The 288,358-nt window shown below is 38.9% G+C and overlaps 1 protein-coding gene, 1 long non-coding RNA gene and 1 pseudogene across 4 annotated transcripts; 2 read left to right on the forward strand and 1 right to left on the reverse strand.

The window, feature by feature from the left end:
- Positions 1 to 15,207: 15,207 nt before the first annotated feature.
- Positions 15,208 to 193,516, reverse strand: PEX5L (peroxisomal biogenesis factor 5 like). 3 transcript variants are annotated; one of them, XM_077161140.1, is made up of 16 exons: positions 192,378 to 193,516; positions 190,789 to 190,857; positions 119,203 to 119,268; positions 116,827 to 116,931; positions 105,975 to 106,086; positions 97,751 to 97,945; positions 93,155 to 93,278; positions 91,657 to 91,753; positions 83,417 to 83,512; positions 37,642 to 37,758; positions 35,572 to 35,715; positions 32,435 to 32,505; positions 30,430 to 30,627; positions 29,601 to 29,766; positions 29,121 to 29,278; positions 15,208 to 18,385 (listed from the first exon to the last, which is right to left on the reverse strand). In XM_077161140.1, exons 1-16 carry the CDS (start codon positions 192,468 to 192,470, stop codon positions 18,181 to 18,183), a joined length of 2,016 nt encoding a protein of 671 aa, XP_077017255.1. In that variant the 5' UTR covers positions 192,471 to 193,516; the 3' UTR covers positions 15,208 to 18,180. The 3 variants fall into 3 exon arrangements, with proteins under 3 accessions (XP_077017255.1, XP_077017253.1, XP_077017254.1); XM_077161138.1 differs by lacking the exon at positions 119,203 to 119,268; XM_077161139.1 differs by lacking the exons at positions 116,827 to 116,931; positions 119,203 to 119,268.
- LOC143682540 (uncharacterized) lies at positions 134,447 to 149,659 on the forward strand. The gene is made up of 3 exons (XR_013175178.1): positions 134,447 to 134,538; positions 135,407 to 135,898; positions 149,326 to 149,659. It is a non-coding gene; the product is annotated as an uncharacterized LOC143682540 (long non-coding RNA).
- Positions 142,573 to 143,305, forward strand: LOC143682539 (ferritin light chain pseudogene; annotated as a pseudogene).
- Positions 193,517 to 288,358: the final 94,842 nt, after the last annotated feature.

The raw sequence follows: 288,358 nt of genomic DNA on the forward strand, positions 1-288,358 counted from the left end.
GATGTCTTCTTACCAAAGCACATGAAAACTCCCTGGAATCCTGTTTAAGTGTCTGGAATCTTCCGTCGCTGAACTCTTTGCCTGCCTCCATTTCCAAGTTTTTGGGGTCCGTGTCTCATCTCTGCCCTTCCCTGTTCCATCACGTCCTGACTCACCTCCCCTGCTCACCTGCTGCAACCAGCAGGGGCATCTTGGGTACCTTCAGGATTTCAGTCACTTGGAAACTTTATATGGTGTGAAAGACTGTCCATTCGTTCTGGTATTTCAGTATTTGAGCTATAAACTGGGATCAGATCAGAATCTCAAATGCAGTTTTAAAAAAGTGGAACCACAGCATTCTGTAATTTTCCTGCTGCTCTGCATCAAATGCCAGGGTGTCTAGAGTCTCTATTTCAGATTGTTCCGTCAAATGAGGAAGGGTGGATGCTGCCTGTGTAACACACACTTGTTTGGTTGGAAGAATCTTTCTAGAAGCTGTAGGAAAATCAGGTGGAACCAGCTGTGCGATGGGGCACAGATGGCGGGTTACGACGTGCTGAATCGCGAGCCGGCAGGAGTCTGGCTGTGACTGGGAGGTGGGCTGTGCCGTGTGGACCGGGGGCGGAGCTGAGGCCAGTGGCCTGTGGCCCTGGGGGCCACCACACCTGGCTGTGGCCCTCGGACACGTCCCTCCCCTCTGTGCCTCAGTTTCTTTACTTGCACGACAGCGTGATGGTGCCCACTCTCCTTCCAAGCGTGCTTCGAGGACAAAGGGAGATATTTGATATGATGAAACTTCAGCGAGCAGAAGGTGATGTGCCTAAGTGAGTCTGAAGAGGGCAGCTCTTTCCCTCCTCACATACAGTGTTTTCTTCCCTCTGGGGACAAATGAGACTTGGCAGAAGGAGGGAGCTCCTGGTGCATTAATTCCCTATTGAACTGCGCCCACTGGTGTCACCTTGACCTGGCGCTCTGAGGAATCCCAGTCCGTTACAGAGGTCCCCACTTGCTGTGAAGTCCCTGTGCGAAGCAGTCTTAAAGAAACCAGTCCCCTTAGGGCCAAGCCTTGGAATAGGGATTCCAAACACGCATCAAAAGTGACTTCTCTTCAATGATGTTACAAAGCGGAGGCCTTTTATTTTGGGGGGTTTGGGTGGGTGGGTGGGGATTTGGAATGAAATGTGGACAAAGATAGCATGTGTATTTTGAACAAAATAAATTTTATAATAAAATTTTGCAAAACGAACGGTGTAAAATCAGTATTTAAAATTTTAGGCGATACACTATTTAATGTCAAGTTTGAAAAAAGAATTTAGCCCTTTGGATGCCTAAACATATTGTAAGAAAGTGTAACGTGGATGCCTTTTCTTTTGCCTCACAAAACAAAGGGCTATTTCTACAAGGCAAAGTTTTGTATATATGCTATTCTTTATTTCAGATTGAGAGTTGGGAAAACCGGGGCAAATAATGAGTTTCTTTCTTGCTTAAAAATGTATTTATGTGTATATCTTAATATGTCTGAGGCAGGTTTCCTGGGAATGAGAATATGGAACATTATTGCTCAATTTTACACATACTTGTGGATGAGATAATTTGCATCTGGAAACCGGAGCAGCGTGTGCATCGTGTCACCTGATTACCAGCCTTTTGGGGTCCTCTGTGTTAGGCATGCGGTGTAATTGTGAAATCCTCACTGAGTGTGGGTGTATGTGTGAAAGTGGCTCTCCTCTGTAAATATCTTGTGACGTCCATGTGTGTAGAATCTCAGTGAATGTGTCTGGAAAATTGTAATGTATCAATGTTTTTATTTTGTTAATTGCTAAATGCTCACATAACTGATTGGAAATCCAGTTTGGTTCATATCAGAATTTTCTTTTAAAGGGAAAAAAAAGTACATGGATATTGGAAGAATGGCGTTTTAGTGGCATTTTATGGATCATCAACATTGCTTCAAAATTTTGGAATCCGTTGGGCTTTTTCCCACCTGCAGGAGAATGTGCCTGCCGTTAGCCCCCTGCCCACTTTGGGCTGCAGGATGCCCAGGGGCATCCAGCTTGAGCCTGTCACCTGGTGTCACTTGTTCCCTTTTCTGAATGGAGTCTCTCCTGCAGTTCCTAGTGAGAGCACCTGTGAGTCCCGACTCTGCCTCCAAGTGCAATGAGGCTGAGTCACTTTACCTCTTGGACCTTTTCCTTTAAAACTAGCAGTTTGGACTAAACAAGCTCTGAAGTCCCTTCCTGCCCTAACACTCTATTCCATTTCTGTTTTCCTACTGTTATTACTGAGGTTGGAGATGCGAGATCACTTAGAGGTTTAACTGTTATGTTTTTGGTTTGTTGCAGCTTATATACCCCAGTTTAAGACATGTCATTTTTAGTGCCGCCAGCGGCAGCTCTCTGTTTCCGTTCCACTTACCTTTACTTTCTTTGGTTATCATCCCATTTTTCCACTCTTAAGAAACTCTCAACTTTCCAGTCCATGAAATACATTAGTACCATCCCCCTAAAGCCAACAAAAGAAAACAGTTCAAAATAACTCCTTTAGAAAAAACATTGGAATTACCTTCAGCTAAATATGCAATAGTTAAAGGATATTTTGTACCCCCTGTAATAGCTGTGAAAAGTTGCCATCTCAGAAAGGATGTCATTTTTTATCTCAAAGGCATCACTGCTGCTAAATCACATTATCAGCACAGGCCGTCTTGGGGAGACAGAAGGTTTTGGGGGTAGGAGCAGGGAGATTGGATTAGGTGAAACGTAGTTCAGCCCTTCACTTTTAGGTCAGAAATCCTAGGCTACAGAACAAGGTTCTGAACTCTTAATTTGGTGCATACCACCCTCCTGACTTCCCATTAGTGACTTGGGAAGCCATCTCTGGGAGTTTGTGTTAAAACTCTGTAGACCTGGGCTGTCCAGTATAGCAGTCAGTAGCTGTATGTGGCTAACGAGCCCTTGAAATTTGGCTTGTCCAATCAAGATGTGTTGTATGCGTGAAACACATGATCGAATTTCCTGATTTGGTACCCAAAAATGAATATAAAATAGTTCAGCAGTATTTTATACTAATTACATGCTGAATTGATAATATTTTGGATATGTTAAATGAAGTCTATCACTAAAAATAATTTTTCTGCTTCCTTTTTACCTTCGTTTTAGGTAGCTACTAATTTTTAAATTAGATGTGGTGCACAGTGAACTGCTTTTGGACAGGGCTGCTCTAGACTCTGATGGTTTGGGGTATGATGCAGGCAGTGAAATACCTTAAGTGTGAGAGACACAGCGACACACATAGTTTTGCTGGAGTCAGAAACCTCTGAGGCACAGAACACCTTCCAGAAGGCAGATTTTTCAGCTGGAGTCAACATGTATTAAGATCCCAATAAGAATCCAAATCAGATGAGCCTCAAATTCCCTTCCTTCACTTTTGCTTGTTCCTGCTCCCTTTTCACTTTCTTCCCTGGGCATCTCCCAGGTGCCATGTGACAGCGTTGAACCCAATTTGCATCACTTGAGGCAACATTTTCTTATGGGTTCACTGCCAGGGTCTTGCTTGGCCTGTTTAGAACTGAGGGTGTTGAGATACTGTGCACATCTTGCCATTCTCCTTGGGCCGGTTTTCTCAGCCTCACAGTAGAGGCTGAGCCTGTAGCCTGTGCCCACCCTGCTAACAGGTTTTGATGTTGGTTCCTAAAAAAGTTTTTATTTATTTTATTTTGCACTAGTCACAGTTGTTTAAAATGTTGCAGATCATTTGGGAGAGTATTTGCCTGTGATGGAAAGAGAAATGGATGATTTACTGCTTCAGTTGTTTTAAAATTAAAAGCTATTCTCACAACCTGCCGTCTCTTCATGGCTCTTTTTTAAAAATTTCTTTTGAAAAAAAAAAAAAACCAAGTAATTTCATACCCTGTGCAGGTTCTCATTCATTAGTAGAACAGTTGACTTGAGACCGTGGCCAGTTATATTTCTTTTTAGGATTTCTTCGTGTTTCCAGACAGCCGTGGTGGCTGCTGGGTGTCCATCCATAGCTGACGTCAGAAAAGACAAATTGTCACTAATGAGAAGGCCGTGGGGTCCAGCAGGGAGGGGTGTGGTACCTTCTGGACTTTCTCCACTGGACGTCAGGTCGCACACTGGAGTCCGTTGAGCCTCTCTGGAGTTCCTGGCCCCCAGTTTGAGGTGGCTTCCTCAATGCAAGTAAAAGAATTGACCCTTGTTGCACCAAATAGCAATGGTCCCCCAAAGCCTCTCGTTTCTGAAAATGGTGCCCACATTAGGAATTGTTCAGCATTTCATTGACACCACATTTCTGAGTTGTGTTAATTCTACATTGCTTCTGTAAGAAAATCACCCCAGACTTTGCAGCTTAAAACAGCATGTGTTTTAGGGTAGAAAAAGGGTCTTTGGGGCAAGATGTTGGCAGGGCTGCCTTGCTGCTCTAGGCTCCAGAGGAGAACCTGTTGCTTTTTCCCTGCTCCTAGAGGCTATTTGTAGCCTGTGTTAGTGATGGCTTTGCTGTGACCTCTGTCTCCACCCTCGTATGCCTTTGGCTCTGACACACCTGCCCTTCTCTTACAGTCCCAGATAGAGAGATGAAAAGAGTCTTCCCACCTCAGTATCCTTCACTCATTCACGTATTCAAAGTGCCCTTCGCCATTTGAGGGAATCTGTTCACAGGTTCCAGGGATCAGGATTGAACATTAGTTTGTTTACTTTATAGGGCGTTTTAGTCTACCAAAGCTGCCAGAATGCAATACACCAGAGATGGGTTGGCGTTTAATAAAAGGGGATTTATTTAGTTAAAAATGTATAGTTCTTCAGAACAAAGGCAGCTAACTTTCAACCGAGGTTCTTTCTTACATGGAGGGCACAGGGCGATCTCTGCTGGCCTCCTTTCTAGGCCTTTGGGATTCAACAACTTTCCCTGGGGTGATTCTTTTCTGCATCTCCAAAGGCCTAGGCTGAGCTGCAAGTGCTGAGATGAGGTATGCTGAGCTGCTTGGGCTGTGCTACATTGAGCTCTCTCATTTAAGCACCAGCCAATTAAATCAAACGTCATTCATTGCAGCAGGCACGCCTCCTAGCCAACTGCAGGTGTAGTCAGCAACAGATGAGGCTCACATGCCATTGGCTCATGTCTACAGCAATAGAACTAGGCACTTCACCTGGGCAAGTTGACACCTGAATCTAACTACCACATAGGGCATGCTAATTTTTGCTTAAAAGTATGCCCATTCAATGCCTGTTTTTTTCAGTACATATTTTTAAAAATAAAGAATGAACCTAGATGTTTTTAAATACCCAAACAAACTATCCCACTTCTTTTAGGAAAATATTTACAAGGCAGATGTTACTAATACTCAATTGCTATCCTGCCTAATTTTTTTTTTAACCAGTATGTGTTTATGCTGTTGGAATTTGTAATCCTGCTTTTCAGATGTAGTCAGTGACAAACATTTGCTGTCGTGGGGAACTTTAATTGATAAGACAGCGAGCTCTTCTCCTTCCTCATGCAGCTAAACGTCTAAAAATTTAGGAAATGTCTTTCAGTGATGTAGGGAGTCAGGGTGGTGTAATAACAATATTGGAGGCATATGGGCTTGAACCTGTTAACCAACTCACTGTGTGACTTTGGCAAACATTTAATGTCCTGAGACTCAGTCTTCTCATCTTTACAGCAGGCATAACAATATCTAAGATGAGTTATGTGAAACATCTGGTAGAGTCAGGTAGACACAGGGCATTTTTACTGGGCTATTTTACACCACCATTTTAATCCATATAGCATTTTGACACTAAGTGGGTTTTGCCCTTTGTTTCAGTTGAAACAATAATAAAATTGGAATCCTACCAACATTGATGATTTTTTTTTTCTCAAAAGTATTTCTCTTGAGGAAATTCCATCAAGCCAATTTATTTTGTTAATCTGTATAGCATGATGTGGTCGGTAATTTCTGAGCATCTACTATTTGTGAAGCATTGTTTTTGTTGGAATTTATGAGCAAACAAAATAGATAAGGATCCCTGCCCTTGTTGAGTTTATTTTATAGCAGACCAAGACAGACACTAAGCATAAAAGACAAGTACCTTATATAATAGGCTAAAAGATACTAAGAAAAAGAGCAGGGGTTGGGGGCAGGTTGAAGTACTAAATAGAGTACTCAGGAAAGGCAGTGTTTGGAGGTGAGATTTGAACCAAATCTTGAAGGAGGCAAAGTCACGAGTGGACATTAGAGGTGACATAGAGACTAGTTGGAGCAGAGGCCCTCGGGTGGGAGGACAGCTGGTGTTTGGGTATCAGCAAGGGGACTGTCGTAACTTGAGGGGAAGCAGAAATGGAGAGATGAGTGACAGCGGGGGTTGGTGATGGGCCAGACTGCATGGGTCAGGAAGTCATCTTGACTCTAGATGCATGGGGAAGCCGAGGAGTGAGAAGAGCTGAGCAGAGCTTCAGAAGAATAGCTCTTTGTTTAGACTAGATGGTTGGAGGGCAAGGACACAAGTAGGCAACCCTGGGAAAAACTACTGTGGTAGGCAGGGTGAGAGATGATGACAGCTAAGGTAGGAAGATAAAATAGGAGGTGGCAAGAGCGGTCAGATTCTGGAAACATTTGTGTGCAATCACCAAGGGAATGAAAATAGGAAACAGAAGAGGTCCAGGCACTGAGCCTCTCAGGCATTTCAACAAAAAAAGTCAAGGGGAAGAGGGGCCAGCAGAGTGGCCTGAGAAGAAGTGACTGTGAAGGGGGAGGAAACCCAAGAAGGTGGTGCCTGGAAGCCGTGTGAAGAAAGTGTTTAGAGGAAGCAGGAGTGACCACCTGTCATGTAATGGATGATAGGTCAAGCAAGGTGAGATTCAGAGTTGAGCATTGAATTGATCCATCTGGAGGTCCTGGTGGTTTCTATGACAGTTTTGGAGGCGTGATGGAAGGAGTGAGTTTAAGAGAGAAAGGAAGGAGGGGAGTTGCAGGTGATTAATGCAAACAACTATTTTGAGGAGGTTTACTACAAAGGGAAGCAAGGAAGTGTATGGTGGCTAGCTAGAGTAGGGTGGGATCAAGAGTTTTTCTACTGGTTTGCTTAACTTTTTATTTTAAAGTATTTTCAAATGTGTAGAATGATTATGAAAATCATACAAAGCCCACACAAAAAGTTTCAACATACCCTACCCACCCAGATACCCAGATCCATCAAGTTTTACATTTTGTCACATTTTCTGTATCATTCTATCTGTCCCTCTATCCATCCCTCCACTCACCCATCCACCCGTCTGTCTGTATATGTTTCTTTCCATTTTCTGAACATTTAAGTAAAGGTTGTACACAACATGCACCTGAACACCTAATACTGCCATATATATTGTCTATGAACAAGGATATTCATTTATCTTACCACCTTAAGTGCAGTTAACAAGTTCAAGAAATTTAACATTACTATAAAGTTTACAATCTATATTCCATTTTTTTCATGTCCCAATAATGTCCTTTAGAGCCTATTCTCCTCCTTTGCTAGATCCCATCCAGGATCAGGTGCTACATTTAATTGTCATCATCTCTTTAGTTGCTCATTCTTTTCCTTCCATTTTTGGAACATCTGTACACATAAACCTTCCCATCCCAACCACTCTTTAGCATATAACATTCAGTGGGCTCAATCACATTCACACTGTTGCAGTATCCTCACCACCTTCCGTAACTAAAATTTCTCATCTCCCCAAACAGAAACCCTTTACCTGTTAGGAATTACCTTCCTGTCCCCTCTGTCCCCCTCCTGGCAACCTGTGCTCTAATTTCTGTCTCTGTAAGCCCGTGTATTCTCTGCTTTTTTTTTTTATAGTTACTGTGGGGCTTAAATTTAATTTTATAGTTACTGTGGGGCTTAAATTTAACATCCTCTATCTATAGCAATCTCATTTGCTTTGATACCAACTTAAGTTCAATAGATTGCACAAACTATATTCCTAGGTCCCTCTGTCCCCACACCTTTATGTAGTTCTTATCACAGATTGCATTATGAGTCCCCATTACGAGTCCAAAACAGTGATTTTTCATTACATTTTATGCATTTGCCCCGTAGATCCTGTGGGAAGTAGAAAGTGAATTTACAAACCCAAAATACAACAGTATTGGCATTTATATTTACCCATGGCATTTCTCTTACTGGAGGTCTTTGTTCCTGTGGCTTCTATTATCTATTGTCTTTTCTTTTCAATCTGCAGAACTCCCTTCAGCATCTTTTGTAGGGCAATCTAATAGTGATGAGCTCCCTCACCTTTTGTTTATCTTGGAATTTCTTAATCTCTCCTTCATTTTTGAAAGAGAGTTTAACTGGATATAGCATTCTTGCTTGGCAATTTTTTTGCTGTCAGCACTTTTAAACATGTCTTCCCACTGCCTTCTTTCCTCCCTGGATTCTGATGAGAAATCGACACTTAATCTTATTGAGGTCCCTTGTACATAACACATTGCTTCATTCTATCCTTGAAATTCAACAGTTTGATTGCAGTATGCCACAGTGTGGGTCTATTTGGGTTTATTCTGTTTGGAGTTCATTGAACTTGCATGTGTATATTCATGTGTTTCATCATATTTGGAGGTTTTCAGCCATTATATCCTCAAATATTCTCTCTGACCTGTCTTCTCCTTGGAGTCCCACAATGCATATATTGATATACTTAATGGTGTCCCACAGGTTCTTTTTTTTTTGATTGACAAATCTTCACACACAAACATTCCATACATGGTGTACAATCAGGGCTCACAGTATCATCACATAGTTGTGTATTCATCACCATGATCATTTTTAGGACATTTGTATCACTCCAGAAAAAGAAATAAAAAGAAAAAAGAAAAACTCATACATCCCATATCACTTACCCCTTCTTCTCATTGATCACTAGTATTTCCATCCACCCAATTTATTTTACCCCTTATACCATATTATTTATTTATTTTTATCCATATTTTTTACTCATCTGTCCATACCCTGGATAAAAAAATCATCAAACACAAGGTTTTCACAATCACACAGTCATTGTAAAAGTTATGTCATTATACAGTCATCTCCAAGAATCTAAGCTCCTGAAACGCAGCTCAACAGTTTCAGTCACACAGGTTGTTAAGGCTCTGTTCAATTCCCTTCCTTCTGTTCCACAGACTGATTTCATTTATCTTATCTTCAAGTTCACTGGGATATTTTCTTCTGACTGCTTCAATCTCTTGTTGAACCCCTCTAGGAATTTTTAATTTCTGTTTTGGGCTTCAGCTCTGTTTGGTTCCTTTTCATAATTTCCACTTTTCTATTGATATTCTTTTTGTGTTCATCTGTTATTTTCCTGATTTCCTTGAGTTCTTTTCTGTGTTTTCTTTTAGCCTTTTGAGCAAATTTAGATCCATTTTTTAAAAGTCTGTGTCTGGTATGCCCCAGGTCTGATCCTCTTTATTGATGGTTTCTAATGTTTTAATCTTCTCCTTTGCTTTAACAATTGCTTCCTGCCTCTCTGTATGTTTGTAATAATTTGTTAAAACTTGGATATTTTGATATTTTAATGTGTTGTTGCTGGAGTTCAGACTCTGAGGTGACTGTTCCTTAAGCTTGTATCCAGCTAATGTTTTGACAGAGCTTTCCTTGATGTCGGGAGCTAACAGCAACAACAACAAACTAGAAGGAATTGCAAAGAGCACCTTTTCCATTTTTGCATATTGGTATGTGCTCTCCTTCAAGGCTTACCCATACAATGAGTTTAGAGACTAGCTCCAGGCCAAAGTATAGAGGCCTCTCTGATCCTTTCTGGGCATGTGTCTTGTCTTGTGCGTGCACGGATGTTCCTAGAAATTCCCACTTTTACATGGCTCTGAATGTCCCATCCTAGGAAGTCATTTCCTTCTGGTCTTGCACACTGAACTGTATTCTTACAGCCAGCAATCCCTTGCCCCACACAACATGACTTGACAGCTCACTCAGCAGCTCTCTGAGCTGCCTTGTACATGCATGGCACGTTCTGAGGCATGAGTCCCTCAGGCCACTCCCAGGAAAATTAGACCACACATACATGCTCCCAGTGTGTGCATGAAGTTTCTTCTGCCCTGCTCAGAGCAGGAGCAGGGATCCACAGTGGGAGCTTGGGCCAACTCTGTGTGTGACGAGCTGGTAGGTGGTGGAAGAGAGAGGCAGTCTTATTAAACTATTTTCTGGCGCTTTGGGGAATATGGTTTGGCCAGTTCTTGCTGGTTGTTCAAAGCTTCTGTGGGGGAACAGAGACTGTTTGTTTCTAAGATGTGAGAAGTCAGGTGCGGATAGGAATGGTCAAATAGAAAATGAAATACTGAGGATATAGAGAGAAAAGAGGGAGTTGCTGGTTTGATATCCTTAAGTAGATAAGAGGTGATGGCTTATGGTGTCGAAGCGAGGAACTGACATTAGGTAGGGGCATGGAAAGAGAGACTATGGCAATAAGCAAAAAGAGAGCAGAAGGGCAGATGCTGGGGTTAGGAGATAAAGTGCCAAGAGTCTGGGTGTTCTCTCCTGCCTGCTTTACTTTTCTCAGTGATGTAGAGAGCAGCTTCATTGCCTGAGAGCAAGGATGGGAGAAGTCGGGGTTTCAGGACAAGAGGAGAAGGTGTGAAATAGTTATCCAATTGGACTACTTCAAAGGCTTTACATTTTCCTTTCTATTTTAAATGAAATTAATTGAATTGGTATCAATTCTGGGAATTCTATGGGCACAATCTGAGTCATCAGTTTGTTTTCAGTCCTTATAAATTTTAGTGATTATAAGTTGTGGTATTGCGAGTTCCCGTTTGCAGCCGTTACTCCCACTGGGTCCAGGAGTATCAGGTCTAATTTAGCAAATCTAAATTTTGTTAAGACTTTATTCTTTTGTCGATTTCTAATCAATAGCAAATTTTACCATGAGCAATAATAGTCAACATCTTGATTATTTCTATCAAGCCTAATTTTCCTGAGTCAGTTCTGCAGTTTTTAGTATTAGATGTCATTTCACTGATTTTAATATATGAGATTTTTTTTTTACCTTGCACAAAAGAAAGAACAATAGATTTTTCCTATTATTTATGTTCATTACTTTCAGTAATATTAATTGTGGACTGGATAACATTGTAAGTATGGCAAAGGCATAGGACCTGGGTGTCCACGGGCGAAAATGGTAGGATGGAAACATCCAGTCTGGGCATCTGGCACAGGGCAGGTTTCAGCAAATGTCAGTCTCCTTTCCGTCTCCTTCTCAGAGAACTAGGGCTAAATACAGGAGCATGTCAGCGGCACTGCCTGTGTCCAGCCTTCCAAACCTAGGTGAGCAAATTGAGGCATGAGCTAGTGAAAACCGGTAGTTAGGCAGGGCCTAATACTAAAAATGACCTTCATTTCCCAACATTCTGATGCAACATTATTTATTATGGGTGTAAGTGAGAAAAATGGGAGAGAAAAGTCCTTTGTCAGCCCAAACGTGCTTTGCAATTAGGAGTATTGTGAAAAAAATGAAAAGAACTCTTCAAACATTGGGCTGCTTTTAAATACACATGGAATGAAGCAGCTGTTTGAGAAAATTAACATAGTCACATGTGAAAACCACCAAAGAGGCTTGTATTCTCCGAGGGGAGGGGAAGGACTCAATCGCCACAGGGTAGATGGAGTTTAGCTTATATAGCCGAACAGTGAAGGGGGTGGTCTGTACAGCTTAATTTTACAGAGGAAAAAATGTAACTCCATCAAGGCAAAGAGCAGCCTCTGACGGAAAGAGGGGTTTCTCCAGAGGGAGGAGGGGTGCTCCGGTCTCCACTTGGGAACTTGGTCAAAACCTGCTCCCTCTGTCACCACCTACTGCTCCCGGATGTGGGTGGACATTTCGGAAACCCAGAGACTTCAGTGAACGGCATCCCTTCCGTGCCCAGGGTAAAGCCCCCGAAGGCGGCCCATACTGCACCTCTGGTGGCCAGGCTGGCCTCCTGCTCCCTGCGCGCTCCAGGCTTGCCCTGCTGGGCATCCCGTGCTGGCCCTCCACTCTGCAGGGACGCTGCACCCCATCTCCACCTGCTGTGCCATCCCCAGCTTGCACGCCGCTACTGTCACGGTCCTTTGTTTTGTCCGGTCCTTCTAGCACTGGTTGGTGCACGGCATTCAGTACTCGTCCGTCTCTGCTCATAAAATCTAAATTCCTCAAGGGCACATTTTCTTTGATTTACTCTCTGCTGGGTCCCACCTCTAGACCCTGCCTGCACAGTGCAGGTGCTCAAATAGCTACTGACTAACTGACCCCCCCAGCCCTCCAAAAAAGAAGAACCTAAAACTGAAACATATTTTAATATCTTTATTCTAAAAATCACAAAATTCAATATCAGGTTAAATAATATTTTAGTATTAAAAAATTAACAAAGGAGGAAGATTTTAAAGTTTTGTTTTATATCTAAAAATGCATTCCTTGTTTCCAGATAACTTGTGCACAATCTCTCATTACCTATGCAAAGATACTCAATAAAAGGACCTTTCAACCAGTAGTAGTACAAATTGGATTCTGTTTGCTTTGAAGCAATTCTGATCCCCAAATCCCATTCTGAAAGATTCCTGAAAAGACCTTGAAGCCACACACAAAGTTTATTTGAAAACATAGTTTAAAATTGCACAAATATAAATACAGTTTAATAATGTGAAAAAGGGAAGGCATGCTTCCAATAATAGTACAAAAATACTACCTATTCTTGGTACTTTGCAAATTATAAGCCAACTCAGTAAATTAAGCACATCTATATGATCGGTTATTTTATGGTAGCAATTTTATTTCAAAGAGCAATGCAGGGAAATGTGAAGATGATGCCTTAATACCCGACAGAGTTGTTACGGTACATAATATTTCATTAAGTACAGATAAAATGTGTTACTTTGTATGCTGATAACCTTTACCCCCCAATTAGCATTTATATACCATAGGTCACTTAATTTGTGTTGGTATCAGTTTAGAAACCCAATGTAAACAATTATTTTTTCTTTGTTATCTATTTCAGCTTAAAAATTAAATAACTATTTTCTACACTACTGGATATGATGAGGAAGCATCACAGAATGTTTCAAAGCAGTATTTTTAGATTAGACTAGGTATGCAATATTCATAGATATACAAAATACATAGAAATGTCTTTTCTAAATTGTAAATGCTTGTTATATTTGTAAAAAATTTACTAAATTAATCAGATTTTTTCAACCAATGTAAACAAATTTAGGCGATGAAAATTGAAGGGGGTTTGGGTTAGATGATACAGGGGAAAAATGAAAGTTGGTAAATATTTAGGCTTTAACTACAGATAAGATATTCAATCATGAACACATTTCTCATGTAGGACAAACCTTTCATGGTATCCATGCAAAAATTTATGTATTTCAGTGAAATAATCAAGTACCCAAATCAGCTAGTTAAGCATGTATATCCCTCAGTCCTTTTGTGTCATACCTTTTTCCTCACCAAGAAATTTAAAGAAGAAAAGACCACCCACATTTTATTGTAGAGCAAAGAATTGCCTCATTGTCTTTATTTTGTTTTTCTCTTTTTTCATCTGAATATTTAGAATGCAGATTTCAAAAAATGTCCCACTGAGCTTGTCAAGATTTTGCTGAGACACTCTACAAAATTGCAAATTAGCTTTCTTTTGCAGAGAAGGTCCTGATAAAACAGTTGTGAGATTGGGGCACTTGCTTCTAGAGTGTGTTCTGTGGTATTTCTGCCTAGGTTGCAATAGGGGGAATTTATTCAAAGCAAAATACCACATGAGAATTTGTTAAGCCTCACTTTAATTTCCTAGTTTTCTTCTCACAAGTGCTTAATTTGACCTCCCCTGTCCCCGCCTCGGTGTACTCGGTGCCTGTTGCTGTGTGCTTGGGGAATTCTGTCGTTGAGGCAACATGGATGCAAATATGGGTGTTGTCTGTGTGTGTCTTAGTAACAAAAACCCTACCATCTCACTGAGCTTTGCTCTCTCCATTTTCTCCTGGCCTGTGTTTTCTCATGAAGCCAGGATTACTGAAAAAGGCAATGAGAGGGCTTCCAGATTGTTTTTGGGTGGCTGTGAAATCACTCCAACGCCCCCAAATTTCACTGTTTTTATACGTATCGACAAGTCTAGTTTCTCATGGGACACAGACCTAAGCAGCCCATCCACCTACACCCACCCCACAGAAACCCCACTTCAGGAGGGGCCATTTACGGCTATTGGGGCCCCTTGTCCACTTTGCCTCATGCTGATTTTCCTGGGCTTGAAAGCCTGATTTAAAATATCAATATTTCTAATTTATGCCCAAACTTTTAGAAATTTTTCAGAATGCACTACTGAGACTTTAGAACCTGAAACTCTATGTGCTAAGGATTTAAACTGGATTTTAGCTTAGTAGCATTCGGACATATGGATTTTGTTTCAATTTTGGATCTGTTTTACCTCAGTGGCCTGTTTTTAAAAAGTACCTGGTTCTTCCAAGGATTCATTTGGCACTGGCTGAAACACTGCATAAAACAGATGTTTGAATATCTGTAAAGTTCAGTGTGATAATGTGAACACAATCTCAAGGAAAGGATATTAAAAACAAATATAAAAACAGTAACACAAAGTTCACATAAATGCTTCCTTGTTCCGAAGCAAGGAAAAATAAGCTAACCTATGAGACTTAGTCATGCACTTGGTAAATTTACATTCAGTAGAGTTATCTTGCATGCTTTGGTTAATATTTGATTAGGCAAATTTGTAAGTACTAATGCATGCGATATTTTTGTACCTGAGGTTATATGTTTTACTTTTTAAAAATTGCTTTTTACACACCTTATGTCAGAGTTCATCTGTGAACATTCTTTAAAAATATATACGTATCTATGTCTTAGTTCAAAACAGTTTAATTTCAACCACTTTTATAAATACTGAGATGATAGGGAAGTTATGCAGTAAAATTAGGAGAGGGAATGAATTTGAAATTTTTTTAGCAAGTGGAAATCAGGCATGTGCATGTGTAATAATTTTTAATATAGGAGGCCTCAAAATGCTGGCACATAAATCAGGATACCCTGTTTCTAAAATGCTACTTAGAAGCATTTTAAGGTATAAAACAATAACAAAGACTAGCTTAAGGTACAGTTTCATCTTGTGGAAATGAATCACAGGCAAGTGAGGGAAGAACACAAAATGGCCTTCTTCCTTCCTTTCTGTTCTTGAAGAGCTCACAGATAACGTTTGCAGCAAAGAATTGGGGCGGGGTGGGCGGGGGGTGGGGGTTCTAAGTGGGTCTAGCTCCGACTGGGTTCAAGTCTTGCTTTGGATACAAAGAATATACCAGACAGATTTTTCTATTGCCAGTACCTAGACTTGGGCCCAAGATTCAAAATAATAGTTCTTTATGGAAAAGAACAAGGAGAGGGGCATGAAGCTCAGAAAGCAAATGTGTCCTGGGCATTCCTCTCCAGGCACTGGGTGCCAGTGTGCCATGCTAGTGGAAATGCAGAAAGGCTGAGTGAGCACAGCTCCTTGGTTTCTGCTCAAGTTGCCTGGTGGACCAGATCCGCCTTTCTTTCAGGGGCCATAGGTATGATCTTGGGAGGAAGCAGAGGGAATGAGGAGTCAGTATGATTGGCCCAGTAAATGGCCCTTGCTACTGCTTCTCCTCTTCCCCTGCCCTTCTCCTCTCCTCTGCAGCACTACGGTACAGCAGCACAGAGCCTACTGGAAACAATAATGCCATATTTTAAACTCAGTAATGATAAGTGTGTTTGTTCTCTGCATTTTCATCCAATCTATTGGTTAAGGCAGCCCCTGAAAGTCACATCTATGCCATTCTAGTAAGAGTAATATCATCAAAGAGCTCTTGGGCAGTTACTCAAAAATGCAAGAGAAAAAGAGACGCAAAGCCTTCCCAGAGGTGCAGGGGCTTCTGATGAGGACGGAGAATGCCTCATCCTTTCAAGTGCAAGGAGCAATTTAACTGATAATTTCACACATGAGGATGAGATGCCAAAAACAGTTCTGCTGGAAATGTTATATGTATACATTAAAAAGTAATGTACGCAATAAAGTCTGTTCTAAGAGTCTTATTACTTGATTTCTGGTGGTGCTCTGATTTCTGCAAACTTTTGCTTACTTTTTGGTAACTGTTTTTACTTAATTAAAAAAATACAATTGAAAGTGCAACTCTTCTCTTCTTGGGTGATAATTCTAGACTTCCTGACAGACAATAGTCTTTGAAAATCTTGGTTCTGATGGACATCAGATATATTAGAGAAAGTCCTCTTGAGTGGTCTGAAAATCACCAAATAATGGTGGGATTGGAAAATTGTCTACTCTCCCCTAAGATGGCTCCTTGGGCGTTTAAAGTTACTTCACTGTTAGGCTGCCCAAGGGAGTTTTGTACAATGAATGTCAAAACTTGGCACCTGCCACAGTGCCCACAACTCTGTGTCTTAATAAAATAGAATAGGTGTTTTCTCATATAAGCCTCAAGGACTTCTGGTGTCATGTTAACTTGAGGCCCCTCTCCCAACCCACTCCTTAGTCACAAGGACTTCAAAGGTAACAGAAGAGAGGATTTCTTCCTGCATCTAAAGTTCAATTTCTCAGCACGTGTTCCCCTCCCCCAGGAGAAGCCACTTCCCTGGTCAATTAAACTGTCTTGACCCGATGCTTGTTTTATTTCTAAAATTAAAAAATCATGAGTTTAACCAGCTATTACTAACCAAAGAACATGAAAGAAAGTTGAGCTCAGACTGGTTTGGAGAAATTTCTGGAGGAAAGAAGAAGACACGTGAGGAAGTATGGGGTGACTTACTACAACTGGCTATTGGTAAAATTATATTTTGATTAGCATTTTGCAAACAGTTCTCTTTCTTCTTTAAAAAGCAGTATTCCCCAAAATAATTGCCATGCCCCAAACATACACAAAACACTCTGAAGAGCTAAGTGGAATATAACCAATTAAATAAAACCCCACTGCTAACAGAAAATTCTTGATACTTGATAAATGTTCAACATAAGAACCAAAGGGAATTGTATCTTTCATATTAAACATTTAGTGACATTCAGTTAGAAAATATTGATTTTCTATCACTTAGAATGCAAAGGGGGTGTGTAGTGCAGATTATTATGGAACAAAGAAAACATAATTTTTAGGAAAATGTATTTATCACTCTTAAGAAATACCATTTAAAATATTAACAGTGTAAAAGGAACATTAGAATGCAGGGAAGTTGGAAAGCTAGTACAATCTGACACTTAGGCAAGTTAATGTGAACTCAATAGAAATCAAGTTATCATCAAAATTTCTTCCTGCAGAGAATGCATGAAGAGACAGTACCTTATCTCCTTACTTAAGTTCATACGGTTCCAAAAAGCATGTAAGAAGATTTGTTTGACATATTTATACCTTATGCCATATCTGCTTTTATAAAAACCTCCTGCAAGCCCTACACTATGAAAAACTATTTTCAGGAATTTTTATTTGGTCTGCTGATCTAACGAGACTGAGTTCTCAAATCTTTCACCCCCAAGTTAAAAATCGGAGCAACAAAACAAAACTCCAGCAAGGCATAAATCAGATATTAAAGTGCGTATATATACACAGTCCCAGAAAAGTTTTGATTGGGGAACAGCAAAAACTTCTAGTGCAAAAATGCTTTTGCCAGCAAAGCTCCCTCTCTGGAATCAAAGGGCTACAATAAAAGTTAAAATTGGAACAGGTTTAAGCAATGCCTCTCTTTAGTCAAGAGCTCATATATGTGCATGCACCAATGGCCCATATACTATGTGCAATTTTGTAAAAGGGGGTATTTCAGGGGACAGTTCAGAAACAATCAGAATTCCCTGATCTGAGGCAGTGCTTTCTCCAAGTGTTCCAGGAACAAGTTCCTTATGCAACCAGGGACACAAATCTCAAAGAACCTGTTTTGCGATAAGCTTGCAACTTGTGAAGAGTTTTCTCACACAGTTACTTTATCTTGTTTGTCTTGAGTCTCTCATTTTTCTTTCGAGCCTGACCTTGACTTATATACAACGTTTTGTGCTTTTGGCTGTGAACAGAAACTGGGCATTGTCGGTAGGAATTCCCTTGAGTTATATCACCATGGCCTTTTGAACATCGGATTTATCCTTTCTGAAATTCATAATAACATAGTTCTGCTTTTCTCGGTTATAATTACACATATGGCGGCTTATTCTTTTCTCTTCTTTCAAGCATCCAAGTTAAAAGCTCTTAGAAGGACATCAAGGTCGCCGAGATTAGCAGCCTGAAAGAGTTCTGGTTGGTCCATCAGTGAGAGAGCAATTCTCAGGGCAGCCCAGATATTCCCAGAGATGGCAGGGTGAGGAACTTGCTGTTGGTTTCTGCTCTTTCTTTGCAGACTGAGGGCAGTGAGAAAATTGCTGACTGCTTCTCTAAAGGGGTAGAAAAACATATTTTAAAATGTAACACATTTCAGACTTGGTAACTTAGAAAGAAAAAAGAAAGGATTGTTATCTTAACAGTCTAAAATCCTAAAGCATCTCTCTGGTTCTTTGGACGATCAGATGAACAGTTATCTGGATGTATCATTATTCTTTTGTGAAGAATTATTGTTAAATATTGTGAAATCAGAAAGGATCAAAGCAAATTTCTATTTCAGTAATGCTGTGAGGGACAGGACGAGTATCAAAACCACTGCTACCTCAATGCATTCAGTTTTCCTGTGCTCTAGAAATGATTTGAAGATTTCATCCATTTGCAGATATGCTTCCTATAACTAGGGTTTAAAAGGAAGAATATGGCTCTATTCAGTAAGAAAGCGATCTAAGTTGAGACAGAAATACAGAAAGCAGCTAGGGTGGAGTTGAGTTTCTTATCAAAACACCTGGACCTGAATCCCACTTATTCAGAGAGGCAAACCGCTCCACTTCTCCAAGCTTCAGTGTCACTTTCAAACCATGGACAAAAATCTCAAAGAACCTGTTTTGCAATAAACTTGCAACTTGAGGAGAGTCTTCTCACACAGTTATTTTATCTTGGTTTGCCTTTAATCTCTTGGTTCTTTTGACCTCGACCTTGACTTACATACAACATTTTGTGCTTGTTGTAAGGTGCAGCTGAGTCAATTATTGTGAAAATTCTTACATTAAGTTAGATCAGCAGTTCTCAAAAGTACGGTCTGGGGATGACTTGGTATCCATGAGGTCAAAATTTTTAATACTGAGATGTTATTTGACCTTTTCATTCTCATTCACTCATGAGTGTTCAGTGAGTTTTCCAGAGGCTACATAAATGTGTGAGATCCCAACAGACTGGAAGCAGAAGCTGAGATGAGAATGCCTTTTGTTAAGCAAGATATTAAGGAGATTTCTGAAAATGTTAAACAATGCCATGCTTCTCACTACCCTTTTTCTTTTTCATAATATCTTATTTATGTTAACATGTAATAAGCCTATTATTATTTTAAAAATGAATATTTTAAAATTGTATCAGTTTAATTTCAATTTCTAATATGGTATATATTAGTAGATATAACCTGCATAAGCGAAAGCCCTTTGGGGTTCTCAATAATTGTTAAAATTGTGAAAAGTGTTCACAGGCATTACAAGTGTAAAGGGCACTGAGAACGCACATCTTGAGCGGCTGAGTTAGGTGGCGTGCAGAGGCTTGCAGCGCTTCCATTCCACTGTGCCTCCTCCATTCCTGGCCCTGCTGGGCCGGCCCTCTTCAGCGCCCCGTGCACCCCAAACTTGTGTTACAGGCCATCCTTGCTAAGAATAATCATGCCACTTTCACTGGCATCATTTTTCTCAAAAACTCTTCACACACACAATCTTAAATCTGAAAAATAGTTATTAAACATCTGGTTAAAAAAAAAAGCCTTTTCAAAAGTGAGGCTGGATTTCTGACTCGAAGATTCTAGGCATTTACTCATCTGCATCGTTAGCTCTGACTGGGGCACGGCTGTGCTCGCTACAGCGGCCAGGGGAAAGGAATGGAATGGCCGTGCTTCGCCTCCTCACCTGTGCTTCTGCAATCTAGTAGGAGAGGAGGGCGGCTCACTCACAGGCTCTTCTGGCTCCCTTTTTATATTAACAACTCCAGACACCTCTCATCATCCTGGTGACTCAAGAGTCTGTGTAGACTCAGAAGATTGTATACACATATGCGTAAATAGTTTACAAATGTTTTGCACATATATATAAGAATAGTTTTAAATTGTGTATATTGTCATGTATAATAAAAAATGCGTGCATTTAAAAGCATTACTCACTTTAAGGCATCTTTCCCTCCTTATGCTAATAGTAAACATATTACTAGCAAAGGGGATAAAAAATTTCTATTTTCATTAGAAAGGGGTCTACATTTTGGAAGAAGTTAAGATCCATTGGTCTCAGTTCTACTCTGGAGCTCCTACTGACCAAGGCATAACATTTTAAGCTACTCCCACATTTCACCCCAAAATGTTCTCGCCTTTCAACTGTACGCAGTAGGAAGATAGGGGTTGCTTTAGATTCTTTAAAGAAAATGTAAGCTGACTAACAGCAAGTGTTATAGTTACACACACGGGCACCTGCAGTTCTTGAAGGAAAGGTTCCAAGACTCCCGAGCTATGGAAGCATTTATACTAGTTCCTGGTTCTCTTCTGACTCACATCTCTACTAAGCATTGTTAGTTTCTAGACACACACCTCAAATTAAACTCCTTTTCAGAATTAACTTAAGGCTTATGTCTCACTTGGTGTTCTTTTTTTCTCAGGAAAAAATCCCACAATGTTTATCCCTTCACAAGATTTCCCACATGTACGTGGTAATAAAAGACCCACAAAATTGAGTGGAAATGTGGACAGTAGTCAATTAATCAAGGTTACAGAACTTAGCAAATAAAAATGCAATTTGCCGACTTCCGGAAAAGATGGCGGCTTAGTGAGACGCGCGGGTCTTAGTTCCTCCTCCAGAACAGCTACTAGGGAAGTAGAAACGGTACAGAACAGCTCCCGGAGCCACGACAGAGACCAAGAAGACAGCGTACCCCATTTTGGAATGGCTGACTGGCTGGGAGAATTCGCTGCGGTGAGATCACCGAGGGGCCCGTGCTTCCCCGGGCCGGGGTGGCAGGTGGCCAGAGTCCCTTCCTCCCTCCTTCCTGGGCCAGCTGGGAGAATTGGACAGGTGATCCCCTCAAGCCACGGTGGCTGGCGCCCCCCCCCACGCGTGGCCCCCTGGACCAGCTGGGAGAATTGGATCAGAGATGCCCCAAGCCGCAGAGACCGGTGATCGGGGTCCTTTCCAAACATGTGGCTTCCCGGTCCGGCTGGGAATGGTGGATAGGCACTCCCCCAAGCCGCGGCAGCCGGCGACCCCCCGCCACGCTTGGCGCCCCAGGCGGGCTGGGTAATTTGGACGGGCGCTCCCCCAAGCTGCGGAGGCCGGTGACCCTCACCATGCGTGGATTCCCGGGCAGGCTGGGAGATTCGGACTGGCACTCCCCCAAGCCACTTCGGCTGGAGACCCTCCCCCACAGCGAGAGTTTTCCAAAGTTAAAGGAGCCACAACATCTTTTACTAGTGGGACCTGCAGACAGACGAGCGCCACGAGCGCCACCTACTGGGCAGGATAAGAAAAACAGAGCCCAGAGATTTCATAGAAAAATCTTTCAACCTGCTGGGTCCCACACCCAGGGAAATCTGATTAAATGCCCAGATGCCAGCAGAAGATAATGGATCATGCTCGGAAAATTGAAGATATGGCCCAGTCAAAGGAACAAACCAATAGTTCAAATGAGATACAGGAGCTGAGACAACTAATGCTGAATATACGAACAGAAATGGAAAACCTCTTCAAAAACCAAATCAATACATTGAGGGAGGACATGAAGAAGACATGGGCTGAACAAAAAGAAGAAATAGAAAAACTGAAAAAACAAATCACAGAACTTATGGGAGTGAAGGACAAAGTAGAAAAGATGGAAAAAACAACGGATACCTACAATGGTAGATTTAAAGAGACAGAAGCTAGAATTAGTGAATTGGAGGATGGAACATCTGAATTCCAAAAAGAAACAGAAACTATAGGGAAAAGAATGGAAAAATTTGAACCGGAGATCAGGGAAACGAATGACAATATGAAGCACACAAATATACATGTTGTGGGTGTCCCAGAAGGAGAAGAAAAGGGAAAAGGAGGAGAAAAACTAATGGAAGAAATTATCACTGAAAATTTCCCAACTCTTATGAAAGACCTAAAATTACAGATCCAAGAAGTGCAGCGTACCCCAAAGAGAATAGACCCAAATAGGCGTTCTCCAAGACACTTACTAGTTAGAATGTCAGAGGTCAAAGAGAAAGAGAGGATCTTGAAAGCAGCAAGAGAAAAACCATCCATCACATACAAGGGAAACCCAATAAGACTATGTGTAGATTTCTCAGCAGAAACCATGGAAGCTAGAAGACATCAGATGATATATTTAAATTACTAAAAGAGAAAAACTGCCAACCAAGACTTCTATATCCAGCAAAATTGTCCTTCAAAAATGAGGGAGAAATTAAAACATTCTCAGACAAAAAGTCACTGAGAGAATTTGTGACCAAGAGACCAGCTCTGCAAGAAATACTAAACGGAGCACTAGAGTCAGATACGAAAAGACAGAAGAGAGAGGTATGGAGAAGAGTGTAGAAAGAAGGAAAATCAGATATGATATATATAATACAAAAGGCAAAATGGTAGAGGAAAATATTATCCAAACAGTAATAACACTAAATGTTAATGGACTGAATTCCCCAATCAAAAGGCATAGACTGGCAGAATGGATTAAAAAACAGGATCCTTCTATATGCTGTCTACAGGAAACACATCTTAGACCCAAAAATAAACATAGGTTGAAAGTGAAAGGTTGGGAAAAGATATTTCATGCAAATAACAACCAGAAAAGAGCAGGAGTGGCTATACTAATATCCAACAAATTAGACTTCAAATGTAAAAGAGTTAAAAGAGACAAAGAAGGACACTATTTACTAATAAAAGGAACAATTAAACAAGAAGACATAACAATCATAAATATTTATGCACCGAACCAGAATGCCCCAAAATACATGAGGAATACACTGCAAACACTGAAAAGGGAAATAGACACATATACCATAATAGTTGGAGACTTCAATTCACCACTCTCATCAATGGACAGAACATCTAGACAGAGGATCAATAAAGAAATAGAGAATTTGAATATTACTATAAATGAGCTAGACTTAACAGACATTTATAGGGCATTACATCCCACAACAGCAGGATACACCTTTTTCTCAAGTGCTCACGGATCATTCTCAAAGACAGACCATATGCTGGGTCACAAAGCAAGTCTTAACAAATTTAAAAAGATTGAAATCATACACAACACTTTCTCGGATCATAAAGGAATGAAGTTGGAAATCAATAATAGGCGGAGTGCCAGAAAATTCACAAATATGTGGAGGCTCAACAACACACTCTTAAACAACGAGTGGGTCAAGGAAGAAATTGCAAGAGAAATTAGTAAATATCTCGAGGTGAATGAAAATGAAAACACAACATATCAAAACCTATGGGACGTAGCAAAGGCAGTGCTAAGAGGGAAATTTATTGCCCTAAATGCCTATATCAGAAAAGAAGAAAAGGCAAAAATTCAGGAATTAACTCTCCACTTGGAAGAACTGGAGAAAGAACAGCAAATTAATCCCAAAGCAAGCAAAAGGAAAGAAATAACAAAGATTAGAGCAGAAATAAATGAAATAGAGAACATGAAAACAATAGAGAAAATCAATAAGACCAGAAGTTGGTTCTATGAGAAAATCAATAAGATTGATGGGCCCTTAGCAAGATTGACAAAAAGAAGAAGAGAGAGGATGCAAATAAATAAGATCAGAAATGGAAGAGGAGACATAACCACTGACCTCACAGAAATAAAGGAGATAATAACAGGATACTATGAACAACTTTACACTAATAAATACAACAATGTAGATGAAATGGACGGGTTCCTGGAAAGACATGAACAACTAACTTTGACTCAAGAAGAAATAGATGACCTCAACAAACCAATCACAAGAAAAGAAATTGAATCAGTCATTCAAAAGCTTCCTAAAAAGAAAAGTCCAGGACCAGACAGCTTCACATGTGAATTCTATCAAACATTCCAGAAAGAATTAGTACCAACTCTCCTCAAGCTCTTCAAAAAAATCGAAGTGGAGGGAAAGCTACCTAATTCATTCTATGAAGCCAACATCACCCTCATACCAAAACCAGGCAAAGATATTACAAAAAAGAAAACTACAGACCAATCTCTCTAATGAATATAGATGCAAAAATCCTCAACAAAATTCTAGCAAATCGAATCCAGCAACACATTAAAAGAATTATACATCATGACCAAGTAGGATTCATCCCAGGTATGCAAGGATGGTTCAACATAAGAAAATTAATTAATGTAATACGCCATATCAACAAATAAAAGCAGAAAAATCACATGATCATCTCAATTGATGCAGAGAAGGCATTTGACAAGATTCAACATCCTTTCCTATTGAAAATACTTCAAAAGATAGGAATACAAGGGAACTTCCTTAAAATGATAGAGGGAATATATGAAAAACCCACAGCTAATATCATCCTCAATGGGGAAAAATTGAAAACTTTCCCCCTAAGATCAGGATCAAGACAAGGATGTCCATTATCACCACTGTTATTCAACATCATCTTGGATGTTCTAGCCAGAGCAATTAGATAAGAAAAAGAAATACAAGGCATCAAAATTGGAAAGGAAGAAGTCAAACTATCACTGTTTGCAGATGATATGATATTATACGTCGAAAACCAGGAAAATCCACAACAAAACTACTAGAGCTAATAAATGAGTACAGCAAAGTAGCAGGTTACAAGATCAACATTCAAAAATCTGTAGCAATTCTATACACTAGCAATGAAGAAGCTGAGGGGGAAATCAAGAAACGAATCCCATTTACAATTGCAACTAAAAGAATAAAATACCTAGGAATAAATTTAACTAAAGAGACAAAAAAACTATATAAAGAAAACTACAAAAAACTGTTAAAAGAAATCACAGAAGACCTAAATAGATGGAAGGGCATACCGTGTTCATGGATTGGAAGACTAAATATAGTTAAGATGTCAATTCTACCTAAATTGATTTACAGATTCAATGCAATACCAATCAAAATCCCAACAACTTATTTTTCAGAAATAGAAAAACCAATAAGCAAATTTATCTGGAAGGGCAGGGTGCCCCGAATTGCTAAAAGTATCTTGAGGAAAAAAAACGAAGCTGTAGATCTCACGCTGCCAGACTTTAAGGCATATTATGAAGCCACAGTGGTCAAAACAGCATGGTATTGGCATAAAGATAGATATATCGACCAATGGAATCGAATAGAGTGCTCAGATATAGACCCTCTCCTCTGTGGACATTTGATCTTTGATAAGGCAATCAAGCCAACTCACCTGGGACAGAACAGTCTCTTCAATAAATGGTGCCTAGAGAACTGGATATCCATATGCAAAAGAATGAAAGAGGACCCGTATCTCACACCCTATACAAAAGTTAACTCAAAATGGATCAAAGATCTAAACATTAGGTCTAAGACCATAAAACAGTTGGAGGAAAATGTTGGGAGATATCTTATGGATCTTACAACTGGAAGTGGTTTTATGGACCTTAAACCTAAAGCAAGAACACTGAAGAAGGAAATAAATAAATGGGAGCTCCTCAAAATTAAACACTTTTGTGCATCAGAGAACTTCATCAAGAAAGTAGAAAGACAGCCTACACAATGGGAGACAATATTTGGAAACGACATATCAGATAAAGGTCTAGTATCCAGAATTTATAAAGAGATTGTTCAACTCAACAACAAAAAGATAGCCAACCCAATTACAAAATGGGAAAAAGACTTGAACAGACACCTCTCAGAAGAGGAAATACAAATGGCCAAAAGACACATGAAGAGATGCTCAATGTCCTTGGCCATTAGAGAAATGCAAATCAAAACCACAATGAGATATCATCTCACACCCACCAGAATGGCCATTATCAACAAAACAGAAAATGACAAGTGCTGGAGAGGATGCGGAGAAAGAGGCATACTTATCCACTGTTGGTGGGAATGTCAAATGGTGCAACCACTGTGGAAGGCAGTTTGGCGGTTCCTCAAAAAACTGAATATAGAATTGCCATACGACCCAGCAATACCATTGCTAGGTATCTACTCAAAGGACTTAAGGGCAAAGACACAAATGGACATTTGCACACCAATGTTTATAGCAGCATTATTTACAATTGCAAAGAGATGGAAACAGCCAAAATGTCCATCAACAGACAAGTGGCTAAACACACTGTGGTATATACATACGATGGAATATTATGCAGCTTTAAGACAGAGTAAACTTATGAAGCATGTAATAACATGGATGGACCTAGAGAACATTATGCTGAGTGAGTCTAGCCAAAAACTAAAGGACAAATACTGTATGGTCCCACTGATGTGAACCGACATTCGAGAATAAACTTGGAATATGTCATTGGTAACAGAGACCAGCAGGAGTTAGAAACAGGGTAAGATAATGGGTAATTGGAGCTGAAGGGATACAGACTGTGCAACAGGACTAGATACAAAAACTCAAAAATGGACAGCACAATAATACCTAACTGTAATGTAATTATGTTAAAACACTGAATGAAGTGGCATCAGCTATAAAAAAAAATGCAATTTGCCCAGTTAAATTTGAATTTCAGATAAACAGTTACTAGCTTTTAGTATAAGTATGTGCCACGTGGTATTTGGGATATACTTAAAACTCATTTGTTATCTGCAATTCAAATTTAACTGGACATCCTGTATTTCACATGACAGCCCTACAAATGACTTGCTCTTCTACAGTGTACTTTCTGTTTGAGGACTTTTAATTCACGCCTCACCAGAGACACCCATTTGTACATGGCATGAATCTTCATGGCCTCCTGCACGTAGTGGTCCTGTCATGCCTTCTATCTGTGAATGTCAAGGAAGTGGTATACTCTCCCTCAAGCACTTTTTTCTACATTAACAAATTACAATTAAGAAAAAGCCATCCAGGGGTGCAAGGGTAGCTCAGTGGTAGAATTCTTGGCCACCAAGCGGGAGACCTGGGTTCGATTCCTGGTCCGTGCACTTCCCCAAAAACAAACAAAAATTCAACAAATGGTGCTGTCATAATGGGATACTCACATGGAAAAATAATGAAATATGACCCCACCATACAGCATACGAAAAAGAAAAGCCATCCAGAAGCTTTATAAAGGCCTCTTTTGATAGAATTCACTATCTCTACATGTGTTTATTTACACCTTCCCTTCTTCCAAAAAGGACTTATGGTGTCTTTTACAATATACATAGACAAATCCTAGAAAACAAGTGAATAAAAGGGAAAACCAGGTCAGGAAAATCAGGTGAAGTTAGGAATGAAGTCAGTGGACAGAATGGACATAGTAGGGCTGGTGCAGTGACGTGTGGGGAGACGGCAAGCATTTGACCCTGAACTTCTGCACAGCTGATGTGAAGAGGGCCTCTTCAGGGGCACATAAATTAAAAACAAAAAACAGTTCTCAGGAGTCACTCAGCTATTCCTGGTTCTGACCTGAGAAAGATCCTCTTAATGAGGATACAATGCAAACCAGTGATTAATATTCTTTATAAAATCCTTTTAGTAAAAATGTAGCAACTAGTTTCTAAGTTGTCAATATGTGCCAACGGCACAATGCTCAAATGCAGTTCAGAAACAGCAATTTTCTGGATATCAAAACAACGTGATTTAGCTCTCTGATGATTTATCTAAATAAGTAATAATAATGATATTGATGCTTAGGAAAATAATAATAATAATAATAATAATAATAATTGACTACTAGCTATTGAGCATCTGCTCCATACTAGGCAATTACAAAACACTGTCAACCCTGTCTCATTCTCAGAAAGGGCCAGGCTTTCAGGCAAGATTGAGTTCAAATAACAGCTCTGCCATTTATTACTTTTGTGAGTCTAAGCGCATAAGTCTGAGCTTGTTTCTTCACCTATTTACCACACACAAAAAAGTAATAATATCGACCTTGCAGGATTTTTGTGTAGATGCTCAATGGCTAGTGTTTCGTAAGGGGTTAAATTTTTAGGTCTCTTTTTCCCAATTATGAAAGCAGTACTCATTTATTTAGAAGACAGAAAAGTAAAAAAGAAAAGAGAAAGAATCACTCGTACTCTCATTATCCAAAAGGTCATGCACGGTCCCAGGTAATGAGGGGGAGATGGAAAGATAGAGATCTGAACGGAAAAATGATGAGATATTTAAAATATACAACCACCATTTTTTCTTTTCTTTTGTTTTGGCTAACTTTATTGGTGAACGAGTTTTAGAAAACCTGGATTCCTGGTTGTGTTTTGCCAAAAACTGGCCCTGGGCTTTGTGAATTTGCTTTGCCAGCCCTTCCCCCGGCCTCTTACCACACCTCCCCCGCCCGCACCTGGGAAATGACAAATAGAGCTGTAATTTTCCTTAAATTAATATTCTTGAGGGTTAAAAGTCCAGGTAAGTCCCTCATTCAAGCGGGAATGGAAGCTGCACTTTAACAAGACCCCCCCCCCCCCCGCGAGTCCTGCTCTAGAGCCTGGGGTCCCCATAACCTGGGTCCCCATAACCTGGGTCCCCACAGCCTGAGGTCCCTGTAGCCTGGGGTCCCTGCAGCCTGAGTATCCACAGCCTGGGGTCTCTGTAGCCAGGCGTCCCCGTAGCCCAGGGTCCCTGCAGCCTGGAGTCCCCACAGCCTAGAGTCCCTGTAGCCTGGGGTCCCTGTAGCCTAGGGTCTCTGCAGCCCATGGGCCCCATGGCCCGGGGTCCCGGCAGCCTGGGGTCCATGAAGCCTGGTGTCTCTGCAGCCCACGGTCCCCACAGCCCGGGGTCCCCACAGCCTGGGGTCCATGCAGCCTGGGGTCTCTGTAGCCCGGAGTCCCCATAGCTTCGGGCTCCTGCTCAGGTCTTACAGGCCGTAGGGGCTGCCCCGCCTCCCAGGAGGAGGACAAGGACTGCTGCAAAGGAGGTGTTTTCCTGGAAACCACCTCTCAGGTTGTCAGCCCCAGCCCCGAGCCCTCACCTGTAGGCGCCCAGGTTGATGCAGCTGATTCCCAGGTTGTATCTGGAGCGGATGAAGCCAGGCTGGATCTCCAGTGCCCTGGTGTAGGCCTCCACGGCTTCCTCGCTGCGGTCCCCATTGGCCAAGGTGGCCCCGAGGCGGTTCCACAGAGAGTAGTCCTGAGGGCAGAGGGAGACTCAGCACCAGCCTGGGCAGGGCCCCCCACACCGCTCGCAGGAGACCGAAGGTCAAATGTGCGGTGCTCAGCTCATGATCTCTTTCTGGACACCCTCGGGAGACAACTGAGCCTTCAAAAAGCAGCCACCATTGGATGCCACCATGCAATTTGTGTTTCTAATTTAGGTATTTCAACAGTAGCAGCCAAAGTAGCCCATCATCAACAGTGGTCATTTTAAACTATTGTGGCATTGAAATAACTGTAGCTTTAAAGACAACTTATTTTAACAGTGGGCTTTACAGTCTTTTTGTGGGTGCACTCACCTCTGGCCGAACAGTTAAGGCAGCATTAAATGCATCTATGGCTCTGTTGAATTCTCCGCTCAGGTGGAACAGCACCCCCAAGCCTGTCTGCAGGTCCGGGTCGATCATGTCTCCGTTTTGGTGGGCAGCTTCCAGATATAACTCCTTCACCCCTTCCAGGACAGAGCTGCAATGGAAGATTAGGTGTGAAAGACAAATAGTCTGAAAAGAAATGATTCATTATGACGTTCCCTATTCCAAGAAGTCAGTCTGTCTTCATTACAGATGGGAAAAATTTCTGGCTAAAAGTAACTGAGCATTTTGTTAATACAGAATGTGAAGAGATACCTAGTGGTTTTCATGAACATTTTGTTATACACAGGTGCAGGCTGTGCTACGTCTTCACAGGAGGACTTTCTCTGACCCAATGAACGCTGATGCAAAACTCCCCACAGCTGGCTTTCCCAAGGCCTCCCTGGGAAACCATTTAACATTGGGATTTATTACTGATGGAAATGAAGCGTCTAGGACGTCCATTTTGCCTCATACCTAATGTTCAGGCTTGAGAAAGAGCATTGCTGCTCGCTATGGTTCACTTTAGGTGAATTAATTTAGAGCGGTTGGCTCTAAATTGTGGTTCTCAGATAGATGTCAGTGAGTGCCCATCGTGAAGATCATGCATCAGAAGGCTGACTGTGACATCCAGTGGTCACTCTCTGAATTGGAGCTGCCTGTGCAGCAGAATGTTGACCTGCAAATCATTCTTGAGTGGACGGGTTTGGGAGGGTGCTCATTAGTGACCCTTAAGGTAGTGACCAGAAGCAGGGATGGACTGTTATGAGAAGGCTACCTGTCCACGGGGGCCTTGGACATGCGCCGGGTGAGCCCTGGAGAGCCCTTCTTGCTCTTCACGAGATATTTGTACTTTGGATTTTGCTTAATCCAGTTTTTCAGCGCTTCACAGGCATCCTGCTGGTGGCCGGTGTTGGTGTAACTCACAGCCAAAGCCATCAAGGCTTTCAGGTTGTTGGGTTGTAATTCTAAGCACCTGGAAAAAGGTAGGGAAAAAAGCCAATTTCAGACATTTTTGGAACTGGAACCCAACAGTTTTTCTTTTTTTTTAAAAGAAAATTGGAGGTCTTTGTTAATTAAACAGTACTGAAGTACTGCTAAGTTTTGTCTATGTCAAATCACTAGAAAATTAGGTCCCCAGCATATTTTTAAGATAGTTAAAACTCATCCTGATGACTGCTGGTTAGGTCGTTTTAATTAATGGTTTTAAAACTGAGCAAGTGTAGCTAATCTCTGAATATAAATTATTAGTGGTTAGTTTATCTAATGAGAAATAGGGGATATTATTTTAATTCTGCTCTATTAGCAATATATTAAATGTTCCTTATACCCAAAGCAAACTGATTTGAACTAAATTTGGCCATCCAGAGATGAAAGATTATACAGTGAACTGTTTTGCAAAGGAGAGGGAAATTCCCAGGTCTCCAGGCTGGCTGATGCGGGCTTGCAGAAGGCACAGGCCACTGCCTGTTTCTCAAACGTGCCTGTTATGGACACATCTGAAGATCTTGTGCTTCCGATATAGCAGGCCTGGAGGGAGGCTGAGGTTGTACAGGTCTGACAAGCTCCCGGGTGATGATGGTGATGCTGGTCCATGGATGCCGATTTGAGGAGTAAGCAGTAGACAGTGCCTGAAATTTTTCTATGTGGTCCTCATCTCCCAGAGACTTATCAGCATCCGACAGAGAAAGTTTCCACTCTGGATGCACATGTAAAATTCATGGGGGGGTGGGGGTGTTGGCAAAAAATATTGATGCTTGGTCCCCATCCCTGGCCAATAAAGTCAGAATCCTTGAGAGTGTGCCTGGGCATTTTAAAAAAAGATTCTTCTGTGCACAAGTAGGCGGGATGAAGAACAGCAGATCCAGAGAGTTCCACATTTGGAGTCAGGAGAGGGGGCTGATGGCCGGTCTGTTACGTGCTAGCCGTGTGATCTTGACTTTCCCTGATCCCCAAGTAGGAAATGGCACTCAAAACAGGACAGCCCTGCAGACACCATTACATCATCAGACATTAACAGAATCCTGAGGGCTAGGATTCTAGGACTGCAAAGGCTTAGAGCTCCAAGGGTCTAGAATTCTTAGATTCGAAGTCCCAAGACCCTGGGTCATGCACACACACACATACACACGCATGTGTACACACACAGTATACAACTTGATATAATCCCCTCCTGAAGCACCATATTAAAAGTAGTTGCAAGAAAGGGCAGGGAAAGTGGACATTTGTTTGGTGGGGGTATTTTTCTCAGAGTTTGAATAGGAGCTCTCATCAAATAAGGTACGATGGTACGTCCTCCACCATTTCCCGCAAAATTAGTCTAGACCCTCTGTCAGGGGTGGGAATTGTACTTTTGGGTTGCTGGAACCGCCTCAGGAAATTCTCTACGGACACAAGGAACTCAAATGGCATTGAGATGATTTTGAATACTTTTTTTTTTCTGAAGATAACCTTCAGCTGCTGCAAAAGTCTAGAAAGTCAAAAGGAACTATTTATTCAGTAAAGTCTATTTTATGACTATTTTTGACATAGATTCTATTAGGTGCCAGTGAATGTCAATTGACTGGTAGATGGCATAAAACTGCAATTTAGGACAATGATTTTTTCATATAAATATTATTTTCCCCAGAGTTAAGTATAAGTGACGTGTGGCATCTCAGGACTTTTCCTAGCCCAGTTCTTGGCAATATACATAGATAAAGGTCAAAAGGCAAGTCTGAAACACAAGACCTCCATTAACAAGTGTTCACCAGCCCCAGGCTTTTGCACTTAGCTTCAGCTACCTCTGGAGGGCGACAATAGCTGCTTGTTCATTTTCATTCTCTGCCTGGGTTATCCCGAGGAACTGCCATGCCTGCAAAAAACAACTGATATCAGTAACGGTAGATGAGGCAGAATCACTCCTGTGCATTTTCTGGCTTGTTTACTTTCATGCACAGCGAACCACTCAAATGTGAATCATGGAAAAGAGAAAAAGAATCACATAGATTTCTTCATTTGAATGTCCTTGAAACCTTTGGGTCAAAATTTCCTCTGCCACTATTCCCATATTCTTTCAGTGTTAATTTTCTTTTGTGATCCAGTGCTATGTAAACATTTGACTTTCTGTGATTTTTGTGATATTAGATATCTTCAACCCAAAAGACAAGTATGTCAAATTATATGTTTGAGGGGGAAAGGGAAAGAAAAATAACCCAGAAAAGTAGCTAAGTAGTCTAAAGTTTATAATAAGGGCTCTCAAGATGCACAAAATGGAAAGAAGTTGTATAAATGAAGGTTAAGCAGTTATTAGAAAAGTTATAGGAAATTTACGAGCTAGGGAAGAGACCAAAACAAAGACCCCACAATGTGTCCATTATTCTGAAATAATCACTGTTAAAATATGTAAGATATATAAAATGCAATCACAGTGGATATAGGATTTTATAGCCTGCACTTATACTTTATTACACTTATATTCTACCATAAGTACTTTTCCACATTTTTAATAAAACCCTTCTATTTAAAATTTAAAATTTTTATTTTGTTGAATGGATATCACATTATTTACCTAACCAGTTCCTTTATTGCCCTAAGGATGTTTTTTAATCCTTTGCTATTATAAATAATGGGATGGACATCTTCATGCAGATTACTTTTTTCATATCTAGAATGAAAGCAGATTCTTGTTAAATACAGCGAATTTCTCCCTGTATGAGACAGCGATTCTCACACCTTTATAAGACAGTACACATGGGCAAAACCTCTCATTACACACAGCAGTCCTCAAATTTGTAGGGAGGATGGATGTATCGGGGTCTCAGGGATTTAAAATGTTTGAAAAGATTTGGTATGTGTATAACTCTCACACCTTTGAGAATCAATGCTGTAGGCATTTTAAAACAAAACTATAGGAAACATGTGGAGGCATTTCCAAGAGGTATTAAAATTGAATTGGCTTTTCCCCTTAAGGGTTATTATTATATAGGCCACATAAACTTATAAAACATATGGATTATTTTCTCCTCTAGAATATTGGTGATTCTTTTTAATCTTTCAAATGTACATAGGGCAGCCTTTATTTTGATTCAACCTTCATATATTTTAGCATGTTTATTAAGAAAAGATTGACGAGACAGCTTTTCTCTAGGGACTTAGCCTTTGGCATGGCGTCACTTTTCGCTGTCCACAGGGAATCCTTTATCTTAGCTTCAGATTTTCCATGGATTCACAAGCCCTGGGGCCGCTAATTACCAAGTGCCTTAATTATCTCCTTTATGAATCTGGGATAATAACTTCTTTTGCCTCCCAGGGTTGTTGCGTCAATGATGTCCATGAAAACATCTTGTAAAGATATAATAGCTACAAACATAAGGTGACATTATTATTTTCTTTGGGGGGGCTGGCCTGTCATGTTTAAATTAATGTGTTGATTTTTCTTCTACAGTGATTCCCATACCTTTTTAAAAATTCCAAAGTTTTTTTTTCAGAATTTCAGATCTCAGTTCAATCCCTTTTCACTGTAAGCCATTTGACTCACAAGAGGTGAAGGGCTTTGTAGTGGTCAGATCACTCACCCTCTCTAGACAAACTCAATACAACCAATGGTAATCATAAAGGTTCAGTGTTGATGTGCCAGGTACTGAGTCGAGCACTTTGTTTTCATGAATTAATTTAATTCTCACAATATTCAGTGAGATAGTTATCATTATCATGATCCCCATCTTACAGATGAGGATTTCATCAACTTGCCCTGTGGTCACACGGTCGATGTGTGGTACAGCAGGGATCTGAACCCACGGTTAGGGGAGAGGCTTAATCATTACCCCCGCTGCCTGCCCAGCATTATATACACCCAACTTTAAGTTTTCTTCAAATTCCTCTGGGAGTATCTCATAAAAGATAATACCTGAAACTAAAACAGAAGCTTTATACAACCACTATCTATCTTACTGTCTTCCTAGATGTCCACTGAGGACTGCAGAAGCCTCTCCAGTGGTCTTCTAGCCTCAGGGCTGGCTGCCTCCAATGATTTACCGTTTCATATGGAAAAGCTTTTTTTAAAACATGCAAATCTGACCATGTGCCTCTCCTGAGTTGAGTCTTCTAATGGGTTCCTATAACTTTCAGCATAAGTTCAAACTCTTGCCACCTCTCTTGTTTCATGCTGTCTATCCACATAGCCGTCTCTCTTAACAGCCACATGACTCACCTGACCTTCACCCCCAAACAAAAGCAAGAAAAACAAAAAGCTCTTTTTCTATTGTCTTTAATCCTCCCTAATTCTGCAAAACTCAGCCTTGGATTGGCTTCCACAGAAATGCTGGATTAGGAGCTAACCCTCTCAGCATCCTGTGCATACACTGACATTGCACTTTTATACCTCATTGCCTCATTTACCTGTCTTCCCAGACTGACTGAAAATATGACTTTTCAATTATTTCATTTTCTCAGCTCTTCACAATTCTTTTTTTTTTTCATGGGCAGACACCGGGAGTTGAACCAGGGTTTCCGGCATGGCAGGCGAGAACTCTGCCACTGAGCCACCGTGGCCTGCCCCTTGGCACAATTCTTGAGATGTACTATGTGCTCAATAAATGTTGAATGACTAGATCAAGGGTGATAAATGGTGTGGATCCAGACTAGACAAATTTATACACGCCCCCTGAAAACCACCTGGTTGGCAATTTCAGTTTTCCATGTTCTGTCCCTATTCTCTCTGTTTGGACTCTGTATACACTGAAGATTTGGTCAGAAAATAAGTAACTATTAGTAACTTTCAAACAACCATCATCTTAAGCCAGATTAATTCCTCTGAGAACCTTTACTTGATTAAAATGCTTGTTTTTGCTGCCACCCAGCAGAGCTTTATCATCCCCTGGCCCTCATTAGCACTTGGCAGCTACTTTCTGAGCTTGGCAGAATGAATGAGGAGTGACACCTCTGCATCTCCAGGGTCCTGAAGAATCGCTGCCTCCATGAACAGGATGGTAACCGGCAGGTCCCCCTCCTTCAGCCTTTTTAAGCCTTCTTCAAATGCTCCCGGCCAGTCCTTGAATGGGTTTTCAGTGTGAAAGTAATATCCCTGCAGCACAGAATGGCCAAGACAAGATCCATCTAATTACCTTTCCATTCTTGCATTCATTTTTTCCTTATTATGGATGTGACGCATTCTTAATGTGAAAGTTTAGATAACGCAGAATAATATAAAAAGAAGCCTAAGGTTACCCATCATGCTACAACCTACATATGATCACTGTTAATGGTTTGAAGTTGTTTTCTTTCGGACAGTTCTTTCTTTGTTTTTGCTTTAACCATTGCTCCCAAAGCCTTTAAATATATGGACTTGTTAGGTATGTTTTTCATAAGTGGCCACCCCCTCCTCCAATATTACTGCCACATACTGTACATCTGCTTATGAACTGTGCCCTTTGGAGGGCTACAAGCCACTGTAATATCTAAGTCATTTTCATCCTCTTCCCCAAGAACACAGTTTTGCTTCGTTGGAAGGGAATATTGCTCCCATTGAAAATGCATGTTTTAAAGTTATACATTTTTTATTGAAAAGCTTACATAGTGCAGAATGTATAACTAAACTTCTATAATTTTCTAATAGTAGTTAAATTAAATGATTAGGCTCATACTCGATACGCAGTTTCACAGCTGTAGTTGAACTGATTTTGAGCAAGTTTGTCCCAACTTACACTCTTATCAGAAGTAGATGAGAGATATTACTCATTATGACTTTACCTGCATTTTGCTCATCACAAAATCCTTCCAATTTGATAGGTACAAATGAACTAGTCCATTTATGATGGTACAAAGGTTTTAAAGTAGATAGGAATGGAGACATTCCTTCTCCATGGTTGCTTAGAAAAGCAAGATCACTTATCAAAGGACACAGGGTATGACTGGTTTCTGTGGTGGTGCCTAATAGGGGACTGGGAAGTGAGATGAATTACAGCTCACAGCTCAACAATCCTCATCGATGTTTTTCCTTCTTACTTAGCTTTGATTTCTTTGAGGAAAAGGCAATTATTTTAATGTGATCATTGTTCTGATTTATGAGATTTCCTAGCTTAGGAAATAGAAAATGGTGGGGGGAACAGAGACATTTCAATGACTATGAAGATTGCAAATCCCCTAAAACCAGATACTATTTAAAATCATATCCACAGTACCTAGTGTAGAGAACATACTCAATAAATATTAGTTGATTGAAGCAAAAATCTGGAAGTTATCCAGAATTGAATGTTATGGAGGGCCCCTCTAACACATACAAAACAATAATATAAAGCTTAGGTATGCATTTAAAAATTTTTTTCTGTGTAAGAAAATTCTACATCTCCTTCTGCCTAGTTATCTATGTTATTCCTCAACTAATATCAGTTAGAAATATGGACCTCAACTGTTTTTGTAAGCTTAAATCCTAGAGCAACTGAGACTTTATGGACACTTTGGCTAGTTGTTCCCTGCACTCATATATTTGCTAAAGCTTCTATGGGCAATATCTCTGTGAAATCATCTCAGAACTTGACCTGGGTGTGTGGAGGGTATCTTTCCCACTGCATCTCTCTGTCACCCATGTAATGACCACCTGAGAAATGTAACCCTACGTTTCCACTTCACTCCCCTGCCTATTGATACCACTCTGCTGTTAGCACATTGCACAATGTGTGCTGAATGACAAGGGGGTATGGGATTAGCCTAGTTCTTGTGATAGCCCAACCCCAATGTCAGTTCAGTAACTGGTCAGCACTCAGAATGCAAGTATTGGTTGGCTGACCAAGCTGTTCAATCTGATAAAAATAGGAGCATTTCATTCCAGTTGGCTGTTTTCATACATCAGATGACTATACCGTTTGTATCTATCAGAATTTCTTCTAGGTCAGACTGACATTAAACTGTCTTTTTAATTCCTGAATTTTTGACTGTTAGTGACTCAGCCATAAAATATGATCTAAAAGGGCTGAGAAAACTGGTCAGCAGTTCTAAGAACAGAATTGGTTACCTTCTCACTAGCTGAAACCGTGACTTGCGTCTGAGCTTCTTGGTTCTCAGATATCCAGTTTCTTCGAGCCATTTCTTCCCATTCTGCTTGCATCTTATCCCAAAACTCTGTATCTGACTAGGAGACAGCAAAAGATGAAGAAAGATAGATTTAATAATATGCTGTTTCACCTTCGGTATTCCCAGAGAGACTGTAGACCAAAATGATTCTGAGGAGGAGGAAAATGTTCACACTGACCACAGGCAGAGGTTCTCATGGTTGAAGAACTTCTGTAAGGTACTCAGTGGCCAAAGTGTTAAATTGGGTTAGTTGTGACTTTCTCCAGCATGAAAATAGTTACAGTTTGGAGGTCCAGGATTATATAGATCAAATTCAGCTGAAAGTCTACTACTTAGATTCAGTGTGGGCACTAAGGTAGACATTTTAGGAAGGGAAGCCTCTTCCAGAGTTGCTCCTAGGATACAGAGATTAGGACAACTGCTTTGGTGCAAAGTGCAGAGACTTGGAGGGGTGGGCAGTGGCTGTGGGCAAGGGAGGGTGGCATTAACTGATCCCACTCTGTGTCTAGCACTGTGTTAGGAGAAAACTGAGGCTAGAGGGTTAGGGACACAGGTCTAGGATTGCACAGGATCTGAACCCCAGTCTGACTTTAAAGCCCTTCCCTGTCAACTTGAGGCAAACTTGGCTTCCTGATGCTAAAGAAGAATGAAGGGATGTTAACTTTAGGTGGGAACTTGACTGAATCCTTTTCAAGGTCTTTTCTATGGCAGGATGACGTTTTGAAAATATTAATATTTTCTCTTTATAATTTCCCTTCCCTCTTTCAAAATGGAAACTATATCATTTGCCCTTGACTTCAGGGTAGGTTCTTGTATTGAAGCAGAATTTTTCTGCAAGATATGTCACTGGTTGGATTTTATTTTATTAAGCCTGAAGAGAGAGGCTTAATAAGAGAGAGGCTCCCAAGGCGGGGAGAGAATACAAGTATCTTAAAGAACTTAAGAGAGAGAGGGAGACATTTCAGGGGCAGGGAGAGAGATGGAGTTTGGCAGGTTTTAAGATTAGCAGGAGGTTAGTGCTCAGCTTTATTGGTATTTCCCTGAGAAATTTCCTTGTCAAATCCTTAGGGACGATCGCGGAACATATGATGAGGATAGGCTGGCTTGAACTCTGCTCTCTGTGTGGAAGGAAATTGGGTGAAACGAGATTGTAAGGAACCACTATGGGCTTGGATGGCTGTTAGCAGTCACCACGACAGACAAAAGGATAGAGACTTCTCTATGTCTGCCAAATCTGTGGTGACAATGCTAGGGGTGGGGGCCCAACATGGCCCAAGGTTAAGTTACTTGGTAACAGAGATGCTTTGCTAAGAGAGATGGACATTTCTTGGACTCCTGGGTATGGGGCTGAGACTCATATTCTTCACCTGCAAATCTCAATTTCTATGACTCTAAGTCTTGTGACTTGTCAACATACTGTCAACTTGATTCGAGGGTACCCATCACCTTATTTATTAAAAAGCTTTATTTTGAAGTAATTTCAAACTCACAGAACAATTGCAAAAAATGATGTAAAACCAATAGAGAAAACTCCAACATATCCATATTTTAGTTTTCCTTGGCTTTTCAAGCAACTACTAGGCAATGGGTTTGTTTAAACAATGGGAATTTATTAGCTCATGGTTTTGAGGCTAGAAAAAGTCCAAATCAAGGCATCATCAAGGTGATGCTTTCCCCCCTAAGAATGTGGCAGTCTGGGGCTGGCTGCTGCTGATCGTGGTGTCCTCACTTTTTCTGCCACATGGCAATGCAAATGGCAGCCTCTTCTGGCCTCTCCCTTCTCTTCTGGGTTCCAGTGATTTCAGCTTCTGGCTATTCTTTCTGTGACTTTTTCTCTGTCTGAATTTCATTCTACTTATAAAGGGCTCCAGTAATTGGATTGAGACTCATCCTGATTAAGCTGGAATGCATCTTAATTGAAGTAACCTCATCAAAAGGTCCTACTTACAATGGGTTCACACTCAAAGGAATGTGAAAGGAAAGGAAAGTTTAAGAACCTACTTTTCTGGGGTACATAGCTCCTAAGCACCAAAAACTTGCTCCAAGATACCCAGATTTACTGAGTTTTAATATTTTGCCACATTTGTTATAGCATTCTCTCTATTTTCTAAACATTTGAGAGTATGTTGCATACATCATGTTCCTTGAACACTGAATACTTCTACATATATTTCCTAGGAACAAGAACATTGCACTTATATAATGTCATTAAGTACAGATATCAAATTCAAGAAATTTAATACTGATATTAAGTATTCAGTCTATATGTCATTTTTCTCAGTTATCTCAGTAATATCCTTTTGGGCATTTTCTCCTCCATTGTTAGATCCAGTCCAGCAACATGTGTTGCATTTAATTGTCATTGATTCTTTAGTCTTTCTCTTCCTTTCATTGTAGAAACATATAAAAAATGTAAAATTTCCCATCCCAGCCAGTCCCAAGTTCAACAAAATTAATCACAATCACATTTTTTTGCTACCCTCACCACCATCTATTCATAAAACTTTTCCATCATCCCAAACAGAAAGCCTGTACCCGTTATGCATTAGCTCCCCATTCTCTCTCCCTGCCACCCCTGGTAAAACCTGCATTCTACTTTCTCTCTCTATTAATTTGCATATTCTAATTACTTCATGTAAGTGGAATCATACAATATCTTTCCTTCTGTGTCTGAATTATTTCACACAATACAATGTCTTCAAAGTTCATTCATGTTGTAGCATATATAGGAACTTCATTCCTTTTTAGGGATGAATAATAATCCAGTGTGTGTGTGTGTATGTGTGTGTGTGTGTGTGTGTAGATATGTGTATGTGTGTATGTGTTTACACACATTTGGTTTTTACCTTTGGCTATGGTGAATATGCTGCTATGTACATTGGTGTTCAAATATCTGTTTGAGTCCTGGATTTTAATTCTTTGGGGTCTATACCTAGAAGTGGGATTGTTGGGACACATGGTAGTTCTACGTTTAATTTTTTGAAGAGACACCAAACTGTTTTCCACAGAGACTGTACAATTTTACATTCTCATTAACAATGCACTAGGGTTTCTATTTCTCTCCATCCTTGCCAGCACTTGTTATTTTCTTTTGCTCTTTCTTTTTCTAATATCCATTCTAGAGGGTATGAGATGGTATATGTTTCTTTTAAAATTTTTTTATTGTTTTTACTTTATATATATATAAAATTAAAAAATAATAATAAAGGCAGCAATGATTTGCAGAGTACATTTTAACAAGTAGTTACAGAACATATTTCAAAGCTTGGTATGGGTTACCATTCCAAAACTTCAGGTTTTACCTTCTAGCTGTTTCAAAACACTGGAGGCCAAAAAAATCAGTAAAGTGATTCAGCAGCTATATTCATCTGTTAAATCCCATCTTTTCTATTACAACTCTTCCTTTTCTTTTGACCTTACTTCCAATCCTCAGGTGTCTTTGGGGTATGCTCATTCTAACTTTTTCATGCTGAAAAGAGTATTCACAATATAGGATAGGGAGATGGGATTAGTTGATGTTCTTGGAGAGGATGGCCCCTCTGGATTTCAGAACTTATCGGTCCAAGGAACCATCTGGAGGTTGTAGGTTTCAGAAAACCCAGAGTAGAGTTTCAGTTAGAGACCTAGGTGCTCTTTAGGGTTAACAGAAATGATATTGATTGTGGTTTGGCAAACCATGGTAATTAGCAACATTTAGCTAAAGCTTATATAAGAATAGCTTCCAGAATAGCCTCTTAGCTTCATTTGAATTCTCTTAGACACTGGTACCTTATTTCTTTTCCTCTATTACTCTGGAAGGTATTGTTGATCCCATGGTAGCAGAATCAGATGCATCCCTCAGAATTATGTCCCACATTTTCAGGGAGACTTTCATCCCTGGATGTGCTGTCCCTTATAGGGGGAAGGGAATAATTTTCCTTGCAGAGTTGGGCTTAGGGAGAGAGAGACCACAGCTGAGCAACAAAAGAGATTTCCTGAAAGCAACTTTTAGACATAATTATAAGTAGTCTGCTACAGAAATAAGTTTTGTATAGGCAATCATCAAAATCAAGGGCTTGGTCTATTTTCTTGTAAGTCCCTAATGTTTGAGAGAGTACCAGTCATTTTTCAGATGGGGAAATTGAATAGTTCCATACTTTTTTCTCCAGTCCCATAAGGAACTCTATCGATACTTTTTAATTATCAGGCCACCATAGTCTGGGATGTATCTGGGTATTGCATTAAACCATACAGAATTACAAGGCCTCGTTCCTATTCTGGGTTCCATGTGTTCATGTTGTTTAAATGAGGTTGATTTAGACTGCGTATTATTTTAAATTATGTTTGAGACACAATAAACCTCTCTGCCTTTGGTCTTGTACAATAAGTGAAGCTCTAGAACATATGCACTATATTCTGATTTATCTTTTGCCCTGTATTCTGATTTACCTTAGTCCATACCACATTGGTTTTATTTCTATCTCGAATTGAAGGCTGATCTCTTTTTTAGGTAACTTTAACTGTATGTATGTAGTGATGCTGCATGTAGCAATGCTGACTTCCAGAGCTGCAGAATTCCAGCTCTGAGTATTAGATGTCACAGAGGTATCCAACATTCCAAGGAAATACCAGCTTGTACACATATTCCCACAGCACCTCAGAATCTAGAAATACCCTCACCACTCTGGACTAAGCATGACTGCTATAAGAGCTTACAATCTAGGCTCCAGTTTTCTTATAAGTATTTTCTAAAAGAGACCATACTATATTTGCTTTTTTGTCTCTGGCTTATTTTGCACAACATAATGTCCCCAAGGTTCATTCACCTCATTGCGTAGCTCATGACTTCATTCCTTCCTGCATTCACACCATGTTCCATCATATGTATATATCATAGTCGCCTTTCTGCTTCTCAGTCATTATGTCCTTTAGTCCCCTCCATCTGTTGGGCATCATGTCCAAAATAAACAATCCATGTCTCACTGTGTCCTCAATCAGTTGTACAATTATCAGCACTCTCAATTCTAGACAGTTTTCATTTGTCCAAAGAGACATAGAACTGATAAACACGGCCTCACTAAATATCTAATCTAAACCTCCTCCTATGCTTGTCTCCTCCCCCTACCCCCAATTATTAACCCCTGATATTGCTGTGATATTGTTGATGTCTGAGGTATTAGAATCAGGTGTCAACTTGGCCAGGTGATGGTATCCCATTGTTCTGTGGCTGGGGACTTAAATATCAGCATGTGAAATGCATTTGCAGCTGACTGCATCTGCAGTCAGCTAAGGGGAATACGCTTCACAATGAAAGACACTTAATTTAATTAGCTGGAGGCTCATCTACGAGAGGTCAGAAGAGAACTCAGCAACTCCGTCCCAGACATTTGGAAATGCAAAAAGGAACTGCCTTGGGGAAAGTCATTTGAAGGCAGAAGCTCGGAGGGAAGCTCAGCAGACAATGCTGTGTGCCTTCCTATGTGACAGGGGAACTCAGAAGAAAGCTACCTGTTTTTCTTCTGAAGAACTGTGAATTTGTAACTAAATAAATTCTGTTTATAAAAGCTAGTTCACTTCTGGTGTTTTGCATTCCAGCAGCATTAGCAAACTAAAACAGATTTTGGTACCAGAGGAGTGGGGTGCTGCTGCATCTGCAAATACCAAACATGTTGGAGCAGCTTTTTAAATTGATAAGGGGAGGATTCTGGAAGAATTGGGAGGAGCTTAACAGAGAAGGACTAGAATGCTTTGAAGAGACTGTTAGTAGAAATGTGGACTATAAAGATACTTCCATTGCAGACTGGAAGGGAGGTGATCCTTGTTTTGAAGTGGAAGAAAGTTTGGAAAAGCTGAATCCTGGTATTGAATGTAAGGGAGAATTTGTATGAAACAATCTGGGATACTTGGTGGGGGAAATTTCCAAGTTAAATCTGGGGGATGCAGCCTGGTTTCTTCTTGCAGCTTATAAGAATAGGCGACAAGAAAGGGGTAGGCTGAGGACTGAATTTTTTTTTTGGCTGGGCAGGCACTGGGAATTGAACCCAGGTCTCCGGCATGGCAAGCACGAATTCTGCCACTGAGCCACTGTCGCACCACCCTAACGACTAAACTTTTGGATGCAAAGAAACCAGAAATTGATTGTCTGGAAAATTCTGGGCTTCCAGAAAGTGAGATCACAGAGAATAGTACCCCATGTGAAGATTTAACCAGACATGGAACCAGTCAGTCATTCAGGGCAAGTGAGAAATGGTGATAAAGTTATCCAGAAAGGATTTGCGGAAGGCCCTACTGTCTGATGGCTTCCATCCCTGTTTGTGCATGCAAGTCAACATGTTTCTTGTGTGACCTTTATATATGGAACCACTGCCAGTCTGGACTAAAAGGGACAGATTGAAGGAAGAATGGTCTCAGAGGCAGAACCATGGAAGCTAAAGCCTGACACCCAGAAACTCTGAGCCAGGAGAGTGGATCCACCTGTGTATGTGGAAGGGGTCAGTTAGCTCTGCAGCCAAAGGGCAGTCCTCCTGCCTTGATGTTCAGGATGGGTTCTGGCGCCTCAGGCCTTGGAGAGGGTGGAGAATATTCCCCAGGGATTGGGGGGAGTCTGGCTGCCCTCCTATTGTTCTAAGGGGGTTGAGCATGTGCCCCAGAGATGGCAGAGAATCTAGGTGCCACCCAGATGCTTGAGGAGAGCAAGACTGAGAAAAAGGTGGTCTCCTCAATGTTCCCCAATGTTGCAACCCTCATCTCAGTGTTTGGAGAGAACAGGATGGCTCCATAGGCCCTTGGAAAGGGTGTGACTGCTACTATCTAAAGCCCTGAGGATGAGTGACTCTCAGACTTTGAAATTTAATGGAGCTTGCCTTGCAGGTTTTTGGAATTGTTTAGGTCCAGTGACCCCTGTTCGCCTTCGAATTGCTCCCTATGGCAATGGGATTATTTATCCTATGACTATTTTTCTTCTTTGTATACTGGAAGCAGATAACTTGCTCCAAGTTCACAGGTCCACAGCAGGGAAACATTTTACTTTAAGACACACCATGTCTGTAACTGACTTTGATGAGATTGTGTATTATTTTTGAGTTGGTAGTGTATTTGCATTGTTACTGACATGGTTTAAGACTTTTGTGATATTGTGATGAAATGAATATGTTTTGTATATGGATAGATATAGTGCATTTTATGCAGGACAGATGAGCATTGTTAGGCAAAAATATGTCTGTTACTGTTTTCTATTTAGAGATTAAGTATGATTTAAGATGATGTGTATAGTTGCCAAGTTGACAAGCAGACAGCTTTGTAGTAGTTCGGTTCAGGTGTCAACTTGGCCAGGTGATGGTGCCCTGTTGTTCTGCTGATGTGGACTTAAATCATCAGCATGTGAAATCCATCTATGGCTGATTACATCCATAGTCAGCTAAGAGATGTGACTTCCACAATGAATGATGTTTAATTTAATTGGCTGGAGGCTCAACAAAGAGAGGTCAGAAGAGAGCTCAGCAGGTCAGATCCAGATGTTTGAAGATGCAGAAAGGAATTGCCCTGGGGAAAGTCAATTGAATCCAGAAGCTAGGAGAGAAGGCCAGCAGATGTGACTATGTGCCTTCCCATGTGACAGAGGAACTCAGATGAAAGTTATCTGCCTTTCCTCTGAAGAACTGTAAATTTGTAACTAAATAAATCCTCTTTGTAAAAGCCAGTCCAGGGTGGGCCACAATAGCTCAGCAGGCAGAGTTCTCGCCTGCCATGCCAGAGACCCAGGTTTGATACCCAGTGCCTGTCTATGCAAAAAAAAAAAAAAAAAAAAAAAAAGCCAGTCCATTGCTGATGTGTTACATTCTGGTAGCATCAGCAAATTAAAACAATGTCTTCCTGTTAACTATAGGTGATAGTATGCAATACTGATTTCCCTTTAAACACCTCTTTATTGACTCTTTGTATGAGATCAAACCTTTGAAGTAGTTTGTGCAAGAACTTATTTATAATTGTAGAGTTAATTGGTGGGATACATGACTCTATATAATCCCTTTTATTATAGTCACCTTCAATATGGCAATGTTGTTTATTACCCTGCTAACAAACTACTGTCACTTCTATCAGTTTCCTTACATTTAAGTTTAACCCATTGGGTAACCATTCACCCATCTCTAGCTTCTGTGTATCTCTATAAATCCCCTATAATCAACATTGTAAGCCTCTGAGTTTACCTTTCCCAGAGTCATAACACCGAGATCGAACAATGGCTATCCTTCTGTGTGTCTGGTTTATTTCACTCAGAATTATGTCTTCAAGGCTTATCCATCTTGTCATGTGCTTTGGGACCTCACTTCATCTTATTGTTGCATAATGTAGCATCATATGTACATACCACATTTTGTTAATCCAGTGGTCTGTTAATGGGCACTTGGATTATTTCCATCTTTTGGCTACTGTGAATAATGCTGCTATGAACATCGGTGTGCAAATGTCTGTTTGTGTCACTGCTTTCAGCTCTTCCGAAAGAGAGGTATATACTGGGTATATACTGAGTATTGGAATTGCTGGATCTTAGGGCAACTCAATATTTTAGTTTTCTGAGGAACTGCCAAATTATTTTCCTTAGTGGATGCACCATTGTACATTCCTACCAGTAGTGAATGAATGTTCCAATTTCTCCACATCCTTCCCAACATTTGTAGTTTTCTGTTTGTTTAATAGCAGCAAATCTTATAGGTGTGAGATGAAATCTCATTGTAGTCTTGATCTGCATTTTCTGTATAGCTGATGAAGATGAGCATCTCTTGTGCTTTTTAGCCATCTGTATTTGCTCTTTGGAGAAATGTCTATTGATATCCTTTTCCCATTTTATAATTGGGTTGCTTGTTCTTTTGTTGTTGAATTATATACTTAATTTATGTACAATGGATATCAGCTTTTATCCAATAGGTGGTTTCCAAATATTTTCTCCCATTGAGTTGGCTGTCTTTTCACCTTTTTGAAAAAGTCCTTTAAGGCACAGAAGCTTTTGAGTTTGAGGAGTTCCTTTTATCTATTTTTTCTTATGTTGCTTGTGCTTTGGGTATAAAGTTTAAGAAACTACTTCCTATTACTAGATCTTAAAGATGTTCCCCTATATTTTCTTCTAGCAGTTTTATGGTGCTGGCTCTTATGTTTAGATCTTTGATCCATTTTGAATTAACTTTTGTATAGGTTATAAGGTAGGAGTCCTCTTTCACTCTTTTGGCTATAGATATCCAGTTATCCTATACCCAATTATTGAAAAGATTATTCTGTTTGGTCAGTGGATTTGGGGGCCTTGTCAAAGATCAATTAACCATAGATTTGGTGGTCTACCTCTGCACTCCAGATTCCATTGATCAGTGCTTCTGTCTTTGTGCCAATACCATGCTGTTTTGACCACTGTGGCTTTTTTGTTTTTTTTTTTAAACATGGGCAGGCACTGGAATTAGAACCAGAGGAATCTCTGGCATGGCAGGTGAGAATTCTGCCACTGAGCCGCGATCACATCACCCTGACCACTGTGGCTTTATGATAAGTTTTAAAGTCAGCAAGTGTACGTCCTCTCAATTCGTTATTCTTTTTAAGGATGTCTTTAGGTTTCTGAGTTGTCTTTCCCCTTCAAATACATTTTATAACACACTTTTCCAAGTCTTCTAAAGTGGGTTGTCAGAATTTTGACTGGTATTGCATTGAGTGTGCAGATGAATTTGGGTAGAATTGACATCTTGACTTCCTATTCATGAACACAGAATGTTTTACCATCTATTTAGATCTTCTTTGATTTATTTTAGCAATATCTTGTAGTTTTCTGTGTACGAGTCTTTAACATCTCTGGTTAAGCTTATCCCTAGACATTTGATTCTTTTAGTTGCTGTTTTGAATGGAATTCTTTCCTTAATTGTCTCCTCAGGTCATTACTTGTGTATAGAAACATTACTGAATTTTGTACATTAATCTGTATTCTGCCACTTTGCTGAATTTGTTTATTAGCTCAAGTAGGTTTGTCATAGATATTTCAGGATTTTCCAACTATAGGATCATGTCATTTGCAAATAATGGCTGTAGTTTTCTTTTCTTATAGCATTTTTTTTTACCCTGTTTTGTATTTGAGTGATGTTAGCTTCAAAAAATGGATTATGTTGTATTCCTCTTTCCTCATTTTTTTTGGAAGAGTTTGAGCAGGATTGGTGTTATTTCTTTTTCAAATGTTTGATAAAATTCTCCTGTGAAACCATCTGGCCCTGGGGTTTTCTTTGTAGGAAGATTTTTAATGACTGAATGGATCTCCCTACTTGTAGCTGGTTTGTTGAAATATTCTATTTCCTCTCAAGTCAGTTTAGGTAGTTCGTGTATTTCTTGGAATTTGTCCATTTCATCTAAGTTGTCTAATTTGCTAGCATATAGTTGTTTATAATGTCTTTTTATGAGTTTTTAAATTTCTTTAGGATTCATGGTTAACAACCTTGTCTCATTTCTTATTTTGCTTATTTACATCCTCTCTCTTTTTTCTTTGTCAGTCTAGCTAGGGATCCATCGATTTTATTAATTTTTCTCAAAAAAAGAAAAAAACCCTTTTGGTTTTGTTGCTTCTTTCTATTGGTTTCCTTTGTTGTTGTTGTTGTTGTTCTCTAGTTCATTTATCTCTGCTTTACTCTTTGTTATTTCTCTTCTTCTATTTGCTTTCTCTAGTTCCCCTAGGTGAGGAGCTAAGTCCTCTATTTTTGCTCTTTCTTTTTTTTTTTTTTAAATATAGACATTTGGGGCAATAAATTTCCCTCTCAGCACTGCCTTTGCCACATCCCATAAATTCTGACATATTGTATTCTCATTTTCATTCCTCTTTAGATATTTACCTATTTCTCTAGCAATTTCTTCTTTGGCCCACTAATTGTTTAAGAGTGTGTTGTTTAATCTCCATGTATTTGTGAAAGTTCTGGTTCTTTGGTGGTTATTAATTTCCAGCTTAATTCTGTTGTGGTCAGAGAAAGTGCTTTGAATAATTTCAATCTTAATAAAATTTATAAAGACCTGGTTTGTGCCCCAGCATATGATCCATCCTGGAAAACATTCTATGAGCACAAGAGAAGAATGTATATCCTAGCGTTTTGGATATAGCAATCTTTGTATGCCTATCAGGTCCAATTCATTTATTAAATTATTTAAGTTCTCTATTTCCCTGTTGATCCTCTCTGTCTGATTGTTCTATCTGTACAGGAGAATGCTGTATTGAAGTCTATCACTATTAATATTGAAATGTCTACTGTTCACTTCAGTTCTGCTAATGTTTGCCTCAAGTATTTTGGAGCTCCTTGATTGGGACCATAAGCATTTATGCTTGTTATTTCTTCTTGGTGAGGTGTCTCTTTTATTAATATGGACTGTCCTTCCTTGTCTCTTCTGACATCTTTACATTTAAAGGCTCTTTTATCTGATATTAGCATAGCTATTCTTGCTTTCTTTTGGTTACAGCTTGCATAGAAGATCTTTTTCCATCCTTTCACTTTCAATCTATTTATATCCTAGGGTCTAAGATGAGTTTCTTGCAAGCAGCATATAGATGGATCATATTTTTTAATCTGTTCTGCCAATTGATATCTTTTAATTGGTGAGTTTAGTCTGTTAACATTCCAAGTTATTACTGTAAAAGCAGGTCTTGAATCTACAATCTTATCCGTTTAGTTTTTAAGATCTGTATATTCTTTTCCCTCTCTTTCTTTTTATCCTTTAAGCTATCCTTACTGATACTCTTCAATTCTGTGTTGTCCTCTAGACTCCTTCTCCTGTTTTTTCATTTCTTAGCCAGCAGAAATCCCTCTAGAATTTCTTATAGTGCAGGACTCTTGTTGACAAATTCTCTCAACCTTTGTTTGTCTGAGAAGATTTTAATCTTTCCCTCAGTTTTGAAGGACAACTTGGTTGGATAAAGAATTCTTAGCTGACAGCCTTTTTGTTAAGAATCTTAAATATATCATACCACTGCCTTCTCACTTCCATGGTGGCTGCTGAGTAGTCTGAATTCACTCGTATGTGGTTTCCCTTCTATGTACTGGTTCACTTTTCTCTTGCTGTTTTCAGGGCTTTCTGCTTCTCTTCAACATCTGGTAATCTGATTAGTATGTGTCTTAGAGGAGAACTATTTGGATTTACTCTATTTGGGGTTCACTGGGAATTTTTATTTGCATATTTATGTCTTTTATAAGATTTGGGAAGTTTTCCCCCATTATCTCTTCAACTAACCTTCCTAGTCCTTTACTCTTCTCTTTTCCTCCTGGAACAATGATTATATTTGTTGCCTTTGTGTTGTCCATCATTTCCTTGAAATCCTACTCCATTTTTAAAATCTTTCTTGCCATTTATTCTTTTATGTGTTCAAGGTCAATCGTCCTATCTTCTAGCTCACCTATTTTTTCTTCTGCCTCTTGAAATATGTTGTTGTGTGTCTCTAATATATTTTTAATTTGGCCTACATTATCTTTCATCCCTATGAGAGCTGCTATTTTTCTGTTTATTCTTTCAAATTCTTCTTTATGTTCCTCGGTGTCTTCTTGATATCCTTTGTGGCATTATGAATGTATTTGATTAGTTGTTCCAAATTCTGTGTCCCCTCTGGTGTTTCAGTTTGGCTATTTGTCTGGGTTATATCTGCCTGAATTTTTACATGCTTTGTGATTGTCTGTTGCATTTGCGGCATTTGTTTATCTTGATGAGGTTATTTTGAAAGTTGATTTCCTTGACTCATCTAAGCTTGTATTTTCGCTTGGGTTTGCCTTGAAGGTCCCCTTTTGCACTTGATTTGACAGAAATTACTTGCCACACCAAGGCCAGATCTCATGGAGGGGCTGCAGTTCTACTTGAAGCTCGCCAGAGGGTGGTGCTCCTGAGCCAGCTCTCCCCTCAGCCCTGCCTCACCCCAGTTGTGGCAGCCAGCTGGGCAAGATGATGGGGGTGGGGGTGGGGTGACTATTCTTGGTGCCTAGTGGGGCAGCTGTTAATTCATGGTGCCCAATAGGGCAGCTATTCACAGTGCCCACTGGGGTGGCTATTCACAACACCAGGAAGGGGGGCAGCTAGTCTTAGTGTCTGGTGGCGCTGCTATTCTCTGCTCAGTGGGGTGGCTATTCGCATGCCTAGTGGAGGGGCTGGTCCTGGCAGGGTTTCTATTCTCAGTCCTGGCAGATGGAGCGGGGCATCTCCTTCCCTGAGAGAACCAGCCTGCTGTGCCAATGGGGTGGTGGTGGTGGGGGGGTGGCTTGGAAAACTTACATTTCTATGTGGGATCTTGGCTGTTCCACATTCCAGAGAAGTATAGGATGTGTGTCTAGTCACTGAGGTCCCCCAACAGTTGCTCTATTAAGTTCCTAGCTATTTACTGGCTGTTCTAGAAGACGAACTAAATTCTGCTCCTCACTATACTGCCCTCTTGCCCTGCCTCTCTCATGTAGTTTTTATTTGCATTTCCCTATTGGCTAATGGGGTTGAGCATCTTCCCATGTACTTATTGGTAACTTGTATATCTTTTCTGGAGAAATGACTACTTAACTTCTTTGGTCATTTTTAAATTGGATTGTTTGTATTTGTTGTTGCATTGAAGATGCTTTTTATATCTTCTGGAAATTAAACCAGAACACATTTATGATACCATATTATATATGGTTTCCAATTTTTTCCTCCCATTCTGTTGGTTGTTACTTCATGTTCTTGATAATGTCTTTTGATGCACAAAAGCTTTTAATTTTGATAAAGCCCAACTTATCTAATTTTCTTTTGTTGCTCATGCTTTTGGTGCAAAGTCTGAGTCCACTGCCTAATACAAAGGCTTAACGATATTTCCCTATGTTGTTTTCTAAAAGTTTTATGGGTTTAGCCCTCATATTTAGGTTGTTGATCCATTTTGAATTGACTTTTGAATAAGATGTAGTGAGGGTCCACTTTCATTCCTTTGTATGTGGGTTTCCAGGTGTTCCAGGATCATTTGTTGAAGAGACTATTATTTCTCCATTGAGTGGAGTTGGCACCTTTATAAAAATCAGTTGGCTACAGATGTGTGGATTTATTTTTGAGCCCTCAATTATATTACATTGGTCTATGTGTCTGTGTCTTTGTACTGTTTTGATTACTGTAGCTTTCTAATAAGTTTTGATATTGGGAAGTGTGATTCTCCTTTTCTTCTTTTTCAAGGTGGTTTTCTATATTTGGGGTCCACATGAATTCAATGATTAGCTTTTCCATTTCTGCAAAGAAGGCTGTTGTAATTTTGATTGGGATTGTGTTGAATTTGTAAATTGTTTTGGGTAGTATTGACATCTTAATGCTATTGTCTTCCAATTCATGAGCACAGGATATCTTTCCATTTATTTAGGTCTTCTTTAATTTCTTTCAGTAATGATTTATAGTTTTCTGGGTACAAGCCTTTTATATCCTTGGTTTAATTTACTCCTGGATATTTTAGTCTTTTAGTTGCTACTTAAATGGAATTGTTTTGATTTTTTTTTTTGATTGTTCATTGCTAGAGCTATAGACATTGATCTTCGTGTGTTGATCTTGTTACCCTGCCACTTAGCTCTAGTAGCTTTTTGTGGTAGATTCTTCAGGATTTTCTATATATATAGATCATGCTATGAGTGAATACAAATAGTTTTACTTCTTCCTATATCATTTTGGATGCCTTTTATTTCTTCTATATGCCTAATTGCTCAGGCTGAATTTCCAATACAATGTTGAATAGGCATCATGAAAGTGGGAATTCTTGTCTTTTGCCCTCACCTTTTAATTCTCTGAGTTTCACCCACCACTCCACCTGTTACCCTGGGTGGTGATTGTCCTGTGGCAAGAACACTTCTTCAAAGTTGATCTTAGTGCTAATGAAAACCTCATTTTTTCTGGATACAAATGTTAGGGAGGAGGCTGGCCCAATGTGATTAACCCCACTTACTGAATAAACCTTAGGTTTTAAGCTCCTCCTTTACTGTGCTCTGTATAACCATCCCTACCACATGAACGGGCCCTTCCCTTCTGGCTGAAGCTTCTCTCCAAGAAGGCTCAGGGAAGCAGCATCAAGACAATCTTTGGATACTTGAGGTATGTGGAGTTGTCAGCAGTTTTCAGGGTAAGGTTAGGAATAAAATCTAAAATTTCTTTTTTAGTAGAATACCAAATTGTGCAAACAGAATGATGGCAGATATATAAAAGCAAGGGCTAGATAAAAAGACTGAAAGGAAATGTTCTTCCATGTTAATAGTCACTGTCTTTGAATAAAGGGATGATGGCTGATTTTTCTGATTCTTTAACTTTTCCTATACTTTTTTTTTTTGGGTGCATGGTCTGGGAATCAAACCCAGGTCTCCCACATGGAAGGCAAACATTCTACCACTGAACAACCTGCGCACCCTATCTTTTCCTATACTTTATAAATGTTCTTTAATTGCTTTTTAAAAGCTGAAAACCTGTACAAAAAAGAAAAATAAAGTTACTTTTCTTTTTCTAATAGCATGAAACCAGGATATTGTTATAGACTGAGGAATTTGGAGAAAATTATTGGGGACTCCTTTTCTTTAATAGCTCATCAAGGACACAGATTTAACTTATTTGTACTGGAAACTAAGAAAAATCTGTTAAAAGAATTTTACAATGTTTACTGACTTTCGAGAGCCTCCTGCTGGGTGATGTGAAATGCCAATGACTGCACATCTTTTCTGAGGCAGCTACACACCCCTGGTGAGATTCCTTGTTCCTTAAAGCATATTACAAGTCCTCTGAATGAAAGAATGAGGGGGATTTTATAATGTGTACCTTTGCATCACCTTTCCTGCAGCTTCAAATTAGAGCAGTAGACACATAAATAAGACTGCTGTGGAAAACAGACAGACCTCGGCTGAAGTGGGAATGCCAGTGGGACTGCCAGACTCTCACTTAATGAGATAAACCAGGATTTACTGTTTTTACTTAAAATAAATTACTGCTGACTAATTAAAGTACACAATACAGTTTTCATTTAATTTCAGAAGATTAGTTTTAGCACAATTTTCATCCAGTCTTGGAACCCAGACTTTACTCATATAACTGCAATTAAAACCGCCTTTAAAAAATCAATTTCTGAGAAACCAGAAACATTTGAATTTTAAACATTTTAAACATGACTGAAGAGATTTTATTTATTGATTATTTTCCTAACTTTTCTGGGATTTTAGTAGATTGTATTTCTGTACCTGTACAGGTAACAAATCATCTGCTGACACTGGAAATGAGTTGACTATTGTTTGTAATCCATTTTAATTTTTAAAGAGAACTTTCTGATTATAATCATAGTACATAATCATGAAAAACTTGGGATATACAGTATGGTGATTAAGAATGGCAGCTTTCTTTTCAGATGGGGATGGACACAATTTCTAGCTCCATAACTGATCTTCTGCAAGTTCTCTGGGTTATCATTTTCCTTATCTTTAAAACAAAAATATAATAGTGATCTTGGCTAGTCATTATAGGGGTTAAATGGGAAAATGTACATGTAGCATCTAGCATATAGTAATAGAAGTAGATGTTCTCATCAATGTTTTTGTGCCATTGAGAAAAATATAAAGAAAGAAACAAAACTCACTCACAACCTCAAAGTTCAAATACAAGTGCTGTATTTTGGCATTTTAATATGCCTTAAATAAATATTCTTTTTATAGATACTGTCCCTCTCTTCATGTAAATCTTTCCCTGTCATCTACCTCTTCAAAATAGCAAGCTTAAGCAAATTATGGCAAATCCCCTTTAATGGACTATTATGTAGCAATTAAAATGATGTTTGGAGGAAGAGATTATAATATGGAACATTCTTTAAGTTATAATATTCATTTATAACTGGTATGATCACAATCACAGATAAACAACAATAAATAATGGGCCTGAATAAAAGACTGTAGAGAGATGCACCAACAGTACTGTTTTCATGAGATGGGTATATGAGTAAATTATCTCATCACCTTTCCCTGTACTTTTCAGAATTTCCTAAATTTTTCTCTTGCTAGCATGTGTTATTTTGGTGGAAGAGTAAGCTTTGGTAAACAACAATAAAAAAATTATTTCTTTTCAATTTCAATTCCTCCATGATTTTTTCTCCAATGATTTCCTTCAACATGTTATTGTGTATCAGTTGTTCAGAAGAGAGGTATGTGCTAGAAGTTGCTGCTAGCTCTGTGAACTGGAACAAGTAATTTAAACCCATCTGTACATTATTTTCCTTGTGTGTAAAGTGAGGAGACTGAATTCATTAGATGGTAGCTTGGACTCCTGGTAGGCTGACTCATAAATTGGAGGCTGTTTTAGTTTCCTAGGCTGCTCAAGCACCATGAAATGGGTTGGCTTAAACAATGGGAATTTGTTAGCTTTTGTTTTTGAGGCTAAAAGAAAGTCCAGATCAAGGCATCATCAAGGCAATGCTTTCTTCCCAAAGATGGTGGAATTCTGGGGCTGGCTGCTGGTGATCTTTGGTCCTTATCTTGTCACATGGCAAAGCACATGGTGGCATCTCTAGGTCTGTCCTTTTCTTCAGGATTCCATTGATGTCCAGCTTCTAGCTACTTCCTCTGTGGATTTCTCTCTCCCTGTCTGAAGTTCATTCTGCTTATATTTTATTACACAGCCCTAGAGACTGGAACATTTATTACTACTTTGGGTGAAGGGAATGGGGTAGGGAAAGAAGACTAGGCTTAGGAAGGTGTCATAGGAGCTGGGTTTGCCTTGGAAGTGTGGCAAGTGTGCAGGTTTGAAAGCATCATATACCCCAGAAAAGCCATGGCCTTTAATCCTGATTCCATATTGTAGGGCAGAAACTCTTTTAGTTAGATTAGATTATCTCCAGGAAGACATGGCACTCCCAGTTTTGGGTGTGGCCTTTTGGTTAGATGGAGATGTGCATCTGTCCATTCAAGATGGGTCTTTATTAGTTTACTGGAGTCCTTTCTAAAAGGGGAAACAGTTTGGAGAAGTCTCAGATGCAGACACTTGGAGAATAGTTGCTTCAGAGTTGACAGAGCCAATATGAGAGTCGCCATGTGCCTTCCCAGAGCTGTGTCTAGTGGAGCTAAGTTAAGGCCCACAGACACCAAGTGAGGAACCTCCATAGGAAACAGGTTGAAAGCACTGGAGCCCGGGAGCAAGGGACCAGCAGACACCAACCATGTGTCTTCCCAGATGACAGAAGGGTTCCAGATGGCATCAGCCTTTCTTGAGTGAAGGTAACCTCTTGCGGTGCCTTAGTTTGGACATTTTCTCAGCAGTAGAACTGTAAACTTGTAAGTTACTAAGTTCCCTTTTAAAAAGTCATTCCATTTCTGGTATATTGCTTTCTAGCAGCATTAATAAACTAATATAGCAAGTTAATGAAATGTGGCAGCATTTCCCAAATAAAGTATTCTAGGTATATAGAGTTTTGTGCTGAAATGAATTTGAGATCCTTTAGGTTAAACCGGAGAGAAGTTGCCAATTGCTGGCTGGTCTATAGTCCAGATCTAGTCAAGAGACATGTTAAATTTCCTCCTCATCCTGACTGTGAAATTTCACACAAAAACTCAGATTTGAGGCCATTCATGATGATCTGTGAATTCCTCAGCCCAGATGCTGAGACACAGCGACCTTGAGGTGGAACATGACGTCTCCAGTTCATCTCAGTCCCTACCAGGCCTTTACCTTTGCTTACCTGAGGCATTGGGGTCAGTGAGTTCCTACCGTGTTACTTCCCAATATCTTAATACGCTAATGAGCATTTTTAACCTCTAAGGGGTGGGGGTTGTAGGCAGTAGTCCCTAAACTTACTTCAATTTATCTTGAAACTCCGTGTGTAGGGGGTGGGGAGAGAAGGGGAGAAAGAGATCTTTTGTGGGATAATTTTGGTATATTTTGACAGCAACTATCAGGGATAGGAATTTACCATGCATAGTTTGTTTTTATGTGATTGTTTCCAGTGAAACTCATCTCTAATTAGCCAGCAGGTTCTCTTATTCTCACATCTGCTGTGTGAATCAGAATTCTTCAAGATTTTGTTGTTGTTGTTCCAGAAAGGGAAATGAAACCCAGAATGTGGAGGGAAGTTTTTTTTTTTTAAATTGCATGTTTTGGGCAAGATAACTCATTTAATGTATTTCTCTTTTCAATACCAACTAGTCATTTAAAATGGCCTTTGGAACTATATACAATTATGTATAGGGAGTAGACAAAGACTGGAAGAAATATGAAAAAATGAAAACATAATTCATTAATGTAGTGGGATTTCTGGGTATGAAAACATAATTCACTAATGTAGTGGGATTTCTGGGTATCTCCTGACCCCCCTCCTTTTCTTTTGATTATGTTACTATCCTTGCTTTTAAAATAACCTAAATAAGAGAAAATCATTGATAAATGAATTATTTACTGGTGACTTACAAATTTTAAGTTCTATGGTTGGCTTAGGAACTGCAAGACTAACAGTATCCAGAGATTGCTTTACACTGGGATTAGCAGGAATTTGAGAGCTAGAGTGGTTTGGAATCCCAGATACACACCCGAAGAGTGGTGTGACCTTGAACAAGTTCCTGAGTCTCTATTTCCCTGTTTTCCCACCTAAAATGGGTTAACATTCACCTGATGGGGTTTTGTGAGCACTGAGTAAAGTGATGAGTGTAAAGCGCTGGGCTTGGAGAACACAGAGTGCCCACTCAGTGGTGGCACTTACAGCCACCACTAAAGCAACCTTAGGATGCCTGGGCATTAAACAGCTTCTTCCCCTCTTCCCCTTTCCTTCAATGTAGGGAAAACCCACCAGAGAGCTCGGTTTAGAAGGAGTTTCCTTTGTAACATTTTGTGTGGTGATGAATTTAAACTTGCTATTTCTAATACTCAGGGAGACTCCCTTCCACTTTGTGGAAATGGCTTTTTTTTTTTCTCCTCACCCTTTCAGGATATTTAAAGGAAAAAAAAATACTGGTTCAGTCATTAGGCAGAAAAATTTAGATTAAAAAAATCACTCATTATTAGTTTTAAAAATGGGTGATGTGATATGCTTTGTTCTTTTTTCTGTATGACTCTTGATCAGATGTGAAGATTGATTTGAAATCCAATTTATCTTACAAGGGTCTTGGGAAGGAAAAATGGTTGAAGCTGCTTGCTCTGACACTGAAAGCATGCTGGCTGACTCTGCAGCAAGGCGAGATCTCTGAAAAGCTGCCAGGAACTTCCCAGCCATGGGCCGGTGGTGTCACACAGGAAGGTGAGTGTGCGCGTGCCATGGTGAGCAAAGATCCAGCTGTGCATGGCTGCTGGGGAACTAGATGGCTTGTTAAACCCACAGATGAATTTTAAAAATTCCAGATGGCCAATAATCGTCACATATTCTCCTTGTATATTGATTTATTAGCCTTTGAGAATTAATTTGGACAGAAGTGGAGAAATATTTTCCCTGCCAAGGATACTAGGCATTGGATCTGGTTTCTTGGCAGCAACCTCTTTCCCAGTATCAAAACACAGAAGAAGACAGGCCCAATAAAATGTGAGGGCACAGCTGGGAGAAAAGGCACAGGCTCAGCACTCCTCTCCACAGAACCCGACACACTGTGGAGGGAACCTATGGATGGCTTGGCATCCCTTGATTTTCAGTTATTTGGCTATACTGGCAAGATTTGCTGGACTTTAACAAATGATGCAGTCCTACAAGTCATCTCAGAAGCTATTTTGCAATTGGGAACTCATTTTGAAAAGCCAGGCACAACATCTTAAAAAAAGAATACTCAGATGTACAAGATATTAGTACTTTTGAAATATTTTTAGGAATTTTTTTGTCATATAGAACATTTTTTATTAGAGTAATTCATCAAATTTGACAGGTAGCATTGTCTCAAAGTAATTTGCTATATATACGTATACATTTAATCTAGTCACTCAGCAAACATCAGCAAGTCCACTACGTGGCAGGCAGTGTTCTTGTTACTGGGGCACAGCTGTGAACATGACAGGTGTTTTCCTGCCTTTTAGAGTATACGGTCTGGTGAGGGCATGACAGATGCAACAGAGTACTAGGTGCTAGGGTAGGGGAGGAAACATGCTGTGTGAGCAAAGAAGAGGGGAACCCTACCTAGACTTGGGAGTTTGGTCTTTCTTGAAGTAGAGATGGCCAACTGAGACTCTGTGGATAAAGAGAAGTTATCCTCAAGTGTGGGGGAAGAACCTTTCTGGCAGGAGGAACAGCATGTGCAAAATCTAGCAGGCTAGATTACATGGACTGTTCCAGGAACTGATGGTAGGATGACAGTGTAGACATCAAGGGGGAGGGAGTCAGAGCAGAGGGTATAGAGGCAAGACAGTCAAGACCATGAGGGTCCTTATGAAGCTAGGTTAATGAGTTTAGACTTCACACTAAAGACAAGTGGGAACTCATTATTGAGATCTCTGTGATAGAGAAATGACTCTGGTTGAACTGAGGAGAAGGGTCAGGGAGACCAGCTAAGAGGCTGTTACGGTCATCTGTATAAGAGATGACGAAGCCAGACACTGCCACAGGTGTTGGCAGTGGAGATGTAGAGATGTGGATGGATTTGAGAGGTTCAGGCAGTAGAATCAACGAGACTTGGTGTTCGATTAGATGTTGGGGGAGATAGAGCCAGAGAGAAAGAGGTGGGGGAGGGGATGGTGGAAGATTAGGCTCCTGGCTTGGTTATACTATGCCAGGATGTGGAGAATAGACAAGGTGAGCAGGGCTACGATGCTGAGCAGGGCTTTCTGCGGACATGTTCGGTTTGAGGTACCTTTGATATATTCAAGCATGGAGGTTGAGTAGGTTGTGGGCTACGTAGGTGTGGTCTCAGGAGGGAAATTAGGACCAGAGATGTGGACTTTGGAGCCCTCACATGAGGGTGGTGGCTGGACTTACGGAGGGGATATGTTCCACCAGAAGAGTGCATCAGGAGAGCAGAGTAGGCGGCCCACGATGATGTGGGGAGCACCAGCCACAAAGGAATAGGCAGGCGGAAAGAAAGGGCTGAGGGTTGGAAAGTCCAATGAAAGAGAACCATTAAGTGTGGGCATGTTGACTGTTGCTGAGGGGCTAATGCCCATGAGAGCCAGCAGTAATGGAGAAGTGGTGATCTTGGCTAGAGTAACTTCAGTAGAACAGGGTGGAAGCTCAGTTGCCACAGACAAAGTAAGTGGAAATAGAAAGATACACACCCCTATCACACATCGTAACAACAAATATACACCCATTTTTAGAATGTTTATGGAGTCACTGAAGCTATAAAAAATTACCATCTTCACTTTTTTTCTCATCAATTTATATGTATCTGTCTATCTACTTATCTTCTCTATCTAATATTTAACTTTTCAACCAAATTCCTTATTTGAATCTTACCAAGGCTAAGGGTGGGAATTGGGTGGGGAAAGAAACAGTTATGTTTTCTTTTCTGTTTATTTCCTCATAGAATCCAAGCATCACAAAAGGAAGGAGGCCTTGGAATCTAGTCCAATCCCTTCCTGTTGGGATAAATTGTGGGAATGGGACAGAAGAGAGAGAAATTAGGAGGCCATTGCTGTGGTCTGAGTTTAGACCAGGGTGATTGCAGTGGGAATGGAGAGGAAACAGTGAATCTGAGAGACTATCTAAATGACGAAATAAGAGGATTTAGTGGCAGAACTGCATTGCTTTTTAAAAGGAACAATATTGCCACTTTGAATATGTATAGTTTTTAAAGACCTTTGGGGTGTATTAATATTTGACCTTCACAACACCTCAGTATTTTAAGATACTGAAACTCAGAGATTAGGTTCCTTGTTGAAGGTTACTAGTTAGTTAATGACAGAATCAGGGCCAAAAAACCTGCATCTTTTAATTTCTATTCTTGAATTCCTATTCTTGTTTTTTCTACCTCCCTTTCTGCATCACTAACCTGTCCTCAGCTATAAGAATCAATCAATGTTGGCTGCTTGGCAAATATTATCTTGGTTGAAGAAAGGAGCAGAACAGAACCCTTATTCTTGTCTCTTGTCACTTAATTTTCTGAGACAAACCAAGGTTCATTCTGTTTAGAAATACAAGGTCACTGATACTGCTTTCAATCTTCTTTTCTTTCAAGAATGAAAGAAACTACAATGGAATGTTAAGTGGAACTCTTTCAGTGTAAACTTTGACTGTGGTTCCAAAAGAATGAAAGAAAAAAGAATGAAACAATAGGTATCTGACTACCTATACAGAACTTGAAAAAGGACTGATAAAAATTATATATACATATATATAGTTTTCAATTTTCAAACCTATAACTCTTACAAAAGGGCTGAAGTTGAAGGGGTCAGGGAAGAACATTTCTATGAAGAGAGTGGTCAAACATGTCTTCTCTAGGACCAGATTTGGGGTACCAGCAAATGAGTTAACGTGGAGTTATCTTTAATTCCACCCAAGAAGATTTCCTGCAAGGTGAGGATTAAAGGCATTTTCACTGGAGCTGCAGCTCTATATTCCCAGTAGAAATCTCTGAGAGACCCAAAAAAGCAGGACACGAGAGAATGTACTTGTGTTAAGCATCCACCAAGCCCAGGAAGCACCTATGTAAGGTCATAACTGTACCGGCCATGCAAGACTGGACTCCTTGCCAATATGCTCTGCTCCTGGGTCTCACCAGGACTGGTGAACAGAGGTGGAGGAAGGAAGCTAGGAGAGAGAAGGTCAATGCAGAAGCTACTCCACCACAGAGGAACTGGCCTAAAGGTGTTTGGAGCTTAAGGAACCCATAAGCTCTAAATTAACCATGGATATGGAAGGAGTCATATAATTACAGAGGGCCAGATATATTAGCTATTGAAATGACACTGTTCTTGAGGCTGGAAGTGTCTGGAGAACTTTCTATTGTCATAGAGTGACTAGAAAAGCTGTGGGACTAACTTGCAATTCTAGTCTGAGGCTGGGATAAGACTACCCCACAAACTGGGCAGGAGAAGGTGTAAAGAATGAAGTTTCCTTTGGCTCACACTCAAGTTCTGCCCATCAAATGAAATGATAGCCAAACGAACATTTTAATCTCTGAGGGCAGAATCCTGGCTAGGGCCTGTGTGGGGTCTCAATAAAATACTTATTGAATGGATGGTTTCCTGATCTTTCTGGCATCTTAATTCCTCATATGGGTTTATATGCATAGGGGCTATGTGAATTATTTCCATTTTTATAAAAGAGGAAACTGATGTAACAAAGATTAAAAAACTGGCCCAAGGAAACAGTGCTCATCAGTACAGAACTGAGATTTGAGCATGAGGTCTGCTGGACTCCAGCTTGTGCTTTTCCACTCCATCAGCATCAGTCCAGAAAGAATTGAGGAGATACTCATTGGCCTATGGCCTCGCTTTCAATCCACGCTCAGAGAACTATGTCTCATTTGAAATGATTGCTTAGACCTGCCAGTAAGAATGTATTTTCTTGGCACTGTGATACTTAAAAAAAAAAAAACTGATGAAAAGTTTATTAGGAAAAGAGGTAGAGAAGAAACTGTGTAGCTCAAATAAATTCAGTGTGTAGTATACCCCGGGCTCTAGGTCTGTGCAGTTCTCAGCTTTGGGGCCAAGAACACTCACAGGAGTACAGTCTCATGAAAGGAATTGCGTGGGGTGTTGGGAAGGGTTCTGGACCAGAAGCGAGAAGACATGAACTTTTGTCCTGGGCTGTCACTCCCTAGGGTATGATCACAGAGCATCTATTTCCAAATGTTTGGGACGTTTTTTGATGAAGAGTAACACCAGAGTCAGGTGGCACAGCTCTTCATAAAGCACTTTTCTGGTGTGATTTGTGTGTCCGCAGAGATCTGAGACAATATATTAGTCAATAATACATGTACTACTAATTACGATCCAATAACGGGTGCTGCAGAGAGAAAAACAACCCCGTTTTAGTTCTGTTCACTGAAGTCACGACAGCATTGGGACTTTTTTTTCCCCTTGGAGACGAGCTTATTTCTTAAAAGGATTTTGAGAATCTGAAGAACATTGCTGACTCAAGAGAAATGTAAAGGTCAATTGTTGCATCTCAGCTACACTGTCATGACATTTGTATAATTAAAAGTTGTTTTCAAGGATAATTGTAGTCCCACATTTTAAATAAGCATTTACTGATAATAAGCTATAAACATGCTCTGTTTTCACATGGGGAACTCCCTAGAGCCTTTCAAGTGTTTAGATGCAGGAAATAGAAGGATTAACACAGATTTAAAAGTGGGTATTAAAAGTGTATAAAGAGTGCGGGTCACGGTGGCTCAGCAGGCACAATTCTCGCCTGCCATGCTGGAGACCTGGGTTTGGTTCCTGGTGCCTGCCCATGCAAAAAAAGGTGTACAAAGAGAGATTTTCTAAAGCCTATTCAATATTAGAGGAAAAGGGAACTTTATTTCAATTAGGCATTTGTATTTGGGTTGACATTTTTTAAAAAATTAAAAATTGTGCAGTACTCTTCCTTGTAGACAAATTAGAAAATAAAGCCAAATAAAAAGAAAAAAATAACCTTACTAATTTTACTACCTAGATAAAATCACTGGGAGCACTTTATTATATCATATTTCAGGCTGTCTCCCTATGTTTGCATACACAAACCGTTGTTCATTAACTCCGAGTTCTAAGGCCATTTACTTCTTTAAGCCCCAGTATTCTCATCTATAAAAAGGAGGTAAAATACTGACCTCATTGGGTAGTTGTAATATTTCATAATATTTTAGAAATATTTACCAAGGTAACTGGAATAAATGTTAATTATTATTGTTTTATTATTTTATTTTGTAAAGATGGAACCTTATTGTATATGTGGTTGTGAAACATTTATCATGGTCATTTTTACATGTCCATAAATATACAACTCATATCATTTTAGTGGATCCATAATATCCCATCATTTAGATTTATTTTAATACATTATACCTTCTCCTATTATTGTTTTTTATGAAAATCTGAATCAAATATCTTTAGACATGTGTCATTATACACACGGGGTGATTATTTCTCTAGGATTATTAAGGAATGGCTTGGTCAAAAGATAAGAATATTTTGAAGCTTTTGATATGTATTGTAAAAATTGTCTTTCAGAAATGTTAAGTCCATTTTTCCAGCAGCACTGAACATTATCATTTAAAAAAATTATTTGCCAAAGTGGCCACTAATGATTCTGAAAAATTTTTTCACATGCACTGTACCGGTTTGATAGGATTATGTATCCTAGAAAAGCCATATTTTAATCCTGATCCATCTCATGGAGGCAGCTGCTTCTTTTAATCCCTGCTCAGTACTATGGATTGGAAACTTAATTAGGCTATCTCCACGGAGATGTGACAAACCTAATTGTGGGTATTAACCTTTGATTAGAGGGAGATGTGACTCCACCCATTCCACGTGGGTCTTGATTAGTTTACTGGACTCCTGTAAAAGAGGAAACATTTTGGAAAAAGCTTCAGAGCCACAAGAACCACGACAGCCTATGCAGCTAGAGACCTTTGGAGATGAAGAAGGAAAATGCCCCCCGGGAAGCTTCATGAAACAGGAAGCCTGGAGAGAAAGCTAGCAGACGTCGCCATGTTCACCATGTGCCTTTCCATTTGACAGAGAAACCCTGAACTTCGTCGGCCTACTTGTACCAAGGTATCATTCTCTGGATACCTTAGATTGGGCATTTCTGTAGCCTTGCTTTAATTTGGACATTATCATGGGCTTAGAACTGTAAACTAGCAACTTAATAAATCCCCCCTTTTAAAAGCTGTTCTGTTTCTGGTATATCGCATTCTGTCAGCTAGCAAATTGGAACATTGACTTTGCTGGTTGTTAAAAAATTTATAAAACTGAGCCTGGTGGGAAGACTTTTAAGGAATTCAATTTATTTGATGGTTATAGGACCATTCAGGCTGTGTATTTCTTCTTGAGTCACAACTGGAAAATTATATTCTACTAAGAATTATTTCATTTCTCAAACATTTTCAGCTTTTGAAATTTTATTATCTTTTAATCACTCTTGTATCTTTAGATATGCCTCCTTTTTTCACTTCTAATAGTGCTTATTTGTGCCTTTTCTGTTTTTTCTTAATTAACATTATCAAATTTTGCCAATTTTATGTCTTAAGAAAAATTTTTAGCATTTCTGTTCCTCTTTATTATATCTTTATTTCCTAGTTCAGTTCTGCTCTTCTCCTTATAGTCTTATTTCTATTTCCTTCAGATTAACTGTTCTTTCTCTAATTATATAGATATCTTAAGTTGATGCTTAATATACCAATGTGCAGTCTGGTTCTCTAATAAGAAATAAGGACATCTTGAAGTACTTGAAGTACTACTTTATCTACATTTTACAAGGTTTGTTTTGTAGCATTTTGGCATTATTCAGTTGTAAGAATTTATTAATTTCTATTTTGATATATCTTTTTTGACCATGAGATTTTCTGAAGAGTGGTTTTAAGTTACCAAACCTATGAGTTTTGCATTGAGGTCAGAGAACATGATTTATATGAAGCAAATCTTTTGAAATGTGTTAGGACTTGCCGGCTATGTGGTAAGATCAATTTTGGTAACTATCCATGGGCGCTTGGGAAGAACGTACATGCTCCGATTTCTGTGGGCAGCATTTTATAGATGTGCACTAGATCAAACCTTCCGTGTCCTTGCTCATTTCTTTCTGTTCAAGAACAATTTCTTGGCAAGATATATTAAAATATCCATTATGGCAGTAGGTCTGTTCATGTCTCCTTATAGTTTTGCCTATTTTTGCTTTATAAATTTTGAATATATGTTTTAGATTGGAATGGTTTTATCTTCCTGGCGAATTGGGCTGGTATATATTTTTCATTTTTTTTCTTTCAGCTTTTTTGTGTCCTATTTTAGGCAAGTTTATGTTTTAGGTGTGTCTTTTATAAAAACTCTCTCTATATTTTTTAAATCCAGTCAACTAATCTTTGTCATTTAATTGGTGAGATAAGTTAATTTACACAATAACTGATATATCTGGATGTATCTGGATGTATTTCTCAAAGTTATTTTGTGCTTTCTATTTGTCCTACTTTTTTAAAAGTGAATTTTTTCCTTTTCTGCCTTCTTTTTAAATGACTGAGGTTTTTTTTATTTTCTTAATTCCATTTTTTCTCCTTTAATACATCAGAAGTCATATACTCTATTGCTCTTGTGGTTACCCTTAAAAATGTAGTAGGCGGATTGAAAAAAATCTAAAGTAAATAAATATATTTATTCTCCTCCTCCTGAATGACATAAAATTTTAGACTTTAACTGCAATTGTTATTATATTTTTTAATTTTAAAGTTCTATTTTTTCCAAATTTGCCCCGTTATTTTTGATAGTGATTTGTTTTTTTACTCATTTCATTCTCATTTATTTATTTAAATACATTAAATATACTAAACATTCTTCTTTTATATTCTACATATGGTAATTCTCAAGTTTTTAAAGTTTTTTCTTTTGCTTGCAGTTTCCACTGACACTCAGGGTTCTCCTTCTTATGTGTTTGGTGTGGTATATCTGATTTGAGCTTAAATATTTTAGAAATTTATCTGTGAGAACTTTTTAAGGCCTGGCTTGGGGAGTGTTTCTTTAGAGAGAATGGGTGTGTTTATAACTCTGTGTGTGTGTATGTGTGTATTTAGCAGGCATCTGGAGGCACTATCATCAGGGATCATTTTAAATTGAATTCTTGATTTGATAGTTTGATATTTTTAAAACCACCTAGGTTGTGTGAATTGAAGCCTAACTTGCATGAAGATTACTCATTTTTCCATACACTCTCAAGGGATTCCCCCTACCCTTTTCCACGTTTATATATTTTTTAGAATTTTTCCAAGTTTCTGGTCCATTAATGCACCTTATCTGTTATCCACAACTGATACATTTTCCCTTCTGATGTATCCTTTCATTGAATTGTAGTCATTTGAGGCTCCCCCACTTCCTTTTTTTTTTTGAAAATGTAACTCTCCACTTTGTCTGGGGCCAGAACTTTGTCTACTCTTTTCACTGCAGGTTAATATGATTAGTGGATAATTTAAGATAGTTTACAGCTTTAGTGCTTGCTTCACTCTAGATTTATGTTCATAATTAATATTTGTTTTTAAGACTCATCTTATTTTCTTTGGAGCTCATGCACATATTTTAAAAGACAGTTTATTATTTAGATTTAAATATTAGTAGATGTTTTCCATAGGTGGAACAATTTAAGGGTTTCTAGTCTACCTCATTGCTGAATTTTCATTGTATTTCTGTTTTCATTTTCTATGTTTATGATATATTCAATGCATAAAAATTCACAATTATTTCTTCAATGTAAATTTTACCTTGTATTAATATGAACTGTACTTTGTTTCATTTAATCCTTTTTGTATTGAATTCTAATTTATCTGGCAAGGTGTCTAGTATAGCTTTGCCTATTTCATTATTATTAAATTTTCTTTATAATTTTGTTTAATTTGTGTCTCTTTTAAAGCCACTTAGTTGCATTCTATTTTTGAAATTTTGGGGATCTTTGAGATTTAAAAATAAAATTTAACTTATTTATATTTATTGTGAAAATTAAGATAAGAGGAATTGCTTTTGTCCTGTCTCCTTTATCATTTGCCATACTGATCAAGTGTTTTTCTTCTATATTTTCCCCTCTGTTAATTTGAAGGTTTCCATTAATTTCATTGCATTAGTAGTTACCATTCAATTAAAAACAATTTTGATTTTTTATTTCTACTACTGATGCAATAACAACAAATCATATTGAATTCCCTCATTTAAGATGAAAGATTTGTTATCTTTTTCCTCCTTCCCACTTCTACCTTCAGTAGTCAGTGTTTGCTCAAAAATCTAGATTTTAGATACTAATTGTATAATATATAAAGATTTGTATATTCTCATCCAGGAATAATTTTAGAATATTTTTAGAAATTCTTCAAAGAATCTGGCCTTTCAGTGATATTCATTCTTCTTATACATTACTAATGGAGGTTTTTTCCCCAACAGTGTTTGTGTTTTTGGTTATAGTTCAATAACAATTTGAAAGAGGGAATTTAAGAGCAAGTTAAAGAAGTTGTAAAATTCATAATCCAGAACAATAAATTTCCCCCAAATTGCATTCAACCCAGATGTACTGGGACTGTCTCAACATATTAATACACCCTCAAAACAAACTATACAGAGTTTCTATGTGTTGGAATAGTTTTGGTAATGGATGATGGTGATGGTAGTACAACAGTGTGAACATAATAAATAGAACTAAAGTATATATTTGAATGTGGTTAAAAGGGGGAAATTTCAGGTTGTATATATGTTACTAGAATAAAAACTAAAAAAAAAAAAAAATCTGTGGAATAGTACAACTCAAACAGTGAACCCTAAGGTAAATCATGGACTACAGCTATGGTACAATTATAAAAATTTGCTAAAAGCAATTGTAACAAATGTACCACACTAATGCAAGGTGTTAATAATAGGGAGATATATGGTGTCATGGTCAGGTTCATGTGTCAGCTTGGTCAGGTGGTGGTACCTGTTTGTCTGGTTGGGCAAGTGCTGGCCTGTCTGTTGCAATGAAGACATTTCATAGAATTAGATCATGATCATATCAGCTGCATCCACAGCTGATTCCATTTGTAATCAGCCAAAGGGGAGTGTCTTCTGCAAAGAGTGATGCTCAATCTAATCACTGGAAGCCTTTTAAGGACGATTCAGAAGAGATAGGCTCTCTTTCTTCTTCGGCTGGTGAGCCTCTCCTGTGGAGTTTATCCAGACCTTCCATCAGAATCGTCGGCCTCACCGCCTGCCCTGTAGATTTTGGACTCTGGGTTCCCATGGTCACGTGAGACACTTTTATAAATTTTATATTTGCAAGTGCTCCCTGTTGATTCTGTTTCTCTAGAGAACCCTAACTAATATATATGGGAACCATGCATTTTACGCCTGATTTTTCTCTAAACCCACAACTTCTCTAACAAAAAATGCAATTAAACAAATACTAAAAAACAAAGCAAAACAAACAAACAAACAAAAAACGTGAATTTAACTTCAAGAAATAATGGAGAGGGTGGGCCATGGTGGCTCAGCAGGTAAGAATGCTTGCCTGCCATGCCAGAGGACCTGGGTTCGATTCCCCGTGCCTGCCCATGTATTAAAAAAAAAGAAATAATGGAGAGCTTTAGAATAGCTCTTCTTAAAAGAGTACGAAAAACAGTCCCTTTTCTTGAAGAAGAAAATTCATTTGCTTCTGATAACTTGTGCAAGAGTCACTGTGAATTAAGAGATTTAGATACTAGCTTCACTTTTGCTGTTAGACTTGGGGAGATGAACTAATCTCTCTGGAGAAGGCAACCTTAGGTACAGAAAATCACTGTCTTTGGAGGGGCAAATGTTGGATTTGAAAACAGGCAGTTGCTGCTAGCTAATGTATTACTGCGTATCTTTTGGGCAATTTCTTCATCTGCAAGAAGGTTATGACTAACTCTTAGGGTTATTTTGAAGAGTAAATGAGATAGCCTATGTTAAAAACTTAGTGGGGACTTGACCAATAATACATACTTAGTACTGTTATAGCACAGTAGGTTGATAACAAAGTTGTCTCAAAATGAGGGAATAGAAAAATAAAACATTTAAAAAATCTATTGATTCCTTCACCTAAGAAGACATTTTATATATTTTTAAGTATTTTTCTTCCCCCTTTAATGTTCTGATGGAATTTCTGTGTGAATGACGGGCTTTTAAGGAGAAAAAGTTCCCAGTGCAGGCAGTGAAACATATTGGCTGTATGGAGACACAGTCTCTGAACTAATCAGCAAACACCTAAAATCTGATAATCTTATAGAAGGAAGAGGCTTTTTCCTTTGAGAAGGGAAAATCTCTTTCTGGGAGGAACGGGTGTGAGTCATTCTGGCAAGTGATATATTATGATTGAATATTTTGAATTCAAATTTGAATACTGATTTTCCTTTTCCTTGGTCTTGAGAGAAGGAAATAAGGATTTGACTCTAAATAAAGAGATTCAGGAAAATTTCAAGAAGGATTATTCAAATTTGTTGACAAAATCAAGTACAGATTAAAAAGCACTTGATATAAGAGTTAAGCATAACTTCAGGGAGGTTCTGGACTCCAATATTTAAACTGACTTCTGATCCTAAAGATATGAGAAATCTCTTGATAATATGTATGCAATGGATTGTCCCTACTTAGCTACATAGAAAGGATGAACTTTCTTTCTACCTTTGCAATCTCTTTAGTGGACTGCCTGTGATGCATCACAATCTGTTTTGATGCTTAGTCAATACTAAAATTGTTTCTCTTGCTCGGCTTAAAAAAAAGCAATTGGCATAAATTAAAGGTTTTTGAGTAAAGGCTTAGTTGTTCCTAGATCTTTGTGTTTTTTCTTGGAATACACTCTAATTCAGGACCTTATTTTTCAAATGGTGTCTAACTATTCTGTCAGTATTCTTCAGCTAAAAATGACATTATATAATTGGGAAAATACTCCTCAGTCAAGCTTTTTCAGACTCAACTGTTCAGAATGTCATAAAAACTGCCACTTGATTGAATTTCCCAGAGGAAATAGGTCAGAAATGTCAGATGAGTGCTAGATTATCAAGTCTTCATGCTAATGTCTTGTACTAAAGAGGAGAAATAATGCAATCGTTTGAGTACATTCACAGAAGGTGGAACTCTACTTTTCAATGCCATGTAAACTCACCTAACTTCTGTACTTGTCCTTCATTTGCACCAAGTATAGTTTGAGATTATATATCTCTGTGGCAATTCGATTAATGTAGGCTTCTCTGCTGGGTGCTATTCCAGGGAACTTGATGTTTACTTTGGTATCTCTGGGGAATGGACAAGTGGTGTTTAAACCCCTGGAATGGAGAGAGCTGGGTAGGATGACAGTGTCGGTGGAAGGAAGAGCAGAGAGGCCAGGCTGTGTATGGGGCCCTACAGTAGCTAGTTAGCAGAAGTGAAGGAGCCAGCAAAGGGGACAGGGAAGGAGTGACCTGCGGGGCAGGAGAAGACCAGGATCTAATACAACCCATTTCTGGCACACAGTGCATGGTGCACATAAATCTGCTGGAGGGAGCCTGAATGCCTTGACTCCCCTGCCCCCCCTGCATCTCCTTCCCCCCAATCCTCCTACCCTGTATTCAACCCATTCTAGGGGCACCCAGTGACACCTGCAGATGCTTAAATAATCACCACTCCTCTACACCTCTGTGAGCTCACACAGAGTCTCCCCTCTGCTTCGCTTGCATCTCCCTTCTGCTCCCATCCCAGTTTCTGCTCTTCAATCATGTTGGCTTCTTCAGGAAGCCTCCTCTGCCCCTGCCAGGTATGAAAAGTCCTGCTCCTGCATGCACCACAGAACAAGGGCTCACTCAGCTAACAGTGCTCATTCCATTTCATGAAGATGCTTAGATGTTTTTATATGCCACCAGGTTCTCTGTAAGTTGATGGCAGGTCATGGTCAGGTTTATGTGTCAACTTGGCCAAGTTGGTACCTGTTTGTCTGGTAGGCAAGCGCTGGCCTGTCTGTTGTGATGAGGACATTTCATAGAATTAAATCATGATCACGTCGGCTGCATCCACAGCTGATTCCATTTGTAATCAGCCAAGGGGAGTGTCTTCTGCAATGAGTGATGTTTAATCTAATCACTGGAAGCCTATTAAGGAAGATTCAGAAAAGACAGTCTTCCTTCCTGCTTCAGCTGGTGAGCCTCTCCTGTGGAGTTCGTCCAGACCCTCCATTGGAATCATCAACTTCACAGCCTGCCCTGCGGATTTTGGACCCTGCATTCCTGCGGTCCTGTGAGACACTTTTATAAATTTTATATTTGCAAGTGTTCCCTGTTGATTCTGTTTCTCTAGAGAACCCTAACTAATACAGATGGGGTCTCTGATCTTGATAATGCTAGAAACTAACCTAGGAGCTGGCAGATAATAGTCACTTAACAATTTAATATTTTAAATGAATAGATAAATGCACAAGTAAATTCTTGAGGATCACTTTAACTTCCTAAATTGCTTTATGTTGTTACTCCTCACGTATTACCTCCAAATTCTATGAGCAGGTTTCTGTTTACTTCACCAGACCCACAGAACAAGGTGGCAACAATGCGCTCAGAGTGCTCCACTTCGTGCTTATTCCACTGAAACAAAAGGTATGTGTTCTGCACATATCAAATATATATTTTAAGCAAAGAGAAACTTCTTTTGACAGGGCTCTAGAAATGTGATCATTTCACCACAGAAACAGTTTGTTTGTCACTCATGCATATGAAATAAAAAGCATACAACATGTTTCTTCAAGGTATGTCATAAAGATTCCTTGGAAATCAGTATAATTCAGTGGCTTTGTACAAAATGCTCCTTCTCTTTTCAAAATACACATAAATTTCCATGAAAGTTGTGAAGACATGATATGAACTGGAACAATTTTACTGGATCACAGTGCTGGTCAATTTATCTCAATTTTAAATGGGGCTGTATTACTCATGCACCACTGATTTTTCAAAGCCACTGCACTCTTGCCTGCAACTGCTAAAACATGGGTGTGACACAGCAGTGATGTGGAACCAAACCCTTCCTTACAGCTCAGATTTAGTCAGGGCTGTATTGGAATTCTGTAACCAGGAAAGTAACCATCTTTATTTTCATTTGCAAAACACAGGGCATAGCAAGATGTCAAAGTTCACATTAAATGGATACTAGTATACAAAGAACAAATTTAGCTCTGGAGGTGTGTTAAGAGCTGAAATAACAGCCTATTTAAGAAAAGTTAAAAAAAAAATATCTGTGAAGACAGAGCTCACATTCATGCCATTCATTCTTCCTGAATCTTGGTTTAATTTTAAAGAGCATCAAACCATATTTTCATCATGGAAAGGAATTATTTTATAAATGGCACATTATTTTGAAGTGGTTGTAGCTTGAATGTATCATCCCAGAACATGTTCTCATGATTAAAATCTGTTAACTTCAATAAATATACTAAATAAGGAGAGTAAAATACTGAAGAGTGTTAGAGATAATCTGGGAAAAAGATTAAGAAAAGCAATAAAAAAATTAAAAGATTGAAAAAATATACTGTCCTTAAAAAATTCACAGGAACAGAGATCTAGGAATGATTGTGGCAGAAGAGACTGGAAAATGTACTTAAGGAATCTTGTATTTTCCCTCTCACTATTAGAGTCTGGAAAGAGGACGTTTTAGGTAAAGATTTGGAAAGGAAAGAGTTCAGTTAGGAGTGAAAATAGGCTGAAGCTGATGATGCAAGTTCATGTACGAATTCAACAACAAATCCAATTATAACAGATATTTCTTTACCTAGACATAAGGAAATATATGTTCTGATTGAAACAATTGCAGTACACTGAAATGGGTCACCTAGGAAAGTTTTGGAATATTCTTTCTTTGTAACTGCTAAAAATAGGATCCATATTCAGGGTTAGCCCTGGGCAAAAGTGAAGAATAAGAGACTCACAGACCACGATGGCAGAAACAGCCTTAGAATCATCAACTCCAGAGGCACTCAATCTTGGCACCCAATTGTGGGGGGATCTTTTAAAAATTCCAAAGACCAGGCTGCGGCTCACAACAATTAAATTTCACTCCTTGGGGGTGGGACACTGGCTCCAGTATTTGTAGATGCTCCCCACAATGGGCAGCCGAGTTGAGGAATCATCTAATCTAATGTTCTCATGCTACAGATGAAGAAATTGAGGTCCAGAGAAGGAAAGGAACTTTTCCAAGACTGTCCAGGCAGTGAGTGGCAGGACTAGAACCCAAAGTTCCCTGACCTTCGACCTAAGACACATTTTAAGAAAACAAAAACAAAAATGTGCTTGCTGTTATGAAATGAATGCGTTATCATTACAGACAACTTCAAAAGCCATTGCTATCACCAACTAAAAACAATAATCACTTAATCTTACTATCCAGACATAATCACTGTTGATATATTTGTATTTCCTTCTACTGGTGTTTCAAAGTCCATATGTAAATTTTCATTTTTGTGAAAGTTAGGCTCATCTTTTATGAGAATGGGAGTGTGTAGGCTTTTTGGAAAGTCAGGGAGCTGGAGGTACAGATGGTGTCAGGATACTGAGCTACCAGTCTGCCTCTACCCGCTTTATGGTGGGCAGTGCTGAGGCTCTGCCCTCCAGACAGCTGAGTTTGGCCTGAGAACCACATGGGTTCAGGATACTCTGTGTACATTCTTACTGAGCGAGGGTGTAAGGCCCGCCCTGTGCAGTTGGTGTCACCAGCAGCTGTACATCCTTGTTAGGGCTTCTGGGGCTAAAGGAGACCAGATTGAGTAGCTGCTGCTTCTGCCCACATGGCAACCATCCTTCTGGGCGCTTGGGGAATAAATCAAGAGCTCCATCTAACTTCACAGTGGTCTGTGTGTATTTGTGAGGGTGTGTATTTGTACCTGTATGTGTGTTCCCACCCACCCTAAGACATCCTGAAAAGATATAAAAATATTACTTTGAAGAGGATATGTCTTCATTATTGATCCAAATAATCACTGTGGTTTTGGGACCCATAATATGTAACTTCATTATTGTAAGGAATAATTCCAATGTGGAAGACCCTATATCATTGGAACCAGGCTAGTCAAAACTAAAATCTAATTAATGAGGTGACTCAGAACTGATTCTCACAATTCAGTGTCTGTTAATCATAAGTGGAGGACGAATGCTTTAGCATAAAAAAGAAGTTCATTTTGAAAAGAAAGACAGCCTTTAGAAGGTCAAAATGAAGTCATAAGAAATGGTTTAGGTTAACTTTGAAAGTAGCTTTCTCAAGTTTGGGGGCTACATAAATAGCATTAATAAACAACCTGCTACCATCCCAGAAACACACCTGAATTTAACTGGGGGAAAGCATTCAGACTGCTCTTTTGTGAAAATGAAATCCTTTTCTCAAGGTTAGATGTAAGGATCATGTGACACACTTCCCTTCTGTAGCCACATCAGTAACTAAGCTTGCATATGCTTCATTTTCACTCCAGAAATACGAAAGACATGGAAACAGGTTATTTGGCCATTCATTCCTTTTCTGTGACTACCCAATCTCTACAACATAGGACACAATTGGTCTCAAAAAACCATAATATTCTTATTTTCTATCTTGACTCAAGGCTATTTATTTTATTTATTTAGTTTTACTCTTTGGTTACAGGGTAATTAAGACTGGGCATCCTTGAAACCTTTTCCTCTCAGATTTGGCCAATTTGGCTACTTCTTAATACATAGGAAATAAAATTCATTCTCAATTATTTATATGTGGCTCATTTATGGTATCAATAATTTCTAGCTAAGTTTTAGTATCTCTCTGCTTTCAACTTAAAATGTCTTATAAAAAGTTTTTCAAACCAGGATGGGCAGATAGATTATCGACTTGAATATAGAACTAAAGACTAGAATTATTTTTACCTCTACCTACACTCAATGGCAAAAATAAGGTATTTAACCTGTAGATCTCTGTTTTTTTTCCTTATCTGCCAACTGGGAATAAAAATATCCAACAATACAGGAAGTTTTATAGAACATTGATGATTGGTTTATGAACCAGCATCATTGCTAATCAAGAGATGGGACTTTGGATGTTCTAGAGAAATGGAATGACATTATTCTTCTTACAGAAACAAAATTATTGAAAAAAAATTTAATAATAACTTCTTCTAAAAGTTAAAAAAAATCAGAGAAGGAGAGAAATGTGCTAACATTCTTATAACTCAGATTTGACTTAGACTCTCGGAGCTGGAAGGGCCTGTTGCAGAGCTGCTATGTGCCAATCAAAGCACACTCTCCTGCTTCTCCTGGGGTGAAACAGCTGTGGCCATTTTCCAGCCTCCCTTGCAGCTAGGGGAGGGAGTGAGGTTTGAAAAAGCTCCTGCCAATGGGAGAGTGAGCAGATGAGACCCGGGCCTGGGCTTTTAGGGTGGAGGACCTTCCTCCACAAGCCTTTCCCATGCCTGGGGCTGAAGCATGGACATCCTGCAATCTGATGTTAGCCATTCAGATGAGGACAACACCGTAGGAGATGGAGAAGAAACAAGGTGGAAGGAACCTGGAACCCTGAATGATGGCATGGAACAGATTTGCCCACCAGCCTGGGACGTGTATTGTTATAAGAAGAGAGATGAACTATTTTGCTTGAGTGACTACCTTCTAGGAACTCTCTTACAGCTGCTACTCAAGCCAATAATGGGTCTCAAAAATCACTGATCTCAGTGTTCCTAAACTTGAATCATTTAATCCTAACTTTACAACTGTTGCCATTTCTGTACTTCTGTTATTATTTACTTAATATATCTTGTAATTGATATAGTTCTTTTACCTAAATAGGCACAGCCTTGTCTAAACAACATCTGTGAAACCTCCAGTTTGAAATCCTAGTTACATATTTTTCTAATATACATTAAAATGTTCATCCATGTTATGCCTAATCTTATAGACCAAGTACACGATGCCCAGTCAAATTCACCCCCCTCATTTTGCCCATGAGAAAGCTGAGGCCCAAGTGTTCAGCTAATGGAAAAGTTAGAATCGGCACCCACGTCAGTCTGAAACTCCATTCACATGCGTTATCATGCTACTGCTCTTCTTCACGTAAATTTATTATGTGATTCCTGGGGACAAAGCTTCCAATGAGTGGTTTAAACTACTTTAAACCCACCATCTTACTGGTCTTCAGAGCATCACTTCGAAGAGGAGGTCATAAAAATTGTTATCCTGGTCCTGCCAATAGACAGACAGATGCACACAGCAGTCTGTAATTGCTCTACTTCAGCTCAGAGTTCATATTATTATGCTCACTTTCTTTTCCAGCTACGTGCTCAATCAAGTGTTGATGAAATAATTGTTCAGTATCAGATCTTGAATTTCTTAGCTTTGGAGTTAAGGAATTTATCTGTTTTCTGTCTGAAGCTAGTCTACAAAAATGATGGTTTTAGAAGACCAATCTGTGGATAACTAAGATTTTGTTATAATGAGTTAAACCAAAGATTTAACTACCTTAATATTTATTCAGTTGCCATCAACTATCAAGGGACAATGAAAGAATAGGATAACTATCCACAATTCTAACCTTAGAAAATTAGAGGGGGACTCTAAAACCTCTCTTTTTAAAAGCCACTTATCTATAAATTTGTCGGAAACCATCTTATACCTCTTTATGCTTTCATCCATATCACCTTGGATGGTTCATTGCAGGTCACTCTGCAATAATTTTTATCTGGGCTTCATACTGTTTTTGGAAATCAGATTTTGTTTTAAGTGGAAGGAAATCAAATCAGTGTAAGAACAAAGAAACTTTTGCCAGTTTTCCAGTGACCTCAAGACATTTAATTTTTAGATGCTCTATCTAGAAGTTGATGTGGGACGTAAGTTGGCTAATGTGATGTGCTAAGCTTTAGGAAATCTGTATCCTAAGCAATTCAAGTCAAAATTACTTCAATATTGCCCAAAGAATGTTTTTGTATATTTTCAGAAAACTTTCTCTTTTTTGGACAGTGTACCTAAGTCAGAATGTTTTAAGTAGTGTTTAATCCATTAATCCCTTCCACCTGTTTCAAAGAGGTGACACTGTCACAGAAAGCCAAAAGGAAATGTGAGGGGAGGGTGGAAACAGATAATCTCCTTGGGAGGAGGGCACTTAAATCAGCAGTTTCTTACATAATCCTGCATTAATAAAGGCAGTTCAGGAACAGGCTATAGTTTCCTTCAATCATTTAAAATTTCTGGGGTGTCTATCAGATCTAAGATATGTATATATACACAAGGAATAACTTCAGGTGAAAGAATTTCACTAAGGAAAAAATGTTTATGCTTATGTCACTAGAATATAGTATATCTTTAGGTAAATTTAACAAAGAGACATGAAGAAGGTCACCCATATTTGTAGAATGAGGAATTACTAATTAGCACGAAATCCTTTCACTGTCTAAATTCTCATAACAGTAATGATCATTTTCCTGTGATTTTTCACAAAGGGCAGCTGAAAGGAAGCTTAGCCTGAAGCTTGGAGGGGAAGAAACAATGTTACCCGGAGGAGTATGTGATTTGAAACAAGACATGGAAATGGGAAGTCAGAAATCTACTCATTGGGAAGAAGAAAAGGCAGGTGCCCCCCCAGACCCTTGGTGGAGGAGGAAATGTCCCCAAGGAGCAAGGATGGTTGGTCCCCAAAAGGTCTCTGTTCATGCCCTTTGGGGGTCAAAGAGGACAAGCTAATGACCAGTCAGAAGTGGGTCACTGTGTGAACAATTTCATTGTGCTGGTACCTTAATGCAGACTTTCCATTTTGCACAATGAAAGGTGCTGAGGATAGAGATTCGGTGTGCAGTAGGCGGAGGCTGGGGCTTGGAGGAGGGTGCTGCAGTAGTCGTCTAGTGCTGCTAACAAAGCAACTTAAAACAACAACAGAGAGTGAGAGAGCCAGCAGGGAGGAGGTCTGGTGCCTTTTAGGGCCTTGTAGTCAAAACCACGCTCTGTCACTGCCATTTTGTTTAATTAGTTATAAGAATGCCGCTGAGTCCAGCCCACACTCAAGGAGAGGGAGGTTAAGCTCCATGTTTTGAAAAGAGTATCAAAGAATTTGTGGAATTTTATGCTGCCGCGAGCAACATCCCAAGTGAAATTCAAAGGGGAGAGAACAGGGGGGAAGAGAAGAGCTCTGGGCATAAAGACTTTAGTAGAATTTACTAGGCTTAATTAATTTCCCCAAAGGATGTAAAGTTATGCTTCTCATTCTTTTTCTTGCCTCTGATCACTATACTTTCCTTTGTCTATGCATCCTCCTTTTTCCTCATTCATGTAATTAATCATTCCTTTAAAAGGTTTAAAACCACGAATATCTCCTTCAGGGTAAAAGTAGAGCTGTTAAGATATTGATTAAACCACATAAAACAAACATTATAATAGTCTGGGAGCTCATTAGAATGGGACTTTGATTCCAGGGGCAGAAATTTTATCTTCAGTCGGTCAGTCTATGGACAAGAGATGCTTAGATAGAACAGGTGATTTAGGGGAGTAAGTTGTTCGCTTGTTCATGTATTTACCCTGCAAACCTTTATATGGCCCTTGTCTGTACCAGTCTCTCTGACAGGTGCTAGGGACATAAAGAAGGATGAGATGCAGTCTTCCCTGTCTTAGAAAATGGTGAGGACCTAAATTATTCAGATCTGGCTCATGGAGACAAGGAGAGGAGAGGCTGTGAAGCAAGCCTGGAGAAGTACAGTCCTAGAGAAGTACATAGCACAGCAGGCAGGGCCACAGGGCCCTGCTAGTGCAGGGTGGGGAGAAAAATGACCAAGAGAGAGTGGGCTGCAGTCTTGTTTGGAGACTAGGGGTGGGGCATTAGCAGCGTGGTCAGACCTGCGATTGGTGGGTGTCTGCTTGAATCTGATACCCCATGATGCCAGGGTGGGTAAGGGGCCTGATCTCCCGGGAGCAGCTAGAGGGTGAGCGGGGAAGGCTGGGCTGATGTGATGGAAGAATATCCAAATGATGTTCTGAACTTGAGAAAAGTAAATTCATCATAACTATCCCATGGGATAAGTGATCCTCGGGTGAAGTCCTGTGCTGCATATATCTGGGATTATTCAAGCTCTTAAGGTCAGAAACCGTGCCATACTCACTTTTCTATCATTAGAGCAATGCTTGACCCATGGGAAGAGCTAGCACTTGTCTGATAAGTTCGTTGCTGAGTTCAATTTATTCTGCAGGCTTAGCACTGACTAAATACCATTCTGGATACTGGCTGGCTCTCTTTTCTCCTGGCTGCAGGTGATGAGAGGTAGTTTTGGGTTGTGGTTGCAGGTGTGCGGACTTCCCCTGTGACCCTCTCCTCTGCGGCCACAACCTGTTCTCTCTAGAGGGCTCCTGGGAGGGGCTTTGGGCCTGACTGAGCTCCCGGCTCCTTCCCTGCTGTCCTATGACCATGTTGTGATGCAAGTGCATTTAGGCTGCTGACTAGGAAGAACATCCAGGAGGACGTGCCTTTCACCCTCTGCGTAGGGAAAATGAGGGGTTTTTTTTTTTTAAAGCCCAGAATAGGAATATCTGGCTCTTTGCCTTGAAACTTCAATATTTTGGGCAGAGATGACTATGCAGTTATTTTTCAATAAAATGTAAGGTATGGAGGCAAAGGCTTTACCCACTTAAGCCCTCAGTAGACCTAATTATTCAACTTGAGCTTGAGCAATGTCAGCCTTTGCACATAAACAGGTTCCTGGGTCATTTACTATACATGATAAATGGGTATGTGTTTTTAGTTGTCTTTCTTTCTAGTAAAAAGATATTGCATTTTGGAACATTTCAACTAAAAAAATAGATAAATTGTCTGTTATTGAGTATTACTTAGTATAAATAAAAACTTCTTTGTATCATTTAAATACAAAAGATACCCAATGTTACTTCGTGGCAAGGTTAGTTGGTGTCTCACTGATCGACCAAGATCAAGGCCAAGGCAACTACGAGGACACTTTGGCACAGTCCTAACCAGAAATCTGGATGCCATGGGCAGAACTGTTTGCTTACCTCAGCTACACAAATGAAGATATCAAATTACAATACGAGGTGATGTGGCACTTCATATGCAACAATAAACAGATAGAAGTGTTATCCATGTTAAGTGATCAACAATTACCCATCCATTCATTCACTCGACAAATATTAATTGAGCATTTACCAGCAGCCAGATATGGTACTAGATATTAGTGTATGTGGTACATAAAAGGCAAAGCCGCCATTTCCATGAGATTACATTTTAAATGGAAAGACCAGCAATCAAAAGATGCATCCACTTTTCTGAGACATTGACACTTAAGCTGTAACTTGAATGTCAAGGAGAAACCTGACACATGATGATCTGGGGGAAGAATGCTGCCCACAGAGGAACAGAAAGCATAAGTATCAGGCAATGGGCTTTGGTATGTGAGTTCCTGGAGAGAGGCAGAGCCTGGAGCTCAGAGAGGGGGACAGAGGAGCAGGAGAAGAGGGAGAGGAAGCCAGGTGCCCAATCATGAGGCAGCATGATGGTTAGAAATTCAGGTTTAAAATGGAGTGGAATGTGACATAAAAGGCATATTGGAATCAGATGATATAAAAGTATGTTGGAGATTTCAGGAAACTACAGCTTGCTCCAGGTATCATTTTCTTCTGAGTATAGGTTTAGAACTATTTCTGATGGAGGCAATCAGCTTCATTCTTTATCTTGAAATGAAGAATGAGAAAGTTTTAGCTCTCTTAAGAATCTTATATCCCACCAGATTGTCTATGACTTACAACTTTTTCCTTGATTGCCAACATCATAAATGTTTATGGCAGAACACTTGGAAAATACAGGGAAGCTAACAGAGGTAAAAATTCCAGCCACTCAGGAATAACTACTATTAATATTGGGGCACAAGTTTGATATTGATGGACTCTTTGATCCTTTTCCATGCCCATATAGTACAATGATTAAGAACATTGAGAATCATGGCTTTGCAACTTGCTAAATGTGGGTAATACTTTTCAGTCTATCTTAATTGCTTATAAAATGCCACATAACTGTCTGCAGTCCCTTGAAGCTTCAGTTTTCTTATCTGTAAAATGGGGATCATAGTAGTAGTTTTTTCATAAGATAGCTGTGACAATTAAATGAGGCAAATCCATGCAGTGTCCCTGGCTTAATACCTGGCACACAGTATGCACTTTACCATTTTGGCTGTTATGCTATCATTTTACAAACTAGGACCATATTGTAAAACTGTCAGCATACAAAGCATTCTGAAGCTTTCTCCAAAATATTTCTTTTATAGGCTTTAGTAAACTAATCAAGACTTACATAGAATGATTGGAGACATGCCTCCATCTAATCAAGTTTAATACCCACAGTTGATTAAGTCACATCTCCGTGGAGATAACCTAATCAAGATTCCAACCTATAGTACTGAATTTGAATTAGAAGAAACTGTTGCTCTCACAAAATGTTTAGGATTAAAGCATTGCTTTTTAGGATACATAAATCCTTTCAAACTGGCACAGGTGGGGTTATTTGGGGAAGAAATTACACTAATTCTGCCTTGCTCTGTAGTGGGCAGAACCAAGAATAAGCAAGAACTGGAAGTTTTTGGCAGGCAGATTTTAACATAATAAAAGGAAGAGGTTTTTCATAGTTAGGACTGTCTGAAATGGAAAGGGGTTTTATTGAAAAGACATGAGATGCCCCTAATTGGAAGTGTTCAAATAGAAATAGGGCAAAATTATTCAAATATGCTTTAAAAGAAAATAGTTTTACATGTACAGCTGGGATAGATAACTTCCAAGGTTTTACCAACATTAAGTTTAAATGATTTTGTAAATGTATTTATTTGCAATTAGTCTTTTGAGTATGAATCTACTGTCTTTCTCCTTGTACATGGTAATAAATTATGTTTTTTACTGACCCAAGATTCTATGGTTCTAAATAATCTTTTTAGTACCAATTCAGTGTGCTACACACACACAGAGGAATCCAGAAATTAAACTTAAATTAGCTCTTCAGTCTGGAAAGTCTACATTTAAGATAAATTGAGCTGCAAGTTCAATGTATTTGAACAACTGATTGAAATCAGCCAGTCTCAACTAAATATATCAGTTGATCACGTTCAAGAGCGCAATGTGCGTGAACTCTTTTTTTTAATTAAAAAAGCTCAAAATTTGGGTGGATTGTATTGTGGCAAGATAAAAGAGGTCTCTTATTGGATTTCTGAATGATATTTCCCAGAATAGAAAGAATCTTTTTAATATTATATTGCAAATGTGATTTATTGCATTTCAAATATAGTTACTGAAAGACTGCCTATCTTCTCATACATTAGTGGTAAGATAGCCACATAAATGAACCATATTCCCAGAATACTTTCAATTTTCAAAACTTCCTATCAGTTATTGAAATAGAGGTTCCAACAAGTTCGTATTTCGGTTTGGTGAAAAATTCCACTCCCAAATAGTAATCGCTTTGATCACTTGGCTGGCATCTGAGATGTACTCATGTGATTCCAGCTAGCATGAAAATGGATAGAAAACCACAAAGACCTTTTTCCCCCCTACTTCCACCTCCTTCCTCTCTTCCTCTTTCTTTCCATTAGAAGGTTAATTATGGAAATCAATGTTCAAACCAAGTAAATCATTTTATCTATCAACAATGTTTTGAGCAATCTTAATAGTAAAAAATACGGCTGAAGTCAAGATGGACTATTTATTGATAGAATATCCCAAGCATGCTCTGAACCGCCCAGGTAGGAAAATGCATGACATCCCACCAGCAGCAAGACGTTCTATTGTTGTAGACATGGTGCTAGATGCTAATGAGATGAAAATATCAGGAGTGAGCCTGAGTCAAGTGGAGGCATGGGTTGTTCACGGAGCCGGGAGTGGGCTCAGAGCTCTTCCTCATCCAGCCACTGAGAACCTGTCACAGCCTCAGCCTAACAGGGGACATCTGTCACTCACCCCTGGTCCCAAAGGGTCTATGGTAACAAGTCTCATTCCAACAATCACTGTGGGTTATTTCACGTGTCTATAAAGTAAGGCCCATTTCATACGTACCCTGCTGAAGTTTGCTTTCTTTTTTGCATGGGTAGGCACCAGGAATTGAACCCTGGTCTCTGGCATGGCAGGCAAGAATTCTGACATTGAGCCACTGTCACACCGCCCTGAAGTTTGATTTCTGAACTCCACTCTCAGAAAACATGAAACAGAAAAGCAATTATAAGAAAAAGTTACCTCCACTGCTGCTTTTGCCCTTTCAAATTCCTCTTCTAAGGAGTGGTTTCTGGAAAGTAACGCACTTCCCCAGCGCTGTTCTTTGGTTAGTCGAGCCTGGAATAAAACAAACCCATGATGGAATCATGTGATACAAAAATTCAAGTACTTTTTTCTTTTCTCACTTCACTTCCATGGAGCTCAAAAGAGCACCCACAGCTGTTCTCATTTTTGGCATACTTTGCACCCATGACGTTGTCCAAACTGAGATGGTGTCGAGGTCCTCTCAACAACTCTGCCAGATGGGTGTTATGGGCAGCTCCATTTCCAAGGTGATGACTTTGCAGCACAGAGGGTGCAATGAGCTTGCCCAGAGCCACACAGGTAGTTCACAGCAGGGCTAGTGTTGGAGGGATTGTGCCCATTACCAAGGCACTCCGCTTCCCCTCACAGGACACAGTACTAAACTGGCCACTTTAGGAAGAGGCAAAACACAGAGGAGCATCCCTGGGTAGCTTGTGCATGGGTGCGGGAGACAACCAAGAAGCCATCGAGGATACTGTGGGCTGAAAACAGTAATGCAGTAATTATTATGGACACTGCTAAGTATAAACAGCAGCCTCAGGGAAGCTGTAAATGGTGTGTGTGTATATACATATATATATATATCTTTGGCCCCTGCTCTCAGTTCTTTCGGGTATATATTTGGGTTTGCTTTTAATCACCAGAGAGATTAAAGGAAAAGAAGGAAAAGGTTAATACAAGACACAATTGTCTCTACACGGGAAAAGAAGGCCCCCAAGTGATAGGTAGCTGCATCTGCCACCTCAGTATCTTTCACTGCCTCTGTGCCAAGTCACCACATTGCCTCACTGTGCCTCTAGAGCACTCTTCAGAGATGATCTAAGTCTGGCACCCTCTTACCATTGGGTTTATAACAGTATTATCTCCCAGTGTTCAATTTTCTGAGTGCTTCATCTTATATGGGTGGGTTTTCAATAAAGAGCTCAAATGAACTGTGAAGGAGAACAGCTTCCTAATCAGCTGAGGGCTGTGGTAGGCCTAGTTGAAGAAAAATGCATCCCAAACTTCCAAAAAGGCAAGTTGTGATGGCTTGATTTCTTGATATCATGCAAGAGAATTTTCTAATAAGTCTTCTTGACCCTTGTGTTTGTTTCCTGGGGCTGCTGTAGCATACTACCACAAACTGGGTGGTTAAACAACAGAAATTTATTCTTTCAGCTCTAGAGGCCAGGAGTCTGAAATCATGGTGTTGGCAAGGCCATGCTCCCTCCAGAGATGCTATGGTGACCCACTCCCAGCCCTCTGTGGTCCAGTGTTCCTTGGCTTGTGGCAGCATCACTCCAACCCCTGCCTCTGTGCCCACACTTCCTCTTCCTCACCTCCCTTAGAGCTCCACTGCCCCTCTCTTATAAGGGACGTATGATAGCACTTAAGGTCCATCCAGATAATCCAGAATCATTTTGTCTTGTAAAGATCTTTAACTCAATTGCATCTTTTGCCATATAAGGTCATATTTACTTTTTTGCCATATAGGTAATATTCACAGATTTCAAGGATAGGAGTGGACGTATCTTTTCAGCTCACTACAATCCTCATCACAATATATTTGATTAACAAACATAAAGGCTCATGGTTTGCAACCTTTTAACACTGGTCAATAGTTAGGATGTTATAACCTGGTAAACAAGTTAATCCCAAAGGTCACGTGATCTTCTGATATAACCAGTTTTATATCTAACTGGGCAAGTTTATTGCAGCATTTCTTTCCCAACTGACTATGAACGTTTCTGTTCCTTGATGCTTTACCTTTTCTGTCTTCCTGCTAGTTCCCTCACTAATTAAATGAACAAATTTTTAAAATATGGACACATGGAAAAAAATGAACTTTGTGCATTTATACAGAGACAGCGTGGATGAACCATGCATGGCATTAGGGAAATAAAAGAAGAGCAAGCACCGATATTTTTTGTTCCAAGGCACCTCCTTTTATTGTGGGCACTTTTCACCAGTGAAACGTGACCTGTCTTTGCTGTGAAGCCTGACCTAACAGGACTCAGTTACTGTCAGTGGCTTCCTCTTCATCAATGTTTCATGACCCAACTGGGTTTTGAATCACAGGATGCAAAGATCATCATATATCAGGAAAAACAGGTAAACTGTCTCTCAGGATTCTAGACTAACAGTTCCTAGTCTCTATCATTTAAAACATTAAGTGCAAATAGAATCTTACTGTACAATATTTTGATAGTACAATTACTATTTACTTAAGTGCTATTGTCCACATTGTTAGAAAGTCCTAAGTTATTACTAAGATAGGGGTTCTTTATTTCACTATCTTTTTTTTTTAATATGGGCAGGCACTGGGAATCGAACCCGGGTCCTCTGGCATGGTAGGCAAGCATTCTTACCTGCTGAGCCACTGTGGTCCGCCCTATTTCACATTTTAAAACCTTTTATTTTGCCCAAGGAAGCATAAGATAAATGCTAGATAATACTGCATGTAAATAGACGCAGTTTTCAAGCTGAGATTAATATGCAACTAAAATCCTGAACTCTTCAGCATCTCAACAGTGTGTCCAGACATGCTGGATCAAGTTTCTTTCACCATGACTTAAAAAAAAAAAGGCTAATTATTATAGGCAAAAACTGTTAATATGGGAAAACATATATAAGTAATGTTTGTGAGCTACTGAGATTGCTTAGTACTTAACTAGAAGTGTAGCAGATAAAGCAATTGCTCCTGTAAGTCTAGCATTGCAGATACACAATGTCTGTATCAGCGGTTCTCAAATTTCAGCCTTGCTTGTAAAAACAGATTGCTGTCTCAAACTTTAGGTTTGTTAAAACACACTGCTGCTCCCACTGCTAAGGTTTCTGATTCAGTAGTTTTGAGGTGGGTGAAGTCCCAGTCTTAATTTCTAACGTGTGATGCTGAAATTGCTGATCCAAGGACCCTGCAATGAGAAGCTCTGCTGTAGAGACTGACATGTGTATTTTTAGATCAACCCTAGAATCTAAAAATATACTCTAAAGTAGGCTCTTTTTTTTTCTTTTTGCGTGTAAGATTTTGATATGTTCCACAACCTCAGCAACCTCCTGGAAATGCCTTCGCTTAAAACATGGCATTTTAATTGGTTTCAGTTAATTAGTATTTAGGGCATTACACTCGCCAAAGAAGAAGACTCTTGGTTCCCCTGCTGTTGATGGCTGCAAATGATAAGTACTAGGTGAAGGGACAGAAGAAATAACTTAATAAAAGAACTCTTAGAAAAAATATTGTGTCTTATTCTCTTTATTCACAATTATGATTTTGATCAAGATTATGATTTGAATAGTACCGTGTTTGTGGCTGTGGAAATCTTAGCATCATTTTGATGGCTAACCATGATGAGAGTCATTTATAGCTTGTCATACATTAGAAAGCAAAATGTCCTTTCAAAAGAAACTGAAGGAGAAAACGTCTACTTAACTGTAGAAGAGAAAAATGTAATAATGTGGGTAGCAGTATAATGCCATGAAAAGAACAAGTTCTGAGGTCAAATTGCCTGGGGCCAAATCCTGGTTTGCCATTTCCTACTAGTTGGTGACCTTGGACAAGTTACTTAATTTCTGTAGTCCTCAGGAGTCTCATCTGCAATGTGTATATTCACTTATAGATATAAGAATTGAATACAATCATTCACGTAAACACATGAATGCTCAAAAACATGGTTAAATACTCAAAAAAAAAGGGCTTTTATTATATCATCCTTGTAGTAGGTATTTACCAGATGTGACTTTAGAAAAGAAAAGCGATTCATTAAAAAAATCTGTTTAGAGTACGTTTGTTGTAGTGGTAATGGAAGCTAATTGAATTCTTAGACTGGAATAGAACTTAACACTTGTCTCATTGAGATGCTCAGAATCCTTTTTCTTAATCAACCAACAGACATTGATCATTGAAGGCACACAACAAGCTATCCTATACGTGTCGAAAGTAAATTCTTAGAGCTTTGTGCAAGCTGTGGCAGCACGTGATTCCCTTTTCCATCCAATTATGAAATTCTGTGTTGCTAAACATCAAGCCAAATAGGGGCTGATTTTGGAAAGAGGCGGATAATTCTCTTATCAGGCATAAGAAAATCATTATTGAAACTAGCCTTAAAAATGATCAAGAATAAAATTTTGTCTTTCTATTTTTGTTCTGAACCCTTGAATTAACCATCAAGTACTACTTTCAAATTGTTAAATTTGTTATGCATTGCTGTTTCTTCTTTTTCTTTAGATTCCCTTCTCATTTCAACATATGTGTTGGATATCTATCATGTGCAATTTTTTTTTACTATGCTGAAATGATCTTTTGGATTCCTTCCTTCCTTCTTTCCTTCCTTCCCTCCCTCTGTTCCTCTCTCCCTCCCTCCGTCCCCTCCCCATCCCTCCCCTGCCTGCATGGCCATCTTCTTGCCTTCTTTCTTTCCTTGGTTACTCATTTCTCTCTCTCCTTCCTCCCTGGCTTATGGAGAGCTCAAAGTGTGTGGCCAAAAGGGGTAAAGGGATATTGATGTGTTCCCTGTGCTCTTCTCCAACCAGTGAAACTATTATCCACAGCATATACCTAATTGTTTTAATTAGCATAAGGAACTTTGGTATTTCTTGTAATGTGTCATCCTTTGAAATTCTTCACTGCCTCACATATGGCTCTATGGCTGGTAGACAATCACATTTGAATTGAAATGAAATGAAATGGGAGCCATCAACACTGTTAAACACAAGAAGTTGAGAGTGAGTTTGGGAAGGTGAGGCATACAATCACGTATGGGCTCAGACCAGATGACAATCCTAATGCTTACATAATTTCTCAAAGAAAGTGATACACATTGTTTAAAATTACTTGATTCATATTAATCCTATAAAGGTCATAATTTAAACTTGTAATGAGAAGGAAAATTGGTGGTTTGTGAGTTACCTCAATGAATAAGTGTGATGTGGCTGACACAAGGTGGTACGTGGTTAAAAGCGAAGGCTTTAGAAGCTGATGGATGAGATTTGAATGCTGGCTTCTTTCTTTCTTAGCAGCATCATCTTGGGAAAATTACTTTCAGTCTCTAAGATGCATTGTTTTTTCCGTTTGTGAAATAGGAATAATAATACCTACCAAGGTTGTTGTAAACTTATAAAATAGTACATGAGTATAATCTCATATTACATTCATGTAGTAGGTTTGTAATAAATGATAGCTATTAATATGCAGCTCCTTTTACATTAGTTATTTAAAAATTTAGAAAATATATCTGCACTTAGGTGAAGTTGAAATTGTTCTGAGTTGTGGACTGGAGTGCTCCACCTTTCCAACCTGATGGACTTCACGATTCTGTGAAAGTTAGGGACTGCTGTCCCAAGGGCAGTGGAGCCAGTGAGTTACACGACTGGCCTGTTTTGGAGAGCTTGGCTGCTGTCCACACTCGTGCTGGCTGACTCAGCTCTGCAGGAGCCCGATATGCAGCTCCCGTTCCAGTGTCCAAACTCGAGAAGGAAATTCTGGATTCACCATTTTCCAGCAGAAACTTCGATTCTTTTTCTGTTGCATTCTCAATCACTATCTGAACTTATTTACGGAAAGTGCTTATTTTTATATCATTACCTTGTGTTTTTCTTCAGTTCTTCAGATATTTTCTAATTTTTCAGATTGCATAGTTTTTTAAATAATTAACTCCAGGGAATGTTACTTACATAGTCTGTAAAAGTGTCAAGAAATCTTGTTCTTAAATATATAAATGTAACTTATCATAACCTCCTGCCACTCTGATTTAGTGCAGTATTCGAACACTATTTGAAACAGACTCAACTATGTTCTTCCTTTCCCTCATCTTGAAAAGAAAATGACCTAACATAAGAATTGTTCACATTGTGAGTCTCCTGTCTCTTTTTGGGTCTGAAATTGACTTTAAAACAAGGCTGTAAATAGCTGTTCACCTACCGAGTCATGCCAATGATGATTTATGTTGGCTTGAAAGAGAATAAAACAGTTCCTTGATTTTCCTGTAAACTATCCTGTAAACTATTGGGGCAGCAGCAAGTTTTGGTGAGCTGAAATTATTGACTTGAATGATTCACAAGTCGGTTTTAGGTGGAATTTTTATACAACCCTAATCTGAATTTTACCTTACTTACTTAAAGAGATCAGATATTTAAGAGTAGTATGTTTATAACAGTAAAAACACCTTTTTTTTTGTCTTTATTACAAATAGATTAAATAGTCTATTCTCTTTTCCTCTAGTTGAGTGACTTGGTATTCCAGACGTATTAAATCCCCAATTTATGGAATTTTACTAATTCGAGCCATGGTCTGCAATTAAAACTAGGAGATTATTAATTCTCTCAGCTTCAGCAAACGTTGATGAGTAAACATGCAATGTTAAAAAAACACACAGCAGTTAAATGAAGGGTTAAATTCTTTACAAATTATTGGTAACCTCCTAAAAAGATTCACTAAGATTCACCTATACAGGAACTCTCATAGCTCATTTAAACTACATTTTGGAGGGCAATCTCATACACAGTTCCCAAAGCACATTGTGTTGGCTTAAAGTAAGGCACAGCAGTGACGAAGTGGCAAGGCAGAGTGGTGGGTGAGCCAGGTAACCAGCAGGAGAGTAAAATCATTGGAATAATGAGGTAAATCCATCGTGGGTCTCCACACAGCCAGGGCTCCAGCTGACCGTCCTCGGGCTCAGCAGAGCAGTTCTCCTGGGTCAAGCCTCACCCTTCTGCAGAAGCAGCGTTTCATTGCCACCTTAGATCATTCTAAGGATTCTAGTTCATGAGTCGGTACTGATGACTCTTACCCGAGTCTAAATCTCCAACATATTTATCAAGAAATGTTTCTCTAACAAATACTGTGAATTTGATTTTTTGAAAAAGATAAATTTAGAATGAACATAAAGGAAGAAAATACACTTTCGTGCTACACTGACAATTCATCAAGCTTCACAGAGTTATGTGCTCAGGAAGTTATTGGCTTGTTTTCAGCAGAGCCTGCAGCAGTCAAGTCCGCCCTCTCTCGTGGTGGGGAAGGGGTATGTGTGGGCGCTGCTGGTGACCAAGAAAGGCTTCTGGAGGCCTTCCATTTCCTTCTCTGTTATTTACCAGTTATGGGTCAACAGACAAGTTTCTTAATCTCTCTGCCTTAGTTTCCCCATCTATAACTGTGGGGAGTAAATGAACTTACCTCACAGAGATATTGGTCAGGACTAAACAAGCTAACATATATTAGAAGCCCTTGTCATGGCACTCAATAATATTTGCTATTATTATAATTAGCCCTTCATTTCACTTCAGACAAAATATTTATCCTTTCAATATAAACTAATAGTAAACAACTTTAAATTCAACTTTAAATAGTAGCATTAAGAAAATCTTTCTTACTCACTTAACTCCACTTATTTTCCTTAAAATCTCTGTGTCTCTTCCACTAGACTGTGAACTCCCCAAGTGCATGAATGTAGACACAGTTCTTAAGAAATCTCCACGTTCGAATGAATGAAAAGATTAAGATCAACTACGGACCTTCTTAGAACAGTCTTAATCAAATACAATAACTAGTTATTGACAAGACAGTTACACTGGGGTCAAGGGACAGACAGATTTGAGTCCACCTCCTTCTTCCAGGGCCACCAGGGGTTGAGTGGGTGTTCCAGGACAAGTAGTGACTGTGCTGAGATTCTCTAAAGTGCTGTTAAAGTGAGGATCATAGTAATTCATAGGGTTATTGGAGTGTTACAGATATAACACACGAAAAGCACGCACAAATGATAGCTCTTATTATTATTACTGCAAATATTATCATTATATATTCCTTAGCAACAAACTTATTCTACGGTGACAGTGGGATTCTGATGTTCCCCAGGGTATAGATGTGAATGAATGCTCCAGATGCAATTTCCTCTTCTCTGTGCTGTTTTATAAATAGTGCTAATACTGGAGTAGAACAGATTTTGTATTGCAAAATAATGGAACAGTAAATGGTAGAATAAGGAAAAAGTGCTAAGTACACAGTGAATTCATTAACACATTTTCCAGCCAAATGTATATATATCGTCAGTTATTTTAAGCACTGAGACAGATACTGAGTGAGAAAGCACATGAAATACAAAATAAAGAAAAACATACTTTAAATCTTTTGTGCAAATTTAAATAAAATATTTATGAGATATTATCTGTTTCAAAGGATGGATTAACAGAAGGCGTGATTTAGTTACCTGTGCTGGAGCCACTAATTCCAACTCGGAAGCCGACTCAGAGTTCAGGGCACCTTTCCCGCCGCTCAGTTCAGGCTGCGATCGATGCTCTGAAGACCTGGGAGAGGTCCATTAGGTGAATTAACATACATTGGGAACAAACTCAACTAGAGACAACAGCCAGGGAACCTGATACATATGGATCATTGGGAGCCACGGTTACAAAATTCTCCTCAAAATTTCAATGAAAAAGATAAGCTTTCTCATTGAAAGTGAACTTATCCTCATAGAGATATTTGTCAGGATCGAGCAAGCTAATACATATTCGAAACTCCTATCATGGTTTCTAACGATAATAACCATTATCAGGCTTTGTTAAGTGACTTCAAAATCCTGGATGTTCTTGTCTCTGATTGATTTAGAATTCACTTCAATTATGTGCAAAAAATAAGTAAAGGTAGTATTGTTTTTGTTACAGAGAGTTTTACTTTATTAAATAAATACTGCATTTTTCCAGGGGGGACTTTTCACAAATATTTCAGGTATGATTTCAACTTTATATAGAAACTGAAATGTCATATTAAATGGAAATGTGCAAGGGAGCAACAGGAAACTGAAACATGCAGCCATTTAGCAAGCTATAAAAGCACAGATGGTCCAAGGGTTATTCTTAATAGTTGCATTATCTAACACTGGATGATTAAGAAAGTCGGAAAGGGCTGAGGGTGTGGTGTGTGGGGTTGTGTACCCCAGAAAAGCACGTTCTTAATCCATTCCTGTGGATGTGAACCTTTAGAAAATAAGACCTTTTGACGAAGTTACTTCAGTTAAGGTGTAACCCAGCTGAATCAGGAGGGGTCTTATCCTATTATGGAAGGCCTTATAGAGAAAGAAACAGAAAGAGAAGCCACAGGAGCAGCCAGATGCTGGGAGTCAACAGAATCCTGAAGAGAAAGAAGACACCACCACGTGCACTGCCACATGACAAAGAGGCCAAGGGCCAAGGAGTGCCAGCAGCCAGCCCCAGAGTGCCACAATCTTTGGTGAGGAAGCATCGCCTTACTGATGCCTTAATTTGAACTTCAGCCTCAAAACCATGAGCCAACAAATTCCTAATGTTAAGCCAACCCATCATATGGTATTTGTTTTGGTAGTTAGGAATAAAACATTGGGTAACCAGAAATATTTAAATATCATCCTGTAACATTATATTGGACACACTTTTATACATAAATATACATACGTACCTATTTTGATTGATCAGCTCATTCAGAATATCACCAGCAAATGCTGAATGATGAACTATTCCAAATATTTATTGTCCAAATTTTTGACAATTTAGAGGGAATAATTCAGAGTTTGTAGAAACCACAATAATTAGCATTGATATAGAAAGGTCTCTATATGAGACCAAGTATATGGATTGACTTGAACTCATTGGCTATTTCAGTACATTAGAGACATACCATAGATAAAGTTGACTCATAAATGACAATTTTCTGATACCTAAATTTCTTACCATAGGAGTTCTTTTGATCCAGTCCTAGATGAGCATGACTTTCTCTCTGCCATTGGATGCCCCTTGCTATTACGGTCTCCGTGAAACTTCACATCATCCCATTTTTCCAGTTGAGTCTGAATGTCTGTAAAGGAAAAAGGAAGGCAGCAGGAAAGGGACAGGGTAGAGAATGAGGAACAGAGAGAAAAAGATACCAATTAAGATTGTGACATCTCAAACAACTGAACTTAAACACACTAAGAAAAATTATCCCCCCATGGCCTGTGCAATTATACAAAAGAATTGCAACTTCATGAAATTGCTGCAATTGTCCTTAAATTAGACCAGTTCAATGTGTATGGACTCCACCCTTGAAATACTTCCACCCTTGAAATATTTCCACCCTTGTCATATTTCTTCAGAGAGCCTGAGAAGCTGTAGGATAATACAAACATCTGACCACAAGTTTTCCTTGAAGATTAGATGCTGTATCTAGTTCATTTTGCTCCTCCTGTAGCAGCTGATAAAGTCCCTAGCACACAGCAGGTGCTCCACAAATGTTTGTGGATATAAAATGGATTTAATCTCCTTTCTGAAAATTGCATGGAATATTTCTTCTATTTTGTGGGCAGTGATACATTTTGAATACTCTCCATGCCCCATTGGCTCTGCTTAAGACATGTTTATATATTTTGGTGGTCAATACACTGTGGGGTTATTTTCTAAGAGATATCAGGCTTTCCATGGAGTATATCCTGTCCTCTCTGGTCCTCAAATATCTTTTCCACTGACTGAGACAATCTTGTACATTGAAGTCCCAAATAAAGCCCAGGAATGGAGAAGGACAAAGGTAACCAATAACAGCCTCTAGAGTTATTAGGAATCTGGCCTAGGCCCTTGTCCAATGCGAAGGATCACCCCTGAACTTCCTTTCTTTTGGAGACGATGGCTTTTGACTGAATGATTGACTAAACATGATCTGGAATCTTGCCTGACCTCATGGAGAAAAATTCAAGCCTCTGTCTTTGAGGCCCATTTCTTCCTAAATTCCCAAAAAGTGGGCAGTGGCAGGAAAGAAAGGGACAGGAGGGGCTATCTCTTTGGGAAGGAGCTTTGATGGTCCTATTTTGGTGGTTTCAAATATTGATTTTTGTTTTAGTTTACAATAGGTATGTTACAATCTTGTTCATTAAGACAAAACTGTCATGTTCTAGGAGCCGTATCCTAAAATGGGGAGCCTGTGCCACATTTTCCTTATGCCCTTTTGAGGCATGATGTTCTCAGATTATCAGACTAGTCTTTGTCAAGTTGTCTGAAACTTAATAAAACATGTGCAGCTAAAATAAAAAGACCTATTAGGATGAATTGTATGGCTTTTACAGTTAGATCAGTCAAGCTGTTTTACCTGAATTTATTTCAAGAGCTATTTGTATTCTGAATCCTGAGTGAAACTATAAAATCAGGTGGGGAATAAGCATATGGGGTCCTATCTGACTAGCCTCAGTTAAGGCATGCCTCAAGAAAGAAACTGTTTAGAGAGATGAGACTCATTAGTAAATTGAGGTGGGAAGAGGCTGAAATACTTTTCATGGCTTTTGCATAGACCACTTAATTTTTCACTGAAGGAAAGATTTTATAATGGGGATAGAGAGAAAGGAGGAAATGGAGAAAGCCAAGAGAGTGCCAGAACCATTTTCTCTCTGTGGTCTGATTCTTACAGATGAGGAACGTGGTTCTCTCTATCAAGTGTGTGCATGTGAACAAACCATATAAACAACTCGGGTTCTAGATTTTTCATTTATAAAAAGTTTTCCTCCAAAGAGAGGTCTCAAGGAGGGATACAGTAGGAGAGAGGGCACTGTGCGTGCAACTAGTTTGGACAGTGGGTTGGCTCTCTTCTCTCTATAGACTCTCCCTGGACAAACTCATCTACCGCCTTGAGTTGCTGTACCCATCCAGATGCTTATGACTGCCCAATCCCCACTTCCTGCTCGGCTGTCTTTCCTGAGTCCCAGACCCCTATAGTTAGCACTACTGGGTATCTCCACAGAGAAGCCCCACAGATTCCTCAAATCTGCTGCGACTCCGTCTTTCTCCTTCCCCTATCACAGAGCTTGGCATATTCTACACAACTCCCTCCCTTACATATAATTATTCACTCGGTCCTCAAGTCCTGTTTCAGTGTTTTTTTAATCTGTCTCCCCTTCACCAGTCCCTCTATCTCTGTCTTGGTGTCTGTATGGGTCTCCCTGCCTCCATTCCATTCTTCATACTCCCACTAGAGTAGGATTTATCTAATGTAAAAATCTGGTTATGTCACTCCTCTGCATAAACCCCCCCAATATTCTCTTTCTTGCCTCTCTGTTCTCCCCATCAAGAAAACCTTAAGAGCACAGCATACACGGACTCCTATGAGCTGACCCCAGGTGACTCTGTCCTATGTCTTACCACTCCATCAGCTTTGAATGCTACAGCAATACTTGCATTTACTTGAAAAGACATCTCTCTGTATTTATCTGTCGATCTACTTATGACTGTCTTTCTCCTCGGCACCAGGAATGCCCAGCTCTGGCCTCTCAACTCCTCCCTGATCTAGCTGTTTGGCATCTTCCAACTCATCCCTCAAGACCTGGCTTGCATATTACTTCCTATAAGACTCTCCAACCCCAGGCTGGCTCAGGGGTTCTGTGATTATCTTCCTTTACTGAAGCATATTGTACACATTTTATTATTATAATGTCAACATTTTCCTATCTCCCCCACTAAACTGAAAACTTATTAAGGGTAGAGAACTTACACTATTTTCCTTTGTATTCCCGGCACACAGCATGAGCCTGAGACACAGTAGGTACTTAGAGAAAGTTTACCAAACAAATAAATTGATTCATAATTAATTTTGGAAAATTAATTCATGATCATCTAACATGAATGGTGCTAAATGATTTCACATACTATATCTCCATTACCTTCATAATAACTTATGGATAAGTTACTAAGATGCTCATTTTATGTATGTGTACACACACACACACACACACACACACACTAGATAGGCACAGCCAGGAGAGGTGCATGCTCCCTTTAGCTCTCTGCAATACCTAACATCTTTATTTCCCCTAAGACAGGATAATTTAATTCTGACCAGCAACATCCACCTAGTAAGGATCGGTCTCTCCTTTCTCATTAGGATAAGGAATGTATAGGTAAAACCACGTCTTTTGAAGTTGGCTAGAGCTAGCTAGGTTCACATTCCACATCTACCACTGTGGTGGCCTGGAGTTATATGTTCCCCCCCAAACATGTTTCCTAATCTTAATCCATTGCTGTGGTTGTGGACCTTTAGATGAGGTGACTTCAGTTAAGGTGAGACCCAGCTGAGTAAGGATGGGTCTTAACCCTATAACTAGAGCCTATAGAGAAGGCCACAGAGAAAAGCCATGGGGAGCAGTCAATGGCCTGGGAGGAAAAGGAGAAGATGCCACCATCTGCATTGCCATGTGATGGAAAAGCCAAAGACTGCTGGATCAGTAGAAGATACCGACCCTGGAAGAAGCAAGCCTTCTAGCTTCTGACATTGTGAACCCATAAATTCCTGCTGTGAAGCCAACCCCTTGTATGGCATTTATTTTAGCAGCCAGGAAAGTATAACAACACCTTACTGAGTGTGAGCTCTTTGGTAAGTTACTTAAGTTTTCAAATCCCGGTTCCTCACTTATTTAAGAGTTGCTATGTAGGATTTAATGAGATATTATATGTAAGTCATGTAGCACAGTCCCTGGACATTGTAAAGCATTAATAAATATGGATATTTATTATCATTGTATTGGATATCTCCCAAGGATGCTGCATGCTGCCATTTCATCTCGCTGTCTCTGGACTTTGTACTTTTTATTAACATCTCCTTCTCCTACTAGACTGGGTGCTCCTAAAGGGCAAGATCCACAACTTACTTCTATTTGTAATTTCAGTGCTTAGCATAGTGCCTGGCATCTATCAAGAACTCAATGTATGTAGTCTGAATAAATGAATCAATACCAGTGTGATGGTGAATTTTGTGTATCAACCTGGCTAGGCTATGCATCTACTTGCTTGATCAAATACTAGCCTAAATGGTGATGTGCAGGTATTCTGTAGATGCGATTAGCATCTACAATCAGACGTCCTTCAAGTAAAGGCAATTACACTTAATAATATGGTTTATTATCCTTAATGATCCTGTCAGTTGAAGCCTTAAGAGCAAAAAAACAGGTTTCTTGGAGAAGAAATTTTGTTTCAAGACTACAACATAAGCTTCTCTCTGCATTTACAGCACACCAGCCCGCTCTACAGATTTCAGACTTGCCAGCCCCAACAATTGCATGAGACAATTACTTAAAAGAAATACAAAATAAATCTCTCTCTATATAAAGAGATTATACATCCATATTTATATATGTACATCTCTATATCTATCTCTCTGTCTTCTGGAGGATCCTGTTTAACCTTTTATTCAAAGTTCAGTTTCTCAACTGCTGCTCGACTCAAGTATAAAAGGACCTTGCCTACATGGAATTCATCTTTTCTACTCCTTTGCCCACTGTTTTAATACAGCAGAAGACAAAAGCTATATTGCCTTACCTAAATCTAAGGATGAGGTCTCGGGAGCCCTGAGGGGTTGGCCTCTCTGCTCAGCATCTGCACTGACGAGGTCAGACCCATCAGCCTTTTTCTTGAGGGATGAAGTTTTTGATGAGGCTTCTAACTTCTTGGCTTTGGCTTGGGCTTGAGACACTGGTTCACTCAGGTCCAGAAGATCTAAGCCTGTGGACAGTACTATCAGAGATGGAGGAGGTTAAGATAAGCCCACTTACTGCCCTGAAGTAACTTAAAAACAGAGATTCCAGCTGGATATTTGTAGTACAGGTTACAAGCATCAAATTAAGTTTTCTCCCTATTATTATGGAGACAGTCTGTATTTAGACGGGAACATGTGCTTCATATGTTCTCCTTTACTGGGCATGGCACAAACAGTAAGGCAGGACTAGACCAGCTTCATCAGTGATGAACCTAATGAAATTAAAATGATAAAACTGAATGTGTGTTCAGGTACTTATTTTATTGTAAACAGAAGACGGTTATTTTAGGTTTCAGTTTTTCCAGAGAAGAGTCAATCTATCATATTCAGAGATGTAAAACAGTTATGAGAAAGATTTGGTGAAGTTCCTGAATGTCTCTTTGTTTTAATTTTAAACTTCTAAAGTATACAGGTATCAAAGAATTCTGTTAATCATCTTTTTTATCTAATTAAATAGTTCAATCAAGAAACAGGATGCCACTTGGGTTCACCCTAGAAAGGGATCTTATAAACCGGAGTTGAGGAATAGGTACACATGGCAATGCCTTTGCTGTTTCGTACACAAGTTGAAATTTCAGTGTAACAAATCATAAAACTGTTAGACTTTTACTTCTGAGCAGTTTCACTGCATTATATTAAGTACTGTCATGAAGGAAGAAATAATTTGTTCAATTGTAAACCAAGCAAATGAGAATTAAAAAGGGAAGCTTTGCCACTCTTCAATTCGCCTTTCTTTCAGCAGTGCTTTTGACAGGTGTTTGTATCAGAAAATTCACTACGAGGCCTCTCCAGCCCTCTTTCTCTACCAGCTGGACCTAGTTGTCTGGCCCCAGCCCCAGAGAAAAGCTGGCCTCTGCACTGACTGGTGGTCCCCTGGCCTAGCTCTCTTCAGCCCAGCCAGTCAAGGAGGCCACCAAGGCGACAGAGAAGGTCGTTGTGTCAGTCAACAACCCAGATGGCACCGTCCTTCTCTCTGGATCTCTCAGCTCTTCCTCCTGGGGAGGAACAGGTTTCTGTTGATCTCTCAATTCTCTTTCGCTCCTTGAACTCAAGGCAAGATCAGGACTCAGGACAACTTACAACCAGGATTTCTTTAGCCCTGCCCTGCCTTCACGAGCACCCCTGTGGGAATCTTAGAGTAGTATGTCAAGCTTTACTCTTAAAAATCTTGTTTCCTGATTTCCACTATAGATTGCAGTGGTTGGATGTTTGGTGGTGCAATGGAAAAAGGATAGCTTCCGAGTCAAACAGACCTGGATCTACTGTTGCTTAGCTGGGTGAGTTGGAGTAACCTGAGTTTCAGTTTCCTCATCTGAAAAATGAGGAATTACTAGTCTGTCTTTTAGGTATGATATGAGGCTTAAGTTATACAATGTGTAAGGTGTCAGGCATACCATAGTTACCCAATAAATGTTACTTCCATTTGTAGGGGCCAATTTGTGATATTTTTCTTTCCTTTTCTTTTCCGTTGATCTCCTATTTTCCCTGTCCTTTCTATTTTGGGCAAAATTCAGATCCATCTGCCAACAGAGAGGAAAACTCCACTGGGAATAAAACAGGATGAGATAAAGGGAGTGGTTCTACAGAGGATCCTATGAAGAAAATTTATCATAAAATGCCTGAAAGTGTCAGCTTATCTCATCTGAGCCTTCTTGAGGAGTTGGGAGCCACTTTCTAAACCTTCAATACTCTGAGATATTAAAAAAAAAAGTGCTTGAGTGTGGGGGAGAGGAATTGGCTTTCAGCGTTGAGCTGCCTGGCTTTATGTCTAAAACTCAAGGATGGCAGCCAGCCAAGATTGGCTAGGATGTCATGCACTTCATATCCATTGGCTATTTAAACAGAAATTTTCAGGCCTCTGTTACTTTGGCAGGGGTTTTAGGCCCAATGTGATTTTCTTATAATAGAAGGAAGGAAGTTGATGACAGTCTCTGAAATGCCATAAAAAAATGCCATTAAAAAATCGTATAGCTCGGAATTAGTGACTTACACCTAGACTTTTAGCAGCCAATTATATAGGAATAGTCTACTTGAACAGAGGAAGTACATTTGTTACAGAACAATAACTGGTGAGTATTAATTTAATTCTATATCTGCTGCTCACTATTTAGAAAAAATGAATTACTGAAAAGAGTGAATTTTGAATTGGAACTTCTTTCTCCTTCCGAAGTGTCCTTGGCACTTTCTGTTTTTGTGTTTTTATCCCCCTGAGCTCTCTGTCCCTTTGTTCTTTCCCAGCAAAAGTGAAGCAAATACTCTGCACAAACAAGCCTTGTTTGTTATCCAGTTGATGAAAGGGATGGCTTGGAGGTCAAAGGCAAGCTTTGAAGCTGAGAAAGACCCCGCCCCCGCCACAATTTCAAAAGCATAGCCAGGTGGGTACAGTCTTTCACTCTTTGGAGGAAGACAACTAATATTTTTGCGTGCTTGTGTGTGTGTGTGTCCCCTTTAGTTAAGACTTAAAACTCAGGGTCTCTCTCTGCTCTAATGTGCGCTTCAAAGACAGCATGCCATGTCATGGAAGAGAGAGTCTGCCCTGCTGATTCCAAATCCAATTTTAAAGATTCCCTTAGACACATAAAGGGGTGTCCAGAGTCTGTGTTTAAATTAAGAGAACAAAGGATAACCACTCTTGAGGTAGAGGTGAAAATGTGTATTTTGCATGTGTGTGTAGGCCCAACAGATATCTTCTTGGAATAAAATTATTTTCCTGTTTTCTACACAGACCATGTCTGCATTCAGCTTCATGGACTGTGTGGTTCCACTGTCCAGAGATGGCAGTTCCCTTCATCTCCATTTCCAGGTGATTTCCTGACTTGGCAGCTTCTGAACTGGCCTATAGTTTCCCAGTCATCCCTTGTAGCACTTTTTCTGGTCTTCCTCACTTTGGTTCAGCTAGCTAACCTATTTTGGTGTCTTGATGTTTTCTAGCCATTGTGCATAAAACAGGACAGCACAGGACAGGGTTAAGCCTGCCTGGGACAAAATCTATGTACTAGCCATGTAACTTTGGGCAAGCTACTTAGTCAATCTGAGTCTTAGTATCTGTCTACTTAGAATAGTGATAAAACTCTAACTCTACTTCATAGAGTGAAATTCTTTGTCTAAAGCCCTTAGATAGTTCTAGGAGCATAGTGATAATATAAATAAATATTCATCACTATCAGGAGACTACTGAAAACATTCATGCTTGAATCGGATTATAGACACGTTGAGATTGGAAAGGGTTACAAAACTACGTATTGAACATATAAAATATAGTAAGAGCTTATGGACATTTTCTTGCCTAATCCTCATAATATCCCTGTAAAATAGGTATCTCTACTTTTACATATGACAAAACTGAGGCTTGGAGATGTAAAGTAACTTGTCCAAAGTGACACAGCTGGTGTGGCAGCCAGAATGATGGCTCTCTAAATATATCTATGTCCTAATCTCTGGAGCTCATGAATATGATACCTTCCATGGCAAAAGAGATTTTGCTGATGTGCCTGAATTAAGGATCTTGAGATGGGAGGTCATCTGGATTGTCTCTGTGGACTCAATGCAATCACAAGGGTCCTTAAAAGAGGGAGGCCAGAGGGTCAGTCAGAGAATGAGACGTTAGATGGAAGCAAAAGTCAGAGGGACAGTGCTGCTGGCTTTGGGGATGGAGAGGAAGCTGCAAGCACAGGAACTCAGGCCTCTAGAAGCTGGAAAAGGCTAACAAACAGATTCTCTCCTGTAGCCACTAGAAGGAATTGAGCCCTACTAACACCTTGATTTTAGGAATTCTGTAAAATAATAAATTAGTGTTGTTTTAAGCCACTATGCTTGTGGTAATTTGCTACAGCAGTGATAGGGAATTATTATAGCTGGTATAAACTGTCTGTACTGGGAATCAAACATACAGCTTATCACTCCAAAGCCTCGTTCTTCTGCACTCCTTGTTAGGCCTTATTGAACCTGAAGCTGGAGTGCTGGCTCTCTTGATACGGCTTTTCAATCTTTTGTAGTATTTCATTACTTAGAAGATAGTACATTACTAAAGTATTTGTTTCCATCTATCTCAAGGATACCTGGGTTGAAGAGCACAGCCTATTAAACTGGAAGCCTTCCACAGGGCACCGAAAGCATTTATAAATACTAGATGATGTGGGCCCTGGGAGGGGAGGCTGCTAAAAGAGTTAGAATAAAAAGCACCTATTATGCAGCCCTGTTTTCATACTTTGATGGTAAATGCAAAGTTGTTACCACTCTACAGTTGTAATGTTCAGATCATTAATGAATTCCTCCAAAGGAATAGATCACTAGAAGTGATCAACAAGGACAGATCATGGGAGACCCTAACTGGCATAGTCAATAAATGTGGTTCAAGGAGCTGATGGCACCTCTGTTCTGCGTCGTAAGCCACTGTGACATTCTAGAACACACACAGCAGGTATTCTTTAATACAGTTGCTACAAAGTGAAGTCCTTTAGACAGGATTTTGCCAATGATGTCCAACAGACTTAATGGTTCATATAATTTAATCAACCGTTGATTTTTTTTTTCTAGAATAGGTAATTAAAGCTACTGCCTAAAATTCAGAGGTACTTTTAAACCTTCCCTCAAGAGGTAAGCCATTGGTCTAGCGGCTATTTGAACTTTAAGAAAATGTATTTTGTAAATATTACACTAATTTTGCAGTTAAGGTATTCTATGAGGTGGTAGTAGCAGTATTGTGAACTTCTTATGGGTAGCTTTTTCCCTAAATTCATGGTTATTACATCAAGGGACAAGATTATATATATATTTTTAAACTGCGCAAAATATTTCTTCTATTGTCATTCTTCATCTAACGGCTCAAGTTTATGGATAAAATACTTTCAGTTTATGAAGATCAATAAATGTAAACCAGAGATCCCTTGTTTTGCTTGTTCCTTGGAAAAGTCTATCCTGTGCTAGAATACTTATTAGACTTTGTTGAGAGATTACAGAGCAAAAAGTTATTTTGGGAATTCTTATAATAACTACTTGTATTAATACAATTGATATCTTAAAATATCTATTTGTTGAGTTGCTTTTAGTGCATTTGACATGTATCTGCATACAATACACATTTATTTGCCATCTTAAAATCAGGGATAATAGCAATTATTTTAGCTTAGCTACCATCTAGGAATGCAATTTGAGAGGGCAAATGGAATTAGTTGTCTATCTGAACTGAAGACAAATCAAAGAGAATTTAGGATGTTAATGACAAAAAATGAAGAACATGATTATTTGGTCAACTTGAAAGTCATCATCACTGGATTTAAGAAAATATCAATGTAGAAACAAGAAGGAACTAAAAAGGATACATTGACTTTAGAAAAAATCTATTATTTATAACTCTCATGAGGCAGAATATTAATATATTCTTTTAGGGCGAATAGAGAAAAAATATATTATCTGATTGACTCCTGGAAAAGATAAGTGATTTCCTGTATTGTTTCCTTGATATTGATCTTTGTAAGAAGTATGTTCCTTTGAGATTTTAAAAATGATGATGTTTTTGCCTTGAGATATACTTTTATCTTTTGGCATGGGCAGGCACTGGGAACGAAACCTGGGTCTCCCACATGGCAGGTGAGAACTCTGCCTGCTGAGCCACCGTGGCCCACTCATACTTTCAAGATTACAGAAAACCCATTATCAAATAAGAGTCCTCCTTCAGGATAAAACTCTGTGTGATCCAGACGCAATGAATGCAGACACTGAGAAAAGAAAAGTCCGCCTGGTCTCAGAACCATTTAACCAGACCCCTTACTGCGGAGTACAATACTGTGGGCACTGGAGTCATAAGAAACGACACATTCTTTGGACGGTTCTTCCTCCAGTACTTCACAGGTCTCTCTTTTACTGACTTAGAAGCATCAAGATGAAAAGTAGTTTTTGAGTCAAATTTCATGCTTCTCTCTTGGGTTGGGCCCTTCCTAAGTGACTTCGTTTGGGCACCAGGGAGAACCGGAATGTGCAGAGGGTTCTGGAAGCAAGATGGAAGGAAGTCCACCCTCTGAGCTGCTTCCTGGGCCATGGGAACTTCTCAGCACTCCATGCTCAGCCTCACCCCATGCTCAGGTGAGGCGAAGCATGGGGTGCTGAGAAGTTCCCAGTTTGCTTGTGGTTAGGGAACAAGGCTCCCCTGCAGCATGAGAGCTAGCTTCATAGGTGAGAAGGATGACTCTGACCCTTGGCACTGCCTTATTTCCTGCCTAAAATGTACTTGGGATGCTGAATTGTGTATCTCAGAAAAAAAAGTTCTTAATCCAGGCCTGTGGGTGTGACCCCAGAACCCATTCTAGATAGGACCTCTCAAAAATGTTATTTTTAGGTAAGGTGTGGCCAACTGAAACAGGTTGGGCTTGAGTCCAATTCCTGGAGTCCTTTATGAACAGAACGAAGTTCAGACCCAGAGAAAGAATGGAGAGAGGCCATCTCCACATGGCCAAAAATCCAGGGACGAAGGGTCAGCCGTGACCAGCCCCAGAAAGTCAGTCTTCAGGGAGAAAGCATCACCTTGCTGACACCTTGATTTAGGATTTCTCCGAACTTCAAACTGGGAGCCACTCAATTCCTGCTGTTTAAGCCAACCCATTTTGTCATATTTTTTATTTCATCCAGGAAACTAAGACATGCACCAAGTACAATTTTATTTGTTTGATTATTCAAAGCGACAGTTCAGAAAATGCTACTCTGATGTGGTATAAAAAAGCTAACACATTTGAAGAGAAAGTGCTGAGAAAACTGCTTTTCACTATTTAGAGTTTACACCTTGCTAAGCACCTACACAGAGAGCTTCATTTAATCTTCCCAAGTGGCCCGCAAGGTTCGGACCTTACTCTCACTAGTAGAAGGGAAACAGGCTGAGGGAAGCACCTTGTTCAAGGACACACAGCTGCTCAAAGCTCGAATCCCGAGCCCACAGACGACACTCTCACCCAAAGTGCCCCTATCTCCCATTAAACTCTTACAATTGGTAGCATTTTTGAAAACTCACAATTCCCTTCTTCTATAAATGTGTTCACTTGCTCAAAAAAATAATGAAAATATGTAAGCTGACAGCAAGTGGAAGTCATGATGGGAAATGGAACAAGTTTAACACACAGTGCGTTATTATCATCTTCTTTCCCACTGAATTTTGTCCTGCACATCCAACGTAACTTCTGTTCTTTTTTTTTTTTTTTTTTTTGGCATGGGCAGGCACTGGGGAACAAACCTGAGTCTCTGGCATGGCAGGTGAGAGCTCTGCCTGCTAAGCCACCATGGCCCACCCTGTTCTTTGATTCAGAACATCATTTTTGCATTCTTATCTGAACAACGTGACTTTGAATGTGAATGCCAACTTAATGAAATCAATGCAGAAAAGCTGCCATGGATAGAAAAAGTGTGATGCATAGCGCGGCATCCTGCCTACACTTGCACGATGGGCACTTATGCTGCATCTGTGCAAACACTATGCTAGATGATGGTTCATTGCTTCAGTTGTTTAATTCCAGAAGGTTAAAGTAAATTGCTGTAAGATGAAACAAGTGATACGTTTACATGACAGAAAAGGAAACTGGCTTTATAATTTTCTAAGGCTCTTGGACATTTTCATTGTTATTTCAATTCATGTGAAGAAACTGCCCACATTTTAATTTTACTTAATTTTTGTCATGTAAGTTTTTTTCCAGAAATAATTGGGACATCATCCAGAACTTGAAAAACCTTACTCTGAAGTAAATGCATTTGTTTTAAAGATTCATAACATGATGTGACTGGAGAGGTAAATATGAAAATCCGTATAGAAAAATGGTTCATTGCTAAATTGGTTGGTCATATACATCACCATTTCTTAAGTAATGAAAGTGATTTTTTTATTTCTGTTGAGTAGGGTGTTTTATAAAGTTTCATTTGGTTGCAAACATTGTTTCCCACTGAAAATGCATTATGGAAAGAAAATGTGAATTTCATTATAGTTAAAATAAACTCTACTGGAGGAAGAGTTAAAAGTAATGGAATTACCGGCTGTATTTGACGTTACTGGCCTTGCTATTGCCTCTGATTTGGTTTCACAGAGAAAGTCATCGATGGAGGGGCTCAGGAGGGGCCTGCTTTCTTGTTGCTCATTCACCAGCTGAGGAAAAATGAACACAGGGGTCAAAGGACTTTGTTAAACTTTATAGCATCAGATGAATTAAAATGCAGCCTTGCAACAAAATGAGAATAGCAAGCCTACCAAAAAAAAATAATAATTAAGTAAATAAAGAAAGGTGTGGGTGCAAGGAAGAAAAAAATACCAAGGGGATGTGGAAGGAGCTTTTTAGCACTATCAACATATTTTTGATGCAGCCAACTTCAGTTTTGAAGCTCAAGCTTTTGATGCCCTTGGAAAATAGTTTTAGCCTTATTCTCTAATTTCAATCTGTAGCAAGTGACACCTATTGAGTCATAGCTGCTAAGGGTGAGTCCCACCCCAGTCGGACAAAAAACTGCCACTGAGACCTGCAGCAGCGTTTCTCACTCCGAGCTGACGGGTTCTGGTTAGGATTGCTTGGTCAGGGTTTGTGCGGTGAGTGCATGCACACACACAGAGCTGTGTACTGGATAAGCACTGGCCTTTTCTCCCTCTCTTAAAAAGTTCAAGACATCTACAGGCACACACCTTCATAGTTCCTTGGAATACTTTTTTTGGGGGGGTGAGGGGGATGAGGTGCATGTTCCAGGAATCGAACCTGGGTCTCCTGCATGAAAGGTGAGCATTCTACCACTGAACTACCCCATGCACCCCCTTGGAATACTTTTGTAGTGCATAATAAATATTATTCTGGGAGAGTAGAAAAGATTGTTATGATAATTGTAAAGGTTTCCAGTGGGCATGCTTGTGAAGCCTATATGTACAAATAGATTTCTGTAAATTCAGTCATAATTCCCACTGGTTTGTTCTCTGATTTCAGAAATTATTCTGCTTGATTTTAGTTTACCTCTAGGTATCAGTGGCAGTTGACTATTTACTCAATCGTCCCATGGTTTGAATCCAAATCTGTTCCTATGGTTAAGGGAAAAAATACATTGATGCTACACAAGATGTTGATCCCTAAATTAACGCTTCGTTTTTGGGGAATTTTTACATTGGCCTTTCTTAAAATGGACAGTTATCTAGTTTTCTACTTGACCTTATGAGAAAAGAGATGTGCCTAAAAATCCCTAGTTTTTTTTTTTTTTTAACATGGGCAGGCACCTGGAACCGAACCCGGGTCCTCTGGCATGGCAGGCAAGCATTCTTGCCTGCTGAACCACTATGGCCTGCCCTAAAATCCTTAGATTTTTAAATACTTATTTGTAAGGCTGTATTTGAGGAGACAAATAAAATGACAAATGAAGTTCCTTGAAGTATTACCAAATTAAAACATTTTCTAAGACTCTACTTACTTTCACTTCATTGTTTTATTGGCACTGTGCCAGTAGTATTATAGTTTAGAGTTTATAGAAGATGGCAAAGGGTATGAATAGTGGTGAATATGGGAAGAAAAAATGCAATTTTATTATTTCTAAAAGAGCAGTATGGAACCATTTAGTGGTTGCTTGGGGATTGGAAACCAAGAGGGGTATTTGGTACTTTGACATACTCATGCTAGCATCAAAATGTGGCTAAATCTAAGCTTTCCACAAGAGTTTAAGATTTTGACACAGTTGACAATGTGATTTTCATGCTTAATAACTTGTGGACATTATTGAGGCTTTGAAAATACCCTTTCTTATTGTGTCCGAGTTACAGTGATTGTCTGCTTTGTGTAAATACTTGCAGATTTCTCTAGGAATCAAATTATCCAAGGTCTGATGTGGTCATAATCTTTCTTAGGATGATCTTTCAATCCAGGAATACAAATCTGAGCCCTCTGCATTTTGTTTTCTGAATTCTAATGTTCTTGTGTATTGCCCATCCTACTTATATTGAAACATTTTGACTGTTGAGAGACTATGAACTTCCCATGTCTCTATGATAAATCATATTTAAATTTTTGTAGATGCCATGGTCTATTTGAGTCTTTAGGAGTGATTTATAATATTTTCAGCATAAAAGTCAATTTTATTATTTCAAAATTTTAGTTGAAAGCACTGGTACAGATTATCATACACTAAAAAATGAAGAAATGGTTCAACATCACTGACTCTGAGCTATTCTGAAAAAGACGACTACTATATAAATGGTGATTAGTGCTCCAGAACTGCATTTCATTTATAGTGAGTTCATATACAAATTGTGCATATGAAACTGTTTCCAAAAGACCATATGTTAATATAGCTTTCCTGGTAGAAATTATTGTACCTGTATGTTCAGATGTGCTAGACCCCAGCCAACGTGACATCACCATCGTGACACGGTCCTAACTGAGCAAGCAATGCTCACCTCCAGGTGGTGGCACTGACCTTAGTGGTGGTAAGACCTGAACTCTCTGCGCTCTTGTGCTGTTTTGAAAGGATGTACAGACCCTAGAAAAGCCATGTTTTAATCAAAATCCCATTTCATAGAGGGAGAATAATCCCTATTCAACACTGTATGTCATTAGATCATCTCCCTGGAGATGTTACCTCCTCAAGAGTGGTTGTTAAACTGGATTAGGTGAGATGTGTCTCCACCCATTTGGGTGGATCTTGATTAGTTTCTGAAGTCTTATAAAAGAGGAAACATTTTGGAGAATGAGAGATTCAGAGAGAGCAGAGAATGCTGCAGCACCACAAAGCAGAGAGTCCATGAGCCAGCGACTTTTGGAGATGAAGAAGGAAAATGCCTCCTGGGGAGCTTCATGAAACAGGAAGCCAGGAGAGAAAGCTAGCAGATGACGCCGTGTTTGCCATGTGCCCTTTCAGCTGAGAGAGAAATCATGACTATATTCACTAAGTGCCTTCTCACTTGAGAGAGAGATCATGACTATATTCACTAAGTGCCTTCTCACTTGAGAGAGAGATCCTGAACTTCATCGGCTTTGTTGAACCAGGGTAGCTTTCCCTGGATGCCTTTGATTGGACATTTCTATAGACTTGTTTTAATTGGGACATTTTCTCAGCCTTAGAACTGTAAACTAGCAACTTATTAAATTCCCTTTTTAAAAGCCATTCTGATTCTGGTATATTGCATTCTGGCAGCTAGCAAACTAGAACAGCTCTACCTGTTCACTGAGGGTGAAAGTCACCATCAAATATGGCACCTTAGTATAGTGGTAGAAGTTACTGCTAATAGTCAGCATTTACAAAGGGATGCAGTCTCCTTACTGGCCTCTGGCTCGAGGTCCACCTGGCCCTGGGCTGAGATGCAAAGCCCAAACACAACCAATACAACTATGACTTCAAAGTGTGAATATGTGGTGCCTGCCCATGCAAAAAAAAAAAAAAAAAAAAAAGTGTGAATTTGTACATAAGATGTCACGACTATCTCTAGGATAGCTGGGACTTTGAGAAATATGAATTGTTATTTAAGGATAAGTACAAATAATATTACATGAAAAACTCTCCTTGAATTCTTTCTTTATTTTGGATACAATTAAACTCCTTCATAAAAAAAAGGACTGATAATTTATTTCTAAATCATAACTGAATAAATGTGTAGTAGAATTACATATTGATTCAGAGGACCAGTTCCCAGGGTTTTAGATTTCTATAAATATGTTTAGTTGTAAGGTCTGAAAAACTACGATCTAAACTGGATAAAAGAGTTTTGTGAAGTAAGACCTTTGTCCATATAAATGTCTAAATAGAAAACAATGGAAAAGGCACAGTTAATTGAGAGGGGTTGTCCTTCTAGCAAGTCTGCTTTATCAAAAGTAATAAGATGTTTTGGGGGAGTATCTCTCCTCATTCAAATTTCAGGCTTATTTTCTGGAAAAAGCACCTCTAGTGAACACAGCTTTTTTCTTCAAAGGAAGAAAGGAACGGTGGAAGGACAATTGTCCCTGAGAGATCTGGGCATCCAGGATAGGGCATCATCTCCCCAGGACTGTCCTACAACTCTGCCTCATAAGTCTGTCTCTCCTCCACACCAATGTCTTGTTTTTGACCATAATTCATACGTGGGCTGATTGAGTTGCTATGACTGCCCAGCTCCTAAAACTAAGTTCCTCGTGTGGCTTTCTTCCACAGAAGCAAACCAATGAGGAAGTAACAAACTACTCTGATTCAGTGTTTTTCAAATTGGAGCATGGTGTGGCTGTCAGGAGATGCCTGGGGGTAGACAGCAGGATAGCGGTAGAGCTCATGGGCGAAGAAAATGGTGGGCCGGATTACTGATAGCATGGAAAGGTGACTTGGGAAGTGGTTTTGATGGAGATAAAGAAGATGATACAGGAGATATTAAGAGGATAAAGAAAATGTTTCTTAAAATCTCTGAGGCCAGAGGCTATGGTTACTCATTTGTATCCCTCACAACTCTGAATAGAAGGTCTATGTCTAAAAGGTGTGTTCAGTAAATGGTGACTGAATGAAATGGTGGCTGTGGAAACTGAAGACATAAAAATGTCCCTTCCACACAGTCCAATTTTGAACTGTGTCTTCAGTTGGATACATTTTGTAATCATTATTTTTATCATACTGAGTCTCAGTTTATTTTTATTTGTATAGATAGAAATAGTTTTTCCCTTGGCACCCTCCTTATTTTCAAACAAGTTTATGGGTTTTCCTGTTGTGACTTGAAAAATAAACAAATCTTTGTGGGCTTAGAGTAACAAAGGAAAATTTCAACTGAACTGAATTCCTCCAATAATTCCCCCTAAACCACACATCCAAATCATATGCCATTTATTCTTTTTTAATTTATTGGTAGAATAATTACTGACTTTCTCTTAGAATTATTCCTTCAGTTTGAAAATTCTTTATGAACTTTATTTTATCCTCTTGGTACAGAATACATCAATGGTATGAAAAAATAATGAAAGGAGAGTCAAAGGTTTCCATTTTTTGGAATAACTGAGTTGGAGTGATGGTTATTTTAGTTCAGATTGTCATAACTGAGTTAAAATTGCATCCCCCTCCCTCCATTAGTTGCTAAGGCTTGTGTCTCACTTGGTTTACATTTTTAAACTTCCATTTTTTATCCTACTCTGACCTCTTGTCAGTATCCGTATCACCCCAGCGGCCTTTCTGATGGTGACAGTTCCTGACTTCCTTTTCAGGATCCAGTGCTACCAGCACATTGTCTGGAGAGCTTCTCTAGCAGCAGGCAGCAAATGCTTCCTGTGCTGCCTCCTCATTTCTGGCTTCCCCCAATACTCTAATCCTAGTTGTATCTGTTTTCTTCTCCCCTAGACTGTGACTGATATCCTTGAAGGCAGAGACCTCACACAATTAATTTTGGCAGCCTATAAGCTGAAAAAATGTTGAATGATTTCATACAGTCTAACTGGATGATGAATTAGGTAAAAAATGATTGCATGGTCACCCTTGATGTGTATGAGGTGTAATTATTTCACAGAGAGGTCAACGGCCCTCAGGAATGTCTACCAACTTCCTGGAGTTTTTAAGCCACAAATCTAAGTCCACTTTTCCCCACTGTCACATCTCTTAAGTGTTGGATAATCTAGGGGAAGCTCAAGGAATATTTCCAAATGCAAGTTTCTTGGTTTCTACCAAGATGCCAAGAACACAAAGAGCAGATGCTTAATTGAGAAAAATCAGAATAAATTCCCAGGCCTTGCCATGCCATGGACTGGTGCAAATCAGAGGCCAGTGAAACAACACTACTGCCCTCTCAGTGATTCTTAACTGGCGGGTCAGGTCCAGAGTTTTTGAGAGAAAACCTTTAAGTGGTCAACCAATGTGGAAACAAAAGGAAACAGCAAAAGTCAGAAATGAAAAGTAAGAAAACAGACAAGACCTTGCATGTATGATCTTGTCAAAGACCAGCGAATCTCTCCATTGTCCTTTTCCTCACAGGCCACGAATGGAATATTCAATCAAAGGCCTTGATTTACTTATGACTTATTAGGCTGCTCGCTTGATGTGGTCAGAATTAGCCACCACATGTCCAATCAGTTCTTATTTAATACCAATACAGTGTTTTGTGTTAGACAAACGCAGACTCTATCATACAGTTCTGATGAATCATTGTCTGCCTTGAAACTGACAATGCCTGAAAATACACTGTGCCTGAATATCAGTGCCTGAAAATACACTGATCTTAGTTCAACTTGAATTTTTCTATTTGCAATATTAAAAAAGTTAATAATCATAATCTAAGCCACAGGGGAATATTTTACCAAGATGAAAGGAGTATGTTTTTCTTTTAAGTACTGCCCATTACTCATATTCCAGTGTATGTTGATAATGATTGTTATGTGACTTAAATATGTTTCCTTACCTTTAAAGAAATATAGCATTTAGATGCTCCGTGAAAAAATATAGAGCTGAAGAGTTGTGATAGCTTGAATCATTAAGAATTAACCCCAAGCCAAAATACATTTTAGCTGACATCATAAGGTCTGAAAAATATAATAACCCATTATTTCATGCATCAGATTTGATCTTGAACTGTCATTTTAGTTTAAAATGAAATATTTTGTTTTTTATTTTTAAGTATTTTTGGGTTTAAAAACTTTAAAAATTAAAACACAGAAGTTAATAAGTTAAAATAGTTGACACGACACGTCTCTAATTTAATGTTGATTTTTAAAAATTTTGTAATAAAGTACCATGCCTTTCTACTGCATTAAAATATTAGAAAATGTCTAAGATTAAGTTTCTGTATGAATAAATACATAAATATTCTTTTAATATAAGATAAAGGTACATCTTTGTGCATTTAAAAAATTCCTTTAACTATTTGTCATATTGTTGATTTAAAGTGTGTCATTTGCTGCCCAGGTTTTTGTTTATAATCTTATCATTGAATTATCTGTTTACTGCTTTATTAGTTCTGCTTTAGCTCAGGAATTTATGCAATGTTCCTCAAAACAGGGACCATGTGGTAAAAGGGGTTCGCTAATAGTATCAAAATTAAGTTAATTTATCTCTTGAAAAGACAAGACAATTAAATCATTAGCACGTCTCCCTTACATATTAGACTTGTAGAGCTTTGTCTTGGCAACTCTGAAGCCCACAAATTTAATTTCCTATGAGCTAATAGCACTAATAGTCCCACCTCACTTCCCAAGTCCTATATATGGTCTCATGGATTTTCTTGTGAAGGATAACCCCATGGTAGCTTTCAGCTCTCTGGCTTGATCTAAATATCAACCAACTGACCATAAATGTTTTCCTGAAAGGATAGTTATAAAATGTAAGCCTATTGAGGGAAAATGAAAATAAATTACCATTTATAGCTTTACCTACTAAGACAGGTAAGAGAACGTAATTAAAGCAATTGTTTAGAGTTGGTAACAGAACCCAAACAAGGCCATATTTAGTAGCCTTGAGGATATTCTTCCAATCAAGGACATTTACTCTTTTTTACCTTTATCAGACACAAAAAAGTAACTCAATATTGAGTATCAGGATGGGGACAGGCAGTGAGAAAATGAAGGCCAAGTTTGAAAAAAATCCAAAATTTCCTTAACAGGAAGAGACCTGGAACACACAGTTTTAAGACATTGTGTTCCATAGGCAAAAAATAGTATGGGGCATATTTTGCTAAAAAAAAAAGTCCCAAAGAGATGTGATGAACATGAAAATTTCTGAAGGTTCTTTATGAGAAAGAAATATTCTCTTAAATCATTTCATTCTCATAAAGACTACTAATTTTTTCCTGTGATATAATCAATTTCCTGGCACAGTTTTTTCTATTATACTCAAGTTAGATTTGTTTATACTACTGCAGTCTAGAGCAGCACTCTTTGATAGAAATATAATGAGAGGGTTGTAATTTTAAATTTTCTAGTAGCCACATTTAAAATTTTTTTAAAAAGTGAAATTAACTTTAAAAATGTTTTATTTAACCCAATATATTATTCTTTATCATTTTAACAAAATATTATCACTTTAACATATAATGAATATAAAATTATGAGACAGTTTACATTTTTTTGTATTAGTCTCAAATATCTAATGTGTATTTTACACTTGACAGTATATCTCAATTTGGAGTAGCCACAAAATGCTCAAGAGCTACATGTGGCTAGTGGTTGCTGTATGGACAGTGCAGAGCTAGAGAGACTTTTTTTTTCCTTAAAAATTTGATAATCTACATACTTTTTCTTCTTCAAACTTTTCATCAATGACATTTGTTTAGTGTTGATTTAAGTGTTAGTCTAGGACAGCATGCATCTGAATTTCTGTGTAATGATGCCTGACATTGTATTTGCTAATATATAATTCACAATTACATTAAACAAAGAGAACAACTCTCAGGGGTTCAACAATCTCTGAGTTCAGGTCATCTGGTCAACTCTTCTGCTTTGTTCAGTGTTTTATAGATGGTTTCACTATAGTATATTTGGCTAAGTCCCTCTAAAAGTTGAGGAACATATTACAGTGATCACATAATATTAAAAAAATGCTTGAATATAGAACTATTCTACACTTACAATCTGTTGATTGTACCAGTTATGGGCTCAGTGTTTCAGAGAGGGAGATCTCAACGACTGACCCCAAAGAACAGAAATTAATTTCAGACACCTTGGGAATCCATGACCTGAGTAGCTAGCATCAACGTACCACTGATGAAGATCAGTTGGTAAATTCAGCTTCATGTAGCGCTGTTATAGGGGCTTCACAGGGGACACTGGGACAAACATGATCCAAGACACTAACACATTCACACAGGATAACAAGTAAGAATATGGTAGGGTACACAGACTGGGTGCTGTGGTCGCCACGGGAAATACTCACTTTTTCAGATCATTCTGCTTCTTTTGGGTTTGTGCACGCCACTGGTGTGTAGCAAGGAAGAAAAGCCACTTGTGTGGAAAAGTGTATCAACTAACAAATGTGCATTTGACCGAGAAATGACTGTACCACAGCTATCGCTAAATTAATTCTGAAAAATTATCAATACAACAGGTACATTAAACTTTTATGAATCAGAACCTTGTTTGCTGATTCATAAACTGGCCAGTATGCAGCAAAAATAAGATGCATTGAAGAGAGCATTATTTGATCTTCATGCAGTAAAATTTTAACTAGGACCTCAAATTCAGTTAATGCAACATTAAACAGATCAAAGAAGGAACTTGGTACACACAAATGTTCTGAATATGAGAAAACGGTAATTATCAGAATTTATTTTATAAATTGAAAAGTCAAAAAAATTATTTTGCCTTAAAATTTAAATGTAAGCTTAGGAGATAATGGCAATTTTGGACAGTTGAAAAGGATTACTGGAAAGTGCATAGAAATGCATGGTTTTAGGGAAAAAGAATTTGGGGGACAGGAGCCTGTCCTAAATTGGGATTCCTGAGACAATAGGTTGCAGTGCAACTGTGCCAATTGAAAATTTGAATAGGTCCTCTCTACTGATTTATATGAGTCTGTCATTAGCTGAGAACTCTAAATATTTGTCTCCTTTTGAGTAATATTCACCTGAGGAACTGTGGGGTGAGTATTTTGGTTGTGGGATTCTACAAAGGTCTGACTCTGAGAGCCAGGAGATCAACCTAAAGCATTGTGTATGTTTTACTATGTAAATTAAGTAAAAAATGGAGAACTTCGTAAATATCAAGCAAATTTTTTTCAATTAGTACTATGTGTCATTGAGAACGAGGATCTCTTCTTTATGGATGAAAACATAAAATGTATCCCAAAGTCCTGGGAACATAAGTTTTTTTTTTTAATTATTCAAATTTGATGTGATATGTTGTTATATAATTTTCATTACTTACAACATAGTGTTTAGAATAAAATAAAACCACACATGTAGGAAGCAGCTGGAGATAAGATCTGCTGGTATTCTAAAAATAAGTTGTCATAATTTAGCTTTTGATATAGATGCCTTTCACAAGGACTGTAAATGGACATTTTTCTAATTCTAGATACGTTTATATAATTGGAATCGAATCACTGCATTTACCATTACATTAGGGAAAAATGAGATGTTTAAAATAACAGTCTAATCTAAATTATAAGATAAATGCAAGTAAAAATATTTTTCATTTAAGAATTTAAAACTGGTAGTTCCACAGAGTGGTGATGAATATATTATAGATATTTATGTGGGTTTTACAGGGTGTTTCAAAAGTCCCTGAGGACATACAGTATTCACAGCTTCAGTGTGTCTTTGCATACAAATGCAAACTTCTTATTTCTACTCGCTATAATAAATGCTGAAAATGGCCCACATGTGCTTATAATAAAGATGATATTTTTGTTGTCAAGATCACTGAGCATAAGAGGTCAGAAATGCCATTTTCTGCATGGGGACTCAGGAACTTCTGGCTCATTCCTGTAAATTGGTAATCCACATAAATATGTATAGACAGATATGTAGTATGCATAGTCACAACATAAAGATATTAAACATTTAAGAAAATTTAGATATTCTACCGGTAAACTGACATATGTATAAAATATAACTTGTATTTATTTATAGGAATTTGAATTTTGTTGTTGTTGTTCAAATGCACCATTGGCTTAATTGGCATTTTTTCCCAACACTATTATCAACACTTCTTTACAGAGAAGCAACATATTCCAGTTGCACGTACATTTTCTTTCTTTTTAAAAAAACTAAAGTTGAGTGATGAAAATTAAGATCCACAAATAAAGTAACTGGGTGGAAGTTTCCTTTTTAAATATCCATTTTGGTTTTCAGTTTATATTTGATCACTGTTTCAATGAGACTGTCTTTCTTTAGAAATGGTTCGAGTTGATGTTTTTCTTTTGTTTAGTTGACCATCATGCACGCCTGACGCAGCACATATGTCAGCTTCCTACAGGAGCCCTATGGGCTGCCCACCTGCGGTGCCACAGCTAGGAGCGGCTTCTCCTCGGCAGACGCCTCCCGCGGCAGCTCCTTCATCACCATGGCCACAGCCTTATCTGCCGCCCTAGAGCCTTTGCCCTATAACGTGAAACCAACAATGACTTGTGTCAGGAGCAATCTTTCACTTATGACTTATCACAAGATACTCTACTGTTTAGAGACCAGTTCAACATAAATGAAGATAGAGGCTGCGGAAGTGAATCTTGAGGCTTTCGGCTGAGGAGAAAACACAAAGTCTGAAAAGAGATTACATGTGAACTTTGAGTTACCTATGTTTTCACCTTTACCGCTGAAACATTCGATTTGATTTTAACATCATATTTTATATGGGTAATAGGTTTTAAGGCAATTTACATGAGAACATAATTTTTATGGTATCAGTTTAGACGTCCTATGGGTTGCCTGCTATGTTCACTTATAAATTGTGGCTATGTAATCCTTACATGTTTTGAATGACAATGAGGAGTCTGAGACAGAGTGTAGGATTAGGAGCGCTCTTAAGTGGTCTTTGGTGTCATCTTTTTTGAGGGAGTTAGGCATAAAAAGAGTAAAATTTATCATATATGCTCTAAACATTTTTCAGTGGCCTAATAGCACAGGAATGTACCCAGCTCGTTTTGTGGATATACTATGACCTGGGTGGAAAAAAAAAATTGTAACCCTGAATGTTTTTGAGACCAAGAAATTTTATTTGAATTTTAGAAATGAATTATAATTAGAGAATCCTTTAAGTCCAGATGTAAGTAAAAAGTTGATTAAGAATTGAAGCATTAATACACATATAAGCCAGCAAATCCTACACTGTCTATTTCATGCAAGCAGAATTATCGACAATAGAGAGATAGGCCAGCTCTCTGTCTTTTGAGTTTAGAAGATTGCTGCGTTTTTGAGAGTAGTTATGACATAATGGGGAAAAAAAACTGAGTAAAATAGTTGCTTTCCAGCCCAATTAAAAACATACTGTGTGAAAATTAAATAATCTAAGGACTTTTGAAATAAAAGGACTCCAATTTTCTCAGCAATCTGGGCAGAGCCTCCAGGAGAAAATAATTTTATCCCAAGTGCATATATGAATGTTTGTGCTGTAAATTTACCTCAACTACAAACGTGGCATATAGAGATATCACAGGCAAAGAAAATGGACATATGGGGGTTCACTGTCTGTAAAGGAAATTAAGCGCTAGGGTCAATATTAACTCCAGAGGATAATAAATCTTGAGAGCTTCTATGCAACGAAAAAATGATCAGACCTCATTGCGCGGGCTTTAGGTATACAGACGGCAGGTTTACTCTAAGAAGCAAAGCATGCCCATTTTCATAGGTGCTGCCATGCTAAAATGTAAGCTAGTAACAGCTTTTATTTATAAGAGGAACAAACAGAAACTTTCTTGATAGTAACTAGATTTAAAAATGTGTGAATCCTTTTTACAATGCGGAAAGTTTGTTTTGACTTAAGAACTAGTTTATGGAATGACAATATTGTGTAATTTCCCAGATTGAATGTGGAATACTAGGGATTTTATTCAGCATATATGACAGTATAATTTTCATATGTGTTCTGAAGGGTTATATGGCCACAATCCTTAGAATAACTGATTTCTGGAAGAATAAAGGGAAATAATGATTTATTGCACGATATACTGGGGAACAAAATGATCCCAGGTTTTTTCTTTATTTAAGCAATGTGAATTTTTAAAATAGAGGTGCATACAATTCTGTATTCTGGGAAAAGGTTTATTATGACACTAACAAAAGGTTCAACATTTTTCAAAATATAAAAATTATTATATGACATTACATAGTATAATCTTAGTACATCTTTATAAGCTACACTCATTTACAGGTGAAATGTACCTTATAACAAATTTTTTTGAGGCTTATTTTTTTCAAAAAGAGCAAAATCATCTGTGAAGAATTCTTTCCATGCTCCAAGAAGTTCTAATGGTATAGCAGTAAACAAAGTGGCATGCTTATATTTAAATCCTAATGTATTTAAAAGAGCAAATCTAATGTTACAAGGTATAATTTTGAAAAATAACACTTCAAACTCTTGGACTAATAAAAACAAATGTCAATTGATAAGCATCTCAAAGCTTTCAGGTTATTTATCAATCTACCATTTATTTGAAATGCTACCAATCTATAAACTACATATATATATATAGTTTTCACATGTGCCACTCTAATAGCTAGAATTAGCAACGGACATGCCATTTCACTAAAACAAAAACAAAAACAAAACAAAAATTAGTCCTTTCATGCTGAACTCTAGAACAAAGCAGTGGTCAGCTAGAAAGGATATATAATAAACACATGCGGTGCTTTTTATTTCTTGCAGGAAAAACCCACCAAAGCCAGGGTCAGGTCACTTTTTTGAAGACAGTGCCACTTTTTCTTCAAGGTTACACCTACTACCTGAAAAGAGTCATGACATCCATGTTAGTGCCCACTTGCAACCTTTTTCTCTTTACAGCCTTTTGGCTTTTGAGATAACACCCACAAGTCTCACTGTTTGTAAGTTTGATCCCGTCCGAGATCAGATGGGAAGTTCTACTGTGGTTCCAGGCATATTGTCTAAAACTCTGGCCAAAATTCCAGTCGTGTATCAAAATGAGATTTTCCCCCAGATTGTACTGTCACCTCCACCTGGTATCTTAAAATCAAACCATGTTATTTCTGACTCATCTGTTTATCATTTGGGATAAGGCTCCTAAAATTAAGGACCTGGTTGATAATTGATTTGGCAATTCATGACACTGTGCAAGTTTGCTTATCTGCAGCTCTGCAGGGCTGACAGTGATACAACCGTGCAATTTCTTTCTTTTTTGAGTCAGTGGCTTAACGCGTTCTAAGAAATAGAGACGCATGATTTCTCAGACTTCAAACTTAAATTTCTCAATATTACCACAGTAAGGGTCAATATTGATCTATTATTTGAAACAATACAAAGACAAGCAAAAATACACACTCGTGAATATGAATACAAGTGGATTTAGACTACATTAAGTCTGCTTGCTTTTATGTCATTCTTAGCAGCAACAGAAAAGAATAATGAAATTTTGGAAGTTGATCATCACATTGTGATACCCTCCAGCCACGATTTCAGCCTACTTATTCTCAAATAATATTTCACAGTCATTTTCTTCCCATTTCCTTGGTGAATTTCTTGAGATATTTCTGACTGGAAAACTATATCTATATAAGGAGAAAGTTCTATTTTTCTTGGTGCTCCTGTGTATTTCGCTTTTATTCCTTTCCAGTAAATGCATATGAAACGGATAGCTTTTTAATCACTTACCAGTCGTTGGGAATAACCTTTATTAAAAATTTCTATAATATGACCAGGTATAGATGAACAAAACACCACAGTAAGTATAGCAATATTAAGAAAAACAAAATTTAGTTCTCTCTTTTTTTAAAATATAGAATGCAAGAAAGAAAGCATGAAATATTGGAAGACACAGGGTCCTCTCTGGGTCCCAGGCTGAGGTCCCACCAGGCATCTTCAGATGAGGAGCAGGTGACTCCAGGGCCTCGTACTGCTTCCCAGGGAAGGGAATGAAATTATTTTGAGAAGCCACTATTGCCTGGGAACACTGCACGATGTTTATATATTTTTACTTATGTGATCGCACAGTAATTCTGCGGGGTAGAAATTATTATCTTTGGTATGTGGTTGAGGATGTCAGAGATGGCTGACCACGTCTCAGTATCATTGAACAGACTGGCTCTAAGCACACCAAACATTTTCGAGGACTATTTTCCTTCTTCAATCTGGAAGCCGTCAATAAGAATCAGCCTTCCCTAACTGCTCTCACTAGCACATTTCAAAAAAAATGCTTTTGTGTGTTTTATCTTTTGGAATACTCACTTAACATAGTTCATATACACAAACTTCTTTCCATTCTGTAGATCTTAGTAGATTTAAAAGGTTTAGCATCTTTCTAAGTCTTTTTAAAATGCTAACTAAAGGCTATTAAATGCCATCTTTATGAGGATTTTTCCAAGATCTATTTTGGGTGCATGAATTACTTGAAGTGTGCACTTCCACAGTGACATGTCCGTTTTCAAAAGCAATTTTCTATCTCCAGATTCTGTTACTGCTGCTATGGAAACTGAATTTAAACATGATTTTTATTATTTTTAAGCTGCTGATAATGAACCAGTGTTTTTAATCAGTGACATTAAACAGCAAAATTGGGATACATTAAATTAGGGGAAGAGTATTACTATACTAGACATACCAGCTGACCCTACACTGTCCCAAATATGAACTTGAAAATAGCCTTCCTTTCATGTTGATTTTAAAAATTAATACATATTGTTGCCAAAAATTTGGGGAAAAAAGATATAAAGAAAATAAAAAGAACAATATTTTTATACATTTTCTAACATTTTATATTTTACTTTTGCAATATTAGAGATCACATAGGTTCTTAGGATGGTCGTGTTGAAGATAGACATACTACCATCAAGTTCACACATGAATATATCGAATAGGTTTTTTTCATAAATAGATATACACATAAAAATAGATACCTGCCCTCTATATCATTTCAGCCACATTGCTTAAAATGAAATGGAATTCAGCTTTGTATATGTCAAAAAAATTATACATTGCATAAGTTCCAGACCCTGGACTTAAGCACCTGTAAAAAAATTGATGTAAAAAGGCTAATTTGTGATGGCTGACCTTATCATCACATGCAGCGCCAGGATAACCTTCTTTTACTGGGGAAGGTAAATGTCACAGTAAGTGTCACGATCTTTTCAAACTTCCAACAGGGGAAAGGTCACGGGGATGTTCTGCCGTGCCCTGGAGATCCCTGCGTACAGTTTGTGTCCTTTCCTAGCTAAATGCATCCCTGTGGATTTCTTCCAACATACACCAGGGTTCAGGCCGTGCCATTCTCTCTGTCACAGTTCTTTAACTCGCCCCTCCCACCTCCATCCAATGCAATGTCTTACATGTTTTTTAAAAGGCACAAAGAGGACTCAGACTGGGAGTCCTGGTCAAACACTGTTTCTAAACATCCTCAAGGAAGCCACAGCTCTGTGTGTAGCATATCGAGATGCATGAACAGAATTCTCTTTTTTTCTTAATTAGAGATTCATATTTAAAATTCAAAACTCATAATGAATTCACCATTGGTTCAGTGATCTTTCTTGTAGCTGGAGACAATGTGATCTGATTCCTTAATAAGGGTAGTCGAGTTGCAGCAAAGTGGTTGTTGCTTATTTATTTATTTATTGTTTATTCTTTATTATGCCTGTCTTTAAAGGTAATAATAGGACATTTAATATGGGGACTTCTGGTTGACCTTCCATGTGTTTCTTCTTTGCCATCTTTATTTTTCCTCTATTTAATAATTTTCTTTTCCATGTAACATGTGCACTCTTCTCTAAGCCACCACCTTTTCTAAGATGTCTTCTGAGATTAATGAGGGGTGACTCTAATTACATTCTACTATATAGCTCCAGTGCCCTCAGTTTGTGTTGTGTGCTATCTGGCACTTTCTCTTTCCCTCTTGTGGAGTGTGTGTGTGGTGGTGGGAGCGGGTGAGAGAAAAGCTCTTTTACTCCTAGCCTCTACTCGTGAGAGCTGCTGGGATTCTAGCCCATCATAAGATAGTCACCTCCCTTAGCCTTCATGGTTGGTGCATTATGACTTGTGGCTGTAGGCTCTTAGTCTTTGAGGGACCCCTCCTCCATAAAAAAAATTAGTCATAAAAATTATATTTTATGACTGCATTGGTATAAGGAGGAATATAATCCAGATTGGAATCATTGCATACTCATTATCATTATAGTTATTTTTCCTTCTAATTTTAAAAAGAGATTAAAATTAAAACATTGGAAGTCTTACACATCTTAGGTGTTGCGTCTACTGTGCCTAATGGGCAGTTGGCCCTCAGCGGTGTCGTTTTCATCAGTGGGGTAGAGTCTCTGCTGTGCTGCCCCTGTGCTGCTCTCTGCCCACTCGGGGTGGACTGCCTTGGTCGAGCTTGGTGGCCACTGCTTCCGCTACCCTTGCATTTCTACTGCACCTGTTCCTGCCCTAGGGGTCCTCTTTGCTGCTCCTGCTGCTCTGACATCAGCTGCTAGTTTGATTTTGTTGAGGATTCAGAGATTCTCTCTGAATAGTGCTCACAAATCTTACCTGGTACCCAATCGGTAACCTTCATCCAGTGTGTAACGCCATAAAATAAATTATATTTGGTGCCTTGTCATCTTGCCTGGCCTAGTCATAAGTTCCCTCTTGAGCAACCACCCTGGTCAGCCCTGCCCTGGCATAGCCACAGTTGGCAAGTGTGGGTCTTCATGTGGGTTGGATAACAAAAACTGTCTTCTGCCTCCCCTATGGCCCTTTCTGCTTCTGCCCTTTGCGCTCCATAATTTACTAGCAAGGTGGGTACTTCCATTTGGTTTGGATGATAACAGCTGCCCTGAGCTTCTCCAAATGGCTCTTGCCACTTCTGGTTTTTTGTGTGCCATATAGTTTAAAGCTGCCAATCCCCAGCCTCTGTGGGAAAGCCCTGTCCCTGCCCTCTGGGCCACAATAACGCTGTGAGCCTGGGACTGTTGTGTTTACTCCCCTCCCACTCCTGCTCCACCAGCCCTCGAAGGAGCCTGGGTTAGCTAAGCCCTGGGTGTTTCCACCACCCTCATTCTCCCCTCGCCTCCTCCAGCAGTTTGGTCTCACAATGCTGTCCTTTCACGCACTCTTGACTGTCTGACCCCATGTTTGCATTTCATCACCAGAAAAACTTCTATATAATGTCCAAAACACAGTCATTCCTAAAACCCACTCTCAAAAAACCCAGAGCATTTTCTACAGGCCTGAGGTGATTTAAGAGGCTCTTGAAATGTAACCTCTCCACCAGACAAGAAGCCAAAGTGCTCCATTCTCACGGTGCACTTCTAACCATCCAGGAGCGGGTCCATGGAAGTTGAATCAACCTGTGTCTCCACTTTGATTTAATAGACTCAGTCTTCGGTGACCAGAGCTGCTGAACAGTTCCAAAGCACTGCCTACCATTTCTTCCATCACCCAGGGCCGAGACTTGAGGAGATGGGGCTGCCGGGCACCCAGAACTCCTGCGTTGGGTGTGCAGGTGAAACTCCTGTCTGGGGCTTTCTCACAATATTTTACTTTGTGAAATGTCCTCTTGAGCTGAGTCTCGTCAAATGAAACTTCCTCCTGAGCACAAAGACTGTGCCTGATTCTTTGGGGTTATTTTGCATTATTTGGTATAGTTCTCTGTGGGTGCATAACAGTCACTCAAAACGTACACTCAATGCTATATATATGGAATGCATTTCCCCAATTTTTTAAGATAGTGAAATCACAAGGTAGGGCCAACTTTGAAAGAAAGCTATTCTGATTAGACAGAAACTGTTAATTTGGAAATATCTTTTTTTTTATTAATTAAAAAAAATTAACTAACACAACATTTAGAAATCATTCCATTCTACATATGCAATCAGTAATTCTTAATATCATCACATAGATGCATATTCATCATTTCTTAGTACATTTGCATCGATTTAGAAAAAGAAATAGAAAGACAACAGAAAAAAATAAAATGATAATAGAGAGAAAAAAATTTAAAAAAATTAAAAAATAATAATAATAAAAAAAAACTATACCTCAGATGCAGCTTCATTCAGTGTTTTAACATAATTACATTACAGTTAGGTAGTATTGTGCTGTCCATTTCTGAGTTTTTGTATCTAGTCCTGTTGCACAGTCTGTATCCCTTCAGCTCCAATTACCCATTATCTTACCCTGTTTCTATCTCCTGATGGTCTCTGTTACCAATGACATATTCCAACTTTATTCTCTAATGTCGGTTCACATCAGTGGGACCATACAGTATTTGTCCTTTGGTTTTTGGCTAGTCTCACTCAGCATAATGCTCTCTACGTCCATCCATGTTATTACATGCTTCATAAGTTTATTCTGTCTTAAAGCTGCATAATATTCCATCGTATGTATATACCACAGTGTGTTTAGCCACTCGTCTGTTGATGGACATTTTGGCTGTTTCCATCTCTTTGCAATTGTAAATAATGCTGCTATAAACATTGGTGAGCAAATGTCCATTTGTGTCTTTGCCCTTAAGTCCTCTGAGTAGATACCTAGCAGTGGTATTGCTGGGTCGTATGGCAATTCTACATTCAGCTTTTTGAGGAACCGCCAAACTGCCTTCCACAGTGGTTGCACCATTTGACATTCCCACCAACAGTGGATAAGTGTGCCTCTTTCTCTGCATCCTCTCCAGCACTTGTCATTTTCTGTTTTGTTGATAATGGCCATTCTGGTGGGTGTGAGATGATATCTCATTGTGGTTTTGATTTGCATTTCTCTAATGGCCAGGGACATTGAGCATCTCTTCATGTGCCTTTTGGCCATTTGTATTTCCTCTTCTGAGAGGTGTGTGTTCAAGTCTTTTTCCCATTTTGTAATTGGATTGGTTGTCTTTTTGTTGTTGAGTTGAACAATCTCTTTATAAATTCTGGATACCAGACCTTTATCTGATATGTCATTTCCAAATATTGTCTCCCATTGTGTGGGCTGTCTTTCTACTTTCTTGATGAAGTTCTTTGATGCACAAAAGTGTTTAATTTTGAGGAGCTTCCATTTATTTATTTATTTCTTCAGTGCTCTTGCTTTAGGTTTAAGGTCCATAAAACCGCCTCCAATTGTAAGATTCATAAGATATCTCCCTACATTTTCCTCTAACTGTTTTATGGTCTTAGATCTAATGTTTAGATCTTTGATCCATTTTGAGTTAACTTTTGTATAGGGTGTGAGATACGGGTCCTCTTTCATTCTTTTGCATATGGATATCCAGTTCTCTAGGCACCATTTATTGAAGAGACTGTTCTGTCCCAGGCGAGTTGGCTTGACTGCCTTATCAAAGATCAAATGTCCACAGATGAGAGGGTCTATATCTGAGCACTCTATTCGATTCCATTGGTCGATATATCTATCTTTACACCAGTACCATGCTGTTTTGACCACTGTTGCTTCATAATATGCCTTAAAGTCAGGCAGTGTGAGACCTCCAGCTTCGTTTTTTTTTCCTCAAGATACTTTTAGCAATTCGGGGCACCCTCCCCTTCCAGATAAATTTGCTTATTGGTTTTTCTATTTCTGAAAAATAAGTTGTTGGGATTTTGATTGACATTGCGTTGAATCTGTAAATCAATTTAGGTAGAACTGACATCTTAACTATATTTGGTCTTCCAATCCATGAATATGGATTATGCCCTTCCATCTATTTAGGTCTTCTGTGATTTCTTTTAACAGTTTTTTGTAGTTTTCTTTGTATAAGTCTTTTGTCTCTTTAGTTAAATTTATTCCTAAGTATTTTATTCTTTTAGTTGCAATTGTAAATGGAATTCGTTTCTTGATTTCCCCCTCAGCTTGTTCATTGCTAGTGTATAGAAATGCTACAGATTTTTGAATGTTGATCTTGTAACCTGCTACTTTGCTGTACTCATTTATTAGCTCTAGTAGTTTTGCTGTGGATTTTTCAGGGTTTTTGATGTGTAGTATCATATCATCTGCAAACAGTGATAGTTTTACTTCTTCCTTTCCAATTTTGATGCCTTGTATTTCTTTTTCTTGTCTAATTGCTCTGGCTAGAACCTCCAACACGATGTTGAATAACAGTGGTGATAATCGACATCCTTGTCTTTTTCCTGATCTTAGGGGGAAGGTTTTCAATTTTTCCCCATTGAGGATGATATTAGCTGTGGGTTTTTCATATATTCCCTCTATCATTTTAAGGAGGTTCTCTTGTATTCCTATCCTTTGAAGTGTTTTCAACAGGAAAGGATGTTGAATCTTGTCAAATGTCTTCTCTGCATCAATTGAGATGATCATGTGATTTTTCTGCTTTGATTTGTTGATATGGTGTATTACATTAATTGGTTTTCTTATGTTGAACCATCCTTGCATACCTGGGATGAATCCTACTTGGTCATGATGTATAATTCTTTTAATGTGTTGCTGGACTCGATTTATTAGAATTTTGTTGAGGATTTTTGCATCTATATTCATTAGAGAGATTGGTCTGTAGTTTTCTTTTTTGTAATATCTTTGCCTGGTTTTGGTATGAGGGTGATGTTGGCTTCATAGAATGAATTACGTAGCTTTCCCTCCACTTCAATTTTTTTGAAGAGTTTGAGCAGGGTTGGTACTAATTCTTTCTGGAATGTTTGGTAGAATTCACATGTGAAGCCGTCTGGTCCTGGACTTTTCTTTTTAGGAAGCTTTTGAATGACTGATTCAATTTCTTTACTTGTGATTGGTTTGTTGAGGTCATCTATTTCTTCTTGAGTCAAAGTTGGTTGTTCATGCCTTTCTAGGAACTTGTCCATTTCATCTACATTGTTGTATTTATTAGCATAAAGTTGTTCATAGTATCCTGTTATTACCTCCTTTATTTCTGTGAGGTCAGTGGTTATGTCTCCTCTTCCATTTCTGATCTTATTTATTTGTGTCCTCTCTCTTCTTCTTTTTGTCAATCTTGCTAAGGGCCCATCAATCTTGTTGATTTTCTCATAGAACCAACTTCTGGTCTTACTGATTTTATCTATTGTTTTCATGTTCTCAATTTCATTTATTTCTGCTCTAATCTTTGTTATTTCTTTCCTTTTGCTTACTTTGGGGTTAGTTTGCTGTTCTTTCTCCAGTTCTTCCAAGTGGACAGTTAATTCCCGAATTTTTGCCCTTTCTTCTTTTTTGATATAGGCATTTAGGGCAATAAATTTCCCTCTTAGCACTGCCTTTGCTGCGTCCCATAGGTTTTGATATGTTGTGTTTTCATTTTCATTCGTCTCGAGGTATTTACTAATTTCTCTTGTGATTTCTTCCTTGACCCACTGGTTATTTAAGAGTGTGTTGTTGAGCCTCCATGTATTTGTGAATTTTCTGGCACTCTGCCTATTATTGATTTCCAACTTCATTCCTTTGTGATCTGAGAAAGTGTTGTGTATGATTTCAATCTTTTTAAATTTGTTGAGACTTGGTTTGTGACCTAGCATATGGTCTATCTTTGAGAATGATCCATGAGCACTTGAGAAAAAGGTGTATCCTGCTGTTGTGGGGTGTAATGTCCTATAAATGTCTGTTAAGTCTAGCTCATTTATTGTAATATTCAAATTCTCTGTTTCTTTATTGATCCTCTGTCTAGATGTTCTGTCCATTGATGAGAGTGGGGAATTGAAGTCTCCAGCTATTATGGTAGATGTGTCTATTTCCCTTTTCAGTGTTTGCAGTGTATTCCTCACATATTTTGGGGCATTCTGAATCAGTGCGCAAATATTTATGATTGTTATGTTTTCTTGTTTAATTGTTCCTGTTATTAGTAGATAGTATCCTTCTTTGTCTCTTTTAACTGTTTTACATTTGAAGTCTAATTTGTTGGATATTAGTATAGCTACTCTTGCTCTTTTCTGGTTGTTATTTGCATGAAATATCTTTTCCCAACCTTTCACTTTCAACCTATGTTTATCTTTGGGTCTAAGATGTGTTTCCTGTAGACAGCATATAGAAGGATCCTGTTTTTAAATCCATTCTGCCAGTCTATGCCTTTTGATTGGGGAATTCAGTCCATTAACATTTGGTGTTATTACTGTTTGGGTAATACTTTCCTCTACCATTTTGCCTTTTGTATTATATATATCATATCTAATTTTCCTTCTTTCTACACTCTTCTCCACACCTCTCTCTTCTGTTTTTGTATCTGACTCTAGTGCTCTCTTTAGTATTTCTTGCAGAGCTGGTCTCTTGGTCACAAATTCTCTCAGTGACTTTTTGTCTGAAAATGTTTTAATTTCTCCCTCATTTTTGAAGGACAATTTTGCTGGATATAGAATTCTTGGTTGGCAGTTTTTCTCTTTTAGCAATTTAAATATATCATCCCACTGTCTTCTTGCCTCCATGGTTTCTGCTGAGAAATCTACACATAGTCTTATTGGGTTTCCCTTGTATGTGATGGATTGCTTTTCTCTTGCTGCTTTCAAGATCCTCTCTTTCTCTTTGACCTCTGACATTCTAACTAGTAAGTGTCTTGGGGAATGCCTATTTGGATCTATTCTCTTTGGGGTGCGCAGCACTTCTCGAATCTGTAATTTTAGGTCTTTCATAAGAGTTGGGAAATTTTCAGTGATAATTTCTTCCATTAGTTTTTCTCCTCCTTTTCCCTTCTCTTCTCCTTCTGGGACACCCACAACACGTATATTTGTGCGCTTCATATTATCATTTAATTCCCTGAGCCCCTGCTCAAATTTTTCCATTCTTTTCCCTATAGTTTCTGTTTCTTTTTGGATTTCAGACGTTCCATCCTCCAGTTCACTAATTCTAAACTCTGTCTCTTGAAATCTACCATTGTAGGTTTCCATTGTTTTTTTTCATCTTTTCTACTGCATCTTTCATTCCCATAAGTTCTGTGATTTGTTTTTGCAGGCTTTCCATTTCTTATTTTTGTTCATCCCTTGCCTTCTTCATGTCCTCCCTCAATTTATTGATTTGGTTTTTGAAGAGGTTTTCTATTTCTCTTCGTATATTCAGAATTAGTTGTCTCAGCTCCTGTATCTCATTTGAACTATTGGTTTGTTCCTTTGACTGGGCCATATCTTCAATTTTCCTGGTGTGATTTGTTATTTTTTGCTGGCGTCTGGACATTTAATCAGATTTCCCTGAGTGTGAGACCCAGCAGGTTGAAAGACTTTCCTGTGAAGTCTCTGGGCTCTGTTTTTCTTATCCTGCCCAGTATGTGGCGCTTATCTGTCTGTGGGTCCCACCAGCAATAGATGTTGTGGCCTCTTTAACTTTGAAAGGCTCTCCCTGCTGTGTGCGTGGAGACAGAGGAAAGGTTGTAGGCTGGTTTTAATGGCTTCAAATTGCGAAGTCCTGGGATCTGAATTCCCTGAGAGAGGGACTCCACCTGAGTTGCATTTCACCCCTCCCATGGGGAAGGTTCATGTGGTAGAGAGCCCTGAAAGCAGCCTGTTTCTGTGTTTGGGGCAGTTGCACCTTGTGTAATCCCGGCACTGAGCCCAGAGGCAACCGAGCCTCTGTAGAACCAGCTGCAGAAGGCTCTGTTTCACCCCCTTTCCTCTTTTTCAGTTGGCCCAATAGGCGACTTCCGCCTTAATCAGTTTCGCCTGAGCTGGGGGCCTACTTCTAGTAGTCAGAATTTGTCCATTAACACCACTGTTGGTGTTTGGTTGGGCTCAGTCCCCGCTACTGTTTGGAGACTCTTTCCTTTCCCTCCGGGTAGCTGCCTGTGGGGGAGGGGCACCGGTCGCTGGCCGCGGCTTGGGAAACTCGTGATCCAAGACCCGCCGCCGGACCGAGAAGCCGCCTGTGGGGGAGGGGCACTGGTCGCCGGCTGCTGCGGCTTCGGAAACTCGCCGATCCGAGACTCATAGGCAGTCAGGGAAGCTGCCCGCAAGGGAGGGGTGTCGGCCGCCAGCTGCCGTGGCTTGGGAAACTCGCCTCTCCGAGACTCCCAGCCCGTCCGGGAAGGAGGGAGGGAGGGGTGCCGGCTGCCAGCCACTGCAGCCTGGGGAAGCATGCGCCGCTCGGGGAGCTCACGGCAGCGGATTCTCGCAGCCGGACCAGCCAATCCAGACTGGGGTACACTGTGTGTCCGATCCCTGCCATGGCCCCGGGAGCTGTTCTGCACTGTTTCTGGTTATTTAGTAGTTGTTCTGGAGGAGGAACTAAGACGCGCACACCTTACTAAGCCGCCATCTTGGCCCCCGGCTCTCGGAAAAATCCTTTTAAAGAAATGAGTGCATTGTTTTCAAGTGCCAAAAAGATCATTAAAATTAATAACGTGTTGTCAAGGAAAGATGTGTATAATTTGTTACTAAGGACAGATAGTATCTTTAATTAACAAGATCCATTTGTCAACAAACAATTCACAGTGTGTTTGTTCTTTTGAAAAGGTTAAACACTGCCCCACCCCATTCTCACCAGGACGCACACTCAGCCTGTTTGCCAGCAATTTTCTCACTAGTCTCCAAGGTGACATCACTCAGTCCTCATTCATTTAGAGCAAGTTCTGAATTAGTAAAGTTTCATTATAGTGTTTATTCTGATTAACAGGGCTCTGAAGTACTTGGGGCCTATTTATTTCAGGCGTGAGCTTTCTATTATCGACCTTTAAGAGACTGACAATCCAGGATGGCTTGGCTTAAAAAAAGGTATTTTCTCTTGACCTCATTTGGTCTTATATTAAGAATGACATAAATAATATACATTTGATAATTAAGAAGTAACTTTAGAATGAGATATTAAATTTCCAATTTTGGTATGTTAAGTCACAAAATTGACATATTTATATTTTGAGTGATTTTTGATTAGTAGGCAAAACACGTAACAAAAAAATATAGCCCTAGTTCGAGCCCCAGTTTTTTGTTTTTAACTACTGTCAAACATTTCAGATGATTTTCAAAACTGGCACCTTGTTTTCTGTTTTTGCTTTTTTAAGGAAAGGGAAAACAAACAAAAAAAGACACAAAGTTTCAAAGGTTACACTTGTCCCTTTTCCCTTTTGAAAAAATTCTCTCCCAAACACAAGTATTCCAGACTGTTTGTATCTTACTTGCATGAATGGATGTGCAGCACCAAACCCAAGAGCAAGTGAAGAATGGTGCATTGTCAGCAGAACTGGGAGCATGGTGCTGGCACAGTTTGCCTGCCGATGGCCTGGGAGACTGAACCAGGACATGCACAACAGGCTCACCACCCCAGAACATGCCCTGCTGTGCAGGTGGCTCACAGAGCTCTCCTACAGAATGCCGTGAGAGACTCAAGCTCATGGCTGCATGGAGCAAGGGACTGCTGACATATAGTGTAGTGCCCAGGAGGAAGCTGTTCCCTAGGGAAGAGGGGACACACATCCCTGCAAACAAAGGAATTCCCTAGGGCCACACTCCATGCCCAAGTTGAGATGCATGAACAGAAAGAACAGGGAGGCCTGGTGTTTTGGTCTAGAGCTGTCTTCTACACATACTGTATAGGTTAGCCCTGGAGGAGAGCACTCACACAGGTCAATCTGTGAACACTGGGAAAGGTGTTTTCATTTTTTCCCTTTTTTTTTTTTTTTTGTTGTTGTTTGTTTGTTTTTGGCTAGCTCCTGGCATTCAAGGAAAGCTTTGTCTTAACACTAGCGGTATGCAAGCTTAAGGAACTGACCCCTTGGAGTTTAAATTCTAGTGAACACACATTAAATACCAAGACATCATGGTTTCAGCAAAACATGCAAAGAAACAGGAAAAAACGGTCTAGGCAAATGTTGGAGATTAGATCATTAGAAACCATCAATGAGGAGGAACAGACATGGGACATAACAAAGACCTTTAAAAAATGGTCTTAAATATGCTCAAAAAGCTAATGGAAAACATGGACAAAGAACTATGAAATCAAGAAAATTATATATGAATTGAAAGAGAATATCAATAGAAAAATGGAAATTATGAAAAAGAACCAAACAGAGTTGAAGACCATTAACAAGTCCATAGAGAGATTCACCAGCAGACTAGCGCTGGCAGAAGAAAGAATCAGAGAACTTGAAGATAAGGCAATTGGAATCATCAAGTCTGAAGATCAAGAAGAAGAAAGGATGAAGGAAAGTGAACAGAGCTTGAGAAATCTGTGAGACACCATCCAGTACATGAATATACACATTGTGGGAGTTCCAAGAGAAGAAGAAAGAGAGAAAAGGGCAGAGAATTTTCAAAGAAATAGTGGCTGAAAATTTCCCAAACTTAATGAAGGGCATGTATATATTCATCCCAAATGCACAATGAACCCCAAAATGGATAAACTCAATTAGACTCACATGGCACCATGTTATAATCAAACTGTCAAAGGCTAGAAATTAGACGAGAATTCTGAAAACTGCAAGAAAAAAGGAACATACTACATACTAGGGAGCCCCAGTTAGATTAAGTGGTGATTTCTCATTGCAAAAAAATGGAGGCAAGAAACCAATGGGAAGACATGTTTAAAGGGCTGAAAGCAAAAAAATTGTCAAGGAGGAATCCTATATCTAGTAAGACTGTCCTTCAAAAATGAGGGAGTGATTAAGACATTCACAGATAATCAAAAACTGAGGGAGTTCATCACCACTAGACATCACTACTACAGGAGATGCTAAAGACAGTCTGGCAGATTGAAAGGAAAGGACAACAGACAATAGATGGGTGTTGTGTGAAGAAATAAAGATCCCTGGTAAAGGTAATGACATGGGTAAACATAAACGAAGTACTATTGTATTTTTGGTTTCTAACTCTGTTTTTAACTTCCTTCAAGTTCTAAAAGGCAAATGCATAAAATGTAATGATAAAATAAATGGTTTGGATTCATATTGTATAAACGTGGAATACATGAGAAGAACTACATAAAGTTGGGGGGATGGAGGGGTATAGGACATAATGCATGTATACTATTGAAGTTGAGTTGGTATCAAAGCAAATGACATTGTTATAGATTTAGGATGTTAAATTTAAGGGCTATGGTTAACTACAAATAACATCTCAGGGATTACACAAGTTCATAGAGACAGAAAGTAGAGTACAGGTGTCCAGGGGTGGGGAGCAGGAGAAACGGGAGTTATTGCATAATGGGTGTAGGGCTTCTGTTTGGGAACACAGAAAATTTTAGTGATGGAAGGTAGTGAGGGTCCCAGAACACTTTGAATGTGATTAACCCCACTGAAGGTATGCTGGGGAGTGGTTGAGATGGGGAAGTTCATGTTGTAAGTACATGTTCCCACAATAAAGAAAAAAGGAAGTAGCAACTAGAGACAATGACAATTAAATGCACTATATGAACACAGACATATAAGGGAGGAGAAAAGACTCAAAAGGACATTATTGGAACATATAAAAATATCGAAAAAAAATAGGAACATAGGTTGTAAGCTTTATATTAGTTAAATTTCTTGAACAGGATTACTGCACTTAAGGTGGTCATGTAAATGAATATCCTTGGTCTTAGGAAATGTACATGTCAGTATTAAGTGTTCAAGGAGCCTAAATATACATCCCACACTCAAATGTTCAGAGAGTGGAACAAAAAACAGAGATAGACAGATAGATGGATGGGTAGATAGTTGGATTGAGAGAGATGTTAGAATGATATGGCAAATGTGGAGAAATGTTAAAACTGATGGCTCTGGGTATCTGGGCAGGGGGTATGTAGGAGTTCTCTGTACAGGATTTCTATTATTTTTGTAACTGTTCTGTAAATTTAAAAGTGTTTCAAAATGAAAAGTTAAAAACCCACCTAAAACAAGTCAGGACAAAGTATTTCCTCTTCATAATAAACTGGAGGCCTTTCAATGTTAAAGGTTGCTATCTAAGAACAAAGAGATTGGATTTCCCTCCTTTTTAAACAGATACAAAGACCATATGTTAAATGTGCTGTCAGGAAATTACTGAATATGAGATAGCAAAGTTATCCAGGTATCATAAGGTAGAAGTACACTATACCTATTTTCTTCATAGAAGAGGATTATTAAGTAGTGAATTGGAATTCATACCCTTTATGACTGTTTCAGGTATATTCCATTACTAATTTATGAACAAGAATTGTGACCTTGGAATCTGGCTGTTCAGTAGCTTTCTTTGTGGCCTTCCTTCTTTTGTGGCAGAGTGAGTCATTTTTCTAGCTTGTTTCCCAGTCACCAAAAGCCCCAGTTTTGTTGATAGAATTTAGGAAAAGTAAATTTCAGAAACTAGGTCAAATTCATAAGCTGCTAACCAAGATCTGCAGCTAAGGTACCTAATCTGCCTCCTGATAAACCACTGAAAGAGAGGAGCTGAGGCTTTGGGAGTTCCTACTCTAAAATCCTGGATCTGACCCTGTATTTCTGCTTTTCCTAGAAGTCTTCAGGGGCTGTTGGTTATTTCCAAATGCCACTAGGTACCTTGAGGAGGCCATCGTCTCTGCCAAAGCTGAGAGGCATTAGGGAAAATAGAGAGACCTCGGAGCTATGACTCTGGTCAGTGTGTGGCCAACACTGGTCAAGGTGATTACCAGCTACCAGAGCCAGTGCAGCCTCCAGGGTCAGTGTGGCTGAGGAGCAAGTGATGGCCAGGTGGCATGGGGGCACCAGCACCAAGACTAGAGTCAAAAGACAGTTGAAACCTCTGTCTTGGGTTGAAACCCAAGCTCTGCCTTTTAGAAATTATTCTCTTTAAGCCTCCACTTACCATATGAAAGTAGGGTGGTGATAAATCTACTTAATGAATTTGGAAGGATTAAATGAGAAAGTAGGTATGAAAGCATTTTTCAAAATGCCCAACACATAGTTAGCACTCAGTAAATGTTAATTGCCTGTAAAATATTACTCATAGAGCTCATGGGCACTAGCCTAGTAATCCTCGTTAGGTAAGTGTTAAAAGATACAACATCATGTTCGTGAGATTCATCCTTGGAGTAAACAGCAATAGGTCCTACGTTCTCACCACTGTATAGTATTCCATCACCTGAATATACACAATTTATTTATCCATTCAGTTGCTGCTGGTCACATGGACCATTTTCAATCAATTTGTTGCTATTAAAGGAAACACTGCAGTGAACAAATAACTTTGACTTCAGCTTGGAAGACATGAGAGGGGCAAGCATGGTGAACAGAAACCTAGACTGAAAAGTAATGAGACATCCATAACAACAGCAGAGGCAGAGAATAATCACAGCTGGACAAGAGGTCTTTTGACTTACATAAACTGACATTGGGCGAATTGAGAGGACATCTGATTCTCTGCAGTCAACAAGGAAAGACCAGGGTGAGGGCGGCTTAAATCAGAAGAGATTAATAAGGCACAGTAATCAAGAAACAGATGCAAGACTGAAATACTGAGTGTAGCCACCACTAGATAATGAGAAAACATCTCTAGTGAGTTGAAATTAGTAACTGATCAACCAACTCCAGAAGATTACAAAGTGACCCTACTATTTTTTGGGGGTGGTGCATCTGGGAATCGAACCCCTGTCTCCTGCATGGAGGTGAGTATTCTTTCACTGAACCCTGTGCATCCAATGGGGCCCTACTTTTATGCCTCAGTAAACCATTTAGAAAATTCTGAGGTTATTTCTTTACCAGGGTTATTTTATATTTTCTTGGCTATGTCCTTTTGTGGTTTATAATCTTCTGGTTGAAAGAACTTGATAGGTATCATAAACTGGATATTCTGAACCCATGACCTAATTGTCAGGAATAATAGCCCCAAAGAAATTCAAGCAAAGATTGAATGGAGTGGTCAGCCAATGCTAGCAGGAGCTGTGCTGTCTGTCTCAAATGGAATGGAGGTTTTAGCCCTGTCTCCTCCCCTTACAATTTAGAACTATTAGAAAAAAATAATTATATAAAAAACATATTTCATTTGATTTCTAAATCTGAATGAGTGCTTCAAGGAAGTTATTTATTCCATCCTATTGTTTAAATTATATGCATTTTAGAGACTTCAGTTAGTTGACTTGAGTTAGTTGACTGATGTGAATTCAATTAGTTTAAATGTATTCAACTAACACAGTCATGTGCCACAGGTAGGCTTGTTTATTTTTCACAAGGTCTTATTAATATTTCTGCAGCAGAGATTTTGAGACTTACAGCTAGCCTGTTTCTGGTTGTCAGATACACCCTGGTCTATTCTGATTTATGTCTGAAAATGTCAGCCTGTGTTGATGTTTACGGGGACTTTAAATGAAATTAGGACCCTGGAGTGTCAAAACGTTTTAATAAAGCCAGTTCCATCTTTCTCATCACCATAAACCTATAACTCACATTTATATCATTATGTAGGTGATGTATCAGTTCACTTCACTTGTATTTCAAACTTTCTGGCTGTCATCACAGACCCGATTAATTCCAAATGTAGAACACTGTCACAAATATCAATAGATGTATGACATTTACTTTTGAAGCACATTTATGTACTTATTCAACAAAACAAAACAAAACCGACCTTTAATTCCTTCCCCAACGTATTGATTGGAAGACTGGGCTAGGAGAACAGCCAGGTAGGACACTGCAGATAAGAAGGGATTCTAGTGGTTTTGAAGGCAGTGTCCAGACTGTGTCTATACCTAATCCCACTATCTACGTTCCATGCTTCCTTCCTCAGAGGCTCTTCTTCAACTGGCAAAACAGAAGGGAAGGAAATAGTTGTCAGGTTTCTGCCTTTTCTCAGGTATTATTCCATTCGTTTACTATGTCTGCCAATTCCAAGTTGTGGAGGGAATGCCTTAACCCAGTTGTGTGTCACTTCATGTGCATGGGGTAAGTGAACTTAAGTTATCCTGGGTGTTATGTGGACAAAGCATGGGACATGGTGCTGGAAGTCTAGGGTTTGAGACCCAGAAACAACTCTATTTTGAAGGACCCTGGGGCAGAGAACTTGGTTTTCTCTAACCTGGAGAGTGGGAATGTACAGCCTCACTGACCTCATAAGGTTTTTCTGAGGGTTCAATAGGTAATATATGTAAAGGTAAGTGATCAAATATCTTAACAGTGCTATAAATCAGCAAATTCCTGTTAACTGAATAAATTATTTTTTGCATGTATTTGAGAGTCCATAGGATCTGAAAGAACCATTTGTTATCTGAAAGAGTAACTTGTTAATGCAACACTTCAATGAAATGAAAAAGCTAATGGACCTCCCTTAACAATGGAAATGCAAGCCAAGTCACAATCTGGCCCTTTATACCACCTGTTGCAAACTCCAAGGCACCATAAGATTGCTTATGAATTCACAAATGGTTTTAAATACTTTAGGGTAGACGAATATAGAATCATATTAGGAATTCTAGCCAACCAAAGTTATTGAATCACAATAAAAAAGACGATCATCAACTTTCAGAGTCTAAGAAAGGGTTCAATGTAGAGGACTTTAAGATTGTTGAAACATTTCCAGCAGTTCCAAAAGCATGTATTTCTACTAATTAGTTTATCTGATGAATTATAATGTAGGCATTACATTTATATCTTGTTCCCGGTTTTAAGGGGTAGGACAGTTTGGCGGGCCGTTCAGTTAATGGAGTTATTGGGTCATTTCCATTCTCTGCTGGATACTAAGCGTGACTGCCTGCATGTTCTATACTGGAAATAGTTACCTAATCTGTGTTCCAAATCGCTGTCAATGGCAGAAGAATAATTTGATGCTCTCAATCTTAAATTGCCTATGAAGTTTTTTCAATCTCCTATAAGTGGACTCCCTGCTAGCTTCTACACTGTCTTCCTTCTGACTCTTGATATATTATCAAAAGTGATTAAATTAAAATTTAAAAGAGATTTGACCTGAACTCACTTCAATTTGGTAAGTAATGCATTATGGTCTCTTAGGCCCAAAGATAAAACAACTACATGACGCTCATATTTCATTAGACAACTTTGAATTGATACAAATTCTAGATAGGCATGCTGGATACAGAAAAGAAAATTAATTCCTTTAACTTTAAGAGTTGTTCCCAAATCAATCTATGCCATTTTTTAAAAAATTAAACTTTAAAAATTTCCTGAAAAGTATAAAGAGGTCTTAAATTCTCCTCTTAAGTTATTTACACAAGCAATGAAATGAAGAAAACCCCCAATTTTTCAGCCTATTAAAATTAATCTGCCTGAAAATTTACCATTTCTCCTCCATCACACATACACCTCACTATTTCCTCCTAGTTAGGTATATACTGTTTTAGTATAAGAAAACAAAGACAAAATTAACTAGCATCTTCAATTAACTTTTTCAGAAAGTTTGTTTAAAAGAAAAAATTAATTGACATGCTAGCAAGCTCATTTGAAGGATTCCAAAGACTCTAAGTTATGTCTCACAGTCAGTGTATATTCAGCCCCACCTCTAACAGCCGCATCTGAGAGTCTGTGCAGTAAGGAAAGAGATGCTTTGATGTCTGTAACATACTAAATTTTCAAAGAAATAATTAGTCATAGTATATTGTACTTAGTAATGTAGAAAGAAGCAATAACATATTTTAGAAAGATCTGCCACTATAATAAGTTTTTTTTTCCCAATAGTCAATCTTGATATATGAGTATTTTCACTTAATTAGAACATATATGCCCCTCAAACATTCTGGTAAATTGAAACTCTGTGGCATTTCATACACCTAAGACATAAAGTCTTCCTTTTTATGTCCTACACTTAAAGGCTGCCTTCCCCAAAATATAACTACCAAAGTCTTAGGAGAATTAGCTGTTTTGAAGGCCTATTTCCTGTTTTTCCCCTTAGGTTATCAGAGTATGCTTTTAGGTTTAGATCATATCTGTTTCATGGCTAATTTATTTAATGGTAAAAAAAGTTAAGCTCATTTCATGATTATTGCCTTTTACAATTGATACTTGTAATGACCTCATTGTCTTTGCATTCCAAGAAGTTTTACATTTCATAAAAAATTCAACCTACTCTGTTGTAAAACTTTCTATGTTAAAGTCATTAAGATTTAGAAATTCCAGAAATATTTTTTTCTGCCTGACCTTTCAAGAACTTAAAAACAGTTTTTTTCAGCAGACTTAGCGTTACGCTGACCTTTTCTCTGAAAAGTGAAGATGAAGTTTGTACTTTTTCCTCATTAAAAAATGCTTATTTTCTTTAAAAAGGTGTAACTGGAATTGAATATTTTAATATCAAATATATTTCTTGAATTTGAATATTTCATCTCATCATGGTTGCTGCTATAACAATAAAACAAAAACCATGTCACAGTAACAAAAGGCAGTGACTGATATATCTTGCAAGTATTTAACATGGATTCCTCTATTACAGAACTATTGTCTGTTTTGATCTGTTATAATTAGTCCTGTAGAATTTTGCTCATTTATTTATTTTCAGGTTAAATCCCGTGAGGGGTTATGATTTTATTTTTAAATCATATCATATCGTATCAACATTTTTACTTCTTTCCTCTTCCCAAGAATGAACAGTGAATTTATAAAAGACTCTGGGGTCTTTTATAAATATGGTTTCTCTCTAAATGATATTTGGGTATGCAGCGGCAAGGACAAAGGCTGTCTGAAAACGAACTGGTGCTTTCCTGTGAGTAACATGGATTCTGTTCCAGAGAGAGGAGGCCTCCGGAAGTGCAAATATGGCTCTTAGAATGTCACTCTTCCTACAGTTTGTCAAATCGCCACAGAGGAAGTCCAAGCTGAAGGAGCCGTCTGTCACCATGCAAGGAGCATTCTGAAGGAAGGGGCTGTTGGTGCCCTTATTCCTTCCTACGCCTTCAGGATCTTCTTCCATCACTCCTCATGGGCAGCTGTGGTTGGGGGTGCATTCCCCCACCACATCCCCTGGACACCCACTCTCCAGCTCTACTAGACTACCCACCATGCTGGTTAGAGATCTGTGGATGCAAGTTACTGAGCCCTGCAGAGGCTGTTCCCTTCTCCTGGAATGTCCTTCCCCCATTCTCTAAACTTACTGAGCCCTGCAGAGACTGTTCCCTTCTCCTGGAATGTCCTTCCCCCATTCTCTAAACTTACTGAGCCTCTGCAGAGGCTGTTCCCTTCTCCTGGAATGTCCTTCCCCCATTCTCTAAACTTACTGAGCCCTGCAGAGGCTGTTCCCTTCTCCTGGAATGTCCTTCCCCCATTCTCTAAACTTACTGAGCCTCTGCAGAGGCTGTTCCCTTCTCTTGGAATGCCCTTCTCCTATTCTCTACCTGGTAAATTCCACTTATTTTTCCAGATCCGGCACAATCCACCTTTCCTTTTGCTAAAGTCTAGACAGCGACCCCCTCGAGGCTGGGCACTGTGTCTCATTCTGCTTTGTGTTTTGGGCCTTGGGAGGTGTAGAATGGTGGTTTGCTGACAGAATGAGTGAATGGAGGTATAGCTGGAGGATCTGATAATAGTCCTGCTTGCCTAAAACGTCAGAAGCTTTCTTCCAAACTTGGATAACAGAAGGATAAAACCACCTCTTTCTCCATCCTCTCCACTGACATCCCAGCCAGAGATAGAATTGGGGTTGGCCCTTGGCCAAGAATTGAATGGAGTCCTTCTCAGTAATAAATTAAAACGTGCTGCTCTCTTTTGTGTAGCTAAAGACACGGCTATTATAAATTTATAGTTCGGCTATGGGCCCTTTTCATATTTTCTGCAAACCCTTTGTGGGCTGGTGGTGGTGGTGGAGGCCACATTTACTTTGGATTAGAATTGAGTAGCAATTTGGAAGGGAGAGAAAGAAAGGGAAAAGTTTGGCTTAAAAATTCTGTAGACTTTTAATTTGTCTATTGCAGCAATTTAGACCTTCCCCGTATACTCCAGCCCCCTGTTATCTCCCCAAACCTGTAGCCATGTCGTTGTGAGCACAAATACTTCCTGTTAAATGCAGGCTTTTTGCTTGTAATTAAGGGATGGAGCCAAGTTCTTCTACATTCAGATTGATGAGGTGTGGAAGGACAGAAAACAGAGAAGTGACTTTGTATGTTTTGCTCACAAAGCAAAGGTGAATAGCCCGGAACAGAGCCCGGCACAAAAGAGGTGCTCAAATATTTGTTGAATGAATGAAAAAGTCCACAAACATCCCTGAGAAAGCAGAAGCAGGTGTTCAGAGTCAGAGGAGGCCGTCAGAACTTAGCGGCCCCCAAATTCGCAGAAATCTTGGGGGGTAGAGCAGGGATGGCAGTGCTGAATTTCATGTGCAGGGAACAGTGGTATGAGTCAATCTTACCTTGATCCTAAGGCCCAGGTGACAGAGAGGTTAAATAAAATAAGAGAAGAAACTATAACTTTAATCAAAGATGCCTTAAGGAAGAATGAGGACATTCATGTTCAGTGATATTGAAACCAAAACAAATTAACTTAGTGCTGAGAGATGTGCAGAAAAGTCACCTAAATTTTGAAGATTATTGGAGAAAGCTGTGGATTGCAGTGGTGTTTTATGTGGAAATACAGCAATTATATGTTCTGCCTGGAGGAAGGTAGAGGGCATTTTCTGAATGTTCTGAGTTAACCAATTTCCTGGATGATATGAGAATGAAGGAGGTTCAGGGACAAAAAGTATTAGCAAGGTTCCTTGAAGGCTGGGAGAAGAAATAAGAAACTATTAAACTTTACCACCAGGAAAACCTCTGATAATTGTGTCAAATATTAGGGGCACCCAAATCAATAGGCCAAGCCCTTGATCTTGAGGCTTGCTCTTGTGAAGCTTGTGTATGTAGCAGAGAAGCTTAGACTACCTATAGGCATGCCTAAGAGTTACTTCTGGAGGACCACTGTTGTTGCTCGGATGTGACCTCACTCTCTCTAAGACCAACTCTGTAAGTGAAATCAATTGCCCTTCCCCCTACATGGGCCATGACATCCAGGGGTGAAAGTCTCTCGGCGGTGTGGAAGATGACTCCCAGGGATGAATTTGGCCCTGGTACTGTGGGATCAACAATGCCATACTGACCAAAATGGAGAAAAAAGTGTAACAAACAAGGTATCAATGGCTGAGAGAGTTCAAATAGAGTTGAGAGGCTACTCTGGAGGTCATTCTTACTTCAGTTAGACATTGCTACCTATCATAACTTTCCAAACCCCAATCAAAACCATTCCTGCCGGCAGCACTCCTGGCGGTTCCATCGATCTGTCCCTTGCTTCAACAGTGTTTGAACGGAACAGACCCGGGGACTCTCCCCCCAGCTCTCCGGCCTCGATCACCCTCCAACTGCCTCTCCCGCTGCAACCTCTGGGACCAACTTCTGGGCCAGCCACTACCTCCGGGACCAGCTAACAGGTTTTTTGTGGTTAGCTCCTCATTGTCGACCAACCATGAGCTCCCAGATCCGCCAGAATTATACCGCCGATGTGGCGGCCTCTGTAAACCGCCTGGTCAACCGGTATCTGCGGGCCTCCTACACCTACCTCTCTCTGGGCTTCTATTTCGATCGCGACGATGTGGCGCTGAAGGGCGTGGACCGCTTCTTCCGCGAGTAGGCGAAGGAAAAGCGCGGGGGCCGAGCATCTCTTGAAGACGCAAAACCAGCGCGGCGGCCGCGCGCTTTTCCAGGACGTGCAGAAGCCGTCCCAAGATGAGTGGGGCACGACCCTGGGTGCCATGGAAGCTGCCCTGGTCCTCGAGAAGAGCCTGAACCAGGCCCTTTTGGAACTGCATGCCCTGGGTTCTGCTAACTCAGACCCTCATTTCTGTGACTTCCTGGAGAACCATTTCCTAGATGAGGAGGTGAAACTCATCAAGAAGATGGGCGACCACCTGACCAACCTCCGCAGGCTGGCCAGCCCGCAGGGCGGGCTGGGCGAGTATATCTTTGAAAGGCTCACCCTCAAGCATGATGACTAGGAGCCTCCAGAGCCCAGAGGCCTTTATGGGGCGCCCCTCTGCATTCCCCTGGCATCCAGGCTTCTGCCTGAGCCCCTCCCTCCAGCCAGGAGGCTCTCTTTAACCAGCTGCCCAGCCACCCTCTAACAAGCCTTGAACCAAGTGTGAACAATAAAGCTTTTTGCAGCAAAACAAAACAAAACAAAACAAAAAAAACATTCCTGCCAATCCTAAAGAACACTTAGGGCACTATATAAGATTCTATAAAGGTTCCATGCACTAGGGTAACTTTCTAGAAACCTCCAACCTCCAAATGGGTTCCTAGACCAGGTAAGTCTTGAAACCCAGAGGGTCCAGGGTCTCCAGAACATCAGCTAGTTCCATCCCCCTATCCGATATTATCGACATCCCTTCCAACATGAAAAAGTTAGAATGGGCTTAGCCCAAACACCCCTACAGAGTGAGAGAAAGATCAAAGGGGATGGTGGAGTTGTTCAGAGAAGGTCAGGTTTAACAAAGGGGTATGATTGCTGAGTCATTATATTGACATTTCTTTTAACCTCTAGTACCTTAGAGCAGCTAGAAGTAAAAACCTAAAATTGTAGAACTGTAACACATAACAAACTCTGAAATCTGTTTTACAACTAATTGTAGTGGTGTGCTTTGAAATGTATTGCTTTTTTGTATATATGTTATTTTTCACAGAAAAGGAGAAAAAAAAAAAAAAGCACAAACTCCAAGCCAGACTCCGGGCTCTTGTCCCAGCTCTGCTACTCATCAGCACTTCCCACTTAAACTCTCAATGTATCAGATTCTTCATCTGTAAAATGGTTGTACTAAAAGTTCACACATCAAAGAGCGGTTGTGATCTAGGCACTATTAAATACATGTAAAACATTCATTGCACTGCCTGGCACAATCACTTAGTAATAAGTGATTACTCCTAGTGCTAATATTAGTAAGGGCCTATCTTTAGGCAGGTTAATCTCTCTAAGGTTCAAATACCTCTTCTGTAAAATGAGGACATAATTGTATCTATCTCAAAATGGAATTTGTGGGGATTCAATTGGAAACTCTTCATAGTATACTAGATACCACTTTAGTAGTCATTTTTATTAGCTAGATGCTCTATTGCCATCTCCTATTTGGCCCTTGACACTCTCCAAGAAAGTTTCCTTAGACATAGAAATTGTTTCATTCATTGTTACACATCAAGTAAAGAAAATTTTATTCTTGGAGGCTTCAAAATGGAAGACCCATCTCATACAACATCTGCCCTCTCCAGGGGCGACTCAGCGAACATTTACATCAATTCAGAAAAAGAAATATAAAGAAAAAAGAAAAAAACTCGTACATACCATACCCTTACCACTCCCTCTCACTGACTGCTAGTATTTCCATCTAACCAATATATTTTAGTCTGTTTCCCCTATTTCTTTTTTATACCTCTTACCATTCCCTTTCATTGATCACTAGCATTTCAATCTACTAAATTTATTTTAACATTTGTTCCCCCTATTATTTGTTTATTTTAAATCCATATGTTTTATTCATCTGTCCATACCATAGATAAAAGGAACATTAGACACAAGGTTTGCACAATCACACAGTCAAATTGCTAAAATTATATCATTATACAATCATCTTGAAGAAACATGGCTACTGGAACACAACTCTACATTTTCAGGCACTTCCCTCCAGCCTCTCCAATATACCTTAACTAAAAAGTGTAAAGAATTCTTACACTATTCTTAGACTAAAGTGTAAGAATAACCTCCAGGATAACCTCTCGACTCTGTTTGGAATCTCTCAGCCACTGACACTTTATTTTGCCTCATTTCACTCTTTCTCCTTTTGGTTGAGAAGGTTTTCTCAATCCCTTGATGCTGAGTTCCAGCTCATTCTAGGGTTTCTGTCCCACGTTGCCAGGAAGGTTCACACCCCTAGGAGTCATGTCCCATGTAGAGAGGGGGAGGGCAGTGAGTTCGCTTGTCGTGTTGGCTGAGATAGAGGTTGCCAATGCCTTCTGATTATATGCTTAATGTACTCTGGGATTTATCCAGGCATTACATTAAGTTATACAGGATTAAAGGCTCTCATTCTTATTCTGGACTGCCTGTGTTTGGATTGTTTAAATGATCTATCCAGACAAGTTGAGTTAAACTATGTGCTATAGGAAATTTAGATTCTAGACAAAATAAACCTTTCTTCCTTTGGTCTCAAAGAGTAGATGAGGTTCCAAAATACAGACAATGTCTTCCTTATCCCTATATTCTGAATTACTGTAATCTGCCTGGGTCTGTGCTTTTAACTACTGTGTGATTTACTGTCTCTCGTACAGCTGTGATTAGAAGCCAAATCTGTCTAATTCTGGGACTCACACTTAACCATGACCTATTACTGTTAGTCATGCCCCCCATTACTCTTAGCCATCCCCCTCTACCATTGCTAGTCATCCCCCTCTACACTGTTAGCCATGCCCCTCTACCACTGTTAGCCATGCCCCTCTACCACTGTTAGCCATCCCCCTCTACACTGTTAGCCATGCCCCTCTTCCACTGTTAGCCATCCCCCTCTACACTGTTAGCCATGCCCCTCTACCACTGTTAGCCATGCCCCTCTACCAATGTCAGCCACGCCCCTCTACCACTGTTAGCCATGCCCCTCTACCAATGTCAGCCATGCCCCTCTATCACTGTTAGCCATGCCCCTCTACCACTGTTAGCCATGCCCCTCTACCAATGTTAGCCATGCCCCTCTACCAATGTTAGCCATGCCCCTCTACCACTGTTAGCCATGCCCCTCTATCACTGTTAGCCCTGCCCCTCTACACTGTTAGCCATGCCCCTCTACCACTGTTAGCCATGCCCCTCTACCACTGCTAGCCCTGCCACTTTATTACTCTTAGCCATGACCTATTACTGCCAGATTCCATTCAGTGGAACTCCCTTCAGAATTATCCCTGCTATTTCTCCTTGGATGAAGGCACATGGATTCTAATAGCAATTGCTGGATAACTTCCTATTGGTACATAGATCATCAGCTGGTGGATGAGGTGAGAGGCAGATGTGGGCACAAGCATGTTCAACAGCCCCCCTCCTTCAGCTAGTGTCCTTTCTTCTACACTGAACTGGATATCTTTACGTTAAAAGCTCTGAAGACGCCATGGCAGAGCAGCTCCTTTAGTTCCACTGAAGTGCCTCATTAGTATAACTCTTTCTCTATCTCCCTCTGGACCTAGAGGCAGAAAGCCTAAGTTTAGACTCTTATGCTTATGAGGCTGGGACTGAGTAAAATGACCTGAGTTTCTCTTTTCTCATCTTTTAAAATGGGAATAGCACTACCCACTTCACAGTATTGAAATAAAAGAACCTTGAATTTTTTTGATAGACTTTAGTTTCCTTTTTTTTCCCCTTACCCTTTCTTCTCTTTTCTCTTAGGCGAAACCATTTTTTAATGTTAAAAACCCTAGGCTACAATTGGTGTATGTTTGTGTGCATTCATGACACACACCCACAAACGATGGAGAAGAAAAGGGGTCCTATGGAAAGAAAACATTTCAGAGTAAGTTAGGAGTCCCCAACTCCTACTGAATTATCCAACATCCTCTATCTCAGCCAGCTGAAGCAGCTATGGATTTGGAAGCACGTCCTATTCCACAGATGCTAGGATTTGATCAAGCACCCTATCATTCACTTCTCTGGGGGCTTCATGTCTACACATCCTGGCTATAAACTCCTTAAGGAGTAAGAATATCTTTTACCTCTTTTGTGTTCACCACAATTAGCAGCCTGAAGGGAAAGGCGGGGTCCAGGAAGCGACAAGATACTCTGCCAAAGCCTTTCTGTGGATAGAATCCTTGAAACACTCTAGCAAAGTTCATTTTAGCACTTCCTTTAACAGTGCTGAAAGCTAAGGTGATAGTGGCGGGATTTGGATCTAGGTTTGTTTAACTCTGAAGCTGAAGGTTTTCCCGAAGCTAACAAGCTGCCTCCTCTAGATACTTGATAAGTATCAGTTAAATAGAAATATTTTTTTTAGTCTTGTGAAAACCTTTTGCAGCCAGAATCAGTCCTTGCTAGGGGACAGGTCTCCTATTTTGGCAAATGATTATGGGGACCCTTCACACAGATGATGTAACCCAGGCTCCGTGCTGCTCACATGTCTAAGCTGTAGGGTCAGCATTTGGCGAGATGTTCCTTTCACCTGGAGTAATTTGTCGGCAAACAGGAGGGTCTTCCACCCTGTGAGCTGTGGCTGAGCTTGTGTTCATGGCCGGGACATGTGCCTCATATTTCTATGATGACTGGGAAGGCAAGCTTAGCAGGATTTTTTATTAGCGCTCTTTCTTTGAAACTTAAAAAATAGGGCATAAAAAGCAAAAACCAAAAACCTTCCTTAAAATAGTTAAAATTGCCATCAGGAGAAAGAACAAGGAACTGAGCTTTCAAGTTCCCTGCTCCTAAATCTATTCCCTGGAGGCAAAATAGAAGAGGCAAGGAAGAGGGCTGGACGTGCCTTCCATGATATTGCTTCCCAATCAATATCATTGCTTCCCAACCAATTTTCCCACCTTCAGATGGCTTCTTTTTCCTCAATCCTTTTCTTTTTGGAAGGAAGCTCACTTAACTTCCTTTCTTTCCTCATCCATCTCCTTTCAAATCAGTCAAGCTGGGCCTTTTATACAATGATTTTGGCATTTAAGTATCCCTTCCCTTAGCATTAACAGAGGATCTAACACTTCCATTTGTCAGATACTGAGCTTAAACTGGAAATGTTAAATGTTTACCACGGTTTTAAGTGGGAGAAGGAGAACCTGTTACATGACAGGCATACAGTATGTTTGATATAATTCAATCCTCACAAAAGATCATATAAAGTAAGATATTATTCTGCATAAGTTTAATAAAAAGGAAACAGGCTCAGAGACTGAGTAATTTGTCCAAGATAATTTGGAGAATATGTATCTATTCTCTAGACATCTCTTAATAAACTTCTTATGCCGTCATCAATTTAATTCAATAAGCATAGGAATCATATCAGTTTCGTTCACTAAGGAATCCTCATCACCTATGTAGCAGAGTTCCTGGAACTTAATAGCACTCAGAAAGTAATTTTGAATGAACTCATTCACACTTAGTACATAAATGGATATGTTAGTTTCCAAAATAAAAGAAATACAAGAAGAAAACATAAGATATGTGCACAGAAGCAAAGGCTAGACCACCGGTACCATATCATAGAATCAAATATGTCTAGTACAAAAATGAACATCATGAGTTCCATTTTTCTGAGCTACTTAATACTCACTAGGAATGCTGAATAAATAAAATTAAGTTTAGTTTTCACACAAAATGGCGCGGAGTGGGGGAAAACAAAACTTACTAAATAGAAGGCTGCAAAACCAGCCCAGACCTGTTCGTGGTAGGAGAGGGGAGGAAGTCTCTGATGTAGCGTGGGTTTGGCACCATTTCCTTATATGGGAAAAAGTTGTGAGTCAGACCTTTTGGATGGGCTGTAACCCTGGAGTACCGAGCCAATGGGTAAACAGGTGGGGTCTATGTGCTAGGTTTAGGGAATAAATGTTACTGCCTCCTGTCATTTGGTGTGTCACCCACCCCATTTCGGTTTCCGTTCTTGCAAGATCGTTAATAAATTCTTTTCTTCTCCACAACTGGGTGAGTGTTTACTCTCTTTCAGATATGGCTTTCTTTCCGATACTCATCATTCATACAATTTTTAGTATCCTTAGGATTGGAAACAAACCAATTGCTCAGGACAATTACAGCTCTTCTAGAAAGAAATCCTCCCAAAGAGAGGGCTCTAGGTTATATAATGAATAATGTCCTAAAAAATATCTTTAAGGGAGGCATGAGAATGAATGGGTTTTATTAAGCTGTTTTTTACTGGGTATTTTCACACTGATCAACAGCATTGCATAAGAGCATAATCCAACAGACATCATGTAGATCAACTATGAGTTTAGGGAACTCACAAAATAAAGGATTTTTCTTAAGGTATCCATCTGCAGATGTGGTACTCATCTTTCTGATGCTGGCATTTGTATTTGAACTAAATTCCAAATGTCTTCTGTTCAATAATCTGAGTCCATCCAAATATTTTAATATCGACCCCCTTCAATCTTTATGACTATTCTAGCACTCTACAGCCTGCCATGTGTCATCACAACAGCGGAGAGAATGGAGAGAGACAAACTTGAACCAAGAGTATGAGAGGAGACTCAGTCGGTGCCCTTTCCCCTGTGCACGAGAGTGGCCCAGCTACGTGTCATCTGGAGCATGACCACGAGGAAACAGTCACCGGTTCCCCCCTGAACCCACCTACCATCCATCTAGGCCCCTAGATACCATTCATATTTGCATTCACGCACATCCTCTCCTACTCCTACTCCTATGCTTTCAGTTAGGAAACACCCACACAGCCGGATTCGATTCATAGGATACTTTAAATTGTCCCTCAATAAACTGTGGTTTCCCTCAAACAGAGTGTGTTTTCTTTATATTCTAGCCCAGAAATCATTTAACAAGAAGAAGACACCCCAGAGACCTGCTTCAGGAAACGGCTTAGGAATGGGTAACAGAAAGCATGCTGTTCCTGTTTTATGGAATCCTCATACAATTCTTCCCCCTCTCTTCTCCACCCTCCAATGCACATTCTTTAAAGATGTTTCTCAGGAGGTAGCTAGACAGACTTGTAATTTCTGGGATTATGATTTGTTGCTTTATGACTATGGATTACAGAGCAGTAAATTAGCCTAGTCACCAAATACTGCCGGGCTGGGGAGATTGTAGTAAACAAGACAGACAGATGTGATTCTTTTGGAGCTTATGATTTAGAGGGAATGAATGTATTACACACATAATTGCAAGTGTGATAAATGCTGTCAAGGGTGCCATGGGAAGAGAAAACAGCAGGACCTAAGATAAATATCTTTTCTTTTGCTTAGATGTGTCAGGAAAAACATCTCCTCCAATGCTACCTTCAGAATTTGAGAGCTTCCTTATCTTGAGCTCTCATATTCTATCTGTTTGAAGGGGAAAGTCATCATTGAAATGATCAGAAACTGATTCAGAATGTTATTGAACTAACTGAAAAATCTCCATAATTCATAGGAATTCGTAGGAATTCATAATTCGTAGGAAGATCAGATGTGTCCATAAGGAAAAAGAATTACATAATTCATTTCCAAGGAAATGAATTATTTAATTGGGAAATTTAATATATTGGTTGTTTGCTTTACGTTCTCTGTAGTCAGTCTGTGCAAAGGGAATTCTCAATTAATCCAAAAAGGGAGGGTTGGCATAAATATTTATCTAGCGACACTGGGTTCAAGTTCCCTCTCAGCACTGGGGAAACTGCCATTGGTGGAAATGCAGCAGAGTGTAGTGGCTCTCAAAGTGCAGTGTCTGCACTAGCAGCGTCATATCACCCGGGAACTTGTTAGAAATGCAAATTCTTACACTCCACTTCAAACCTACTGAGTTAGAAACTCTAGCAGTGGGGCCATCAATGCATGCTTTAACAAGTCCTCCAGTGCTTCTGATGTATGTTAAAGTTTGAGAATCACTAGCATGTTGGTTAAGGTTATGGGTTTAGATTTAGACCTAGAATCAAATCCTAGCTCTAGCACTTAGAATCTGTATGACTCTAGAAGACAATCTCTTTAAGTCTCCATTTACTCATCTCTACAATGGGCACAGGAATGACAGTGTCTGCTTTGTAAGGTCGATTGACTTGCAGGAGAAAGTGGGACTGTATTCATTTCTAGTCCACTGAAATCATGCTCAAGTAGTTAGTAGATGCCAAAACCTACTCAGGCATCGGAGCTATAGATGTATTTTAAACACACAGAGAACCCCCAAAGCTAAGATACACAATAAAGAGATTGGCTGTCACACTGGGAGATACAGAGGCTCACTCAGACCTCTGAGTGACTGGGAGGCTCTCACAGATTTCAGTTTTATCGGGGCTAAGTCTGAGCGGGACCATAGCAAGGTGTCCTCTCTCGAGGCAGGGAGAAGAAGTCATCTTTGCGGCCTTGTCAGCTCTTTACAGCCCTCTATCTGAACCTCACCAAAGGCACTGATCATTGCTGCCATATATTCTAGTTCATATGAGTAAGCTACCACTCCCCGCCTGTGAGCTGCAGTCACTCCCCACCTGTGAGCCATCACTCCCCACCTAACTATCACCTTCTTGAGACAGGGCCGGATCTAAGTCATCTTCATGCTGCCCTCAGCTTCAACCAGCAGGCCTAGCCCCTGGCATAGATCGATGTTTTTTGGAATGAATAAGCGAATATTGTTTTCAAATCTACGTGCAAAGTTGACATGAGGTACTTCATACTCTCACTACAGTAGACTAGCACTTATTGTAAGAAGACAAACAACTGCCTTATCTTTTCCAGAACTGAGATTCTACCCTTACGGTTACATAGTAAACAGTGGAAGCAGGTGGCTTCCACCTAGACCGAACTGGCAAAAGCATATTCTGTTCTTAGGAAGCCCTGTATCATTCCAACCAGTGACTTAATCTCTCAGGAGATTAATTTCTGCAAGGAGGATGGTTTTGCCATCTTATCATTCAAATATATTAAAAGGATCAATGGAAAATTGCATTAATCTTTGTATTTTAGGGGACAATGTGGGATGCTGAACATAAGAGGTGTTCAATCAATATTTGTTGAATCAATTGATAGCAGGAAAAGGGCTGTAAATCACTGAACTTGGCAGAGTGAGAAGGCAATCAAGCAAATATACTAAGATTGCTTATTTGTCACTTTCATTTTGGAAACCGGATGTTCTGGTTCTTTCTTACTCAAGATGGAAGGCTGGGTGCAGACTTCGAATGGTAAGGAATGGAAAGTCCAGCAGAGGAAACAGTTCATGATAGAAATTTTCCTTTTTCTTCCCAAGGGAGTACTTCAGAAGGCCAGAGGAAGTGACTTGCTTAAAGAAAGTTTTTATTGGTACCCTATTGTGTTTTCAATAATAATCCTGGTCATTCTCCAAACTCTTTTTAATGTTGCATTTCTTTAATTTTCTGAATTGTTTGGCATTGCCATGGTTCAAAAGAAAAAAACAAAAAATGCATCCAGTGACAAACTTCCTCAGACCACTATGCCCCATCTGTCCAGTTGACTATCTATAGTGACCATTGTTGTTAGTTTCTTATGTATCCTTCCAGTTTCTTTATGCTTATACAAACACAAATACTATACATATTTTCATTTTCTCACCTTTTTAGTGACAAGAGGTAGCATACCAAAGCAATTATTCTTCACTTTGCTTTTATCATCTAATATATCTAAAAGAACTTTCCATATGAGTTCACAGAGAATTTCTAAATTTTAATTACATTTGTAAGACCACATTTTATTTATCTAGTACTTTATTTATGGCCCTTTAGGTTATTCTCTATTTTTTCAGATTATAATCAATGCCATAAAAAATTGTGTACATGGTGCTATATATTCTCAGCAATAGTAACTCACTATCTCTAAATTTGGGAAACTTTTTTTAATTTTAGGCAAGACAAAAATACAAAGCTACATCAAACTCTGTAAGAGTGTTTATGCTTCAGTTGCTTGATTTTATTATTCTATTTATCATTTACATAATACATAATTTATTATTCCATTTATCATTTACATAATAATTAAATTACAGCATAACATACAAGCACAGATAAAATTATTAAAGAAAATGTCAGCAACACGAGGTTATAATGAAAGTGGTTTTCTCTCTTTGGTCTAGGCTGTGTGTCATTTACTCTACAAACAACTTTTCTCTTGATTTCAGACCAAATGTTCCTCCCATGTCTTCTAACATTCGTACTTTGGCATTACTGTTCATCCAGCTGCTCAGGTCAAAACCTCTCTGCCTCACCTCCAACATCCAATCCGTCCACAAGTTCTGTCAACTCTGCCTTCATAATCGATGCTGAATCTCGCTGCCCCTCGCCACTTTGCTCCCCCTTTCACCTGGACCACTACACTCCCTTTGCAGAACCCTCCTGCGCCATTCTTGACAACCAGAAGACAATTCTGAAAAGATCACACCAGTACCCAAACCATGCCCAAGCAACCATGACTCGCTGGCCGAGTTTGGTCCCCACTACCTTCCCAACCTTGAGTCAGATCCTCCTCCTGCTCATTTACTGTCCCAGTCACATTTATTGTTCTTTGTGAACACAATGAATCACTAGACTCATTCCCACCTCAAGGCTTTGCATTGCTGCTCCCTCTGTCTTCCATCAGACCTTTGAATTGTGGCTTCTTTTCATATTCAAGCTGGTGGTAGATTTAACTATGCACCCAAACAAAAGGTATCTTCTCAAGTTTAATCTGTGTTTCTGCGGATATGAACCCATTTGTAAATAGGACCCTTTGCAAACACAGTATCAGTTAAGGTGTGGACTCATTTGTGAACATGATCTTCTAAAATCCTCTTTAGGTATGGCCAAATTGAATGAGGGGGGGCCTTAATATATGTAACTGCAAATCCTCCTAAGAGAAGACATGTGAGAACAGCCAGAGGTGCCAGAGCTGGGAGTCAACGGAACCCATCAGGGAAGGGAGAGGATGCTGTCACATGTGACAGGAGCCAGGGACATAAGCCAAGGACCCCAAGGTCAAAAGCCAGCACCAGAGTGTTGCAGAATTTGGGGAGAAAGCATCACCTTGCTGATGCTTGATTTCAGGGCTCTCCTAGCCTCAAAGTTGTGAGCCAATAAATTCCCATTGTTTAAGCCAACCCATTTGGTACTTGTCATAGCAGCCAGGTAAACTCAGACAGAGTCTCAATTTGGGATCACCTCCTCAGGTGGTTTCCTTGGCCACATGATCAAGCACAATAGCTCTATCACTCTCCATCCCTTTATCTTGTGCTAATTCTCTTCTTAAGATTTACCACCAGTTATGGGTGTTTTCTAAGTGTGTACCACTGTCTTTCCCACTAGAAGACTCTGTTCAGCATGGCTGGGCTGTATCCTTTGCTGCTGCAACTGCAGCACAAGGTACAATTCAATAAATATCTGTGGAATGAATGAATGGGTTATAAAATAAAATCTTGTTTACCTACGTGAATTTTTGGATAGTTTTAGAAAGCGGATAGCACTAAAAACTTGGTTTCAATGCATACAAATGTTCCTCTTCCAAAACAGCTTTCATAAGTTTTATGCAATGTCTCATTTTAGTGTGTGCAGTAAAAAAGCAGTGGAGTGGAAACTGCCTGATCTGGGACATTCTGGCAAATATGGGCAAACTGCTTAAACTCCGTTTATAGCTCAGTTTCCTCATTTGTTTGAATTATGTGGACTTAAGTCACATTTTATTTATCTATCAATTGAGCAAGTATTTGTTGAGCATTCAGCATGTACTAGGCACTTGTGCTAGGCACTTGGGATCATCTATGAACAAGACTGACAACAGCTCGGCAAGGGAGTATGGTGGTGAGCGCAAACAGGAGAGGTGCACCACCCAGGGAAAGCAGAGGGCAGGGATTCTGACTGTGGCTAGAAGGTCAGGACAGGTTTCTCTGAGGCAAAGGCACGTGAAGGGAGACTGAGAGGTGGAACCTTGCAGGGCAGAGATTGAGGAGGTAGAGGAAGCAGTGTGGCTGCCTGCAGAGACAATGGGGAGAAGCAGCGGGGCTGAACAGCCTCACTCAGTGTCACAGTGTGGCATGTGGGCCAGGGTGACAGCTGTGCACCGTTTCCATCTTGTGATGAAATGACTACAGATACCAAGAGTATGCATTTAGGAATTTTTCTAGCAATTTCACGGAGTAATTTCATGCTTGTACAGTCTAATAATAAAAAAGTTAGGCTTGCATTTTGTATGACTTCCTTAAAATTTTATTTATCCTAGTTATTATGGGTATTGTGTTATATTTTATGAAAGCATTGCTCTGCAACAGATTGGACATTTTAGGAAAACAAAACCAACTAGCTCCTCACCCTAGGCAGCTCTGGCCTACACTAGGCTAAACCTTGCCAGTCAAGGTAAAGGCTTTTGCCTTTATCTTTGGAGAAATAGGTGTGAATCTCAGCAAGTGCATATGTAGCTGGCATATTTATTGGCAGTTTGAATGAGAGGAAAAAAGTTTTAGGCATAAATATCCTCTGCTTCAGTGATAACCAAGTAAAATCAAACCTGCATGCACTTAAAAGAAACTAGACTATGAGCCTCTGAATAGGATTTATTTGTTCCTGTGCCCTCAGGCCTAGTTTATTCCAAAGAGAGGTTCAACAACATTTGTTGAATTGCATTGCAACTAAATTTCAGAACTGTCATTCTTAAAGTATTTCAGCCTGTGACCCAACTGGGTGCACCCACACCCTAATCTGTCCCTGGCTCACTCTGCCAGCACAAAGAAGGGCTGTCTGGAACTGCCTGACATGGGGAGAGTGGGGCAGGGTTGAGACTTCACGGGAATGCACACCATCCCGAGTGTAGTGGTCAGGTCCATGTGTCAACTTGGCCAGGTGGTGATGCCTGGTTGTCTGGTTGGGCAAGCGCTGGCCTGTCTGACGCTACGAGGACATTTCACAGACTTAAATCATGACTGTGTTGGCTACTTCCGTAGCTGATTCTGTTTGTAATCAGCTAAGGGGAGTATCTTCTGCAATGAGAGACGCTTGAATCACTGGGAGGCTTTTAAGGAGGATTCAGAAGAGACAGTCGTTCTTCCTGCTTCAGCCAGCCAGCCTCTCCTGAGAGTTTGTTGTGGACTTCATCAGAGCTGCCAGCTCACAGCCTGCCCTACAGACCTTGAACTCTACATTCTCACGGTTACATGAGAAACTTTTATAAGTTTTCTGTTTACAGATGTCTCCTGCTGATTTTGTTTCTCTAGAGAACCCTAGCTAATACAACATGTTGCAGAAACAGGGTAGAGAGTGAATTTTAAAAAACAATTGAGAATAAATTTTTGTTGGAGGTGTGCATTTAAACAGGAATGTGCATCTGAGTTACAATCTTCATTTTCCAGCTGACTATGGATATAGGTATTAGGTACTTTTCTTCATTTCCCCAAGCAATCATCAGTCACCACCAACAGCTCACAGTTTTCTGTGTTAGAGCTGAAATGCAGTGATTCTTATAAAACCCCAGCAGTCTCTTCTGATATTGCAGAGAAGAATTAAAGGCAAAGGATTGGAGTTGGCTTGTACTCACTTGTTCTTATCAAACAGAGACTAAAACCACCCCAACATGAACCCCAGTTTCTGTGGAAGAGAATTAAACATAAACTTACTCCAGCAAAATCTCCAAGATGCAGGCTCGAAGCCCCTTTATTGGGACACTTTGCTTCATTCCTCTTAGCCTAATAACTGAAACATGCAAGCAGTTGTCCCAATCATTAGCTGAGTTAGGGAGATTCTAACTGTAATTGTATCCTTTTTTTCTAACCCTGTTAAGCTAAATCCAAAAGGGAAACATGTCATGCCAACAGGGCTCAAATGCTAATGACTAATAACCCTATCAAGTGTCAATAATCTACTAAGGGAAAAGTACCAACCAGGATTTACCCCCAAAAAAGGATAATTCTAAGTGGTATGTTAAGAAATTTTGAAAAAAATTTATAATAATAGCTCTAGTCTCCTAAATGCTATTAAAATTAGGTCCTTCTGTAGCTGACAGTCAGGGGCAGCAGATCAGAGCTGGCTCAGTAAAAGTGGTTTCGAGGATGGAAAATTTGTGGTGGAAAAATCCTCAAAGTGCTTAAATCTAAATATGGAAAACCTAAGAGTTGAGTCCTCATTTTAGATGATATTTAAAAAAAAAAAACCTGAGTTAAGTATAAAGAATTTTGCATTTATTTTCAGTTAACAATCTAGCTTAGGCCTCATGAAATTGCCATTTTTGTGGGTCAAATCTGTGAAACTTCAGCACCTTCACAGGGTTAAGTAGATTGTAGATGCAGTATCCTCTTGGGTCCTACAAAGGGCAGCCCTATGTTTGCACCCACATGTGTTCTTAACCAGGGCACAGTGGGACTGTTGCCCTTGGCTGGAGAGATGGAGATGCATCGCTATGGACCCTGAGGCCAGTCCCCATCTAATTCTCTTGCATCTGCCCCTCCCTGTTCCTCCAACTGGGATCAGGGATCTCCCCCAGCAGACTCTGTTCTTACACCAATCACTTGGGTCTTCAGCTTCAGGCACCCACTTCCCTCCCTCTTTTGCAGACCCATCACTCTCATCGGATCAATTCACAGCCAGGACTAAAACCACATGCTCCTCTCGCTTTCAGAGGCCCCATTTCCAACACAAGGTTTTTATGTCTGAGTTGCCAAGCCTGAATGAGTGCTTCCCGGGCTTCTGTCAGGAGTTCTCCAAGTGCGGTCCATGGACCAGAAGGCTCAGCGTCACCTGGGAACTGGTTAGAAATGCAAGGCCGCTGCCCGAACAAATGAAGCAGAAGTTCTGAGGGTGGGGCTCAGCAACCTGAGTTTGAACAAGCTGTCCAGGGGATTCTGGTGCAAGCTGAAGTTTCAGAATTCACTGGACTAGGACATAAAATTGAGCCTTCCCTTTGATCTTTGCTGTCTGTTGTTGTCACTTGCCCTGTACCACCTTCTTTTTCTAGACACTTTCTAATTTCCTTTCTACCATCTTAAAGTTCATCAGAATCTCAGACTTGTAGCTGGGACCTTGATGTGTACAGAATGACTTCCCAATTGCCAGATATCAATTTATTGGGATGCTGATATCACCTGCTCTGGGTTCCATAGAGCCAGCCGCTCCTTCCCTGTGGGAACCCATGAAGCTGGCCATTGGTCTCTACTGCAACTCCAGTTTGTAGTGCCCTAGGATTTAGGGCACTGACCAGCTACACGGACCCCCTGCTGATTGGCCCTACTCATGAGATTTGTCCTGCCGGTGGGCAGTTCGGTATGCCTGGCCCTTCTCCAACTTACTAGGACCAAGTAGTCCTCTTTGGATCTGACAGGTGGTATAAGCTTTCCAGTTGTTGAAAATGTACTTGAGTAGTTAAAATAGGAACTGGCGGGCTCTGCCATTCAAAGTACATGATTTAACTCTAAAACAGGTCCCAACTTTTTTTAAAAAAAGACATTTTACGCTTGCCAAAACTTTTTATCATTTTCAAGGGTGTGGCGAAAAAGAGGAAAAGGGAAATGCCATCTCAAACAAATGGGAATCTTGAGAAATAAATGGTATTAAGCACAACTTCAATAGCCTTTCAGACATCTGCTGGCTAATGTGTCCGCTTCCTCACTAGACACTGAGCCACCTGAGGAAGGGCGCTTTTGTCTCATTCAGCCTTGCATTTTGAGCACCAGCCTGGGAAGATGGGAGATACTTAGTAAATGTTTGAGAAACCAATGCACAGAAATAGCCTTGCATATAGCACACAAACCCACTCATAATAAAAGATACATTCATCCAGATAGCCTAGGTTGTTAAGTGCTACCAAAATAAATGTGGATTGGATTGGTTATGTCTGACCAAGATGTAAGCTTGTGTCCACTGCCATGTTGAAGGTGAGAAGCTGGAGCTAAATCAGTGCTATAGTTGGATATATCTGTCAATAAAAGCGCTGCAAAGCTACTGTCCTTAGAACACAGATCACCACCTCTCAGCCCGGGAAGACCTCAAGAACGTCTGTGCTACTCTCTTCATGTTTGGAGGAGGAAGTGGAGGCCAGCGAGGGGGAGTCAGCTTTGTACTCAACTGGTGTTGGCTGTCAAGCAGGTTGGTGGCAGACCTACATCAGAAACCAGGCTTCCTGGCTTTCAGTCTTCTTACAGTCTGTTTTTGAAATCATTTTTGGCAATTCTTTATAATGATAGACCCACAAGAGAAAGAATGACTTTATCTCAGATACTTTTTTTTTGAGATTATAAATATCTTAGAAAGTGACAAGATGCTTGAAGCCGTATGCTCTGATATATTTAAATTACTCTTATCTGTTTTCTTTACGAGAAACCTGCTCTGTGTTTTTCTTCTAAAGAGGTTCAAGAAACGATGTTTCCAAGTTTATTAATGAAAAATTTCTTGGATACAGCACAGCCCACTTAACTCAAATGCTAACCAGCCAGGATTCTGAGATATTCAGCTCAGAATGTATACTAAATCCAATTTTCTTTAACTTCACTTTTAATGAAAGAGATAGCAACAAAAATGAGATGTCAACTTTCTCTATCAGATTGGCAAAGATAAAAAGAGTGACAGTGCTTTGAGTGGAGTATAGGGAAATAGGACTTACACTATTAGTGGAAGGGAAAGTGACCCAGAGTTTATGGAGGGCAATTTGCTGGTAGAATCCAACTTTTAAAGGCACATGGCCTTCTATCACAAGCTTCGCTTCTAGTTATTTCTGCCAACGATATAATTAGAAAAGTGCAAAGATGCCCATGTACAAGGCTGTTCAGCCCAATCTTATGGAGTATTATGAAAACATGGGAAAAATGATATGTCCATGAATTAGGGCTTAGTTATATACACTATGACAATCCACAAAGCAGTGATCACCTCAGGATGATGAGTTTGAGCTGCTTTTCATTTTGTTCTTTTGTACTTGCTAGAATTTCACACATGAGCTGGCATATGCTTTATAATTAAAAAGGAAAATAAACCCAATGATGCATCTTTGTATTTTCAACGAAATGAAGCTGGATTTTTTTTTTTTTTTTTTAGGTCTGGTCAAATTCTGTTTTATAATATTCTATGGAATGAACAGTAGGAAAGTGCATTTAAGATTTCTCAAAAGGCACAAGGGATAGGGTTTCAAATATAATTTGATATGATTCTTATTCTAAATTGGAAAACTAAATATTAATTAAAGCTATATTGACATCCTTGCTTTTTGTCTTTTAACCAGCGTTTGAGGATATAAACTGTGACCCCAGCTCAGTCGCATGCACCCCGTGCTGTGTTCAGCAGCAGTGACTGTTCTGCACAGGTGTGCGCCTCCTGTTCTAGTACCTGGTGACTCCTGTTACCAGGATGTCTATGGCTGGCATGGTGGTGCCTGTGTGCCCCTCTGCACAGTCACTCTGTGTGTACATGTGCTCCATGCAGAGACGGCCGACCTCTGGCCCTGCAGCTCACCCTAGAAGAAAGGGACCCCTAACGCCTGCTTCTGAGAACATCAATTTCAAAACCAGTGAGATGTATGTTAGCAAAGAAAGAAAAAACTTCAAATCAACTTTTAACTTAAATTGGAAAATAGTCTAAGATTTGGAACTAGGAACACTGATAAAATAAATATAGAATTTTAGCAGTTCTAGTTACTATGTGGAAAGGCTTTAGTTTCTCCTCCCTATTTCAGGCTGGTGTCACGTGAATGAGGAGGAGAGCAGTGGGCACTCGATAAACATTTGTCGAATGAGTGCAATTCCACTTTACATTGAACGTTTGTGAGCACCAGAGTTACCTGAAGAGCCTTCGGCCCAGGGTTTCTGATTCAAAAGTCCACGGAGAGCAGAGAATTTGCATTTCTAATAAGCTTCTAAGTGGTGCTGAGGCTGCTGGGCTTGGGTCCACTTTGTGCAACATTGCTGTAAGATGCAGCCTGTGTCCTACATTCCCTGACACCTGAGGTTTGAGCTGCGGCCCACTCTGACATGCCCGCTTGATGAAGGGCACTTCTTTACCTGGGAAGTCTGTCCCAGTATCGTAAGGACCCAAAGGGGACACAAAGAGGAGGAGAGTCTCCAAAAGAAGTCAAGCAGATCTGCCAAATCCAGCCTGGCAATCAACAAGCATAGCAGATGCCCCCGCCAGCTTGCTTTTACTTCCAGTCTGCACCAACCTTATCCAAATTGAGCAGGTTGGCATACAGTTCAGATATATGAATAGATGCTTCTCTGGAGGATATCCTATATGTATTTTCATAGAGTAAAACTTGCATTTACATATAGCACATTTCTGTGCAAGCCATATGGCAGGATCTATGTATATAGTTGGGCAGAAAATTGGAAAGCTTGTGTGCACTGAACCAGGAATTAAGCTAACTGTCTGTGGGTAAACCAGGCTATTTAGGGAGGAGAAAGGATAGAGAATTAGCATTTGTGAAGCCTCTCTCCCATACCATGCTCTGTTAAGGACACTCACACAGTGTCTCACCTATTCCTAGCACAAATTCCCCAGTTAGGGGGTACTCCATGACCCTTATTCTGTGGATGGGGCACTGAGTCGCAGGCGGTACAGCACTTGCCTGGTAAAAATGAAGTTCCTAATGGCAGACCTGGAACTCAAATTCAGTACATCTCACTCTAAAGTCTACATTCTCTCCACTCTATTCCCAGTGATGCACATGGAATGAATAAAAATTATTTAACCAGAAAATACTATTAGGAAACTGATATCAATTTATATTCCACAGACCATTTACTACTATGATTATGTGGGTTTTTGCTGACTACAGAAAAGGGCTCAATACAAAAAGTATAATTGTTCGGAAATTATCATTCTCTAAAATATTGATGGCCTTATGCAATAGCGTCTGATTGAGTTAATGTATTTTTTCACCAGTGCAATCTCATAAATTAAAGTCATCATGTTTATGTGCCTCCCCATTACAAATGGTTGGATGTCAATTTTAAAGTATTTTGGATAGCAAAGGACCCGATTTTGGCAGAAGTACCCTGGCTGTGAATCAAACCCAGAAGAGAAACCATGCTTATGGAAGTCCTGAATGGTCTTGTTATTCCAAGAGTTTTAAAAAGGTTTGTGTGGGGGGTGCAGGTGGGAGTTGTTGTGGTGAAATTTATTTGAACCCTTACCTTTATTGTGAAACCATGCAATGGCTATCATAAAATAATACTTTTGAAGATGATTTAATAACATGGGCAAATAATAATGTATAATATTATATGAAAAAAAACAAAATCAAAAGTGTGATTTCAATGAAAGAAAAAATATTCATAAAGAAGATCTGTAGGAATTGCAACAAAATGGTAATATGGTTTTCTTTGTGGATGTGCTTGTGATCATTGTGCTTTCTTCTTTAATCCTTTACATATAATCTTTGGTTTAATTTCTAACACAAACACATATTACTTAATAATAGGAAACACATCACTGTCTTTGAAAGTTAGCCTATTAATTCTTTCCCTATTTATCAAAGCTCAGCAGTAGCAACAATTAGTTATTCTGATAGCTATCCTGAAAGCCCACCTTCTGCTGTGTGAGTATGATTGTGTATTTTAGAGAAAAAAACCGACAGACAAACAGATAGACAGGGATAGGGTGATGAGGGTGATGGTGGGTTGGGTCAAACTGTTCATGATTTTTTTCTCTTTTCACTATCCTTAAGAGTTTTGGAATCAGGTTCAAACATTGGCAAAGTACTTCAGAAATACTTTACCATCTTTCAGGATGAAAGACACTAATACGTTTCAGATGGGATTCAGCTACTCATTTGAACATATGGAGAAGGAAGAAGAGGAAGAAGTTTCTGTCTGTGTAAGAAGGAACCTATCCGGTTTCCTGGAGGATAAAGAGATTTAATAAATAACTTAGAACCATGCCTGGCATTTAGGAAATGTTAACTATTATTACTGAATCAACTTTAGTTTTGAATCCAATGATTTCCCCTTTGTGTCCCTTATAGGTAACTTTATTTTCCCCATATTAACTTTCAGGGAAACTTTTCATTTGTGAAGGAAGCTGAATTCCCGAGGAATTACACCTTTGTTAAGAGGGCTGGCCACAGTTATATAGGTGCCATTGACAAGTAAAAATGCAGGGTGTTGTGTGCCTCTCACAGAGTCTAGTCAAGAAGAAGGGCCAAGAGGAGTGGGGATTTGTAGGGTTCTAGACCTACTTGCCCTTCTCTCTTGTGCTCTTTCTGGGGTATCTATATTATCTTGCAACTTTTCTGCATACAATTCTAAAACTATCCTAAAATGAAAAATTAAACAGTATTTTAAAGTACTCAACAGTTTTGTCTGCAAGCACACATAATCTTTCAGCTCCGGCTTTCTTTCATGTAACCATCACATAACTATCAACCACTTTAGTTTTATTTTCTCAGAAAAGGCCAATGTGTTCACTAGCTACAGTTGAAAGTACCAGCTACACAGAACCTAATCTTTGGGGTGGCTCTGGCAGTGGATGAAAGATGCATTTAACCAAATGAGGCAGAAATTGGGTCAGCTCTATGGCTTGGGGGAAGCCAGTTGTCCTCACTGTTTCTGAGGACATAGCTATATGGTTTTGGAAATTATGGGATCTTAATTCAAGGTTTTGGGGATCATTTCTAATGGGCATCCAACATGCATCAGATTTTGTGCATTTGGAATAGGGAAAGAGGCATCTCCACTACCTCCATCACCTCCTACAGCACCACCACCACCTCTACCACTTCCATTACCTCCATCACCACCTTCACCACCTCCATCATCTCCATCACCACCTCCACCACTTCCATCACCACCTCCATCATCTCCGCTACCTCCACCACCTCCATCACCACCTCCACCACTTCCATCACCACCTCCATCATCTCCACCACCTCCACCACCACCTCCTCCACCCCCACACCCTCACCACCACCTCTACTAACTCCACCACCTCTATCACCACTTCTACCACCTCCACCACCTCTATCATCACCTCTACCACCTGCACCATCTCCACCACCTCCATCACCACCTCTACTATCTCCACCACCTCCACTACAATGTCTACCACTTCTACAACCTCCATCACCACCTCCACCACCTCCACCACCTCCATCACCACCTCCACCACCTCCATCACCACCTCCACCCCCTCCACCACCACCTCCACCACCTCCATCACCACCTCCACCACCTCCACCACCACCTCCACCACCTCCACCACCACCTCCACCACCTCCATCACCACCTCCACCACCTCCATCACCACCTCCACCACCTCCATCACCACCTCCACCACCTCCATCACCACCTCCATCACCACCTCCACCATCTCTGCCACCTCTATTACCTCCACCACCTCCATCACCACCTCCACCACCTCCACCACCTCCATCACCACCTCCACCACTTCTACCATCTCCATCACCACCTCCACCACCTCCACCATCTCTGCCACCTCTACTACCTCCACCACCTCCATCAACATCTCTACCATTTCCACCACCTCCACTATCACTTCCACCATTTCCACCACCTCCACCAAGACCTCCACCATCTTCACCACCTCCAACACCACCTCTACCACCTCTACCACCTCCACCAACTCCATCACCACCTCCACCATTTCCACCACTTCCCTCATGACCAGTATCATCACCTCTATATCATTCTGGCATCAGAAGGTTTTTAATAAACATCTTCAAGATTAATGCGAAGAAGTCAATGTGATTTTTCACATTGCTAACCTTATTCAATTACTTGGAGCAGGGAGCAGAACATCTCAACCAACATTGTCATGAACTGTGAAGAGGTCACAGTTGTGCCATGAGCTGCCCTTGATCCCCACTGAGGGACCAGATGGTCTAAGAGGAGCCAGGTTTCCTTGGAGGATGCTCTGATAAGTTTGCTAACACATTTGTACAAAATATATGAGCTCATTATTTAGTCTAAAATAATGATTTCCTAACATCTAAGGAGAAATAAGTGACCTAATAGTACAGCATTTAGAGGTCATAAGATGGAAAAGAAGGAGTAGGTATTTAGCAACCTTTCCCAAATCATTTACCAAGTGCTTCTTAGATGCCAGACACTATACTAAACTGGAGACTGCAAAGATGAATGAGCTATAACCTATTGTTCTCTACACAAGGAGATAGAAGTCTAACAGCAGTGACAGACACAAAGTTTGAAATATGGTGCAAAAAAACAGCATAAGATGGAAGTATGCAAAGGATGGGACACAGGATAAGCTGTATCATTTATTTATTAGTTACTCTGTGCCAAGAGCTATAGGAAGCATTTAAAGTAACAGGATTATTAATCAGCTATTTCGAAAAGAAGGCTGATAGAAGAAGTTTCATTCTACATTGTGCAACTGAGATCGTTGCTGTATATACATCTACTTTAGGGAAATCCTCCTGGAAAGTGGCTGAGAGGCTGAATATAATTGTGAACCTGTTTTGTTCTTCTCCAGTTAAGCAAGAGCCTCACAAATGCAGCCTGAGGAGTGCCACTCTGAACCCCAGGCACAATCCCGGCTGTTTTGGAGAGGGAGGTGACTGCCTTTGCCAGAGCTATGTCCTCACCCCTCAAGGCTGCTGGTTGGGCGGTGGGGGGCAGGGAGGGGTGGGGCAGGAGCCTCTGGAAGCTCCCCCCCACCGCATGCTCAAGACCTCTGCACTCAGGCAAGGCTGCTTCACAGGCCCGTCCTCCTCTCTTTCGAATCTTTTGGTTCTCCCTGCCTCCTACTGCAGCCAACTGCTCCCTCTCTGCTCTGTTCCTCACCTGCTTGCTTTCTTCCCAAGACCCTGACGACGGGCAGGGACGTGGCTCATCTCTGGACACTCTTCCAGACACTACGCCCTGGCCTGGCCCCTTGAGGCCAGCTGCCTCTTAATGGGAGCAGGGAGAGAGCTTGTGGGTAATATGAGCTGGGACAGAGCTTGCACATTGCTTTTTTTCTTTCCCTCCCTATTTTGTCCTTTTATGCTAATCATAACTGATACAGTGGAAAGAGCATAACATTTTGGCATCAGGAAGCCTGGGATTCAGTTCTGGGTTCTTGGGCAATGTCCTCTGAATCTCAATTTTCTCACCTATAATAATAGGAACATCCAGGGTTGCTGTGTGACAATCCAGTAATACAGCATACATTAAAGCTCTTGCAAAAGTAAAGCACTATAGTAGGAGCTGCTTATTTTTTACAGTATTTAGTTTTAGAACCCTGCTTAACTTTCTATGTAAAGTGCGCAAAGGTTGCTCCCACAGCAACTGTACATCAGGTCAGTTCCCTCCTCTGCATCTGCACCACATGAGCTTGTGTGGCTGCTCTGCCCGGGTCACCTGCACACAGCGGAAACAAAGTATTCCTCTCCTGGCACAGAGATGGCCAAGCCAATACTTATGCCTGGCAGAAATGAGTGAGTTGCTCATTTGTTACACAATTGTATTGCATCTACTTCATTTCCTAAAATGAAATCATCTAATGAATCAGATGAATGAAGATGAAAATGGGCTTTTAATTCATTTATTCAAAGTATTTAAATTTGTAACAATTAGACTGCAGTAATTATTGTGAGGAGAACAGAAATTCGTGTTCAATTAGTCAAATTCTATCTGAATTCTGTGAGCAATGCTTCTCCTACCACGTGGAGAATCACAAAAAGACAGACAGGGCACTGTGGGGAAAGCATGTGACATCTGTGGCCCTCTGCTGTCATTGTATACGAGAAAGAAAAACAAGGCTTGAATTCTAGACGCTTAAGTCAGACAAAGGTCTCTTGAAGGGCTCAGTCACAATCCTCAACACAATGCTTGATTCTACCAAAATTCTGTCTCCGTTTTCCTTTCCATATCACTATTCAAATTCTGGGGGCAGAGCCAGGGGAAACAGGACCAGCAAAAGCTTTCTGGTAAAACTGGGTAGTTAAGATATTTAGGGCAGGCGTTGAGTCATTTCTAATGAAAGTCTCTCAACAAACTTGCCAGAAGAATATGCCCTCCCAAAGAAACTGTAATGACTAGAAAAGTTTGTAAACTTACAATCTGCTCTAATTATACTCTAATTATAGTTACAACCATTTATGAAAGCACAGACTGTATTTCCATACAAAAACAGATAATCTTAAGGTCAATATGTTTTCATCAAGAGCCATTAAAAGTTTTAGAGTGGAGAAAATACATCAGATATTTTAGAAAGGTTTGGCCACAGGAGTTTTTGCCGGAGGAGCAACTATTAATTCAGACAAATAGCAGGCTGCTGATTTCTGAGATGCATGAGAGATGCGAGGTTTATACTCAGCTTAAGCCTTCTAAGAAGAAATGTTTTTCAAGAAGGATCTAGAGACTCTTTGGTCCCTGCTAGAAGGGCTCAGCATGCTGGGGACTTGAATTCAAATCTAACTCAGGCACTCAGGCAGGTTCATTAACCGCTCAGTCCTAGGGTTCATTATTTGGAAAATGGGATTGTCACGAGGATTAGATGAAATGTTTGTAAAGGCCTAGCACAGGGCCTGGCGTGTGCCAGGAGCTCAATAAATGTCAATTTCCCTTTCCCATGTCTTCCTCTACCTCTAGATCAATACGTATTGTTTTACAAAACTAATTATGCTTTCTAAGTTGTTTCTATTTTTCGCTATTGATACACTGAGTTTATAAGATTCCAATTTATGGCTATTTTAAGGCACTCAGCAACTTTTTGATTACCGTTAAGGAAAGAATGCAAACATTTATAAAATGCCTACAGCACGCCTATGTGCATCCCATAATGATTCTGCAAGCCCCATTTCTACACATGTCGAAGCAGGAACGCACTGAAATTAAGTCACATGCAAAATTACAAAACTAGTAAGTGAAGGAAATTCTCCTGCCGTATTCTCTTCTCAGTGCCATTGCCTTTCAGTATGTGTATTTATTGAGATCTTGTAACGCTGGCCTCAAAGTCGTAATTGAAATGAGGAAAGGTGTACACTCAGAGCAGCTACCTTCTTATAGTCTGCTTTGGGCACAGCAGAGTGAAAAGTACTAACTATTTTGCAACTGGTTTCTTGTGATCCGATCAGATGAAGCCAAGACAACTGCAGGACTCAGGGCTTGAAGTGCGAACTAGGGCTCATGGCTGGGGCTCATTTCCTGTGTGAAGGCTGGGGATTCTGAGCCATGGTCTCCACTGAGGGAGGGTATTTTGCATCATCAGTAGGAGCACAGACTTAATTCCTGGCAGAAGTCCTTTGTCCACCACTTATCTTCTCATACACTTGAACATATGTCTTCATTTCTCTAAGTCTTAATTTTCTCATCTTTTTAACTGGAGTTAATGGTACGCACCTTTCAGGGTTATTCTCAATTCAGGTTGAAGGAACACTGCATATAAACTTCCTAGTATCATGTCAGGCCCCCCAGCACTGCAACCTCCACGTCGTGGTTCTGTGTGTTCAGAGCTTTCTCCTGTCCAGTACAGCGCTCGGCAGGACCAAGGGCTCAGCAAGCATTCAGCAGAACTGCGCCTTCCATCCCCGCAAAGAAATCCTTCTTTAGGAGGGCTGCAGGCCTTGATTCAGCTGGATGCTCTGTCCTGAGGTGGAGCTGCCTCATGCAGCTAGTTCCTGGGCAGGGTAGTTCTCATGGGAAGGATGTTTAAACATATTAGATCAGAACCCATCTCCTTTTAACTTCCACACTTAGTCTCACCTGTTCCATTCAAGATCGCATGGTATATTTTTTGCCTCTTCTATGTGATTGAAGAGTGAAATTGCCTAATTGTATTGTTTTTCAAAGTTGGGAAAAAAAAAAAAGTTGAAAGCTGAAGACCTGCAAGTCAAATTCAGTATGTAGATAAATGTGCTTTACCCTGCCCAGTCGACAGTGTTTTGCATGTGAATGTTTTAGTCTGGGCATTCATTCTCTAGTTTGCCACCATCCTTTACCACTTCCTACAGCCTCACACTTAACCAGCTTCGCTCTTTTAAGTGACCCACATTGCCTCCCCTCAAAGAAGTATTTTATAAACCCTCTGATTTTATGACTCATGGTGGGTGGAGAGAGCAAGAGTTATGAAATCAGAAAGATCTGAACTGGAAGCCAAGCTTTTGCTGGTCATGTCATGCAGAATAAAGGAACTAACCCCCACAAATCACAGTTTCCTCAAGGCAGATGGGGTCTCCCCAGCTAAGTGAAGTGACTGCCTACAATAGTGCTGGGTTCAGAGCAGGGACCTAAGGAATTTAACTTCTTAAGAAACAACAGTCCTTCTCTCCCCACTTGGTTTACAGGTTAAAGGTAGAGATGGGAAAAAGAAAAATATCAGATGGAAAAGGTAGATGAGAAACTATGTTAGACAAGAAGTGATGAGAATGAGCAGAAAGTACAGGGAAGATAAAAGGCTGAATTTTCAAGGCACAGAAGAACTATTAAGAACTCCAAATAGAGTAACAGGGTTTCAATGGCTACTGAAGGGCAGGAGCCCTGGATGAGCCGAGTCCCGCTCCAGACCAATCAATCAGAATGACTGAGGGTGAGACCCAGGCATCAGTCTTCAAGACTGCTCAGGTGCTACCAGGGTAAGGCCATGGCTGAAAACCTGGGAGCTGGAGGCTGTCCCACCAACACAACCCAGAGCTGCAGCAATGCACGGAGGCAGCAGCTTCAGTTCCAGCTCTCCTGAACACAAACGGCCCCCCTCTAAAGTGTGTAAAAGAGAGCTGGAATGTGCATGGAGCTTGCATTTACAGGAAGAGAGAATCAATGAGCAGTGTTGGATGGTCATTGTTAGCTCTGTGGGCCAATGTCCGAACAGTGGGTATGTATTCAGCAGGCGCCAGTTGGGTGCAGTTTCACACTCTGAGATATGAACCCCTACTGAAGAATTTTACACTGAATGGAGACTCTCACAAATTAATGAACAGGACAGACATGGCAGATCCCTCCTGAGGCACTGAGAAAGCACACCCATCTGAGAAACTGGTAGTGGCATTTCTCAGCTCTGTGGACCATGTATATTCATCTATTAGAAGCAGGATTGAAATTCCTAATCATTGAAAAAATGCTGCAAATTTTAATGTAATCAGACTCTTAAACTTAAAAGGTATAAATAATAATAACAGCTATTGTAATTACAATAATTAGAATAGTTGCCACTAACACCTACTGTGTGCCGATGATAATTCTAATTCTCACACCAACTGTTTGAGGCAAGTGTGATTATCCTCAGTTTTTTCAGCTGAAGAAAAGACTTTATAGGGCAACTGAGGAACTTGTACCTGAGCACAGATGGACAGTGGCAGAGTTAGGATTAAAATCCAGGTCTTTTGAAAGACTCATTTTATTAAATGGTAGCTCAATTCATTAAAACAAAGCAGAAACAGAATAAATACACTATTGATATGAAGTAAACATTTTTTTACACTGTACGTCGTTTCCAATTTTTCTTTTTGTAATCAAAAAGTTACTTTTAAAGAGGGAAAAAGTGAATGTGAAGACCAGGATCAGATCTACTATTTAGAGCATCCTTCTTTTAAGTCAGATGTTTTTTCTTAATTAAAAGCATTACGGGGTGCAAGGGTCGTTCAGGTGTAGAATTGTTGCCTGCCATGCAGGAGACCTGGGTTCAATTTCCGGCCTATGCACTTCCCAAACAAACAAACAAAACAAAGAAAAAACAAACAAACAAAAATTTAACAAATGGTGCTGCAATAACAGAACATGGAAAAACGATGAAATGTGACCCCCGCCATACAGCATACAAAAAAAACCCCACCAGCAATAGCATCCAGGGACAAATAAAAATGCATTCGATTTTCCCATTATGACAAATATATTTCATGGATTTATATATCTCAGAGCAAAGAACCTTGGTCTTTGCAGCTGAGGCACAGACACCTCTTAAAGTTATTAAATAATAAGCCTTCACAAAAGCAGCAGCAGCAGAACCCTGATGCAAACCTTATTGAGCAAACTGTCTTCCTTCCTGCAGATTTAGCTGTTGGTTTGGTCTTTATCTAAAGTAACTGCCAAAACACAGCCTTGCTTCCCTCTCTCCTGTTGAACTGTGGTCAGCAAGGTGAGAAGTCAGGAGAGGGAATTAGGATTTGGAAATGGGCACCGACAGAGTTGCCAACTCACTTGGGAAGATGAATGAGGAGACAAATAGGAAGGCAGCACAGGAGAGATAACATTGGATGTCTAGAGCAAAGGAGAGAATTATAGCTCAGCAAAATTTCCTCCCTGCAGGAGCCACAGATTCAATTCAGTAAAATTATAAATGATACTATCCCTTTTAAACAAGGTAAATGCATGTTATATTTCTTCACTGCTCCCCAATCCCCTATGCCCACCAGTGGCAGGAAAACCAAGTCCCAGACAAACAAAAGGAATGCCGACTTCAGAATTTCTCTCTGTGGAAATCCAGGAAGTGTCTATTAATGAGAAGCTATTAATGCTCATTGTTAAACTGCAGTTTTAACACAATTATCTAAACTGGCAACTAAGACATTTTTAGAGCATTTTTGCTGATGTTGATTTTAAATACAAGTAATCAGTATACCCACATTCATGGGAAGAGACTTGAATAATATTTCATTAAAGGCCACACCGACAGTAAGCAGGCCCTATGACTAGCTTTCCCACAATTCTATTGTGCCTCTTTTGTTTAGATCAAACATGTGGATCTCTTTGTAGCTGATATTTGGAATAGCATTATTTCTAGTCTGATTAATTGTATGGGTCTTTCTCATTATGTTCTACTTTTAGAGAGTTTTGTGATATTTTATTAACTTTTTTTTTTGGAGAATTAAAGCATGAATTACAAACTTCAGAACTGGAACACAGAAAAGTAAGCTTAAAAATCCCCCATTATTCCACATCCAGAGATTATCACTATTAACATTTCAGTGATTATTTCACTCTAAATTATTTAACTCTAATTTCCTTAGAGTCTTTTGCTAAGCATGTTTTAGCATAGTTGGATCTTTTCAAATTTTTGTCTTGTCTTTGCTTTTTGCTTAATGCGTAGTAAGCATTTTTTTTCACATCAGGATGATTTTGAAGTTGTACGTGGTTTTCCATAATACAGATGCACAAGAGATTATTTCTCCTTTTTTAAAAATAAAAGGGCAATCAAATGCTACCTTTTAAATTTAGAACTCATTGAGAACTACTTTTATATAAAACATCTGGAAGAACTACACACAAAATTGCCTGTGTTAATACAACAGGAAATACCATACTTTGTAACCCAAACTCCAATAAAGAATTAGAGTGGGGGCAGGTGGATCTTCTCTCCCCACTGTCAGCTGCTACCTTCCCCAGGCAAAGTGAACCCACCCTCCCTGAACTTGCAGAGGCAGGTGGACTCAGGAGACTCGACTGACCAGCGGGTGTCGTCTGGAGAAGTCCACGGAGTGGCCATCGACAAAGTATCTAGAGACACAAGCCTTCAGTTAAATCTACTATGAGCAGGTGAGTACCTTAACAAGAGGAAATATAAAAACAAATAAGGTATAAATTCTTCCGTATAGGGCTGACAAGTTTGGCCCAGTCTGCAGAGTTGGGCTTTGCCTACAGTTGCTCAGGAACCCTGTTCTCTTCTTGGTTGAGATCCAGACACCTTGTCCACCACTGTCAGCTTCCTTCCCTGAACCACCAGCCTTCACCACTGTGAACCATGGTTTCTTTGTTAGAGGCTTTGCACTGCCAGCCTCTTGATGGCCAAGCCAAATGTTGTTCCTTTCCTACTGTTCCATGGTGCTGGGGTACATTACAGTCAAACCTTCCTAGACAACTAGCGAAGCCTTATGGAAACTCTCTTCCCACTTTCTTCTACCTTCTCACATTTACTGAAGGCCTGTTGCATTCAGTATACCCTAGGGATCCCTGGGGATGGCTAATGCAGGAGTAGAGACTGGACTTACAGTCTGCTTGAAAATATATGGAAAGCAAGGTCATGATGGTGTGCCTCACTGAATGAACATTTCCATAATCACATGTCTCCCTGGCATTGTATGTAAGTCCCAAGAGATCAAAGCAAGTGAAATATTAGTGCAGGGGAGATGCTTAAAGAATTCCTGATGAAGTGAGTGATGGCTGAGACGAAATTGGATTCAAAACAGGGAAACATGGGTTGGAGCAAATGTGTTGTTGGAGGCATATGTGTGATGTACAAATGGCAGAAGGTATCTGACTGCTCTGAATTTATTATTGCTCCAAGCTCCAAGTATTCTTGGCTTTTCCTTATTTTAGAATGTGCACAAGTCTTTTTGCTCTTATATTGCTAAATGTGGTGAGCAATTACTCCAGATAGTTCGCTTATTTTCCTCCAAAACGTCCTTCCCATTTCCACCCCTCATCCACCCTTCAACCAACAATTATGGATGAGACTGCTGGTTTTCTACACCAATAGAGAAGCATGGTATTTAGGTGGACATAGTACCACAAGAATAAAACACTCCGTCTCCCAGGATCAGTCACTATCCAGTAATCAGTTGTAGCCATTTGACTAAGTTTTGGGCAATGGAATATAAGCAAAATAACTGTATGGAACTTCTGGGAAATCTCCTTAAAAAGAGAGTGGGTTAAAAAAAAAAAGCAGGGATAGATATTCCTTTGTTCTTTTCTCCTCATCTTTCCTCTTCCTGCTAGCTGGAACTCAGAGACGATGGATGGAAATAGGCAGCCTTCTTGGATTAGGAGGACCAGGGCCACATTTTAGGTCTAGCAAAGCAGAGAACTGGAAGAGGCCTGCTTCCTCAGTGACTGGGGAGCTTCTATACAAGCTCTGGATGCTTTATCTCCACACTTATTTTAAGTCAGAGAAAAATAAGCTTCTACCTTGTTTAAGCCACTTTGTTTAAGCATTGATTTCTTAATATGTGTATAGAGAGTCCATACTCTTCACGGGCAGGAACCATGCTTATATCACGTGATCCATGGTGGTTGTCCAGCAACGTGTGATGGTGATGATGATGAAATGATAGAGAACTGGAACAGAGTGGCTTAAATCCAAAGATCCTACTGTTCCTGCTATCTGTCTGTTTGTATGTAGGTATAACCAAGGAGGTTTATATTGTTTAAAAATCATCAATTTAACATCAATTTAAAATATTTTTGTTTTGTTTTTGTTTTGAGAAGCAAGAAAGGTATATCCTTCATAAGTGCCTTTAAATTGGCTCCTACACCATGCTATGAGGACAAGACCCTGGATGACTCTTACTGGCTATAAGGACAAGCCCCTGGATGCTTTTCCTGTCACTGAAAGGGAAATGACATGAAAAGCATCCTGCCAAAAGGGAAGAGCAAAGGGCCTCTTGAGGAAAAGACAAAGAGACCAGCACACAAGAAATTATGAGAGAAGTGGGAAAGCTGAAAAGGTAGAATATGATCAGTCAACATGGATGCAGTGAGAAAATCAATGCTTGGCAAGTAATGAAGCTAAAAGTCAGCAAAGTACTCAAAATATCCCTTAAGGTGAAGTGTTTTGCTTAGGTAACCCCCTTTTCTTACTTTAGTAGAAAAATTACAATTTTTTTTTTTTTTTTAACTCTTGTGCTTCTCAACATTGTTAAATCTATAAATCTTAGAGAGGACATGAGGGTGTCTCATCTGGCTTACTGGAAAGTTTGCTGCTGCTTCTTTTACCCCAAAGAGATTTTCTATTTGTTCTTTTGCTCTTAGACTGTGAAAAAAAGCCTGGTGAAATGAGTCATTTTATTTTTCTAGAACAATTTACCTTTAGACCAATTATGGATAAAATATAGACAGTTGTGTACAAACTGGGAAATAAGACAATACATTTTTCATTTTTATTTGTTTCTTGTGTTTCAAAAGAACCCTCTGCTGGGCCAATTCCATTATTCAGCACTTGGCTTCGTGCAAAGAATTGTCAGGAAAGAATCAGCCAGTCAGCAGTAAGTGACCAGCAGGGGTTTTGTTTCAACCCATCTCCGCTGTACTCTTTTCTTTCGGTGACTGTTTTTTTAAGGGAAGGGTCTTTCATGCAATTTCCCACGGGTGCTAGGCATTACTCAGTAATTACTGACTCTACCTTTTCTTTAAACAAAATGCAGCACGGTTTCTTTTTCTTGATGGCTGGGGGGAAAGGCAGTTGGCAGAGGAAGAGTGTAAGCTTTGGAGGCAGATGCTTGGTTTCAAGTTCCATTTTGCCCCCTTATAGGCTGTGTGACTCTTCTCAGGTTCCTCAACCCTCCAGAGCCTTCTTTTGCTCTCATCCTGAAAAACTGGCTTAATAATAACTACATCTCAGGTTGTTCTCTGGTTCATAGTAGGTGCTCAGCGATATTAATTTCCTGTATTCTTACTTCAACCTTCTCTCCCCCATCAAATGAGATTATGTTGGGCAGCTGGGGTATAAAATGTGACTTGCCCAACTCCACCAACCTCAGCTACGGGGTTATGCCTGAGTTTAAGGTGACCTCTGCCCAAGGCTCACCTCTATTTCTCTGTACTCACCTCCCTACCCCACCTCCGACCTGTCCTCACCATGCACTTTCAATCATCTATATATTTTTTTGAGAAAATATATTTTTCCTCCTTGATAGGCTTGGACGTTCTAAGGAAGCATGTGGCAGGTCTTTCTGGTGGTGTGACAGAAGCAGACTTCTAAATAGGGAAGAACAAGAGGAACTCATGGTGGTGACTAACCTTTTGGCGCCAATACATCCTGAAATAATTGTTACGGGAGCAGCTTATTGATAGAGGGCAGAATTCCCTTCAAAGCCATCCAGAGTGGTTCTAAATGTCAAATAACTTTGTGAGAGTAAGTTTTCCTTGTCTTGGGCACCTTGCTGAAACTAATTGGCTTTGGAGGCAGATGCTTTGAAATCAAGCGTCTGCCTCCAAAAAAAAATCTCTGTGTTTTGAGAGATACGTGACTTTTCTGCTGATAACACATTATCAATTCTGCATGCTTTTCATTTCCCTTCTTCCTTTCTCCTCCCTCTCTTCCTCCTTCTTTTCTCCCTCCCTCCTTCTCTTCTTCTGTTCCTTTCTCTCTTTCTTTCTTCTAAGAGGACTCAGGTATTACAAAAATTCATCCAGGAGATCTTTTTCTAGTCTTGGGGTATAAATATGTTGTTTTCATTTGGCTACTCAATTTCAAACTGCTACATAAAGTTTGGAAGCCTCAGTATAAGTTTTACTTTTTCAGGAAAAATTCTGTTCATTTCAAAGAACAGAAGCAGTAGAGACGACAACACTAACACTATTTCCTTAGAATTGTGCATTTACAATGTAATCTTTTCAAGACAGTAGAAAAACATAAATATGAGCAATCACCCACTTTTTCTCTCATTACAACTAGAGAGAAAATGATCGAAGCAAGCACTTTAAAAGAAATCTAATTTTATTGCTTGTAAATCCATAACATTAAGCCACATTTTGCCCCATTCCCCTAGTACTACAGATCTAGAAATAATTGCTGTGGATGCGTTCATTTTTCTCCAGAGGATTTCATTTTTAAATTGCTCTTTAACGCCAGAAAGCAATTCATGACCCCAGGGCATTAGTGCTTCCCCACAGTTGATACCATCTTGGATTTATTCACAGGAAGTAATCCTCTTGAGTAGCCCAAATGATTATTTTATAGTTTTCTTGAAGAAACACTTCCAGAATTCTTGTGAGATAGGAGTAGGGAAAATATCACTTTGCTGATAGGAGAGGCAAGGCTTAGAGATTCATTCAAGGTCAACTGCAAAGTCATTGGCAGAGCTGGAACTTGAATTCTAGCATCCTGACTTGTGTTTTGGCCTCATGGATCCTACTAGTATTTCCTCTACCTCTTGGTTATTTATGTAAGATTTTTGCATACTGGGAACCTGGGAAAAATTTTAAAAGTCCAGAATATTTACAGAAAAGAGGATACAGTCTAAAACTCATGCACAATTAGTTCCTTTTATCTGAGCTTTCTGATATGAAGCAGTTATAGGGCTCACTTTCATAATCCCATCAATGTGCCCTCTTTACCTAAGTTGTTCAAACTGCAATACTGGGTTTTTTGAGTCTGCATTTTTTGGTATAAGAGTATCCTAGGGGGGTTCACACATCTGTGTTCTGAAGGCCTATTGTGTCAAAGTAAATCATCTCCCGAGTCATTTGTGACTCTAACAATATTTAGTCAGGCTCTTCTCTCAGCAAACTTGAAAATTCAGACAAACTAAATTTATGCAAACCCACATTGGTTGCTCAGCTTTGGCCAGCCTCAGGAAGCAGGATATGTATAAGTGCCATGTGAGATACAGTTTAAACCTGAGGTTTTAGAAGAGCAGTGCAACATGCATCAACGATGCTTGAAGGTGCAGCAGGAGCATGGAAAGATGACATTGTGCACGTTCTCAGGAGCATGACGCACAATTCATGGGAAATCAGCATATGCCTAATGCTAGTAACGTACACTATTTTCTCACGATTACTCCCTTTCCTCTTAATTTGATAACCTGCATCCTGAAGGAAGAATGGAAAGAAAGAGAATATATGGATGGCACATGTACAAGCCTGGGAAATTCGTGGAGTAAAAAAGCTTCAGGAGCACCTTGATTAAACATAATGTAACCATTAAAATGGCATTTATAAAAGCTAAATGACAAGGTGGAAAATACGTCTGACATAATGTTACTTGAAAAAGCAGATACAAAATTGAATGAATGCTGACTGTAACTATGCAGAAAATTTAAATTTTGCTTACGACTATGCAAAAATGAGGGAGTATGCAAAATGAAGAGTCACTGGGAACACGGGCGGTATCTTTTCTCTCTTGTCCAAAGTTTTTGAGGAGTGTTTCATATCTACATAAGTAGAAAGCAGTTGGTGTGAAGGGAGCTAAGGGTGACTGTGGGTCCTCTAGCAAAACAGGACATGCTGGGGAGGAGAGGCTGGAGCTGAGCTTTCAGGAGGATGCAGGAATTACAAGGAGCTTGGAGAAGAAGAGTAGGTGAAAACCTGGTGTGGTGGCAGGATATCGATCCTCAGACCACTTCTCTAGGTGGGTATGCAGGAAACTGGAGATGTGCCAGCAACTCTGGATATTCTAACTCTACTGGACCGTTCAGCAGGGACTTTAGCCTGAGAAGAAAGACCAGCCCCCTGTGGGGCAGTTGGCAGAGTGACGTTTTCTGAGCACAGCAATCCACTCTGACAATAGAAAGCTAGTCAACAAATGCTGAAGGGATGGATTTCTTGGCCAGATGTGGACTATTTCCAATGTAGTCGCCACAGAGGTAATTTCAAACGCAAAGAAGAATTTATAATGAGCTGCACTTCAGATGTGCTGTCCTTTGCTGGGTAACCTCTGGTTGTCCAGTCACCTGGTCCTGGTCCCATGCAGTGTCCCAGTGGTTTTGGAAGAGGGGGGGCTTACATGCAAGGATTGGGCCCTGCCTTTTTTTTGCCCTGCCTCTGTTTGCCTTTGGGTGTATCTGTTTGCGCTATGTATGTATCCACAGGCACTCTCTCGAATGCACATGCGTGCACATACACACACGGATATGTTTTCTGGAAGGAGAATACACTCTCAATCTACCCATCTCAATTTCTGGATGCCTTTCTGTATCATATATAGCTTCCTTTTACAAATAGTAAGTCTTTCTCCTTCTGCCTGTGATCTTCACCATGTCATATCCTGGCATAGCCAAAATCTCCCTGACAAGTGGGGGAAGTTGGGTGCGAGGAACTCATGCGGCACTTCCTTAGCCCAGGGACATCATGCGCTGCTGCACAGGCTACGGGCTCCGTGCACCTCTGGGGTTGTGCAGGGCGGTGGCCCTGCCTACCTGACCTGTGCTTCCGTGTGCAATGCGGGTTGTATCTGCGCGAGGGGCCACCCCAAGGATCAGGAGAGTCAATATACATAAAGCATTTAGAACAGCTTTATACACAGCGAGTGTTCGATGTCGTTATTAGTCCTTTTGAAAAACGGATCTGAGTTCAGAAGTACTTAGGATAAAGATTGGGTTGATAAGCTTTCATTGTTTAATAGCCTAAGCCACAGGATTGATTGCTTTGTTAATAAACAAAGTCAGAAAGGATATCTGTAAGGGTTGAGCCATTCAGGTAAAGGATTGAAGGCACTTAACTTGCTTTAACGCCCTTTGTTTTTTGGTTTTAGAAAATAAAAATTTTATGTCTGTACAATAATGGATCCTTTCTAGTCACCCCCAAATTGGAACAACCTAAAAGAGTGCTTCTCAAACCAGAGCGTGCACAGGAGCCACGTAGAAAGCCTGTTAAGATGGCTTCCCGGGCCCCACGCCCTGAGTGTGTGGTCCCGTCTGGGTGGGTCTGAGAATCTGCACGTCCCACACGTGCCTGGGGATGCTGAAGCCGCTGCCCCGAACCACTGCTGGCCTGGCCAGGCCCTCAAGAGCATCTCTGGTCATGTTTCCAAAGGCTGCATATCCATCCTGGGAGTGCTCTGAACATGAGGAAGACTGCATCTCATCCAGGACAGTGGCTGGGGCAGACGGAATAATGCGCATCTCAGGGTGCAGGGGTCCTGAGGACCTCCGGGGAGCGGTCGGTCCAGCCGTCCCGCAGCACCTGGCGCCACACTCCACCAGTGGGTGAGCCATGCCACACCGCTGGCTTCAAAAGGGCCTGGCTGGGTTCGTCATCTCTGTGTCCTTAGCACCTGACAAACAGCCAGCAAGAAATAGGCTGTCCATAAGATCTTGGACAATAAACGAATGAAACAGAAGCTTAGGTCATTTCCATTGAAATAATGTCATTTTCCCCAATAACATTCTCCCTGACGTTATTTTATTTTGTTACCTTACTGTAAAGAAAAGAAAAGAAAGTGGAATTTGTTCACACAATTTCTCTTAAAAATATGAGTCCCTCTTTTGTTCTCTCCCTGAATACCGGCAATTAAGTGCCATCAACACCCCATGAAATGGTCCCTCCGTGGTCTTCAATGCTCCCCCTTGCTTTCCACATGGGAAGAAGCCTTGGGAACAAGGCGGAAACAGTACAGTTTTTTAAGAACTACAAAAGATATTAGCATATTGACTACAACTAAAAAAATTTCCCTACACCCAAGCCCCAGAATCTTCCCAGCAAAATTGTTCACATATCAAATTCCTATAAATGACAGATTCTCGAATACGCCTGTTTCCCCATTTCCTTCCTTATCTTTTCAGGGACAGGTGAGGCTTTACTCTTGTTTTATCCTCACTTTCTCACATGTGTAGGGTTTAAAGAAGCTGCTCATCTACAGAGCAAGGAATGTATTTTCTTTCTCCCCTCTCTCACCAGTTGGAGCCTCAAAGGGGAAAGGCTCTGTCAGAGCCCTGCCCTCCAGTGTAGACCCGTGTCCTGTGAGAAGATCACATGTGTCTACACCAGCAGACGGAGAAGTGAGGGCTAAGGCATGCAGGGACTACGAACGTTCCACTCAGAGCTTCAGTGGCCCAGCATGAAGGGGTGTGTGGCTGCGAGGGGCTGCTGGATGAAGATGGAGTCTTCAGGCTTGGGTCAGGCATTGCCTGGAAGCCCAGCTAGGGGCTTAGCTTTTACTTGGGAGACACTGATAACAGTTCTCAACAAGTCTGGTCTCCCTATCACCCAAGCTGAGTGATTTTAGGATCAATGAGGCATGTAAAACAAAAGTCCTGGCCCAAAGGGTTTGATTTCAAATCAAGTTCCTTGAAGTTTTGGGATAGAAGAGTGATATTGCTCATTAATTTAGAGAAGGAAAAGTTTCCTTTTCTATTAAAAAATTTCTAAGCTTTTACATCTTTAACTTAAAACTTAAGAATAACTGTTTGTGAGCTTCAATTGGCTTTATCTTGTATTAGGCAGCTTGATTTAAAAATTCCATCCACAATGTACCATCACTCTTTTTTTTTCCAGAAATTACTCCCACAGTTCACAGAAATTAATGTGTTAGTTTGGGGACCACATTTAAAGTTTAGAAGTAGAAGCTGAGAAGTGTAGGGAAATGATACTGGGATAATCCTTGAATGGAAGAAAATTATCTCCATACTTAGCTTTTCTCCTACAACAAAAAATTCATTAGTTATTCACAAAATGAGATAATTTTGTTAGAAAAAGCAATGAATGAATGTTTTTTTTTCTATTTAGACATCCACCACAAAGCAGAGATGGTACTTTCTCTCACCATTTCTTAAACAAGCCAGTTATTCATATATTTCAAGAGTGAGATCATTCAGCCAAAACACATACTATGACGAGGAATAAATAACAATTGAATTGATGATCATGTGTGTGTGTGCACACGCCTCTATTTTGCCTAGATCACAAGATAGGGAGGAAGTGGTGCCCACTCTAACTGGGGGTTGACCATGTGAAAAGTTAATGACTAAAAATGGAAACAATGGAATTATAGAATTGTTTGGAGAAAAGGAAGGAAGCAATGGAGCATTAAAAAAGTAGGTTGCAAGAACTGCATTTCTGTCAAACCTTGTATATTTACTGGCAAATAAAGGGACATATTCCAGAGGCAGGGATCAGGGAGGAATGCCGAGCAGAGAAGAAGAAATGTGCAAACTCTGGACAGGGAAGAACTAAAAGCACAGAAACGACAAGACCAGGGCAATGTAGAGTATAGGCATCTAGGTCCACAATTAGAAGAGAAGGAAGGGAGGGTTATTTTTTGAATTTGTGTTGCTGTTTAAGCATCAAAACAAGGGGAAAAAAATTGCATGGTCTGTCTAGTCCTTTGTCATTTTTATTCATCAGATTTTGAATTTGTAACATAAATTATTTTAGTACAAATATTTTCGCCCACAATTGGTTTGCAAACCCCTTACAACAATAGGGGCTGATCTCATCGGTGAAAGGTGAGTTCACCTGCAGGCTTCATTAGATAAAAAGGCTGGTGGCTGACTCAAAATGGGTGGCCTTGGAAGCCAGATGCTCAACTCCAGAAACAGTTCAGCATCCTCGCAGTCAGTTTAGGGAGAGATGATGGACTGATCCATGTGCAGAAGGCTGAGCCATACGTGCTTCAGGGAGGAAACACGTCACTAACCTTGTGGGGGAGGGGTACAGTTCAAGAGATTTCAAAGTTCATTTGTAAAATTCTCAGTGCCTGTACCCTGATGTATCCTGGGGAGTTGTTACAAAGTTATGAAGATTAGGAAGCATCTCATATAAACATCCTCTTGTAAAAATTCATTGACAAACTTAATAGACTTTTAACGGTGTACTTGAAATACGCGTTTATTATCTGGCTTGATAAGTAGGCCTAGCTTACCAATAGGAAGAAAAATAAGACGCTTCTTAATGAACAAATCCAAGACTACAGACTTGCATTCTAATATTGTCTGCGCTTGAAAATAACTTGGCGAGCGTAATCAAGCGCCTTCCCTATTACTGAGGCTCATTTAACTTTTTTTGATTTAATTAGGATCAATATATTTAAAATTTCTTCTTTAGCTCAAACACAATCTTGTTTGATGAGACAAGGCGCTGAGTTGCTTTTTAAGTTGTGATACCACATACTCAGGCCTCCTCTCCATTCAAGAGGGTGAATGAGCTCCATCCAGTCACTATTGTAAAACCAGTGGGTTAGACAGTCTTCGAAGTTCCTTCCAGCTCTACCAATTTTCATTAGCGCTCGTATTGATCAGATGAGCTTACTTAAAAGACAAATAATTAAGTAAAAGAACTACAAGAAACCTTCCACAATGGAAGATTGAATGGGTTTCTTTTCATGTTGAATCCAAATAGACCGATCTACTTTTAAGTGCTACCATCTCTGACTGTTACTTTCATGTCTCACATCATTTTTACACTCAACATGTCAGCTCATGCCATTTCAATTTTGCATTTATTTTCTTGCTGACCAAACATCCTGACAGAACTTTCCCCCTTAGATTAAAAAAAAAAAAGGGGCTATACAAAAATGACTTAACACCTCTATATTTTTTCATCTTCAAAGTACAGGATTTTTTTTTTATGCTGCATGTAATAAACATAGGCTGTGTATTAATGTCTTAAAGTGCAGATATTTAATGGGGTTTCAGATATTTGCTGAATTTGTGGTGGTACCCTCTAATCTCTCTTTCAGTAATTACAGTTTTTAACTGAGCCCTGTGAGTTGCATGACTCTGGAAAATTGGGAAGGATGGACAGACGGAGGAAAGCTGTTGCTTTTACCCAACAATGTTGATAGCTTGTTTTCTCACTGAGATGCCAGAGTGGCAGGGCAGAAGGTGGTAACAGGCAGTCTTGACTAGGCAGAGACATCAATAATACCTCCTGCTTGTAAGTAACTGCCTAGTCTCTTTATCAAATGGAGATTTTATATGATTTTTATTTGAGGTTAAGAAGTCCTTTTTTGAGGTACTGGAACTGCCTGGGGGAGCTGAGACCATCTGCTTATACTTTAAGAACCCCTATTTTAATCAGATCAAGAACTAGGTAAGATCAGTTTTCAAGGGGGGAGGGTATAAAATAGGAGAGAAGCAGAGGAAGAGAGCAGAGTCCTGCCCAGCCCCTGCCAGCATCTTGCCCTCCTTAGATCCTGGAGTCTCATGAGTATTAAAGGTGACAAACTGGAACCTAGCGATGCATACAGACCCAGGTTGTTTTGATCTCAAAGTTGATATAAAATTTTTGAATTGATGGTAAAACATTAAAAAGCAGTAGCTTAATTGACCCTCTTGAATAATTAGTGTATACGGCGCCATGAGTCCATTTCCAAGAATATTAACAATCAACTGGCGCTGGTGGTTACTGTCCCCTCTAGATGGGGCTAGCTCCCTCCAGTTAGCCATTGTCCCTCTTACTCCTTATTTTTCTTACCTACTACTTTGCTTATTTCTGTACCTTGTTGATTCAAGGAGGCATTTGCATCTATAACCCCAGAAGAGACTTTAATTTTTAGAATTACTATAGCTCATTCTGAAAAATGCCAAGGGGCTCTTATAGGGAGTAAATCTAAGGGTATTTTCATCACCTTCCACCACACACCACCCTCCTCCCTGCCAGTAGCTGCCATTTATGAAGGACTTATGGCACACCAAGCACCCTGTTAGGCATGTATACACAGGAACTATTAAATCCTCCCAATTCCTTCATGACGTAGATGCTCTTTTCCTCATTTTATAGGAAAGCAAGGCTGGTTAATTTTTGCTAGGGAGATAGCTACTACACAGTCATCGCCTGCTCTCACTCACAGTTCTGACTTGCGGCCCATGCACTTAGCCACTCTGTAAGGGGACACACACATGCTGTGTCTGATTCATAATGTCAAACTCATGGGGTGGCAGAGAAGTGGGTACCACTGAAAATGTACTAAACTAGACCATCTGATGTTGTCCTACAGCAGCACACACAGAATTAAACTAATATTAAACTAGAGGGAATAACAGGAGTGAAAAGGTTGTGATGCAACAACCATTTCCTACTGTCCATTCAGGAAGCGTGAGCTACAGATGGAAAGAGTAACAGGCAAAACTGCAGTGGCCCTTGGGTCTGGCTGGCTCGTACAAAAGGCTCTCTTCAGTTGAGTCTCACAACAGATGTTTGGGCCAAATGGTGTTATTCTACTTTCCCCATGAAGACATAGAAATACAGAGAATGTAAAGGGCTCTACTTCAAGGTCTTCTACTTCATAAGTAGCAAAGCCAAGACTAGAAAGCAGGACAATGGACTCCCACTTCAGTGCCCTTGCCTGCCTCTGTGCACTCTACTAAGAGTGACTGTCAGAGTTAGCTGGCTGCCAAAATAAATACCATGCAATGGACTGGCCTAAACAACAGGAATTTATTGGCTCACAGTTTGAGGCTAGGAGAAGTCCAAAATTGAGACCTCAGAAAAGATGATGCTTTCTTCCCCAAAACTGTGGCACGCTGGGACTGGTTGCCCACCATTCTTGGCCATAAGGCAATGCATATGGCGGCCTCTCCTGGCCTCTCCTTTCTCTTTCAGGTTCACTAGCTTCCAGCTCCTGGCTGCTCCCTCAGTGTTTCTCTCTGTAACCCTCCCCATAAGGGCTTCAGTATTAGGAATTCCTAATTCAGCTGGGCCACACTTTAACTGAAATAGCCTCATCAAAAAGTCCTCCTTACAACTTTATGGACAAAACCAAAAAGTCCTATTTACAGGAGTTCACACCTATAGGGATGGAATAAATTTAAGAACATGTTTTTCTGGGGTTAACAGCTCTAAGCCACCACAAGCAGCCCTGTACATCTTTTGGTGTTATACCTTCAGACCTAAGTAACATCAGAAAATTCTAAAATCAAAATATGTTTGCCTTTCCCGCCCCCAGAGTTGATACTTTGGAGAATCAGTACACTACACTGAAATGTCTGATGTTAAACAAACAAAAAACAAACTTACCATTGTGTTACTTTATAATGAACTATGGGGTAAGATATTTTGCATTGCTGTGATTTTTTTCCAAAATTACCAGTAACTCAGAATTTTTTTCCCTATTACTAAAATAGTGAATATTTGATCACAGGGTGATGATGCTTTTATTCCAGCATTTTTTCTATTTAACCTAATGGAAAATTTTCCTCCTTCCTCACTCAGTATTTATTGATGACAAATAGCTCTGCAGAAAGGATGGGTTTGATTGGCTACAGTAGCGAATCTTTGTTTCTTCCAATGTCAATTTCAAATAGCAAGTTTGGATAGCTTCAGTCTCTCTCATTTCAAATAAATACCATTCCCCATCTATCAATCTCTCCCGGGGAAAATGGAACGAGCCTGTCTATGTGAGCACAACCAGAGCAAACACCTCCGCGGAATGTGTTTTGTCCTCCTGTCTCTCTCCAGTCTTTGAGAGTGTCCTGTTTTAGAACCTCTAGCACGAACAGGCTGTGCCTCTCTGCATCTGGACAGGAGGTTCTGTGTTGCTGACCAAGTACACAGCAGAGTTCCAAAAAAAGTACCAAGGGAGAACGTTACTCATGATATCAAGAGGCAGTATCTTTTGATGCCATGAGGTCTCTTCTGAGTGCCCCCAGGCTTAGCTGGATCTGAATTATTTTTAGATTAAGTCATCACATTGATATGGCAAAGCAAGCACAGGGCAGATGGTGCTGAGTAAAACAAGGCAGTGATACAGTCTTCCCTCATCCCTTTTCCTATTTTTGAGTCCAAGACTCAAGGCAGATGCTTAGATGGTGGTAGAACCATACTATCTGTCAGAACCAGAAGGGCGCTGGGTATCTTTCCTGTTCATATGTTTTCCTTGCCCTTCTGCTTTTATTTCACATTGGCCTGTATCTTCCTCCTTGGGACCCACTGCACAGGCACCATCAGGCAGACCGCTGAGTTCTACTCGGAGGCTCCCTGCTCCCTGCCATGCCAGCAGGTGACTTTCCTTTGTGTTTCATTTTCTGTAGAGGAAGTTGCAGGCACTTACATTGTTTTCTGTCAGGCTCCTCTTACATGCTTAAAAAGAAACTCTTAGAAAAGTCTTAGGCTAAGAAAGACTGTTTCATCTCTGTTCAGGGAGCTTCTCATGCTGGACAGAACCCTCGCAAGGAGGTGGGATGAAAGGGGGAAGGTCCGGGGGATGTTAACAACCCTAATTTTGTATATGTTTGCTCTGAATAGCATTTTTGTCCCCACACAGTCATAGGGACAAGGGGGAAGTAATCAATTAGGCAGCATTTGTGGAAAAGTGAAGGCTTAATAAATGTTGGCTAATTATGATAATTCTTAGGAGATGGTTTTATATATGATGGGTGATGAGATCATTTCATTCGTTAGAATACAAAGACAAACCAGCTTCTGAAGCCCATACATGGTGACCAGTCATGAGAGACTGCAGAAAATGATCTGCAGAAGAGTGCTGGAAGAGCGGACGCCAGTGTTCTCTCTGGAACTAAGCAAGGATCTGGTAATGGGACAACTTCCTTCATCTTTCCTGGACTCAGTTTTCCTGCTCGCCAAATTTAATTGAACTAGCTAATTAAAACAATGTAACAATTTACCATTTATAAAGTTTTTTTCACTTATTTTATCTTAGGGAAACTCTAAAGGGGGAGGGAGGCAGAGTAAAGAAACCCAGCTCAGGTCAGTTCAAGATGCCAAGGGCATGGGGTGGAATCAACAGACCACAAACCTGGGTCTTTGCAAGTGTCCTGCAATTGTGAATGCCTGTGATTGTCTTGCTTTCTGCATCATTATGTAGGATGTCTGTATCTTCTAATGTTTAGATTTCCAAGAAATGCCCACTTGATCAATTTATCACAAGACAGTTATACTTTTTTTCCTTTTAGAACTGTAATAAATATTTCCTCTAACTTAGTAATTCTCAAAGTGTGATTGGTCCTGAAGCAGCAGCATCAGCTGGGGCCTTAGCAATTCAAGTTCTGGAACCAGAAGCTCTAGGGTTCCCAGTCATTGATCTGGATTACAACCAACCCTCAGGGGTTCTGAGGCAGCGGGGGTCTGACAGCCCCAGCTCTCATCTGTACACTCGTCCCCCTTGCAACTGCCGAGAGTTCACTGTCGTATTGGACTGAAGGACAGCGGTTGCTACTCAGAACCTGGATTGCATTTGGAATCATATAACTAATTAGGTCCAATGCATACTGTTTCACCCATTTTTGAAATGCTTTATAAGAACTCATAATTTTGAATCAGTTCTTGCTACCTCCTGTTAAGTCCACTTGGAATTTGAAAACATTTTAGGAAAAAAAAGCTTTTTAGAACTAATCTTGAATTAAGATGATTCCAATAGAAAAATAATTAAAAATAGAATGAATTTATTATTTATCCAATTAGGCTAATATGTTTTATCTCTTACTCCAGGTATCTGATCACTTACTTACCTTCCCTCACGACCACACATGAAATTTCAGTGACTTCTAGAGGTAAGTTGTGTGTATGTGACATCTATTCCTAAACAAGACCCTCCCGACATTAAACCAGGCAAGACATTTTTTTAAAAATGACAAAATGATTCAAATGTGTATTTTTAATTTCTCTTTTAATATTTACTCCAGAAAGGCAAATATAGAATTCACTACATGCATGGGTATGCTAAAATGTTTAGACTTTAGGGACATTGAGATTTTAATCCTATATTTACTCCTTGATTAATTCTTATGCTTAATGTTTAAAAACCAGGGATATCCAGTGGGAAATATCGATTCCACACCATGTGACACATTTATATTTAAATGACTGTGTGCATGTTGATACATATTATTTAGCCTCTCTTACTTAACTTTAGGGCATCAGCACTCATTTAAGGATTCTCTGGGATATTTTTGTAGCTCCTCAAATAAATTTTGGCAATAAAATTTCACAAAGAGAGAAGCGCAAATATTGCTTTTCAAGTATAATCTTACACATTTTCAAAATTACACCTTTTAAAAAAATTTTAAGAAGTAATACAAAAATCACCTTTCAACCCAGTGAATGAAGGCAGCGAGAGGGAACAAAATCCACAGACTTCGTGCTGCTTCTGTTATTAATTTGCTTATGTAAGCAAGTCTGTGGGCTTTCCATGGAAATACAAGACTTGCAAATCACGTTTGATAAAATGGCATATAGCCATTTTGTGCAGCATTTGTAGAACTGTAGCTTCTGACTGACTGATTTAATGAGATTAGTAGACTTCTGCCCTTCACAGCATTCTGATTATTTTATTTATCTTCCTTAGATTTTGTTTTGGCCCCGATTACTTCAAAAGCTATTTACAATTATATGAAGATTGACTAACAAATTGCTACTATGTTCTGAAAAACTAAATTGAATGCAAAGTTTCCTGCCAAAATGTGGTCTTACAGAGTTGTAATTTTATTACACACACGCACTTGCCCCCACATCATAAAGATCATATCTATGAAATAAAGCAGTATTTTAATTCTGGACAAGTATAGTTTACACGCAAACATACACATGTGCACACCTCTAATATGCTGATTTCTTAAACTCAGAAAAACTTTTTGCTAGTATTATAAAGACCAATTAGAGTATTTCTCCAAATATTTTACTTGGAGATAGCAACTTTGTCCTTACTTCAACCTAGGATTTAATCACAACATCAACACTAAATAAAACAACCAAACAAGGGAAGGATTACTCTAACTGGCAATAGCACACACGGAAGCCAACTCACATCACAATTACACATCCTTAGAAGCACTTTCAGCTGTGAATGATTCAGCACAGCTGGGGTCCTGCCAGTGAGGGGGGGGCGGCAGGAGGGAGGGCACCAGGAGAACAGGGGAATCAATCGTGGAGGGGAACTGCGACTTGGCTCAGCACACTGAATCCCCTTCTACTGGTCCAGGGAAGGAAAGTGCTATTTTTGGAAGCAGCAGGAAAATCGGTTCTCTCTCTCTCTTTTTAAAAAAGATTCCTTAAAAGTGTGAATAGGTACGACAATATAAATTTTGTGGAACGATACCATGAGAAAAAAGAACAGTGACTCCCTTAGGCTTTCTACTCCAAATATCTCAATATATAATTTTACAGTTTACTGAACATCAACATTTAGTCAAAATGAAAAGCTTTAGGCCAAAAAAAAAAAAGAAAGAAAAAAATGAGCTTTAAGATAGATAGATATTAAAGAAGTATTGAAATGAGAAAAAGTTCATCTTCTACATGACTAAGGAAGATATTAAAAAACCCCACTTTGTTATAGAGAACTGTATATATATGTGTGCATGCTTTCATAATATACTCAATTGTATTTTACTAGTTCATTCGCTAGGTGGATCCAGTTCTTGAATCAGGAACTCAGTCTAATGGCAGGGTCAACGGGACATGTGGATCACACACCCGAGGCAATTAATCTGGCATAATTAAAATGAGAGTTAATGGGCCAGCCCAGTACACAGGCCCCAGCCCCATCTACTTTATTAATTAAACTGACAACTTGGCACCAATAGCAGAAACACAGGGCCAAATTCACTCCCCCACCCCCCACCCTGCTTTACTTGGAGAAGGAGAGCAAGAGACTCTGAGAGGTAGCCTGAGTGGACCACATAATTTCAATGTATTCTGCATCACTGGGGAAAGAGGCTTTGGCCAGCTTTCCCCAGAAGAATTATTCCAGACCTAACAAGCAAGTCTCTAAGCCAACTATTTCTGGTTACTACCTTCTGGTGACCAATCCTCCTTTCAGAGCTACACAGAAAGCCTCCTTTAATGCAATCACCAAGATGCAAAGCAAACTGAGCCATTAGGAGAGTGTCCAGATTCAGCCTGTCTTCTGTAACCTACTGCATGCTTCGTTTCTAACCTCTTCATCTGTGCAGGTCCTTTTGAATTATTTTTCATCTGAAATATATCTTCACCTGAGCCTACCTCCCCCTCAGTCAGTGCCACCTGGACACTACATGGATATGCAGTTAACTTGCCTTCCCGTTAATTAACAAAGATGTTAAGGGCTAATGCCAAGTCAGTGGCTTGGGCTGGATACTGTCCATTACCTGCTTTGTTTATGGTCCATTAAGCAGTTTTCATCTCACCTTATGGGCCCATCTAAAATTTGAGCTAGATGATTCTCAAATCACACGTAGTATTCAAGACTATTAAACAGCCTCCTCTTTGTTTATCAAATCACCTCTAAATTTACTGCAGGCAATCTCAAAAATTAAATTGGGCAATATATATATTTTAAACTTGTCACTTTTTCAAATTCTTTTACTCTACTTCCCCTCCCTCTAAGTGGGATTTGTTGTTCTAAAAGATACTCTAGTGGAAGTGTTTCTCATTTAAAAAATAATATATCTTCTGACTGTTGTTCAATTCTTTTTTTTCCCTCAAACCATATTATCATTGTTGTTTAGACTCATTTTATCAATGGGGCTTTTAATTTCCCAAAGTTCTCTCATGTCGTTCTAGCTTTATTTTACATCATTTTTCCACAGGCACTTACACCATGTAGAAGTCAATGGATCAAAGGACTCAAAAAGGAAGGCTCAGCCCTTAGCTCTTAAAATCTCTCATTATACACACCTCAAACAGGATAATACTGTGTCAAGGGAGGGTCAAAAACTCCAAGGGCTTCAGCTGTCAAAAATCTACAGTGCAACAGTAGAAAATATAAGTATCCACTTACCTGCTTTTGATCAATTATTTCGAGGTCTTCATCACTGCTTAGTTTTCCATATCCTTTTTCTTTACTTGTCTTGTGAAAGAATAATTTTAAATGATCATTTAGTTTCTTTTCATTAATAATCTTAATTCCCATTTAAAACATTTTAAAGGTAAAAGCCTTTACTTAGCCTCGTTCACTAGTTATACTGCTCATTCTTTATGTCAGTCTCTCATGCACACCAGCAAATGTCTTTTATTGTGAAGCTGCTGGCTTATAATTATTCATAAAATATTTCTGCTTAGTCTCTCCCATCCAAATTGTGCCTTTAGTTCTCTTTTTTTTAATATTCTCATGCTTTTGTTTTCAATTGGTAGCTTCAGAAAACTTCTTTAATACTTTGAGAGAAGTAAGCAATTCCTTGGAAAGTCTCAGCACATTTTACTTAAAGATTGATATTACATTTACTTATTATATTCTGATCAAGACTGGATCTGGTAAATGTTTTATTTTAATTCTCTCTATATATTCTTAAGAATAAGAGAAAAATTATGCAACTCAGATAACAAATCTTCAGATTTTCTATATTTGCTCATAAATCAGATGAAAATGAACTTTGAAAAAACAACACAGAAATAATCTATAATTTTTAAAATACAATACTTTTCAAAATTAGTTAGTTTGAAAGTTGGGAGAGTACCGACCATCTTTAAAAAAATGCATTTAATTGGCATTTTGTCAGTCTGGGGGGCCACAATGACCATGCCCCATATATCTTCCCCATAGCAAAACCTATATTGTAAGTTCTAAAGTTAGAATAGGACATTGATCATGACAATCATTTTACTGTTGTGCTGCAGGAAATAGATAATGTCTGAGCCACTTTTTTTCCCCTCACTCCCAATTCAACTCCTGATGGGAATACCAGAATGTCACCTTGGTAATTCCAGAAATCAAAGTACCTTTGTGAAGGACTAGTAACAAATGCAAAAAAAAAATTGCTACAAGGTTATCTATAGTTCAATGTTATATATTCTTAAACAGTCCTTGTTTTAGGTGTTAATTACATCAGTTAGAATTAAGGGAATTAATATTTCTCATGCTTGCATCGGCTGTGTCATATTAGGATCCCATGTTTTTGAGCAAAGAAAGATATCCTTCAGTTAACATGACAAGTCTTCCTTACATTGTGCTACACAATTCTTGCCTGTTTTTTTCCCTTAAAACATTTCAAAACTGAATTAATACATTCCCTCCCCAGTAAACATCTCTTCTTTTTGTGTTTGACTCTAATAGATTCCTGAATCTTCAAGCTTTGGGATGCGTAAATAAAACCTGAATTCTCATTCATATATTAATGGATTTAACCACTTAGGACAGAACAGATGGTCACAGTATTTCTGCCTGTTATTATTTCTGTCTTCATTTGAGGTTCCATTTCAGGATTTATGGAAAACAAAAAGAACAAGGTTGGTTTCAAACATGCTGACTTCCTTCCTAGCACTTCGCTTTTGCATCCTTTTAGTCCACTGGTTGCCATAAGGCATTGTCCAGATACCCTCTAATGCAAAACATTTAGAATTGCCTTTCCAAATATTGATCTGTATACATACCAAGTAGCTCATTTGCATGGCCCGATTTCTGGACAAAAGGACATTAAGTAGAGATGGAATGTGAGTCTTTCCATCCATTTCACTGTCAGACATCCCAGAATTCTTTGCACCAGTGGCAGTGGCTTCATTGCCAGAACTTGCTGACTAGCGAACCACAGATCGTGCCCAGCAAAAATATTTATAATGTACAATACTTGAAGTATCTTCGAGTCATTGTCTTGACTATGTCAGTCAACACTGAAATTTTCGGCTAGCACAAAAAGTCATCAGAACTAAAGTTTCTTCTTTTTCTAACTTTTTTATCCCAGAACTTTTATGCTTCCTAACTGTTCTTTCAGTTTAATGTCTTTTTTTAGCTCATCTATTCTTTGTTATATAAATTATTTTATTTCATCCTGTGCATATGGACTACTCAGCTTCCTTGTCATAGATTTTCCCTTTTAACCCCACATCCCGGCTTCCTTGACAATCACTATTAATAGATGTAACAATGCCAGCATTCACAGAATATAGCTCAAGATTGCGATTTCCACCGATACCACATTCTATCTCTCTAATTTAATCCTAACTCCTTACTGGATTCAGTAGTACATTTTCAGAAGAGGAAGCCAGATCAGGGAAGGAGAGATCATGTCCCCAACTACTGCAAGTAAGTAACGCTGGCACTTTCCAAGAGTAGAAGGCGCTGAGAAGCTCTGATTTTGTACTCAAGCCTCTAGTCTCCAAACAGCACACCACTGTACGTAGAGGCAGAAGCCTCACGGTTTTCCTCGAGAATTAAGCAATATTTCCTAGCTCACCCCATAACCTTAAGAGGATTTATCCTTTTCTAAGCCATAATGGTATTTGCTCACTTACTGCTTATTTCTAGGGCGAGCATAATCCTCTTTCAAGCACTCAGCTTCCCCCTTTGCTAGATCAGCCAGCTCAGGCAGGGATCTTCAGCTCTCCTCCCTGCTCCCAGCCAGGAATCCCTGTCTTCTATCTAGGCACCTTTCCCATGCACCAAAAACTACTCCACAGCTTCTGCTTGGTCTTGCACATGAGCCAAAGTACTGAACTGGAAAGAGAAAGGAAGCTAACCTCTCCACTGTCCACGCGCGAGGGGGCAGGGCTTCCGTGGGAAGAGAAGCCTCGGCCCCTCCCTTCCTCTCTGAGGCAAGACGCTGGAACTGAGGCATTTCAGGGAGGCAGCAAGTCTGGGCCCCACCCCACCCCACCCCACCCCCCTCTGTTTGCGGTCCACTTAGGGCCGATGCGGTGCGCAATTCCCCTAAGTGCAGCTAGAGAGGGATCGTTAGTGAAGCACAGCTGAAATGATTAGGACTTTTAAGTGGGAGAAGTGAGGGAGGAGAGAACCGAAATAGTCCTCATTCGCTGCCTCACTCCCTTTTAGAAGCTTTCAGCGGAGGGCAGGGTCCAAAACCTGAAACCCTAAACGCAGGCTCTCCTCGTTTCCCCCACACCATTCTGAATCCTTCTGAATAAACTGAAGAACTGAGAGGACTGTGAATCAGCCTCGGGAGTAGCACCCATTTAAGTGCTTCTCTCCACTCCAGATTCCTATGTCGATTTCTAAGTAAAGATACTTTGTTAGTGCTAACTTTTTAACACCACTGGATCATATCCCTCCACTGCCCTTTCTTAAGAAAACTGAACCAGAACAGGAAGCCTTCCTGGCTGCAGACATGCTGCCAGCTTTCCTTAACCCAGTCCACCTTTTCCCCACCCCTTCATCATACCTCTCCCCCCTTAACTAAATAAACCACTGAACTCGGAAACTGTGTAGGAAAAAAATATTTATCATGGCCACACACATATAATGTATTATATAGGAAAATCTTGCAATTAAGTAAAAACACCAAATCTTTGTGAATTAAAGGGGATAGGGACCTGAAAAATGAAGTAACGAGTTCATTTTAGGAGAAAAGTTTATTAAAAAGTAAAAGTTTTAATTGAAACGAACTAGTTATTTATAGGTTCAAGTAAAAGGGTTCTTCATGCTCATAAAATGGAAATTTTGAAAAGAAAAGGGACTCTTGATTTAGCTAATTTTATAAATTAGCCACAGTTGCAATTTTTGCCTGTCAGGATATATGTGAAGGGTAAATATTGCATATATATTTCAAAAAATATTTTTAGCATTATTTATTCAATACTATGTTAATGAATAATACATAGTAGACATGAATTTATTAAAGCAAATGTCGCATGCAGAACATAAAATATAGCACAAGAAGAAAATACCTTCCTACTGTCTTCTTTATAGTTGTCAATATTCAATTCCTGTCCTCTTATATTCCCTATCTTCAATTTTTTTCCTCTTCACCATCTTCTTTCCCTTAGCCTAGAAAACTGCTTTGGTTTCCCCTGTCCTAAAAATATGATTTCCTCATATCCTAGGATTAGATTCCTAATCTCGCTTATGTCTTCACTGTTAAACTTGAAAGAGTGGTCCTTATTCTCTGGCAACAAGTCCTTCCTTTCTGTTCACTTCTAAGCCAATTGCAATCAGTTTGCAATTTACTGTAGTTGTTTTTTTGACAGTCACCATGGACTCCTAATTACTGAATTGTATAGCAGCCCTTTCTTAGAACTAATTGTGTGAATTAGCCCCAACTGCAATTTATGATTGACTACTGATGTCAAAATAGATACAAATATTATTCTTTGTGATGGTTGTTTCTATAAAGTATTTTCAAAATTGTCTTTGCTATTATTTACACTATTTAGTTGTTTAATGGTGGTGCCTCTAATCAACTAGAATATCAGTGACAAGGAGAAAGGTTGGGAAAGAAGATAATGTGTTCAGTGTTGCACTGGCTGAGTTTGTGGTGTTTTGGGAAAGCTCATCCAAGGGGAAGGAGTCAGTTGGCCATTTGGCCAGATGGCTCTATAGCTTAGAAGAGAGATAAAACAGGGCATTACTTAGAAGAGAGATAAAACAGATAAAAAATTGCAAGGGTGAATGAGCTCAACGAAGAACAAAGTGTAAAGAGAGACGAGATACAGACTGGGGCCAGTGTCCTGGGAATGCTTATCTTTAAAGAATTGATGAAAGGACTCTGAAAGTGAAACCTTTGCCCCACTCCCCTACCCCCACCATGTGGGACATGACATCCAGGGGAAAAGTCTCCCTGCTGGCATGGGAGATGACCCCTAGGGATGAATCTAGACCTGGCACCATGGGATCAACAATACCATCCTGACCAAAAAGGGGAAAGAAGTGTAACTAATAAAGTATCAGTGGCAGAGAGAGTTCAGATAGAGTCGAATGGCTACTCTGGAGGTTGCTCTTACACAAACTTCAGTTAGACCTTACTACCTATCATAACCTGCCAACCCCCAACCAAAACTATTCCTGCCAATCCTAAAGAACACCTAGGGCAATATATAAGATACTACAAAGGTTTCATGCACTAGGGTAACTTTCCAGAGACCTACAACCTCCAGATGGGTCCCTGGAATAAGTCCTGAAACCTAGAGAACCCAGCCTCTCCAGAACATCAGCTAGTTCCATCCCCCTCTTCCATATTATCAACAGCCCCTTCTAACATGAAAATGTTAGACTGAGCATAGCCCAAATACCCCTAAAGAATGGGAGAAAGTGCAAAGGAGATGGTGGAGTTATACAGAGATGATGCAGTTTAACAAATGAATATGAGTGCTGAATCAGTATATCGATATTTCTTTTAGTCTCCAGTACCTTAGAGCAGCCAGAAATAAAAACCTAAAATTGTGGAATTGTAACCCATAACAAACTCTGAAATCTGTTCTATAACTAATTGTCTCAATGTGTTTTGACATTTATTGCTTTTTTTGTGTATATGTTCTTTTTCACAAAGAAAGTAAAAAAAAAAAAAAAGAAGGAAGAGTATAATAGAGAAGATAGGATTTAACAAATTAATATGACTGCTGAATCAATGTATTGATATTCCTTTTGGTCTTGTATCTGGAGATACTTGTATCTCCAGTATCTTGGAGCAGCTAGAAGAGAAAATGAAAAATTATAAAATCTGCTATATAACTACTTTTAAAATGTATTTGGAAAGTTATTGCTTTTTTGTATATATGTTATTTTTCACAATAAAAAATTTAAAAAGAATAGATGGTGGGGGGATATCCACTGATACGGGCTAAATCAGAGCAGTCATAGCTTTAGAAGAAGAACCAGGAGAAGGCAGTGGAAAGAAAAGTGTGCCAGACCATATCAAATGCTGATAAAAGGTTAAATGAAGATATGAAATAAAAACTTTTCACTGTACTTGTCACTTTAGAAGTTATGATGACTTTAGCCACAGAATAAATGGTGAAGATGGAAGCCAGATTACAGGCAAATTAATGAATTCATTGGTGGCAAGGAAGAGAAGATAGTGAGGAAAGATATTTTCCCTTAGGAAAGTTTGAATGGAAATGCAAAGAGGGAGCAAGAATGCTAGTGGGGAGACAAAGAATACCCAGGAAAGTTACTACAGTCCCCCTACTCCTTCCCTTGTGTAAGGTATTGGAGCATGTTTATAGTTCAAAGAGAAGCAACTAGTATAGAAAGAGAAAATGTAGATATCTGAGGGTTAGGCACATCATTCATGAAGCAAGAAACTAAAACGTCCTTTTGGAGACAAACTATATATTTCTCATTTAAAATGTACAATTATGTCTATTTGCATTCACAGAAAAACCTCTATATTAATATTAAATATAATATTAAAAGTCCCTTTCTTTGGGCTATGGAATAATGGATAATGTGTATATACTTTTCTCTTTATTGAAAACACATTTGGAAATAAGAATGAATTTCCTTTATAATCATCCCTCCCACCTCCAAAAAAAAGGAAACAAAATATGATTGCTTGAAAGATTCATAAAATTGCCATTAAAAAAAAAAGGCTCATTTATAGTCTACTTTACAGAAGAAAGGTGGGACCAGGGTTTTGCCCTTCCTTTATTATGTGTCTGGAGGAGTAACAGGTTTTGCTTTTCTCCCCCATGTACAGTGATTGCTTATGTTCCTTACAGCAAGGATTGTGGGGTGAATGTTTTGTTTGTAACGTTTACTATCTGCTTTCCTCTTGGCTCTTTTATGACGTTAAGCTTCTGAGTCTCTGACAACATTTTGTTTCGTGTCTTCTTTTTTAAAAGATCCACGTGTCCTCCCAGCAACACGTGCACTTGCTGTAGAAGCCCAAGAAACAATGAAAAGCACAAACAGGAAATGAAGGGGAAGAATGAGTTTTTCCTAAACAGCCTGGAAGAAAAGCTTGAGAATTTTGTCCAGAACAAGACATAAACCCAGATAGACCTTCTTTTAAATAGAAAATAATCATCTTACCAGTTAAAAGGACAGTTTTCAATTCTTTTATTTTCTAGTATATGGGGGAAAATCAACTTTCTCAAAGGAAAATTCCATCTTTAAAGAGACTCATTTACAGAGGGGCTTATAAAACCTGGCAGTTTTTAAGAGCTATTTTTTTCTTTTGAAAAGACATTCAAAGTTGTGGTTTTTCCTTAATCATTATTGTGTTATGATAAAACATAATAGCTAAAGTGTGCACTTTCTGCAGTGTTTGACCAGGCATAGGCAAACATAAGACATGGCAGGCAAACTCAGTTCTAATGGTATAATGCTGGGTGAGAAAAATATATAAGGAAAACAAATGTGTTGCATCATTTTAAAGCATGTTTTAGTCTCTGTATGTGCCTAGATGTTTAGTAATTTCTGAATTTTTTTTTTTGTATAGGCAAGCACCGGGAATCGAACCCAGGTCTCCGGCATGGCAGGCAAGAACTTTGCCTGCTGAGCCACCATCACACTGCCCAATTTCTGGATTTTAAAGCTAAATCTAACTGGGCAAATGGATATTCCAGTAACTAGTTGGATAATAAAATGCCATTGATGCACAATGTAATTTTCACTATAGCATGGTAGTCTCTCCTTAATGCTGGCTTTTCTATCTTTGGGGTGCTCTAGGTCTGTAAGATAATAACCTGGAGTTTACAAAACTTCTTGAAAATATTTCCTGTTTTCCAAGTTTTTCAAAGGTGAAAATTCTCCAAGACAGTCATTAAGATTATTCAGTGTAGCATAGTATCATTTTCATAAATACATAAACTGAATTTTAGGTACAAACTTTCAATATTTATCTTTCCCAGTATTCATAGTCTAACATTCAGTGTTGAAATATTATATATTCATATTCAGATATGAAGAGTTTCAAACATACAGCAAAATTTAAAAGAATGTTACAGTGAGCATCTGTATACTTATCTCCTAGATTTACCATTGACATTTTTTTTTTTTTTTTTTTTTTAAAGGAAAGACAGAGAGAAGGAAGGAAGGATAGAAGGAAGGAAGAAAGGGAAACATCTTTTAAACATTTTCTTGTTTTATTGTATTCTGTTTCTCCGTTTTTGTTACATGGGCTGGGGCCGGGAATCGAACCGAGGTCCTCCGGCATAGCAGGCAAGCACTTTGCCCGCTGAGCCACCGCGGCCCGCCCACCATTGACATTTTATTATCTCGGTTTATTGTGTATCTCTCCATCTATCTACTGTGATAGGTTTTGAATGAATTTATCACATTTGTTTACATTCTGTCTTCTAAGGTTAATTTAATTTAATTTAGTTTTTATAACTCAAAATCAAAACCACACTTCAATAAGCTTCTAAAATAAAAGCACTAAAGTCAGAATTTTTTTCCCTACAAATCATTGCTTTTATTTTGAAAGCAATTCAGTGAACTATATTTCTAGCCTCAGTACTAGCAATAGGTCCTAACAATAGGATTAAGATAGAATTTCTGATCAGAGGGCTGTGATTTTTATAGTTCAGTCAAAAGTAAATAATCAAACAAATCAAACTTTTTGAGACAAATCTATGGTGTGATAAGTAGTTCAACATAATGTTACTCATGACATCCTCAATTTTATATCATTTAATAATAATCTGCATAATGGGAGAAAATGTTTGGAAATCACATGTCCTATAAGAGTTTAGTTTATAAAAAATATATAGAAATCCTTCAACTCAACAACAAAAGACAACCCAATTAAAAAACGGGCAAAAGACTTGAATAGATATTTTTTGAAAGAAGAGATACAAATAGCCAAAAAGCACCTGAAAAGATGCTCAATATCGTTAGCCACTAGGGATCTACAAATGAATACCACAGTGAGACACAATTTCATTCCCACTGGACAACTACTACTATAAAAATGGAAAATAAGCGTTGGAAAGGATGTGGAGAAACAGGAATACTCATCCATTACTGGTGAAAATGTAAAATGCTGCAGTTGCTTTGGAATACAATTTGGCAGTTCCTCAGAAAGTTCAGTAGAGAATTACCGTATGACCTGGCAATCCCACTTTTAGGTAAATACCCCAAAGAATAGAAAATAGGGACTCAAATGGATATTTGCAAATTGATGTTCATAGCAGCATTGTTTACAACTGCCAAAAGATGAGGGCCACCCAAGCGTCCATCAACTGATGAATGGATAAACGAAATGTTGTATACGCACACAATGAAATATTACTTGGTCCTAAGTAAGAATGAAGTACTGATGTGTGCCACCACATGGATGGACCTTGAAAACACCATGCTGAGTAAAATAAGCCAGACACATAAGAACAAAAATTGTATGATCTCATTCACATGAAACAGTTACAGCAGGCAAACTCCTAGGGTCAGAATTTAGAATACAGATTACCAGGGAATAGGGCAGGGGCAGGGAATAGGAAATTAAGGTTTACAATGTACAGACATCCCAAAACGTTTGGGATGATACAAAATGTTTTGGTAGTGGATGGATGCTGTGATGGGAGCACAACATTGGAACATATTTAGCAACACTGAATTATATATTTGAATGTGGTTAAAAGGGGGAAATTTTAGGTTGCATATATGTTACTAAAATTAAAAAAATAAATCCATGGACTCCACTCCACAAAGAGTGAACCCTAAGTTAAACCATGAGCTGTAGTTAGTAGTATAATTATAAAAATGGGCTTTCATGAATTGTAACAAATGTACTACACCAATGCAAGGTGTTAATAATAGGGTGGTATGTGAGAACCCTGTATTTAATGCATGGTTTTGCTGTACATCTGCAACTTCTTTAATAATTTTAATTACACAGGAAAAATTATATACTTTTATTATAAATGTTTCCTGCATGTATAATTATGAAAAATAGCAAACAACCTCATATCACTCTGGGCTATGCAGTTATTCGCCTGCCTTTGGGATGGGGTAGGATGGCTGGTGGCTTCTTGGAGTGGTCCATAGGCTTTACAGAATAGCCCCTGGGTGTATTCTGTAAGAAAGTAGCCAGAAAACAAAAATTAAACTTGAACTTTCAGTTATGTCAGATTCAGCAATGTTCCATGTTAATTTGAGGACAATTAGTAAACCCTCCTCAATACTCCTTCGCTCCCAAACAAAACCACATTCAAAAAACAAAAAATGACGTGCTTTGTAACAGGAAAATTCTGAGTCAAATTCTTTTATGTGGCGTATCCTGTGTCGCTACAAAAAATCATTCTCTAATTTCCTCAAGACTTTGCTCTAGATGCTGTAAATGCGGTGATTCAGCATGCAATGACTGATTTGTGAATGTTGTCTTCTGCCTGCTGAAGAAGTAATGATTGAAAAATTATGTTTTAAGCTGCTAGATGTCTTTTTCACTACATAGTCTTGGTGCTATTTCCAAGGCAAGGTGAAAGTAGCAGGCACTTATTTGAGAGTTTTAATTGCCATCATCTGCACAGCAGGACAGAAGTAGTCATTGATGCAAGAGAGAGGATTGACTTATTATTTTTGACCCCCAAAGACAAGTGAGCATTACACACTATCACCTAAAAAAGGCTCTTCCCTCCAAAACTAAGTAAAGGGCAAATTGTACATACTATATCTTTGTGGCTTGAGAAAAATAATTAAAACAACAGGAAATAATCTATTTAAAAGTGGAATGTGTTTGACGGTCCATTTATGACCCCTGTAGACATTTTATCTTATTTTTATATGTGTCACTTCTATTAGATACCCCTGATGCAGGATGAAACCTTGTTACCCTGAACCCAAATGCCCCTGTATTTGTCATTTGCTTCCTCAGTGGTTCCTTTTCCTTTTTGCTGGAAGTCACCAAGCTACCTGCCTCTGTTTCCCAACTACACTATTACTGCATTTTCATACCTTCTCTAAACCAGCACATTTTTTGACACTTTGGCATGTGCTTGAAACAAATTTTGAGAAATTCTGTTTCTGACAATACTCAATTTAAGGTTTGTGCTTCATCTGTAAACTTCTATAGAATGTTAAAGTTGTTTACAATTAAGGCACATGTCCATGGCTGATTGACTTGTAGTCACTGGCTTTTCTATTATGCCACAAATACATGTGTGAGGGTTAGATAGATAGATAGATAGATAGACAGACAGACAGACAGACAGACAGACAGACAGACAGACAGACAGATAGATAGATAGATAGATAGATAGATAGATAGATAGATCCACACACAGCTTAAAATAAATCTTTCCAATTCCTGAGAGTGAAAACACCTTCTGGACATGCAGACCATTATTTTCACGTTGGTAACAGCAGGGCCCTAGCTCAACACCACAGTCTCATCAATTCTCCGTCAGTCTCCTTTCGGTTTCTTTTCTCATCATTTTTCTCCAATAGTTTATAAAGACACAGATGGTACTATTGGCGATGACACTTGGCATTACCTGCAGGTGGGAAGCTCTGAGTTTCCATCTTCTTCATGGATAAAGGCTTCTGGGAAACTACTTCTTGGGAGAACTCTTCTAAGTCAGAGAATGTGTAGGGACAAGACAGATCTGGGGTCAGGACAGCTAGTTTGTCCCTCAGACATATAACAATTAGCTAAAAAATTAAAAAGCAGAGCAGAGAGAGCACATTGCCTAATCATATACACTATTTTATAGCAAGCATTGCTAACAGCTTGCTTGATGTAGAATTATTACTAACGCAGGGGAAATATAGTGGCTTGTAATGAAGGGCAAACTTAAAAATTTTTAATATATATTTGATATAAATGGAATAGTGTCACCAATGGAATTCAAATATTCTGTGAATCCTTGATGCAAGCAAAAAGTTGTTAGATATTGTGCATTTGAATCATGAAACAAAATTAATTCAAGAAAGCTAGAAGTGTTTAGCAGTGTAAGACATTCAAGTATCTGATGGGTTTGTTTAGGTAAGGTTACAGTAGTTTTGAACAATGGCTGCTTCATGTAAATACCTCATCCAGCTTCTGTCACTAGTGATGCCTGATTATGTGTCTCCATCACACAATAAATAAGTAGCACAGGGTGGGTTACCTCTGCAATATTCAGCAAATGTGACATCCATTACTGGAAAAAGGAAACACTAGTCATGTTGGAATGTGCATAGCATTTTGTTGATTTTTATGGAAAATTCCAAATGACTTTGCTGATAAGAAAGAAGTGATTTTCAAAATTTAAACAATTTAAAAATCTTTGGTGATGAGAGAAAAGGCATAGGGAGCTTCTCAAATATGGCCATTTTATATATTTTTCCTTGGCATGGTGTGGATACTCATATATTCATTTTACTCTTCTACTTTAACCATTTGCTACTATACTAGAATAAAAATGTATTAATAAAATTTTATTTGTATTAAATTATATGGACTGAAAATAGCTGGTTTTTTTTTAAAATAAATAAGACTTGGGTGTCATGTATGGATGATAATGAAACAGATATTGCCATATATTTGGTATTTTTTTCCTTACTATATTGCGAGCTTCTTAGGGACAGGGACTGTGTCACTCATTCATTCCACAAATATTTTTGATCACCTGCTATATGTACGCTAAATTCTGGGGCTCTGGAATGCACAAGGCAGAGAGGTTCCTGCCCTCAGGAAGGCTGATGAGTACTGGGAAAGGGAGGTCATCACATAAGCATTAGTAAGTGTGAGGCAGGGGAGTGTGGGGCATGAGGGGACAGCAGGATGTTGCCTTGTATCAATAAGCAGGTCAGGGAAGGCCTCCTGGAGGAAACCCTGGGGTCTGAGAGGTGAACTGAAGCCATCCAGGTGGCGTGGAAGGGATGATGTGTGTCCAGACCTGGGGTGGGGAAATGGGATGAATAGGGAAGATATAAAGGTGAGAGATGGTGAGTCCTCCTAGCATGTGAGAGGAGGACAGTATGGATGGAGTAGTGTATGGGCTGGGGGAAGGGAAGCTGGTCTCCAGTTGAGGTTGGAGAGGAAGGCAGGGTCTTGAGGAAACCATGGGAAGGAGCTTATTTTTTTAGTAATGGCAATACAGAGTCCTCGTGGGGTTTTAAGTAACATTAGCAGATCTGTGGTTTAGAAAGTCTAAAATGAGTACATGGTGGGAAATAGATTAGAGGAAAGAAGCTGGAGACAAGGAGAACAAGGAGACTACTGAGGTGGTCAGTGTCCAACAGCCACGGCGCCCACTGATGCCTAAGTCAACACACATAGCTGACCCATGCAAATTTTATAAGAACAAGCTTAGTTCATCACTTTATGTATCCTGGTATTTTTTGATATTGGCTGCTATTTTTCAGTATTGGGTACTACTTTGGAGCGATAAAAATACTCATGTTTCTGTTCAGGAATTAAATTAGCAGAGAGTGGGCCCACAACGAACGCATCCTACACATTCAACTGAGTAATATGCAAAATTATTTTGGGAAAAATTCAATGAAATAAAGAACTTTTTCTCACAGGTGAAAGAGAGAGAGAGAGAATGAGAATGAACACAGAAAAAAATTGCACTAGGTGGGGTTATGTCTTTCTGCACTATATAAAATTCGAAATCAGTATTTGCACTTTTTCTTGTTGTTTCTTGTTACGTGATAAGCAAAGAGAGTCTGTTTAGAAATACAATGTGAGACTGTTCAGTGCTAAAAATCATCTACAAGGGCTTATTGTGCTTTGGCCATTAACGACAGGGACTCTTATGTATGCAAAACTAAGAACTGAACTACACAGGGCGTGTAAAATATGGAAAAGAAATGTATTTAGCCAAAAATATTTGGGATATCATCAAACCTAATGGATTTTAAAACAATTGAGATAGTATGTTTAGAGCGTGGTTGAAAAGAAACAGCTGTTTCCACTGCATTTCATTTGTTTTCAACTTAAGTCAGAGGTTAAAACTTAATGAGGGAGAGGTGGATTGTAGAAAAGGAGAGGGAAGAGTAAAGGAGAGTCAACCATAATCTTTATCCTCTTGCTCAAAGTTTGGTGATCCTTGCTTCTTAATCAGACACTCTATTGCTATCAACATTTACAGAAACTACATATTACATGCAAAACTATTTGAAGGTTATTTGACTACAGAGCTGTGAAATGGATTTATTTCTGTAGGATCACAGTATCCCAGCGACTTAGGGATGCCAGTTTTCTTCCATCTGCACTTCTAGTCTTCATACTTTTCCTTCCTTTCTCCTTTAGTAATCAAAGCCCAATTCTTTGGTGCTCCTATTTAGAAAAGTTGTCACAAGAGTTTAGAAAGAATGAGAAAGACTTCTCGAATGAAGCAGAGCAGAGAGAACTTTTAGTGAAGAGCGTGACGCTCCTGTTAACTTGAGTAAATGAGAATGCAGAAAGGGTTCTTTTGAGGACTCTTGTTCATGACATCTTTGATTAATAACCCCTAGTGAATAATAAATTGGTAATGTAGGACTGAGACAAAAGAACGACTGCTCTCAGTTACTTTAAATGCATCTTAGAAGTGGATATAGAGTTTAATGAAAAAATTTTCTAAAAGTCTTGCAAAATCGTCCTGGCTAGGGGACTGTGGGGTTTTAAAGGAGAGATCAAACAAGCTTTAGTGAGAAAACTCATGCTCCAAATAGAAAAAACCCTTTTAGAATGATAAAAGCAGTTTCTTTCCATAGGGAACAATAAGCGAGGACAGCAGCAGCAAAGTATACAACTACGCCTATCACATTGTAGTGACTTACTAAATGTTTTTAGGATAAAATAATGTGCTTTATAACAAAAAATGAAAAGATGGCTTTCATTACTTCCAATCCCTGCCACTCTCTCTTGCTGATGTCATTCAAAGGAAAAAAAGTTAACAGTTGTATATAACTACTTCCAAAATCGATATCTTATGTTTATACATCGACATACACATTTATGTGTGTATATATAAAGAAATGTATGCATATATATGTATATGACATAAATTTGATTATAATATAAATACTTAAACTACTCTTTTTACTCACGCATATGTTGTGAATCTCTTTCCATGTCAATACAAATCCATATCTACTTTACACTCCATAGCTATTTTATGTATTAGTAGTTTTTGTTACGAAAATTTAAGTAAACCTGCAAGCCATCAGAATGAAGAAAAATATAAACAATGCAAACACACAAAACCTGTAGAACCTTGGAGATTGCCCTGAGATCCTTTCAGGGAGGTCTGTGAAGTGAAAGCTACTTTCATTATTGTGCTACGATGTTATTTGGCTTTTATGCTTCCTTGACCTTCGCACTGGTCAGGCAAGGGCCTTGGGTAAAACTGCACCTTAGCAGAGATTCAAGCAGTGGGACTAATCGGGAGCTGGACTGACCTTTTTTTTTTCTTTTAATGTAACTCCACTTTTTCTTGAAAGAATGACTGATAAATCATGGTTATTTCAACTTCGGAATTTGGCATTTTTTTCTCACAATAAATGAAGAGAGCCTGTCATTTCAAGGAAAACAACCAACAATGTTTGCTGCCAGTGATGAAATTCAAGCTTTCATTTCATTTGAGGTTCTAGAAAGGCAGATGGCTCAAGGAAGGGGAAATGGGAAAAAAATCACCATTTATCAATTTCATGAGAATTTTCATAGGAAACACAAGAAAATCTACAAAAAGCTCTTACCCTTAATAATTGGACACAACTATATCCCTGGAACCATGGCCGACTACAATCAACTTTGTGTGTATATGTATGTATGCACACAATCTATTTTTGTACATATATGGGGTGTGCATTTATGTACGCATACATGCATGCAGATAGTTCCATATTCCTGTAACAGGAAATTTTAAATATAATGAAAAAATATACTAAAAAATTCAGGCTTTCAAGTGAAAATTAGAATTTTGGAAAACTTGTATCTGCTACTGTAAACTTGATCACTTCCTAATAATTAGATTTTTCTGATGTGATTAATGGTGATATTAATGAAGTAGTTTTCTTTTACATTGTATATGAAGTATTTACAATGTTTTGAAGATATGAATAACTCAATGAACCAATTATTTTCTAAATATTTTGGCATGTTACCAAAATCATGTAAGGGACAAAGATCCACTCAAAGTGTCAGACCAATGGATTTTAATGTAAAAAGAAAAAGCCCATTGATACAGTTTCAGATTCCACATTGCTCTTAAATTTTAAGAAACTACATTTATCAAGTTTTGGCGTAGTATCAAAGAATAGTCAAAACAATTTGAAAAGGCTATTAAAACACTCCTTCCTTCTCCAACGCTTTATTTTTTAAGAGTATAGAGGGTTCCCGAGACAAAAAGTTACAAAAGTCTGTAATACCAGAAAGAACATAATCTTTTTCTGAGCTGGTTAAACAATTTGCCCTCAGGAAATCAGTGTTTCTTTTTTCTCTCTCTAGCCATGACAAAGTCAACTCATCTCTTTAAGATGCTAGTGGAAAATTCCATAATGAACCAAAAATTAATTAATTAGTCTTATGAATAAATAGCTGTGTTTCTTAGTATATTTCTGAGTTATATTTTATTATTAAAGCTTTAGAGCTTGCAAACACTAATACATGGGTTATATCTTTTAATTTTCATGGGCAATTCCATGAAAGCCAGGGTTATTTTCTTCATTTATAGCTGAAGAAAAGCACTCTAAGAGAGGAAAAGTGCTATGTCATCTGGAAAGGGCTAGAAAACAGAATCAAATTCAGTCTCCAGACCTTATGTTCCTATGCTCTTTTTTCTTTGTGGAGTGGAAAAAAATTGCTCTTTGGTTATCATTAACATAAAATATGTGCTTCAGCTCTTGTACAATAGAAGTATAGACTAGGTATTGAGATAGCTTTTGGATTTTGGCAAGGCCCTGACTTCTCCCAGCCCATTTCATCAACCTTATGAGGATTGTGGGAATAAAAATTCCAAGGCATTTAAAACAGTTTTTTTTTGTTTTGTTTATAGTAGCCTCCGTTTTACTATTTCTCCTACTTGCATAATGATGGAAACCTGCACACAGAGAGAAGAGCTTTAGTTTTGCCCAACTCCTAGGACAAGTTTCAAAGGGCTCAGCCTGGAAGACAAAAATAGATTAAAACATACAAAAAATGCTTCTGAAAAATTGCAGTCTGAATGGCAACAAGAGAAGTGCAAGTTGCCCCAGGCTGGAAGCCAGAGGTCATTTTATACATACTGCTCACCTATACCACATTTTTGGGCGCACATTTATAGGTAATCAGATAGGTCCCTGTGCCATTTTTCCTGCTTCCCAGGCCTGGTCCAAACCAGCTTTCAAGCCCACTGGAGGTCACCACCTTCAATGCTTCCTCCCTTGCCTGTAGAGGCCAGGCAAGGCCCTCCGACCTTAGCTTTGACCCCCCCTCTTCCCCATGTTTTCCTAGTTCTGGTCCTCTTGGCTTCACACCTAGAGCATCTCTCTACCCAGACCCTGCAGAATGATGTGTCATTGGGATGATCCACTAGGATCTTAATTAGCTCCTCCCTGGGGGTCTTTCTGTCTCATCCCAGCCCCATTTAGGGTTCATACAAGGCAACTTGCTTCTATCCCAGGCTTCCGGCCTTCCTTATAGACACAGGGGGATTCCTTATAGACACTGGGCTAAAAAGGCCCAGTCTGGAGCAGCAGTGAGTCAGACTTCCTCGGGCCCCTACAATCCAGGATGTTCAGATCCCCTTCAATGCCTGATATTCAGAGCACAGCTGGTCAGATTTGGCTGGGTATGGCAGTAGAAGAACCACTTTGTGGGAGGCAAGGGAGATAAGAGTTTCTGGAGGAAACTGTTGGTCGCAGAGCTGTACTTATTAATTTAGTTCTCTTTGCACACTGATCCCAACATAGCATTATGTACACATCGATACCTAATAAGATAATAATTATAATTGCAGATAGCACTCATAGGAATAATCTTAAGATTTTTTTCACATAGCTTCATATGACTTAATGCAACAATAATAAAATGAGAGCAGCCTGTTAAACATTTTAGTTTGTCATAGAAAATTTTGGGGGGGGAGGATGGTTTGCTCTGTGCTGGAATAAAGACTTTGCATATGTTATCCATTTAATTCTTTTAATAATACAAGGAGTTTGGTCATATTTTTCTTAGTTTGCAAATGAGGAAATGGAGAGACCTAAAAGTTTTGTAATTTTCTCAGGGTCATGCCCAAGGTCACACAACTTATAAGGTAGAATAGAATTGGAACCCAAGATTTATTGACCCCAAAGTTTGGATTCCTTTAATCTTAACTCCCTGCCTCCAGCATACTTCCATTTAATTGAAAGTTGGGATGACATAATGAAAAAATGTATGTTTGATTGATTAACTTAATAAAAAAAATTAACCAATCCTTTAGTACTCTTTTAGACAAAACAAGGTATATAGTGAAATGGGTAAGAGCTCAGTCTCTGAGGTCAGATTACTTGGTTCAAAGTTACCTCTGCCATGTGCTGGACTATGACTTGGAGCAAATTACTTAATTCCTCCCTACCTAAATTTTCTTATTTGAGAATGATAGTGGAACCTGTCTCCCTAAGTTGTTGAAAAAGTTTAGTCCGTGCAAAATGCTCCCAACAGTGTTTGACACATAGAAAACATTCAATAAATATCAGTTATTATTAGCTAATAATTTTTCCTTCCACCCACCTCCCCACGCTTCCTTCCTTTGTACTTCCCTCTTTCCAACTGGTTGAGTTGACAGTATGTAACTTCTAAATATTTCTAGCAAGATGGCAACAGTCACCAGAGATGGCTCAGACACTTAATCTTGAAGTTAAATTTTTTTTTGACTGTGAAATGGGTTTAAAAATAGAACCTGGTGAGAAGCAATTCTTGCTGTGTCAACTTTTAGACTGCTGTACTGAGAAAACTCAACAGAGCTTTATTTTAAGAAGACCCTGAATGGCTTAGCTATGGTTGAGGGACACATCAGAGCATCCCCTTGCTGGCTTGCTTTGCTGTGAACCTGAAACGCAGCAACATGAAGGGTTCTGGCCTGACACTCCCCCCCTCGCCCTTTAGAAAAGCCAACCAGACCGAACTCAGGTGCTGCTTGTCAAGTAACTGGAGCAGAACCCCAGCAGTGAGCTTTCGCCGCTTACCCTTTTGAAATTTGCCTCTTTGTTAAACCTCCTTTTAATATAAACTGAATTTTTTACAGTACGTCTCAGGGATAGTGCAAAATATTAAGGATATAGAAAAAGAATGGTCACAGATGGTAGATTTGGAAAGAAGGTAGAGAACACTTTTTATAATGTGGTAGAGAAGGACTTTAGCCTTTGTCAACACCTGGGTTTTAGCCTTTTTATTTTTTAAATCACTTTTTCTTATAGGGTTAGTTGTCACAACTTTTTTGAGCTTATTTTCCCATTTTCAAAAGAAGGATTTGTGCTTGATCTACAAAGCGTTTCCCTTTTTTTTCTCATGTTAATGCTATCATTTCTTTTTAAGCTATTGGGAAGTTAGTTAATTAGTATTTTTGTAGTGAGTAAGAAAGAAAAACATTGTTAATTAAAGCATGAAGCTAAGTCTGGGTAATATATACCATTAATTCAAATATTGAGGAAGATTTAGTTCTTCTACAAGCAGCTGTGTACATTTCCCCCAAGTCTGTCAAACTCAGTATTTCTCAGTAACTGGCTGAAAGGGCTGGAATGTATTTAAGTCTCCATTCTAATGCGACAAATAGAAGCAGTTGAATTTGGATGTATAAGTATGTTTCTGAAGAAGGAAAACGCTGTGCTCAACTATCTTTAAGTATATGTGTAAACCCCTATTTCTGGAAATCTGATCAGGCCACAAAGTGTAGCATTCATTGAATGGAGTGAGAAACAGAGACACATGTCTCGTTAGAGACAAGTCATAGGCAGCTAGCCTGAAGAAGACATCAGCAAAAGGAGTGGAATTGCCAGGCTTGGTAAATTGGCATTTATATAGAAATAAAACTTGGATGCATATTGTTTTTGCTATTTTTGAGATAGTTTTTCTAAAAATCAGTAACATAGCATTATCAGGGGAAAAAAAATTGTATGTGCTCTATCCCATAGAATGAGGGATGGATTTGGAACCTTTTCTTAGCATTGGTCATGAAATTGAATTCTCTGGTGTTTACTTTCAGAGGCCTACAAGAAAAGGAGCAAAGCTCAGTGGTTCTACCTGCTATGTACCACCAGGAACCATGGCTCATCCCTTCCTTGTCTGCTCAACCAACACCCTACTGAAGTTTCTAGTACAGAGCAGGCACTCAGCAAATATTTGCAAGCTGATTATTTGTTTGATAAGGATCGGAATCCCTTGTCCCAGCCATGTCACACTGTTGTGTTGACGAAAGAAACTAAATTAAATCAAATCAACCTATTCCTCCATTTTTCTTTTACTTCCCAACCCCACCATTGTACTAAAGTTATTTAACTAAAAGTTATTTAATCTTTAAACGATGAGTTCAAATACATTAGGTCAAGTAGAGCACTTATACAAATTCCTGTATTAGATATGAAACAACAATCCCACAAAAAGATGAATTACTTGTTCGAAACAAAAGTCATTAACAGGAAGATTATATACTTAGGACCACATAATATTTTCCTTTGGGGTTATATATTGGACTAACATATCTCTCCTTGTCCCACTCTCCAATTCCTTCCTTCCATTGATTGAGTTCCCAGTACAGTCCGGACACTGTAGAACACTCAAGAGAAATGAATAAGGCCAATACTCTACCCTCTAGGATTGCTTTGTGAATATTTCTATAAATTTCCCAATCAAGAGATTGTCGATATTCATCATGGAATTTTTTTCTGGTGGATGTGATCTTTAAAAATGCCACCAAAATCGACTTAAATGTTACTAAGCAGGGACTTGTGCTTGTCCTTGTAACAATGTAAAGACATTTAATTAATGTAATATTCAGATCTATGTACTATATGCAATATTTTGCAAAAGGGTTTTACATTTGAATAGCACATTACTGTTTACAAAATTCTATTATTGTTTTGTATTTATTGAGCATTTATAGCCACTTTATTCTCATGATAATCCTATGAGGGGATAAAATAACATTGGTTGAGTATTTACTATGGGTCAGGAATATTCTAAGTGCTTCACATATTTTTATTCATCTAGTTCTCATTATAACCATATGAAGAAACTGAGGAAGAGAGGTTAAGTGTCTTTTCCAAGGAGAAGCCAAGGTCCTACTCAAGTCCCAAGAGATTCTGATACAATTGATTTGGGATGGCTTTGGATTTCAGAATCTTTAAAAAACTTCTCAGGCGATTCTAATGTGCAGCGAAAGGTTGGAAACATCCTGACCAAAGCCAGTGTCCCTAACTGTTTACAATCAGGACAATCATATTTCTGGCTAACATAGGGAATGATAAAATTTAAGGAAATTTAGAAGGTCCATTTGTGTACCTCATGGCATACAAGTCTCTGAATTGAGAATTGGCTGAATCACGAAGACAGATTTATTCATGTCTGGAGCAGAAGACCTGGGTAAAGGAGCAACGGGCTCACCTTGAGCATTTTAAATCCTTAGACTCAGCTGCTCCCTCTGTTACAGCAGCCCAGTAAAGTACAAACTGATGCACTGAAATCTTCTTTTGGCACAAATTCCTAAATCTGGGGTATGTGGTTTGCGGGTTCCCCATCTGCTCTGGGGTCAGCATAATGGTTACTATAGGTCTGGGTGGAGAGAAGGCCAAGTCCTGAAAGAAAGTTTGAATGTTGGTGCCTGGAAACTTGGGGGAATGCCAAAGCCAGATTACAGGACATGGCACGTGAAAGAGTTCCAGGGAGCACACTCAGAGGCAGATATCGTGAGGGAAAAACCAAGGGGATACGTTAACATGCAAGGCTAGGGACTCAGAATTCAAGAGCAGGGGCAGCCAAGATTTCTTGGATGAAGATGATTCTTTTTTCAGTTTGAAGGACTGTGGCCTACTTTCAGGAACTTGACTTTGCTAACCTTAAAACTCGGTGTTCTTAGATTAGGGCCACAGTTTCCTTCTTTATTTAGACTAAAGTAAGGGGGCTTACCTAAATAATATTTCATGGTAGAATTTTTGGATATGCCAATTAACTGGAAACCATCATGGCCCATGGAGGACTGCTTTGTCTTCGACTGTATGAAAGAATTACTGACTCCATGTTGGACCTTCCCAACTCTGGGCATCCCAGTTTGAGGCAGCCGTGGTCATCTAGAGATGGTCTCCAATTTCAAGGTTAAATGGAAGCTGAAGGGTCCCATACCTACCATCCTTCCTTAAACCATCACACTGTCCATACATGATGTGTCTCCATTTCATAAAATGTTTTATTTTTTGAACTTTTAAGTCCTGCTGTTCTAATGCGATGGCATCTTGCTAGGAAGAGACTCAAAACTCTTCACATAAATACAGTTTTCATCTAGTCTCCTTAGCATAAAAACTCAATGTGAATGGGGTCTTGGATCTTTTATTTATCCTTTGACATCTCTAGGAAACTGTGAGTACATTATGGATTTGCATAAACAATCATCACAATGTACTAGGACAGTGTAATAATAACACTTCAAGATGGGACTATTTGATGCTTTGAATAGTGCTCCTATATGCACATATAACTTTTTCAAAACTGTTCACTATTCTTTTTTTTTGCATGGGCAGGCACCGGCTGGCATGGAAGGAGAGAACTCTGCCACTGAACCAATATGGCTCATCCACCATTCTTTTTTATATACAAATTTCTACTTATAGATCTCTGGTGATGCTCTCTTTATCTTTTATCTTTAATACAAAAAATGAAAGCATAGAAATAACAGCTAAAAGTTAACCATTATTCCCACCACACTAGCTATGTCATAAGATGCTTAGTGGTATTGTTTTCTTTGATGTACTTGACATATCTATATCTGGTATTAGTAACCACATTAAACAACTTTCATTTCTCATTAACTTTGCCTCATGCATTTAGATGACGCAAATGTTCACTGGGAATTGTGGCTCTTTCTATCAACTTTGACATAATTATTCCAGGAATATTATTTGTTAAAAAAACAAAAGTGGTCACCTAAAAGACAAGCTTAAAGATAATACAGCAAAGCAGGTTGTTTCTTGCAAGTACATTTCAATTCAAATGATAAAACTGCAATGCATGTGTCAATATAGAAGCTTCCTGAAGTTAATTATATGTTGTTGGAGACATAAAATCACATTTTGATTTTGTCATTTTCTGACCTCTTTACCACTTATTTCCTAACATTCACATGGATAACACTTATTATAGTATTAAGTATGGCATAATTGAGCTGACAATTATACACAGGTGCGGTGGATAGTGGTTTTTTTGTTCCAAGGCTGCCGGTACCAGTCAATAATTATTTGACCTTGTGCCTTTTACTTGATGAATTTGAGGTTCAGTTTCCTTACAGGTAAAATGAAGGCATCTAATGAGATGATTTCTAATGTCTTCCAGCACCACTGTTCTATGAATCTACACTTATAAAAGAATGTTTCCTCAGTTGTTGCTTTTAGTATCTTGCATAGTTACCATTATCAATCATTTTTGATGGAGAAAAGATCTTGGTTGATGACTTACTTACATATTCCCTCTACATTTAAAATTAATATAAACTCTTTTTATTCTGTTCGTTCTTATTCTCATCACATTATGTATCGCTGAGAAAACTAGGTATCTCCTATTGGTTGCTCTGATGATATCTGGAATAGGTATCTCCTGTTACTTGTTAGTTGAGTAATTATCTTGTTCCAGGTACTTTGCCCAGCACTCACATTATTTCATTTAATTCTCATGATGACCTCCTGAGGCAAGTATTATTATTATTCCTATTCTATTGATGAGAAAACTGTGATGTTAAAAAAGCTGTGTACATTTTTCCATTAGCTTACTTGACTAATCAGATTTGGAGTTAGGTGTCAAACCAGTTTGTGTGATACCTATTCCCATGTATGAATGGCCCATAATAGGTAAAGTCCCTGAGTCCTGAAAAATCTGGGCATGTGGTGAAGACATAGGGAACACCTGTCTCCTTGTATTCTACATGCACTCCTGGATGTAGCTGAAAATGCTGGAGAATCCCATCTGGATTTCCTTCCTCCACAACAGCTTGGTCTTTCACCAATTCTGCTTAGTCACCTTCATGGAAATAACACCGAACTGACATAGAACCCCCGGATGCCTTCCTGTTTGACCAGCACCCTCTCTGGCATCCTTGACTGCACAGCACCTGAGCTGCCCATAAGTCATTTCAGTGATGTGCTCACTGTCCCGTAGCTGCAGCATCATGTACAGATCATCAGGTTTTACAGGCAAAATCACAAGGCCTAGGTAACTGTACCACTGCAGACTCAAGCTGTTTTGTAATAGCTGGGTCCTTACAGCTGCTGGGCAATTCTGTATCATCTTTGCCACAAAGACTGTCCCTTTCTTAGGCCGGAGCTCTTTTCTCTTCAAGGTAACCTGGCTGCTGGCTGAGATGCCCAAGTCCTCAGCACCTTCTCTTCCCCCACTGCCTACCTCTGAGTCTTCATCTTCTTGTTCTTTCTTCTTGCCTATTTTTGAGGAGTAAAAATATTGTCTGACAGGACAAAGCTCTTCACCTGTGGACCAGATCTCATTCCCTTTGTACTGATTTTGCCACTTTCTAGCACTAATTTTCATCTCACTTGCGTCTCCCATCACTCACTCATCCTCAGCAATTTTTCCCTCTGTATAGATAGGCACAGTTCTCCTGCCTAAATAATTTCTGAGACTGTACTACCCTCTTTTCCTTTTCTCTCACCTTCCCCCTAAAACACACAGTATTTTTTTTTAATGGTCAAGAAGAGAAATCATACCAAATGTAGAATAAATTTTACATTCTTTATGTTAGCCATTGGACACAACAAATCAAACCTAGACTCTCTGCTTGTTCTTACATATTTGATAACCATTGTAACTCAAGTAGTATTTTAGACATTTTTTTTGTTCTTGCAAATGGGATGCTAATGATGTCACTTTCTGAGCCCAGTTTGTGTGTGAGAGTCTGTGAGGAATGTAAGTAAGTTGGATGAGCTCCTGCCCTCAGAGAGCCAGTGGTCTAGCTGGGAAGACAGGGTGGAAATAGGCCAAGCAGATGGGCTTTGATGGGGTGCTTTATGCAAATCATCTGCTCTGCCTCACAGGAGTGACCAGACAGTTAGATTATTAAGGATTAAGTTATGCTAGCTGCATAGCATCCATTTTGTAAGAACAACAACAAAAAAAGTATAAAATACTACTTTTTATAAGTAACTTACAATGGTTATCAAATATCTAAGAACCAATAGAAAAATCTAGATTTGATTTGTGGTATCAAATGGCTACCATAAAGAATGTAAGCTTTATTCTACATTTCATTTTTAGAGCTGGAAGAATCTTAGTCCAGCCTCCTTTGCCCCATTTTACAGATAAAGGAACATATGAAGTTAAAGAAAAGTTAGTGGTTTACCGAGGTCAGATAATCAGCTAACAACAGAGCTGTTGCTAGAACCTGCAGCACCTGGCTAGTGTCCTTTCTACTTTATCAGCATTAAAAATCCCTTCAAAGCTTTATTTTAATGGTTAGCATAACATGCCTGCTGGAGCTCAGTAAATGTTGGCGATGCAGTTGCGAAAGATTAACTATTGTGTATTCACTAAACACTGACTTTATGCTAGAGTGCGGGGAGATGCAACGGGAGATGCAATGGGGGTGCATAGCAAATGGTCCTCGCCATGAGCAGTCCCTTCATACAGCATTTAAGCTCTCAATAGATATTTGTTGAAAAGAATAACATCTGATTAGAGAAACTAAAATTCTCCCAAATGAAGGAATTAAAGTCTGAGTATTGAATTATGTGGCATAGACTATAAATGGGCACGAATGTCCAAGATGGTTGAGAAGCATTTGGAATGGAACCATTAGAGAAGACTTCATGAAAGAGGCAATTCCTGCCCCAGTTCTTAAGGGATAGAAAATAGATTTTAGGGTAAAGGATAAGATGATCACATCTGTTGGGTCTGGATAGCACTTTTTACAACAGTAACGTGCTTATAGAAAACAGGTAAAACAAAGAAAATTAAAACCACCCCCCAAACCTCACTGCTTACCTTTTGGTGTATATTTTTTCAGGGTTTATATAAGTATTTGTTTCTTTAATTTTCATTTCCACGAGTACTAGTAAATTTGTTAGCAATTTGTACAAGTTCTTTGGTGAATGCTTACTCATATCTTTTGTCCATTTTCCTATTGATTTCTTGATAAATACAAAAATCATAAAGATGGAATTATAGTGAATATGTCATTTTATAACTCGTTGTTTTAGTTTAATATATTTAGAGCTTTCTTCCTGCAAATATGTGTACTTGAACAGCATCATTCATCCTCAGTGACTGAATGGTGTTACATAGTTTAGCCATAGTGGTGGACAATTAGATTTATATAGAATTTTGCTGTCGCTGCTCATATAAACAAGATTGCAAATCTTTGTAGCGAAACCTTTATGTACATCCGTTGGATGGGGGTCAATAAAGAGTGGCAATTACATTTATTTTTCCTTTGGCTTTTAAGCAGTGACCTGTGAATATTTATTAGAAAACATTGTTCTAATAATTTTAATTAAAACATTTTTATTCATATATCATACACATATGTAATTTGACATAAATGTTTTAATGGGATCATATCACGTGTTATTTTTACAGTGTAATCTTTTTTTCTTGCCCATCTCTCCTGCTTCCTAATAAATTCACACCACCAAATACACACCCTACTCATTCATACATAATTAACAGCGTAATATTCATTTTATTTTTCCATAGTCATACTAAAACACACTTTTTTTGATGCATAGTTACATTTAATCACATACATGTAGGCACTTGGTGGTGTTATCATTGTTTTACAAATAGTATAATGGTACATTTACTTCTTTGTGTCTTGTTTTTCTCTCTTGAATATATATGATGAACAGCCACCTAAGTCAACTGTCTTAGCTCTATTTCATTCTCTTTAATGTCTGCATGGTATTCTATGTATGGATCCACCATGACTTTCTTCAACTATATTTTTAATGGACATTCACCTGGTTTCCTTCCCCCCTGCCCCCCGCCCCAATTCTGAACTGCTGCTGTTAGCAGGCTTGTACTTTTCTTTGGTTCAGGTCCTTTAAGTTGTATGGGCTGGATTCCTAGGTAGGGGATGGCTGATCAGAGGGCTGCATGTATTTTTAATCTAAAAATTTCTTTAAGATGTTTCCTGATTACCAAAAATATATAGTTACATTTTTCCTCTATCCTTGTCAGCAATAGGTATTACTGCTCTTTTAAAATTTTCACAGTACAAAGTGTATAAAGCATTTCCACAACTAGTATTTAATTTGAACGTCTTTTCATGTTTTTGTTAAGCATTTGGAGTTTCTCTCCTAGAAAACTTCCATTTGTATCCTTTTCCCAGTTTTTAATTGGGTTGTTAGTCTTGTCAATTTGTGAGAACTTTTCGCTAGTGTAACCGTGTATTCCTTTATCAGCTGTATTGCAAAGAGAATTCCAAATCTATTATTTGTCCAGTGATGTAATCATTTTTGTATATATCCTTAATTTTTCATAAAGAAGTTCATTTTTCTTCAGCTTCAATGGCTGCTAGAAATTCAACTGCCCCAGAATTGTGGAAGGACAACTAATAATATTTTGCAAGAGAAGGCTGAGTAATGAAAAATTATAATAAACCTTTTCCTTAAAGAAAAATTTGAGAAGTATAGTTAATTTATTTGGTGTTATTTGAAGTTGTATGTACCCCAGAAAAACATGTTCTTAAGTCTAACCCATTCCTGTGAGTGTGAATACATTGTAAGCAGGACTTTTTATGAGGTTACTTCAGTTAAGGTGTGATCCATCTTAATCAGGTTGGCTCTTAATCCTGTTACTGGATATTACTGGAGTCCTTTATAAGAGAGTGAAATTCAGACATAGAGAGAGAAAGCCACAGGAAACCAGAAGCTGAAATGGAACCCAGAAGAGAAGGAGGAGACCAGGAGATGCCACCAAGTCCATGTGTCCTGCCCAGTGACAGAGGAACCAAGGTTCCCAGAAGCCAGCCCCAGTATGCCCCAGTGTTCAGGGAGAAAGCATTTCCTTGATAATGCCTCCATCTGGTCATTTCCCCAGCCTCAAAACTGAGTGAATAATTTCCCATTATGTAAGCTGAGCCATTTCATGGTATTTGCTTGAGCAGCCTGGAAAACTAAAGAGAAACTAAAAGAATATCGTTACTAAATCAGAAAATAATTGTAATAGCAATGCAGAATGCCCCATAAAGATTTAAATTGTCTTAAAAATCTGGAGGAGATCTTATTTCTAGATCAATCCTCATTTTACAGGCCAGGAAACCATGAAAATTGAGAACAAGGAATTTCTCTTTTCAAACAGAAAATAGTGATAAAAATCTAATCTATTCTGGGTTATTAACAAGATGTAAACTGACACAATTCAGGTGAAGATTTGGGACCTGGTTTCAAATACCCTATTGAGACTTTTCTAAATAAATCCAGAAGTCTTAGCAGCTCTGTAAACAAGTTGATTAAGAAAACTCAATCTCTAAAGGGAGCTTAGCTCAATCTATTCCATCATGTGGAAACACAGAAAGCATCTGTGTTTTAATCCATTGTTACAACAATGGCATTATGCCCCCACGCTCACATTACTGAATGAGAAGTGCATTAGGTTTTTAAAAAGATTGTCTCATTTCTGTGGCCTCAGACTGTGCACTAAAAAATAAATTATTACTATACATTTTTAATGCTAAACTGTAGAGATCCGAAATATAAGTTATTTGATCAAATTTATATTATTCATATTTTAATCCTTTAAATAGTGTCACAAACGTATATGAACTAGAAAATCACATACATAGGTCTTTCTTATCTCAAAAATTTAATAAAAATAAAAATAAAAATGGATTTGACTTCTCATATCTAAAAGCTCCAGAGTCCTCATGTCTTTGATTAAAGCATCAAGTTCAATTAAGGTGCAATGATTTTTCAATTTGGAAAATCATTTGACCTGAATCACCACACAAAAATTTGAATAAGAGATAAATGAAATACAGAACAGAATTACTTTAAAATTAGGTATTTCATATTAATCTGTTAAAATCTGCTTATTTTATTTTGTAAATGTGGTATCTAGAATACATTAAACTACCAAAGCTTGGCATTATATTTGGAAAAATAAAAGTTTAACTCATGAACATCTTTTCTAGTATTGTATTATTGTTTAGGCATAAGATACAGTAACATTTTCCTTATAATATATAGCAGGAGGGTGTAGTCTTTCTGATTGGAAGAAAATAATGCATTAAAAATAGGCATAGAAGAAATAGGCATAGAGAACAGTGAAATCATACAAATTACTCTGCATTACTTAGAAGAGAAAAAAATTGAAGACAGCTAAGTGAAAGTGATTTGATCAGTTTAAATTTACACCTAGCAAAATTGTGCTTTCTTTTCTTATCTGCTCAAAATTGAAATTGCAAAAAATGTGACGTACTATTATTGAGCATGAAATATTTAGGCATGAGGCAACCATCTCTCTATGCTTATCTTTGAGAGGCACCCTGCTATTGTTATTTCAATTTTTCAATACAACTTCAATCAAGTGATACCAAAATTATCCAATTTTCCCTTGAAATGATGCTCTTTAATACAGTCACTGCTCTCAGGTTATTCTGTGTTTCAACCTTCAATAATTAACAAAGCCTCTCTGCTTTAATTACTAATCCTTCCCTTAGTGACGGTCTATGACACTTTTAATTAATTACTTCAGCAACCTCATTTCCATTCATACCAGTGTCTTACATTCCCTTTACCAGTTCCTTCCTTCCTTAGTAATTATTTTTGTTACAAATATACCTAAACCCAAACTCTGCAGTAGTGAAGAAACATTATATAAAGTTAAAAGTATGTTTTAAACGTGTGCTAGGTAAACATACTTATTTCTTTAAAAAGTGTCAAAGTTGAAGAAGATGGAATGAGGGACATTGGAAATGAGAAATCAGAACCTTCATTCACATTTACCAATGACCTGTCTTTTGGGTGTCATTCTCTTGCTTTTTCATTCAAGTCAAATAGTTGATTTTTAGAACTAAATATTTTGATTCAACTGTTGGCATACTTCAGATTAATCAACGCATTGCTAGGGTTCAGCAGCATTTCACTGTGTATAAACACAGTGTTGATGGGTAAATGATAATTTTACTCATCATTGCTTTTTGGTTAAGGGCAAGTTTTTAAATAACTTATTTTCCCCATGTATCAGAATTTAACCTTCACATATTACGCTCTCCTCTCCCTACTGATATTCTTGGTCACGTTTGGATTTCACTGCTCTTGAAAACCTTCAGAGAGCATTTATTTATTTATTTATTTACTAAGAAATATAATGAGCAACCATAATGTTTTGGAGATAAGGGGTTGTTTCCAGATCAGATTCATTAATTTTTCCTATACCTTTTTCAATTTTGGTTTTATATTGTTATATTTCTTCATAAGTCACAATAGCTTCCTTATTTTCCCTCAAATATTAATTACAGGAGATGATGTCTACCTACTCTCTTACCATTTATTTGTTTATATTATATTCAGGCTCCCTCCCAAAAGGATTTGAAACGATTTCACAAAATTAAGCAATCAAACAAATAAACAAAAATTAAAAAAATACAAACAGAGTGGGGAGGAAAGCCATTTTAAAGGACTAGGGCAGTTGACAATCCTAGAACCTGGTGTGAATTACTTAACTGTGGTTCACACTGGATTTAATTCTCATCTCCTAAAAGGAGGAGAAATATATTGGATTTTTATCATAAGGAGAGCATGTTTCTCCTCAAAACCTTCCAGTGGTTTTCTATTATATTTATATTAAAATCTAATTTCTGTTTCTTGCTTTAGACCTGCATTGTTTAATTTGGTAACTCACCACCTGTAGCTATGCAAATGTAGGTTAATTAAAATTTCAGTTTCTCAGTCACTGTATCCACATTTCAAGTGTTTGATTGTTACACATGGCTGGTGGCTAATCTTTTGGACAGTACAATACATGGGGCATTTGCATCATGTCAGAAAGTCGTACTGGGCAGCACTGGTCTGGAAGTCCGGACATGAGCTGGCCCTAGCTTGGCTGTCTGATCTCAATTTTCACCTCGCCACTCAACTCCTGTAAGAACAGGCCCCTTGTATTATGTTGTTATTTTCCCCTGTCTCCCTTGCTGGAATGTAGTTTCTATGAGGGTAAGGGCTTGCTTAGTTCCCTACTATGTGCTCAATAAATGTCTTCACTCTAGAGGTTCCCAAAAGGGGTGATTCCGCTCCCCCCCCCCCCACGGGATATTTGGCAATGTCTAGAGACATTTTTGACTGTCGCAGTGGGGAACATGTTACTGCATCTGGTGGGCAGAAACCAGGGATCCTGCTGAACATCTTCAAATGCACAGGCAGTCCCTCAACAATGAACTATCCAGTCCAAAATGTTACTAGTGCTGATGCTGAGAAACTCTGGTTTGCTTGTTTTATGAATTGTCCACTGCAGAAACATAATAAATTGGTTTGGAGAGGCAAAGCTGAATTACCGGGGTTAGTTTGTCAAATGACTCAACAAACTAATGTTTTCTTCTAGTTCATTTCTTTTAAGGCAAATTGAATTGAAATATATCTAACATTGATCTTCTTTAGCTAACTTCTTTCTAACCTGATTATCAATCTTGTACTTTCACTATATAAAACTGCCATTTTATTTCTTCCTACTTTTTAAAAACTTATTTTGAAATAACTACAAACTTACAGGATGATTGCAAATATAATATAAACCCCATACAGAGAACTCCAGTATGCCCTCCACCCAAATACAAGGATCCACTAACTTTTAGTGCTTTGTCACATTTGCCATATTATACTTTTTATCCATCTATCTATCATTCTATCTATTTTCTAAACATTGGAATTAGGATGTATGCTTTATTCTCCATTAGCACTTAATACTTCCATGTGCATTTCCTAAAAACAAAGGTATTCAGTTATGTAACCACTTTACCTACAGTTATCAAGCCCAAGGAATTTAACACTGGTATAAAGCTTATAGTCTACAGTCCAAGTTTTCATATGTTTTGGTAGGTTAAATTATGTACCCCCAAAAAAACCCAAACATGTTCTCAATCTCAGTGCTATTCCTGTGGTGTGAACCCATTGTAAAAGGACCTTTTAAAGATGGTGTTTTTCATATGGAATAAAAATAAATAACAGGGGGAACAAATGTTAAAATAAACTTAGATTGAAATGCTAGTGATCAATGAAAGGGAGCGGTAAGGGGTATGGTACGTATGAATTTTTTTCTGTTTTCTTTTTATTTCTTTTTCTGAATAGATACAAATGTTCCTAGAAATGATCACGATAATGAATATGCAACTATGTGATGATATTGTGAATTACTGATTATATATGTGGAACGGAATGATCAAAAGTTAAGAATGTTTGCGTTTGATGTTTTTTTTTTTTTTTACATGGGCATGCACCGGGAATCGAACCCGTTTCCTCAGGCTTGGCAGGCAAGCATTCTTACCTGCTGAGCCACCGTGGCCTGCCCTGTTTGGTGTTTTTTGGTATTTAAAAAAATTAAAAATTACTAAAAAAGGATGGTGTTTTTCAAGGAGGTGTGGCTGACAGCATCAGAGTGGGTCTTACTCCTATTTCTGGGGGGCTTTATAAGAGGGAGGGCTTAATAAGAGAGAGACCTGAGGGGAGCTTGGACCTGGAGTCAAAGAATCTAGAAGAGATAGGAGAGGATTTTGCCACTGACAGGAAAGCCAAGGAGCCCAAGGATTTTGGCAGTCAGAACGCGACTGCCCTTGGGAGGAAGAAGCCTTTAGCTGCTGAAATAGTGTGCCAATAAATTCCCATTGTTAAGCCAGCCTATGGTGTGGCACTTGTCATAGCAGCTGGGAAACAAAGACAGTTGTTATCATCTCTTTAATTTCTCTTTTTTAAATTGTGAGAGCATGTAAAAATAGTAACTTTTCCACCTCAACCACTCCCAAGCATATATTCAGTGGATTAATCATATTCACGGTGCTATGCTCCCTCACTGCCATCCAGTACCAGGACTTTCCATACCCCACACAGAAGCTCTGCACCCAGTGAGCTTTACCTCCCTTTTCTCCCCCCTTCCTTATCCCTGTGACTTATACTTTACTTTCTGTCTCTATGAATTTGCATAGTCTAGAGTCTAGTTATTTCATAAGAGGAATCACAGAAAATCTGTTCCTTTGTGTCTGACTTATTTCTCTCAACATGATGTCCTCAAGTTTCAGTTATGTATTGGCATATATCAGAATGTCATTCCTTTTTAGGGCTGAAAAAATATTCTATTGCATGTATACCTCATCTTATTTAACCATTCATCTGCTGATGGACCTTTGTCAAACTTTGCTCTTTTTTTGATGGTTCTACCTTTTATCCAGCACTTTTGCTCAAGCCATCATTTCTTGTTTCTTAGAATGTTTTGCAATCATTTGTTGCAACCTGGACAATTTGTGGTCTTAATGTGTTATCACTAAACTTTAGACACTGAGGCACACACAGTTCCTTAAGCTTGTATCAAGCTAGTGCATACAGAGATTTCCTTGAATGCCTAGAGCTAACAAAAGTAAAGAAGTAAAACAAACCACTATTCTCAGTCTGCAGATTGGCCTGTGCAAGTGCTGTTCTTCACAGCTTAGCTCTCCAAAAAATAAGTTTATAGAATAGCCCAAAGCACAAATCCTCCCCCGTTTTTTCTGTGCATGCATCTTGTCCTGGACATATGTACATGGCCCTAGGAATTCCCCTGTTTACACAGGTCCAAATGCCCCCTTTCCCAGGGAATAGTGTTTCCTCATGGACTGGAGCATGGCACTGTATGTCTCACAGTCTTCACAACTTTGTCCCAGGCAGTTGAGATTTGACTGTCCTGCAGGGCACTGTAGGAGAGCCCTCTGAACTGCCTCTACACATAGGACAAGTTCTGGGACAGTAAGTCCGTGATAAGTGTCCTGGCTCATTTCTATATGCCTACCACCAGACATTTTGGCTCAGAAATGTATGTCCCGAGGATGTGCTTTTCTTCCTCCAGAACCGTACCTGGTCCTGCATCCTGCAGCCTGTGCTGGGAGTGGGAGCATCTCTCTGCCAGGTGGGTGAGGGAGGCCAGCAAGGATCCCAGGGCACCCTACCACATTTAAGCTGCCTTTTCTTGATTTCGTGCCCTATTACTGCAATGCTTTAACTGTGTCCCAGAGCTTAGAGAAGGATTATTCTGCCAACTCTTGGTTGTTGCTTAAAGCTTCTGCGGGGGATGGAGCCCTGGAGTGGCTCACTTTTACATCTTGATCCAAGTCCATTTCATCTTAAAATTCCAATCGTTGTCCTGTCTTTTCATCTTTGCCATTTCTTTTTGCTTCAAGTTAATTTGTTTGTATGCATTTTATGACATTCATTGTTATATATTTTACATGTTTCATGAAGTTTTAAAAAAATATCTCCTGTTTAAGATTATTCCTTTTTAATTTCACCTATGAAATGGGTTAAATCATACAATAAGAACTGGCAAGAAAGGATGCTGGCCCTAGAAACAGAAGACCTGAGTTGAAATACTAGGTCCTTCACTGGTTAGTTATGTGGCCTTGTGATGAAACGCATATGAGTGTGCCTATAGGGTGTGATGCAGACAGAGACTGTATCCACCCGTGCATCTCATCCACTGGTTAGAAGGAGATATGAGTGTGCCTCACAGGGTGTGGTGCAGACAGAGGCTGTATCCACTCATGCATCTCATCCACTGGCTAGACGGAGATGTGAGTGTGCCTACAGGGTGTGGAGCAGACAGAGGCTGTATTCACCCGTGCATCTCAGCCACTGGTTAGGTTATGTGCCTTGTAATGAGATGCAGATGTGAGTGTGCCCCACAGGTGCAGTCAGAGGCTGCATCCACCCATGCATCTTATCCACCATCACGCTGTGAACCACGTGAAGCTAATACACCTTGAAAATTTTCCTTGGAGATCACCACCAAAAAACAAGGTCAGTTGTCAATTTCAGTGTATTATTAAAATACAAATCATGATGACTCTACAAGTTCTTTGGGAAATACACTTCAAAAATAAAACTGAATTAAGAGTTCCTTTGTATCTTTTTGCTACTTAGAGAAAAGCTTCCATGCATTAATGGTGATTTAGCTATTCAGAAAAGGTGGCTGCATTATGTTAAAATGCATCAAGTTATACTAATTACTAAAAAAGGGCAGTAAAAGCTACATTATTATTATTATTATTTTCAAGGAGCAGCATCCTCCTGAAATGATGACGGGATGGCATCCATCTGATATCCACTAAAATACCCACTCAGTCAAAAGTTGCCAGGCATTTTAGTGATGGGGTTTTTCCCTCCTCCATATTTTGCCATTATAGAAAATTATAAAGAACATTGTTCAGTCTTTGTGATAATTTGCCTAAGTGACTTTAAAAGAAGTAGAACATTTTATTTTAAACACAAATGAAATGTAGTTTACTAATGCGGTCTTCTACTTCTCATGAATGAACAATAAGGTTCATAGAAATAGTGAGACAGCCCACTCGTTCCCCCCTTCCCTCCCTCTACCTTCCCTCTTTACCCTTTTCAAAGAAATGATAAAAGACTATATTTGAAGGGCTACTTTTTAAACTCCAGAAGATGGAGAAAAGCAAGAGATTCCAAATGCAGAAAGGAACCAACTGCTGAACTTTGGAAAGCAAGAGTGATGATGAGCACAGCCTGAGAGCCCTGCCTGTCTGAGAAGAACCCATAAAATCCAATATCTAACTTGGCAGCTGGTCTCCTTATAGAAAGAAAACAATCTTGCCCCCTTAATTTTATTTTCTTCTCTTATCATCTCACAGCAATTTATCTAGTAGAATGGAGTCAGGGAGACTAAAATAACTTAATCCTTAAATGGCTCTCTATCCATGGCCTTCATGGTAATTCCATCTGCCTCAGGCTTGGTAAATAGCCCTTCACGGGGTAGTGATAACAATCTATAATTTGGCTTTAAAAAACTAGTCTTGAGATCAGAATGGAAGAAAAGTGTTCCTAATTAAATTTATTTGAAAATCTTATGATTATAGACAGATATTTTGCCTTATCTGTATTTTAATGCACCATCAATGAGGGTTACTTGAACACTAGCATAAACAAAGTCAATGAAGTAAAGTACTTTTTAGACTTTCTTTTTATGATGGACAGGGAGATGATCCGACCCTCCCCAACCTCTGCAATCCCTATTACAACAGACCGATAATAGAGATTTCATTAAAAATAAAAATTAAGGAGAGAAACAATTTCAAATTTCTAGGTTTTGTCTTGGAGTCAGTGCAATTTAATCTCAATGTCTTCTTTAGAAGAATTGCATACTTTCAGCGCTCAACAGGGAGAATGGATGTATGAAATGTAAAGATTCACCCTGGTTCAGGCACTACAAAAAAGATGGAGGTTTGTTTAACATATCCTACTTAATAAGTGAGAGCAGAAGGTGTAGACAAAAGGTTTCAAGAATAAGGAGGAAATAAAAAGCTTAAGGATACTCACTTTATGGAACATATACCACACAAGAGATTGACAAATTCCAATTTAGGGAATATATAACTTTAAAAGGAAGAATACATTAAATTACCTCTAGTAATTTCTTCTTTATGTTTACATTTAGTAAATATGTTCTGACTTATATGATCAAAATATTCTTTGAGATGCAGAGTGAATTTTTAAAAATGTATATCTGAATAGCTTTTAAAAACTAAGTATTCATTCCACAGAGTTAAAGGAATAGAATTCTATCCACAATTATGCTACAAAGGAATATTTTTCCTTATTCAGTAAACTCCAGTAAGAAATTACAAATTGTTCTCTATTAAGAAAAACTTTGTGTTTTCATAGCAGTACTTTTTCTAGATTATTTTCATTTTAGGAAAAATAATGTTTTGCTCCCTTGAGTAAATTAGTATTTACTTTTATAAGATTAAACATGCATACATTACTTTATACAAATACAAACTATAAGTGATTTTTTTAAGTGACTCATTTTTAATAGAAAATATATCAAAGCAATTTATTGTCTGTGAAACATTTAGTAATGTCAAAGCATTAAGTGCATACTTGAGTAAACATCCATGTGGAACGCGTATAAAAAAAATCTCAATATCCTAATTTTTTGCACCATCAGATTAGGTTTTAGTAATTTCAAATTATGGCTAAAAAACATTTTTGGGTAACAACAATAGATAGACTTAAGTTTCACCATGTTTAAAATTTTTACTTTTATTACAATAAAATTCCTTAAATCAATGTCTGAAGTTCATTTTTCCATTTGATCAATCGTTTTTCATGATATTTAGATCACTTTTGACCAATGGCTCCACCAGTCTTGTCTCTACTTGGTTTCTTCAGCTATGGTGGAACCACAAAGCATTCCTTCACTATTGATGTCATTTCTACAGAGGATTAAATTTAGTATATGTGGCATGTTTAGTAGAATCCTAGAGTACAGTAAGCATGCAATAAAGTTTAACTGTTATGATTATTTTTCTTTCAAAAATAAATAAAATACAATTTACATTCCATGGCTTTCTGAGGAAGTTTACTTCTGCTTAAAGAAAGAAGAGTCTTAGGAAGAATGATTAGAAGAAAATATTAGTAATAGTTGTATTATGGATGATTTGTTACTTCTTACTACCTTTTCTTGTCTAAATTTTCTGCATTGAACATATATCGCTTTTCAGATCAGAAAAATACCAAATCTTAATTCTGTAACTGCCTTTTAAAGTTTATTGGACTTCTTCATCAGGTCTGTTTATCATGTTCCACAGTGAAGTGCCAGCCATGCTAGCTCCTGGTACCCTGATGAGGTGCAATAACGTATCATTTCATGCCTCTGAAGGGTCGGAGGGCAGAATGGAGGTGAATGAACTGTGCTTCATATTCTTGTCAGCAGGTCTCTCTTAGGAAACTAGAAGCACATTAGTTTGAGGAAGAAACAAGCCTTCTGAATTCAGTGCTCCATAAGGAACAGCACACAATGAATGTAACTTTAGTGCCAAGGAAAGGCAAAGAAAGCAGACACAAAGTTCCCAAATGACAAAGAAAAGGAGCTATTACTTTAAAACTTTAAAGACAAACTCAGAGGTTACTGTTTCCAGAAAACATGTCTAAAATTTAAGTCCAGGAAATTGTTAAAACAAACAAACAAAATGAACCACAGAACATAGCCTGGCTTGACAAAGCTGAACTATTAAGTTGTCTTCAAAGACATAATAAAAATGCATTCTGTTTCATATATGATTACTGAAAATGAAGTCAGATCTCTAATTTTTTTCTTCTTTCTGATAAAGGGGGAAAAATCCTCTGAAATCTGAATTGGGATTATTATGGTGATTTTGATCTTGCAATCGCAGCTATTAAACCAAAGCCTCTTATATTTTCCTTGCACTATACTTAACATACTTGCTACATGTAAACGTCAGTGCTTGATTTCTGTTATTTCAAAACCGTTTCATTCAGCGACAACATAGAATATAAACACAAATAAGGATATCCTTGCAAGCAAGGGACCAGACATGAACACACATAGTGGTAAGAGCTTAATGGGTTTGAAGATGAAGTGCTGTGGGGATTGGGGGACTTTGGGGTAGGGGCTGTCTGACTTCTTCCTCTGTAGAGCCTTGGAGAAAAGACACTGAAGGATGGGTTGGTTCTGTAAGCCCCTGTGGCCAGGGACCAGACCTCATTCACCCCTGTATCATCTGCTGCTAACACTTGGCACATGCTCAAAGCATGCTTGTTTAATAGGGTTGTGTGCTAGTGGGAAACCTTGTGAGCCAGTTGGGCTGGGTTCAAACCCCAGCTACTCCAAGTTAGGAAATGAGCTACTGAAATTGAATTGTAATATTCAGAAAACTTGTTTTCTCCAAATTGAGGTTTTTGCATTAAAAAAAAATTTATGTTGTGCTATGTACTATCTGCTCTCAGTATAAGAGAATATTAAGTTCTCTCTGGAGGGCTCCTTTTATGGGACAGATGTTCATAATTGTCTCAGGTCATGAGATATTCTTTAAAATAATCATACCTCTGCATTATTAAAGACAAAAACAAAGCAACATCTCTGATGCCTTTTTCTAGCAAACTGTTCCTTTGTGTTCTCATGTACTTCTGAGCTTTCACAAAATAAACAAGCCAAGGATGGCCATGGCCATTCATGAACTAGGATTTCAGAGTTGGGGGTCCTCAGAGCATGTAATGGTAAATCCCCTCACCTGTCAGGTGAGAAGCCAAGCTGTAGAGAGGAGCCAAGTTAGAAGAATGGGAAACAAGGATTTAAGTGATTTGAAACCTGTTTGGATGTTTTGTCTTGACACATAGTAGGTGCTCAATCAATGCATAATAAATCAAGAAATAGTGAAAAATAGACTGAATAATCGATACGTGAAATAATGGAGAAATATAATAGGGTATTTTGGCTTAAATTTATGGATATGGAGAAAGAATGGCTGATAGCGATTTGGACATGACTAATTTGAGGAAAAACATTCTTTCCATATAAAAGCAAGGAACCGCCATCATCATGCACAATATCTCAACTTTTTGTCCTTAATTGTATCATTAATTTCATTAATTAATTGCAAGGCCAGATCGTAACTTGGAGAAGAATGACTCTGACTGTTGATTAGCTTTATATGATCCTTATGCTCTATTTAGTGTTTAAATTAACCTTCTATTCACCAGGCACAGCTCAGTGCTAGGAAATATTTCTGTGCATTTCTATTTATATAGGTATTTATATCCATCTTTATGTTTATATGTATGTAGATGCTAAAACATGCTCCTTTTTTCAAGTAACTCCTATTTTAAAATAGTTGATACACCCAAGACACTAGCACAAAATTCCTGCTCCCAACTGACCTTTTGGTTCTTTAATTTGCCCTTGAATAGACCTGGCTGGGCTATCTAGCTGGCAGGGAACAAGACAGAAAATTCTTTCTGTTTTCTTTCTCAAGGGAAGTAGATGCATTTCACCAGAGCACCAGAGCACCACAGTAACAGAGCCAGAGTTCACCCCAGAGGTGATGTGCCCCGATACAGGTCTGGCTTTGACTGTCACCTGAGAGATAAATGATGCTGAGCTTCCAAGATCAGAGGACCGCTGATGGATTTTACCATCTTCTTATTAATTGTTATATTTAGTTGTAAATTATCTTCTTAAATGTTGCTATTTATTATTTTGGTTAATTTATTTGCATCAGTGTCTGGACATTTTTATAAATATAGACAATTTGTTTTTAGGGCCTGGGTTGATTGTTTTGTTAATATGCACACTTAATTGCAAGGGAATCCCAAAAGCCAGAGCATTACTGATTTAAGGAGTTAAATATTTCACTTAAACTTTTATTACTAGAATTTTTTACTGTTAAAAAGTGATTAATATTCATTTATATGTCATATTTGTATATATTATATTTCCACAGTGAAATTTCATATTGTATTATTTCTATAAAAGAGTCTTTTGAGTGGGTAAAAGAGCTGCATCATGATAAAAGGAAAGAAGATCTGTTTACAGATTTGAGTCTTTTTTTTTTCTTTTTGGTATGAAGGAAATAGGGAAAACCACTATACAACTGTGGTTTGAATTATGAATAGCTTGAAATGGCAGTTTACCAGACTTAAATATTTACCCGTCCCCAGATGGAAATATCGCTTATGATTTTCTCTCTCCTGTCTTGGGAAAGGGACGTTTTTCTCACATAGCATGTAGGTTATGAAATAACACTGAAAAAAGAATATATGGATTACTGACTCTAAATCCAGGATGCCTTTGCAACTTCTCTCCCTTATGTATTCCTAAACTATGTTAAAGCTGTGATAAGTTTGAACAATACAAAAAGCTGCTATTTCAATAGATGAAATTTTTAAACCACTTTATGTGATTGGGGACTCTGTTTTGATACCCAATTAAAAACACTGTATATAATCCATTCATTCAATCTCAAACTGAATGGACCACTTTTATAAGTATGCAATTTAGCCATATTTAAAAATGCTTATTTTCCATATATTCACACTTAATTATTTTGCCTTGTGAAAATCGTTGGATTGTTTCCTTATTTTATGTAAATTTGATCTTCCATGTCAGTTTGCTTGCGTCTCTTCAACTACAGTTTAAATTCCCTTATGGGAAGAATTATTATGAAGCTTTGTTTTTGTACAAGGAGGTGATAAAATATTTAATAATGAATGAGTGATCGCATGACTATAAATTCTATGAACATGACTTGGTTAAGCCATTTTGGAAATGTTCTGATTCAGAGAAGGATGTCAGGACTCAAAATAAAGAAAAAGTAATATGGAAGTGAGGCCTTGGGGTGGGTGTATATCAGATATGCTGCAGAGACCTATTTCCTATTCCGCTCTGCATTTCTCAGATTTTATTTTAGCACCCACATTTTGGAAATCAGATAAGCCTTCCTGGGAGTGTGGCCAGAAAGTAAATTGGATTTCAGTGATCTGTATTTGTCTTGGTTGTGTGGTGTGTCAGGTATGGAGCTTAACATTACAGTGGAATGTCTTTTCCCTCCAAAGGCAGCATCTGATTCCCATCTCTACATTACAGCTCATGCGGATGAAAGCAAAGAATAGCTCTTAACTGTTGTCTGATTAGTTTTACACATGCAATTTACCTATCATTGGGCAGGACTATGGTAAACTTCCTGCTGAACGGGATGGAGCAGTTTCAGCAGGTGCACAGCCATGCAAGCATGTTCTAAGGGAAACAGCACTGCATGCAGCAAGGAGGCCAGTCCCAGCTTTCCCACTGATCTGCTATCACTGACCATCACCAAGTCGCCAAGATCTGTGACCCTGTTGGGGAGCTGACCTTCCCCTCTGAGTTGTCAAAGTCATTATAGGTATGAATAACAAAGTAAATCAAAACTTAACTTCCTCTGAGTAGAAAGCTCAGATTAAAGACTACTGTGCTAACATTTGTGGCTGCATAGCCATTTCCAAACTTGCTTTCTGACGTAGAGAGGAGAAGAGCTTTAGCGGGTTGAGCATCGTGTTTACTCTAAGGGAAGACTGGCTGCTGTTCAGAAAAGCAGCTAAAACATCCACAGGGGGTTTCAGGGGAGACGTTTGGACAGCGCCCCACAAGTCTGCCGTGCACGCCTTCCCGTCCAGTTTCTGCGCTTCTCAAAGGGCTCCCCCTGCCTCTGGGACAGCTCCCTGTGTTGTTGCATGTTTGCTGAGCTCGAGCTGTCTGGGATTTCTTTGTGATCCAGAATACTAGGGCAGGAGTTTCTGGATGGCTCTGTGAAAGGTGTTTTGGAGCCACAGAGATCAGTGCAATAAACTAAATCTTTACAGTTAGGTCTGAATGGTCAATGTGTAGAAAAGCCATTGCTTCGAGCTCTCTTTATTGGCGTCTATTTTAATTGTATGCATAAAGGATGGGAAGTGAGGAGGCACAGGCAGTGATCTTTTCCATTTACTAAGCAGGGTAGCATCTGACAGGCTGTAGATTGGGCCATAAAATGGATCAAATAGGGTATTTGAGACCATACAGGATCACAGGAATAGAGTGAAGAATAAAGTCTCTGGGCTTTCAGGTTTGGAAGTAGACTGTGAGTCATTCACACAATCATGCATGAATAAATGCATAAATATCCTTCTCTTTGATCAGCCTTTATAGCTCTCTAGTAAATGGAATATTAGCCAAAAACTTTCATAGTTCTAATATATTAAACTTGCTAACTTCCTATAAAAGGAAGCTCCTGGCTCTGGTTAAAGTTTTAGTTTCTGGCCTCTACTTTTGATTTATGAAGATACTTATTTTGAATTTTCAACAAGGCAGTTTCAGTGATTTAAGGGAGAAGCATAACTTTAAGATCTTATTTTCCATTTTTATTTACAATCATATTTCCTCCTCCAATTCTCTCTAAATGGGCAAGCTGAAGGCCGTTTACAAAAGGGCCTTCATCTCATACAGTCATCATTGAGAATATCTGTATGTCTTTGGGATTTACTGAGGAAATTAAATAAATGAAAAGAAATTGAAAATGCTTTCATTTGATACTAACTTTATTCCATTAATTACTTTGAGGATGCATTTTTCATGATGACCATTTAATTGTAGAATTTTAAAAAATGAGAAGTGCCCATCTCTGTTTTAATGAGATTATCTATATTAATATTGTTAACGACTTTTTTCAACCTCAGTATTATAAGGGCATTTCTTAGCAGAGACTCTACTATTAAAACTTGCCAATAAATCTGGGTACTTTTTGTGAAGAGTCAGAAATCAAGCAACCAGTCTTTGTGTGAATTATTGCACACTTCCATTTTCTCAAATGTGAGGTGCTCCAAGAGGTTAAAAACCTCCCCACGGTCACAACAGCAGTGAGTGCTGCAACCTGCAGTAAAACCTCACCCAAAACTTTTCTCCGTGTCTTTGAAAACCATAAGGAAAAGGTGAAGGCCAGCTTTTCAGTCAAAGAATTCCCTGACATTTACTCCACTCATAATAGTATAATTCATGAAGATGAATAATGGGTGATTATCATTTCATTTAATAATCAAACCAAGCAGTTAACCGACAAAGATGAATCCAAACCTACTACAAAAAAAAATGTCACAAGTAAATGGAAAAGAGAGTAAATACAAGATTGGATTAACATTAAGTTGGATGAATAGATTTTTTCCCTCAAAATATAATATTCACATATATATATGGCAAAACTTGCACATACTTTATTGAAATTGGATGTGGTGTACCCCAAGTCTTTACAATGCTTAGGGCAGAAACAACCTGGGATTCAATTCTTCTGCTTCCTGGATCTTACTCTTTGTTCAGTACCTCACAATTGCCTTTTCTAAAAAAAAAAAAAAAAAAAAAAAAGATCAGACTGGAGGAGTTTGAATGCAGTATTCAGGAATTAATTGATTTTTTTACAGCAGTCATGCAGTTTTATAACAATTTAATTCCATTTTCAAATTTCCCAGATAAGGTCCTCAATCTAACCCTCGTGCATGGGAATTTCCAGAAATTTAAATCAAACTGAGTAGACTAATTAAGGTTAATTAAAAGATGAATTGGTTTAATGATTCATTATTTAATTCTACATGTACTGTTCACCCACGATAGGCAGGCCTTGGGCCTTGTGTCTTGTTCATCTTTTGAACTAATTCAAACCCACCAGAAAACAAACAAAGCAAAGGTGACTGCTGCCAATGGACTTCTGCATAGGTTGGCATTGCGGTGAGGGCACAGAGGACCACTAACCCAGCCTGAGGCTCGGGGAAGATTCCTTGTGAGAAGTTACCCTTTAACTGGGTCTTGAAGAATTAGCCAGTTTGGTGAGATGGTGGATGCTTCAATTAGAGAAAACGTCATCATAGGGAAGGTCAGAGGCATAGAAGCATAAGTTCAATTTGGAAAAGTATACAAAATTTAGCATAGCCAGTGCCCAGGGTGCTTATGGGGAAGTTATAGATGAGTAGGCCAGAGAAGCAGACTTTATAAAACATCTTTTTTGGAATCCAGTGATTTTCACAATTCAATGCACATAAAATTCACCTGCAGAGTGTTAAAATGCATATTCTCAGGCTTCACTCTCAGGATATCTGAGTTAATAGGGTTGGACTGGAGTCCATGTTCCTACAGAAGATCCATCTGGAAAAGCACTGTTAAAAATGACGGTGTCTCGTAAAAGGACTTTAGATGGAGGAGTGAGATGATCAGATTAATGCTTTAGCAAAGAGGATGATAAGATACATGTGATCCTGGCAGCAAAAGGACTAGTTGGGGGCTTTAGTAGACTCTTCAGGGTAAAGATGATAGACAAGCAATCTTCGATGGTGGAGAAAGGGCAGAGCAGGAACAAATTAGGAAGTAAATGCCAGAACACTTAGAGTCACTTTAGGGAGTGAGGAAGAAAGAGGGAAGGATGGCATCCAGGTCTCTGACTTAGGTGACAGAGTGGGTGGTGGTGTTATTAAATAATTTAAGACAGTAGTGGAGGTGGCTGCATGGAGGATGGTGGTGATGAGCTCCAGGACAATTTAGGACATGTGGACTTTGAGTTGGAATGGAGAAATGGTGAGTTGGTGAGACTGGTTTTCAGTTGGGGAGAAGTAACTCGTTTGAAGATAAAGATTAAGGAGAAGTATAGATTCTAGATTAATTATGCCTTCAGTTTACATAGGTTAACATTTCTTTAACTGCAGACTAACTGACTATCTACTTAAATATTTATTAAAACAGCAGTATATGTGCCGTATAAGCCCCAGGTAAAATAATAATTTTTGATAGACTAGATACCGAATACTTGTACTTAAGCTTTTAAAATGTAAGATTAATTAGATTAATCCTTCCCAGAAAAACACAGAACATTTAAAGGCTATTATCATTGGCTCTGAAACCAGGACATAAGCACAAAATGACTAGAAGCTGATTTCTAAGCATGTTAATTTTAACAAAATCAACTATGATAGAAGTTGCTTTTATTTTAGTACTTTTAAATTTAATTTTACATTGGGTTCATCGGTCCCTACTATCGCGTTCTGATTTTTATGATGCTATTTCTTGGTATTTCCATTCTTAAATGAATGGAGAGCTTAAAATTAATTTTAAGAAATTAGGGAACAGTGGCTCTGTTGAAGTAGATACTTGAATATCAATTGAGATTTCTAAGTAAGAGCTATGCATATTTCCCCCACATTAATTTTGATCCTTCCATTTAGAAATGACTCTCTTTCAGCAAAGCAGGTATTTTCTCTTTTCCTGAACAAAATGGATCTACAAGAGTAGAAAATAATAGTTTTCTTAAGTAAGTAGCTCCTAACTTTTCAACAGTAAAATCAAGTTTTTAAAAAATGAGTTTAATAGAGATTAAATCATTAAAGTAAAACACAAAATATTTGGTTCATAACCATATTATTTTTTAATCTTATGTAAGCAAAACATACAGGTAAATGACAGAATTTTAGTTTGATATTTTCACTTTGTTTACACCTACAGCCTGCATCTCTGCCTCTACACACACAACACAGAGTGATTCTATATTGGGCTTCTGAGCTTTGACTAACCCCACAGCTTCACTGTGTGCTGTCTCCTGGGCATCTCTGATCTAGAGAGGTTTTTTCTGCCCCAAAAGTTGGCTGTTTCATCACTGTTGTGTTTTCTATTCAGAAAGTGCACCCCATCACACATGAAAGAACTCTCAAGTATCACATTCATATATATACAGAGCTTCAGTTCAGAAAATTGTCTTGAGGAATCTGTCTTGAGGAAATGGTAGAATCTGTCTTGAGGAAATGGTAGAATGAATGCATCAGAGATTTCTACTCTCCAAGGCCAATGCAATGTTCCAGAAAACTTGTAAAATCCTTTCTGTCCCCAGTAAGTTGAGTCATTTTACAGTAGAATAGGCAGTGCCATGGAGATGTGGCCTTAATTTGTTATGCTGGCTCAAGCAATGGAATGACAAACAGAATAGCCAGATTCTTGTCCTCTGTCCCCAACCTATCCAGTTGGGAAGTTTGGACAAGGCAGCCAGACCCTGTATGTTGTATTCCCTTTATCAGCATGCCAAATATAAAATATCTACCTCTTGTCAACCTTGCTGAGCCATTCTAAAGATGTACTGTTCTGAGCCTCTCACAGAGAGTGACTACTGCACAGAGATGCCAGGACTGTAGCCCAGCCAAGAGTTAGGAGACTGCTTTGTAGGCAAGTGTCTCTTGTTATTTGCAGAATGAGGAGGAGAACCACTGCAGGATCTTCCCGAGCACCATATCCTTTGAAGAATTAGGAGAGGTTCACCTTTGGTTTCATAAGGAATAACAAGTAAATCATTGTCAGCAAAACTTTTCATTTTTTCCCCTATGATATGGTTATTAGTAAATTGGGGGCATCTGCCTTGATCAAGCTCATAGGTGTGTTATATCCCTGGTTGAGGACCTGATAATAATCAGAACAGAGCCTGATAATAATAAGAATCACATCACTGGAAGAAAAGCCAGTAGTGATCTAAGCCAACCATCTTCCATAAAAGCCTTAGCAAACTTGCATCTAGTTTCTGCTTGGATATCTTTGGTAAAATAAAGCACATTTCTTCACTTTTCACCACTTTCTTTCACACACCTGTGTGCACACATGCATGCATATGCACACACTGGCTAGATCCTTGGTAAAGGGAACCCTCTTCAGAGCCATCATATGTGGCTGTGCAGATTGCCTGAGGAAGGAATCCTGGATAAGGGAACACAAGTCAGTTCTGAACTCCACCCTCTACTCCAATGCTAAGCAAGCCACACACCCGGGGGTGGGATTGTGTGCTCCTGGGAAAAGGGGAGCTATCTTCGTGTCTCTCCAGAAGGGGTGCCTTTTGTTACTTTGCCCAGAGGTGGCAGGTGTCATTTACATTGTTATTTCCTCTCTCTTGTTAGAGTGAACTCAATTTTGACATGGGATTTTGAAAGTCTTTTAAACCTGTGTCTGAATGGGAAGACTTACTCCTCTATATCTAAGACTCAGTAACTGTGGGAGACATAACAGTAATATCTCCAGAGTCACAGAGGCTCACAAAAGAGGCAAGTGCTCCCGGTGACTGTTGTCACTGCAGATCCTTCCTTTAATCCTGGGGAAACTGTGGCACGTGCACGGCTTTGTGCACATGTGTGAGAGTGTGATACTGGGGAGGTCAGGACTTGGGTGTAAGCAAACCTCAAAACTGAATACAAGCAAATGATGGCCTGCTAGGGCCATTCCGACTATGACATTCCCTCATGGTCAGGCTAGTCTTAGGTGTGTGTATCTGCAACATTATGATAATCACTGTTGACACCTAGCTGTGATGGGGAGGAAGTATCCAGGACCTTAAAGGAATGGATTATAATTTCAAATGACCTTAGCCAATTAGAGATACAGTTATAAAGCCATTAGAACAATCTAGTATATTTCTAAAGCTGCAGCCCCAGACTGTCCTTAGGCTTTTAAGAGGTTGAAACCATTAAATGGCGCAGACTGCTTTGACAGTGGAGTGTTGCTTAATTACACTGACAATCTAATTATAACGTTTGTAGAGTTTTCCTGTAATTGATTCCCTTTCAAGTGTGTGGAGATTTCATTTGAAATGCATTTGCTCCTGAAACTCATGGGAATAGATCAGATCTGGGCCTTGTGTGGTTTAGGATGAAGGAGACCATACCAACTGCACTTTGTAATCCTCATTCAGTACAGTAAGGGACTCTTCTGAGTACTTCATTCATTCAATTCACTCATTCACTCTTTCTTTCAACCATTCACACAGCAGTTCATCCATTCATTCAATAAATGCTCCATTAATGGTATGTCCCTTGGACTATGCTTCTCCAGAGACACAAAGAAGTACTGAATATAGTCAATGTCACGGACGGGCTTACAAGTAGTCAGGGAGACTGACCTAAAAATAAATAAAGCCATGTGCTAATTATGGTATTAATGATGCATATAAGATGCTAAGGAAGCCTGAGGATGACATTTTTAGTTCTGCAGTGAGCAAGGGTGGAGAAGAACAGAGCAGCGCTCAGGGAGGATTAATATTTGAGTGAAATACTGAAGGATGAGTAAATACTCAGAGTGTATTAGGCAAGTATTTGGGGATGAGGAGATAGAGAAAAAACATCATTTTTAATGAACAAGAAAACTAACCATTTGAACAACCAGGTATAATCACTGCTATGGCTAAACTTCTTCTGCTCATAACATATATGAAACACTTTGGAAACTCTGTCAAAACATGGATAAGAGCTAACATCATATGATCAATTATTATATAGTAAACTCTTTATGTTACATTATCCCTTTGAATTGTGACCAAGGGATCACAATGGATGGGTACATTTACCATTTCCTTTCAGTCCTTACCAAGGGATAACAGTGGATGGGTGTGTTTATTATCTCCATGTCCCAGATCAGGGAGATGAATGGAGAGAAGATGAGTTAGCAGGCCAAGGTCACACGCTAGTATGTGGTGAATCCAGGATTTGAACATGGAGCTGTCTATTCCTGGAGGGCACACTCTGAACCAATACGTTTTGCTGCCTCTTTAAGTGTAAGGGATTTTTAAGCAATGTATGATGTTTGCCTTTCAGGATACTTTCTTTTTTTTTTTTCATTTTGAGAAAGGCAACTAATTCAAGAAGTCCGAATCACCCAGATCTGCCCTCAGTTTCCTCATATGTGAAATGATGAAGTTGTGCTATTTGAACTCTTAGACCTTCATACCTCCAAGATTCTATTTCAATTTAATCTTGCCCCAAGCGTAAGAATACTTTCTTTTTGTCTTACATAAATCTTCCTAAAGACTTATATAAGAGACTGCATTTCAATATTAATGACTCGAATGCACAGGTCATCTTGATTGTGATCATCCTTTAGATGAACATGAGTCACTGATGTGTCCAGTTTTCCACATTAATTCCCTGCATCTGGAGGGAAAAGATGTTCTTATCATTAAGATGCACGATTGGTATTTTAATTCCCTGATTAATTGTGAAATTCTTCATAGGGTTCTTTCCAATTTCTCAACAAGAATAGGAATGAGCATGATAGGGGTATCACTCTGCTGTTCTTTGCAGCATGATTTAATAAACCAATATATTCTAGTTTCACTATATTATGCTACAGGCCTGTGGATAATGGCAGATAGCATGAAATAAGCACAGGATTTAAAGAGAATTATTTCCTTTTAACTCTGATTCTTTAAGGCACTCTGGACTCTAGCCACGTCAAGACATTTAATTAGGTGTCTATTTTACCTTCAAGCATTATCTATAACATGTTGCCACATTACTGAACTTTGGTTTTTTTTATTTCTTTAAACTTTCCCAAATCTAATCTCTCTCCTTATGCTTGGGAAATAACCCATTTTTTTTCAGTCTTAGTGGTAGGCAGATATGCATTTTCCCAGTCTCCCTCACAGCTGGGTATGGCTGCGTGACCAGACTCCCCCACTCAGCCGCATTTGCCCACACTTTGAATGGGGAGTTGGAGGTACAGGAGAAGCCATTGTTCAGAATCCACCTTGACAGGGAGCAGCAGCAACTAAAGCCCCACTGTGGAGTTTCCGTGGATAGCCCAGCAGTGTGCAGTGGCTGAACCTGTGTCCAATCTGCAGTGTCCCCAGTGCACGCACTGAGGCTCCTCATCCAGCGAGGGCAGCAGAAGCATGCATATTAGCCTGGCCGGGGTTCAACTTGGGTTGCACCCCTGCCTGCTGTTTGACCCCTCACTTCACACCTGTGCTCCCTGCCTAGTTCCTGGAGTCAGTGAGTGTCCCCAATCTTTTTTCTTTTCTTTTCTTTTTTTTTTTTTTTTTTTTTTTTACCATTTTAAATAACTTTTTATGTTGAAATAATCTCAAGCTTACAGAAAAGTTGTGAGAATGGTATAATGGAATCCCACACACTTCCCCAGATATACCAATTTTTAACATTTTGCTATATTTGCTTTGTTTTTCTCTTTTTCTATGTATGTTTATACATATACTACTATAAATATATAGTATTATTCTCATCATTCTTTTGGAATCATTTAAAGTAGATTACATTCATCATGTCCCTTTACCTCTTCATGCTGCAATATGAATTTCTTATGAACAAGGATATTTTCTTACATAGCCACAATATAGCTATCAAATTCAGGAAGTTTAGCATTGATGTATTACTAATCTAAACTATAGTCCGTATTCCAGTTTTGTCAATTGTGCCAATGGTGTCCTTTATAGAATTTTTTTCCTGGTCCAAGATCCAGTCCAGGATCATGTACTGCATTTAATTGTCACATCTCTTCAGGCTTCTTTTAATCTGTAACAACTTCTCAGCTCATTCTTGCCTAAATCAATTTTTAACATGAGTATTTTCCTATCTCCATGATTTCTTCTATGCTTATTAATTGTCCAAATATACTTTAAATAAATCCCCTTCCTTTATAAGTGAACCAGGCTGTTTGTCTGTTGCTTACAGTTAAGAACCCCTGATCAATTTTCTTGTATATTTAAGCAACCAGTTTTAAGAGCCCATCAAGCTAATTCTCTCGAATGTTACTCTAGCTGGTCCAGAGAGAGACAGTTGTGAACATCTTTGGGAAAAGAAACAAACAACTTTTCATGGAACCTCATTCCACTCTTAAAACACACCTATAGACTAAATTTTCTTCCACAGTGAGCCAAAATGGCAGCATACCTGAACATACAAAATATCAGATAGTGATACTAAAACTGAGAAGCAGGACTCTATCTATGTGATGGTGTGAGGCATAGAAAGGTATGCTCTTAAAGTTAATCCGTACCTGGGGTGTGGACCCATAGTAACATGTTTTGGTGAGCAGGATCTTAAGTTACGATTTGACTAACCTCATTCAAGGTGAGTATTATCCTCTTACTGGAGTCCTTTATAAGAGAATGAAATTCAGAGAAAGAAAGAAAGCACAGAAGCAAGAAGCTGAAAGCAATGAATCCAGGAAGAGAGGGGAGAGTCCAGCAGATGCTGCCATGTGAGTACAGGATCTCCAGCATCAGGTCTTCAGGAAGAAGGTATTTCTTGAAGATGCCTCAATTTGGACACTTTTGTGGCCTCAGATCTGTAAACTTTTAAGCTAATAAATTCCCATTACTAAAAGCCAACCCATTTTATGGTACCTACTTTGGGCAGCATAGCAAACTAGAACAATGTATTTAGTGACTAAATGCCAAATATCTGGGCATTTGGAAACATTGAGTGGCTTATTATAATGTTTACTTTTCATTTAGATTTTTGATTGTGATAAACATCAAATTAAAAAATGATGGTAGAAAGTAAAACTAATGGAAATAGTATATGGGGGTAAGGCAGCTTTCATTCCACCCCTGTTCTGGTAACCAATGTGAAAACTTCTTTGTTAACTTCTTTCTCCCTATGACATGAGATGGTTGAACAAAAGATTTTCAAGGACCCTTCAATCTTAGGATACTATGAACCCAAAACTGAGCATTAGAGCAACTGCCAGAGACATTGGGAACACAGAATAAAAGTACTTAGGAACTGTTAACCTAGAATATTTGAGTCTATATATTTGGATCCAAGATAATTCTGGTGTAAAGATCAAATTCTGTGAAATCACTCACAAGTGATTCAGAGAATAGAAACATCAAAAGTATTTAGATAACAACTTAGTCTAAAGAAGGTAATGTAGTCTTAGACTCTCTAAATAGATATATCTCCCAAGAAATAAATAATCTCACGATACTTGGCACTGGCCAGATCATATCTTAGGTGGTGCGTCTTTTTTGGAGAGCCATGCTTTCATAGAGTCGTTAAAGCATCAGAAATGTCATTATGAGAAAGTATTGAATGATCTGGCTGCTTATCTAGGAGAAGAAAAGATTTATGGACTTGGGGGCACAATAGTTCTCTAATATTTGAAGGCTTGTGTTTTTCAGGTACAATATAATAAGCTTATTATGAATTTTTCAAGAAAGAAAATATAAAACCAGGATGAAGATTATAGTCAGACAGATTTCAAGTCAATATAAAGAGGAACTTTTTTTGAAGTATAGTTGTGATAGTGCCTCTTAGCCTCTCAGGGACTTCACCATGTCTCTGTGATGTCAGAAAGTTACTTGTCAGAAAGTTACCTACTTTTGCTAGGATGACAGCTCAACAACTCAAGCCCTGGTCTACACGCAGAGGGTTTTTACAACAGTGTTTCTCAAACATTAACGTGCATGTGAATCACTGGCTATCTTGAAAAAAATACATTTCTGGGATGGGAACTGAGATTCTGCATTTCCAACAAACTCTTTGGTGATTTGTGTAAATATATTCACCTTCCCACTCTGGGGATTTGATCTCTCTCCATTCTACTACAAAATCTCAGGGTAGAGTTTTCCTTAAATCACACCAATTTCTAAGTGAGCTGGACAAACATTTCATATTTTGAGAAAGAGAAACATTAACTTGATGAATAATAGCAAGAAAAAAAATAAAAACCCTGCGTGTAGACCAGGGCTTGACTATAGAGTTAAAGATACTGAACTAGATGTTAGGAAAGATGGTTAGTAAAAGGAAGACTTGTTTCAAGTTTGAAGAAAGAGGATTGCACTTTATTTCAGTTTACAGTCTATATGGATTTTAACATGTTTGCCCACTCTTGCAACCATAACCCGCACTCAGATGTACACCAGATAATACCTTTCAGTACCTGCCTGCATGGGGAGGATAACCCATTTGAAAGAAGCGAAATGCCTGTTTTGCAATTCAAGCAGCTTCATTTTCTCACAATGTTTAATCTTTCTTTTATTTCCTTAAGAATGTTCCTATTTTCTGGTCACTTTGCAGGATGGTACTGGCTTGGCTCTGTTACCCACTTTTAGACTTCAGGTAAACAGGGATGATTTCCCAGGAAATGTTGGATTTTGCTTATTTTGGGTCATTGTTTCTGTTAACTGTAGCCATTTTTGATAACACACAAACATGTAAACACATTCACAGATACCTCATATTTGTGGTCTCTCATTGGATTTCTTTTACAAAGTGTAATGACCTCAGATCTGAGGTCTGTATGAGCACAGGGTCACTGTGCTCTCCTCACCTGTCGGCCCCTTCCATCTCCAGGGAGGCGTATCGCACAGTGGGAACTGGGTGCTGGAGCTAGAGCTTTCCTACTATCATTGCCCTGAGGAGACTTTTGACCTCAGGGCAATGATAGAGAACAGAACAATTCTATTCCCTTCCTACAGGACAATCCTTCAAATATTTGTATAGAGTCATCATGATCGTTCCAAGTCTTTACTTTCCAAGCCAAATAACCCCAGTTCCTACAACCATTGCTTATATGAGTTGGTTAACAATTCTTCTCCCCTAACAGTTGCTTTAAGAACCACATGATTTTTAAGAGGAAGTGTGGGAGTGGGGGTTTTGTGGCTCCCGGGGTAGATTTCTGGCATCAGAGCAGCCCCAATCCTTTCTTGGAATCTCCATGATTCATGGCTCACCATATGGCTTTCTGTTTGGAATAAAGAGGTGTTGCATGGTGTATGTGGGTTTTCTAGTGGCATCTGCACGTGAGCAGAGACTCTGGGGAGTTGTGGATGCCCTTGCAATGCAAACCCTTCTACTTGGCTCAGGTTCACCCCATCTCAGAGCTGCTGGCAGAGTTCTGCATGTTTCTCCTGAATCCTTGGTGGGTATGCAGCCCCTTTCTATCTAAAGGAGCTCATTAGTTTTCATTTGTCAATTTCTAACAGTGCTTGTCCAAAATTAATCCATAAAGATGATTTATTTAGTGAAATCTCACATGGACTATGATATTGGTTTTTTAACTAATGGAGTTTTAATAGGAGAAGTATTTCATTGGTTATAAATAAGGATCACTCAAAACTGACATTCAAATATAACATTGGGGCGAGCCACGGTGGCTCAGCAGCAGAGTTCTCGCCTGCCATGCTGGAGACTTAGTTTCGATTCATGGTGCCTGCCCGTTTAAAAAAAAAAAAGGAACAACAACAAAAAAATACAACATTGGCAGTGTGTTGTATTGTAACCTGAGCTCTGAACCCTCAGCAGCGGTATTGATATTTAAGTAATGGGGTTAAATTTTCCTGTTTATATTCTGTATAATATAATATATAACACATAATAATCTTTCTTAGACTGTGAAAGGAAGTCTTCCCTTTGGTATTCTTATTAAAGGGGTGGCATAGGTGAGGGGGGGTGGAAGTGGGGGGTGTGAGCATAAAGGAAGAAATCAAAAGTCATTGAAAGAAATGTAACCCTCAATTCACAGCACTCCTGTCTCTGACCCATGGATTATGTATTATATAGCTCAAAATGGTATTTTCTTTTGCACATTCTGTATTATAAAAAACTAATAAATGCCTCAAAATCCTGGCATCCCCATTTTCTCAATCAGCACATTTGAAATTACATTATTTTTGATGTCCCCAAACACTAAGATTGGACTTAGGTATTTTAATAAAGAAACATTGGACTGGGATTTACCTTCACATTTAGTACAGGAAACAGACACTGGTTATTCTAGAAATGTATCAAGAAGTGAATCAGTATTCTGCTAAACTGCTAAACAGCTTTAGATTATGCCTGTGTTGGCAACATGCGATCTCAATAAAAAGTGAAAAAATGCTGCCTGCCAGATGTTTTGACTACACCATACATCACATCTTAATGCTTCCAGGGTTGGCGGTGGCAACACAGGAGATTCAGGATTTAAAATTAACAAATTCTGGTTTAATCTTTTTTTCATTCTTTACTTTAAAATGCTGTATAATTAAAGTATTCAGATGCCAGAATTTTTACTTCCAAACATGTTTTTAGGAAGCATGTTTATAAACCATAAACAAAATCCAGGAAGACCATATTGTGTTTCTGACAGTAAGTTTATAATGTAAACTGTTAGCCAGTACAGCTAGGGATTGAGATTTTCAGGTTAATCAAATATTCTGCATAACTATTATAATTTTTAAGTGTTAGAAACTTAACATTAAATCCACACCAAACATAGTTTGCATGTAAATGCATCGGAAGGCATTTTAGAATCTTGCAGGAGCTTATGTTGTAATTTTGAGGATCAGCCTACCTGTGCACAAGTGTCTTTTGATAGAATTCTAATTAATATTTCAAGTAATAAATCCACATATTAATGCTAATTAACTCAGGGACAAACTTTTAAGGAGTGGCAGATGTCATCTGAGAGGGGGCAGGGAGAAGACAGGGAAGAAGAAGGCAGCAGCTCACCCTGACCAAAATAGCAACTAATCCTTGCCTGGCCCATCCTTGCCTCATTCCCCTGTAATTGTGTTCCATCCCTGTCTCCAAATTGGCTTTCAAAGATTCTACTCTGAAAGCACAAATACTACCATGGTGTGTGTGTGTAGTGTATTGGTACTAGTTATATCTTTGTTAGCTGTTAACATGTTAGCAAAATATTAATAAGGAAATTACTCAAGACAAAGAATAATATTCTTGGGAGGGAGGAAGTGGCTCTCTTATGGAGGTGGAAGTATCCACGATAAACATCATGTAATTTACAGCTTTGGTGAGGGGCTCAGTTATGATAAGCAGCTATCATGGATGCCGTAAACAACATTCTACACTCCTACTTTGGTTTGACTTCTTGTGTGTGTTGTTTCTAGCTAACTTAAATGAATTCACAGGGACCAGACCTAATATTATTAACGTAATTTATATTACCAAACTATTTCCCTTCATGAAGATTCTAAGATGAAGTTTAAGTGAAGCCATAAATAAAGAATAACATACATGACACACACAAAACACCCCTTTGGGGGAAGATAAATAAAATGCCCATTTTTATAGCTTTAATATTCCTATAATTTTTTTCATTTAAATTTTCTTCAGCTGATGTCTTGTGAAGCTATATGGTATAGAATGATGTCTTAGCTGACTTGAAGAAGCTTAAAAAGTCTGTTTTGAATATCTAATCCAAATACCAGTTAAAATTATAAGTAGATTTTTTGATTGTCTTCTGAAATAACTTTCATAACAATTTTTTTGTGAATTCTTCATTAGTTATGAAAAAAATCTTACTTTAAAATCGTAATATTAGACTATAATACTACTCCAGAAAAAAAGAGTTTAGGTAAAGAAATATTTAGACACATAGAATAATATTTTCCTCTATTTAGCAGTTTTAACTCATATACACATATTCAAATAAACACTGTAGCACAGAACACATGGAGGTACTGGGTGGGGGTTTAATACCATGTCATCTATTAGGAACAGAGATTTGTTGGAACTGATGCTAACATGTATTTAGTCATCGTCACCTCCTTGATCTAAAGTGGGGGGGGGGGGGGAGAAGTAAACCTAAACAGCCTCTAGAGAAACAATCTTTGCTTAAGTTGCTAAGCAGTCAAATTCCCCAGGAAGTAGCTGATGATGTTGTTGAAAAACAACACAGCGTGAGAGTCCTGCTCCTTAGGCGTATATACCTGCGGCATTCACTATGGAACCAAGAAATATATGCTACTATGCCGTCCTGTCCGGAAACATTTGTCTTCTGCTGAACTAGTAAACCAAATGTGAGTCTTTAAAAGTTTGTGGTTCCTAAAATAAATTCAGGTTCCACGATAAACTAGATGAATTAGACGTTTTTATAAGAATTAATAGATTCTATTGCAAAATCATTACATTGCAAAACAAAAGCACTACAAGGATTTCAAATTAGACAATTTTTAAGGCTTTATGTGAACACGTACTCCCACTCCAGACTGCTTATTTACAAAACATTTTATTATAAAGTTCCTTGCATACCGAATAGAGAAGAATTAGAAGGCACAGTCAATGATTGCAAACATTTTTGTTTCTTTCCTGTTTCAAAGTAATAACCAAGTAACACTAGTATTTCAGATGAACTCTAAAGTTCGCTGAAATGGTTAATCAGCCTGTCTTAGGTTTGTTTTCCCAAAACTGCATTTAGATTTTTAACCAAAAACATTTGGAAGTGTTTGGGCTATATTTCTCCTCGTCTGTGATTAGAGTCAGGTTCAAACAGGAAGATGATGCTATCTGATAAGGAAAGTTTACTTATCTAATATAAATATATTGAACAACAGAAATGTTGTCTATAGGCTAAATAAGATTATTTGGGAAAGGAACTGAAGTTTGAGATGTAAGCAAACACGTATATTATAAATCAGGTTGTATTAGGATTTTTTTTTTGCATGGGCAGGCACCGGGCATCAAACCCTGGTCTCTGGCATGGCAGGCGAGAACTCTGCCACTGAGCCACTGTGGCCCACCCTGTATTAGGCTTTTTGGGGGGTGGGGTGGAGAGTTTCACTCAAATGATCGTCTCATTGAACAGCTACTAAACATCCTAAAGCCTTGGGAGTTTTATGATTAACATTAATGGTCAATTATAAATAGGAAAAACATACTGTGCCCTGAAATTTTGGCAAGCTTATTGATTAGTCTTTATTTACTAATGTTTTCAAGTTAAGCTTGGCAGTAAAAGTTTGGGAGTTTTACTGCAAGCCATCATATTTTCTGTTACAGCAGTGCACAAGCAGAAAACATTAAGTTCAGAGCATATGTAGATTCTTACATTCTGTCCATTCTGTTAAAGTGAAACCAAAGACTCAGACATTGTTCTATACAATTTAAGCTAAATAATATTCTCCCTGTAATATTCAGAAAATTAAGTTAAAATTATTTCTGCGTACATGAATTTCCCAGATTATTGCTTCATTTCTTCATTCACAATAGCATCTTTTTCAAATAAAAAACAGAATTGTGCAAAGCTTTTGTAAGTTCTCCCAAGTAGTCAATTAAGAATTTTATGTGAATGAGTAATTTTCTCAAGATTGATTCTATTTACTAAAACCTTCTTATTTTACCCTGTGAGGAAACTGTCTAAAGATAATAAATAGATAATAAATAAAATTTTATGAATCATTCTTGAGTGCAGGCAAAGCAGAAGAGTATAGTTACAGTCCTTTGTTAATTTTTTTCCACAGTTGTTAGTTGAATGACTGTGTTTTTAAACTTTCCAATTAGTGTAGTTTTTATAAGAAAAATGCAGATTATATCTACTATATGTATTTAGAAATATATTTCAGTGACTAATTATTGCCTATCAAATGTGATACAGTTCCATTTATAATTTTCAAAACAGGTGTATGTCAGTAATATGGGAAATGTTCTTAGAATTGTTGAAGTGCCAATTCAGTATTCTTACAAAACTTATGTACATGATACAATACTGTGTTTGATATAAAAGTATACAACATTCAATAAGAATTTCCCCACAAACCTGGAAATGAAATGTTGAGTAATACTAAATTATGAATACAGGAATATACTTTATTTTCAATTGCTCTAAAAAACACCTAAGAAACAACCTCCGAATTCACACGTTACACCCCAGGTTGAAGACATCACATATGACTGCAACCTCCGTATTCACACGTTACACCCCAGGTTGAAGACATCACATATGACTGCATTTGACCATTTTTGGAATGGAAAGGAAGCCCAAACATCAAAGCTGACGACTAAAGCATTTATAGGAACAGCAAACAGAACCAGTTCATACTTTAGGAAGCTAAGTTAATATTTCATTTTTCCAAAGCATACACCTGCCATTATAAGGAAGAACCAACCATGTGAATGAGAACTGGACTCAAGGTTAAAGTAATCTTGCCTAAAGAGTAGTGTTTGCATCAGAGAGAAGCAGTGGCTTGGCTCAGAGAAGCATTAATAATAACTAGAGGCAGCGCCTCCCCTGAAAAACATTAGAACCTCTTGGACATGTGCTTGAAATTCATTCTCCCAAGTCATCCTGTAACTATTGGGAGAGGTGATAATGTCCCATCTCTGAACGGGACAAAAGACAGCACAAACCTTTATTTTTCTTTAAACAACACTAAAAAATAATAGGAAATTAACAAAGTGTTCAAACTGCCAAGAAACCTTTGCAGGCGAGTAAAGGAAAAGCCTTGTCTTTCCTATTGTTTGCCCTTGAGTTGACATATAGGAGGAGATGCATCAATAAAATTACAAAGGAAACACAGTCATCTCCAGCTTTCTTCAGTTAGGATTCCTTGAACCTGTTTAAAGAAACAGGCTCAGAGAATGCACAGAAAACAAACTTCCCCCAGTCCAAGTTCCGAGGTCTTTCCTGCCTTTCTTCCACCCTCCAACCCGGTCTAGTTTCACCGGCAGCGCTGGGTAGAAATGTCATGGTGATGTTGCAGCATTTCACTTGTTGAAGTGAAGGCAGCGCTTGACCACAGTTACGTGGTGAATTACTTTGCTCATGAATCAGCCCCCCAAATTTCCTGCAGCTGGATAGAAATGTCTTACCTGCATGTGTCCCTGGTACATTCTGCTTCGGCTTCTTCAGGACTCCCCGAGGCCGCCGGGTGCTTCCCCCAGTGCTGATGTGCACACTGAAAGAAGGGAGAAGGTGCGCTCACGCTGGGCTCTGGGGGTGCTCCCGAGCCCCCAGGAGAGGCTTCGAAACCCAGCAGCGGCCCTCGAGGCGCGGCACGATGCGGGGAGCTGTCCGCTGCCCCGGTGCTGAAAGCGAGGCAGGCGCGCGGACCAGGAGAGGAGCGGGTCGGCCGCGCTCGCCCGCAGCTGGCTCCCGAGCTGCCAGCGTCTCTGAAACTCACTCCTCCACCGAACTCGCGCGTCCCCTGCCCGGCTGCCGCGTGGCGCTCCCGCTCCTCACCGCCGCCCCCTCCGCCCTCCCTCAGGGCCTGACGCGGGCGTCCACACCAACCGCAGCTGCCGAGCGGGGGCGCGCCGCTCTCCCTGCCAGGGCCCCGGCGTGTGCCGGGCACGCGCCCAGGAGGGTGGCCGGGCACGCGCGCGCGCCCCCGACGGACCCGGGAGCGCCCGAGGGCGGCGCCGACGAGCGGGAACGGGAGGCGGGGGGCGCGCGGGTTAGAGACCCTGCCAAGGCTCAGGTGCCGAGACGGCTTTCGAGGAGACTCTAGTCGAGGGCGTGGCCAGAATGAAGGAAAGTGGGAGCAAAATACACTTTCTCTCCGGGGCCGTACCTAGACAGCCCGTTACCCTAAAGACGCAGTAGGTGAAGGTGGGGGGTTCCCAAGAGTTCACTTGTGCTCTGAGCCTCGCAGGTTACCTCTACCGTTCGCTAAAAAAGGAACCCCGCCCCCACTCCAGTCCTTCAGTGACCGCTTTATAAAATTGCAAATCCCAGTACTAAGAGCTTTACATGCTTTGTATTATCCGTAGCGATTGCCATCTAACAGTCTGTATAATTTGCCCATTTATTTTGTTTATTGCCTGCTTCTCCCTCTATGTAATGTTATTTCCATACGATCAGGAATTTTTATTTTTTTATTTTATTTTTTTTAGTGGAGGGCGTCTATTTTAAAAACGGCATCCCAGTACAGTTCAGTACCTCCTAGGAAGTGATAGACACTTAATAAATGTTTGTCAAGCGAATACATCTTTATTAAATAATAGCTAGGTAGGATGCATTTAAGCATGTTTAGGAGAGTAGATAGTTTGATGTAATCTGTACATTCTACATGTGTAGATATAAACCTGCACACCATGGACCGTGAATGTGTGCACACTGTGACTACTTAGGTTTATTCATAAAGAGATCTCCAGTCACACAATATCACCCCCCTCCAATTATATACACCATAATATAATCTCCAAAACATTCCATATAGCATGATACATTTTTTATGAAGTTAAAAATTAAAATGAAAATATGAATCCCTTTGGATACATACACACTGCATGCACACAATAAACCTATAGGTAAAGAAACACAGTGGAACAATAATAGAGATTTCAGAGTTGGTGACCCTGGGTGAGGGGAACAGGGGAAAGAAATGGGGAGGCATTTTAGATGAAGGCTAATTTTCAGTGTCCTACCTTTTATTCATGAGGTTCTTACTATCATATTAAAAATTACAATCTAACAAAATAAAACAGAGCCACCTTGGACCACAGAGCAGATTGTGAGATGAGTCAAGGATTATTATTAATCCAATACTAAGCACCAGAGGTCCTAAAACAACCAACCAACCAAACAATGAACCAAATAAACACAAAAGGGCTTAGATATGTAAGTAGGAGACATGGAACCTATTAGATTCCACCAGTAGTTAATGTTGGACAATTTTCTTTGCCCTCTTTGGGCTTCAGTTTTCTTATGTCTAAACCCTGCATGATAAACTATTTGCTTTATCCTAACAACTAAGGCAATGTGTTTGTAATTACTGTAAACTGTAAAGTACCAACCAGCTCTTACTTTATTGTCCTTTGTAGGATAGGAGTCAGCAGATAGGAATGCTAGCTCATCCCATTGCCCCACTGCTCTCTTTAGGCAAGAGTATTAATTTTTATTTCTTCATTTTGAAATTAGACAAAAATCATCCAGCCTACTGCACAGGCCGCTGTGAGAACTGAATCCTTGCAAATTCACAACCATCGTATATGAGTAAGTAAACTGACATTTTTCAGCCCAGTAAAGATGATTGCTAATTTCTTGAGCCCTCAAGCACTATACATTTAAAAGGGTGGGGATGGGGGGTATTTATTATAAAATACTGGCATAAAAACCTCATGAATAAAGGTATAAAACCTTGGGAAAATTCTAATTTAGTGTTTTTATTTGAAAGTGCTAGAAGTCTGTGAAGGAGCAGTGAGGCCAAAGTTTTGCTTATTACTGTCTAATAGCAGATTCAAGGTGCCATCACCATCAAAGTGTTACTTTGACAACTATCTAGATTTGAAGATAGAACTCGGTATATCATCTTTTAAACTGAACTAATTTATTTAGCTACCGTCAACATACATGAAATTTCAGGAATGAAAGAGCCCCTGTGAAGGTACTTAGCTCATTCCTAAATGAACATTTATTCACTCAGAAATATTTATTGAGAGCCTAGTAGTGGGAATTCTGTGCCTAGTGCTGAAATATGCTGCTGAATAAGAAAGACATGTTTTCTATCTCTGTGGAGCCAGCAGCCCAGCTTCCTAACAGGAGTACATTTTACCATCCCTGAAAGATAAATCAGTGTAGTGTTTTCTTTTTTTTTTTTTTCCAAAACAATTCTACAGGGACCCCACAATTTCCCTTGTCCAAGAGTTAGCACCTAACTTCTGATAATCAAACATTTCCCCCTCTTTAAAACTAATCCTTACTGCTGTATGAATACTTTTCTTGAAATCTATAAATGTGAGCTTTGAGGAAAAGTCACTTGGCTGATCATTGATTCAATGTTAGAATCTCAAGATAATATTCATCCACAGAACCATCTAGCAATGTGTCTATCTTATTTGGTTAGGCTAAAAATGTTCACCAAGTCTGGCATTTTAGCTCAAGGAATTTGACATTTTGGTGCAAAAGGAAACTCCTGACTTCCAAGTAGACATACTATTGGACATGGATAGATATAGAGATGTAAGCTGTATGCTGCTGAACCCTAAGGATTTTATGATATGCATAACAAAAAACTGAATCATAATGTAATTATAATGGTAAAAATCTTTTTTTAATTTTTTGCAAATTGGACTGTTTTTTAAGAGAACTTGAAAGGAGGAAATGTGTTTACATTTCTTTATGCTATGACTGCAGAAATGGCAGGAAAGCATCTCTGTATAATCTCTGTTCTCCCCAGGGGATCATTATGGTAAGCTAACAGAAGACAAACTTACTAAAACTGGAGATGCAGCCATTTGGAAAAGGTGTGGTGCCTTCTGGAACAAAGGCAAGTGGCAAGAGCTATGTGTCTGCTTCTGATGCTGGAAATATCTGAAGGCAAGTGGAAATCTCCACCAAATATCTGAATGCTTTATTTGACCTTTCACAGTATTTCCTAGTTTTCTTTTTAATAATTAGTATCATGTAAAAACAACTTTGAAGATGAATTTGTAAATTGTTCCAAACTCCAATATTATATCTATCATAAAAAGTAAAAGAAGAATGTCTACATATACACGAGAGAAGGAACAATTAAGAATGAATCTTTCTTTTGCTATACCTGTGGGTATGTATCTCACTGGCAGTAATGCCACCATTAGCAGCAATCTGACTGAAAAGTGGCTGTGCCAAGACTTGCAGCTAAACCCAGAATAATTCATCTTATGAAGGCATACATTGTTTCTGTGGAAAATAAAGATCATCCATATTTCATTCCTTTTATATTATTGTTGTTTTCTAACCTAGAAGGGGCATGATTCAATGCCAGATCTCAGGTTCAGAAGATATTCTTCATTGTGCAATTAAATTCAGACTTTTGTAACCCAAAGTGTGACCTGTGGGACACAGCATCAATGTCTCTGGGGACCTTCCTCGAAATTCAGGCTCTAGGGCCCCACCACAGACTGAATCAGAATCTGCATTTTAACAAGATCTCCAAGTGCTTTGTGTGCACCATCAAAATTTGAGTAGCACTGTTGCCTAGAAGGTTTATTTGCGTCAGTTGTGCCAAAGTTAGTTCTTGCTTTTTGTAGTGAAAACATCAGTACCTAGAGAAAGCTTAATGCATATGCTTCTCCATTTATAAGATAATTTCACTGTATTGAGTGGCCAGTGGACTTGACATGGTATATCCAGCTGTCTGATGGCAAGAAATGTGCTACTACTATTGTGTAATTTTAATCACTGTAATAAAATTAAAGTTGAGAAGAAGTAGAGTCTATTTTTTATTGACCAAATAAGGTTTTTTTTTTATTATTGAGTGAACTTCCTGAATATTAAATAGATATTGAAAATTTAGGATTTATTCCATTTTTTAAAAAAAGCTGAATAACAATGATGGTGATGTCAGTATTCTTGTGGACTTAAAAAAGTCTTCTGGTGATTCAACCATTCTTTTATAAGCTGTACAATTCAAATCCTGCTGCTCAAAGATGGTGTAGGAGAGAACGAAAGTGAAAATAACTATATGCCCAAATTGGAATGACTAATTGTTTTTTTTTTTGCCCAATCAGAGGGAGGGACATTTTGTTAAATTTTGCCCACTTGCCCGTTTTGTCTCTTTGATACACTGAATAGGATTGGCTGGTGTTCAGGGCATTCGATCTGGAAAGAATTTGGCAAGCCCACACAGCAGACCCCAGGCTTTCCTGGAGAATAGTACATGGATGCTGGTGAGTTGGAGATGGCAGCAGTGTTCTTCCAAATAAACAAACAGGCTTGATGCTTAGAATTGGGCCTACTATAAAGGCAATTTAAGAAATTAATCTGAAGTAATTTGCATTTGCTTATTCTTTGTGACAGTGTTCTTTAAGCAATCCAATATTGCTTTTAATATATAGTGTAGTTTGTAGAGTTCCTTGGTCCTGATGAGAAAACATTGGTAAGTAAAATGTCTCTTGCTTTTCACTCCTCCTCGCTACCCCTACACCATCATTCCAGCACAAACTCCCCAAACTTCTGATATCCAATCCACTTGTATCACCTCCATCCACCTTCTACTTCAACCTAACATATATAGTTCAGCTACAAAAATTTCGTGAAAACCAGCATTAATCATTTTGCTGTCTCATTCAGAAACCTTTAGTGGCTTCCTTTTACCCACTAATATCTAAAAACTTTAGATTTTCATTCATGTTCATGGAGTATAGTTTGCTGCCCAGAAGCCACTTCTTCTAGGGGCAAGACAAAGGATCTCTTTGCTTTGAGATCTCCCCCGAACACTAGCCCATTTGTGTGGTGAGGAACATTTTTACTAACAGACTTTGGGAGTGAAATTTAGGACCCAGGCCAAGCTAATGTGCTTTCTATCCCCATTGGTCACAGCTGGGACAGTCATTTGACCCAAGTCACCCAACCACAGCAAATAGGCTCATTTCCAAGACTTTGGGGGGGCAAATTGATTCTTCCTCTGGACTGGGTATTGTAATGTAAGCTTGAAGCTGCTGGCATCTAGCACTCCAAACCTGAAAAGGGAACTAACTGGGGAGGGGAGCCTGTGCAGGCTCCTGGGATGAAATTTGAGTCATTAAATAAACCACACCAAAAGATAGTCTACCTTGAACTTTTAATTATTATCACAGCACATTCTCTTTTCTAGTTAAGCTGGATTTTCTGTCGCTTGCAATTGAAAGAATACTTATTATTACAATGGTCTCCACAAACTGGCTTTGTCTTTGTTCAGTTCTATGTATGCCCTATCCTTTGCAATAACTCTGTTTTTATATTATTCCCCAAAGACAGCCTAAATTATAGTAGTATCTTTCCTCTCTTAGGAATGTACCTTCTACACACTCCTTTCTAAAGAAAGCCCAATCATTTTTCAAGTTTGGTCTCAAGTTCCATTTCCTTCAGGAAGCCTTTCTTGATCAACCGATTGAATTTCACTCCTACGGGAAACTCTTTTATGATATGCAATTCTCTTTTTCCTTTGTTTATTTATTTCCATACTTTTTTTAACTCCCTATAAGGCAGATGGAGACAAGAACTTTGTCTTGATTTTTTTTTTTACTTTTTTTTTTTTTTGTATGGGGTGTGGTGGGGTCACATTTCATTATTTGTCCATGTGAGTATTCCATTATTGCAGCACCATTTGTTGATTTTTTGTTGTTGTTATTGTTTCTTGTTTGTTTTGGGAAGTGCATAGACCAAGAATCGAACCTGGGTCTCCTGCATGGCAGGAGAGAATTCTATCACTGAACTACCCTTGCACCCCACTTGCTGTGATTTTTAAATTTTGCTTAAATACCTTACAACACCTTTTTATATAGAAAATTCTTAATAAGAGTTGAAGAGTATAGATGATTTTGAAATTTTTGGAATAGTATGAGACTTCTGAAAATGAAATAACTCTAAAGTAATTTATGCTTAAGACACATTTCAGATATAATTCATTCAAGTAAAATATTAATGACAAGTTGCTGATTTTATGTAAAATCATAAAATATTAAGGCTGGAAACAGCTTATAGTTTTTATTGCCTGACTCTCTCCTTTATCAAATGAAGTATGTGAATACCAAAGAAATCCAACGCCTTATTCCTATTGTGCTTTTACTGATGTGAAACAAGTAATTCTATTTATGGCAGATTAAGGAATTTGAAGTATAATTAACAAAGTATACTAGTGATGACAAAATTTAGTTTATGCCACAAAATGCTGATATCTGAAAGCTTTTTTGATGACTTATTAACCTAAGGGAGGAAGTACCATGGATGAATAGCTACACTTAAGAAGAGCTAGCTCTCGTAAAGATATTCAAAATGGCATTTTAAGAATATTATAGAACCAAAGGACTACCTTATTCAATTAAATTAACCATGGTTCTTCTATTCACAAAGGGAGGTGATTTGATTTTTAATGAAATTCATCTTACAGGGTGAGATAAGTGACATTAGAATGATTATAAAGGTGAGGTAATCGATACAGGACTAGAAATTATTTCTTGAGGTAAGGCCACGATTTCTAATCTAGGTTTAGATAATTCTCTTTTCTTAGATTATCCTATTCCAATTTACTTACTTTTATATGATAGACAATTGTATGAGAGGAAACGGAGCCTTAGGGCTAGTTTTGAAAGATGAATTAAGATTTTGACATGATATGTAGTTCCTATGGGTAAATGCTTAAAAAATTATCATTAAAAAATAAAATAATCTTAGTATTTACTATTGCCTGTGGTATTTTGCCACTGGACAGTAGAGTCTAAAAATTTTTAAAACAGTTTTACAAAGCGTGCATCACTGAAATATTGTGTATTATTGTAATAAATGTTGGTAGAACCTTAGTTTAGTCTTATCTCCCTGCTGAAGGATTTGGAAGAGCTCCTAATTTTTTCAGCCTCCTGTGTCTCTTCATTCTAATCTAATCTTTTACTGTAATGACAGTCAATGCTCAAGAATAAATGTGAATTGTTCTTTTTAAAAAATCCTTCAACTTTTCTGCTTTATCCAGAGAATAAAATTCAGATTTCTCGCAAGGCAAGCAAAGCACGTCACCATTTTTCCTCCCAAGGTTTTTTTCCCCAAGTCCCTACTGGTACCCAGGACTACTCAGCTGCTTGCAGTCCTCTGAGTGCCCCCTCCACCTCAGTCACTCTTCCATGCCTATGTGCATGCTGTTCCCTCCATTTGGAACTGTCTCCCTCTCTTCTCTTCCATGCCTGTGTGCATGCTGTTCCCTCCATTTGGGACTCTCTCCCTCTCTTCTCCTTCAGGTGTGGGGGATACAGCTATTTTTCAGGACATTGCTCAAATGTCAGCTCCCCTGCAGAGCTTTCTTTTACTCCTGCATGCCTTGTTTGTGATTGCATCGTGGTTTTACACACATGTCGTCAGCAGTTTTCTCAAGAGTGCAATTACTTATTTATAACTTCTCCTTCTCCACTAGGCTGCAAAGCCCTTGCAAGCAGATCTTGTTCTTACACATCACTGATTCCTCAGAGCTGAACACAATGCCCAGCACACACTGTGAATGCTTTCTAAATGGAGAATAAGTAAGCTTATATCTTTCCGTAGATAATGATAAATCTTTAGTTTTCTGAAATAATGGTGTCCAATCCAGTTTTAGTGAATAAATATGCAAGGGACATATCAATGTTAATTAAGAAAAGAAAGTAAGTGTTTTATCCATTTAGTAATATAAAGAATTCAGAGTTTGAACAAAAGGGTTTTTAAGCCCTCTACAGAAAAGTTATTTTAGGCACATGCAATATTAACCAGATCAAAGATGCTTAGAAGGAGAACTGAAAAGGATGCTGGAAAGGGATGCATTTCCTTTTACAGATTAAAAATCTGAGGGCCAGAGAAGTTAAGGGAATTTCTTGATCAAGGCCTTATCCCTGGCCACCCCAAAAGAGATGGAATCCCAGGAGTTATTGCTTCAGGAAAAGGACTGCAAGGCTCCTGATCAGCCTATTGGATTTCCTAATAAACTGGGACATATCTGGAAATGCCCAGCCCAGTGGGGAAGATGGGGTCCTACCAGACATTACAAAGAAGAAAAGCTTTTTAGGTCTGGTGGGGTGAGAGGAATTTGGTTGATTTTCTGCTGTAATGAATGGGTCAGGTTCAGTCTATACCAGGAAATAAATGACATTTAGTTTGAGCTTTGGGATCTTTCAGACCTTGAGAAGAAAAAGTATTGGTAATATAAATGGCAGAGAATGGGAAATTATACTTAATATGCAAATAACTTTTATGAATAAATTTTTAAAAGATAAACAATCCAGTAGGAACATGGGCAAACATGAACAGAAAATTCACAAAATAAAGAAGTCTAAATGGTCAATAAACTTAAAGGAGTTAGTAAAATTAATAATGAAAGAATTTGTTATTAAACTTTGGAGCATTGCTGTCACCTGCCAGTTGGTGAAACTTTTTCCATAAAGAAAATGCTCGGTGTTGAAGAGATATTTGAAATGAATATGTCCTACATTGGAGGCTGCACAACTTTTCTGGAGGATGGTTTGCAATATGATCCAGAGCTTCAAAAATGTTTCTGCCCAGCAAATTAGTATTGCCACTTTCCAGGGTTCAAAAATAGTCACAAATTTTTACTGATTTATATATAAAGCATTATTTATAAAAATGGGAAATTAGAAACTACTTAAAAGGTTAACAATAAGTAAGTGAAAATTAATAATTTGGCTATGATAGAACACCATTCATCATTAAAAGTAATGATCTGGAAGCTAATGCATGGAAAATGTGCATGAAATATTAGTGCATATTTAGTGTAAAAGGAGTTTCTATCATAATATCATAGTATGTACATGTATGTAGGGAATGCATGTGTGTGTATGTGTTTATGTATATAAACATGTATATATGTGCACACATATTTCTAAGTATGTACACATATAAACATATGTGTGCATGTATACATATAAAATCACTTACAATTTGGCTTTCACTATATGAATATTTACTTAAATCAATTATAAAAATCTTTGCCAAAAGTTCAAGAGCCAGTTCATAGTCCACATTCACTATCTGAATTTGAAAAGCTGTAAGAAACTTGGGAACCCTCACTGGAGAAACTGTTAAGGCAACCCTGAATCCTAAACAGGGCCTTGCAGGTTTCTCCAACGTGTTTCCTCTGGGAGTCTAAAACTGCTGTCTGCGTGTTACCGCTGTCATCTTCTACACCCTTTCCTAAGGGTCTGGACTTTCAAAGGCCATGTGATTGCTCCTGCTGGCACCTGAGGGCCCTACCACCCCAGGTCCAACTGTGATATTATTTTTGTGATCTTATTTTTATTTAATTGTTTATAGTACAGTATATACTTTCTCCATTGTGGAAGGAAAATATAATTTGTATCTTTTAATGCACAGTGGCCATGTGTACTGAATGCAAACATACCTATTAATGAATTCATTAAGAGTTTAATAGTTAAGTAATTGATATTTTAAATTCTTCAAATTATACAGAAATTCTTGGTGGATTGTTAAGTTGGTGTTCAAGGTATTTTAATGATATTCGAGGAAACTACTTATAGGGTTTTGATGGGATGAGAGGATATTTTAATTTTTTTATATTTCGAGAAATAAAATATTGGCTCCTGCTAACTGAAAATTTGCTATCCAACATTTTTTGAGAGGCAGATAATACTCATATAATGAAAATAATGAAAGATGCTTGTGTGCGTGTATGCATATTTGTTTTTTGTACACTGAAATTAACTACCCCTGAAATCTTAACAGTATTTTCTCTGTGACAACTGTGAGTTTATATTGAGTTTCATATTGTATTTCCATAATATTTCCATCTTTTCCAAATTTTTAAAAATGAGGTTTTGCTATGAAGTTTTGCTAATAAACCAAAAGAAGGAAGAGAGAAATAGACTAGGGCCTCAGGACTTCGTTTCAAGGACTTCCTGAGGAGGGAAGAAGTTGAGCCATTTTTGTATAAGGGGAGGAACATGGTTTTGCATGAATTTATTATGGGTAGAACAGAGTACATTACTTGGGTTCTTTGACAAGAGTTTGTGAATAACCACTTAGCAGACTTTTCTCTCTTTCTCTTTTGCATCTTAAGCTTTCATGCCACCCTGTCGCCAGGGAGCAAGACCCAGCCACTCTGGGCTACAAATCACAAAGACATTCAACATTAAGATGGAAGCCCAGAAATAGAAAAAAAAGAGCTTCCTTGTATTTATATTAACTATAAGCAAGTACAGTGAATATTCCACAATACTTTTAAGACTGCTTGGTAGGTTAAAAAGAGACAGCAAGGTAAGTGAGATCCGAACAGTTTCTGTAACTCAGCTGTTCCCAAGTCCTCCACCTCCAGGAGTTCCTCTCCTTAAACAACCAACCATTGAGGTCTCTTATCTTACTTGATTAGCAGGAAGTGTATTTGTTACCTACTTCTCCTTCTGAGAATCTCCAGGGAGTGTTTCCTTGTTGCATAGGCCAGGCCTCAGGCCCCCTCTTGATTGGGATGCTTTCTTTGGGTGTCTTGCTTTCTCATAACCAATTTCTTCAAGCTTCTATAGCAATCCACATTTCACTTTGTCCCATGTGTAGACATAAACCCCGTTCTTAAATCTCCCAAACTGGTAAGACTACACTCTGGAGTTTAATAAAAACTTTATAGAAGGCTTGAGGTGAATGAAATGCGGTTTATAATGCAGAAGAAAGAAAACTAAACTAGAGATTAGGTGTTGCTATTTCCAAACTGGCCATTCTCCCAATTTCCTTGGTTAATGCAATATTGTAGGGATCTGCTCTTCCTTATCATTTAGGGGTGACCTTGATGAAGTACTCTCTGTTTTTGAGTCCAGGGCCTTTAAACCTGGACACATATGGTTTCCAGAAATGAGACTCAGTGAAAAGGAGCTTTCTTTATGTAGAGCAGGTCAGTAATTCATTGTCCACTCTAGATTAGGATCTCACTTTTACCATTGCCTTGCTAAAAACTCATTAAACTGTTTTTAATTGAACAAGTGAGATCTGAGGCCTAAAGATGAAATTAAGCACCCGCTATGAGTAATGGAAAGAACTGTGAAACTTCTGAAATTGCAGATTGTTTTGAAAAGTTTCAAAGCTCTTACATAAATTCCTTGGGCTCTCTCCCCATCTTTCTGTTGGTTTCCTCAAAGTCTTCAAACAGCAAACTTTTCTCAAGTATTTGAATTAGTATGTGGTGGCAACGTTAATATTGGCTGGTTAAAGGGTTTGACTCCAGCAATAGTGTTTTCCTTTTTCCCTTTTACATTTATAATGAGCTGTGGATGGGAAACTGGAACCAATGATGAACCTGTCATTATTACTAATTTAAGATATGCAAAATATCATATGTATATGGCTTTTGTAGATAGCTTAATCTCATTGAGATTTAGTCTCTTCACCTATAAAATGCAGATAACAATATCCACCGTTAAGGCTTGTTGCAAAGATTATAGATAAACTCTGTAAAGCACTGAGCATTGTGTCATGCACATAGTAGATGCTGAATAGATTATGACCATTATGATTATAATTATGATTATGATGATTATATCCACACTATTGCTCCTCTTTCCCTCTGTCATAATTACCTGGCAAAACCCCAACTCTGATTAAAGCCAACCTTGTACTTTAATTCCTGTAACATGCAGCTGGAATTGTTGGCCTCATTTTAAATTCAGGGCCACAGAACTCATATAGGTCCTTGGTGTTGCACACCAATCCTGCTACATTTCCTTAGACCATTCCCTCAGTCTCCTGGGGGAATGTCCAAACTAAGGCATCCAAAGAAAGATACCTTGACTCTGAAGAAATGACCGGTGGCATTCAGAGTTTTTCTGTCACATCTTTCCCCTGCCTCACTCTGGCTGATCACTTCATTTTTTATTTCACTGAGTACATAGGTAAAAACAAGAAAATAATTTCTACCTCTCCCATCATCACATCTAATATCCTTAGATCTGTGCTGGTGTACTATACTTTCTTCCTTATTTAAAGGAAAAAAGGTTCTTGCTTCTGAGACCAATCCTTCCCTTTGTGGACTGGATCCTATCCATTCTTGTTTCCCAAGAACTTCATGCCTACACTTTTCCCATCTCTTTTCTGCTTTATTATAATTTGTTCCCTCTCTGCTGGCTCATTTCCATCAGATATATATAATATCTCCCACCTTAACACAACGCTACTGATTCTTCATCATCCCCCAGCTACCAGTCCTTTCTCTGCTCCCTTTGCAGCTAAACTTCTTGAAATATCTGCCTATTTTGGTTGTTTTTACTTTTCCTTCTCTTGATTTCTCTTAAATCTAATTTATTCAGGGATTTCTCTGTCCAGCATCATCAAAACTGCTTTTACCCAGGTCACTTATGATTATAACATCAAATCCAGTGGTCAATTCTCAGTTTCCATATTATTCAAAATACAGGCAGCATTTGATACTGATGGTCACTCCCTCTTGGTAAAATACTTCCTGCACTTTGCCCCCGGGCACCACTCGCTTTGGGTTTCCTCCCACCTTGCTGTATGTTCTTCTTCTCCTGGTTGGTTCCTCCTGGCTGTGGGGCTCAGTCCTTGGGCCTTGTCTCTCTCTCCATTCGCTCTTTAGGTAATCTCACCGAGTCCCATGGCTTCTTTCCATTGATGACTCAACATCTTTTATTGTCAGCCCTGTTCTTGCCCCTGAACTCCTAACTTTTATTTCCATCTGCTTACATGACTGCTCTCGTTTGCTAATGTTATAAGATGCAGTATACCAGAAATGGGCTGGCTTTTATAAAGGGGATTTATTAAGTTACAAGTTCATAATTCTAAGGCCATAAAAATGTCCAAGCTAAGGCATCCAAAGAAGGATACCTTGACTCTGAAGAAATGACCGAGGGCATTTAGAGTTTTCTGTCACATGAGAAAGCATATGGCAACCTCTGCTGGCTTTCTGTCCTGGCTTCTGGGCTTCAAATGGCTTCCATGGAGGGTGTTTTCTGTCTGTATCTCCAAACATCTCTGACTGTATTGGCTCTGAGATTTTTCAAAAATGTTTCCCTCTTAAAGGACTTCAGTAAGTGGGTTAAGGCCCGCCTTGAATGGGAGGAGACATATCTCCATGGAAACCATCTAAGCAAAAGGTCTCACCCACAACTGGGTGGATCACATCTCTATGGAAACAGCATATTCAAAAAGATCCTGCCCAAACAATAAGTCTGCCCCACAGCATTGAACCAGGATAAAGAACAAGGCTTTTCTGGAGTACACAATGGCCTCAAATCAGCACACAGACATTTCTACTTAGATGCTTAGTAAACATTTCAAAATTAGCAGAGTCTGAAAAGCAAACTCTTATTTCCTACATCCCTCTAAATCATTCCACAGCATTCCCTATCAGTAAATGGCAATTCCATTCTTCTAGTTGTTCAGGCCAAACACCTTGAATCAGTCTTGACTCCTACTTTCTTTCTTATCACAAATCCAACCTGTCAGCAAAACTTGTCCGCTCCACCTTTGACATGCATACACTAACTCTTCTGACTGCCTCTCTTGTCAACACCCCCACCCAGGCCACCGTCCTCTCTCACATGGGCACGCGTTGGGTCCATCTGGTTTTCCTGCTTGTAGATTCTTCTCCATAGCAGCCAGAATAACTCTTTAAAATAGTCTCCTGCTCCGAATCTTCCCATCTCACTCAGAGTAAAATCTGAGTCCTTAAGCTTGTGACATTCTGTGTGTTCTGACCCCAGAAATCTCGCTGGCCCTATCTTCTCCTACCTGCTTTTGCTCAAGCATAGTGGCCTCCTTGCGGCCACCTTGGAAGTTGATCTTTAGAAAGCTTTTCCTCTAGATAGCCACATGGCCCACTTTCTCACTTCCTTCAAGTCTTTGCTCAAAAGTCATTCTCAAAGGTTCCTCTCTAATCATCCTATATGAAATAGCACCTCTCTTGCTCTCTGTGACCTTTACCTTGCTTTAACTTTTTTCATAGCTGTTGTTGCTACCTGTCTTCATACATGTATTTCTATTTATTTTTGTGTCCCCTTACTGAAATATTCGTTCCAACAGAGCAGATAGCTTATCTGATTGTTGCTATTTCCTTAAATAGGTGTATATATATACACACATATATATATCTACATACACACATATATGTATAAATACATATATGTGTGTATATGTATGTATAAACGTATGTACATACATACATATGTGTATATTTGTGTGTGTGTCATTTAATGGATTATAATTCAGAAGACCTTCAATGAGACCTACATTTTATTTGTCTAGGAAAGTATTCAGGGGCTGGAGTACTTCTTTATGAAGCACCTTCTCTACCTGACCTATTGCTCTGCTTGCTTTGAGATGTGTTCTTCTCATTGTACCACCCAAATTTGACTTCTACAACAAGCCAGTGTTGCCCAATATCCCATCTAACTGCAAGTAATAGCTGGAACTGTTATGCCAGATTGACTTTAAAGAGTCTCATGTCCATGCCTAGCTTGGCAGATTAATTTCCCTTCTGTACACTTCACATGATATGTGGTGGCACAGGTAGTATCAAATCCATGTACCATAAGTTCCTGCCCAGTGCTTTACATATTACATTATATACTAAACACATTCTGCATGGAGGGAGAAAAGTAAATACCCAAATATATCCCAGCAAGCTGCTGTTAGGTGAGTTGTATAGCCTTCAACGACAGAGATAAATACCTTTAAATAGTCAAAGGTTTTATATGGCACAGATTTGAAAAAAACTTACTACTTCGGGATTTTGAATCTTATTGTGCTTTATACATGGATATTTTGGCATCTGGAGGAATCATCACTTTCTCAGTGGTCCTCGAATGGCTGAGTTGTTTTTTCAACAACTGCTATGAAAAAAATTAAAGCAGGATAAAGGTTATAGAGAGCAAGAGGGGTGCTATTTCATATAGGATGATTGGAGAGGAAACTTTGAGAATGACTTTTGCTCAAAGACTTGAGACTTCTCTTCCCATTGACAGCATCAAAAATTTTCCAGCCATATTCATAGATTCTTAGTGGGAATGAGCAATGTACCAGTCTTCTAGTAAGCAATCTAGAAAAGTGCATTACATTGTAATATGTGAAAATTATTTACCCCCAAATTTCATTATAAGAAATCTACATTAAGGATATACTCATTAGAATATATCATGATGTAAGTTCAAGGATGTTGCTTGCAGGACTCTTTGCAATAGAAAACATTTGGAAATGGTCTAAATTAGTGGGGTTTTGGGTAAGTGGACTTTGGGAAATGAATTAGTATATAATGGTTAAAAAGGACAAAATGATTGTTGATGTAGTGAAATGAAAAGGTGGCTATCATATACTGGTGATTAGAAAAGCATAATAGAGAGCATTATGTAGAGTCTGAACACATTAAGGGAAAATGTTTACTTATGCATGAAAAGTCCAGAAGCCTAGGCTACATGATTAACAGTGAATAGCTCTAGGGATTGGGGTTCTAGGAGGTATATGGGTGCAGGAGGTGGGAATTGAGTGTGGAGAGGCTTAGGAGAAATTTCCTTGTCTATTTACTCCTTCAATTTCTTTATTATTTGAAAGTTGAAGATAAAATTATAGAATATGTTATAATAAAAACAATTTTTAATTTTGGAAAAAAACATTCCTGACAGCAGTTAAAATATCCAGTGAAATAACATGTCTTTGTATCAGTTTTACTCTCCATGCCAATCTTGTGTTGATTTATGTCCCAGTGCCCATATGTTGGGGTGTGTTGTGGAAAGAACCCATGTCTAGTCTTCAGGTAGTTTGGCTCTTAGAATTTCCTTGTAAGAGACTATGAGGATCAAATGACATAAAATATGAGGAAGAAATTTATAGCCTATTGGACATTATAAAATTGTTGTTGTTATCATGTTCTGCCTCCACCACTCCAAATTCTGTGAGCTTATGCTGGTGACTTAACCAATCTGAGCTTTTGTTTCCTGGGCTTCAGCTAAGATGAAGACACTAAGGTCATTTCCTAGCCTCAAGTCCCATGTTAGCCACAGTTAAATGCCATTTTAGCAAAGATTCTTCTAAAGAACCCCTTGAACTCAAGAAAGTGATTAATGGCAAATAAGAAGAGCTATTTGGGGCAAAAGGCAATGAGAGAGTTTTTGTTGCTTGTCAAGCCTTGGTGCTACTGTTGAAGGGAGCTGGGAACCATGCCCATCATTTGAGGGAGAAGTAGTATGGTAGGGAATCAACTCTGGATATAAAGTCCTTAGGCTAGCTGTTCATTATGTGAAGTGAAGTCTCAAAGAAAGTTTTCTTTTGTTAGTAAACAAAACACAAAAGAACTGGAACTTTTAAAAAAAGAAAATGATCTCCTTTCTCTTACAACATAGCTACTTAAAAAAAAAAATAACGTTAATCTCTTTCCCCAAAATGCTTTCCCATCTTGGGAACTAGTGTTCATATAAACACTCACACACTTGGAGTACCTGCTAAGAAAACTAAGGTGGTTTTTCCAGCGCTATGGGCTAAGGCAGGATTCAGTGTTTCTGGAAACAGCAGAAATTCGATACTTGATATGTCAGCTGCTCTTATCTTTAAGGATTCTTGTGTTTTTCTAAGGAGCACCTGTGAGAGTTGCAGTCATCTGAATTACAGAAAACATTTATACCTTCTCCCTGGTTTCCAGAATTGTCTGTGGCAGAAATTAGGGAGAGGCCATAGTTAAAGAAAGAGTAGAAACCTAGATTCTAATAGGTCATTATGTTATACTTGCTTTCTCATATTTCATTTCATTCCATCTTCCCTGGAACCTGCTGAAGAGCCAGTGGGAAATTAAAGCTGGCCAGTTTTTGACATTCCTCCTGTTGAGAAGTGTGGTCTGTGTGCCCTCCCTTGAATCTGGGTTGTTTCTGTGACAGTTTTAATGCGTAGCATGTGGACAAGGCAACACTGTTATTTTAGAGCCCAGGCTTTAAGATATTGGCAATTTCCACTTTTTTTTTTTCTTCACATGGGCAGGCTCCAGAAATCAAACCAGCGTCTCTGGCATGGCAGACGAGAATTCTGCCACTGAACCACTGCTGCACCGCCCTTCACTTATTTTATTAGAGCAATCTCTGTGAGCACCGTGGGCTGCCATGTAAGAAGCCCAAAAACCCTGAGACTGCTCTGCTGAAGAGATGATGCATAGGTACCTGGGACCACAGTCCCAGCTGAGCGTGGTCTTCAGGACAAGCCTGCTAAAGCACCGGACCTATGAGTGAAGGCATCTTGGACCTTCCAGACCAGCCCGTCTCTGAGCTGAATACCACCGCAGTCACCTCAGTCGACACTACGTGGAATGGATACATCACCAAGTTGATTCCTGCCCAATTTCCCGAGCTAAAAAATCACGAACTATAAAAACTGATTGTTCTTTTAAGCCGAGAAGTTATAGGGTAATTTGTTACATAGCAATAGATAGATAACTGGAACAGACAATAATCCCATTTTGTAGATGAATTCTGAACTCAGATTCAGGGAGCTATTGTGACATGAATCCAAGTTTTCACATTAGAAATACAATATGTCACACCACATTTCTTCTTTATGATGATAATACTCTTCATTCTAAGAAATTGCCTTTTTAATCACAAGACCTATGCAATTGATCATGACATTGCCATTGCAGTGTTTCAGAAAGCTCAGGGCAAAATTTAAAGCTCAGTTACATTAATTATTGATATACACATTTTTTTTTTTACTGATTCCTGATTTTCCCTTTCTAGTTTACTAACTTATTCTGTATCTCATGCTTTAAAGCTGGTATAAATCCTTTTTTAGAGAAAGGTGGGACATTAATAAATTCAATAAATTACTCATCATCATCACACTCAGTTGATGACTCTGTAACAAGGATTGACAGATAAAATACGGTATAAGTATGGGACATGCTTATACTGAAATTCTATATTTATTTGCTTAATCTGACAATTAAACCCTGTATGCTAACTCCAAAAAATAGTTTCCAATTAATTTTGTCACTTATCTGGTGGGTTGAAATTGGGGAGATCTCAATAAACAGTTGTGAGGAATGGCAACCAGGTAATCAGACCTCAAGAAGATTACAAAAACCCTGAAAGAGTGTCCTCATGTAACATGGCCTTAGTTGATTTTTACAGTTACTTTATGAGGCAATTACTATCGTGAGTCCCATTTTACAGGCGAGGGAACAGAGGTTTAAAAAGGTTAAGAAAACAGGACGGTAACTTATTTCCAACCTCTTCTTTTCAGCATCTCTGACTATTCCTTCGTCCAATCCTAGCTCCGTTCCATAAGGACTTTCTCAAAATTGTCTAATCACTTATGTATCAATCATGTATTGAGAATCCATTCTGTGCCAGGCTTAGGAGTCAGCAGATATTGGGGACCAGATCAAAAGTGAAAGGACACTGGGCAGAAGTGGGAGGAATTGCCATATACACAGAAGTTACATGATGCATTTTTACATTTCGCCTTTTTTGCAGTCCTGTGGAAAGGCCCTGTGAAGAAGGGTCTGTTGAGCTGAGAGTTGACAAATCAACAGGGTTTTTCCAGCTAAAGAAATGTGGTGGACAGAGGACATGTCTGTCCGAGTGAACAGCAGGTGAAAATCCCCAGTATGTTCAGTGTGACTGTGTAGGGGAGGGGATAATATAAGGCTGGACAGCCAGAGAGGACGGTTGGGTTATGAGGGTCTTAATAGCCAACCAAGGTGACAGGATTTTTTTTTCCAAGTAGAAACTGTGAGCAATAAAGACTTTTAAGCCCAGGAGTTACATAATAATACTTAAATTTTAGAATATTTCTGGGAACAGTGTAAAGGATTGACTGGAGTAGGAGACTCAGTGATGGCTGGTCTTGGGGAGTGACAATGAGCTACTAATTCAAAGAGAATTAGTTACTTTTATAACATATCTTGATAAAAGCAGCTTTATAGATGGTCTTTGATAATTATAAAACCTTCAATATACAGGTAAATGCATCTTTCACAGAGGATTTTAGACTCTATAACAATGGAGAGCCTGTCTAAATATCTTTAAAATAAATTAGGTAAATGATTCCTTATTCTGTCCATTCGTAAAGTGTTTCTCACTGCTACCCTTATGCTCTGAAAATGAATTTTAAACAAATTTGTTTTACTTGTCCTAAGCTATGTTTAGGCAGGCAAAGTAAAATAGAGGTCTGGAGTAAATACCTAAATAACGTCAGCAAACTTCCTGCTACTGAGCGGAAGGAAGAGGAGACCAGATATAACCACGTTTTCTGAGCAAATATGGGCCACTATTTGACTTGGCCTTCCCGCTCTAAGTGGGAGAACACCAAATGGGAGTGAGAAGATGCAGGTTCATAGCCATGCATTCGTTGCGTGAAGATGGGAGTGTCCTTAGCTGTGAAACCAAGAAACCAAGACCTACACAGAGCACAAGAAAGGTGACTATAAATACATAACCCTCACTATTAATGTCTTATACTATTATCATAATAATAGTGAATATTTGTTGAGTGGTTACTATTTGCCAGACTCTGTACTAAGGGATATATATATATGCTTTTTCTTCGTTGATTCTTACAATTACTTTATGAGGCAATTGCTATCATGAGTCCCATTTTACAGATGAGGGAACGGAGGGTTACAAAGGTTAAGTAACTTGCTCAGCATCACATAGAAGTATGTGATGGAGCTGGAAATTCCACACAGATGGTTCGTCTCAAGCCCATGGTCATTGTGTGTACACAGTACTGCATCCTGTCTGTATACTTCTCTATAATTTACACATTGCCCACACACATGTGTCTATTTAAGGGATTATCGAATTAGACTTGTTAAATACCTACTAAATTTTAGGAATTGTATTTGTTCCTTATTTATCATCACATCTGTGAAGTAATTCTTAGGACTGCTGGCTTTCTGGTGAGGAAACTGAGGTCTGTAAGTTTAAACAGTTTCCCTACAATCACACAGAAAAGCCTGTGACTGTCTGAGTAAGAAATCATCTAACAAAAAGGAATTACTGAGCTAGGATTCACAGTCAGATCTTGTGATTCCACACCACATTTCACTGCTCCAAGGTGCCTCACATGTCCACACATACATATGCCCCGATGCAGTCTCAAAGGGAAACCTGTGGCATCAGAGTCGGGCTTGCTGGCAGGAATCCATTGTGACTATCATGAGGACATGCTATGAGGAGTCACAGTCTCCCTGGAGCTTCGGGGATAAAGAGTGATGACAGAACAACCTGGTTTGAAGAATATTCAGACAATTTCCTGACCTGCATTCTTTTTTTTTTTTTATTAATTAATGGAAAAAAAAGAAATTAACCCAACATTTAGAAATCATACCATTCTACATATGCAATCAGTAATTCTTAACATCATCACATAGATGCATAATCATCGTTTCTTAGTACATTTGCATCGGTTTAGAAGAACTAGCAACACAACAGAAAAAGATATAGAATGTTAATATAGAGAAAAAAATAAAAGTAATAATAATAGTAAAAAAAAAACAAAAACCTATAGCTCAGATGCAGTTTCATTCAGTGTTTTAACATGATTACTTTACAATTAGGTATTATTGTGCTGTCCATTTTTGAGTTTTTGTATCTAGTCCTGTTGCACAGTCTGTATCCCTTCAGCTCCAATTACCCATTATCTTACCCTGTTTCTAACTCCTGCTGGACTTTGTTACCAATGACATATTCCAAGTTTATGCTCGAATGTCGATTCACATCAGTGGGACCATACAGTATTTGCCTTTTAGCTTTTGGCTAGACTCACTCAGCATAATGTTCTCTAGGTCCATCCATGTTATTACATGCTTCATAAGTTTATCCTGTCTTAAAGCTGCATAATATTCCATCATATGTATATACCACAGTTTGTTTAGCCACTCGTCTGTTGATGGACATTTTGGCTGTTTCCATCTCTTTGCAATTGTAAATAACGCTGCTATAAACATTGGTGTGCAAATGTCTGTTTGTGTCTTTGCCCTTAAGTCCTTTGAGTAGATTCCCAGCAATGGTATTGCTGGGTCATATGGCAATTCTATATTCAGCTTTTTGAGGAACCGGCAAACTGCCTTCCACAGTGGTTGCACCATTTGACATTCCCACCAACAGTGGATAAGTGTGCCTCTTTCTCCGCATCCTCTCCAGCACTTGTCATTTTCTGTTTTGTTGATAATGGCCATTCTGGTAGGTGTGAGATGATATCTCATTGTGGTTTTGATTTGCATTTCTCTAATGGCCAGGGACATTGAGCATCTCTTCATGTGCCTTTTGGCCATTTGTATTTCCTCTTCTGATAGGTGTCTGTTCAAGTCTTTTTCCCATTTTGTAATTGGGTTGGCTGTCTTTTTGTTGTTGAGTTGAACAATCTCTTTATAAATTCTGGACACTAGACCTTTATCTGATATGTCATTTCCAAATATTGTCTCCCATTGTGTAGGCTGCCTTTCTACTTTCTTGATGAAGTTCTTTGATGCACAAAAGTGTTTAATTTTGAGGAGTTCCCATTTATTTATTTCCTTCTTCAGTGCTCTTGCTTTAGGTTTAAGGTCCATAAAACTGCCTCCAATTGTAAGTTTCATAAGATATCTCCCTACATTTTCCTCTAACTGTTTTATGGTCTTAGACCTAATGTTTAGATCTTTGATCCATTTTGAGTTAACTTTTGTATAGGGTATGAGATATGGGTCTTCTTTCATTCTTTTGCATATGGATATCCAGTTCTCTAGGCACCAGTTATTGAAGAGACTGTTCTGTCCCAGGTGAGATGGCTTGACTACCTTATCAAAGATCAAATGTCCATAGATGAGAGGGTCTATACCTGAGCACTCTATTCGATTCCATTGGTCGATATATCTATCTTTATGCCAATACCATGCTGTTTTGACCACTGTGGCTTCATAATATGCCTTAAAGTCAGGCAGTGCGAGACCTCCAGCTTCGTTTTTTTTCCTCAAGATGTTTTTAGTAATTCGGGGCACCCTGCCCTTCCAGATAAATTTGCTTATTGGTTTTTCTATTTCTGAAAAATAAGTTGTTGGGATTTTGACTGGTATTGCATTGAATCTGTAAATCAATTTAGGTAGGATTGACATCTTAACTATATTTAGTCTTCCAATCCATGAACACGGTATGCATTCCATCTATTTAGGTCTTCTGTGATTTCTTTTAACAGTTTTTTGTAGTTTTCTTTATATATGTTTTTTGTCTCTTTAGTTAAATTTATTCCTAGGTATTTCATTCTTTTAGTTGCAATTGTAAATGGGATTCGTTTCTTGATTTCCCCCTCAGCTTGTTCATTACTAGTGTATAGAAATGCTACAGATTTTTGAATGTTGATCTTGTAACCTGCTACTTTGCTGTACTCATTTATTAACTCTAGTAGTTTTGTTGTGGATTTTTCAGGGTTTTCGACGTATAGTATCATATCACTGCAAACAGTGATAGTTTTACTTCTTCCTTTCCAATTTTGATGCCTTGTATTTCTTTTTCTTGTCTAATTGCTCTGGCTAGAGCCTCCAACACAATGTTGAATAATAGTGGTGATAGTGGACATCCTTGTCTTTTTCCTGATCTTAGGGGGAAAGTTTTCAATTTTTCCCCATTGAGGATGATATTAGCTGTGGATTTTTCATATATTCCCTCTATCATTTTAAGGAAGTTCCCTTGTATTCCTATCTTTTGAAGTGTTTTCAACAGGAAAGGATGTTGAATCTTGTCAAATGCCTTCTCTGCATCAATTGAGATGATCATGTGATTTTTCTGCTTTTATTTGTTGATATGGTGTATTACATTAATTGATTTTCTTATGTTGAACCATCCTTGCATACCTGGGATGAATCCTACTTGGTCATGATGTATAATTCTTTTAATGTGTTGTTGGATACGATTTGCTAGAATTTTATTGAGGATTTTTGCATCTGTATTCATTAGAGAGATTGGTCTGTAGTTTTCTTTTTTTGTAATATCTTTGCCTGGTTTTGGTATGAGGGTGATATTGGCTTCATAGAATAAATTAGGTAGTTTTCCCTCCACTTCGATTTTTTTGAAGAGTTTGAGGAGAGTTGGTAGTAATTCTTTCTGGAATGTTTGATAGAATTCACATGTGAAGCCGTCTGGCCCTGGACTTTTCTTTTTAGGAAGCTTTTGAATGACTAATTCAATTTCTTTACTTGTGATTCGTTTGTTGAGGTCATCTATGTCTTTTTGAGTCAAAGTTGGTTGTTCATGTCTTTCCAGGAACCCGTCCATTTCATCTAAATTGTTGTATTTATTAGCCTAAAGTTGTTCATAGTATCCTGTTATTACCTCCTTTATTTCTGTGAGGTCAGTAGTTATGTCTCCTCTTCCATTTCTGATCTTATTTATTTGCCTCCTCTCTCTTCTTCTTTTTGTCAATCTTACTAAGGGCCCATCAATCTTATTGATTTTCTCATAGAACCAACTTCTGGTCTTATTGATTTTCTCTATTGTTTTCATGTTCTCAATTTCATTTATTTCTGCTCTAATCTTTGTTATTTCTTTCCTTTTACTTGCTTTGGGATTAGTTTGCTGTTCTTTCTCCAGTTCTTCCAAGTGGACAGTTAATTCCTGCATTTTTGCCTTTTCTTCTTTTCTGATATAGGCATTTAGGGCAATAAATTTCCCTCTTAGCACTGCCTTTACTGCATCCCATAAGATTTGATATGTTGTGTTTTCATTTTCATTCACCTCGAGGTATTTGCTAATTTCTCTTGCAATTTCTTCTGTGACCCACTCGTTGTTTAAGAGTGTGTTGTTGAGCCTCCATGTATTTGTGAATTTTCTGGCACTCAGCCTATTATTGATTTCCAACTTCATTCCTTTATGATCCGAGAAAGTGTTGTGTATGATTTCAATCTTTTTAAATTTGTTAAGACTTGCTTTGTGACCCAGCATATGGTCTATCTTTGAGAATGATCCATGAGCACTTGAGAAAAAGGTGTATCCTGCTGTTGTGGGATGTAATATCCTATAAATGTCTGTTAAGTCTAGCTCATTTATAGTAATATTCAGATTCTCTATTTCTTTATTGATCCTCTGTCTAGATGTTCTGTCCATTGATGAGAGTGGTGAATTGAAGTCTCCAACTATTATGGTATATGAGTCTATTTCCCTTTTCAGTGTTTGCAGTGTATTCCTCACGTATTTTGGGGCATTCTGGTTCGGTGCATAAATATTTATGATTGTTATGTCTTCTTGTTTAATTGTTCCTTTTATTAGTATATAGTGTCCTTCTTTGTCTCTTTTAACTGTTTTACATTTGAAGTCTAATTTGTTGGATATTAGTATAGCCACTCCTGCTATTTTCTGGTTGTTATTTGCATGAAATATCTTTTCCCAACCTTTCACTTTCAACCTATGTTTATCTTTGGGTCTAAGATGTGTTTCCTGTAGACAGCATATAGAAGGATCCTAGTTTTTAATCCATTCTGCCAATCTATGTCTTTTGATTGGGGAATTCAGTCCATTAACATTTAGTGTTATTACTGTTTGGATAATATTTTCCTCTAACATTTTGCCTTTTGTATTATATATATCATATCTGATTTTCCTTCTTTCTACACTCTTCTCCATACCTCTCTCTTCTGTCTTTTTGTATCTGACTCTAGTGTTCCCTTTAGTATTTCTTGCAGAGCTGGTCTCTTGGTCACAAATTCTCTCAGTGACTTTTTGTCTGAGAATGTTTTAATTTCTCCCTCATTTTTGAAGGACAATTTTGCTGGATATAGAATTCTTGGTTGGCAGTTTTTCTCTTTTAGTAATTTAAATATATCATCCCACTGTCTTCTAGCTTCCATGGTTTCTGCTGAGAAATCTACACATAGTCTTATTGGGTTTCCCTTGTATGTGATGGATTGTTTTTCTCTTGCTGCTTTCAAGATCCTCTCTTTCTCTCTGACCTCTGACATTCTAACTAGTAAGTGTCTTGGAGAACGCCTATTTGGGTCTAATCTCTTTGGGGTGTGCTGCACTTCTTGGATCTGTAATTTTAGGTCTTTCATAAGAGTTGGGAAATTTTCAGTGATAATTTCTTCCATTAGTTTTTCTCCTCCTTTTCCCTACTCTTCTCCTTCTGGGACACCCACAACACGTATATTTGTGCGGTTCATATTGTCCTTGAGTTCCCTGATAACCTGTTCAAATTTTTCCATTCTTTTCCCGATAGTTTCTGTTTCTTTTTGGAATTCATATGTTCCATACTCCAAATCACTAATTCTATCTTCTGTCTCTTTAAATCTATCATTGTAGGTATCCATTGTTTTTTCCATCTTTTCTTCTTTATCCTTCACTTCCATAAGTTCTGTGATTTGCTTTTTCAGTTTTTCTATTTCTTCTTTTTGATCAGCCCATGTCTTCTTCATGTCCTCCCTCAATTTATCGATTTCGTTTTTGAAGAGGTTTTCCATTTCTGTTTGTATATTCAGCATTAGTTGTCTCAGCTCCTGTATCTCATTTGAACTATTGGTTTGTTCCTTTGACTGGGCCATATTTTCAATCTGAGCGTGGTCCGTTATCTTCTGCTGGCGTCTGGGCATTTAGTCAGATTTCCCTGGGTGTTGGACCCAACAGGTTGGAAGATTTTTCTGTGAAATCTCTGGGTTCTGTTTTTCTTATCCTGTCCAGTAGGTGGCGTTCGTGGCACACGTTTGTCTCACGTGTTTGGAAGGGATGCCCCCGGTCACCGTTCTCCACGGCCTCGGGATTTCCGATCCAATTCTCTCAGTTGGTCCAGGGTGCCGTGCGTGGTGGGGGCGCCAGCCACTGCGGCTTGACGGGACCCTGTGGCTCATTTATTAATGTCCCTATTGGTGTTTGGTTGGACCCAGTCCCTGCCACTGTCGGAAATTCCCTCCTCTCCCTGGAGGGGTGCCGGTCGCCGGCCGCCGCAGCCCAGGGAACTCGCCACCAGACCAGGAAGCCGCCCGTGGGGGAGGGGCGCCGGTTGCCTGCCGCCGCGCCCTGGGGAACTTGCCACTGGACCAGGAAGCCACCCGCGGGGGAGGGGTGCAAGTTGCCGGCCACCGCGGCCTGGGGAACTTGCCACCGGACCAGGAAGCTGCCCGCGGGGGGGGCGCCGGTTGCCGGCCACCGCGGCTTGGGTAGCCCTCTGATCTGAGACTCGTAGCCGGTCCAGGAAGCCACCTGCAAAAGAGGGGCGCCAGCTGCCGCGGCTTGGGAAACTTGCCTCTCCGAGACTGTCAGCCAGCCCGGGAAGGAGGGAGGGAGGAGCTCCGGCCGCCAGCTGCCGCGGCTCAGGGAAACGCGCACCGCTTGGGGATCTCACCGCAGCAGAGTCTCGCAGTCAGTCTAGCCAGTCCAGACTGGGGTACGCTGTGTGTCCATTCCCTGCTGTGGCCCCGGGAGCTGTTCTGCACTGTTTCTATTCACCTAGTAGTTGCTCTGGAGAAGGAACCAAGACGTGTGCACCTTACTAAGCTGCCATCTTGGCCCCGCCTCCTGACCTGCATTCTTGATGTCCCCTGATACTTTGCTAGCAAGCCAGATGATGTCTGAAGGCCAACTCCACGGGAGTAAACTGTGAGAAATGTTGTTATACTTTATAGCAATGATGTTCAAACTTCATCATGCATAAGAATCACCCAACGGAAAATAGAAGTTTAGATTTCCTGGCTTAACTCCTAAAGATTTTGATTCTGAGATCAAGGTGGGGCATTTTTAAGCAAGCATTCCAGGTGCTGCTGATGCAGGAACTACTTGAACTATATTTTTAGAAACACTGGACTATACTTTTGTCTTCTATCACCATAACAATTTATATCCTAGTGTGTTAGAAGTTATTGGAAATGTGGGAAAAGCAAGGCTCTAAATGTGATCTTTGCTACAAACTCAGAAAGGTTTGTATTTGGGATTTTGGTCTGGTAACCTTATCTTTTTATCTGCATGAGTTTTGGGTGTCTTGTGACACACAGCACACATGCCATTAACTCTGGAAATGTCAGTATGGATGACATACTTGGAAATGTCATCACTGATGCTCCCAACATCTCACCACCAGGTAGTTTAGGTGCATAAAGTGTTGAATCAGTTGATGCAGTAAGCACCAATAGTACATACCATCTACAAATAATAGAAAGAGGAAGGTGAGTAGCACTCACAATCTAGGAAATGCAGGCTGTTATTGAATGGACCTAGGTAAATGTAAGAAACCCATGGGGTTAAAGAGGTACAACTGTATGTACCACATAAACAGAGGGAAGGAGAATATAAGCCACTGAGGGTTTATGCATGTACTGAATGCAGATCTGTCCTCCTTAAGCAGGTTCTCAGCATAACTCACCCCAGTGTTTTGAATGTTGTATAGTTAAGCCAATCCACTACATGCAGTGATAGAAATTAAATTATTGTTTTCTTTTCCAATAAAAAGCGAGACTTAACATTTGAACTAACTTGTGAAGGTCATAGAACATGATTTTCACTCAATGAATAATCACTCTTTTCTTCCAAACTTTCTCATAACATGCTCTCCTGTCTCCCAGAACCAGAAAAAGATCTCTGCTTTGTTGTTCTATTGTGTAAGAAATAGAAGTACCTGCTGTACCTGGTTACTAAGCCAGCTGTGGCTAACAAGGATAAGTACATTCAGATACATTCCAATTCTTCCAGAATATTACTGAGAATTTGATGCTAACAATTGCCCTGAAAAATGAGTACTAAATCAGTCCTCTGGGGGAGTATGCATCTGAGAGACTACTCTTTGTTGGGTGGTTATTTACAAACTAAGCCTAAATTCTGGCTAATAACAGCATTCTTATTTAAAAAATAAATCTTGGAGTCTTTTATTTCTATTCTAAAGGGGTGAATTTATGTTCAGCATTAGATTTCTCTCTTTTAAAATCTTTAGAAGAGGAATTAATTCTCATGGTATCTGAACATTGCAACTGCAGAACACCACAGAATAGATTTTATGGTGTAGCCACCTGTACTTTTGACTTAGAGCAAGCACTTACTGAAAACCTCATGTTTATAAGAAGTGAGCTACAATCTAATATAATCCCTAATTTATCATAATACCTTACACAGTACAACCTTTTCAGATTCAGACGACCCTCAATTCCTCTTCACAAAGACCTCTTACAAAGCCAGACCGTGTGTCAGCATTCTCACTGTACTTCCAGGTCCACTTCAGGTCTGCTCCATTGCTTCTCACCCTGATAAAATAATCCCAGTCTCATCATTTTAATGTCCATTCCTTACACAAGAGAAAAAGGGGAACCGGAAACCGAGCTAGCTGTTCAATGTAAATTTCAGATATTCCCTGTCCTATTATTATCAGATACTTAGAGTTTGATTACTTTTCTTAATGAAATAGATCAGAATGATATCTCAAAGTGTTATTTCTGAAGAATATTTATGAACCTGGAAAAATTCTCCTTATGTAATTTCAGGTGTATGCAAACTGTATTTACTGCATAATCTTTGTTTTAAAAATATTATGTACATTATGCATATATGTAAAAAAGACTGGAAAGTAAGACATTAAAATAGCAATGATAGTTAGGAACTTAACTTCATTAGTTACTGGGAAAACACAAATTAAGACCGCAATATGACAGCAGCACAAATCCACAAAAATGACTTACCTGAAAAAATTCAGAAAATACCAAGTTTTGGTGAGGATGTGGAGCAACTAGAACTCTTATACTGTACGAGTGCAGATTGATGGATAAAATCACTTTCAAAAACCATTAGGTAGCAAAAAAAAAAAGAAAACAAATTAAAAAATAAAATAAAAAGTAGAAATGAATAAATAAATCAAAACCATTAGGCAGAATCTATTAAAACCAAACATATGCCTACCCTCTGACCCAGCAATTCCATTCCTAAGGATATAGCCAGCATAAATGTATATATATATGTTCACTACAAGATATGTACAAAGTGTTCATAGAGAACTATTTGTGATAGGCTCAAACTGGTGGTTTATTCACAGCTATGAGAATGAATGAACTAGAACTATACAGGACAATATGGATGAATTTCACAAATGGCCATGTCCTCTCAATTTAATGTTGATAAAAGACACATCTATATTAGAAGCAGATAAAACTGTGCGGTATTAATAGATTAATATTATTGATTATTTATTAATGTTATTTAATAATATTAATTAATATACTATATTTACCTTTGTGACTAGAAGAGGAAATATGATGGAGAGGATTCTGAGGAGCTAATGACATTCAGTTTCTTGATAAGCGATCTTGAAGCTAGTTACACAAGTAGGTTCAATTTGTGAAAACTCATGGGCCGAAACCCATATGCTATTGCAATTTTCTTCACATTTTTATAAATCAATTATAAAGTCTCCCCAAAAGAGATGCTTATGATTGTTATTTCTCCATGGTGATCCCATGGAGATGGGCAAGTTTTAGATTCTTCTTTATACCTCACTTCATTTTCCAAATGTCCTATAACGGCCATATAATACTTCTACAATTAGAGAAAAATAAATGTTATTATGCAGAATTTTTCCCCATACAGATTCTTGGGATGGCATTTAATTCTCTAAACACTATGAAAAAAATGTTCAAATTAAAAGAAATCTTTCAACAAAGCAACTAAATGCAATATGTGAATGTGGGTTGGATCCTGTACTGTGGATATTACAAAGACTATTATAATGGATACTATGACTGGCAAAATATGATTATGAACTGTGGATTAGATAATGGTATATCTGTTTAATTTACTGGTTTTGATCATTGAACTGTGGTTATACAAGGGAATGCCCTTGTTCTTAAGAAATTCACATAGAAACATTTAGGAGTAAAGGGACATGATATCTGCAATTTACTCTCAAATGGGAGTGACAAAGCACATCAGTCAAGTGTGAACAATGGAGAATCTGGGTAAAGGATATTCAGGAATTTTTTTGTAATATGCTTACAATTTTTCTGTACGTTTGAAATCATATCAAAGTTTAAAATTACAATGACTTTTAAAAATAAAAATAAAAAATTGAATCCCAAAAAGAGAAATATTTTATATCTGCTATCATTATTTTCTGCTTAATTAGAATCTCTTTGGTTGAGATCCAGCAATCTGAAATTTTTTTTTGCAATATTTCTAGGCTATTTTTTTTATTCACAATTGATTCTGAGAACTAGGCAGTGCATAATTTTGGAAAGGGGGATGTCTTACAAAAGAAGAGCAAAATGTGGAGAAGGTTATTCTTCCTACTATTAAAAATCATTTCCCTAGTCAAAGGTGTTGTTATGTAAAAAACTTGAAAAGTAAGGTGCATTGCATAAGTGAATTATGAAATGTCAGAAAGTATTACACTGAACCAAAGGACTGCTTATTCTAACCTAAGAAGACTCAATAATAATTTTGAAAATGATAAGTAGTGATGTGAACTGATTGCCCAACCATGCCTGATTTGCGATTTATGTGAAATTATGCCAAGACAATCTTAGTACTGCATTATGCTTAGAGAAAAATTATTAATAAAACATTTATTTTATTTACTCTGCATTCTTATTGAAGACATTATTGATGAGTACTTAATAAGTGCTCATTATGTAAGAGTATTGAGAAATAGACTGTCGAAGAGCATGGGCATTCATTTTCTTCCTCCAAACTCCATTACTTGGAAGATAGTCTACACTAATGGTCCATGATTGAAGAGAAATTCAGATGCAATCCAATGATGCTCTCTTGTGCATAGGGTAATGTGATTGGCTGTTAATTTTTCACCTGAAATACTTCATAATTAGAAAGCTTGGTAAAATTTGCATTACTCCTATATAGTAGTTTCCAGACTCAGTTAATCCATAGAACGTAATTGCAAAATTGCTTCTAAATGAAAATCTCTTGCTGTTTTTTTTTAAAATCAATGCTGCCAACTGCTTTTTCTAATAATAACCATGGTTGTTTATATTTGAATTTTTTCCACCTTGTGTTTGTATAAAATGACCTTCACTTCAGAGATGGGTGAAAACAATTTGAAAGGGTCTTTGAGAATCTTTGGAAGGTACTTTCTGAACTTAAACTATATTATAAAGAATTATACCCAACACAATATAGATCACGACTATCTCAGTGCTGCTTTTTGAATAAACAGTTCTGCTTCAAAGCCCATTCAACAGGAACTTAAAACAGATAAACATTTCATCTGAGCGCAATTTTAGAACCTTTTCTTGATTCTGCTTGAGGAATCTTTAATCGGTTCAATTAAGGTATTCTAATTATCTTCATGACAGTTGTTTTTGATGTCACGGATACCAAAACTCAGAATACAGTAGCTTGACAGAGATTAAACAATATTTTTCTGTAGGTATGTGACTTCTGCAGAGAAAAAGTCATCTTTCTACCATTTGTGCATAAATCAATGCAGCGTGGTGTGACATAAGAGAACACAGAATTAAACTATCTTATTTCACTGTTGCAGTAAATGAGTTCCTGAGAGGTTAGGAGCCATATTCAAACACACACAGCTACTTAGCAACAGAGTTGTTTCTAGCTTTTTTTTTTTCAAAGTCCCATGTCTCCTACTGCTTTGCTCTTGTTTATTCCCATACAGTAAGTTCTACTTTGCCAAATGTATTATCCTATGGTAATAAAAAGAGCGATAAAAACTTGAAAGTATTAATATTTTAATTTTTCTCTATGATGCCCTTTAATGAGCACTAAAGATGACTCCCTTAGAAGCAATCTAGGTTCTATCCAAATCAAATTTTTTACTGTCCTTTAATGTACTTTTCTTAAGGTCTTTGCCCATCCTTTATATTTCCCCTGTTCTCTGGTTACCTAGTAGTTCTTGAACTGCTATATTAAAATTTACTTTATTTATAGAGTTTTGGGAAATATAATAAAGTTAGGGCATATTTGCATAGTGTATGTTTTTGTGAAAAATTTACAGAAATGGATAACAAAACTATCAAGAACCAAAAAATAAGAAATAAAACTTCATCTTTAGGGAAACTAGGCCATGGCCACAATGCCATATTACAGCCTCACCAGATGCAATACTTTTGGATGGAGCCAATTGAGGATACTAAGGTTTTGATCTGTAAGTAGATGAGGAAGTGCCAGTGGTGAAAGAGAGCCTTAGGAGAAAAAAAAAGTGATCCATTTGAGGCTCATACTTCCTTCACAGGAAAGGAGCAGGCCTAACAGATAAACCACATGATCTGCCATTTTAATTTCCCACATGGGTTTTTATCAAGAGCTAGACATGACTAACTGCAAGAATGAGCTTATAGGGAGACTGTAAATAATATCTGTTGTGGGGGGAGTCAGATTTACAGCTATTTAGTAAAATTTGTGTAATGAAAATACTAAGCAAAAGGAGGGAATTAGAGAGACTATGATGATCACAAGTGAGACCTAAAATCTCCAAAATTGGGAATAATTAAATACAAGGGATCCTTTTAGAGATTTTGGAAAGCTCCCAGAGAAAGGTACTCAATAGATTTGCATGGATGTGAGCAGAGGCAGCCCTTTGGTTACTGGTGTCCTCAGTTTGCTCTGAACACAGCCTCCAGTAATGGAATGGTTAGTTAAAATCTGTGGGCTGTACACTAAGTTTTCACCTCACAGTCTAAGGGAATATACAAACTTTTTGCAAGTAAGCAAGGAATAAAATCATAGTGATGTTCAAGAACATAATCATTTACCTATACTAACAGAAGTAGAGGGAAAATCAGTCTGATTTTAGACTTCTCAGCCTCATTAGAAGTTGCAAGATCAAGGAGAAACACTTAAGGGCTCTGCAGAAAACGGATGTTGTTAGTCTTCAAGACAGGAGTTCAATGCTTCTTTACATTTCACTTTCTACCTCACTGAATATGGTGCAGATATCCTATAGCAACAAGCAGCTGAGGCTTGCTGGTGGTGGGTGTCATGGTGTAATATAAGTTAAAAGATCATTGCAGAGGAGGTTTTACTTGGCAGGTATAGTGTTTGTAAATAAAAATTAATTAAAAGTAAGGTTTTAAGAAGACTATTTCAAGACTCTTTTCTGCCTTCCCTTTCCATAATGCTGAGTTTGTAAGGGCCAAGAATCTCCTCTCAGCATTACAAAAGGGAAATAATGCCAACTCAGCATTACACATTAAAGAAAAATTGTTATCTATCTCTCTTTGTTTACACTGCACCTGGTGCTGACACTTGGGCATTTTATCAACCTGGAGAGAAAAAATAGATCACATCTTGGCCTGATTTTGTCAAAAACTTATTTAAGTCTAATTTGTTCACAGCCTTAGATTGCTTCACATGCACCATCTCAGGCTAACAGAATTATTTCTATTGGAATGGGGAGACAGAAGTAACAATAGAGTTATCTGGGAGTGACTCACAAAGTGTAAAAGTTGGAAAATAATCAAGGGCTTCTGGTCAAGATAGGGTTGTGATTTCATGTTTGGACCTCAATTGTCTGTTTAAATATGTAGTAATAAGTAAATTCTAAACTAAGAAAATTGAAAAGTCATGGCTGAATGAAAATTTTAATTACACAGTTGAAGATGCAAGAGAAAACCCCAAGTATTAAACTATGAGTCTACTGGACTCTGAGTTCAGAATTAGGCAAAGCTGGAGTGAAGTAATGGCACTTCCAGTGGTCCATATGAGGCAGGAGTCTGGGGTCAGGCTAGCTGCTTAAAAACAGAAACGAGGTAGACCTCCATCATCCAGGAAAGTAGGCTGGAAAAAGTTGTGGCCAATAACTGTTCAGGTTACAGATTATATAGCACTGTGTGCAATTGAGAGACAGGAGGAAGAAGACATAGATTCATGGTGAGGTTCTAGGCAATTGACTAAATTTTTAATACTGTATCATAGGTACTAGAAAAAGGGACCTGAAGCATGGTGGAGCTGGAGAAAACTATTAGGTGGGAAGGTATGTACAGAGAGAGAAAAACAAGTTTGTTTGACAGTAAGAGTGCAAATTAAAATTTCAAACCCACAATGAAAACTAAGAAGACAAATGACAAAATTTAAAATGAAGGAGTGAATTAATTTCAGGTAAGCTTCAAATTAATTAGCTTTCAGGTTACTCTTGAAAATGAAAAAATGTAATTATTGAATAAGAAAATGAATAATTAGGTAAGCTCTAAACTAGAAATGGCCAAAGAAAGAATTAGCAAATTGGAAGATAGTATAGTAATTCACCCAAAATTCAACAAAAAAGAAACTAAAAAACATGGGAGATCAATTGAAATGTTACAACATAAATTGAGTAAAAACTCCAGAGATGAGAGTAGGACAGAGTAGTAGAAAAGAAATTTTCAAAGAGATGGTGGTCAAAAATATTCCATAATTAAGGAAACACATGATCCTCATGTGAAAAAGTCCACTAAGTGCTGAACAGGCAACATAAAGTGAAACATCGGAAAACTAAAGACCAAGATAAAGAAACCAGAAAGAAAAGACAGACTGACAGCAGAATTCTCATCAGCAGAAAGAGTTGCCAGAAGAACAAAGAAGAACATCTTTAAAAAGCTGAGGAGGAAACAGTCAAGCTAGAATTCTATACCCACACTTCTAGAGTGAAAGCCAAATAAATCATTTTTTTCCAGATATGTGAAGATCTAGAAAGTTTGCCACTTGGATTCCTGCATAAAAAACCTACTAAAGTTGAACTTAAAGGGAAAGAGTAGGACACCAGGACCTATAATGATTTTAGAAATTAGTAAAACACACTGTTATATATAATTAAGTAACTAAATATAAAATATAGATTCATTTGTGTATTTTTAAAGTGAAAGAAAAATAGTTAACAGATCCATCCAATTAGGGAAATGAGGGCAAGATATTCTAAGGACTTATTTGAAAGGATAAGAAGACTTGAATGGGGCCACGGTGGCTCAGCAGGTAAGAATGCTTTCCTGCCAAGCCCGAGGACCCGGGTTCGATTCCCGGTGCCTGCCCATGTAAAAAAAAAAAACTATGATTTAAAAAAAAAAAAAAAAAAAAGACTTGAGAGGAATTTATAAATATATACAGGCAAGTGCATATAAAGCAAATACAGGCAAAAAGGAAGGAGGAGACAACAATAGCAACATCAAACAAAGCCAATTCTGAAGCAGTACAGTACAAATGATAAAAATATTGAAAATTTATGAATCAAAAGAAAGTGGAACTCGCAATGAAAAACAAAACAAAACAAAAAAAGCCCAGTTGAAAAATGGACAATGATCATGCAAGGTAATGAACAGAAGGAACACAAATAGCTAAGAAATGTGGAAATATATTTAGCTGCATTAATAATTGGGTAGCTGCCAATAATAAATGATGAAATACTTCTTATCTTTTTGATTTGTACAGATTAAAAATATAAACAAAACTCCAGGTATATTCCCACTTTTATAAATTTATTCTGAGGAGATAATTATGATGGTGTTCTTCACATTGTTTATAATTCCATCTTGAGAATCCAGAAAAGACAAAGTAGTCATTTGAAAGACGAAATGCAAAGTACCATATATGGGAATATTTTGTGGCATCCTTCACTAAACCACTTTTGCATTAACCAGACATGCTCCAGTGCTATCAGGCACAGAAACATACATTTCTCCTTTTAAACTGAGAATATGATTTTTATTGTCATAAACCAGTAGTGGCCTTAATGGACAATAGCTAATGAGACCTCTTATATAACTGCTGCCAGATGTTTCTCCCAAACCAATGTTTCCTTTGTGGTAGACACACTCGTTCACGTCAACTCATTCAGATATCTGAAACTCATTTATTTGGAAGAATTTAAGTAGATACTCTGATTTTATGGCTATGGTTTTAAACACCTTCTCTGAAAATTTTCTAGGCTAAAGTCATTGAGCCCTGTCCTGTGGTGGAATAACCAAGCCAGGTGCCTGCAGGTGCTAAACAGGTATAGTAATTGAGTAGTGCAGACTGCACAGAAAATGTGGTCAGGGAGGAAGCAAAGGTCCATCTCAAGAGCTCCAGATAATCAGTGCTATGCAGGAATGTGGACCCAGAGTTCCTAGTTCTTCATATTTTTCAAGAACTGCTTTTATTTGTGTGTGTTTCTATCAACGTCCCCAATTTTTACATACAGACCTAAATTTTAAGATGATGTTTTAGGTGAAATGAACATGTTTACGAGCCATATTTGGTCCATCCACTGTCTGTTATATGTCTGCAGTTCAGTGGAGAATGCTACCTTGGTTACCCATTCATATCAGTCTTTTAGCTCTACCAGAACCCTTACCAAGGAAACTTCTGGTTCACTGTCATCCCTTCTTCCCCTGCACAATTTACTCTACACACTGCCCCTACACAGATAATCTCCAAGGTTGGTACATTCTTGGGTTCTTTCTAGCTCTGATCTCAATTAGATAGGTGTTCTCATTTTTAAAATACATATTCTTAGGAGGAAATCAACTCTATCTTTTGTTTTCCTAATTACTTAGTAGAAAGGATCAGCCCTTAAATGGCAACATAGACTGCTGGGTATAGCTAAGCCCAAAATTAAGACCTCACTTTTTCTTGGTCCCTGACTTTTCAGATTCCACTAGATAAAGAATCTATTACTTATTTATTTCCTTTTGTTAACTGCCACCTTCTATAAAGTCTTGAGCAACTTAGCAGAGACCTTTCTTCCTTCTTCTGAAACTTGGTTACCATTTTAATCTGTATTGACCTGTGGTTTATAACACTCCTAAATGCCACTGGATTGAGAATATGGTTTGCCTTGAGGCATAGATAACTTTAATTGCCAGGTGTTTAAGGCTGTCAGGGAAATCTCTTTTCCATTTCACATTTGTAACAGCCCATCTAGTAGCATCACAATAGTGTGCTTAAATCAGCATTCAAGTGCCATTTCCTTTAATATGGAAGCAGGATTCCTTGGAAACAATCTCAGATTTTCTCACTCAGTGAATAGGTCCAGTCATTGTGAATATTTTAGGACAGTGAAACATACTGGATTGAGGCATTCAATTAAATCTTCTATATTGGCAAGTTTCCTCCATTTCAATGAGAGCAGCCATCTTTTTCAGAGATGCCGTCTCAGCTGATATGGGTTTGTAATCCACAGGGCCTCTCTCTTTTCCAGTTATTCCCCACAAAAGTAATTATTACGGTATTATATCATGCCCAGGCCATCATAGAAGATTGTATAAATTCCAATGACTAGCCAGAATAGTACCTTCTCCAACAGGGTCTGGTCCACCACGTTCTCCAAGACCCAACACTATTCATGCCCCTG

Source organism: Tamandua tetradactyla, chromosome 5, assembly GCF_023851605.1.
Source record: "Tamandua tetradactyla isolate mTamTet1 chromosome 5, mTamTet1.pri, whole genome shotgun sequence".
NCBI lineage: Eukaryota > Metazoa > Chordata > Mammalia > Pilosa > Myrmecophagidae > Tamandua > Tamandua tetradactyla.

Excerpts from the sequence above, each read along its gene's own strand:
- PEX5L (XM_077161140.1), bottom strand. The coding sequence starts at position 192,470 with ATGTCTGACAGTGAAATGGATGGAAAGACTCACATTCCATCTCTACTT. Across the intron at positions 116,932-119,202 it reads GTGACCTGACCCTGGCTTTG|GGCAAAGGCTCTAGGGCGGC; the intron begins GTGGGTTTTTCC and ends TTCACGTTATAG. Across the intron at positions 91,754-93,154 it reads GGATCAAAAGAACTCCTATG|GTCTTCAGAGCATCGATCGC; the intron begins GTAAGAAATTTA and ends GACCTCTCCCAG.